General features: G+C 41.3%; 1 protein-coding gene across 4 annotated transcripts; it reads right to left on the bottom strand.

The window, feature by feature from the left end:
- Positions 1-90,981: 90,981 nt before the first annotated feature.
- Positions 90,982-270,790, bottom strand: LOC144604390 (nuclear receptor coactivator 3-like). 4 transcript variants are annotated; one of them, XM_078418738.1, is made up of 23 exons: positions 270,688-270,790; positions 239,208-239,289; positions 157,005-157,080; positions 140,285-140,392; positions 134,525-134,697; positions 132,852-132,952; positions 131,748-131,922; positions 128,731-128,919; positions 127,073-127,177; positions 124,802-124,942; positions 123,645-123,792; positions 120,482-121,796; positions 116,026-116,197; positions 113,636-113,836; positions 111,132-111,362; positions 108,902-109,031; positions 107,616-107,787; positions 106,424-106,729; positions 103,355-103,456; positions 102,415-102,640; positions 99,969-100,143; positions 98,651-98,837; positions 90,982-96,815 (listed from the first exon to the last, which is right to left on the bottom strand). In XM_078418738.1, exons 4-23 carry the CDS (start codon positions 140,371-140,373, stop codon positions 96,804-96,806), a joined length of 4,350 nt encoding a protein of 1,449 aa, XP_078274864.1. In that variant the 5' UTR covers positions 140,374-140,392; positions 157,005-157,080; positions 239,208-239,289; positions 270,688-270,790; the 3' UTR covers positions 90,982-96,803. The 4 variants fall into 4 exon arrangements, with proteins under 4 accessions (XP_078274864.1, XP_078274865.1, XP_078274866.1 ...); XM_078418739.1 differs by having other exon boundaries at positions 102,415-102,622; XM_078418740.1 differs by lacking the exon at positions 134,525-134,697.
- Between the last annotated feature and the right edge of the window lie 17,568 nt (positions 270,791-288,358).

The raw sequence follows: 288,358 nt of genomic DNA, 5'->3' as shown, positions 1-288,358 counted from the left end.
GAATGGGGTTGAAAGGGAACGATAGATCAGCCATGATTGAATGGCGGAGTAGACTTGATGGGCCAAATGGCATAATTCCACTCCTATCCCTTATGAAATTATGGGAGGAGTTGGCTGCGCCTAACGGCTGCGGCTCTCTGGCAGTCTGTTGTCTTTTTTTCTTTTTTTTTTGTTTGTGTCGGTGTTGGGATGGTTTTTGTTTCTGTTTTTGGCTGTGTATGTGTGGTGGGGGTGTGTGGTGGGGGTGTGGGGTGGGGTGGGGCGGGGGGAAACCTTTATTTTATTAGGTCTCTTCCCCGGGGCGCGGCTCGGCTGCGGGCCTTAACATTGCCGGCGCAGCTCGGCTGCGGGACGTTTCAGTGCCCGGTGCGGCTCGGCTGCGGGCCTTAACATTGCCGGCGCAGCTCGGCTGCGGGACGTTTCAGTGCCCGGTGCGGCTCGGCTGCGGGCCTTAACATTGCCGGCGCAGCTCGGCCGCGGGACGTTTCAGTGCCCGGTGCGGCTCGGCCGCTGGACTTAACATCGCCCGGTGTGGCCGCGGGACGTTTCAGTGCCCGGTGCGGCTCGGCCGCGGGACGTTTCAATGCCCGGTGCGGCTTGGCCGCTGGACTTAACATCGCCCGGTGTGGCCGCGGGACGTTTCAGTGCCCGGTGCGGCTTGGCCGCTGGACTTAACATCGTCAGCGCTGTTCGGCCGCGGGACGTTTCAGTGCCCGGTGCGGCTCGGCCGTTGGACTTAACATCGCCCGGTGTGGCCGCGGGACGTTTCGGTGCCCGGGGCGGCTCGGCCGCGGGGCCTTCCATCCCCTTGCGGGGGCTGTGCGTGTCGTTTGCCTCGGTAGGGGTCGAGCTGCCTGTCCGTGGGTGCGGGGGGAAGAGAGGGGAAGTTTTGTTGCCTCCATCACAGTGAGGGGGTGTTTGGAGTCACTGTGATGGATGTTTGTGTTGGGGTCGGGTGTCCTGTGTTCTTTTCTTTTTTGCTGTATTTTGTGTGACTGCTGAAATTTCGCTCGGTGTTGTGCCGAGTGACAATAAAGTGTTGTTATTGTTATGAACTATAAAAGTTGGGAAGTCATGTTGCAGCTCTATGAAACTGATTAAGCTACATTTGGAATGGTATGTGCAGTTCTGATTGCCACACTATCAGAAGGTGTGAAGACTTTGGAAAGTTTGCAGAGAAGGTTTATGTGGGAATCTGAGGAGCCGAGAAGTATATAAAATGATGAGAGGCACGGACAGGATAGATAGTCAGTGATTTTATTCCAGGTAGAAATGTTAAATACTAGAAGGGAAAGGTTAAGGTGTGAGGGGAGAAGTTTAAAGGAGATTTGCGAGGCATATATTTTGCAGGGAGAATGAAAGGTAGCTGAAATGTGCTGCCGGGGAAATAGTATAAGCAAAAACGATAGCAACATTTAAGGGTCATTTAGACAGGTGCATAAACAGACAGGGAATAGAAGGATGTGTTGGAAGGAACTGCAGATGCTGGTTTATGATGAAGATAGACACAAAGTGCTGGAGTAACTCAGCTGCAACTCTGGAGAAAAAGGATGGGTGAAGTTTTGGATCGGAATCCTTTTCTATTCCAACCAGAAACATCACCCTTCCTTTTTCTCCAGAGATGTTGCCTGACCCGCTGAGTTACTCTAGCACTTTGCACCTATCTGGGGAATAGAAGGATATAGCCACTAAGTAGGAAAATGGGATTAGTATAATTTGGCATCATAGTCAGAATAAAAACAATGGTCCAAATGGCCCATCTTGTGAAGTATTTCTCTATGTTCTATGTACTATGATTAATGTATGCAAAGGTCTTTGTTATATCTTCTGGATGAACTACATCTGATGCCATTATGGTGCTGACTATTTAATCTTAAAAATATCAATTGCACATTTAACTTCACCTCATGCTTCTCCCTAACAATATAAAGTAATGGCTCTAAGTTAGAACAAATCTGGCAGCAGACACTTTGATATTCAGTCGCACCAATGCTTGGACCAGTGATTAAGGTTCCCTTTGGTTTGGGACATGCAGTGTGCATCTCGAGTTCCTTATTGACCTACACAAGGTGGTCCCACAACGACAACTGTGAAACTTAATGTTGACCTGTGGAGCCTCATGAGTTACCTAAGGAGAGAATGCTCACATTGTTCTAAAAACCAGAGCATTTTGAATCATTCCAGCCACCTACAGATCACCCATCACAACTCACCCGCCGTGGACCGACTACAGAGGGCCCATCCAGCGGGCCCAGCTCGCCCACCGCGGACTCCGAACAGGCCTCAAGCCACTGGCGTCGACAGGAACCGTGCCACTGATAACGGGAAGGGATCGAGAATGAGGTGGACCAGTGAGAACAATAGGGGCCCCCGTCGTAGGGGGGCCGACGAGAACAATGGGGGACCTGGCATGGAGGGGCCGCCAAGAACTAAGGGGGAACTGGCAGGGGGTAGGGGGAGGAAGGGGGGCCTGTTGCCAAGTGCAGTGGCAGGCAGTAGATAGGACTGTTCAGTACTTTTGTAACTTTGTTGGCGCCAACACGTGGTGACACTTGTGTACCGCCTAGATTGTAGGCAAAACAAAGCATTTCACTGTACCTCGCTACCCTAGGTATATGACAATAAAGTATCAATCATTCATGCAGTACAAATATTGATCAATCTATATCTGTTTGATGAATTTATATGCATAGGAGTAAATTAACTTAATTTAAGAATGGATGTTTGGAAGAGGGAAAATAAGTTGGTTGTTTAGTTGACTGGGCAAACATATTTTAGCTGCAATTTGAGATTAAATTGTTAGCACCATATTGGCATCAGATGCCGTTCATCCAGAAGACTCAACAAGGACTTTTCTATACATTAATCATAGAACATAGCAAAGTGCATCACAGAAGGGGCCATGAGGACCATTGTTTTGATCCTGACTATGATGCCAAATCAAACTAATTTAAGAATGGAAGTTTGAAAGAGAGGAAATTAGGAGTTGGTTGTTAAGCTGACTGGGCAAAACATACCTGAGCTGCAAATTGCCACGCCATCAATTTGCATGGTGGGTGCTCACCAATGATCAGCTCATTAAACAGCCATGTGAGCAAAGCCATACATCTTCTTTCAAAACAGTAAGCCCCTACTGTTATCCTGCTACCATCTGTGTGTTCAAGTGCTGGAACAGGCCAGGCTGTTTCCATGACAATAGTATTGGTATTGGTTTATTTTTGCCACATGTGCCGAGATGCAGTGACAAACTTTATTTCGCGTGCTGTCCAGGCAAATCATACCATACATGAGCACATCAGGTAGTGCAGAGGAGACAAGGGAACGAGTGCAGGATAGAGGATATAATGTTACAGCAATGGTGAAAGTGCAGATTTTTTAAAAGTGCAGAGGCCACAATGAGGTAGATTGGGAGATCAGAAATTCATCCTTAGCGTGTGAGAGGTCCGTTCACGTCTGATAATGACAGGGATGAAGCTGTCCTTGAATCTTGTAGTACATGTTTTCAAGCTTTTGTTTCTTCTGCCTGGCAGAAGAGGGGAGAAGAGAGAATGACTGAATGCAAGCAGTCCTTGATTATGTTGGCTGCTTTCCCAAGGCAACATGAAGTGCTGATAGAGTCGATGGATGGATGGTTGGTTTATATGATAGACTGGGTTACATTCACAACTTTCTGCAATTTCTTGTGGTCCTGGGCAGAGCAGTTGCCTTTCCAAGCTGTAATGCTTCCCGATAGGATGCCATCTATGCTGCATCTATAAAAGTTGGTAAGAGCTGTTGGAGACATGCCAAATTTCCTTGGTCTGCAGAAGTAGAGGCATTGGAATTATTTATTGGCTCTAGCATCAATGTGGTTGCACCAGGACAAATTCCTGCCGATATTTACGCCTAGAAATTTGATTTTCTCGACAAGAGTTGCTGCCTCTAAAAGGCAATAGACAATAGATAATAGGTGCAGGAGTAGGCCATTCGGCCCTTCGAGCCAGCACCGCCATTCAATGTGATCATGGCTGATCATTCTCAATCAGTACCCCGTTCGTGCCTTCTCCCCATACCCCCTGACTCCACTATCCTTAAGAGCTCTATCTAGCTCTCTCTTGAATGCATTCAGAGAATTGGCCTCCACTGCCTTCTGAGGCAGAGAATTCCACAGATTTACAACTCTCTGACTGCAAAAGTTTTTCCTCATCTCCGTTCTAAATGGCCTACCCCTTATTCTTAAACTGTGGCCCCTGGTTCTGGACTCCCCCAACATTGGGAACATGTTTCCTGCCTCTAACGTGTCCAACCCCTTAATAATCTTATATGTTTTGATAAGATCCCCTCTCATCCTTCTAAATTCCAGTGTATACAAGCCTAGTCGCTCCAGTCTTTCAACATATGACAGTCCTGCCATTCCGGGAATCAACCTAGTAAACCTACGTTGCATGCCCTCAATAGCAAGGCAGCCAGCATCATCAGAGACCCACACCACCCTGGCCATACTTTCATTTCACTCGTGCCATTGGGAAGAAGGTATAGCAGACCGAAAACTATAACTAGTTCTATCCTACACACTAGGGACAACTAATCTACTAACCTGCACGTTTTTGGAACATACAAACTCCATGTCCACAGTATGGGACAGAGGTATTTCCCATCACACTGGCTGGACAAATAGGGTCTCATATCAAAACATGTTCTCCAGAGATGCTACCTGACCCACTAAGTCACTTTGTGTCATTTTTTGGTAAAACAGCATCTGCACTTCCTTGTTTTTACTCTTACATCAAAGGAATCAGTTTGGAAAGCCAATTTGTAAAAGATTTTTTTAGATTTTAGAGATACAGCGTGGAAACAGGCCCTTCGGCCCACCGAGTCTGCCCCGCCCAGCAATCCCATTTTATATTTTACCCAGTCAATTAACCTACATACCTGTACGTCTTTGGAGTGTGGGAGGAAACCGATCTTGGAGAAAACCCACGCAGGTCACGGGGAGAACGTACAAACTCCGTACAGACGGCGCCCGTAGTCAGGATCGAACCTGAGTCTCAGGCGCTGCATTCGCTGTAAGGCAGCAACTCTACCGCTGCGCCACCGTGCCAATAGCCACCTGCACTGAGCCAGAGCAAAACTGATATTTCTCACAGGTTGCTTGGTCTGATAGAGATGTTATCCCCTTTACCTCTTCCTATGGCTTTACGTTTCACTCCTCCATTCCTTATCTGACTCCCTTTTGCCACCCTTTCATCTCCAGCCTTTGTCACTTACTCCACCCACCTTCCAATCACATCCCGCCCCCCCTCATCTGTATCGACTATCACTTGTCAGGTTCCCCCCTCCCCCCCCCCAATCCTATCTGTCTAAAGATGGGCTACCTTTTTCCTTCCACAGATAGTGCCATCTTTCCAGCACTTTGTGTTTTACTTAGTTCAAGTTAACTTCATTTTGAGATAGAATGCGATGGGTGTTCCAATTATGTTTTACTTTCATTACAGACAATATTAACATCATTAACAATATTATTGGTAATCAAATATGATTTGGAGTTCCAACCGTGATTTCAGATTTATAGATACTTAATTAGGTTTATTTTGCGTTTATTCAGCCTTTGCCGAATTCATCGCCATAGAAGGCTGTGGAGGTGAAGTCAATTGATCTTTTTAAGGCGGAGATTGACAGATTCCCGATTAATAAGGGTGCCAAGGGTTATGGGGAGAAGATAGGAGAACAGGGTTGAGAGGGAAAGATAGATCAGCCATGATTGAATGGTGTAGACTTGATGGGCCGAATGGCCTAATTCTGCTCCTAGAACTTACGAAATTATGAAGAAGGAGAACAATAATTTACGGTGGCATTGTGGCACACCAGTGTCCTAACAATCTGAAATAAAACTCTTCACACAGATTTATTAGAATAGCTCTTGTGATGGCAAACAAATCATGAGAATATGCAATGTTTTAATCCTGCCTTCAGTCTATCTAATTTCAAGTATTATCTGGAGTGAAGAGGCTTCCACACACAAGGAGTCCACAAATATTCTGAAACAAGTTGTAACATAACCTCAAACTCCTGACAAATTCATTATCATAGGCTGTCTGAATCAATCGATTACACCAAATAAACAGGGACCCCAGAATACAAAGTTAAAAAATAACTTTTTAATTCGCTCATTCTAAAGATGCATGGATCAGCTGTCTGAGGATTCTTTTTACAAATAAATGCCGATGCAATAACACTAGCCCAGTGAATGTCAGACAAGTATTTGATCTTGTAGTTACCAAGTTACCTTTTCGACCAGAGAAAAGGATGAACACTGTGGGTGATGTCTGTTGCAAGTTTAGATAGCACTTGAGGGTTAAAGTATAGAATTATAACAAACACAATTTCCCTGTACACCATTTTTGCGAATCAACTTGAATCTCTACTTTCTGACTACTGATCCTTGTAAATAGTTTGTCTTTACCGACACTGCCCAAAACACTTTTTCTGTGTGTTTTCCTCGACCCCTGAATGACAACCACCAACTCCCATCATTGTCTCCCCCTACCCTCCCCCTCTATGTCCCTATGATCTTAGGAATTGCACGGGTTGATTAGTACGGGTGTCAAGGGTTATGGGGGCGAAGGCAGGAGAATGGGGTTCGAAGGGAGAGATAGATCAGCCATGATTGAATGGCTGAGTAGACTTGATGAGCCGAATGGCCCAATTCTGCTCCTATCACTTACGACCTCGAATAAAAAATTCAGGTCGAAAAAACTTTTAACAGACAGATCAATATGTAATTATGTGCTGATTCTCAACTATCAGGAGGTTATGAAAGAGTCGTTTTATTTTATTACTTGCACACTATGTTTAAATGTATTAAATGTGATCACCTCAGTACAAAACTGGTCTGCCACTATTCACTGATGGATCCTGAGGTGGTTTAGTAATCTGATCCGAGGCTCACAGACCCGCTTGCAGAAACCACAGTGCGTTTTTGTGTAGGAAAACTGCACACAAGGCTTCTTGCTCTTTCTTTTCAACAAACGCTTCAAGGGCAAATTGTTTCTCTTTGAAACAAGCTGACGAAGGTTTAGACACAATTGAGATTGGTCAATTAGTTAACACAATGTTGGTTAACCTAGGACCCTGGATTTAGGCAATAAACTCAGTACAATTTAAGCGCATATCCCAAGAATATTTTAGACAGACACAAAATGCCGCAGTAACTCAGCAGGTCAGACTGCATCTCATGAGAAAACAAGTAGGTGATGTTTCGGGTTGGATATTTTACATGGGTTATTATTACTGTATTAGCAGAATTGTCCATGTCATTATTTAAAATCCCGGCCAAACTAGTATCAGATGATGAATGCTTTGCAAGTGGGATTTGAAAAATAAAATTATCTTTCAAATATTTTGCTTTAGTTTAATGTTTTAAAATGCTACTGGGGATACAACGTAACCTTTACTCTGGTCATCAATGGTTCTAGGTTTCACAACATGGAGGTTACATTTGATAGAATGTAGCAGTAGAGTTGTTCTTGGTTCTTGGTCCTCCAAAATATTCCAAATGGAATTTAAACTGGAGGTGTTGCCTCACAATGACCCAGGTTCGATCCTGACTACAGATGCTGTCTGAACGGAGTTTGTACGTTCTCCCCGTGATCTACAAGGGTTTTCTCTGGGTGCTCAGGTTTCCTCCAACACTCAAAAGATGTACAGGTTTGGAGGTTAGTTTGCTTGGTAAAATTGTAAATTGTCCCTAGTTTGTGTAGGATAGTGTAATGTGCAGGGATCGCTGGTCAGCGCGGATTCAGCAGGCCGATGGGCCTGTTTCTGCACTATTATCTCTCAACTAAAACTAAGAATCTGAAGCCTTTATTCCTGCCACTGATAAGATCATTTATAATAAGCAAGGGCTGTTTCAGAGAGTGGGATCCACTTGAAAAGTAAAAGCTTGAGAAAGAGCAAAGGCTGTACTTTTAGGGAGAGAAGAGCAAATAAAATGTTTATAGACGTGATTTCATTTAGTCATCAAGTCACACAACATGGAAACTGGCCCTTCTCCCCAATTTGCCCATGCTGACCAAGATGCCCCAATATACACTCATCCTCCCTGCCCACATTTGACCCATATCTCTCTAAACCTATCCTGTCCATGTACCATGCATTAAAAAGAAACTGCAGGTGCTTGTTTGTACCAGAAATAGACACAAAATGCTGGAGTAACTCAACGAGCCAGGCAGCATCTCTCGAGAAAATGGATAGGTGTCGTTTTGGATCGGAACCCTTCCTCGGATTGAAGAAGGGTCCCAACACTAAACCTCATCTATCCATTTTCTCCAATGATGCTGCCTGACCCACTGAATTACTCCAGCATTTTGTGTCAATCTCTGTCCATGTGCCATGTTCATTTATTGAATTCAGTGCACTTTTAACTAAGAATTATAAGCCTTGAAACCACACCTCGATTTAGTGAAGATTACCCCATTATTTACCACAAGTGTAATTGTGTTTACTTTGCACAGATTAGTAATTCCATCAAAGAGGTACAATAGAAAATTCAGACCCAGACCCACAAATATAGATCTTACAGTTGCTTCAATTTGCTTGGGCATTGCTAAGTGGAGATCTTTATCACATTTACAAAGCAGTCTGTAATCCATTTCGTTTCGTAATTGTAAGGAGCCTTGAGCCAACCAGTTAACTTTTACTGTAAGAAAATAACTGCAGATGCTGGTACAAATCGAAGGTATTCATTTCACAAAATGCTGGAGTAACTCAGCAGGTCAGGCAGCATCTCAGGAGAGAAGTTAACTTTTACTGCTCTACAGTAAAATCTCCTCATTGTTAATCTACTATGAAGTAGCTCACCTCCTCTCTCCAACAGGACTTCTGTAAGACCCCTCGCTCACTGCTCCTCCTTTGTGATAGCTGCTAATCTCTTGTGACAATCCATGTTACATAGATACCTAGACAATAGGTGCAGGAGTAGGCCATTCAGCCCCTCGAGCCAGCACCGCCATTCAATGCTGATCATCCACAATCAGTACCCTGTTCCTGCCTTCTCCCCATACCCCTTGATTCTGCTAGCCCTAAGAGCTCTATCTTACTCTCTTTTGAATGCATCCAGTGAATCGACCCCCACTGCCTTCTGTGGCAGAGAATTTCACAGATTCACAACTCTCTGTGTGAAAACGTTTTTCCTCATTTCAGTTCTAAATGGCCTACCCCTTATTCTTAAGGGGCATTGCATCTACAGTTCTGACAGAAGGGTTAGAAAATCTACAAACGTCAGACATGGTTAGAGCAAACTATTTGTGCTGTGTGTGCGCATCGCTTCCACCAGCCTGCACTTCAGTGCCTAAAGGCGGCATGAGATCGACCCAGTTACGAGCCGGCGTGGCAAAGTGAAGCGGCCACCGGGGGGGTCTCCAGCGCCGGGCGGTGAGGCGGGGGGCGCGGGCCAGCGAGAGGCCTGCAGGGAAGCTGCAACCCCGGGGAGGCGAGTGGGTGGAGATCGGGTTACTCACTCAGACACATCACTACAGCCACATGTCCTTCCTCAACACTTGCCTTTGCCTCTATCCTATCCCGTGTGACTTCCAGCTCCTTTTCCAGGCCTCCAAGTTCAGGCCCAACATGGAGTCTGAAGAGAGGTCCCAACCCAAAGCGTCGCCTGTGCATTCCCTCCCCACACGCTGCCTGACCCACTGAGCACTTTGTGTTTTGCTCAATATTCCAGCATCTGCAGTTACTTGTGTCTCCTTGAAAACATGACCATTGTCTGTTACGATGAAATGAACCATTCATACAACAGGTTTTTTTTTTCTGCTGTTCTCTTTCACGAGGCATTTGTTAGTAAAACCCAACCCGAAATTGTATCCAAATGGAAAATAAACATTTGTTTAGTTTGGTTTCATTGTTTAGAGATATAGCATGGAAACAGGCCCTTCAGCCTAACATACAGTATCTATGCTGACCATCAATCACCCCTACACTAGTTCCATGTTGTCCCATTTTCACATCCTGCACACTAGGAGCAATTTTACAGAAGCCAATCAACCTGCAAACCTGCACATCTTTGGGATGTGGGAGGAAGCCGCAGTACCTGGAGAAAACTCACGTGGACAAAGGGAGAACGTAGAACTCTGCACAGACAGCACTTGTCAGCTTCGAACCCAGGTCTCTGGCACTGTGAGGCAGCAACTCTACCACAGTGCCACTGTGCCATGCTGGATTTTACTTTTGTTGTCAGCAGGATTACCAGGAGGGCATTGTTCAAATACAAGCACACACTAAGAACAACCAGCACGCAGTCGTAATCCAAGTAGAGAAAGCTAAATAAGAAGCATGTTCTATCTTTTTAATCGTTCAAGGATGTGGTTATTACCTTTCAGAAGTCAATGGCAATATGCTCTTTTGAAACATGGTGAAAAACCCATTACACTACTAGTTCCAGGATTTTGGTCCATTACCAATGAAGGATTAATGATACATCTCCAAGTCAGGGTGGCACGGGATGCTGCCCTCACGTTCCCACTGTCCTTATCCTCCCAGGGCACAGCAGATGCAGGTTTAGCTGTTGCATTCAAAGAAGCATCTGTCAAGCACCGAAGCCACACTGAAGTACACACTGAAGCCACAGTGAATAAATATTTACAGTGTTGGATGAAACACCAGACAAGTAGTTATTTTGCCCTGGTTGATGTTAACCTTCAGGAGTGTTGAATTCATCTAGGCAAGTAAAGACAATTCCATGTCATTTTTCCTGTCTTTAACCTTGTAGATGGTGGAAAGGCTTGGGGATGAAGTTGGAAGTCACTCACCACAGAATAGCCAACCTGTCACCAGTTTATGTGGCTGGTCCACTGCTTACAGCTAGCTCTATTCTCAATCATTGTCATCAGCTGGATATCACTGGCACTGTGAGTGCTTATTGTCCATCCCTAATTGCCCTTGAGAAGGCAGTGGTTAAATGCATCCTGGAACTGGTAGAGACCTTGGTGTTGTTATGTAAAGTGCTGGAGTAACTCAGCAGGTCAAGCAGCAACGTTGGAGAACATGGGTAACATCAAGGTTGGATTGAAAGGATCAGAGGAGGATGGAGCCAGCGACGATGGCGGAAGTGATGGACAAGGAGCGAGGCCAGTAGGAGGGGAGACGGAACCAGGGTCTGGCCTACTGTGCCCTCCAGGTCATGGTGTTCATTTGGACATGCTGCCTTTGTCCTCCTTGATGGTGGAGGTTGCAGGCTTAATAGTTCAATCGTTCAATAGTGCTATATTTGTCACATATGCAACTGCACAGTGAAATTCTTTTTGCATACGATCCACATAAGGGCACTGCCATTTTTGGCGCCATTATTCAAACTCCAAAGTCCGGTCGGCCTGTCCGGCCATCTTTGTGTACCGGGGGCACCTCCTGCAGCCGACCTTGAAGGCACTGGAGGCATTACCCCAGTCCACACTCCTACCGGCCCACGCTCCTCACATCCGACATCTCCAGCTCCCTCCCATTATGGCATCCAACGAGCCTTCGTTCGGGTTTACCGGGGCTTAGGAGACGCGGTCAGAGTATCCTGGGTGAGTAAAGGCAGTGCATTTAATGGATGGCGTGCACTGCAGCCACTTGTAGTCATGGACGAGGGAATACATGTCAGGGGTGGAGGATACAGTTCTGATCAAGCTGCCTGTTTCGTCCCGGATCGCGCTACCGCTTCAGAGGACAGATTCTCCAGCGAGATTGTGCCTCGCATTTCACACAGCTATTCCCATCCCCCTTTTGCTGGTTGCATTTAAGTGGTCTTGGAAAACACTGCAAATTCCCTTGGGATGCTGCCGAAACTAGTGACTGAAGAAGCGATAAAGTCAGCATGCATATGAAATTTAGGTTGGAAAGTTAATTTGTGCCGTAGTTTGAACATTCAGCTACAAAGTATGATGAGGGTGCCCTGAAAACGAAGCCTTCGGGCCATAATTCTAGTCTGATTTGAACATGATTAATAGCTCCTTCCAAAATGCGAATATGATGTACTCACCCTGACACAGAATATTGATCTCTGCTTGACTAAGGTCAAATACTGAATACCCAGAGGTATTTACTCAGTACTTTGAAGTAAATCCCCATCCTGAATTACCAATAGTAAACTTTTTTTTTAAATGCTGAAATGCAACTAACACTTTATTTTTCAATGACATCTACTTAAATGTTTAAAATCCTAAACATACCCACAACATAATCGCCGAACTTCTGGTCATTTTGCAAGTTTTATTCCAGCCTCATTTCTATCCTGGCCTGTAGAATATAGAGGTATCATTTAAAATAGATGGAAATAATTTAAGAAATAAATACACAAAATATGGATGGGCTTCAGATTTGGAAAAAAAAGTTCAGTTTTAGCTTCAACCAAGAAGCCAACAATATTTTAACCCCATTGAAATGCCCTTCATATGCATGCCTTGAAATGAAAAGACGAGTGTCTTTTCACTAAATTATGAAAGGTAATTCTGCAAAATTTAATAGTTGCATATTTTTTTTAAACTGGCAATTTCCAGACAATACCATCGATGTGGGATCAAGGACAAATTCTTCATTGAAAATTGATGGGGAGGAAGATCACGTAATTCATCTATGGTATTAACTTACATTAAAATCAGTGGTTTTTGTACGTACATATTTTTAATCCCGCATGGGTCACAGCTTTATTTTGATATACATTAAATGCAATTATTTATTCCACAACATTTGTCTGCTACACCTTCACATTACATCTGCCTAGAAATTCATTCAACAGTTGAGGTGCTAATTGCACTCTATGTGGTGTCAGCACATTGTACTCTGAAATTCATTCCATTGACTTGGCAATCAATAACAACAATATATCCTAATTCCCACCCTTCCAAATGTAGAAAATATTATTCATTACAAGGTTATTTGAACTTTTAAAAAATAAATTAAAATGCTGAATTTGCATTTCTTTAGTTTGTGCCAATTCACAATTTCATTCTTTGCAAACTGTAATGGAAGATTAATAACTTTGGTATCATGATGGGACCTAGGGCAGATTGTGTACGCAAAGCTGAATGGAGAGGGAGTTTCTGTAATTCATTTAACATTAGGGTCAGTGATATTTTAATATACTGAAAGTACAGTTTTTCAGGCGAACTTGCAATGACATTTTATTTATTTTTAATTCGTAAAGTCATTAACTTGTTAGGTCGTTAATCCACAGCATCAGTATTTTCCCTTCCTTGGAAACAACGGACCCAAGTATAAGTGACTGTCTTTTCTGCTTGAGAAAGATACATTGTTTTTGGTCCTGTTCGTTTTGGTTGATCAGAACGCATAAGGATATGCAGCTGTCAGTGAGCAATGCGAACAGGGCCTTAAAGGCAATCGGAGTGCAAATCAGGAGATATTTCAGTCCCTTGGGAGGTTTGGAAAATCTCAATATGTGGAAAACATTACACAAACTTGGAGATTGCTGCATTATATGCTAGAGCGCACTGGAATGGGTGGTAGGTACTACACTTGCATTCAACAATATGTTACCTTCAATGCAAATGGATGCCTGCAATAAACATTTGCGACAGTCTTGGACTGATCATTTTGCATCAGTTGGCTGACAAATGTTTTTACCCAGAGATGTTAGCTGCATGTTCGCAGAGAATGCACGCCAACTTCCTGATAAATGCAGTACTTCTTGAACTTTTGCTCTAGGAGTTGCTGCCCAGGAGGGAGGCACAGTGGTAGAGTTGCTGCCTGACAGCGCCAGAGACTCAGGTTCGATCCTGACTACGGGTGTTGTCTTTACAGAGTTTGTATGTTCTCCCTGTGACCGCATGGGTTTTCTCCTCCCACACTCCAAAGACGTACAGGTTTGTAGGTTAATGGGCTTCGGTAAAAAAAATTGGAAATTGTCCCTAGTGTGTAGGATAGTGTTAGTGTTCAGGGTGATTGCTGGTCGTTATGGACTCGATGGGCTTGTTTCCGCGCTGTTTCTCTGAAGTCTAAAGAGTTCATGGACAATCCATTTCAGTGACTTTGTACTCCAGTCCCTGCAAACCCTCATATTTCACTGAAGTTTTATTTTCTTGATTTTGACAATTTAACTCCAAGTACAAAAGCGGATTTTCAAATGAACCAGTAAGGGCAAACCAATTATAGAGTCACAGAATGGTTACAATCCATTCTGCCCATCTATCGTGCCTATCAACCCCCCCCCCCCCCCCCTTACCCGTGTTCACCTATGACCTGCCATGCTTTGGCCTGCCCCTCCTCTCTTCTAGCTTTCTTTCCTCTCACCCGTACAATCAGTCTGAAGAAGGGTCCTGACCCAAAAAAGAAGGGTCTCGACCCGAAACGTCACCCATTCCTTCTCTCCCGAGATGCTGCCTGACCTGCTGAGTTACTCCAGCATTTTGTGAATAAACCAAAACGTTACCTATCCATGTTCTCCAGAAATGCTGCATGACCCACTGAGTTACTCCAGCATTTTGTATCATTTATCATTTTTTATACTTGTAGCATATCTCCCCCCCAGCCTTTTTTCCCCCAAAGAAAAAGGTCCAAGCCTCCTGACTCCAAACTTGAAAGAGTGGTCACAGGAACCATTATCTTGTATCTCCCCTCGACCGTCTCCAAAGCCTCCACCGGCCCCCCCATAAAGAAGTGACAAGAATGGAAGACATTGCTCTAGTTGAGGCCTGACCAGTGCTTTTAAAAGGTCCAGCATTGTTTCCCCACTCTTGTATTCTATGCCTCCATGGATAAAACCCAAAATTAATGAAAAACTTATGAACTGCTTGCTCTAACTGCCTCAATAACTTTCTCTAACTTTCTAACTTTTCTAACTTTCAATAACTTTCTCTAACTGCTTTCAATAGCTAATGGGCCCAAACCTCAACGTTCTGCTCCTGCATCCCTTTTACAACAACATCCTTCATCTTCCACATAGACACAAAAAGCTGGAGTAACTCAGTGGGCCAGCCAGCGTCTCAGCAGAGAAGGAATGGGTGACAGTTCAGGTCAAGACCCTTCTTCAGAACCGACAATGGTCTCGACCCGAAAAATCACCTATTCCTTCTCTCCAGAGATGCTGCCTGTCCCGATGACTTACTCCAGCTTTTTGTGTCTATCTTCGGTTTAAACCAGCATCTGCAGTTCCTACCTACACATCCTTTATCTTCTTCCCATTCTTCCGACCATCCTCTTCCATTTCACTGTATAAAACTATGTTTGCCATGCATCTGTCCATTTTCCCATCTGTTTATATCCTGCTGCAACTTATTACTGTCTTCTTCACAGTTCATAATACCACCAAGTTTTCTGTCATCTGATATCGAGGCTTCCACTCCAAAGTCTACTCATTCGTTGAGATCAAAAGCATAAATGAATCTCTGAAGGTTGCCACTATTCACCTTCCTCCGGTCCGATGAACAACTGTTTACCACAGCCCTCTATGTCCGTGACATGGCCAGATTTATATCCACGATTTATATCGTTTTATATCACTCTTCATCAAGTTATTTAACGTGTCCTAACACGATGGTAAAATAACTTAATAATTCTACTCTCAACTCATGTTTAATTGATCTTACACTAAAATACTTTGAATAATCTCCAACTGCCTTGAAACGATGGACATTGTGAATAAATCTAATTAAAGATCGTCTAAAGAAAATTTAGATGCAATTATTTGGATTGAATAAATCATCTTTTTTTGTCAGCCGTTAATTGTATGTTTGTCCAAGACCTCAATTTCACCTGGAAGAGCTGCTACCTCACAGCGCCAGAGACCGGGTTCGATCCTGACCTTGGGTGCTGTGTGTGGTGGAGTTTGTACCTTCTCCATGTGAGCATGTGGGTTTTCTCTGGGTGCTCTGGTTTCCTCCCACATCCCAAAGATGTGCAGGTTTGTCAGTTAATTGACATTTTTTTAATTACCCATGGTGTGTTGGGAGTGGATAAGAAAGTGGCATAGCATAGAATTAGTGTGAATGGGTGATCGATGGTCGGCATGGACGCAGTGGGTCATAGGGCATGTTTCCATGCTGTATCACTAAACTAAAAACGAAAATCTTGAAAATATTGCATTAAGATTAGGTTATCATAATTAAGCACATTCTGAAGTGTCTCTTAAAACAGGATTGGGTCTGTATTTGAAAGAAGCAATTCAAGCGGATGAGAATAGCTCAGAGGCATTAACAAAAATGCGACCGTTCTCTCTCTCAAATAAGACTAACCACCTAACCTGTATTTCCATTCCCAAACTAGATCACATTAATTTAAAGTGGCTTCAGTTTTGTTCTTAATGTAATAACTCCGGAATGCATCACCTATTCAGATTGAATATTCTGCTTCACATACAGAGAAAAATATATAATATATATACTTACCTCACTTAATGTGTTCGTTCTTTTGTTAGACTTTTTTTCTAAAATCTGTTTGTTTTTCCCTTTCTCACAAATTCAATTATTTTAAAATGCTATTGTCAAGAATCGAATCACCTGATTAACATGTCAGGAGAGAGGGGGGGAAAAAAACATGTTATCTTGTACATGGGAACAATTATGTAAGGGCCAGCTCCAGGCACTTGTTAATTTGAAGCAAAAATAACTTGAGTGCCAGCATTTAGTGCACATTTCAGCACGGAATAACGCTGACCATGCAACCTGCCAACCACTCACAGTCGACCAAGAATTCAATTCAGAACATTAGAAGCCCTAACTACTTCCTTCATTTTGTTTTAAACAACCTGAATGTGTGTATGAGGAAACTTGATCTCAACAAATTTATAAAATCATAGATCCACCATCGATCCTCGACTCTTAAGCAAGTCTCAAAAGCACAGTTCCTGCTGAATCCTTTCCCTGATAAAAGACACCAATTTAATTTACAAAGAGAAGCCCTCCCGGTCATTTTTCAAACCAGTCGAAGGGTCTAGTCTCTCGCTATTAAAGTAAAAGCGAAAACATAAGCAGAGCCCCATTGTCCTTTAAATTTCACTTACAAACCACACGATATTGCAGGATGATCTGTACTGACAGGCAAGGGGGAGAATTGTGCACAGGACAGCCACAGGCTGGACAAAACCAAAACTCTCAGAGAATGATTATTCATCAACATTTTTTCCATCCAAATGTAGTTCATGTAAAATGGAAAACTGATTTATAGAGTAAAAACTCTGAGCAGCCTAGATGGTGAGGCCAGTCAGAGATATGGAAAAGTGAACGTGCATTAATATTTGTCCCCTGGGTAAATTGAGGTTTTGCCCCTGGGTTACTTGAGAAGCTTCGAGGAATTTCTACCTAATGTTTCCACACCCAGGATTTAATAGCCGGAATATTTGAAATTGAGAATTAAAATTTAAAATATGTTAAAGAAGTGGAATAATTTAGCAGTGCCTGCACAGAATAAGTCATAGGGGAGTAATGATACAAATGTGGAGATGCGGTGTGTCTTAGGATTTCAGAAAGCAGGCTGCACACAAGATTAGAAATATCTAATTCCCATATGAGGGGAGCTTATCGAGTGGCATGATCATGAAGATGTCACAATCAGTCTCTGAGTTAAATGGCTGTGATGTTAAAATTGGCAGTGAATAAAATCCTTCCTGACCCGGAACGTCACCTATCCATGTTTTCCACCAATGCTGCCTGACCCACGAAGTTACTTCAGCATTTGGTGCCTTTCAGTTTTTATTTAGTTTAGAGATACAGCGCAGAAACAGGCCATTCAGCCCACCGAATCTGTGCTGACCAGCGATCCCCATGCATTAACACCATCCTACACACTAGGGACAATTCACAATTTTACCCAAGCCAATTTACCTTTGAAGTCTTTGAAGTGCAGGAGGAAACCAGAGCACCCGGAGAAAACCCACAAAGGTCATGGGGAGAATGTGCAAACTCCATACAGACTGCACCCGTAGTCAGGATCGAACCCGGGTCTCTGGCGCTGTAAGGCAGCAACTCTACCGCTGCGCCACCGTGCCGCCCAGCATCTGCCGTTCCTTGCATCTGCTCCTGACAATTATTCAGGAAACCAGCCGTGAAAGTTCGAGGTGTGAGTGCAATATCAGTAGTGGTCATGGATCTAAACTTATGAAATCAAAACCGAGAACATTAGATATAATCAGCAGGTCAGGCAGCGTTGATTGTGAGAGGTTTGGAGCAAATATTCTCAGAACTGGGAAAAGTTAAAAATAGAATAGGTTTTAAGTGGAAGAGAGCAGAAAAAGACCAAGAAGGGAGATCTACAATGGGATGGAGACCAAGGGAGATCAACCAACAAAAGTGGTGGTGGTGCTGTCTGAAAGAAGATAACAAAGGCATCATGAAGGAGATGCAAATAGGAGGAGACAAATGAAATGTGAAGTACCATGAGAGAGAGAAAATGCTAGAATCCTGGAAATGTGGAATATAAATCTGAAACAGTTCAAAACAAAATTGCACCTGGACTAAGAATTCGGAGACATGGGTTCAAATTCCACCAAAGCAACTTGGGAATTTAAGTGCAGTTAATTAAATAAACGTGGAGCTAATATTCAATGATTGTGACTAAGAGAGCTGCCGACAGCATCAAATCCTGAGTATTAAGAACAGTGATAATGGGGGGTGGCCTCTAGGATGTGGAAGCATCTTAGATAGAAGCAGAAGCATCCAACGAAAGACCTGGCTTAGAAGTTCAATCCTTATTACTAATGTCAATGCATCTCTTGGCAAGTTCCTCGCTGCCAAATATTTTTCCATCGACTTGTCAGACTGAACTTGAGGCAGGGTAGAATGTGCTGCTGTTTTATGCTGTCAATGAGGGATGAACTTCTTGCTAAACTTGTTTAAAGGACAGAAGAGAAGAATATTGAAATTTAAAAGGAATCCTGACATCCCGTAGCAGAACATGGTAGCATGGGGGGTGAGGGGGGGGGGGGCAACAGAGTGGAGCAGCAGAGAGTTGCTGCCTTCCAGTGCTCGAGACCCTGGTGGGGGGTGGGGGTAGAGAGAAGGTATGCAGAGGTTAGTAGAACTTGGAGCAATCGATATTCATACACCCTCTGCATTCACTCTCACTCCGCCCTTTGCCCATCCTAGTCGTCCTGCCAGTTCCACTGTTCGTCTCCATATATCCCTTCGTTATCACATCTTCCATAGCCAACAATGGACCATTGTGGGCTCCATATTTCCTTGGCATCGGTGCCGGCTCTGACTTGTTCTGTACCTTTTCATGCCTCTTCACTCTCCCCTGACTCTCAGTCAGAAGAAGGGTTTTGATCCGAAACGTCACCTATTCCTTTTCTCCAAAGATGCTGCCTGACCCGTTGAGTTACTTCAGTATTTTGTATCTATTTTAGATGAACAAAACTTGTTCTAGTCATCTAATGATCTGATTTTTAAAGACAAGAGTAAAGTACAATGTATTGTATTTTACTGTGAAAGTGGAGCTGTGTATGATCTACTCTGTCCCCGTTCTAATTGCTCTAAATGGGCACATACTTAGGTTACCAGCTAAGCATTTACTGAGGTCAGAGGATAATTGTTTCTCAGTAGCTTGCAGCTGCTTTTAAACTCCTGGTTGCTTCCTAAGACAAGAACCAGCAGGAAGTGTATCTACCTCCTTTTTTTTTTTAAACACTCTGGCTTCACTGAAGTGAATTTGAGTTGAGTTTATTGTCAAGTGTATCGAGGTACAGTAAAGAGCTTTTGTAGCGTGCCAACCAGTCAGCGGAAAGACTATATATGATTACAATCGAGCCATCAGTGTACAGGTGCATGATAAAGGGAATAACATGAATATAAAGAGAATAACGTGAATATAAAGGGAATAATGTGAAGTGAAGTAAGATAATTTAATAAGCATTTTCATTCACTTTTTAAAAAAAATGTCAATACAAATTTATACAAACCTTCCTTGGTCATTTGCTACCGACCCTGATTTGTTCTGGCCTTTCCTTCCTCCAGTATCACCACCAACACCCCCACCCCCCTCCCCCTCTACTTTCAGTCTATAGAAAGGTTCCGATCCAAAACGTCACCTGTTCCTTTTCTCCAGAGATGCTGCTGGACCCACTGAGTTTCGCCAGCACTTTATGTCTATGCTAAAGCAAAAGTATCAGCTATCTACTTTGTGCACCTCCCAATATCTAGGTGGCCATAACATGGGAGTACAACAGGCCATCAACACATTTGCATGTATCAGCAACTGAAGATGGATTCTTTTAGTGTGGTGGAAGTGAGCAGAGAGAAAGGCTGATGGAAGTCAAATGAGACGTAATATCGAAAGAAAACTCAGGAGATTGGGGAGGAGATGCAAACAAAATTCAAATTGCATATATTGCACAGAATATAAGAAAACAAATTTAGCAAAATTATTGATTAAATAGAACATTAAGCCCTGCTGTATTGAAACCAGTGATTGTACTTTTGAATAATTTGTTTGTAACCTTCATTTAACAAACACACAAGCACTTGGGGATAAAAGAAAGAGTCACCAACGTCAGGAGCATTATCGAGAACAGAGGTAACATCATTGTGCTTTACATATTCTCTATAATGTTGTCTTTATTGGATGAATTGCATCGTTAAATTATATTGCACAAGTAAAAATGCACCATTAATTTCAGAAACAACAGTAAGTACATCTCATTTCATATGTACGGTCTGCATTGAAATATTTTGCCTGCAGCTACCTTTGCAAAGTATTAGAATCACATTATATAAACTATAATGATGTAGTCACAATGCTAAAGTGTCTGTAATATGAAAATTAATGTCATTTTAATTGTCTGTGACTTGTATGGATGTATCCTGAAATGACTGACATTGGCTCCCATTCTGCCAATGTCTTGAATTTAAAATGTTCACCTTTGTATTAAGATCCCTCCAACTCTAAACCGTCCATTTTCTTTACCTTGGGATCATATTCCTAAACCTCTTCACCTTTAGTTTAATTTTGTTCAGGTGCAACGTGGAAACATGCCCTTCGGCCCATCGAGTCCGTGCCGACCAACGATCCCCCGTACACTCCAGTTCCATCCTTCACACTAGGGACAATTTACAGAAGCCAATTAACCTACAAATCTGTCCGTCTTTGCAATGCAGGAAGAAACTAACCCAACCGGAGAAAACGTCACAGGGAGAACGTACAAACTCCATACAGACAGAACCTATTGGAGCATCTATTGGTGCTACCAGGATCGAACCCGAGTCTCTGTAAAGCAGCAACTCTACTGCTGCGCCACTGTGCACTGTACCTCTATCTGTTCTTTTAAAACTCTTTAAACCACGCAACTCTCGGCCACATTGACTCGGGGGTCCTTCAACTTTTTCTTTCCACAGATACTGTGTGACTGTATGAATTCTCTATTGTTTTATCTTTTTGTTTCAGATTTCTAACATCTGCGTTTTCTAAATTTTCATGAACTAATGTCTCCTTTGACAGAGTCATTTTCTGATTGATTCGGACTGCATCAGGGGAGATACATTAATGCAAACCACTGCTATTGTCTTAACTAAAACTCGTCGCAAAGCAGAAAGCACATTGGGCGATTGAAAGATACAGCATAGAAACAGACCCTTTGGTCCACCAAGTCCACACTGACCATTGAACATTCGTTTACACAAATTCTTTTGCATCTACTTTTACATCCCTTCCCTGCACACTCGGGGCGATTTGTAGAGGTTAATTAACCTACAAACACACATGTCTTTGGGATGTGGGAAACCGGAACACCAGCAGGAAACATTTAGTGCAAAAGATATAACATTGAAGTCTGATAAAGTCCAATTAAAGATAGTTCAACGGTCTCCATGAGGTAGATGAGAGATCATATTTCATGAATATACAAAATGACCAAAACACTGGCTAAATGTCCTTTAATTTAAGCAGTGCTGCAATGCGTCACATTCTTTCTCCCTCCTTTCTCATTCCGAGCAGCATCTATTTTAGTGTAGCAAAGTCCCGCTAACTGTACTTGTGCTACACAACATTAAACACATCATTCCTATTACAAAATCAATTCCTTTAGCTTACAAAATACACTGGTTGTAAAATCTTACAATTTCACAACCCTGGTCTGCCTTGTCTAATCAGCGGCCTCAGTCCATTGAATTTAGTGAGGGATGCAGACTCAAACGCTGTAATTGATAGTCCTAGAATCACCTCGTATCTGATGTAGGTTCTGCATTCCGAGTGTTTTCTTTCCATTAAAATGTCGAGCAAGTGCAACCCTAAGCTTCAAGCAGCATGAATCCGAAAAGTAGATTATTGAAGGGACATTACCATCCTGGCATTGACAAATTGGGATTTGGATAAGAAGATCTGAAGAGCAGTGAGTGCTGATCTCATCGAGGTCATAACTTCGAGGCCAGACGAAGGAGGAGCGGGAGGGCCAGGGCCTGTAGAAGAAAGCTCCCCATGGACACGCGTGGCAGCGGCAGGCCTGGCTCACCACGTGCAAGCAGCAGGCCTGGATCAACCCGGCAGCCGCGGCATGCAGGGGGGAAGCTCGGCAACAGCAGCGCTCCACACCAAAGACCAGAGAGCTCAGGAGGAGGGAAGGCTGGTGACAGCGGATGTGAGGAGAGGGCTGGTAGGAGAGAGACTGGGGCAATGCCTCCAGCCCCTGCAAGATCGGCTGCGGGAGGCGCCCCCGGGACACAAAGATGGCCGGGCGAGGAGAGGGACGTCGGTTCGCGGGGCGAGCCGGTCGAGGGCGATGGAGGAGATCCTGCAGCAGCCTGGAACTTTTCTGGATCAGGAGCTGCTCCAGTACATCGAGCACTTCGGACTTTGTGTGAATGGCACCAAAATATGGCGACTCGTGTTTGTGTGATCCATGCAAAAAGAATTTGGCTGTGTAGTGCACACGTGACAATAAACCTCCATTGAACCATTTCAATGGTATGCCGATAAACAAAAGATGTCCCCCAGCAAGAGTATCGTTGATGTGAAGCTTCTTTCTCACAAGACAACAATACCACCAAATCCACTTGCCAAACCATTTCAGGGGCAGCAAGTGAGGATAGGAACTAGTGCTTGTAATAGGTTTCAATCTTTATTTTATTTCTATGCTTACTTTGAACAAATTAGCTGATGCATTTCCTGCGTTATAATGGTACTTCAGAAAGACTCGACTGATTAAGGACCACCATTATTTTCACAGAAAAATGGAAGGCGTTATATAAATATAGCCCTTTGTTTCCTTCAACCATCTATTAACAAATAAACCTGCAGCCTTGATCTGGCAACCACAAGGTGTTGCATGAACACACGTCACATTCCTGGAGTGAGTCAGACAGGTCATATTCATTCTGAGCACTTGAGTCTGAAGAGGTCCCAACTCTAAATGTCGCTGTCCATTTCGTTCACAAATGCTGATTTGGGGGTGGCAAGGTGGTGCAATAGTATAGTTACTGCCTTACAGCGCCAGAAACTCGGGTTTGATCCTGACTGTGGGTGCTGTCCTGGTGGTTGTTCTCCGGGTGCTCTGGTTTCCTCCCGCACTCGAAAGACATTCAGGTTTGTTGGTTAATTGGCTTCTGTAAAATTGTAAATGTTCCCCAGTGTGTAGGAACGTGCTAGTGTATGGATACATGCTGTATCGCTAAAGTCTAAAGTCTACAATAAAGTCTTAAGATGCCGTCTAATCCGTTGAGTTCCTCCAACACTGTGTTTTGCTCGATTCCAGCATCTGCTGTTCCTTACGCTACATTCATTCTAATGTTCCAGTGATTCTAATAAACATTTTAGAACATCAACTAGAATTGTGAAATGGGGAAGCACATTCATTGTAGATTACTTCCCCTTTTGTCTTAAACAAACAGTGATTACAGATTGTGAGGGAAGGAACTGCAGATGCTGGTTTACACCGAAGATAGACACAAAATGCTGGAGTAACTTAGCAGGACATGCAGCATCTCTGGAGAGAAGGAATGGGTGACATTCTGGGTTGCGACCCTTCATTAGATTTCTCCTGCTTCTTTACCTAATGTTTAAGACCACCTCCCACCAAAGGAAATGACCAGAAGCAGCAGTCAATGGTCTCTTTCAACCGCGCTGTCTGTAAACCTGCCAAGGAAGAACAGCTGTCTTGGTTGCATCCCAGGAGGATCCTTTGCATGACACAGTTATACAGCTGTACCAATGGTAAGCAAATTGCAGCAGAAGGGACCACTCACTACCTGCTAACTTGCCAACAGATGGGAATGCATTTCACTGAATTCGCTTGGTCCACCATAATGCTAATGCTCCACAACACAGAATGCGTGGAGACTGCAAATACAGGAATCTTGAACAAAATACAAAGTGGTGAAGGAACGCAAAGGGTCAGGCATCACCTGGCACGGTGCTGCAGCTGGTAAAGTTGCTGCCGCACAGGGCCAGAGACCCTGGTTCGACCCTGACCTCGGATGCAGTTTGCATGCAGTTTGCATGTTCTCTCTGTGAGCACGTGGGCTTCATCTGGGTGCTCCAGTTTCCTCCCACATCCTTTGTAAGTTAATTGGCCTCTGTGCAATTGCTCCGAGTGTGTGCAGGGAGTGGATGAGAAAATGGGAAACATCTAACATAGAACTGGTGTGAATGGGTGACCGATGAGCGGTGTGGGACGAAGGGCCTGTTTCCCAGCTGTATCTCTAAATCTGTGGAGGGAATGGACATACAACGATTCCGATCGGGATCTTTCCACAGAACGCAAGGGCATGTTAGATAGAGCTCTAGGGGCTAGCGGAATCAAGGGATATGGGGAGAAGTCAGCCATGGGCTACTGATTGTGGATGATCAGCCATGATCACAATGAATGCTGGCTTGCAGGCCCAAAGGGCCTCCTCCTGCACCTATTTTCTATGTTTTATATGTTTCTATATATTTGAGAAGCACAGATGTCCTGAACATCCCACTATTTTTAACTGCAGGGCATTTTACAGCATTTTAATAAATTCACAAAATTCACCTCAGTTCCAATGAGTTTTGCTTGATTACTGTAGATGCAGTGGCAAACAGCATTTCCTATTAGGGAACACAGAATCACGAAAAGCAGCTTGTGGGTTCCTGCATTGATCTGCACATGCATGAAACCCCCAAAATTTCCATTAAAATCCCAGGTACCAATGACAAACACTCATGGTTTCAATATGTGGAAAGGAACTAGTTAGTTTAGTTTATTGTCACATGTACCGACCGAGGTACAGTGAAAACCTTTCACTGTGCTAACCAGTCAGCAGAAAGACAATGCATGATTACAATCAATGCATTCACAGTGCATAGATACATCATAAGGGAACTGCAGATGCTGGTTTATACCAAAGATAGACACAAAGTGCTGGAGTAACTCAGCGGGCCAGGCAGCATCTCTGGAGAAAAAGGATGGATGATGTTTCACGCCTGAAGAAGGGTCTCGACCTGAAACATCACCCATCCTTTTTCTCCAGAGATGCTGTCTGACCCACTGAGTTACTTCAGCACTTTGTTCTCTATGTGTAAGAAGGAACTGGAGATGCTGGTTTAAACCGAAGGTAGACACAAAATGCTGGAGTAACTCAGCGGGACAGGCAGCATCTCTGGAGAGAAGGAATGGATGACGTTTCAGGTCGAAACACTTCCTCAGACTCAGTGGCCTATCACAGGTAGTTTCAAGATTGCAAAATCCAGACCAATGGGTCATAATGTAGATCTGACAATTCCCTGAAAAGGTACCAGAAATATAAACACTTGAAGCCAAAAAAGGGGGCATCATAGAAATTTTAATGGCCCATTTTGCAAGTTGACAGGAAAATCCCTTGGGATTTATACCTGGAAATAATTTTAATTGCTTCAAACCAGTTATGTTGTTCAGACGTTCTTAAAATGTTGGCACTCCCAATATATTGCACCAGAATAAGGCAATGCGATCAACTATATATATTCATTATCATAACACATATATGCACAAGTATTTCCATCATTATCCCTCTTTATCTGACAGATTTTTTCTTCTTAAAAGATTTTGCTGTATAATTTATCAGATGCATGTGTATATGCAATGTACAAGTGCAGTAAATATAGGCACCATTGTTGCTTTTGTTTTAAACTGCTCTGGGAATTTATAAAAGACAGCCCTTATTTACTTCGTTCAGGAGTGCTCAGTAATAAATTATCACCATTATGGACCTAAATAACTCAATGACAGTGAATAAATGGGAAATGAAACTAAATACCCAAGTATGTTTCTCAGCCATGCATGTATGAAGTAGAAATGCAAATGCTTGTGTAATGAAGTTTAAAATAGTAGTGTTTTAAATTAAAACATCACAGTCACTTTTTATTTCAATTCATTTAAGGAATGATCAGAAAATATTAAAAATAATCAAAACGTTCTCATTAACCTTAATATACAGGGTGATATCCTTCTCTTTTAACAACATGGGAGATGTCAGAAATGGTTTACAGAGGAATGGGTGTAACACAGCTCACTTTAATCCCCATGTAAAATATTGTGGAGCAGCGAGATAGATGGCAAAATTATATTTCCATAGTTAACTGGGACAATACTAAGCATGAGTACTGGACCGCAAAAGTTAAATCAAAATATCATTTTCATGTATTCAACAAGGATAATTTCAAAACTACCCCTTTCTAGTTTAGTTTAGAGATACAGTGGAAACAGACCCTTCGGTGGGCTGAGTCTGCGCCAACCAGTAATCACCCGTGCATTACTATTCTAATTTACAGAAGTCAATCAACCGGAAAGTCTTTGGAATGTGGGAGGAAACCGGAGCATCTGGAGAAAACCCACATGGTCACAGGGAGAACATACAGACTCTGTGCAGGAACTAACAATTTTGTACTCTTATTGAAGAGTGTCATAAGACCTATATCTCACGTTTAGTTACGACAGGATTGGCCCATTGAGTCTATGCCAGTTCTCGGAGCATTCCCATAAGTCCCATAAGGGCTGCCCGGTGGCGCTGCGGTAGAGTGCTGCCTTACGGTGCCAGAGACCGGTGACTACCGGTGCTGTCTGTACAGGGTTTGTACGTTCTCCGCGTGGGTTTTCTCCAGGTGCTTCGGTTTCCTCCCACACTCCAAAGACGTACAGCTTTGTAGGTTCATTGGCTTCAATAAAGTTTTACATTGTCCCTAGTATGTGTAGGATAGTGTTGGTGTGCGGGGATCGCTGGTCGGAGTGGACTCGGTCTGCCAAAGGGCCTGTTTCTGAGCTGTGTCTCTAAACTAAACTAAGTCTCATTCCCCTATGTCTGTGCAACCTATCCTTTCTCCCATGGTCATAGCTACCCACCCACATGAGGGGCAATTTTCAGTTGCCCAGCACATCTATGGGATGTGACAGAAAACCTGAGCATCCAAGAGAAACCAGCGCCAGGGTGATTGTACAACCTCCCCATGGACAATACTGGAGTTAGAATTGAACCCTGGCCACTGACTGCCACACCAGCCACTGCCCCTCTGTGGTATTCTACAGTGTGTAATGATATTTACAAAACCTACTAAATTAGCCTAAATCCCATCATAGCTAGTAATCTGTTCATCTGAATAATGCTGGGATCAAAACCAGCAACAGTAATACTGGTCAAGATTGCCTGGAAAATCCAATCAGTGTTGAGTGAAAGATATCTACATCTTCATCCATTCTGCTCTATGATGTTGGATTCACAGACTCCATAAAATTCAGTTGATTGAGCCAGAAATCTACTCAGTTCAAGGACAATTGGGAATAATCATTAGATCCTGGGCTTTTTACTGATACCCGCATCCTATAAATGAACAATAAAAAAGTCGGAAGGACGGTCTCAACCTGAAATGTCTCCCATTCCTTCTCTCCAGAGATGCTGCCTGTCCCGTTGAGTTACTCCAGCATTTTGTGTCTATCTTCAGTGTAAAAATCAGCATCTGCAGTTAGTTCCTTCCTACACAATAAAATTACTTTAGTGACTTTAGTTTTCATTTATTGTCACATGTACTGAGATATAGTGAAATGATTGTTCTGCATGCCATCCAGTCAAATCGTGCTGTAGACACAAGGACCTGCAGATGCTCCTTTACAAAAAAAAAAGACACAAACTGCTGGAGTAACTCAGCAGGTCAGGCAGCACCTCTGCAACACAATAGATTCACACTGCAAGGGCCAGGAAGCGAGCGGGCAAGATCATCTCTGACCCCTCTCACCCTGGCCACAAATTCTTTGAAGCACTTCCCTCCGGACTGTCAAAGCAGCCACAACCAGACATAAAAACAGCTTTTTTCCATGAGTAGTAGTTCTACTCAATAACCAAAGTCTGTAGTCTCTTTTCTGCTCTGGTTTATTTTCACCCACATGTTTAGACCATAATGTTGTATCCTTATTGTTTTGATGTGTTTATTCTTTATTCTTAATAGTTAACTGTATGTTTGCGTTGTCATTTGTGAGTGGAGCACCAAGGCACATTCCTTGTATATGCACATACTTGGCCAATAAACTCATTCATTCATTTATTCATTTATTCATTCATTCATTCATTCCCTTCTGTAATAGCACCCTGAGAATCACCTTGGCCCCAGCGTAGGTTTGCAAAGCTCTGTATTAACCTGGATGCGGGGCCTCATGCATTGGCATTTGTATCTTATCAAAATGTAAAAGTTAAGAGAGAGCCAAAAAGATTTTTAAAAGAGCTTTATAGATCATTTGAGGATGGCAATGGAAGCTCTTAAATTTGTCTTCATGCGAACCTCCTGCTGGTGGATTGCATCTATTTGGGGGATGTTTAGTGTAATTACACTGATACAGTTTGGATTAATGCAAGCCAATATAATTAAGCCCAAGGAGTTTTATGGAAATTAAAAATAATTACGGCATATTCCACGCTAGTGCTGAGAGTGAAGACAGCTCTGTATTTAAAGGGAATTAAATGAGCTTTTGCAGTTCTGTGATTGCTGGGGAAATCACATTAGGACAAATTTGGAAAACAATATTAGTATTCTCTTATCATCATCTACAATTGGAGCTTCCTTGGTCTGATCCTAAAGCAAAAGTAGGTGCAATTGCATCGCAAAACTCGCACCAGACTAATGTTTTACCTCAGTCAAGAGTCTAGAGACATTAATTGTATCAACAACAATGAAATTCTTCCTTGCTATAGTTTAACAAACAGAGTCATAGAGTGATACAGCATGGAAACAGGCCTTTTGGCCCAACTTGCCCACACCGGCCAACATGTCCCAGCTACACTAATCCTACCTGCCCGCATTTGGTCCATATCTCTCCAAATCTGTCCTATCCATGTACCTGTCTAACTGTTTCTTAAACATTGGGATAGTCCCAACCTCAACTACTTTCTCTGGCAGCTTGTTCCATACACCCACCACCCTTTGTGTGAAAAAGGTTACCCCTCAGATTCCTATTAAATCTTTTCCCCTTCAGCTTAACCTATGTCCTCTGGTCCTCTATTCACCTACACTAGGCAAGAGACTCTGTGCATCTACCCGATCTATTCCTCTCGTGATTTTATACACCTCTAAGATCACCCCTCTATAAGATCTGCCTAAGCTCCAAGTAGGAGTCCCAGCCTACTTAACCTCTCCCTATAGCTCAGACCCTCTAGTCCTGGCAACATCCTAATAAGTCTTCTCTGTACCCTTTCCAGCTTGACAACATTTTTCCTATAACATGGCGCCCAGAACTGAACACAATACTCACAATATGGCCTCACCAATGTCTTATGGAACTGCAACATGACCTCCCAACGTCTATACTCAACACTGATGAAGGCCAATGTGCCAAAAGCCTTGTAGACCACCCTATCTACCTTGACTCCACCTTCAAGGAATTATGCACCTGCACTCCTAGATCACTCTGCTCTACAATACTCCCCAGAGCCCTAACATTCACTGTGTAGGTCCTGCCGATGTTAGACTTCCAAAAATGCAATACCTCACATTTTTCTGTATTAACTTCCATCAACCATTGCTCAGCCCACCTGCCCTGCAATTTTTCACAACTATTTTCACTATCTGCAAAACCACCCACATTTGTATCATCAGCAAACTTGCGAATCTTGTCATCTATGTTCTCATCCAAATCATTGATATAGATGACAAACAGTAACGGACCCAGCACCGAACCCTGAGGCACACCACTAGTCACAGGTCTGCAGTCCGAGAAGCAACCTTCCACTATCACCCTCTGCTTCCTTTCATGAAGCCAATTTTCTATCCATTCAGCTATCTCTCCTTGGATCCCATGCGATCCAGAGCAGCCTACCATGCAGAACCTTATCAAATGCTTTGCTGAGGTCCATATATACAACATCGACCTTTTTGGTCACGTCTTCAAAAAAACTCAATCAGATCTGTGAGACACGACCTCCAATGTATAAACCCATGCTGACTATCCCTAATCAGCCCTTGTCCATCTAAATGCCAGTAAATTAGTAAACTATAGACCTGGATTGATGATCCAGTGACAAAAGTCCAAGTCCCATCATGGTAGATGGAGATCAGTTTTATTGAGCTAATTAAATACCCACAGGACTGAGAAGATATTATCAGCAACAGTTAACATGGAACTATCAAATTGTCATTGACGCCTGTTTGGTTCACTGATGTCTTTAAGGGAATACAATCCAACATTCCTGCATAATCTGGTCTATCGCTGACTCCAGGCTCACATCAATGAGTGAGTTTGAACCGTTCCTTAAATTGACCCGGCAAGCCACTCATTTCCATGACAACGAAGGATGGGCAATGAGTCTTACCTTCTATGCCATCAATGCCCAAAGTTGCCTCATGGCAGTGATTAAGTCAAGTAAATGGAGTGACCAAACAACAGAATAGAAACCACATCCATCGTAATATCTAGCACACAGATCCACAGGAAACCAGCCAACTTAGTTTCTATAAAATGATGGGATGTTGCAACATGCAGTAACACAGATAAAATGCAAAGAAGAATATTACTCCTGTTATGAGCTAAGCTCAATTATGTCCACTAATCTCACACAGCTATGAACCACTGTGAGATGCAACTCATGATAGACAGGAAAATTAACTGCCTTTATCCACACCTTTTGGCCACCAACAAAGATAAACACTAGTGCGGACATGGAAGGAGCTTGCCTACTTGCACCTTCATTTTGAGCGTCCATTTTGGTGTGACGTGCGCTTGTTTATTCATCCGATAACATTACACCCTCTCCAGCTCTGAACCACGAGTAGCTTTTCTTTCACTTTGTGACTGGCTTATTTGAGCGATTGGAGACATCGAAACCTTTTAGCCTTTTGGAGTCATAGAGTGATACAGTGTAGAAACAGGCCCATCTGCCCAACTTGCCCACATCGGCCAACATGTCCCAGCTACACTAGTCCCAACTGCCTGCACTTGGCCCAAACCCCTCCAAACGTGTCCTATTCATGTACCTGTCTAACGGTTTCTTAAATGTTGGGATAGTCCTGCCTCAACTACCTCCTCTGGCAGCTTGTTCCATACACCCACCACCCTTTGTGTGAAAATAAATGACACCTTGGATTCCTATTAAATCTTTTTCCCTTCATCTTTGACCTGTGTCCTCTGGTCCTCGATTCCCCTACTCTGGGCAGGAGATTCTGTGAACCTACCCGATCTATTCCTCTCATGTTTTTATACACTCTCTGAAGAGAATGTAGTTCATTACTTAATCTCTCTCTACATTTATCATTCAACATCCTCTGATTGAAGTTTGGCTGCAGCTCTAGTGTCTTTCTTTTTTTTTACTGTTAGCGATACAGCGCAGAAACAGGCCCTTCGGTCTACCCAGCCTGCGCCGACTAGCGATCCCCACACGCTAACACTATTCTACACACACTAGGAACAATTTCCAATTCAACCAAGCCAATTAACCCACAAACCCGTATGTCTTTGCAGCGTGGGAGGAACTTGGAGCACCCGGAAAAAAACTCACAAAGGTCACAGGGAGAAAGTACAAACTTCATACAGACAGTACTCGTGGTCAGGATCGAACCCGGGTCTCTGGTGCTGTAAGGAAGCAACTCTACCACTGCTCCACCAATGCCGTTTCTTTTCACAAAAAAAAAATCATATATATCTGTCAGTGTATTTTCCTTTTTAAGGAAACTGTTATCTCCAAATTGCATTATATACCTTCCCAGCTTGTCAATGGAGAGAGAAATCATATGACTGTGCACAACATTAAAGGACTATATGTCAAGGGCATGGTTTTGTAGGTTGAGAGGTAGGAAATTTAAAAAAGATCTTAGAGGTACTTATTTTTTACAAAGAGACTGATTGAGATCTGGAACACGCTGCCAAAGCAGGTGATGGAGTCAGATACAATAACTACATTTAACAGACGTTTTGACAGACAAGTAAGTGAGCAAGGCAGAGAATGATATGGTCTTAGCGCAAGCAAATCAAAAGAGCGTAGATCGGCAAAAAAGTCACCACATACATGGTGGGTCAAAGAGCTTGTTTCTTTAAGGGCGGCATGGTGGCGCAGCGGTAGAATTGCTTCCTTACAGCACCAGAGATTCACCGGGTTCAATCCTGACTGCGGTTGCTATCTGTACATAGTTTTTGTGTTCTCCCCATGACCTGCGTGGGTTTTCCCAGGGTGCTCCGGTTTTCTCCCACACTCCAAACACGTACAGGTTTGTAGGTTAATTGGCTTTGGTAAAATTGTAAATTGTCCCTAGTTTGTGTAGGATGGTGTTAGTGTGTGGGGATCACTGGTCAGCTAGGGCTTGGTGGGCCGAAGGGCCTGTTTCAGCGCTGTATCTCTAAACTAAACTAAACTAAACTAAACTGTGCAGTAACAATTCTAGAACAGTGAGTGTAGAATATAGTAGTGAATAGTAAATACGTTTCCATTAGTAATGTAATGTGATAATTATTATGTGATAAGGATTGATGTCAATGAAATAAACTGTCAAGTGATAATGAAGGATAACAATATATTTCCAAGTCAGAATGATGTCTGAATGCATTCCCATGGTGTTGTTCATAGATGGTTGCTTGGCATCTTGCTTGGCATAGAGGTCACAGGTATGGAAGTTAGTGCCAGGGTAATCTAGATGAATTTCTACCCTGCCTTTTGGAGCAGATACAGCATGGCAACAGTGCATTGGTGCTGGATATGGGCAAACTAATCTCGGTCCAATACATGGACACAAAAAGCTGGAGTAACTCAGCGGGACGTCACCCTTTCCTTCTCTCCAGAGAGCCTGTCCCGTTGAGTTACTCCAGCTCTTTGTGTCTATCTTGGGTTTAAAACAGCATCTGCAGTTCCTTCCTACACATTCAGTCCAATGCATGCTACATCCACATGAAAAAAGACATGTAGGTGCACATGCACACGGACACACCTCACTTGCACAGAGCTTCGTTTGGGAGTCCCCAACTGCCAACCATCTAAAGGAATTAGTTTCCACTGCAAAAGTGTCGAGCCGTTGGTTGTACCCAAGGTGTGAGGGAAAGATTTCTGCCAAAAACGTCAGTTCCCAGTTGGGATTATCAGTAAAAACAGCAAGTGATTCTGATGTGAAAATTATTGGTAGCTCTCCAGCTATATCTTTATTATTAAAAATATTCTTGGGAACTTACAATGATGTTACTGCACTTGACTACATCGAGCCAATTCTGTGCTTGAAACTTCTTTCTTCTGAGGACTGGATCGTTAATTGAAACCTGTGAGTGTGGTAAGTGTTGCAGTTATCACTTAACATCCCAGACAGAAGCAAACCTACAAAGACGTTACCATGGTTACAAGTCCACTGCCAAATCTCAAGAGTTTGTTAGTGTTGTGACTCTTCCAGATTCTGGCAACATCTCTTCCCCATTGAGAGCAGTGTTGTTTAGAGCGGTGCCAATTGTAAGATCATTCCTTCTGGAAAAATAGCAGGATGGCAGCTCCATTAGTTTCCACCTCACCCTGCCATCACCCAGAGAGATGGTTGAGGGGGTGATCAGAGGAGGCAGGTATCACAGACGGTTATGAGGGAGATGGAGATTACAGATAAGGAGAGGGGTGACACTGTGAAGGGAGAAAATAAAACTGAGGATTTTAAAAGCATTCTGTTAATATTCTGGGCAACAGCCTTTGATTTTTTTTTCCACTTTTCAGGATGTTGGCAAGGCCAGCATTAATGGTCAGTCCCTAACTGCCCTGGAGAAAATGAGTGGTGAGCCACCTTCTTGTACCACAATGTTCCTGAAGGCAAAGGAACTCCTTCATGCTGTTTGCCAAGGAGCGCCACAATTTATAGGTGCAGGAGTAGACCATTCGTCCCTTCAAGCCAGCACCACCATTCAATGTGATCATGGTACATTGTGGATTATCCACCAAGTGATTAGGCTTGAACTAAATCAGACTAAATCAGGTGGCCAAGGTGGTGCAGCGGTAGAGTTACGAGGATGTTGCCAGGACTAGAGGGTGTGAGCTATAGGGAGAGGTTGAATAGGCTGGGTCTCTATTCCATGGAGCGCAGGGGCATAAGGGATGATCTTATAGAGGTGTATAAGATCATGAGAGGAATAGATTGGGTAAATGCACAGCCTTTTGCCCAAAGTAGGTGAATCAAGGACCAGACAAAGGTTCAAAGTGAAGGGGAAAAGATTTAATAGCAATCTGAGGGGTAACTTTTTCACACAAAGGGTGGTGGGTGTATGGAACAAGCTGCTAGAGGATGTAGTTGAGGCTGGGACTATCCCATCATTTAAGAAACAGTTAGACAGGTACATGGATAGGACAGGTTTGGAGGGATATGGACCAAACGCAGGCAAGCGGGACAAGTGTAGCTGGGACATTGTTGGCCGGTGTGGGCGAGTTGGGCCGAAGGGCCTGTATCACTCTATGACTCGATGACTTTATGACCTTATGATATTTGGACCTCACAAGACTCTACTTTCCCCCGGCAATTCACATCCAAGACAAAATACCATTTGCACTCAGGAAGGGTTAATAAAGATACTGTTTACTCAATAATCACGTAACTCAAGCTGTCCTAACCATGATGTTTAATCTGATTTGCAGATACTCTGCACATGGCTATCACATGACCATGCCTTTGGCACAATTCATCTTGCGATCCCAGTGCAATCTCCAGCACTCAGACACAACGTGTTCTGCAGCTCGTTTTTTGACAGATGACTCGTTTCTCTGATACAAATTGCTAGCAGCTTGCCTTCACATACATCACGGCATGCAGACGAGTCCTCATCAAACCCACACTGCATCTCCCATTTATTACCCAGTTTGTTTGCAGTTAATCTGTATCCTTGCTCAGAACAGCATCCATCTTCCACACATCTGCTACCTGTCAGACAAGCGTCAGCCCGATGACAGCGAAAATGACAAAACTGTTGTAACAGTACAGCACTTTCTGTTCACAGCAAGAGATTAAATTGTACCAAAAAAAAAAAAAGCAGCACCAGGGGGAAAAAAAAAAGAAGAAAAAATTGAACAATTAATACTCACAGATAAAATGGAGTGACTATGATGAATTTTCTTTCCGTAAAGCAAACCTGTAAGAGAACTGGGGAAAGGCTGTTTATGTATCAGGGAAAAGCTCGGTGTCAAAATTGCTGAAATTGTCATTTTTCTCCAAACCATGATATATAAAATTATGTATTAACTGTGTAAGAGCTAAAACTGTCTTCCAGCTTCGGGCCACTGGCGTGTGTGCCACACATTGACTTCAAAAGGGAAACCTCAGCCTGATCAAACCTCGTTATTACGGACTCACACGGGGACTAGAGCAGTCGTTTTTCTTGTTCGGGTGAAGCGGGAGGGTCTTATTGCATTCACTTACCTACTTCTCCATAGGATGGAGAAAGATAAATAATTGATTATAATAATTTGTTCCAGCAAGTATTCCCTGCCAACCAGAAGCATGCCGTTGCAATGCTTCCCCCTAAACAAAATTGCATTTTATTGGAGTTAAATGCAAAGATCTGTGCCTGGGTTGTCACTCCTCCCTGTAGTTAATGTAAAAGAAATCCGGGTGATATTATTCATGGTTCACCAAAAAATAATAAGATAGTGTGGATTACTTGATTAGACTCTCAAAAGCCCAACATCTCTGCTGCGGTACAAACAAAGTAATGGTCTTGGTGAAAAATAGGCACAGGACAAATGAACCTCTGCTTCCCTTTCTCAAGCTAATCCAGCTTCAGCTCACCATCAAGGATTAGCCACTCATTATACAATTATACTGAGACTTGTGCAATATTGGTGCACAAAGTGTTCCTGTCCTGCTATTTCAAGGGAACATTGAACATATTTTGAACATTAATGATTTCAGTTTCGGTTCCACTGAAGCAAGTTCTCTGACGGAACTGACTGCAGAGGCACAGTTGAAACGTTAGCTTTCCACAATTACAATTTCTAACCATCATAGGTGCTAGGTGGCTCCCGATCACTCTGTGCTGTCTGAACGCAAGTGCGATGCTGAATTCTAATGTGCCTCAAGCATAACTGCACCCAATTTCCATGAGGCAATTTATATGCGTATACATTAAAGGATCAGGTTAATGATAGAGAGACGAATTTCAGCAAGAAGTACCCTTCTTCCCTCCACCTGTCCCAACAATTATTTTGTCTCTCTGTTTCTAGCGAGACTCCTTGTTCTGGGGATTCATTTTAAAAGTTTACCACATTTCCTGGTCACCGTTACTGCTGGGAGGAACATTAACAACGCCTTTATTGATACATCTCGAGCAACAATGACATGGACCTTACTGAGTGTGTAATACAACTAACCTTGCACCTTCTCGCCGCAACGTAACATTTTATTCTATTTGCACATTACATACTGCAAGACATAACATGAGAGAATAAATATGTACAGCGAGACTTGCTGTCCATTTATTACACAAAGGCACTGACTATATAATAGGACTGACTGTTTCTATTACTGGGTGATTCTATCATTGCTGACTATATGTACAACTAGGTCACTTGTCTCACCACGTGCAAAATTGGTCCCTGGCAATATTCTGTTTTTAAATCGGGATTGTAGAGGCAAGAACATAGAACATAAAACAGAACAGCACAGGAACGGGCCCTTCGGCCCACAATGTTTGTGCTGAACATGATGCTAAGTTAAACTGATCTCATCTGTCTATACATGACCCATATCCCTCTATTCCCTGAACTTCCATGGGCCTATCCAAAAGCCTCGTAAATGCCATTATCACGTGTCTCCACCACTGTCCCGAGCAATGTGTTCCAGGCACCCTATTACTCTCCATGCAAAACACTTGCCCACACATCTCCATTAAACGCTCCCCTTCCCACCTAAAGACTTCGCCCTATAGTATTGGATATCCCCTCCCTGGTTCTGTCTACCTTATCTAGGTCTCTAATTATTTTATACACTTATAAATTCATAATTTTATTTGAAAGGGCACCTGCAAGATGAAGATGCTTGTTTGTAGGGGGCACAGTGATACAGCTGATAGAGATGTTGCCTCACAGCATCAGTGACCCACATTCAATCCTGACTTCAGGTGCATTCTGTGTGGTGTTTGCACATTCTCTCTGAGACTGTATGGGCTTCCCCCAGATGCTCCTGCTCCCTCCCACGTTTCAGAGATGTCCCGGTTTGTACGTTGGTCGGGCACTGTTCCTAATGTGTGGGTGAGTGATAGAATCCGAACGGAGTTGATGGGAATCTGGGGAGAATCTAGACAAAATAGGCAACTGTGCACAATTTCCCAATGACCAGCCACAGGCACCACGGCAGGACTTCTGACCTTAAGGGTGCTCAGATCAATTGGGGGAAATTCTCTGTGTATCCACAGGAGCTGAAATTAATTGCTTTTTAATAACCCTGGAGAACACAAGCCTGTATATTATTACCCACATTTCCGCACTAGCTCCAATTGTCTGAGCTCATTCAGGGAGACAGCTGGCAGGTTGGCACGATTCTGGCTAGTTTAGAGATTAGTTTAGTTTAGAGGTACAATGCAGAAACAGGACCTTCAGCCCACACAGGCCCTTCGTGCCGACTGGCAACCACCCTGCACACTAACACTATCCTGCACGCCAGGGACAATTTACAATGTTATCAAAGCCAGTTAACCTACAAACCTGTGTGTCTTCGGAGTGCGGGAGGAAACCGGAGCACCTGGAGAAAACCTCACGGTCACAAGGAGAACATACATACAAACTCCATACAGACAGCGCCCGTAGTCAGGATCAAACCCAGGTCTCTAGCGCTGTAAGGTAGCAACTGTACCTCTGCGCCACTGTGGCACCTCAGTAAGACTGAGCACGAAGATGAAGCATGGGGATAAGATAGGGTAGATTGCGGTTTTCCTCGTCTTTTCAGTGCAACAAATTTAAACCTGGAGGAATGATCAACTTAAAAGATAATAAAATATTGCAGACTGAAACAAGTGTGCCTGAACGTAATATTCCTAATTTTCCAAAATGGACCAAAATATATTGCTATCCAAGTTACACATCATTTGTTTGAATATATAACAGTGCTCTTTCATCAAATCTTGAGCAAAATCCTGAAACGTCTTCATAACAGTAATGAGGGACCACTCTCGTTGCAAGGACTGCAGCTATTTAAGAGGCCTTACCAACACATTACCAAAGGGCAATTAGGGGTGGACAATGAATGCTGGCCTTCACTCTGACACCCACGTCACACGAGTGAATACATAGAAGAGAACACACAAAGGAAATATTAGCACGTAGTGATAAAATTAATAGTTTAAGGTGACGCCCGTGGAAGAAAAAGAGAAAGAGGTCTCAAAAAAACGGGGGAGAATCATCAAGTTCACAATCCTGCATGGAAAGCATCGTCAAGTGCTTTGGCTTCGATGAAGTGAAAATGCAAACGTACAGCCTTGCACTGTGAGCAGTATCTACTAGCTCAAACATACATTATAAATCAATGTCAATCCTCCACTATCAGCTGTCATTTTTACCTTTGTTCCCCATCCTTTTTAGCGCTTACCAACATACTGAAGGGCCAGGATGGAACAGATACTCCACCATTGACTTAATGAGCTGCTTATGCTATTTTACTAAATTCACCAACAGTAGAAAACACCTGCAGTAATAGTCTGTTTAAAACAAAGGAGCTTCAGCAACATATTTTAAAATGTGTCATTTCAAATTATCATGAAACTGTTGTACTGGAAGCAAAAATATATAATCACCACTGGCAGTGAAATGGTTAAACATTGCAGCTTTTATTATTTTACTTTTACATCAGACGCTGGCTGGCAACACAGAACAATTAAAGAAAGCAGTTAAAGTGAAACACTTCCCTGCAGTTCGGCCACTGATTTGAATCTATGACTTAATATATTTACAGCTAACTCCAACTCATCAGCTGCTCCTTGGTTAGTTGGAGTTGGTTGAACACTGTACTTAACGAAAGACTAATAGAATGTCTTTCTATTATCACGCAGCCACAGCCTCAACATCTGAACGTCAATCTTCAACTTTGATCAAATCACTAATTAAGTCATGCATTGTTAATGAGGGCTAGTGCAATGAACTTAAGCAAAATATGCACAGTGAATAATTAGCAAGGAGGAAGATAATGAATTTTCAGTTCCAGCACCATTTGTGATAAAACATAAATGCTGAAATGTTTTGTCAACCTTTTAATGATGCCATGAAACCAGTATTGAAAACTCTTCCCCTTGAACACAATTACACTTTGCTCTGCAATACTACTTTCGAGCTCACCCTGCAACCATTGCAGTTTAACCTCAGATATTGCCCACACTCCACTCTACATGCTGCCCCTCAAGCCCCCGAATTGAATTGATCAAAAGACGCAGCATGGAAACAGGCCCTTCGGCCCATCGAGTCCGTGTCGATAACCCGTTCACACTAGTACTATGTCATCCCACTTTCACATCAGCTACATACATAAATGGGGCAATTTACAGAGTGCAATTAACCTGCAAACCCACTAGTCTTTGGGATGTGGGAGGAAACCGGTGCACCCGGAGGAAACCCACGCAGTCACAGGGGGAACGGGCAAACTCCACACAGACAGCCTCCGAGGTTAGGGTTGAACCCGGGGCTCTAGCGCTGTGAGACGGCAGCTCTACCTGCTGTGCCACCGCAATGAACTGTAGTTGCTTTATTTCATACACCATTTTAAAATATTCATGTGTAGGAAAGAACCGCAGATGCTGGTTTAAATCGAAGATAAACACAAAATGCTGGAGTAACTCAGCGGGACAGGCAGCATCTCTGGAGAGAAAGAATGGGTGTCCGGTCTCGACCCGAATCGTCACCCATTTAAAAATATTCCTTCATCCTCCCTGGAACGGGCTTCACAATATCCCATAATTATGGCGACGAAATTGCCTGAAATATTCCACCCGCCACCATTGCATCGTCACACCACACCAGCATTTACATTGAACTACCACCTAATCTCCCATCGCTCAGTAATACTCCTCATGTGCCAGATATCCATTTCTGCAGCGCACCTGTAAATCTGTCACGTAACATTTCAATGTCTTAGCCCTCAGGCACTCTGGCATTTTTCACACTGCTAAAGATGTGCGGAGTGGGTGATGGAATATAGGTCTTTTAAAAAATAAAAATAAATCTGTATTCTTATTTGACTGACTGTGGAGCAGGTGTGCTTAAATATTTCTTTGAAGTTATTCTAACAAATGGAATACTTAATCAAAGACAGCAGACTCCAGTTAAAGATCTACACATGTCTAATATTTCTTTTTAAAGTTCGTTCATCACATTAACAAGAAGCATGACATTTAAAGTACAAAACACAGATATATTGATGCATTCATTGGACTTGCCATAAGCAGGTTCAGTAATTCTGTACAGAGTCACTAAGATGAATGTTACATGAAGAACAACCTTTGAAGCAAAAAAAAAAGATGATCTTTGGTTACACGGCTGTGTGGTTCACATATTGCCACGATACAGTGAATAAAATGAAAAGAGACACTATTTATATGCAGCAACAGCACATAACATTGAAATGTTGCTTAGACAATAGATTTGATTGTCCAGAAAGATTGGGTCAGACTTGTTAGAAGTGCAGTGTTTATATATTTGACTCTGTGGAAGTAATGCATTGCAGGAGCTGTTATGCTGTGAGTTCATGTGAATATTGGCACCTTATTTGGATCACTTATTCTAGCACACCATTGTCTAAATATTCATCTGTTGGTCAGTAATGTTAAACCCATCAGTGATAGGCACAAATTGCTGGAGTAACTCAGCAGGTCAGACAGCATCTCTGCCTCCAGTTTATTTCCCCCCTCCACTTCTCATCTGCCCCCCTCTTTTCCTCTCCCCATCTTTTCCTCTCCTCTCTTCACCTCTCCCCCACTTCTCCTCCCCCTCTTCTCATTTCCCCCCTCTTCTCTTTTCCTCTCCCCCCTCTTCTCCTCTCTCCCCCTCTTCTTCCCCCTCCCCTCTTCTTCCCCCTCTTCTCCTCTCCCCCTCTTCTCCTCTCCTTCTTCCCCCCACCCCTTCTCTCCCCCACCCTTCTCCCCCCCACCTCTTTACCCTCCCACCCCACCATATCTACTTTCAGTCAGAAGAAGGGTTCCGACCCAAAACACCACCAATTCTTTTTCTCCAGAGGTGCTGCCTGACCCATTGAGTTACTCCAGCATTTTGTGCCAATCTTCGGTATAGACCAGAATCTGCAGTTTCTTCTGACAAACTAAACCCATCAGTGCATGGATTTCAATGGATTTAATATCAGAGGCAGTGTACAATATGTTGATTTGACTACAAAGTCCATTTGCCATTACTAATCAGAGATGGTTTTCTAACATTAATCAACAATTAATTTGTCCAACCTAGGACATGCCTAAATAACCAAAGATAGAAGCAAAATGCTGGAGTAACTCGGTGAGACAGGCAGCATCTCTGGAGAGGAGGACCAACATGGCTATCATGAATTGAAACTGTGCTGGTTGTCAGTGTGGCAGAGAGGAAAAGAAGGATGTATCTTATAATAGAAACATAATCCCACAGGACCTAGAAACAGGAACACTTTCACACTGGGACACTTGAACATAATCCCGGAGGGATATAAAACCATAATTCCAACAGGCATGAGGAACACAAATTTTCTGGAACTGGATTCTCATAAGAAACAAGCACAACTCCATAGAGAAATATGAACACAGCTCCATTGTGGAATGGCAGCACAGTCCCAGAGTTCAGAGGCAGCTAATTCTACAAAGGAACATGGTTCCAAAGAGAAACAAAGACATAATCTCCTAATGTAATAACAAGTGAAATGCAGGTACTGGTTTATACCAAAGATCGACACAAAATGCTACAATAACTCAGCAAAGGTATCACAAAATGCTGGAGTAACTCAGCAGGTCAGGCAGCATCTAGCATTTAGGTCGAGACCCGAAACGTCACCCATTCCCTCTCTCCTAGATGCTGCCTGACCTGCTGAGTTACTCCAGCATTTTGTGATACCTTCAATTTGTACCAGCATCTGCGGTTATTTTCCTGCAGTAACTCAGCAGGTCAGGCAGCATCTCTGGAGGAAATGGATCGGTGACTTTTAGGGTGGGGACCCTTCTTCAATTCGGTTTCCTCCCACACTCCAAAGACATGCAGAGTTGTAAGTTAATTAGCTTTTGTAAATTGTCCCTGGTGCATAGGATGGGACTAGTGTACAGGTGATCATCGGTCCGTTCAGACTCAGTGGGCTGAAGGGCCCGTTTGCACGCTGTATTTGCAAAGCTAAAACTACAAGCAGCAGGCCGGGATGCTCCCGGCATGCAGGTCAGACTTGCCTGACCTCAGAGGACCCGCCCGGTAGGCCTGGCTTGCCCGCTCGCTTCCGGCAGGACCGGGAACCTGTCCGAAGGTTCGTCGAAAATACTCCCAAAGGCTCGCGGTTGGCGGACAACAGAAATGGGAGGGAGCTCGGGAAGTCTGACGCGTGTAGCGTGGGCCGGTGGGAGGGTGAACCGGGGGAATGCCTCCGGCGTCTTCAAGTCAGCCGCAGGAAACACCCCCAGGACACAAAGATGGCCGAGCAAGGAGAGGAGAGGAGAGGAGAGGAGAGGGACGTCAGTTCATGGATGTATGAACCAATAATGGCGCCAGAAATGGCGGTGCCTGCAAGTGTATTATACGTAAAATGAATCTCACTGTGCAGTTGCATGTGTGGCATATAAAGCACTATTGATTATTGAAATATTGTTCCTTCCCCGCTGCGATTTTTGTCTGAAGCTTTGCAGACATGTTACCCTTAACTGCACCCACAATGAAAAGTCAGCACTGGTATTGTACATTAATAGAAATCAGTTCAACAGCTTCCCTTCCCCACACCACCCCCATCAGTAATTTACACTCAGGATTAGCAGTAATTTCAGGAAAAGTCATCGGGCAAGATTCCTTTACACTAATTAGCCTGAAATATGCAAGTTCAGGAGTGGTTAAAGAACCTGCCAAATGCCGTTGTTCGATCAATTTGTAGGGGTTTTTTTGCAGTTCAAATTAAATTTTCAATGATAAAAACCCAGCAGGTCAATTGTAAATTAACTTAATTCCACTCTGTTAATGGCAAGAGCGAAGTTGTTACATCCAACACTGCCACTGGTGATAAAGTCATCATGTAATGAGGTCTGAAGTTGCTACGAGTAACCCCTTCAGGGAAGGTCTGGAAATGCTATAGCAGGCATTGCTTATCAGAGCCACAGAGCTCCGATATACCACTTGCACCATGGAAAGGATGAAATGCTGCCCTGAGTTTTCTGAGCCTCCAACAAGGACAGCATGGTGACACACCGGTAGAGTTACTACCTTACAGCGCCAGTTTCAGGTTCGATTCTGACTACAGGTCTGTCTGCACAAAGTTTGTACGTTCTCCCCATGACCATGTGGGTTTTCTCCAGGTGCTCTGGTTTCCTTCCACATTCCAACGACGTACAGGTTTGTAGGTTAATTGGCTTCGGTGAAAATTGCAAACTGTCCATAGTGTGTAGGATAGTGCGAGTGTACTGGGATCGCTGGTCGGCGCAGACTCGGTGGGCCGAAGGGCCTGTTTCCGCACTGTATCTCTAAACTAAACAATTGCCAGTTATCGAGCCCCTTTGACCATCCACATCCAGGGAGCATTCATTCACTATTTCTCTTACCGTTCACCAACTCCTTTCACCTGCAAAGAGCTTTCCATGGAAAGGCAGACAGTGCTGGAGTAACTGCGAGTTAGGCAGCAACTCTAGAGAACATGGATGGGTGACATTCCAAGTCAGGACCCTACTTCATGCTTCCCAAGTTGCCCTTCACACTTTGTAGTGTCCATTCTGTCTCTCTCTAGAGACGTAGACATTACATCCCATAACATTGTTTGGTCACTCTTCTATAGGAAAGATGCCATTAAGCTGGAAGAAGTACAATTTACAAGGATGTTACCAGGATTTAATGGCCTGAGCTACAGAGAGGGGCTGGGCAGACTAGAACTTTATTCCTTGGAAGGCAGGTAGATAAGGAGTGATCTTATAGACATATATAAAATCATAAGGGGAATTAAGTGGAATAGATATGGGGAATGCACAGTCTTTTTTCCAATGGGAGGGAAATCATGAAGTAGAAGGCACAGTTTTAAGGTGAGAATGGAAAGATTTAATAGGAACGAGGGGCAACTTATTCACACAGATGGTAATGTGTTTATGGAATGAGCTGGACGAGGAAGTAGTTGAGGCAGGCAGCATAGCAGGAGAACATGGATAGGTGACAATTCTTCAGACTGAGGAAGGGTTCCGACCCGAACCGTCATTAATCCATGTTCTCCTGAGATGTTTCCTGACTATCTTGGGTGGCATTGTCAAGTTGGGGCCTACTTCCTGTTTCCGTGTAGTAGGATTACGATACGATAGAACTTTATTTATCCCAGGAGGGAAATTGATCTGCCAATAGTCAAAAAAGTACAAAATACATGAAACATGAAATTAAAATGACGAGTGGAAAGGCTTGGGGGATGTGCAAAGATTGGGGAGGGGGAGTGGGGCAGGGCCGTCTTAACGCATGGGCCTGATGGGCACTTGCCCGGGGGCCCACGAGCATAGGGGCCCCATGCTGATCTGTGTATGTTAAGTGACTTGCAATAAATAAATACTACTTTAAAAATGTAGGTTCAATAAGTGCTTTTTTCGCAACATTTTCGGTCACTAAGTGCTTCTCACAGCGATCTGTAAGTGCTTTTTGCAACAATGTAGCACCCTAAGTCCATCGCTAAGTGCTTTTCGGTAAGTGCTTTTCGCCGGCACGACAGGGGGGGGGGGCTGGTAGGGAAAGGGGGGTGGGGGAGAGTAACGGTAGGGGCCCCAGTACACTGCTTTGCCCGGGGGGCCATAATGCTGTAAAAACGGCCCTGGAGTGGGGAGTCAGTCTCAGTCTACCCCATGACAGAAGGGGATGTTGTAAAGATTGATAGCCACAGGGAAGAAGGATCTCCTGTGGCGTTCTGTCCTGCATCTTGGTGGAACCAGTCTGTTGCTGAAGGTGCTCCTCAGGTTGACCAGTCTGTCATTATATAGCTCCATGAAGAAGGAGCAATTTGCACCAACCAGATCATCATTAAGACCACAACGCCCGAGAGAAACACAGGCGACTGTGCAAACACTGCATAAATAGCACTGAAGGTCACGTACCTGGATTTGTGAATCAACAGCACTACCTGCTGCATCACCATTCCATCATGGTTACCAGTCCCGGAGATAAATCAATGGGGTATCCACAAAAGGACAGATTTGCCAGAAGGTTGTGTTGTTGGAAGAAAGTTCTGAGATTTGAAAAGGTAAGTCTCGTGCGGGATTTAAACACAGCTGCAAGAAATTTAAAACCAAGGTCCCTCAGAGACTGGAAACCAGTGGTCACCAGAAAGTGGGGTAATAGGTGAGGGTCAGCACTTTTCTGGGTGAGCTCGGATCATGTTTGCAGAGAGGAGATAACACTGCATTATTCAGTCCTCAGGATAATGAAAACACAATTGCAGGGCAACAGAAAGATTTTTAGATGAGACACCACACAAAGGCCTGATATGCAACTTTAGACTTTGGTTTCAGTTCACCAACACAGCACAAGCAAAGCTGGAATTGGTCAGGGCACAAAATGGGGCAGCACAGTGGCACAGTTGCTGCCTTACAGTGCCAGAGACCCGTGTTCGATCCTGACCATGAGTGTTGTCTGTGTAGAGTTTGTACGCTCTCCCTGTGACCATGTGGGTTTTCTTCGGCTGCTCTGGTTTCCTCCCACACTCCAAAGACATGCAGGTTTGCGGGTTAATTGGCATCTGTAAATTGTCCCTAGTGCAGAACACGGTGTATAGTTGATTGCTAGTCGGTGCGGACATGGTGGGCCGAAGAGCCTGTTTCCCCGCTGTATCTCTAAACTAAGCTAAACTAAAGTCGATGTGCTCTTGTCAATCTTTACATGCAATACCCGATATTCACTTCTACTGCCAGCCGATGGAACTGAACCTCAGACAAGATGGTCTATTTAATGTCTCTCCCAATGTCCGCCTAAACTGTTGTGTCCCTTCAAACATGTAACCCACGTTTGCAAGTTTACTGTGGGATCATCTTAATCTTCTCCGAATTGCTGCAAATTTTTAACTATATGTACTACCAAAGCTGAAGATTCGAAGAAGGGCCACAATATTTTAGTTCAGTTTAGCTTATTATCACATGTGCCAAGGTACAGTGATAAGCATTTGTTGCGTGCTAACCAAAGACAATACATGATTACAATACGGTACAGATACATGATAAAGGGAATAATATTTAGTGCAAGATAAGGTCAAGCAAAGTTCGATTAAAGATAGTCCAAGGATCTTCAATGAGGCCGATAGTAACTCAGGACCGCTCTCTATAATCAATTCACCCATTTACAGAGCAACGTGGACCAAACCCTTTCTTCATTAAAACATCCAGCAGCAGGAACAATAACCGAGTAACATGAAACAGTCGCATCATCAGTAGGGTATACTGGATTAAAGCTGGCATATCATTAAGATATAAAGAGTCAGTTAGGAATGAGGTTGGAGGGAGATACATCTTTAAATGAATATCGCGGCACCAAATAAAAAAATGCAGCACAGAATTATCCAGTCCCACGCAATCTACATTCATTTATTCCAAGGGTCATTTAACACAACTATTTCTTTAATTTCAATCTCCTGCTTCAAAAAATTGTACTTGGTGATGAAATGGAAAATAAACAGGAGGCACAGAGCAGGGCCGAGCTTGTCAGTCCAAGTAAAAACATCAGCAAAAAGGACCATCGCTTTCAGCATCAAGAAACACAATCACTACTAAATTACATTAGAATTTTTTTTATGAAAGAAAATTGCTTCCTGTAAAGTTAAATAATACAATCGCCTCTTCTCGCACGCCATGGTCCATTTCCTGTTGTATTTTTCACACTAACTGGTAGATACATGTGACAGAGGAACTGTATAAAGAATCAGAATCAAATTAACTGTACATTCTAACTGCATTAGGTGCTGTCAAGCAGAGCACTTTCACTTCATGCATTTGTATCTTGGGAGTAAACAATTCATACCATTTATCTCAGAGTAAAAATGAACAACTGTTAAACTGTTTGGGGATTATTTTTCAGAAAAGGGTTGTGGTAACCGTGAGGAAGTGTAGGGAGATAACAGCATATTAAGAAATAAACACAGGACATTGATTCATTTTGCTCTTCAGCTTTTATGATGGTTAGACTTCGATCTGCTTCTCAAAATCTGATACACCATCACTTCTAGTATCATAATATCATAATATCTTGCTCCCTGTTCTACTTGCCCTTTGCCCATATTGATTGCCTGCTGAGAGCCCTGGTGGATCATTTTATAAGGTTTTTGCAAGTGTTACATCCAATTTATCAATAAACTAAAAGAGCAATGAACACCTTACATGGGAGCTTTTATCTTTATTCCGTTTCCTTTGATAGCAGGATAACAGTGATCATCCAATGTAGAGTTGCCCTCGACCGTTAGAGAATTACCAGCGGTTTTCCTTATGGGCAAAGTTGCAGTTGCACTGGATTCATACTAAAGATTATATTAATGCAAATAAGTTTGCAAATGTTTCACTTCTAAATTACGCCTTTCAAACAAGCCCTTTTCTACCTATTAAACTCATGAAACATTGAATACACGTTCTGTACATGAGGTTCCCTAGGTATATCCCAGGATATACACAAGGCATCTCTGGAAGTCACATGGGAGAAACAGCACCATAAAGCCATGGGTGATGGTATAAGAGAAGATTGGGGAAGGTGGTTCGGAAGATAATAATAATAATAATATTTAATAACTGGTATTTACGAGGTTAAAATATAAAACGTACTAGTAGAGATATGTGGGCAGATAATTGGTAATACGAAAAAGAAATGTTTAAATGATGCCAGGAACTCATGACAGCATTCAGTGTTCTTAACTTCTTCAATAGGCAACACAGTCTCAAGACTTTTCTTTGTGTTACAATCCCTTTGTCTTATTTTCTCCAAAAACAAAAGTTAAGAGAACATGGAGAAGTAATTAGGAGAAGTATTAACAGGATGGTGGAGAAAGAGCAGGGAAGGGGACTAAATGGTTAGCTATACCAAGGAGCCAGCATTGGCTTTAATGGGCCAATAAACCTTCCTTATATTGCAACTGTGATTAAGTCACTGGAGGCAGAAGCTTGTAAATGTAAAATGTTTTTATTTCTCGCAACACGCAGACTTTCTCTTGGAGACACTCTGGGCAGAATTTTCCCGAACTCAAACTACATTGAGTTTTTATACTTTTAAGAACAAAGGTAACAGCAGGAGATTCAACACAATTTCGATAGCTACAGTGACATTGTTTACTTAGCCCAACAAATGGCCCAATTTAGCCCAATGTTTTTAGCCGCACAAATGGTTCTATTGAATTACATATTTACAACAGGAGCGTAGTGTAGCCGCGAGTAGAGATGGTTCAAGTTCCGAGGCCTAAATATCACCAACAAATTGGCCTCAACCAACCACATTAAACGTGTGGCCAAGAAAGCACACCAATGCCTATACTTCCCTCAGAAGACTAAGGAGGTTTGGTATATCTTCACTGACACTTACCAACTTCTACAGATGCACCATGGGAAGCATCACAACTGGAGTTGACAACAGCACAGCCAAAGGACATAGGAAATTGCAGAAAGCTGTGGATGTAGTGCAGTACATGACCCAAACCAGCCTGCCTGCCATCGACTCCATCTATACTTCATGCTGCTTCAAGAAAGCAACCAACACAATGAACGATTGTTTTCACCCCGGTCATTCACTTTCCTTCCCTCTCCCGTTGGCCAGAAGACACAAAGCACATATCACCAGATTCAGGAACAGCTTCTTTCCTGCTGTTATCAGACTACTGAATGGTCCTCCCATAAGCCAGGACATCGGCTTGATCTCCCAACCTACCTCATTTCAGACCTTGCACTTGTTTTTTTACTCTGCACTTTCTCAGTAACTGTAACACGATATTCTGCATTCTGGTATTTTTCTCTTTGCGCTACCTGTTGTACCTTTGTATGATTTGATTGTACTCATGTATGGTATGTCAGACAGTCATAAGGTCATAAGATCATAAGTGATAGGAGCAGACCTAGACCAGCAGACTTAGACCATTCGGCCCATCAAGTCCACTCCGCCATTCAATCATGACTGATCTACCTCTCCCCACTAACCCAATTCTCCTGCCTTCTCCCCTTAACCCCTGACACCCCTGTATGATTTGATTGGATGCTTTTCACTGCATTTTGGTACATTTGACAATAATAAACCAACACCCATAACAATACCATTCGGATTCACACAGTTATGATGATCATTGTGTCTTTCATCCTTCTGTTGAATGTTATTATGTTGAGTGTTGTCGAAAAGAGGGACCTCGGATTACAAGTTATTTGAAAGAGGCATCGCAGTTTGGTGAAGGCGGCTTTTGGCATGTTGTCCTTCATCAATAATGGCATTGACTACAGATGTTGAGATATTGTGTTGCACTTGTACAAGGCGTTGGGGACACAACACTTGGAGTATTGTGTTCAACTTTGGTTATTCCGCTATGGGTCCCGACCTACCGTCTACCTCATTGGAGACCCTCAGACAATCTTTAATCGAACTTTACTGGAATTTATCTTGCACTAAAAGTTATTCCCTTAATCCTGTATCAGTACACTGTGGGTGGTTCGATTGTAATCATGTGTAGTCTTTGTGCCGACTGGATAGCCTGCAACAAAAAAAGCTTTTCACTGTACCTTGGTGCACGTGACAGTAAACTAAATTAAAACTAAATAAACTGAGAATAAAAATGGGTAGTGATGTACTTCAGAGAAGGAGATATCACCATCTGTGCCTGTAAGACATCTGCATCTTTGGGAGGCCCCAGATCGGTAGCATCAGCTTGGCCATCCCATATGTTACCCTCGCCTGTATCCACCTATCACTTGCCCGGCTTTGTACAGCCCCCATATTTCTTTTCCAGCTGTTTTCCCCCATTACTATCAGTCCCAAGAAGGGTCTCAACTCAAAAAGTTGTCTGTTTATTCCATCCACAATTGTTGCCTGCCCTGCTGAGTTCCTCCAGCATTTTGTGTCTTTCATCAGCATGTATCCTTCTCCTCGATCAACACAACTCCCCAGACATGGTACAGATTCAAATGGGCAACTGGACCTTGGGCTCCTAGGCGTGGCAGGTGATGCCAGGGATGGGGGAGTCAGAGATGGCGTTAAGAGTAATGTTTGCCACAGTCCACACCACCCCATTGCTACCTCTGTCTGACGCACTCATTGGGATACACTGAGAGTTTTAGGCAATAAACTATTGTCAGTTTGTTCCATAGAGCAGTTACTACTGAAGGCTTAAAGCGGAAAAACTCCTGGCTTCCAGACCCACTGATCTTAACACCGTTTTAGAGAAATAACAAATGTGTCTCCAGATTCAAACTGCTTCACATGTGTGGTATACATTTCAAGCACGAAGAGATGAATGCACATGACACAGCGAGCGATACCACATCAGAAGCAGTACCACAATGTTGCTCTGCCTGATAGGGAAAGGCACCTTACAGTAGATCAAACCATCGTGGACAGCCAGTGGTATTATGAGGATATGACTGCCTATTTGATTATAATGTTCCAGCAACTGGGCTTTTGAGTAAAAGAACGAAAGTGACAACAGTTCTCAATTCTCCACAGAGGAATGAGTGAATAAGTATGCATTACTGAGACAGGTTAGAACTTGCTCCTGACACCATGTTATGGCCATTTGTATGATAAAGTGTAAATAACCTGTCAGAGAGTAACTAAAGACTTCTTTCCTCTACCTTTCCCTGAGGAGTCAGCCTCTGAACAGGAGAAATAATTGCTTTAACAAGGTGGGAGATTGCAGTGATTGTTTGCTTACCATTGTCTTCCTGCCAGTTGGTGGGAATGATGTAGTGCTTAGGAATACAATACACAGGTCATGACCCAGTGATCTACAACAAGGGCCCAAGCACGAAAGAAGAATGGATTAGTTTGTAAAATAAGGTGCTTTTTGAAGCAGAGATAATACACATCTGCAAAAAAAATTTCTCGCTCAGTTCTACTGAAATTGCTTCAGTAACAAAATAAGTGCTGCATTCAACATGCTGGGACTAGGTATGTTCTTGTCCCTAATAATGTACCACTGGAAAGTTGCCTGTTAATACTGTGCTAATGATGGCCCCAGAGAAATGTAATACCCCTTCACAAATATTGCATCCATTCAGCAAAGGCAGACGCCAGCTCTTCCAAAAACACTTAAAGCTGCAAGAAACACAGAAACACTAGTCCGCAGCACCGAAGAATAAGTTTGTTTTCTGGGTAATGGACTGTCCTTCGAATTACAGATAAAAATGGCACTGATAGCCCCGAGTATTTTTGACATTTTGCAATTAATATATATTTTTCTTTTTCTATGTATTAACCATGGTTCTGCTTTATTTAGTTTTAGCTTTAGCTTTAGCTTTAGTTTTAGTTATAGTTTTAGTTTTAGTTTTAAAGATACAGCGTGGAAACAGTCCCTTCGGCCCATAGAGTCTGTGCCGACCAACGATCAGTTCTATGTTATCCCACTTCCGTTTCCTACACACTCGGGCAATTTACAGAAGCCAATTAACCTAAAAACCTGCACATCTTTGGAAGGTGGGGGGAAACCAGAGCATCCGGAGAAAACCCATGTTGTTATAGGGAGGACGTACTAACTCTGTACAGACAGCACCCATAGTTAGAATCGAACCTGGGTCTTTGGTGCTGTTAGCCAGCAACTCTACCACTGTGCTGCCCCTTTCTTTTAAACGTTTGACATGTACAATTTATTTTGCGTAAACATTAAGATGCATTTTTTTCAGCTTGTAAATACTAAGTATATTAATGGCTTGTGGAACATGCACTATTGTAGCAGTGGTACAGAAGGGTGAAAAACAGCCTCTTGAACCTGTTACATGACTCAGTAACATTACAGCTGATGTGTGTTCACCTGTCTTGGTTCCTTATCATTTTATACACTTCGCAAATGAGTTCTTGTGATCTGGAAAACACCCAATGAAATGCTGGTGAAAGCTAATTCAACATTAAGCCATAAAAGGGAATTGGTTAAACTCTTTTTGAGATATACAGCGTGAAAGAAGACCAGAAACACAAAGAACTGCAGGTGTTGGTTTACAAAAAAATGCACAAAGTGCTGGAATAACTCAGCGTGTCTGGCAGCTTCTCTGGAGAACGTGGATAGGTGACATTTCGAGTCGAAATGTCACCTGTCCATCTTCACCAGAGATGCTGCTTGACCCACTGAATTACTCCAGCACTTAGTGAAAGAAAACATTTGGTTTATGTTCATGCTGATCAAAAATGTGTCATTGCCTTTTCCCAGTTCTCAGTCCTTAATCTTCGAGGTCATAGCACTTCATGGAACTTGCTGGGAAATTGTTGTTCAGGGCTGTTAGGAAGGAACAATGTGAGAGACTAATCGAGTCCACCAAGCATGATGGCCAAAAGGGCTGCTTTTAGCCTTACATCTTTAGAATGTCTTTTTAGTTTAGTTTAGAGATACAGCATGAAAACAGGCACTTTATCCCAATGAGTTCATGCAAAACTTCTATCAGCCGTTCACACCAGTTCTATATAATTCCACATTCTCATTCACTCCCTACAATTTCACAGAGACTAATTTTCCTACAAACTTGTACATCTTTGGGATGTAGGAAGTAACTGGACTACCCAGAGGAAATCCACACAGTCACAGGTGGAGCGTGCAAACACCACACAGGCAACATCCGAGGTCAGGATCGAACCCAGGTCTTTGACGTTGTGAAGCAGCAGCTCTACTGTGTATTCTTATATTATTATGTAAACAGACAAGCAGAACACTGCATTAACATTACAACATTATAACTTACACTAGCTGGACAAACTCAGTGGGTCAGGCAGCATCCATGGAGGGAAATGGACAATCATTGTCTCTTCTAGATTTGGATGAAGGGCCTGGACCCTAAACATTCTCTGCCCGTTTCCCATCACAAATGCTGCTTGATACACTGACATCCTCAAGCCACTTGCCTTTTTTTTCTCTGCAGATTCCAGCATCTGTTGTCTATTGTGCTCCCTTATAATTTATTTCTCTATGTTTGTTAATCTCCCAGGCTCTAATTCCCAGGGCCCTATCCTTCGTGGTACAGCTCACATGTAATGTGGTCCAGAGAAATGAAAGGTTCCCATTGAACTTCACAAGAGAGTGGATGGTGCCAATAGTTTCTCCAGAAAGATCGTAGGCAGCTCACAACGATATTATCCAAGAAAATTGGGAATGGGCAATAACTGCTGGGAATGGGCAATAACTGCTGGTCTTGCCAGATCCTGAAAAAAAAGAATAAATAAAATATAAACCAGCACCTATGACGTTAGTACAGTGCAGGAGTGTCAGCCTAGATTTTTGTGCTCGGTGTCCTGATGTAGAACATGATCTCACACACCCTTCTGTTAGGGGCAGATTCAAGTCTATCTTTGGTCAATGGCGCTAAATGAGTTGAGAAGTAATCATCCACCTCCTTATACTTGCCATTAGACACTCGGTTTGCCTGTGGAGAGAAGTGCTGCTGACGGGCAATACTCCAGCACTGGTCTTGTCTATGTGACTACAGGCAATGTTGCACCTTTAGTTTCCTGTCATTTTCTTACCACACCAAAATTGCCTCTTAAAAAAAATCAACTACCGCAAGCCCGTCAATTAAAAAAAACTAAATATGGTGGCACAAACCGGGAACAATTTGGCACCAGATAGGTATTAAACAGAAAGTTAGTCAGACCAAAAATTGGTGCTCATTCTAAACAATAAAATAAAGCACAAATCTTAGCGAACATACTGGCAGGAAATGCCACCCAAGATTGATCAGAGAGCCAAACTTGTTCTTGAGCAGATTATTGAAGGCTACACCTATCCTGTAGTATTAGTGTGCATTTGGGACTTTAAACCTGAAGTATCTTTATTCAATGAAAACGGATGCATTCAACAAAAGGACACTCAAAATCAAAAGCTGCATTAAACGACAAGAACATTATTTTTTTTGTTTTTAGCAGTCTGTTAACTAATCCAAAAATCATCTCCCAGACCTCCAAAACAACCCTGTGCAATTAGCTCCAATTATCCAAACTTCTGAACCCGTTCAGGAAGTTGTACTGAATATCATTCACTTAACACATCGGAGACCAATCCATTTGGGTCAGAATTGTAATATGTTGTTGACTATCACTGAGAACTCCACAATGTTACGAATATTGTTCAATAATCAAAAGAGTTTTAGAAACAAAAGAGACTCGACTCTACAGACACTTAGGCATTTCAGTACGGAGACTTTACATTTAACTGCATTGCCAATGTATAATAAATGTAATGTTGAGAAAAGCTCATGATCACAACAAATAACAACAAAAAAGATGCCCAGAAAGAATTCAGGGAGCGTCCTTGACCTATAACCTAGTCATTTTGCCCTTGCCTCTTGACCCAACGCTCTCCCATTTACCTCATTGAAGAGAGGAGTTTGCATTAAATAGGCCGCAAGAGGCTAATAATTACTCAGCCCACTTCTGACAGCATGCAGAGTTCATGAGTACTGCAACAAAAAAAATCATTATTCCTCAAAAGCAATTCACTATCAAATGCAGTCATGGAACAATGATTAACAGTGGTTTTGTAATAGGATTTAATCAACAATGTATTTTACTAGCACTGGATCCTCTAACCCCAGGTCAAATTAATTGGAAGTATTCTAGAGTAGGTGTGCAAGTAGAAAAGGCAGTAAGAAGTCTACATTCATGCCTGTTGCAATGAAGAGAAACTTAATTTCATTCTTGATTTTATTTGCACCAATTTTCTAATATAAAGGAGTCGCAAAAAAAGGCGGCAGTTCCGATGATGGACTGTTGCATAAACAAAGTGTTACACCACTTACCTGCAAATATTATAAGTGCAGGGGAAAAATATGAAGAGTAATGGATTTATCGTGTTAAACTAGAAAGTTGTAAATTATGTTTTTTTTGCTTATGGTAAATGTGCAGCTCAGCTGTTATGCTTCATGTCAGCAACACTTGGTGTTACACATGACACTGATAAGCCGTGACAATTTGTGAACACAGTCGGTGACAGCTAAAAACACGAAGCGTACTACACTAGCATCCCTCAATCACACGGCAAAGGAAACTGTCACCTTGTACAAAAATATACACACACACTCACACACACACACACACAAAACCATGGGATGCATCTCGGACCTTGTCATTTTCCTAAAATGAAAAAAAAAAATCATAAAAGAAACTGTTGCTGCCAACGGGAAAAAAAATTGTCTGACCGTAGCAAAGTATAGCAAGACAGATGCACTGCTCCACATGATAGAATACCTTTACCATGGATCACCACTTTTTTTTCTTCCTGCACCTTCCCTCTCATGTTACTTGCCTCCATTACTCATTGCAGATAAGAAAATGTGAAAAAGTAATAATAATTAGACAAGGACAAATGGCTGGACATGGATATGGATGACTTGTTCCACTAAATAACGGCCGGTTACCATGCCAACTTGCCAGCAGAGTGCTGATCTGACAGAGCGCTGAGCCGCTAACACAATGGCACATCATCCGTTATAGCGAGGGTCGGGCACTGCTCACTGAACACAAGACAGTGCCCAGGGCCGCATGCTCCATCAGTTAAAGTCAAGAGAAGCTATTTTTTTCATTACACGAGCCGCACGATTTGGTTGGAGCAAATTAGGCAGTAGTTCAGCGCATCAGGAAAATCCATGGTCCATTTACAGACTCAGACAAGTAGGACAACGTGAAAAAGCATTTATGCAGAGCCAGGAGTGGACTCGGTGTATCAGGCAGGAATGTTACGCTGTAAAGTGCACGGACAGATCCTGGACTGGAAAAACAAGTGGTACGGGCAAGTTTCATTACTGGACGATTTTAGACCACAGAAAGATCTCAATACAGTACAACGGGTCAATACTTTGCTCAGTGCAGTATCAAGGGACAAACATAGTGCCTGCTGTAGCGCGCGTTGCAAGATTCCATGAAATGGCCCAGCATGATCCTTAGGAACCTCATTCCTCATCTACACCTCCCACTGCCTCACCAAGACCACCAACATGATCAAGGATGAGTCACACCCTGGCCACTCCCACCTTTCCCCTCTCCCACCGGGCAAAAGGTATAGAGGTTTGTAAACACACACAGCTGTTATCAGGTAACTGGACCATTCTACCAACAACTAGCGAGCAGTCCTGAGCTACTATCTACCTTATTGGAGACCATCGGACTATCTTTGATCGGACTTTACTGGACTTTATCTTGCACTAAATGTGATTCATGTTATTCGCTTTATTATGTATCTGTACCCTGCGGGTGGCTCACTTGTAATCATATTTGTCTTTCCGCTGACTGGTTAGCACGCAACAAACGCTTTTTACTGTACCTCGGTACACGCGACAATAAACTAAACTCAACTCAAGAAGGTATCTCATTCATTGGCTTTCCTTCAATCTCTCTGTCAGGAGAGAGAAACTAGAGTTAATGTCAGGCAGAGAGAAGTGAGGAACTGCAGATGCTGGTTTACACTGAAGATAGACACAAAATGCTGGAGTAACTCAGCTGGTCAGGCAGCATCTCTGGAGAAAAGGAATAGGTGATATTTCGGGTCCAAACCATTTCTTCAGACTGAGAGTCAGGATGGACGGAAACTACCCAGACGGGCTCTCAGTCCGAAGAAGGGTTTCGACCCAAAACTTCACCAATTCCTTTTCTCCAGAGATGCTGCCTGACCCGCTGTGTTACTCCAGCACTTTGTGTCTATCTTCAGAGAGAAGTGAAGGTTTGGTAACTGTGTGGGCTGGGGAAATAGCAGGGGTTTGCTCATAGTGCAGGATTGATGGTGGTAGAGATTGGTAACGGTGGTGATTGGGGGTTTGGTAGTGGTGGGGGGCTTGGCTTTGGAAGTGACAGAGGTAGTGGTCCACCTTGACAGAAGTTCGTGTGCGAGATCTTTTAACATGGTAGAGATCTAGTGCGCAAGCTACAAGTTTGTTAGGTTAACTGCAGTGAGTCCTTGGCCCAGGAATAAGAACATGACTCCATCTTCCTGCACCTTTCTCCATCTTCCCAACCATTGCTGAGGACTCAAGCAACTCAGACCCCACTCCCCTGGAACCCCTTCAGAGGCAACCCTACCACAAACTCATATTCCAGACCATCTGGCAGGGACGGTACCATGGTGCAGCTGGTAGAGCTGCTGCCTCACAGTCCCAGAGACCCAGGTTCGATCCTGGTGTCAGGTGCTGTCGGTGTGGAGTTTGCACGTTCTCCCTGTGACTGCGGTTTTCCGGTTTCCCCCGCATTTTCTCCGACATCCGAAAGGCGTGTGGGTTTCTAGGTTAATTGGCCTCTGTAAATTGCCCGCCAATGTATAGTGAGTGGACGAGAAAGTGGGCTGACATAGAACTAGTGTGAAATCATAGAGCTAATGTGAAAAATGAGATAACATTGAACCAGTGCGAACAGGTGCATGGTGTATATCTGAAACTAAACTAAAATCACCTAACTCTGAGGATCTGAAATAAGAACAGTAAATGCAGAGGATACTTAGCGGGTCAGAGATAAGGTAAGAGAATGGGGTTGAGAGGAAAAGATAGATCAGCCATGATTGAATGGCGGAGTAGACTCGATGGGCCGAATGGCCGAATTCTGTTCCTGTGACTAATGAAAGCAGCAATAGAGAGAGAAAAACACATTCAATGGTTCAGTTTTTTAACTTTTCATCAGAACTGAGATGTTTAGCATCTATGTAGTGTAAGAAAATAACTGCAGATGCTGGTACAAATCGAAGGTATTTATTTCACAAAATGCTGGAGTAACTCAGCAGGTCAGGCAGCATCTCAGGAGAGAAGGAATGGGTGACGTTTCGGGTCGAGACCCTTCTTCAGACTGAAGAAGGGTCTCGACCCGAAACGTCACCCATTCCTTCTCTCCTGAGATGCTGCCTGGCCTGCTGAGTTACTCCAGCATTTTGTGAAATGTTTAGCATCTATAGTTTTTTGCATTTTGATTGTACTTTGATTCAGTGCCATTTCTCTTCCAAGAATAGCCACCTTGAAATAGGTAAGTCCCCTCTCTGGCGGGTTTACAAGAGCCCCATTTGCCACATTCACACACAATGGCTTCAGACAGCAACGGGGTGACAGGGTGGCGCAGTGGTAGAGCTGCTGCCTTGCAGCGCCAGTGAACCGGGTTCGATCCTGACTGTGCCCGGGTGCTGTCTGTTCAGAGTTTGTACGTTCCACGTGGGGTTTTCTGTGACCACGTGGGGTTTTCTGTGACCACGTGGGGTTTTCTGTGACCACGTGGGGTTTTCTGTGGGTGCTCTGGCTTCCTCACACACTCCAAAGACGTACAGGTTTGTAGGTTAATTGGCTTCGGTAAAAATTGTAATGTATCCCAAATGTGTTGGATCGCACTCGTGTACGGGGCAATCACTGGTCAGCACGGACCCGGTGGCCGAAAGGCCTGTTTCCGAGCTGTACCATTCAAGTAAAAGTAAACTAAAGGCTTCTGTGCAAATCAAAACATCTTTGTCTTTAAAAGGTCTCCAACCTGAAGCAATAACTCTTTCTCTCTCCGCGATTGCTAGCCGACCTGCCGGGTACTTCCAGATTCTGTAGTTTTACACCTTGCAGTTAGCCAAGGATTTTTGGAGCACCTAGATCTCCCCACCCAAAGGGTTAGCGTCCAAGACCAAGTGATACCTTCAGTGAGAAACAGAGTAAACATTTCAGACATGGACCTTGATATTAGAACAGTTCCAGGCACAAAAACCTTCTAGTTTTATTTAGTTTCGTTTTTAGTTTTAGAGATACAGCGTGGGAAACAGGCCCTTCGGCCCACCGAGTCTGTGTCGATCAGCAATCGCCTTACCCTAGCACTATCCTACACACGAGGGACATTGTACAATCTTACTGAAGCCAATTAACCTACAAACCTGCACGTCTTTGAAATGTGGGAGGAAACCGGAACACCTGGAGAAAACACAAGCGGTCACATAGAAATATAGAAAATAGGTGCAGGAGGAGACCATTTGGCCCTTCGAGCCAGCACCGCCATTCATTGTGATCATGGCTGATCATCCACAATCAGTAACCTGTGCCTGCCTTCTCCCCATATCCCTTGATTCCGCTAGCCCCTAGAGCTCTATCTAACTCAGCTCTATCAACGGGACTTTTCCACTCTTTCTTCAACCATCACTCTTTTCATATTTTTAACCATTTTTCATTGAGTTTAGTTGAGTTTAGAGGTACAGAGAGGAAACAAGCCCTTTGGCCCACCGAGTCAGCACCGACCAGCGATCCCCGTGCACTAACACTATCCTACACACGCCAGGGACAATTTTTACAATTATACCGAGCCAATTAACCCACAAACCTGTCCGTCTTTGGAATGTTGGATGGAACAAGAAATTCTGGGAAAAACTCACCCAGGTCACAAGACGAACGTACAAACTCTGCACAGTCAGGATCGAACTTGGGTCTCTGGCGCTGTGAGGCAGCAACTCTACCGCTGTGCCACCGTGCTGCCCTGTGAATGTGAAGCACAGAATTTTATTTAATCAGAACAACCAGGAAAAGGCATGGTTTTCATTTCATTTCATTTCATTTCATTCCAAACATGGTAAACCTAGTTCAGGTTGTAGTAAAATTATCAAGGCACGTTGCAATAAATGTTTCACTTTTCTACCTTTTTCACAGGTTTTCCGTTAGGTTGCAATACTAAAGCTGAGAATTTTCTCTGTCACAGAATTATGGAATGAGCTCAAGTTCCCAGTTCAAACATTAGAGTCATGGGGGTCAAACTACAGGAAAACAATCCAAGTCTGTGCCAACCATCAAGCGCCCATTTACACTAAACCTACATGAGTTACTCTAACATTTTAATATAAGCCAGCACCTGCAGTTTCTCACTATCACACTTCAGTGCCATTTGTATCAGGTGTTTATGCAGTTTACGTAGTAATCTTGGATTTGGTTCATTTTAATGAAATGGGCACTGACAGCAGGAGTCACGAGACTCGTTTAATTTATCCAATTCAGCATTACTAGGTTGTTAAATTCTCAAAACATTATCTGTAGATAATCTGTGGGTCATGGTCCAATTAACAACAATTTTGTGGCATAAGATCCTTCTCATGTGAAAACTGGGGTTCCATAATATTTATTTTGTTGTTACACGGTGCTTTAGAAATGGGGGCTTGAGGACTGAAAGCAGCTGATGATGAAGGTGACACATTTTCAAGTCAGGGTGGTGTGTGTTTTAACAGGAGCCAGCAGGCGTTAGTATTAGAAACATAGGAAAATAGGTGCAGGAGTAGGCCATTCGGCCCTTCAAGCCAGCATCTCCATTCAATATGATCACGGCTGATCATCTAAAATCAGTACCCCGTTCCTGTTTTTCCCCCCTATCCCTTTATTCCTTAGCCCTAAGAGCTAAATCTAACTCTCTCTTGAAAACATCCAGTGGATTGGCCTCCACTGCCTTCTGTGGCAGAGAATTCCACATATTCACAACTCTCTGGGTGAAAAGGTTTTTCCTCATCTGAGTCCTAAATGGCCTACCCCTTATTCTTGAACTGTGACCCCTGGTTCCGGACTCCCCCAACATCGGGAACACGTTTCCTGCATCTAACATGTCCAATCCTTTAAGAATTTTATTTGTTTCTATAAGGTCCCCTCTCATCCTTCTAAATTCCAGTGAATACAAGCCCAGTCGACCCATTTTTGCAAAGTATACCTCCATCCTCTGGAGTGTTTGCCCTTTAATGCCCATTGACTTCCATCTTACCTCAGCACCTGATGCTGCAGAGAGGAGGCGAGTAGGTTGCCTGGTGGGGTAAAACGCGCACTGTCCGGCCGACGACCGGAACTACCCCCTGCCCATGGAGCCTTCTTGGCCAGCAAGGCCCAGGACTGGTGCAAAGTCAGGTCAGAAGTCAGATGCACAGTGAGTTTAGCACTCCGCAGCTCCCTGCCACTCACGCACTGTGGTAGCAGCTCCCAGCTACACTGTGGTAGCACTGTGTAGCTGTGGCCACACCTCCACAGCAGGCTTGGCTCGCCCACCGCGGAACTAGGAACCAACCGGGAGTTGTCAGAGGATCGCCTCCTGCTCGACCCCGAAGACCAGGAACCCGGGAGGCGTGTGGAGAGAGTTGGCAACGACGACGGACGAATGACAGAGGGACATTTTCAAGATGGAGAGGTTAGAAGCCACCAGGATAACAGGCCCTCAAGGTCAAGATAAGACTACACTCTTAAGAACTTCGAAACTTTGTGGGCAGCAGAAACGTGGAAACTCTTTGTGTACTGTCTCAGTGAAGTCTACTACAACACTACAATCATTGCACTTTTGTACTAGCTATGATTGTTCATAAGTTCTTGGAGCAGAATTAGGTCATTTAGCCCATCAAGTCTACTCTGTTATTCAATCATGGTTGATCTATCTTTTCCTCTCAACCCCATCCTCCTGCCTTCTCCCCATAACCCCTGACACCCATACTAATCAAGAATCTGTCAATCTCTGCCTTAAAAATATCCATCGAAGGCCTCCACAGCCGTCTGTGGCAATGAATTCCACAGATTCACCACCATCTGACTAAAGATACCCCTCCCCATCATCTTTGTAAAGGGATGTCCTTTCATTCTGTGGCCTCTGGTCCTGGACTCTCCCACTCATGGTAACATCCTCTCCACATTCACTCTGTCCAGGCCTTTCACTATTTGATAAGTTTCAATGAGTTCCCTTCTAATTGTGCTTATCTTTAGTATCATTTTAGTTTAGTTTAGCGATACAGCGCGGAAACAGGCCCTTTCGGCCCACCGGGTCCGCGCCGACCAGCGAGCCCCACATATTAACACTATCCTATACCCACTAGGGTCAATTTTTATATTTACCAAGCCAATTAACCTACATACCTATACGTCTTTGGAGTTTGGGAGGAAACCGAAGATTGCGGAGAAAACCCACGCAGGTCACGGGGAGAACGCACAAATTCCGTATAGACAGCGCCCATACTCGGGATCGAACCTAGGTCTCTGGCGCTGCATTCGCCATAAGGTAGCAACTCTACCGCTGCGCCACCGTGCCGCACGATTTTGCTGGATTATATGCAAAACAAGAAATTTCACTGTACATAGGTACGTATGACAATTAAGGATCACCGACTCATTTCTATTAGACGATTCACTTCAAAGAGTTGCGGGCAAAAAATCCCAGGCTAATTTTCCAGTGCAGAACTGAAAAAGTGCTACAATGGTGGAGTTCTTTCAGATGAGAATTTAAACAAAAGCCTCACATCGACCAGAAGGCGCCACACCATTATTTCAACAAACAGAAAAGTATCATAATTCCCTAAGGTGTATTGATCCCTCAATCAAAATGAATTTTTAAAATTAGCTGATCATAATCAATTTTTTTGTTTGTGAGAGCTTGTCGGAGCCGATTTGACTGTCGTGTTTCCTGCATTGAAATGGTGATCGAATTTCAAATCTACCTCAGAGCCATTAAATATTATGATGGCATTTAAATGAAAGTCTTTCATCTTTTTTTAAAATTCAGTATTATTTTCAGAAACTCCCCAAGCAAATAAAATTAAGAACTGGAGGCACAAGGAAATGCAAATGCTGGAATACTGCGTGGAACACAAAGTGCCAGAGGACAGCACAGAGGTGGAGTTGATGCCTCACAGCTCCAGAGACCCGGATTCGATCCTGACTACAGGTGCTGTCTCCAAGGAGTTTGTACGGTCTCTCTGTGACTGCATGGGTTTTCTCCAGGTGCACCAGTTTCCTCCCACATTCCAAAGACATACAGGTTTGTAGCTTAATTGGCTTCTGTAAATTTCCTCCACTGTGTGGAATGCAAAACTGAGATAACATTGAACTAGTGTATGGGTGATCGTTGGTCGGCACGGACCTGGTGGGCCAAAGGGCCTGTTTCCATGGTGTATCTCTAAACTAAACTAAATTCAGCAGGTCAGGCAGCATCTTTGTAGGACATGGATAGGTGATGTTTCAGGTTCTGTGGCTTAAGAACTCCTTAGACTGCTGGTGGTAGAGTGAAATAAGGGAAGTGAGTTTAATCTTAACCTGGAGATAATCTTAACCTAGCATATGACCTACAATGCTGTACGAAATTATCAGTGTGTTGATATTAGTTCTATAGATCTGAACTATGCCTGGGATGGGTTGGATGATGCCTCCACGAGGTCTGAGTTGATTTTCATCGTTTGATAAAATGTAAAGAAATCGTTTGCTTTACATTCTTATCTGAGATGATTGATTGTAGGTTCTCTTGCCAAATCTTGGGAGATTGAATTTAATTTAATGATACAGCATGGAAAAATACAGCCCACCGAATCCACGCCGACCATCGATTGCCCGTTCACACTAATTCTATGTTATCCCACTTTTGCATGTATTTCCTAAACACTCGGGGTAATTTCGAGAGGCTGAATGGTTTTGATCAAAATGTTACCCATTCCTTCTATCCAGAGATGCTGCTTGTCCCTCTGAGTTGCTCCAGCATTTTGTGTCTGTCTTCGGTGTAAACCAGCATCTGCAGTTCCTTCCTACTGATTAATCTACAAACCTGCATTTCTTTGGGATGTGGGAGGAAACCAGTGCACCCAGATGAAACCCACGCTGTCACGGGGAGAACGTGCAAACTCCACACAGAGGCCAGGATCGATCCCGGATTTCTGGCACTTGAGGCAGCAGCTCTAACTATTTGAGTTCCTGGCACACAACATCCCTCACTTCAAGAGGGAGAAAACAAAAGCCTAATAAAACTAAATTATTTAAATATATCGTTCAAAAATACTTGTTACTTGACCCTTAAGGGATCGGCAATAAAAAGAAAAACTGCTGCTTCCTCTTCTTTTATTGTCCAACATAATCCGATCTCAAAGCCATCATAAATGTTATATAGACCAGCACTGCATACAACTCAGCCTTTTTTCAATGACCCAAGCATTTCTGTTGACATTTTCAACCCTGGGATGACAGAAGATGTGAAAAACACTCAAATGCTCAGCCATTCATTTTTCTTAAACAATTTTGATACACTTTGGGGAAAAAAAAACTCTGATGCTTTAGTTGATAAATAACATTAACAGATTGTTGGAGAAAGTTGGCAATTTATAATAAAGCATGTGAGGTTCTCTTTTTAAATTTATTGAATAATAATTAATTGCTCTCAATTTTACACACACACACACACACACACACACACACACACACACACACACCCAAGGTATCCTAAACTGATGTATCTTCCCAAATTAATGCCTCGTTATGTGGGGAGTGTTGTGGATAATGAAGTTCACTAGTTCACTGGATGGATAGTCAGAAGGGAGCTATGTGTGTCAGGTGAAGGTTGACTGGAGAAAGAGGGGGAGGGACGGGGGGGGGTGGGAGTAGGAGAAAGAGAGGGGATAGAGAGGGAGAAAGGAAGAAGGAAGAGGGTCAAGGCGAGGGGGGAGGGAGTTGTAAATTGCCCCTGGTGTGTAGGGAGTGGGTGAGAATGTGGGATAACATAGAAGTAGTGCGAATATATCACAAAATGCTGGTGTAACTCAGCAGGTCAGGCAGCATCTAGGAGAGAAGAGAGAGGGGATGGGTGACATTTCGGGTTGAGACCCTTCTTCAGACTGAGTTACTCCAGCATTTTGTGACACCTTCGATTTGTACCAGCATCTGCAGTTATTTTCCTACAGTAGTGTGAATAGGTGTTCAATGGTCAGATTGGACTCAGTTGGCCTGTTTCTATGCTGTATCTTGAAACTAAACAGGCACTCTGAATATTTGCTCACATTCCCTCTTAATCATTTTAATTTAGTTTAGTTTAGAGATACAGCATGGAAAACAAACCCTTCAGATCACTTAATCCGTGCCAACTATCGATCACCCCGTACACAAACACTATCCTACACACGAGGGACGGTTTACATTTTTTCCAAAGCCAACTAACCTATAAACCTCTACTCTTTGGAGTGTGGGAGGAAACCAGAGAAACCCCACATGGTCACAGGAAGAATGTACAAATTCCGTACAGACAGCACCCATAGTCAGGGTCGAACCCGGGTCTCTGGCTTTGTAAGGCAGCAACTCTACCATTGTGCCTCTGTGCCACCAATGAAGAATCTGCTTTTAAGAATGGGTTTAATGTTAGAAAGTACTAGTTACAAAAATGTTATTACTCTATCTTCTCAAACAGTATTGCCCCATGATTTACACTACACATAAATAATTGCAGGCAGAAATTTCAAAACCATGTTATAACTTCCTGAAGTGTTTCCCTACCTTAGATCTGAAGATATTCCAAAAATATATCAGGCTGGCATTATACCTTATCTCTGCCCTTTTATATACGTGATGTTTCGATCATCTCAAGCGGTCTGAAGGGGAATGCTTTGTGCCTTTTGACTGGTAATGCCTTGATCCGTCTTTACAATTTTTCATCTTATTCCTGCTTACTTCTTATGAATGGAATTATTCATCGAACAACCGAGTCTGCGCCGACCATCGATGACCGCAGAATGTGATTCTGGGTGCGGGTGTCATAGGTTATGGGGAGAAGGCCAGGAGAACGGGGTTATCAGAATGTACACTAGCATGTAATATTCTACATATTAGGGACAATCTACAATTTTACCAAAGCCAATTAACTCACAAACCTGTACCTCATTGGAATGTGGGGGGAAACCGGAGCATCCGGAGAAATCTCACACGCTCACAGGGAGAGCATGCAAACGCTGCATGGAAAGCACCCGAAGTCAGGATCAATCCCATGTCTCTGGTGTTGTTAGGCAGCAGCACCACCAGGCGCGTCTGTCAGTAACATTATTTCCAGGAGCAATTTTATGCTACAAGAAGATGCTCATGCCTAACAATTGCTTGAAAGGGAACATATAAACTAATTTCTTCTAAAAATGTTATACTCAGAAAGATTTTAATGCCCTCGCTTTAGTACAGATTTTAAGTACCAGTCATAATCATGAAAAGATTAAGCTTCTTTAAAAGGAGCTCTTGAATGATTGAAATCTATGCATTATCTGGTTTCCAGGTTTTTTTCTATTGCATTCTTAAAATGCAGGAATTGCTGCCAGGACCAGCATTATTGTGCATCCCTCAGTGCACTGAAACAATGGAGTTGCTTCAACAAGCGTTTCAACGGATACCAGTGAGACAAGCCTAAAGTTACATATGGACCAGGAAAGGATGTTAGGCTTCTCCTTGAAGGAGGCAAGTCCCCCAGTTGGGTTTCCAAAGGCAGTTTTTATTTCCAGATTGTTTAAACTGAATTGTAGTCCTCAAACCGATTCAGATTTAAAACCATGGTTTCTGCATTATTAGTCCTACCTTCTGCAATATTAATCAAATAAAATAGGGGCGGCGCAGTGGCGCAGCGGTAGAGTTGCTGCCTTACAGTTCGATCCTAACTAAAGATGCTGCCCTACGGTGTTTGTACTTTCTCCCTGTGACCAGGTGGGTTTTCTCTGGGTGCTCCAGATTCCTCCCACATTCCAAAGACAAATGGTTTCCGGTAAAAATTGTAAATGGTTTCGAGCGCGTGGTGGAGTGCTGCTGTACGGGGTGATCGCTGGTCGACGCAGATCTAGTGGGCTGAAGCGTCCAATTCCTTGCTGTATCTCTAAAATCTAAAGACACGGTTTCAATCCTGACTACGGGCACCATCTACATGGAGATTGTACCTTCTCCCGGTGACCACATGGGTTCTCTCCGAGTCTTGGTGTTCTAGAAATTCAGTTGTTTGGTACTGTGATGTTGCCATGGTTCGTTCAAAATTATATGTGCATTTTTCACTCACGCTTAGGTTAAAGTAAGTTATAACAATGAGCACATTTGAGTCAAGTCAAGTCAATTTTATTTGTATAGCACATTTAAAAACAACCCACGTTGACCAAAGTGCTGTACATCAGTGCAGGTACTAAGAAACGAACATACAATGGCACACAAACATAACAGCACATACATAAACAGTTCACAGCGCCCCCTCAGTGGGCCTCAAACGCTAGGGAGTAGAAATAGGTTTTGAGCCTGGACTTAAAGGAGTCGATGGAGGGGGCAGTTCTGATGGGGAGAGGGATGCTGTTCCACAGCCAAGGAGCTGCAACTGCAAAAGCGCGGTCACCCCTGAGCTTAAGCCTAGACCGCGGGATAGTGAGTAGCCCCAAATCGGCCGACCTGAGGGACCTGGAGATAGAGTGGTGGGTTAGAAGATTTTTGATATGGGGGGGGGGGGGGAGCAAGCTCATTTAGGGCTTTGTATGTGAATAGGAGGAGCTTGAAGTTGATTCTGTACTGTACAGGGAGCCAGTGGAGAGAGGCCAGAATCGGGCTGATGTGGTCCCTTTTACGGGTACCCGTCAGGAGTCTCGCTGTGGCGTTTAGGACCAATTGCAGGCAGGACAGGGATCATATGCATTTACAGAATCTGGCTTTATTAAACAAATTAATCCTCCGTTAGAATAGCAGAGGGACATCTACTGATGACAATGCAGGCTACAGCAATGTCTGCCAGCTTAATTATATTAAAATGTGTAAACTCGCGGAACAAATTTGACGTCCCTAATCTATTCTATTAGTCATCTGAACTGCAGCCTCTTCCCAGTCATCCTCAATATCTTTTCAAAGATGGGAAAAGACACAATTCAAAATCCAAGCTAAGGAAACGTCGGCACCCAGTGTGGACACATTTATCCTCCACAAGCTCGGCTGCAAATAGTTCAAATTGATCCATCAAGTGTGTAATAGCCCTGGATTCATTTAACTGAGGCAATTGATTTATAATGACAGACAACTGAAGACATAGAGGTATAAAGTCGGCAACTGACTGAAGTAACAGATACTCTTATATTCACCCAACTCAAGCAAGCAATTTGGAAGCAACAAGGCAATCTGGGCTACGCCCGACTAAAGCAATCAAGTTGGAATGTTAAGAGTCTTGGGCCTCTCCCCATTGATGAATGAAAATAAATGGCTGACTAATTGTAACTGAACAAGTATCGCCAATCCTGACAGTACCAAACGGAGATGCTTCTTTGATCTTCCTTCTGACTAAATCAAACGAGATAGGTCTCCAATCCAAGCTGAGTGAGTTTGGATGGGTTCTCCTTACAAGAGTCATACCAACAGCAGAGGAGACTGTCTGTATGCAATTAAACGTGGTGTGGAGTGGGAGCAGAGAAAGCCCAAGAGAGGTGCAACTCGAGATGAGAACGTGGCATCCCAGTAGGTTAAACAATAGAGACAGGAGTAGGGGGAAAAAATAAAGCAATCTTCATTCTTTGAGAAATTACACAGGAAGCTAAAAAGTTAAGTATTTCCTGAGAGCAAATAGTATTTCCATTTTTAAAAGTGTAGACCATTCAACATTGTGTTAGTTCTCAAAAGCTCGCCAATTCCCCGAGGATATCTTGACGGCCAGTGTAAATCTGTACCAGCAATCTTTAAAAGCAGGTCACCAATAATATGGAACTGGAAAGCTATAAATGTGGAAAATCCACATTGAATGAGTGTTAAGGCCTTGAACCCTTGATCATGGATTATCTATGATCTATTCTGATATGTCTCCCTTTATTAGTGAGTTTGGCCTTCCATGTCTCCGTCTTTGATCAATGCTGTTCGCGATCGCTGATGTTTTTTAGTCTGGTGTCTAACTGCTCTTAACTATCTCACCTGATAAACAGCAGCTTTAGTGAACACTGATTTCTTATTGATTTTTTCCCCATGCTGCCACAATTCTATGTGTCGACCATTTCCCTTGTGACAGATCACAAAGATTTTTGTTGTAACTTATTCTTTTGTCTCACAACATGGAATTCAACCATTTAACCCCAGAAGCTTCCTACAAAATAAGCCACTTCACCTGCGAACAGCTGGAGCCACATTATCAGCCTTTGGACATGGAAGGGGCATACGTCATGCACAATGTTTGTAAACAAATCAGGTCTTTAGACTTTAGAGATACAGAGTGGAAATGGGCCCTTTGGCCCATCAAGCCCACGCAGACCAGCGATCACCCCGTACACTAACACTATCCGACACACCCTACATTCATAGTCAGTATTGAACCCAGGTCTCTGGCGTTGTAAGGCGTCAACTCGACTGCTACACCACCTAAAGATCATAATTTTACAATTCAAGGACAACGATTTATTCTCTAAAAATTATAACCATTTTAATCGGTTTATTAAGAAAATATTTGAGATGGCAGTATTTGAGATGGCAGAGGAAACCAACATCTTGAACCATTGCAGCCTATGTGTAAAATTATTATTACCTAAGAAGACTATGCGAGTGAAGGAACATTAACGTTGTTCCAAGTCAGGGCGGTTTGTGATTTAAAGGGAGATATGAAGATGATGGCGCAGTCTGATGCCCTTGTACTGAATGGCAGGGATGCCAGGGTTGGGAAGTGGTATCATAGAAGCTTTGGTGAGCTATTGCAGTGGATTTTCAAGATAACGTGCTTTCCTGCCAGGGGGTGTTGTTGTTGGGATGGCTGAACATCAAGTGGTTTAGACAAGGTAACCAATGCCTTGCAACTACTGGGTAAAGTTTCTTGGCCTTATTTGAGGTTCTTTCATCCAGGCAAGTATTCTACCAAACGTCCGGTGTGGCTTGTAGTTGATAGAAAGGCTACAAGGAGTCAACAGCTCTCTCACTTACTGCAGAATATCCAGCCTTTAAACATGCTTTTGTAGCCACAATGTTTATATGACTTAAAGCGTATAAGTTTGTATGACTCTCCTCCCCAAATATTGATGGGTGTTTCATGATCAGAAAATTATCATCTATAAATGGAAAGTCATTTTGCTCCTTATTGGAGACACTCATTTCCAAGTGCATTTGTTTAGTTTACCATAGACGTGAGAGATACAGCGCGGAAACAGGCCCATCAGCCCATCGAATCCGCACCGACCAGTGTGGATTCAAATCTAGTCAAAATTATGCTTATAAATCCAATCTAAATTTAATTGCTTCATTCCAATCTATCCTGATGCAGATCAATCCAGTTTGCTAAGAAGACATTTTTTAAACTCTGAATGTGATCTTGTTGAAAAACAGTGCACGTAAATGTTACAGTTTTTAAAATATGTTATTAAGCCCCCCCCCCAAAAATAAAACTACCATTTACAATTTTTTTCTGCAAGAACAAACTCCTTAACTTTTCTTTCCAGCCTGCCAACTTAAAGAGACTGTGATAATGGATTAACATAAATGTAATGATCATTATTAAATGGTCAATGTCACTTCTTTAACTCCTTGGATTGTTATCGCTCACTCTCTCTCTCTCTCTCTCTATATATATATATATATACACACATATATATATACATATATATACACATATATATATATATATATATAATATATATATATATATATATATATACACACACATATATATACACATATATATATATATATATATATATATATATATATACACACACACACACACATGTATATATATACATTGCTAACACTCTCATCTTGTATATTTGTGTGTTTGTGGATAGATTTGTTTTCAAAATATAGCCAAAATGGTACATGATTGCGCAACAATTTTAGGCCCACCTTCATCATATCATCATATCATATACATACAGCCGGAAACAGGCCTTTTCGGCCCTCCAAGTCCGTGCCGCCCAGTGATCCCCGTACATTAACATTATCCTACACCCACTAGGGACAATTTTTACATTTTTCCCAGCCAATTAACCTACATACTACTCACCATTGTCCTGGGGTTCAAATGTTTGTTGTATTTTAAAAGTTTTTCACTTTTTAAACTTTAATAAATCCCTTTTTCACTTGCCGCGCCGCCTCCATTTTCGACGTCACAATGGGAGAAGGTCCGTGAGTGCACAGTTGGGAGCGAGGAGGAGGGCGGGACCCGCCCGAGTGACTGGAGTGGTGGCCAATTGTTGGGGGGGGGGAGTGAGGAGAGCTCTCCTGCTGCTGGCTGCCCGGGGAGGTCAGTGGCTCCCTCTCCCCTTTCCTCCCCCCTCACCCGCCCTCGGGAGGAGTTTTAAGAGGGGTTGAGGGGGAATGGAGTGGGTGGGGGGGAGGGGGGATAAGGGGGAGTTGAGGGTGGGATGGAGTGGGGGAGTGGGTGATGGGGAGGGAGGGGAGGGGATGGAATGGATAAGGGGAGGGGAGGAGGGGGGGATAAGGGGGGATGGAGTGGATGAATGGGTGAGTGGGGGGAGGGGAAGGGGTGGGGGGGGTGGAGGGGGGATAAGGGGGGGAATTCAGTCAGTGAGTGGGTGGAGTTTGCACGGATGGTTGCTGGGCCCGCAGGAGAGATTTGGACCCAATGGGTCCATGCCTGTCTAGTTAGTATTAAAGCTGGCAAATTCTAGTCTTAAAACATATTGATGAAAGTAGATTGAATTTATGAAAAGGATCTACTTCATTTTTGTCTTACTAGAAATGGCACACAGGGGCAAATGTTCTGTGATGTAAAAATGTAGGTGTTAATTTACAACAGTACTAAAAATGGTTTCCTCCCCCTCCACAGATCTATTCATCCTGTGCTTTGGGACGAGTGATGATTATGATGTGTACCATAAATGTTCTACTCTGTCACTTCGCTAACTCTGACTGAGGCCACTGTTCAAACATAAGGCCTGGTAATTGGCAGTAAACTGCATCTTTTTATCACCAGACCGTTATCCCACTTTCACGTCCACTCCTCGACACACATTCGGGACAATTTCACAAAGGCTAATTAACCTACTAACCTGCAGGTTCTTTGGGATGTGTGTGGAAACCAGAGCACCCAGACAAAACCCACGAGAAAACATGCAAACTCCACGTAGACAGCACCCGAGGACAGAATCGAACCCGGAACTCTGGCGCTGTGAGGCTCCAACTCAACCAGCTACACCACAGTGCCACAGCAAAGGACAGGGACTCATGCTGTCTACATAGGCAATGCCCTGCATGAAAGTTATTTTCATTAGGCTCCAGGAGAAACTGTGAGGTGCCAATTTGGTCCCATTTTTATCCACTGTACGATTTCTAGCTCATAATTGGTTCTGCTGCTGCATATCATTGAAATAAGTATTTTGAGCTTATAATTAAATGCCCATTTATTACACTTTGGCTTGTGAAGTGGCATATGGTCAAAGGAGTGTAGGATTGAAAGGGTTATACAAAATAAATTATTTCACATCTCTTAATCACCTACACCTTGTGTTGTTTGGAAGCCGCCTGTAAATCACATGAAACGCAAAAGACAAATTTCAGGCAGTAAAGGACAGAACAAAGAAACGACTAAATATAGTAACATAGGAATTATCATTGTGCGTTACATTGTGTTTTACAGGAAAACAATGCCTTGCAAACCACATGGGAATATCCCAACCCAGCAATAATTTTGAGCTAAATTAGCACTTTATAAAATTATGCAGTTTGAAATGAAACAAGAGCACAAATTTGACACAGATAAATGACTTTCAAAGAACGCAACAATGCTATGTGCATTTATTGTATATTTATAGACTTCATATATCACGATGCAAGGTAGTTTGGGCGGAATACACAATTGGGTTCCCCGTGCAGAGCCACCTTCAGAAAGGTGTGGGATAGCAAGCACTGGAAGAACTCAGTGTTCTCCCCAAGGTAGGCTTCGAGAAAGTACACAGGTAACTCGGTCTCTACATTTCTGAATGACTGCATAAGGACTGGGAGAGAGGGTTTCACCAATTCGAGCACCACAAGGATAAGCCACATTCCCTGACTTGTTCTCTGGCATTGCAAAGCTAGGTAAGCATCAACAATCTCAGGCATATGGAGCTGAACTCCTCACTGCTGTGTAACTACTGGTGGGGATGAGACAGCAAGGGGCAGCATGTAGGCCCAGGTGGTATGGATCTCTTAACACTAGAGATTATCTCCTTCCTGCTATCCAACTCCACATTCAAGCATCTCCTCTCCTATGTTAAAGTGGGACAGTTTCTGTCCTCCACTTCATTGGCACAAATTCAATCGGACACATTGGGGGATTATACTGAAAATGCTGTGTTTTATTTAGATTGCCAAAAGATGGAAATATTACTTTCAGAATATCCACACTCATTGTATCCTCTTTGATTGTCAATTCAGCAATTTAGTTTAGTTTAGTTTAGAGATACTGTGTGGAAATAGGCCCTTGGGCTCAGAGTCCACGCTGTCCATCGATCACCCGTACACGAGTTCTATGTTATTCCACTTTCGCAAACGACACACCTGTTTAAAGAAGCCATTTAACCGACAAACCTGCACGTCTTTGGAATGTGGGAGGAAACCGGAGCACCCGGAGAAAATCCATGCAGTCACAAGGGAGAACATACAAACTATGTACAGACAGCACCCGCAGTTTGGATCAAATCCGGGTCTTTGGCGCTGTGAGGCAGCAGTTCTACGCTGCGTCACTGTGCCCACTCTTTCAAAATGTAGCACGTATTTGATTTGTTTTCAATTATAAGGAATTACTTGACTATTCATTAATCTCAGTCTTTGTTAACTTTACAATAACCAGATCTCTGTAATAACTCCTTGCCTGTGCAGACCTAAAGCACAATCTGCTCTAACCAACCCATTTGTAGTTTATAATTATTACTGTCAGGATATATTAAGTTGTTTTCCCCATCTAATCTACGGACAGAATTTTGGCTTCAGTGTCGTGTCAAGTCTCTCTGGTGATGAATGCCTTATAAACTGAAGACAGACGCTAATTACTGGAGGAACTCACATCTACCCAATCAATCAAGTCTGAAATAGCCACGCCTTGATAAAATTGACCTCGACAAAACAAATTTTGTTGGTAACTATTCTAAAATACTTTTATATATTAAAAAAGATAGCAACGACACTGAGATATTTGGATCCGCACCGACCAGCGATCCCCGCACACTAGCACTATCCTACAATACTAGGGGACAATTTACAATCTTTACCAAAGCCAATTAACCCACAAACCTGTACATCTTTGGAGACTAGGGGGAAACCGGAGCACCTGGAGAAAACTCAAGCTGTCACGGGAAGAACGTACAAACCATACGGACAGCACCCGAAGTCAGGATCGAACCCACATCTCTGGTGCTGTGAGGCAGCAGTTCTACCACTATGCCACTGTGCCACTCGGGCTGACATGTTCTTTTATAATAACAATATTATAAACAATCTGATATTTTTTTATCAGATGGATGGCAAATTCTGACGTTAATGTAGGTCGTGAAGTAGTTTGCATCAAAAAGTCAACAACTTGAAATGTTAATTCTGTTTGTCTCTTCACAGAAGCTGCCTGACCTGCTAAATACATTTATATCATCTGTAATATTTATTTTTTACATTAACAAATTATTGGCTGCATTTCCTGTCCCAGATGTATTGTTGGCAAGAAATCATTCCAGAAAAGTACAATAGCAGTGCAATCTTTATAAACCCCATTTTGAATATTACATGGCCTTCAGCTATTAATACATTGCAATAGCACTGATGAAACCAGAAACATTATTAGTTAATTAATAATGGATGATCTCTGATCCTATACTAGGAAACAATGAACGTACAGAGGATCAGAAGGATCAAGCATTTCATTCAGCCCACACTTTTCAGCTTCCTCGTGTGGTACAGATTTTATGATCTGCACATTTCAACCTAATTGCTAATGTTTTGGCTGAAGAATTGTATGGTGCAGTATAATCCAAATGCATTAGGCAGGCTGTGAACACCAGTTCTGGTTATCAGTGTTTGTGGGTGGCACAGCGGTAGAGTTGCTGCCTTACAGCGCAAGAGATGCGCAGAGTGGGTACACTCTGTACTACGAGTGCTGTCTGTACGGAGTTTGTGCGTTCTCCCCGTGACCGTGTAGACCTGGGCGCTCCGGTTTCCTCCTGCATCCCAAAGATAAATAGGTTTGTAGGTTAATTGGCTTCTGTAAATTTTCCCTAGTGTGTTGGATAGAACTTGTGTACGGGTGATCACTTTTCGGCGTGGACTCGGTGGGCCAAATGACCTGTCTCCACGTTGTATTTCTAAATTAAACTAAAACTAAAATTATTTTGTGCACCGGTTTTCCACTACAAAATTGTCTTCGTCTTCGTTAGTTCTCGGGGTCAAGGCTACCTTGCTTCTACTCCAGTCCCATGCACTCTGAGGTGACTAAATCCACAGGCACTGCCACAAGTGGTGCTTGATGGGTTGACCACGCGACCTGTTTGAGAAGAAAACACAAAGTGCTGGAGGAACACAAACATAGAAACATAGAAACATAGAAAATAGGTGCAGGAGTAGGCCATTCGGCCCTTCGAGCCAGCACCGCCATTCAATATGATCATGGCTGATCATCCAGCTCAGTAACCTGTACCTGCCTTCTCTCCATACCCCCTGATCCCTTTAGCCATAAGGGCCACATCTAACTCCCTCTTAAATATAGCCAATGAACTGGCCTCAACTACCTTCTGTGGCAGAGAATTCCGCAGACTCACCACTCTCTGTGTGAAGAAATGTTTTCTCATCTCGGTCCTAAAAGACTTCCCCCTTATCCTTAAGCTGTGACCCCTGGTTCTGGACTTCCCCAACATCGGGAACAATCTTCCCACATCTAGCCTCTCCAACCCCTTAAGAATTTTATATGTTTCAATAAGATCCCCCCTCAGTCTTCTAAATTCCAGCGAGTATAAGCTTAGTCTATCCAGTCTTTCTTCATATGAAAGCCCTGCCATCCCAGGGATCAATCTGGTGAACCTTCTCTGTACTCCCTCTAAGGCTAGAATGTCTTTCCTCAGATTAGGAGACCAAAACTGTACGCAATACTCCAGGCGCGGTCTCACCAAGGCCCTGTACAACTGCAGCAGAACCTCCCTGCTCCTATACTCAAATCCTCTTGCTATGAATGCTAACATACCATTCGCTTTCTTCACTGCCTGCTGCACCTGCACGCTTGCTTTCAATGACTGGTGCACCATGACACCCAGGTCACGTTGCATCTCCCCTTCTCCTAATTGGCCACCATTCAGGTAATACTCTGCTTTCCTGTTCTTGCCGCCAAAGTGGATAACCTCACATTTGATTGAAAAAGGTCAGGCAGCATCTGGAGAGAGAATGAACAGGTGACAGTTTGGGTCGGGACCCTTCTTTAGACTCGTTTGAGAAAGTGCGTGCTCTTTCCACTGTTTGCATTCGTCGTCATTTTGCTTTTATCATGGGCTCACCGTTTCAGTGCCCTTCCAAGGTGCTGCTCCTCCATTTTTAGCAGGTCAGCATTTTTCATGAGCCCCTGGCAATCTTTAAGTTCTCCAGGAAATTTTGAGAGCAGGGCCTGAGAATAGATTTCTCTGGTGCAAGGGTGAAACTGTAATGGCAATCTCAGAATGTGGTACAATGCGCTACAATGCTGAGAACTATATTCTGCTCTCAATATATTCCCCTTTTCTTCTATCTATTGTACGAGTTTGAACTGATTGTTTCTATGTGTCGGAAGGAACTGCAGATGCTGGATCGCACCGAAGATTGGCTCCACAATATGCTGTAACAACTTAAAGAAGTCTGAAGAAGGGTCTTGCCCTGAAACGTCACGTTCACCTTTTCTCCAGAGATGCTAAGTGACCCATTGAGTTACTCCAGTATTTTGTGTCTATCTTTGATTGTTTCTATGCTTGGTATATTTGATCTGTTTCAATGACATTTAAAACAAAAGCTTTTCACTGTACCTCAGTGCATGTGACAATAATAAACTTTAACCTAAACAGTATGGACCTTGCCAAGGGTGTGCATGAAAGAAAGCAAGCAGGTCAACATTCCCCAGTCACCACTATCAACCATTCCCATGCAGTAAGGGACTAATGTGTGCACAATTTGCTCACAATGATTAACTATACACATGCACACCTCTCCAGATGTTGGCAACATGGAGACTTCAACACCTTGTGTACCCAAAGGCTTCCCACCTGTGCACAAAACGATCTAGTCCTGACAGGAAGAAATTCAGGAAATTGGCAAGAACTTCTAATACTTTTTTAAAAAAACACTGGTCTCATCTGAGACAATATCAATTTGCATTTGTAAACTGAGATTATTAAGGCTGGAAAGTTGGCAAAGCAGTAACTGTGAGCTAAAAATTCTCTAGAACCTGATGCAACCATGTGTAAGATCACCTACTGAGCCATAATTACCACCCACGCACATTCTGGGCTATAAATGCAAACTATCATTTCCTCAGATAAATATTTCAAAATGTCATGGATTTTACATTTAAACTTTTTATAAAAATTGTTTTTCATATTTTAGTTTCTACCTTGTCTGCTCCAGTCATAATTTGACACTGAAATATTTCCTATTAGCTTTCTTGAACCTTCCTGGTGTGGGGGGATACCTCAATGCGATCAGCTTTTCAGCCAAATTGTTGTTCAGTTTAGACTTTAGAGATGCAGTGTGGAAACAGGCCCTTCGGCCCACCAAGTCCTCACTGACCACGATCACCTGTACACTAGCTCTATCATACAAACTAGGGACCATTTAGAGAGGGCAATTTACCTACAAACCTGCATGTCTTTGGTCTCTGGTCTGTGGGTTGTAGCAATGTTTCAAATAATTCATTGAAATATTTAATATGTTTAATTTCATTTATGGCCAAAAATGTCTGTAACATTTTTAAATTGAAAGGGAACTTTCACAACCTCCAGAATGGAAATGTGTTTAAATGAAGGAGTCAGGAAGCCTCTGCAGTGAGACCACCTGCACACATATAATCAGCTTCCAAATACCCGAGGGCAGGATTGAGCATTTATTCACCATTTCCTTCAACCTCATGATTGCCCAGGTTTGCCATTGTGCCTACAACTAATCCGGAGCACAGATACTTCCTTATAGAGTCATACAGCGTGGAAACAGGCCCTTCGACCCAACTTGTCTATGCTAACCAACATGGCCTATCTATGTTAGTCCCACCTGCTTCCGTTAGTGCCATATCCCTCGAATCCAATCCTATCAATGTACCTGTCTAAATGCCTCTTAAACATTGCGATAGTCCCGGCCTCAACCACCTCCTCTGGCAGCTCATTCCATACACCCACTACGCTTTGCGTTAAAAAAAAGTGAGCCCTCAGGTTCCTATTCAATCTTCCTCGTCTTAAACCTATGTCCTCTGGTTCTCAATTCCCCTACTCTGGACAAAAGGCTGTGTGTTTACCCGGTCTATTCCTCCCATGATTTTGTACACCTCTATAAGATCATGTTCAGAATAATGTTCCTGACACATTATGTTCGTAAGGAGCCATTGCTTCCATCTGATGCCTCCCAACTGGAGATTAGACGAGAAAACTGCGTTGTTCCACTCAAACCTAAACTCAATATTGTAGACACCAACGACCACCAAGACTGCCGATTAATACAGAGGTCTTATTCTTAAAGAGTTGACCGATTACTGTCAACCACTCTCACATTCTTCTAATATTTTTAGAATGATATTAGTTCAGAAGAAATTTAACCAGAATTCACAGGCAATTCAGGAAAAACCCAGCTGAGAGGACAATTTTACATTGAATATATAGTGGAGAAAGTCTACTCAGCATAACGTTTGGATTCCGTTCAAGTCTCTTTCCCCCATCCTCACCTATAAATCTATTTGCCATATTTTTAGACATCAGTGGATATGGGTTCGAGCAGAGAATATGACACAGAAATAGCACCATACCCGATACTAGAGAAAACAAAAGACAGCAATTGACCCAACTCTGCTTCTATTTCCTATATACTTTTGTTTGTAATTCATTGCCTCCTTAGTCTTCACAACCTCCACATTTACCTAACTGTCCGGGTAGAAATGCTTTTTCCAAACACCCGTTTCATTCCTTGATGCTTAATCCCATGTTGTTGATATCCATCTGGTGGAGCCACTGCCTCACACCTCCAGAGACCCAGGTTTGATCCTGACCTTGGGTGCAGTCTGCGTGGAGTTTGTACGTTCTCCCTGTGACCACGTGGGCTTCCTCCGGGTGCTCCAGTCTCCTCCCACATCCCAAAGACGTGCGGGTTGTTAGTGGGATAATTAGCCTCAGTACATTGCCACTACTGTGGGCAGAGAACGGGTGTGAAAGTGGGATAACATAGAATTAGTGTGAATGGGCAGCATGTACTCCATTGTCCTCCCTGCCCTGTTGTATGGTGCCGAGTCATGGACCACCTACAGCAGGCACCTGAGAGCCCTGGAACAACACCATCAAAGATCCTTACGAAAGATTCCGAGGATCAGCTGGGAGGACAAACGCACCAACATCAGCATTCTGGAGGAAGCCAACATTACCAGCATCACCACCACAATAATGCAGTACCAACTCCGATGGACAGGCCATGACATCCACATGTACAACACACGTCTCCCTAAACAGATCCTGTACTCTCAACTGAAGGAAGGTCAGTGAGCCCCCGGCGGGCCAAAGCAACGCTTCAAGGACAACATCAAGAACAGTCTGAAGACATTCCACATCACATCCAGCAACTGGGAGCACATTGCACTGGACAGGCACTCCTGGAGGAAATCCGTGCAGGAAAGAGCCGCACGTCATGAAACGGAACTACACAGTGCCGCAGAGACAAAGCAAGGAGAGAGAGAAGGGGGTTCAACCACTACCAACCACCGCCAGTCTCCCCTGCCCACGTTGCACCAAGGTGTGTGGATCACGGATCGGCCTCGAAAGACATCTGCAGACCCACAAGTAGACAACCCTATGGAGAGGACAGTCATACTCGCTTCGAGTGACCGCTGATGATGATGATGACTTGGTGGGCCGAAGGGCCTGTTTCCATGCTGTAACCAAACTAAAACTGGAAAGAATTGTGGCATTTACTGCCAGAACATCGCACAATTCTAAGGGGAAGATCAATGAAGGATATAACCTTGTAGATATTGGGTGATCCTTATTGATCTTATTTTCACACTAACTCCAGTATAATAATGGAGATATCTCCATGGTCTCTCTCCAGCCTGTCCCTCAAACCACGACTGGCACTGTCCATATTACTACAACTGTTGTTTGTTGAAGAATCAACACAAAACTTCCCTGCTTTTCAATTTTATTCCCGTTGAAATAAACACATACTCGTTTCATTTTAAATAGCCGTATTAACCAGTGCCATTACTTTTACTGACGTGTATATGTGCTCCAAGATTCCTTTGTTCCTCAGTCTTGTTTTAATTCTGATTTTGTATGTAATGCGGCCTTTCATCAAAATGCAATACCTCAATCGCATCGGTGTTAAAATTAATATGTACCTAGTCTGCAATTTGTTGTAACCCTCCCGAGTGTCAATTCGTCCCCTTCTCATCTTTTTGATGTTTGCATTAAATTTATGAATTATGCTTTCAGTTCCAAAGTCTGGATTGTCCATATAAATTATGAACAGTAGTAGAGGCATAGTATCAAACAGCACGAAAACAGGCCCTTCGGCCCAACTTGCCCATGCCGACCAAGGTGCCCCATCAACACTAGTCCCACCTACCTGCATTTGGCACACATCCTCTAAACCTTTCCAATCCATATACCTGTCCAAGTGTCTTTTAAATGTTGTTATAGTACCTGCCTCTGGCAGCTTGTTCCAGACACCACCCCTTCTATGGAAAAAGTTGCCTCTCAGCTTCTATTAAACCTATCTTCTCTCACCTTAAACCTATGTCCCCATGTTTCTGATTTCCCTACTCTGAGTAAAAGACTTTGTGCATCTAATCTATCTCTTCCCAATCAGTTCCAGAACTGTTCTTGGACGGTCCCCCCCAGTCTCCCTCTTGCCCATTACCTCTGCTCTCCATGTCGAAGGCAGTGGCTACACAGCGGTGAGGTGCCGGCACCTTCACTTGTGGCTCTCTGGCGCCACCTCATGTCGCAAGGCGGCACATTAATCATCGGAGAGGCATGGGGGAGAAAATGCATCTGTATCTTTCCATACATTTCAGAGGGAAGTGAAGGATGGCCTTGTACACATGAACTGCTCTTCACTTCATCAGATTCTGTAACAAATGGAGTGCCTTTTGCACAGTTTTACAATCACAGAGCCTCTCAGTTTAATTCCATTCTCGCTCAGGGTCAGGAGAGGAGCAGTCAGCATCAGCAAATGCTTCTTTCTTTCACCATGCAGTAAACTATGTTTAGGGATTGTTCCTCCATATGAAATGAATGGGCCATTTATCTACAAGTGCTAGCTGTCGTACAGCACTGCCTTAATACTTCAGACTGACCTAATACAGATCACAAGGTGCCCTTTCAAGCTTTTCCAGGTCGCAAACTTTTATTCTCCTAAATGGGGTTGTAGTCCTATTAACTTGCAATACAGAATCCTATTCCAACTCAAAACTTTTATTCAACTGGAGATTTGAGAGCAAGCAGCTGCTTTCGAGCTGGAGAGACCTTTATTTTAATACCGTAAAGGTGATATTTAAAAAGGGAGGACAGATTGAAGATGAACAGACATAATAACTGCTGTCCTGGAGAAAATAACTCACTCACTTCTGGTGTGGTAACTGTTCCCAGTGTAGGTTCGGTGAGTTTTGCAGCCAGATTTGAAATCTAAAGTTGGTGCCAAATCCAACTAGGTTTTTTTTGTGCACAGACAGTGATGGGTGCCTGGAATGCACAGCCAGGGGTGGTCTTGGTAGTAATTGAGGCAAACATAATAGTTTCATTTAAGAGCCTTTTAGAAAGCCACATGAATACTATATAATAAACAAAACTAAAAATATGCAGGGAATGGAGGAAAATGGATCACATGAAGGCGGAGATTTGTTTAACCTGAAATAATGTTCGGCATGGACCTTACAATAGAACAGTACAGCACAAAAACAGGCCCTTCGGCCCACAATATCTGTACTGAACGCGATACCAAGACCATCTCCTATCTATTTGCACACGAGGGCTCCACCTTTCCTTGATCATTGTTGCTGATTTTGATTTGTTCTTTTATATACTTTTCATTCCTGTTCTTTGTACCTTTTCATATCTCGAGTATCCCTCTCCCCCGATCCTCAGTCTGAAGAAGGGTCATAATTCAAAACGTCACCGATTCCTTCTCTCCAGAGATGATGCTTGACCTGCTGAGTTGCACCAGCATTTTGTGTCTCTTCTTCTATCTTCTTGCACATAATCCACATTCGTTCATATCCATCTGTCTATTCAAAATTGTCTTATGAGTCACTCTCACAACCACCAAGTGCATTCCAGGCACTCACCTGCCTTTCTGTAAAAAATGTTGCACAGATGGTGGCAAGTTTTATCTCTGGTGTTCCACAGTGCTGAGATTTTAGCCAGTAAATAGGAATAGTCCAGTCAGGTTTGATACCAGTCGTCACAACTTTTTATTACTTATTAATCTTATTACTGAGATTACTAAGGCTTGAGTAAACCTTGCTTCTACTTTGGTCCATCATGGTGGGGTGATGCTTCCATGACCATACAACTGCCCACGAGGCAGGCCTAGTTGGAGATTGTTTTATGTGATTTTGAGCAACAGGGAAAATCTTGGCCTTGAAAATAAGGAACTAAGAGACACAGATACTAATTTGCAATTTTCACACGGAACAATCAAGACCACTTCGAAAAACGCTGTATGCTGTGGGCACAGATAATATCCAGTCTTTTCCCCAAAGTACGAGAGTCTTAAAAAAAAGCGTTCCATTGTACCTCGGTACACGTGACAATAAACTAAAACAATGGGTGCGGCCAACTCGACAACACATCTCAGCTCCTGCCACTCTGACCAGCTGACAGCCAATCAGTCCCTCCTTTGGTCCAATTGCAGTTGCTAAGTTATCATTACTGATCATTGACATTCGTAATGAAGTACAAGTGTAATTTTTTTAATTGTCCCTAGTGTGTAGGATAATGCAAGTGTGCAGGGTGATCACTGGTAGGTGCAGACTTCATGGGCCGAAGGGCCCGCTTCCGTGCTGTATCTCACGGACAGTCTCGACTCTAAAGTTTTAAAAAACACCGTGATATACACCAAGTCATGCCGTCTTGAACGGCTGAGATTTGCCAGTCTCCTATGTTCTCTTCTGTATTAAGTGTTATGAAACAAACGCAGGCAAGTGGAACTAGCTAAGGTAGGCAACTTGGTTACCATGGACAAGTTAGACCAAAGGGCCTGTTTCTCTGCTGTATGACTAATGAATTCAGATAGCTGTCGAAATCCAGACTAATGTTCAGAAGATGCCCTGCTCTGGATCCCTCCTTGATCGTTTGGCACTACATGTTTCTTTTTCAGGCAAATATCTTTGGTCGTGAGGTGTATACAAAAGAAGAGATGCCATTGGCATTCTTTGGTAGTGAGAGGGGAAGCGTTTAATTTAGTTTAGAGACACAGCCTGGAAACAGGCCCTTCGGCCCACCTAGTCTATGCTGACCATCAATCACCCATTCACACTAGCTTTGCGTTACCTCGCTTTCTCATCCACTCCTTACACACTAGGGCAACTTGCAGAGGCCAATTAACCTACAGAGCAAACCCTCGCACCCACAGAGAGAACATGCAAACCGGACAGCACGAGAGGTCAGGATCGAATCTGGGCCTCTGGCACGATGAGGCAACAGCTCTACCAGCTGTGCCATTGTTCTGGGAAGGAGGTTTGAATAGAATCCACAACTCACGTGGAGATGGCTTTTCAAATCTGATCATTCGTAAAACTTTGGAAGATAAATTACTTTGTAACACATCATCTCCTACATGCACAGGTGTGTGCGTGTACGTATGAACATCCATGTTAGAGGTCAGCTTGATCCCTTGTATCACAAAGGTTCCATGTTGCGATCCCATTCTAGAGTCATGTAGTATAAACAATCGCACTCCACTGCAACACGGAAGAAAATTCAATGAAAAATCCAATGAAAAGACGCTTGGACAGGGACATGAATGGAAAAGGGTTTGAGGGATATGGGCCAGGTGCGAATAAATGGGACTAGCTTAGGGCCTGTTTCTGTGGTGTATGACTATGACTGTTACTGCTGGAAGTGTTTTCTTCTGAAGAGCCCCAACTGCTTTCTCACTTAAAACGTCACACAACAACTCTGAAGAGAAGATGCACCGAATATTACCAAATAGATCATCTGGTGATTGACATGTTTGTGTTTTTTGGATCTTGTTGTGCATATATTGGCTACCGATGTTCTCGACACTTTAAAAATAACTGCATTGCCAACAAAGCATTTAACGATTTCCTAAAATTATTCTGTATAAATACGTCTTTCTTTAAAAGACAACGTGAAAATGGCTGAAATCGCAGAGATTTAAAAATATTGTGAATCTGTAAATGAACGACAGGAAATCAGAAGCAATTGGACTGGACAAGGTGAAGGAAATCTTGGACAGCCCAGAATTACTACTGTGCAGAAACAGACTGATCTTCCCGATCTGCCCATCATTGCAAGGAGCAGCGTACTGGTGTCAATTTCAGATTTCTGAGGTGACAGCGCCCTCAGGTGTCACAGATTATTTTTGCACCTCATCGGATTTAAGGGATATTTAACTTACTACTTCGAGACTTTAGAATTTAAAAATGGGCAAGTCAAAAGGTGGAAATGGTTGAATTGGGGCCCTAGTTGGAGTCGGATGCTGCTGACTTTCACCAAAACTGTCTATCGATCCCGTTGACAATTTCCTGCTGACATGTTGCCATCTTCTGCCACTCCTCATAAGGTCATAAATGATAAGAGCAGAATTAGGCCATTCGGCCCATCAAGTCTACTTTGCCATTCAATCATGGCTGATCTATCTCTCCCTCCCAACTTCATTCTCCTACATTCCCCCCGATACCCGTACTATTACTAATCAAGAATCTATCTCTGCCTTAAAAATATTCATTGACCTGGCCTCCATAGTCTTCTGTGGCAAAGAATTCCAGAGATTCACAGCCTCTGACTAAAGAAACTCCTCCGTCTCCTTCCGAGAGGAACGTCCTTTAATTCTGAGGCTACGGCCTCTAGTCCTAGACTTTCCCACTAGTGAAAACATCCTCTCCGCATCCGCTCTATCCAACCCTTTCACTATGTGTTCCAATAAGGTCCCCCGTCATTCTTCTAAACTCCAGCAAGCACAGGCCCAGTGCCATCAAACTCTCATCATATGTTAATCCATTCATTCCTGGGATTATTCTTGTAAACCTCCTCAGGATGCTCTGCAGAGCTAGCACATCCTTCCTTAGATATGGTGCCAAAATTGCTCACAATATTCCAAATCCAGCCCGACCAGCACCTCATAGAGCTTCAGCACTACATCCCTGTTTTTGTATTCTAGCCCTCTTGCAATAAATGCTAGCATTGCATTTGCCTGCTTTACTACCGATTCGACTTGCAGATTAACTTTTTGGGATATCCTTCATCCTTAATCAACCAGCTGATAGAGCTGCTGCTTCAAAGCGCCAGAGACCCAGGACTGACCCTGACCTCGAATGATGTGTGTGTGTGTGAAGTTTTCACGTTCTTCCTGTGACCATGTGGGCTTCGACGGGCAGTTCCGGTTTCCTCCCACATCCTAAAGACGTGTGGGTTTCTGGGTTAATTGGCCTCTGTAAATTTGCCCCTAATATTTAATAATCTGGATGAGAAAGCAGGATGATATAGTACTAGTGTGAATGGGTGATCGATGGTTGGCATAGTCTCGGTGGGCTGAAGGGCCTGTTTCCATGGCTGTATCTCGAAACTAAACTAACATTGCAATGTCATCTCACCTTTTGTGTCTATCTCTGCAACGGCTGAAGTAGCAATTTGAACCCTGACCTCTAACCATTTACTGCAGAAGGGTCTCGACCTAAAACGTCAACCATTCCTTCTCACCAGAGATGCTGCAGGTCACTGAGTTACTCCAGCTTTGTGTCTATCTTCGGTTTGAACCAGCATCTGCAGTTCCTTCTTACCCATTTAGGAAGTCCTATTGTTGTTCTATGACATCCTTGACCCTGGCACCAGGGGCCAGATTCACATCCTCAACTGTGGAAACAGCAATCTATTTGCCTCCCCTACCACTATTGTCCTCGGACTCTTGCTCATCTTCTTTGTGCAGCTCAGCCTCCCACAGTAGCATGATCTAAGCTTTGGCTGGCCTCTCAAGATACATCTTCAATCCACCATTTTCCAGCACTGAAAAATGGCTCCATTTCGAGGCGGACTCTGGTTTCTCTGATGACCTGCACCTCTCCTTCTGTTTGGTGGACACCCATTCCTTCTCCAGGTGATTTTGATTTTCCTTAAAATACAGGGTAATTACTTCCTACAAACGCACTATCCACACGGCTGTCAGCTTCACAGATGTGCATTGGGGTTTTCAGCCATCATTTAAGCTGCATAAACTTGAGGATCTCCCACTGATGATCTTACCCTGACCACAAGGAGCATCTCAAAACTCACATGCTGCAAGCTGCATGTTATGTGGAACTGAGCCCCCCCTTCCTCACTTTTAGTTTAAAAAGGGTTCACTAATATGCAATACAAACTTGGTCTCTGCACTGTATGTAAAAGAGAAAATCCTCACCAGCCACCTCCATGTTTGGGACCAATTCACAGGATCCAACTAGAGGCCAGTTTGAGAAATATAGAAACAAGAAACTGCAGATGCCGGTTGATACAAAAGGATTAGCAAGGATGTCAGGGGTTATGGGTAGCAGGCAAGAGAATGGGGTTGAGAGGGAAAGACAGATTAGCTATGATTGAATGGTGGCGTAGACTTGATGGCTGAATGGTCTAATTCTGCTCTTATAACACAAAATGTTGGAGTAACTCAGTGGGCCAGACAACATCACTGGAGGACATGGATAGATGACGTTTGTGGTCAGGACCGTGTGTGTGCAAGTGCATGTGGGGAGGGGAGGGGGGGGGGGGAGAAAAAACCTGAGAGATGAGGCAGGACAAAGCCTGCAAGCAATAGGTGGATACTCTCTCCCATGTCCCCACAAATGCTGCCTGACCATTGAGTTACTCCAGCACTTTTTAAAACCAGCATCAGCAGTTCAGTGTTTCTCTGAGTTAGAGGAGGATGAAGTGAATTTACATTTTTTTTTAAAAATCAACTTTTGGCTTATCTTCTCGATTTATGACCAATGACGGTGAACGAAAATGTCCTTTAAGTTGTTTTGTCAAACACAAGCCATGAGGTAGATTGTGAGGGTAACTAGGGTCAGAGTCAGAGCTACACAGCACAAAAGCAGGCCCTTCAGCCCACCATGTCCAGGCTGACCTTTTTATCCCAGCTGCACTAATCCCAATTGTCTGCAAAAAGACCATATCCTTCCAAGCTTTGCCTTTTCAAATGCTTGTCTAATGTGTCTCTTAAACATGGTAATTGTATAATTCCAGAACACCTTGAGACAGCACATTCCAGGTATCAACCCCTGCGTACGTAAAGACTCAGCCTGCAATTTCCCCTTTCAAACTCTTTCCTCTCTCCCCAAACCAATCCGCGTATGTTAGTTTTGAATTGAATAGTTTGACCTACTCCCAAAATTACAGCATAATGAAATGTAAAGATAGCAAGTGGTAACATGGTTATGACACATTCAATTGTGCAAATATGAATTTTGGGTATAAGGTTGAAAGGCACATGAAAAATGTGTAAATGGAATATAGAACAGTACAGCACAGGAATAGATCCTTCAGCCAAAATGTCAGTACTGAACAAGATGTCAAGACAAATTCTGATCTGCCTGCACATAGTCTGGATACTTCCATATCCATGTGCCTATCACAAGCATCTTCAAAGCTACTACAGGTTGAACATAGATTCTCCGGCACCCTCGGTTCCAGAGACTTTCTGGATTATCAGCTTTTCTGGACCAGATTTCACGTGATAATGAAATGACAATGAACCTCTGGCCCGATGATACCCCACCAGTGTCTCGAAAGCAAAATGGCAGAAACTAAGAAAAACAAATATAAAATGTAAACTGAATGTGAATGGAATTACCTGCTCCGACCATCTCCCCAGCCGTTTACTGCGACCCCACTCCCAACGTGCACCAGCGAGCCCCTCACTTCTGCTGCTTCTGGCCGTCGGCGGTGGCTTTATCCACTCCCCACTCGGCCGCCACCTGCTTGTCCCGTCGCTAACTCTGTCCAGTCACCCTCTTCTCCTCCCCCACACCACCGACTCCTCCTTCTCCCCCAGGGTCGCCCACATACTCCACCTTGGAAGTGACTGCAGGTGAGGGGAGGGAGCCCCAGTGACCAGTCCTTGTTTTAAAGTGAAACGGCACAAAGTGCTGGAGTAACTCGGCCAACTGAATCAGTCTGAGGAAGTTGTCCCGATGTCACCTATCCATGTTCTCCAGAGATCCCGACCCGTTGAATTACACCAGCACTTTGTGTTCTTTTGTCTGTTAACAATCATCTGCAGTCATCGGCAATAACAGCCACCATTCCCTCCACTATGGTCTGTTATAACAAGGGTTTACTGTAAACAGTCCATAACGGTGACATTGGGACCAGAGGCCAATTAACCTGCAAACACGCATGTCTAGCGAACGTCGGAGAACCCAGAGGAAACCCACACAGTGACAGGGAGAATGTACAAACTCCACAGACAGCACTCAAGGTCAGGATCAAACCTGGGTCTCTGAGGCCAAGTCAACAGCTCTACCAGCACCTATTCAAAGCCCATCAATCCCACCCTTGGAAGCTTTGTCTTGCTGTGGGCTTCCCTCACAATACAATCGATGCTTTGCATCCACCAACATCCCTTCCTTAAACTTTCTCTATGCTGCTTTATAACTGCCTCTGTGCCAAGTCAATTTCAAGGATTTCTTCAAAGATTCTCCAAAACTTCGTCACGGACTGGGCAAAGAGCTGCATTCCTCAACTGCTACAAACCATGTTAGAGGAACAGAATTAGGCCATTCGGCCCATCACATCTACTCCGCCATTCAATCATAGCTGATCTATATTTCCTTCTCAATCCCATTCTCCTGCCTTCTCCCACAACCTTTGAGGCTTTTACTCATCAAGAACCTATTGCTCTCCTCTGTACAAATACCCATTGACCTGGCCTCCACAATGGCAATGAATTCCATAGATTCACCATCCTCTGGCAAAATAAATTCCTCATCTCCATTCTAAAGGTACACTCTTTTATTCAGAGGCTGTGCCCTCTGGTCGTAGACTTTCCCATTACTGGAAACATCCTTTCCACGTCCACGTTATCTAGGGCTAAGCCGCCAAGACCAAAAATCATTTCTTGGAGTGGGATTTCAAAACTTCACTCGGTCACACATTTCTCCAAAGGCACAGCTGGCTTGTCAGTAAAAGTGAAAGACAAAATGCCCGCTAAGCAAATGGTCAAGGGTTCAAGCAAATCTTTAGCTACGATGCAAAAGACAAACTCATTATGGTCACAAAATGAAAATAATGAACAAGATTAAGATTATGGCTGTGGAGAAAATTAGGTTATCACTTCCTGCCCCCAGTAAGAAACAAAATTAGATGAAAGAGCAATGAATTATTATCTCCATAACAACATTTCAGTGTGATTGTTGTGTTGGCACCAAACATTGTTGCTCTTTAAGGTGGATAATAAAATGGTTTACAACTGGACTATTAATTCACGTAACTCAATAGGAAGGCCTCCAATTTTTTTTTTAAGTTGGAAATAAATGGTACCACTTCAACAAACATTTAGAAGCAGAGCATGCAGCCACAGGTCAGTGTCCCTGTCAGATAACAGGTCAGCACGAGCATATTCAGATCCTTTAAAAACCATCTGGCCTCTACCTCCACTGGAAGACAAGGGCAACTTTAAAAGGTTTCCAGGTAGCCTTGAGTGTTGCTGGAAGGCCACCCTGGGTCCAATTCACCTGCTTCCTGAGCTTAGCTCCTGCTGCCACGGATCAGAGCCCTGAGGGCCAACAACAGCCTTAACATTGAATCTCTCTGAGCTTTCCTGATGTTACGGGACATCAGAGATACACGGTAGCAGAGCAGCTCTGAGCAGCTGGCCCTTGGCATGAGTAACTGAACTCAATGATTTATAAACATTTTAATGATATGCTGTCTTTGGTAAAGCTAGCGAGGGTTCTCAACCCGAAACCTCACCCATTCCTTCTATCCAGAGATGCTGCTTGTCCCGCTGAGTTACTCCAGCATTTTGTGTCTATATTCGGAGTGAACCAGCATCTGCAATTCCTTCCTGCACCCTTTTTACAACCCTAACTTAGAGGATTGCATGTCAATATTAAAAAAACGGTTAAACAAACAGATTCTCTTTTGAAATTATCACCAATTAAATTCTGAGGTCCATTTCTTGAAACCGAAAACTTTGTTCATATTACAATGCACTTAAATTTGATATACTTCACAGTCAAGTGGTAGTAAGATAATCTTTAACAAGCGATAAATAAAATGATACACATGGTACAACTATGTTCTTTGAACATTCACATTCACACACTTTAATATCATGAAAATTTATTCAGACATGGCTTGTGTGTATTTAATGTACATCTTTTACAGAATGCTTTTTACAACATCTGTTTCCAAACAGCTGAATAGCAAGATACGGTAACAAATTGCCAAAGACATTTTAAATAGAAATCTTTATTTACAACATTAACATTGAGGCGAATAAATCATTAAAAGCAATATCTGCTAACCAGTTTACCATTATTCTGTGGAACCATCTTAAAATGAATTTTCTTTCATAACTTGCTTTACTTGAAATGTAACATAGGGATACAAATGGCAATACTAGAAACCTTGAGACTATCCTTAATTGAATTCATACTATTCAAAACGTGTCTCCTCCAGATGGCCTTTCAAATATTGTTTTTCCAGCATGATACATTTATCAAATTCATAATTATGATACAGAAAATTAAAATCAATAGGCTGAAGCAAAAAGGAAAAAACAAAAAAAAGTGACTCATTATAATACTTGCATTTAATTATTTCTTATTTAAATAATAAATAGTTTGCTCCACTGAATAAACCTATACATTAACTATATTAATGTACAATTTGGTGTTATCAGTTAAGAAATGGGTTTGAATACACAATCTCAATTTCTAAAGCCGTAAGCAATCTAGAAACGGAAAAAAATTAAAAACCTACAATAGCACACTGTTTACCTAGAAATCCCAAATCTCCAAGAGCACCAGTTAAGATCGCACATAATTGTACAGGAATTTAAAACGGTAATTTTCAGCATTAAAAATATAACTCCATTTTATTCACAGTGCTCTGAACTCATTCTGTATTGTGAAGCACAACGTTGGGTAAAATGGTCACTTATTATCAGGAAGGGTGGAAATCAATGTGATGGTCTGAAAACATGCAACCCAACCTTTTCAATTTTTAAAATGAGTTGCTGATATTACTCAAAGTCAGTGTTCAGCCTGAAAGGTAGACACCAATTTGTAAACAGTGTCACTGAAGTGTCACTTGGAATAAAATCCGAGTCATTTAAAATTGACTAAAGAAGATACACTATTCTCACACAATATGCTTTCCTACATGTCCTCCCTTCTTGGTGACATTGGATCCACACACATGAGCACTGTTCTGCAGACAATTGGGGCCTGAAGTACCTGATCCAAACACACTCATCATTCATCCACAATCGTGGAGAGTTTGCATCACGAGACATGCAACTAATCTTGTCCCACCGCTTCCCCAATATACATTGATGGATATATTTTTAACTTTACAGGGAGCATGATTCCCAGCCAGTTTCCTCCTCATCAGAATCAGTACGGACAATTGTAGAGCATCTGTCCACGACTACATTTTAACAGAGGGATCGCACCTGGAGTACCCCGACCTATGTGGCTCACCTGCTATCTGGCTGGACCTTCTGAGCTATCAAGGATATCAAAGTACTTTTAAGTTTCTTTCACAAGGTTGACTGTATCCCTTCTCAATGGGATCTACCGATAAAATTGCACCCTTCAGAAACAGGGGTTATTTCTGTTCTCCGATGAAATAACCATGTTTTAAGAGGAATTGGTGCATTGATATCTGTAAATGTTCTTTGCTGTAACAAAAAAATTGGAGCTGAGACAATCGACAGTTAATTCAACTTTACAAAACAATCAAATTTTGCGTGGTAATTGCTTCTGGAAAGAAAAAAAATGCAAAAATCTCGCACTGCTTCTAAATCATGTAAATAACTACTTTTGTACATTGGAAATGTTATACAACGTAAGTAATGGCCTTTTCCTGTAAGATGCAAGTGATTTATCCCATGCCATGCACCTTGTACTAGTACCGGAAGAATCAATCCTTGAATTAGCTCTAAAGTACAGCTCTGCGTTGAGAATGAAATGCCCGAGTGTTCAAGGTACCATGACACCAGCTGTAACTGGGCACGTTTAGTCATTGAGGAATGTTTGTATACCGACCGGGCTGCAATTTGAAACCTGAACACTTAAACCAGAAATCCTGCCTCACGTCCACGGCATCTAATGTTTTAGTGGGAATGTTCTGGAAATCAGCTGGATCAGCATGTCTACATCGAATGAAAGTAATTTTCCCACAGTGTGAAAGAGTTTTAAAATCAGTGAACAATAATAGATGCACATTAATTGGTTATATTCTTAATGGAATTCTTCACTGAATGTAGAATTAGTAGTTTTAATATCTATTTCCCCCCTGGAGACAAATAAAATGCAACTGAATAAAATGGCCTTTATTTTTCTAAGTCTCCACACTAAGACTCTGCTACTGCCTTGTAGCCAGTGGACTCACAAGTTCAGGTTACTGGGTTATTGCCAGGTCACACACAGTCGTCTGAGGAAGGGTCTCGACACGAAACGTCACCTATTCCTTTTCTCCAGAGATGCTGCCTGGCCCACTGAGTTACTCCAGCATTTTGTGTCCATCAGGCTAATTTCGCTGTTTGTTTTGTTTTGTTTTGACTTCACGTCAGTTAGATGTACAGCCAACCTGAGTATTTCCACTTAGTAACTGATTCCCCTTTAAACACAAAAGCCTGACAAAATAATTTTTCAACTCTGATTTTCCCAAGTATAAATATAACAATTAATACTACTTTTATTACTTAAGGACTGATTCTCTAATTCCAGGTGAGTGGAATCAGCAGTCACTCGTCTTGTTCCACTGAACAACTTGGCTGGACAACAAATGTGTCTCATCTATTGCTCACTTCCATCTCTGTTTAACTTCAGACAGCCAGATTTTATTTTGGTCCATTTGCACACCAACAGCTGCCAATGCATTGACGTCAGATGTAATTAAATGTTGAAGGAACCCAATACCAACCCTACAGGCGGTTTTCTGATTTAAGTAGGGTTAGAGGGGGTTTCCTGAGAGTCAAACAGCAGGGAAATAGGCCTACATCTGTGCTAACTGTCCAGAACCCATCCAGAAGAATATCATTTACATCTCCATAACAGCACCCACTTCCCCACCATAATTCTTGTCACTCGCCTGCACTAGAGCAATTTCCAGTAGCCAATGAATCTACCAAACAGCATATCATGGAATGTGGGAAGCCAGAGCACCAGAAGAAGCCCACGCAGTCAGTCACAAGGAAAACGTACGAAATCCAGACAGGCAGAGCCCAAAATCAAGACTAAATCTGGGTCACTTGAGCGGTGATGCAGCTGTGCCAGTGTCACCCCCCAAACTAAACTAAATCAGGTACTATTGATCATTTGTTCTCACAATGAAGCAAATCTGCTTTCAAGTTAAGAACAGTAATTTATTCAAAAGTGAACATTAAAAGCTGCGTTTCTCCTGTGAATGGATTATACAAAAACAACCCTCCATTGAATAGTTGTGGAATGTATCAGCTGCTGTTGAGAGCAACAAGTCATTTAAAAAAAACCGTTAAGTGATCAATATGATCAGAGGTGGCCTCAGGCCATTAACTACACAAAACATATCCATTACTTCAGCCAAAGTAGGTCAATTTGTGAAAATATTGTTGCCAAAAACAGCATTTTGTCTCAATCTCCACGCAAGCATTAATTGTGGTTTAATTGTTGCATAGATTTCTTTACTAACTGAACATTTAAGCTAAAATCATTCAGTAAAAGTATCCTTTTAAAATGTTGTTTCTATTTCGGGAAACAAGTTTCATCTTGACAGTGGCATGTCCAACTCTATTAAAATAGAGGTCATGATTTTGTGTGTATGTCCTTGCAGTATGTTTTACTTAATGCAGTAGCAGACTTATTCATCTTCGCAAATGATGCAGACCAAACATCGGTACATGGAAACAAATTATAGAAGAAACAAGGAAAATGGAAGGTAAAGCAAAGTCAAATTAGCTCAGGCAATGAACAATTAATTAAGAGTATATAAAATGACTCCACCCTGTGTTATCTTTAAGGTGATTTGCCAATGTAATGTTTATAGTTTGATCTGTTTTCGTTCGCTGACAGTATTACATTTATGCTTCTAACTAGCAAAAAAAACCCCCATTGCAGTCAAAGAATTTTGTCTTTGATTAAACTTTCTGAAATCACTGGCATTTACTCTTAACACAGTTACTTCCAGATCAATGAGCTGAAGACAGATGCAACACAGAATTCCAGTACCCGCAAAAATCCCCACAAACAATATTTAGCCTTACGTTAGTTACTGTGTTGCCCATGGAATTGCACATTGCTCAGTTCATCAAATCATCATGGAATTTGCTCATTCAAAATTATACAGAATCAGTAAGTTACACAAAGCACAGACCATTATTCCTTTGGAGTACAACTGTATAAATTGCCATTTGAGGCAATGTCACTTGAGGCATGATGTCAAAATTGAATCTCATTTTCAGCCTCAAATTTAGATTCCACCTCCCTGAATTTGTAGAAGTAGTGGATTGCCAAAGTTGTCTCTTCACCATGATCCTTACATTATCCATCTCAAGGGATTCAGCAATTAGTATCTGTTCAACAATTTACAGGCAACTCACTCCCTTCCTCTCAGAGGCGAGGGTAGCCAAATGGCATGATGGGCAATATCTGTCTCGATACAATTAAAAGGAAAAAAAGAAGAAATAAATCACTGTTCATACTTTCTGATCAGTTGCTGTTTTGTCGATCCACGCCTCAATTTAAAGGTTAAGATTAATACAGTTGTACTTTTCAGAAGCACTTCTATTTATAAATGAACTTGGGGAAGGTGGGGACCAGTTGAGTGAGAGGATGGGGTAAGAGAAAGAAATGCAGCCTTCTACAAAACTAAAAAGTAGATGGTGACATGGGAAAATCTAATCATTTTGCACATTCGTACAAATTAGTTCCATTGCCAATGCCAGGCGCAAATAGGACTGACAACTTGAACTGATGCTAAAAGGCATGTATACAGAAATAAGTCCGTCAAATAATTAGCCTCACCAATGCTGTGCAAACAAAAAAAAATCCTTAAATGTGACCTATAAAAGTGTATATATAATATAATATTGTATTCATTATTTACATGATATATTCACAGGAGTCAGCTTCCAGGTGTTCCATGCTGCAGTACCTTGCTTACAGTCAACAGCACGCACCTTGTGTTACTCCCATTTGAAATTTTTTATCTGCAATATTTCAAAACGAAGATTATTATTGCTAGGCATTGCATATGCAGATTTAAGAAGTTGAATGTTGAGATACATATTCTGTGATCTTTCTGAAATACCAATGGAATACTTAATGCAAAGATGATCCAGAAAACGAAACCAAGGATGTGCCAGTGTGCAGCCAGGGCTACACTGATCACAAGAACAGTGAACCTCGACTACTTCAATCTTCTCTAAAGTGCATCCACAAGCACACTGTTCTATGCCGACACTTGGCAATATTTTTCTCCCCCAAATGTCCGTAGCTGTATAATGACCACATTGCAAGTGACATTTCACAATACTGTCAGGAAAATAAACATGGCTAGGTACTGCAATAAAGTAGATGCAAGATTTGGCAAGCAAAGATGACATTGAAGGACAATTAAAAACCAAAGCAAATCCTAAACAATTTGAATTTTCGATCAAGCTCTGCCCTGTCACCAGGAGTCTGCTTTTCGATTAAACATCTAATAAAAACAGAGAAACGGTTCTTCTTTCTTAAGAAGTGAACACCTTCGCAGGCTGGCACAGCGGTTCTGGTTGGGCCACACCAAACACCAGAAGCACACAAGATGGCACCGTTTCCTTCTCTGTGCAAGTCTCTGCTGTAGATCCTTAGTGCACTGATTTCACAAGCCACATGGACCCAGGTTAACCTTTTGGATTGATAGTCAGCCATCCTGAGTTGTCAGCAATATTTCTGTTTCATGGAGAAAAAAATGATTAAAAAAATGAATTGAATGCAGGGTCAGATGTTTAGTCCACTTCAAAAAGAACAAAGTAATTCAGTTAAATAATTCACACAATTTCCTTTGGCGCTTGAAAGAAACTCAGTGATGGCAAAAATAATCTATTTTCTTCTTCTCATGACAAGGATTAGAAAAAGTCATCAAGATCATATCACACAGAGTCCAAATACAGAAGTTTCCTTCACTGACCAACCTATACCATCATCATACAAGCTATTTATAATTTTTCCTAAAAGACAATAAAACATTAACTTCTTAGTTTTAGTTTAGAGATAATGGAAACAGGCCCTTCGACCCATCGAGTCCATACTGGCCATGGGTCACCTGTTACCATTAGTCTATGTTGCCCCATTTTGTCATCCACTCCTTACATTCTAGGAGCAAGTTACAGCCGCCAATTAACCTACAAACCCGCGTGTCTTTGGGATGTGGGAGGAAACTGGAGCACCCAAGTAAACCCACGCAGTCATAAGAAGAACGTGCAAACTCCATACAGAGAGCACCCAAGGTCAGGATCAAACCTGGGTCTCTGGTGCTGTGAGGCAGCAGCTGTACCAGCTGCGCCACTTACAGGCAGAGAACTTAAATAAACTTGTCCTTTTGACTAACTATACATGTATGACATTTCCATTTCACATGCAAACCACCCAAATAAATTCAAGATAAATACATCTAACAAAAAAAACAATAAATGACCACCCATGCGACATCCATTCCTAAACACTCAGAACGGGTGTCTGAATGCATTCATTATATTGTAGTTGATTCTGCACTGGCCAAGCTGCTTAAAATCATTTCAACCAGATATAAACTCAGTCCTGACATAATTCATTTTTTAATATTTCAATACTTCAAACTATTGCAAATTTATATGAAGACAGATACTTCAACAGCATGTTTCAGTGGGGGGGAGCACTGCGCTGAAGCAAAGACATTTGGAGTGGTATATGGAAAGCAACATACATAGAGCTATATGGGTCAAACGCATGCAGGTGGGACTAGTGTAGATGGGGAATCTCAGTCTGTATGGACAAGTTGGCTCTAAATTTCATTAATAATGTTTCCCCCACTATGAGTTGTTCTCTGAGACAAGATAGAGTACAAGTAGAATGGGCCAATATTCTCTGATTTATTTTTAACACAGTAAATTCTAACGGGTTTATTGAGTTAGATGTTGTATGACTCATCCATGAATTTGAAGAGTTTAGAACTTAGGTATGGAATTGGGGCTTTGGACTTTCCTCCCCAAAGGTTTGTAAATCATTGGGATCTTTGGGTCCAGTGAATCCTAAATGTTTTATCTAGTATACCAAGAACTGAAATAGACAGATTTTTGGGCATCAGAGGGTAGGGGAAAATAGGACAGAAAGTGGACAATGTAGAAAGTAAGTACTGCAGATACTGGTTTATGCCAAAGATTGACACAAAGTGCTGGAGCAACTGAGCGGGTCAGGCAGCATCTCTGGAGAAAAAAGATGGGTGAAGTTTCGGGTCAGGACTCTTTTGGGTCAAGGACATGAAAACGTCACCCATCATTTTTCTCCAGCAATGCTGCTGAGGTACTCCAGTACATTGTGTGTACCTTTGGACAATGTGGAAGTCCAGTCATGTATTTATTACACGCCACAGCAGACTCACAGGCTTGAGGAGCTTTAGAGACTAATCACTTTCACATTTCTTGTGGACAACATCTTAAGATTACTTTATTGGCTGCAAAACATTTTGGGGACATACTTAGATTGTCTATGATTCCAAATAGAAACCTTTATTAAATGAAAACTCCTACCTGTTCTGGACCAATGCTTGATATCCCTGACACAGACATTGGAGCCATGCCCATTTGCCCTGGCATCTGACCCATACTGTTGCCACTGGCATTTACTGGCATGTTGTTGTTCATATTCATCAGGTTGCTGTAGGTGCTGGCATTTGTCTGTTGTCCAAATTGCTGTGGAGATTGCTGCGAAAAAGCACTGCAAAGACAAAAATGATAAAATAATCCAATTTACACCAGTTCTGTGCTATTCTGACCACAGCAGACAGATACAGAGGAGTGAAGTCTGTATGACCCAACACAAATTCAGCTGTAGGTTATTTACACCGTTGGCTATCTTCCTTCAAAAATTTATGCCAATCTCTTGCCATCATCTTTTCTAGCAGCCTCACAGACCAGTAAATCAGCAAAATGTTCCAGCTTTTATCACTCATCTTGTATGTAGAGAAAGTAATGCTGATATTTGTTTAATTTAGTTTCGAGATACAGCGTTGAAACAGGCCTTTCAGCCCAACGAATCTACGCCGACTATCGATCTCCCTTACACTAGTTCTGTGTCCTACACACTGGGGGCAATTTACAGAAGCTAATTAACCTACACACCCATACATCTTTGTAATGTGGAAGGAAACCAGAGTACCCAGAGAAAGCCCATGCTGTCACAGGATGAACATACCAACTCCACACAGACAGCACCCAGTCAGAACTGAACCTAGGTTTCTGGTTCTGTGTGGTAGCAGCGGTTCCTTTCGCCACTATGCCGCCTGTTTCGTAGCCCACTGTTTTATTCTATCTGGAAAGGATTGTTCTGGCTTTACCATCATCACCCTTGGAATGTGCTTACTCTACAGTATTGGCTGAAGTTATTTTTATTTCAGACCCACTCTCAACCTGTAACACAAATTTAGAGTCAGGAGTTAATCCCATTTTGATAAAAAAGAAACGCTAAATTTACATGGGTAGCCCTGTATTATTTCAACTTGTCAACGTGTGAACTGCTGTTTCAATTTAGTGTCAAAACAAATTAAGAGAACATCTTGAAAGTTCTTTGGGCTACATAGTTTATTTTTAAACCAAATCATTAAGTTGTTAGGGGATTCATTGCTGCCATCCTCTTATGCAAAAAAAATCAGCATTTAAAATTGAGTCACATACTCAAAGCTCTCTCGCTCACAGAATATGCAATTTATAGGCAAGCAACATAACCAAGATACTGCATTGCTGTAAACCACAATGCACAGATTTTTTAATTAACTTTCTAAACGTGAAATAATGCAAGCATTCCAAATAGCTTGAGAATTAACCAATATAACAGCTCTCAATAGCATACCTATTTCCACCCATATTTCCTGTGGACCAACTCTTCATGTCAGCAGTTGTTTGGTAGACAGAAGCAGCCTGAGGGTGTTGCATCATCGGATTCTGCGACTGGCCAATTCTTGACATGAGTGCATTGTGAGGGCTGGGAGCCCGGCCAAACGATGGATCAGTCTGCTGATTCATACCTGCAAAGAGAAAACTAGTAAATCCAATTCTGACAACTCAAAACCAATTCATTCACAATTTGAATAACTTGAGTCATTCATCAGATTGCTAATGAGAAAATAAAACTGTTCATAATCAAAGGCAAAGATGTTTGTCTGTTAATCCCTCATTATAAAGCAGATTTTCCATGGGATCCACCACATGGCAAGACAATGGCATTACCAAATTAATGGAAATGGACACAAAATACTGGAGCATTTTAGCAGGTCCTGCAGCATGGATGGGTGACGTTTCAGGTCAGGACTCTTCAACACTAGACCTTGTTCATGTGCAGAGAACACCGAGCAGTATGTAGGTTTCTTCCCTGCCCACACAAACATGCAAATAAACAGGAAAAATGGATGATCTTCAAAGGCAAGTGATCAATAGGTGGACATAAAATGCTGGAGTAACTCAGTGGGTCACGCAACATCTCTGGAGAAAAGGAATGGGTGACATTTCGGATCAGAACTCTTCTTTAGAGTCTATCTTCTTTTGTGAAAATAGACTTTTGTATCCATCTTCAGTATAAACCAGCATCTGCAGTTTCTTCCCACACAGAGACCAATAGATTTTTGTTTCAAAGTCTGCAGTTGTGGAAGAACTGTTAGTACTCCATTTGTCACCTTAATTAGCCTTAATATGGCTAATAGGTCATAACCAGAGGCCTGTGGGTTCATGTGATAAAACAACACCAATTTGCCTATGTTTGCCCAATATTTTAATAAAATATTCCATTCTGGGCACTCAAGATCAGATCTGAAACTAAATATTATAAAGTTCCTAGTGTTATTTCCTACCAAAGATACAAAGGGTAGTGAAGAACAGGGCCACAAAATTCCCCAATAACAGGTCAATGATTTGAGGAAATAAAATTATATCCAAGATGCTGGACAGGTGGTGGACAGCTTAAAAATCTGCAACTAAATGCGTTGGATTGTAAATGTATCATTTACCAAAACCATCTAGCTGAACATTGCGAGCTGTGTCCAGGGGTTCGGGTGGAAACTACCCACACAGCCACACAGATAGAACTTGTTTAAAGACCAGTTAATCCAAGTTCAGAACCAGCATGTTCCAGTGGGGAGGAAGAGGAGGGATAAGAGTGGCAAAGTAAGGGAACCTTGGATGACCAAAGAGGTTGTAAATTTGGTCCAAAAAAAAGAGAGCGCATGCAAGGTTAACAGGATGGAATCATACAGTCTTTGACAAATATAAAGAAAGGGGGAAAAGAACACAAGCTGGTGATTAAAAAGGCCAAAAGGGGCAACAAAATGGCTGAGTCAGATTAAAGAAAATCCCAAAGCTTCTTATACCTATATTAAAAACAAGAGGATAACTAGGGAGAAGGTAGGACTACTCAAGAATCAAGAAGGGGCTTGGAGTCTGGGGACATAGGCAAGGTATGAAACAAATACTTTGCATCTGTTTTCACCAAGGAGGAAGACTTGAAGGACAGTGTGGAGAATACCAATATACAAAGTCAGTTTGAGATTAAGGAGCAAGAGGCTTTAGGTCTCTTGAAGAGCATTAAGGTGAATAAGCCCCCAGGACCTAATGGAATTTATCCCAGATTATTGACAGAGGCAAGAGAGGATACCATGGGAACCTTGTCAAAGATCTTTGTGCGTACTCTAGCCAGAGGCAAAGTTTCCGAGGACTGGAGAAGAGCTAATGCTCCTTTATTTAAGAAGGGAAGTAGAGAGAATCCAGGGAATTATTGGCCTATGAGCCTCACATCAGTGGTAGGGAAATTATTGGAAAAGATATTTCAGGATAGGAAGTACTCCCATTTGGGAACTGGTTAATTAGGGACAGTTAGCATGGCATGAACATTTGTACATGTGCAAACTTACTAAACTAAGTTTTTTTGAGAAGGTGACGAAGGTAGTCGATGAGGGTAGGACATTAGATGTTGTCTACATGGATTTTAGTAAGGCATATGATAATATCCCCCATGATAGGCTGATCCAGAAAACTAAGATGCACAGGATTAACAGTGACTTGGTCGTATGGATTCAGAACTGGTTTACTGATAAAAGGCAGAATTGGGAAGCTGTTTTTGGAGTTAAGATTAAATTGACAAAAGAAATGATGCTGTACATGAAAAATAATTATCAAAGGCATGAAGAACAAATGCTGCAAGTGTGAATCATGGGATATGCTGACCACGGAAAGCCTAACTGGACAATGGCTAGGTAATGCAGGTGGTAGAGAGTACAACTTAATGGCAACATGAATGAATTCTATACCATAGCTTGCAGGGTAGGTGAATTGCTGCGGTGATGCCGGGGTTATCGGAGGACCGCCCATGGGCGTTTCCATGCCAGTGGGAGCTGTGACATTGGGTGGAGGGCTGAAGCCCTGCTGTTGGTGCTGCCTCATGATCATGGCTCGGTGCATCATCTGCCTCTGGCGAAGCTGCTGACTCAAGAGCTCGCGCTGTCTCTGGGCCATCATCTGTGCATTGAGAAAGTCCTGCAAATGAGTACAGAAGACGACATAAACAGCCCACAGTAATCCACTGACCATTATTAGGACTGGAAAGTGATTGCTACAATTTACATGTGGAACATTGTCCAAGTTCTAACACAGTGGTAGATAACCCGTGGTGTCTAAATAAAGTTCTAATACAATGCTAGTTCAGCACAAAATATAAATAATGTGGAAAATCCTTGTACAGGTAAATTCATGTTTAAAAAAGGTTCGACGCAGAACCTTCTTTATGCAGAACTGCATTCTGCATTAAAAAAAAGGCTTCCTCTTGACTGATAGAAATTGTGTTTTTTCTTTATTTCCTGCTTATACTAATGCAATTATTGTTTGGTAGACTGTGTTAACTATCACCCACCTCTGATTGGTCCCATTCCAAATGTAGTGAATAGAAATTACATGTTTCAAATCTAAAACTGTTCACGGCATGTTTGTCTGAGAAAAACTGCGTGCAATAAGGGTCCAGTAATAACTCAGAAGAGATTCAAAGTAAATAAATGTATTTAGGAAACTCATCATACCACAACTTTACATTGTGAATATAAAATATGCATCCCAACTATAGAAAGAAAATATGGACAAATGTACATCCCAGACCCTCCCCCACCTCCACACACAGACACAGACAACACATTTAAAAATGTTTTGGGTAAAAACAGATTCATATATTGAGAATAAAGTCTGAACACAAGTCATTACCTGTGCCACCATTTGCTGTTGGATGCCTGGCCGAAGAGCTGGATTAACTGTATTAGGACTTTCCAGTTTGACTCCAAGGGACTGACGATTTGGATTCATAAGCTTTAAAATACAAATATGAGTAAAGTGTTTCTAATTCTGATTCAAACACAGATTGAACCCCAACATCATTGCAGCACCATTTCAGTTACTGTGTTTCTGACAAGAAGCCACGGGCAAGTTGTTACACAGAATTGCCCTCAACTAAGAATGATGACAGAAGTACTCAAAATGAGCAGATAGCCAGAGTACAAGCAAGCAAATTGGAGTAGATTGTTTGATGGAAATGGAACGTCAGGAAAGTGTGATGTTTTTTAAAAGTGTGCAGACAAAAGTTCAGGACATGTATGTCCCTATTAGAGTGAAGGACAAGGCAGGTAAATGTAAGGAGGCCTGGATGACCAGGGAAATTGAGGCTTTAGTCAAGTGTAAGAAGGAAGGATGGGACCAAGTGGGATCACTTTGGAAGGATGGATGGGGCCAAGTGGCAGCTGGGATCAAGTGTATCCCAAGAGGAGTGTCGGGAAATAAGGAATAAGCTAATATAAGGAAGTCAGAAGGGCAAAAAGGGGACAGGAGATAGCTCTGGCAGATAGCATTAAGGGTAATCCCAAGTCATTTTATAAGCACATAAAGGGAAAAGGGGGAATGTGAGAGAGTAGGACCCATCAGGAATCAAAGCGGTGAACTTTGTGCAGAACCACAGGAATTGGGCAAGGTTCACAATGAGTATATCTCCTCTACCTTTGACGTGGAGAAAGACAGGAATGAAGACGTAGACTATATTTGTATATGGGGTGAGATTCCAGAAATCAGAGATGCAAAGACACTTGGGAGTGCTGGTGCAGAACTCCCAAAAAGTTAATCTACAAGTCGAATCGGTAGTAAAGAAAGCAAACCAAATGCTAGCATTTATTTCAAGAGGGCTTGTACACAAAAACAGGGATGTAATGTTGAGGCTCTTTCAGGCGCTGGTAAGGCCGCATTTGGAATATTGTGAGCAATTCTGGGCACCATATCTGAGGATGTGCTGGCTCTGGAGAGGGTCCAGAGGAGGTTTACAAGAATGAACTCAGGAATGAGTAGGTTAATCTATGATGAGCATTTGTCGGCACTGGGCCTGTACTCGCTGGAATTTAGAAGAATGAGGGGGGACCTAATTGAAACATACAGAATAGTGAAAGGCTTGGATAGAGTGGAAGTGGAGAGAATGTTTCTACTCATGGGAGAGTCTAGGACTAGAGGTAATAGCCTCAGAATTAAAGAACGTTCTTTTAGGAAGGAGATGAGGAGACATTTCTTTAGTCAGATGGTGGTAAATCTGTGGAATTCTTTGCCACAGATAGCTGCGGAGGCTAAGTCAGTGGATATTTTTACGGCAGAGATAGATAGATTCTTGATTAGTACTGGTGTCAGAGGTTATGGGGAGAAGGCAGGAGAATGGGGGTTAGGAGGGAGAGATAGATCAGCCATGATGGCGGAGTAGACTTGATGGGCCGAATGGCCTAATTCTACTCCTAGTCTTATTACAGGAGGATGGGGGATCTTGGGGAAGTCACTGGGTGTCTTTGAGAGCAGTCAGTATTACGGACGCATATGTGCTGAAGGTCCTGACGCCTATGAAGATAGACAAATCTCCCAGGCCTGATCAGATCTATCAGAGGACACTGTGGGAAGCTAGAGAAGAAATTGCAGGAGCCCTCGCTGAAATTTATGAGTCATCGTTAACTACAAGCGAGGTGCCGGAAGACTGGAGGGGGCCAAACGTTGTGCCTCTATTTACGAAGGGCTGCAGGGAAAAGGCTGGGAACTACAGCCCAGTGAGCATAACATCTGTGGTTGGAAAGTCACTGGAGAGTATTCTGAGGGATAGGACATACATGTATTTAGTTGGACAAGGCCTGTATAGGGATAATCAACATGGTTTTGTACGTGGGAGGTCGTGTCTCACAAACCTGATTGAGTTTTTTTTTTTAAGATGTGACCAGTTTTACCTGGGTGATCCAGCTTCCTCCCTCACTCCAAAGAAATACAGGTTTGTAGGTTAATTGGCTTTGGTAAGATTGTAAATTGTCCCTAGTGTGTAGGACAGTGCTAAACATTGGTTGCCGCGGACTCGGTGGACCGAAGAGCCTGTTTCCATGCTGTATCTCTGAAGTCTAAAGTAAAGAATGCCTACTGACAAGACAATATAAGCTGAAGAATTGAAGGGAGGTCAGGCAGAGTACATTTCTGAGTTCAAAGCAGTTTATAAATTAACAATTGATTTTGCCGTTTCATGAAGAAAACAAATTTAGCATGTGGTTGAACCACAGAAGTGTCTCCCATTAAAAAGAGTATACAATTACTTCAGACACTTACAGCACTGTGCTTAACAGGCTTGATCAAAGATTTAATTACACAATCAGGGCCACTTTGGCCGGAAATAATTTGGTTAATAAATGTGACCTTGAGAGGTCTTTTTTGCAATCTAACCATAAACTTTCTAGGCTTCTAGGCGTGCGCCAAAAATAGCAAACTGCAACATGATCAGGCAGGTGCATAAATGCTTCTTCAACATTAAAATCAGGGAGTTTGAGGCTAATGCTCAAGATCCCACTCACACAGCATCCTTACAATTGCTCTAAAATCCACCTGATGGGTTCAGTCAGCATCCAATGAGCCTTTATTCAAAATTAGACACAATGAACTATGGATTCTGGTTCAAAATAAAAAGACACAAAGTGCTCAGTGGGTCAGGCAACAGCTCTGGAGAACATGGATAGGTGATGTTTCGGGATGGGTTCTTTCTTCAGACTGACTATAGTGGGGTGGGGTGGGGGTGAAAGCTGGAAGAGTAGGGGCAGGACAATGCCTCGCAAATAATAGGTGTATGCATGTGAGGTAGGTTTGTGATTGATAGATGGCTGGACATGAAAAGACAAAGTGTGAGATAAGGAGTTACGGTTACTATCAAGATCAAACAATGAAAATGTCAACAATCATAAACATCTTCGATATGAAAATCAGAATTCCAGAAAAACTGCTCACCTGCTGTTGTCCTTGTAACCTCTGCTGAAGTTGAAATCGTAGTTGCTTGGGAGCGGAAGCATTCATCATACGATGCCGAGCAAAGTTTGCTCGGGCATGGATATTGGGAAGGGGAAAGCTGCCTTGTTGACCCATTTGATTCATCATGGGGTTGAAACCCGCTTGTTGACCCTGCATGGAAGGATAACATCCTTGTGCTGGACCAGCTTGTGAAGAAAACTGCTGACTGTACATAGCTTTCTGTTCCAACATCAAGGCTGTGTCTTGTCCCGAGAAGATTTCTGAGTGTGCCTCAAGAGGCTGAGCCTAGGCAGCATAAATAACAACAATCTTTTTAACTGTGCAAAACCTTAGCAAAAAAATAACTCACATGTAACACCTTTAGAAAATTAGGTACTTCAAAAGAAGTACTTTGGTAACGGCCTCTTCAAATCTGCTGAATTATAAAGATTCTCGCAAATTCTACAAATTGCAATGAACAGTACAGCACAAGAACAGGTCCTTCGGCCCACAATATTTGTGCCATACATGATGCCAAGACCATCACTTATCTACCTGCACATAACCCATATCCCTCCAGTCCCTGCATATCCATATGCCTAGAGCAAAATCTTTTAAATACCACTAATGTATCTGCTTCAACAAACACCCCTGGCAACATGTTCCAGGCACTCTCCACCCTCTGCATAAAAAAATTATTTTCTTTAAACTTTGCTTCTCTTACCTTAAAGCTATGCCCGCTAGTATTTGATATATGCCTTTCACAATGTTATATACTTTTATAAGGTCTCCCCGTAATCCCTGGCGTTCCAGAGTAAACAATCCAAGTCTGTCCATCCTCTTGCTGCATCTAATACCCCCTAATCCAGGCATCACTCTGATAAATCATTTTTCTCCAGAGATGTTGCCAGACCTGCCGAGTTACTTCAGCACCTTGTGTCTATCATTCTGATAAACTTCCATTGCAATCTTTCCAGAGCACTTACGTGACGAGACAGAATTGCATGCAATACTCCAAATAATTCATTAATTTATGCTATTTATATAGAATGTAGCCTAGTTCATGTTAAGGCCACTTCTAGATAGGACAAAAATCAAGGTGCTAGAGGAATGCAGAGGGTCTGGCATCGTCTTTGAAGGAACTTTCTTCAGACTGAAGAAAATACATATTAGTTAGGATTAAATGTTGCACCTGACTGATAAGATCTGGAATTCCTAATGCCCTGTCAATTTCCTCCAGTCCCATTTCATCTGCGTTGCTCAGCAGTGTGTCCAACTGATCCAAAAGAGCTTTCTCATCATTCTGAGCTTCGGCAGTAGTGGGAGGGCAAAGAAGATCATCCAAGGAGCTTCCAAATGGTTGCCTGTAACAAACAATTTACCACCAAATGTATCACTGCAGGTACAAATTGGCAATCAAAATTTTCAGTTAAATGAACATAACTATTTTAGCAGGCAGATCCAGTACATCATCACTTACACCCCCTTTCACTGTGCATTATTACTGAATCATCAAGATAATTTTCCCACTGTTAACCACATTAACAGCTCGAGACTGATAGCACAACCCCGTTCGTCTGTTATATTTATGTCAGGTCTTTGTTATGTCAGTGGTGCAGCAGTAGAGTTGCTGCCTTACAGATCCTGACTACTGCCACTGTCTTTATGGAGATTGTACTTTCTCCCTGTGACTGAGTGGGTTTTCTTTGGGTGCTACGGTTTCCTCCCACACTCCAAAGACGTACCGGTTTGCAGGTTAATTGGCTTTGGTGAAAATTGTAAATTATCCCAAGTGTGTAGGATAGTGCTAGTGCATGGGGTGATCACTGGTCGGCGTGGAGTTGGTGGGCTGAAGGGCCTGTCTAAAATCTACTGTCTACAGTCTAAAGTCTTTGTGAAACAACCTCGTGGTAAAATTCATCAGCCAAGTGTAAAACCCTGAATATCCATTAGAATAACTCTATTTGCTGTAATTACCTCTCTTCAAGTGTATTTTGGTAATGGCCGCATTAATCTGCTGAATTATAAAGACTCAGGCAAATTCCACAGATTGCAAGAACCTATTCCCTGCCATTTTAAAATTCTAAAGTCTAATCTTAGCATCAGTGCTAGGACGCTGATAGGATATTAGGGATTTGTCAAAGGAAGGAGAGAAAAATAGTTGATGCAAGAACAACTTTAAGTTCTTTTTGTAGATAAGAGATACAAAATACCAGAGATGAACTTTTAATCTGCCTTTTACTAATGCTACATTTGACAATGCTTGAACATAAAGAGCAAACTATTCAGCGCCTCGTACCTGCTCTGATATTTAATACAAGTATGTCTCATCCTTTAACTCAATGCCAAATGAAGCAAAGATAGAAATAATCTATCAAAAAGTAATGAGCAAGTGATTCCAATGTCAACATGTATCATCAATTTTATAAGAGTCTAAAACAAGCAGCTCACCCAATTTAGTTTCCACCACACACTAACCTGCTTTGATTGCCTGAAGGCCCTTGTTCCATCTGAAGAACACCTTCAGGCCATGAAGTAGAGGGATTGGTGGGACCCGGTTGTTGCCCAAACTGGGGGCCTCCAAGACCCATATCCATTTCTGAAGATCCTGCGTAAGGTAAATGGGCACCAAAATTAAAATAAAGAAGCAGAATAATAACTGTATTTTCTTCCTCACTCCAATCTGCTTACATAGATTAATACAAATAAAAGTGTTTTTCCCCCAGTTGTTAAAAATCGTCTATTGCTCCAATCGAAGAAACAAAAACATACAGCTACAATACTTAAAAAATAAATAAAAGCAAGGGACCTCCAAACTTTAGAAAATAGCTAAAACAAAATATTGTAAATGCTGGAAATCTGAAGAGAAAACTTAACAGGTTTGGCAGCTTTTGTGAAGCAAATGGTAACAGAGTTAACATTTCAGGTCGTGTAGGAAGGAACTGCAGATGCTATTTTAAACCAAAGGTAGACACAAAATGCTGGAGTGCTCAACGGGACAGGCAGCATCTCTGGGGAGAACCCATTCCTTCTCTCCGGAGATGATATCTGTCCCACTGAGTTACTCCAGCATTTCACATCCATCTAACATTTCAGGACAGAGACCTCCCATCGGTGCTGGGAATAGAGATAAAATAAATATGAAGAGGAGGGAGGTGAGGAGAGAACAGGTCTGCAAAGGGGAGGGGAGAAGGCTTGAAAGATTAAGTGTCAAAAAGGTGAGGGCATAAGGTAAAAGAACCTGGCAGTCTGAGGGAGGTGGAAAAGCAAAAATATTAAATTATCAAACAAACACAGGACAAATGTGACAAATAAAAATACTAAACATTGTACTTGCGTAAAATAGTGGTACGGCGTTAAATGCAAAGGGTTGTAATGTGTCATATCATATCATATCATATATATACAGCCGGAAACAGGCCTTTTCGGCCCTCCAAGTCCGTGCCGCCCAGCGATCCCCGTACATTAACACTATCCTACACCCACTAGGGACAATTTTTACATTTACCCAGCCAATTAACCTACAAACCTGTACGTCTTTGGAGTGTGGGAGGAAACCGAAGATCTCGGCGAAAACCCATGCAGGTCACGGGGAGAACGTACAAACTCCTTACAGTGCAGCACCCGTAGTCAGGATCGAACCTGAGTCTCCGGCGCTGCATTCGCTGTAAAGCAGCAACTCTACCGCTGCGCTACCGTGCCGCCCTGTCAGAAGGTAATAAAGGGTGGATAAGAGATTCACCAGAATGTTACCTGAACTTGCGGGCTTGGATTATAGGGAGAGGTTTGATACGCTGGTGACATTAGGGTAACCCCTTGGCCTCCTACACTCCAAATAAAGAAGTTCCACCATGATCATGAGCGACATGGATAAAGTAAGCACTATCTTTTCCCAGGGTAGAGGATTCATAAACTAGAGGGCATAGGCCTAGTTATGGTGGGGAAGGAGGGGTGGAGGTGGGAAGGAGCAAAGGACCTGTATTGGTGCTGTACAGCTCCATATCTTTACGGTATGATTGCATCGTTAGAACAGTGCAAATCCAGGAAAAATGTCAGTGGGACCGAGAAACAGAATTAAGATGACAGAATGCTCCAGATCTTGCTTGTGAATTGAACAGAAATATTTAGTTTAGTTTAGAGATACAGTGCAGAAACAGCTCCTTCGGCCCACCGAATCTACGCCGACCAGCGATCCCTGAACACCAACGCTTTCCCACACAAACCAGGGACAATTTACAATTATACCAAGCCAATTAACCTACAAACCTATACATCTTTGGAGTTCTGCTAACAGTTATGCTACCAAGGTTTCCCTTTCAAAAACTTATTTTATCTTGGTAAATATTCCTAATTCGGATAAGAACTGTCACCCCAAAACATTAATTATTTCTCCCTCCATAAAAATGACGTGACCTATTGAGCTTTTCCAGCACTGTTCTTTTATTTCAGTTTTCCAAGATTGGCAATATTTTATTGTGTGTTTGGCAATCAGTCTGCATTTAACTAACCTTAATTCTAAAGATAGACAAAGTGCTGGAGTAACTCAGCGGGTCAAGCAGCATCTCTGGAGAAAAAGGATGGATAGCGTTTCAGGTCGGGACTGAAGAAGGGTTTCAACCCAAAACATCACCCACCCTTTTTCTCCAGATACCTGCAGGAGTGCAATGGTTTTGGGGAAGCAGGGGAGAGAAAAGAGATAAAAACTTACGCATTCCCATCATCTGTTGCTGGAGTAATGTTCTTGCACTAGATTGTCCATTGGATCGCATCTGCATTGCAAGTGAGGAGTTACCCACCACGCCTCTTTGCATCGATGAACCATACTCTGCACCTGGTCTGATCATAGACACGGGGCCTGTGTTTCCACCAGAGTTCTGCAGTCCCCACTCTCCAGTTGCCATCGCTGTTTGCTGAGCAATACTCATACTGCTCTGCGCACCTGGAGGAGTACAATGTGCTGCAACATGACTGCGAACAATGAACAATGCCAGGTTATATCCTATATTATGGCTGCAAGAAGAAAAGTGAATGCAGAAATGTTCTTCAGTAACGTTTGCTACGGTCACAGAAGTCCACCACAGGATATTCACTTTAGTTCATAACGCACACCCGTGTAAATAATTTGTCCAGGTGAAATTTTGCCAGCAGCATTCAAAATAAAATTCCCCAAACAGGCAAATAAAAAATGACCACAAAATAGTCCACGGTTTTGTTTGAGGGACACAACTGGACAGAACAACTATGATAGCTGTTTGCTTTACATTTACTTGAAACAATACAAAGTCAGGGCTCAACATCTCATCAAGAAACAAAGCGCTGATGTCTCAATTCACAAGACGCCATACAAGCTGATTTTACAGAAAAAGAAACATGGAGAATGAGTGATGGTTGGAAGACAACAAGCAATGATTATTGAGAAAGAGACATTTTTAAGTATACCATCAATAACATTCCAATGGGGGAGGGGGAGGCACACTTCACATTAGAGCAGTAATATTGAAATGTTTTGACTGTACCAGATTCTGTAACTTTAACGCAGATCAGAAATAGCAGTAATAAGACATTACTGGTAAACAGGATGGTCACATAGACAAGTTTAATGTACTAAAGTAAAAATGGAGAAAAAAAGACAGGGGGGGGGGGGGGGAGGAAACAATCAAGTAACTGAATTTTAAATGAACAAAAGGGCAGTTGGACCACGTCACACTGATACTCAAGTCATTAAAGGTTCTGCTTGAGTACATATAACCATGAAAAAGAAAATTATACATTGGAATTCAAGGAAAACCCATGAGGAAGGTTTCTATATCTTTGAGAACACTACTTCAGTTGTTCAGCTCGCGAATATGTACAAGCTCCCTGTTGCTACTGCAAATTTGAACAGTTATTTTAATTATGCAGAGACACGTGTATGAATTACGAGAATGTAAATTTTAAAACCTTGGAAGAATATATATTTTTCCTATTTCTGTAATTTGATAGATCAAGTTCTCAAACAAAATTGTCGTAAATTGGGCAAAATTGTTGCATATTGGCCCAATAACAAGCCCATTCTCTCAACAAAAAATGTGTAACTTACCCAAATGTGCAATTAACTGCCTTCCTAAATTAGTGAAATATTGAAGACAAAGCTCATGCAATGTTCTCAATAGTCTTGAATTATGTAGACAGGAATTCAGGAATAATGAGCTATCTTCTAAATGGAAGAACCATGTACCCTCAGGAGATGGCAAAAGCACCATTGCACTGGTTTAAAGAGCAGGGTAGCATCCCTATTGTACTAGCCAGCAATTATCCATCAATCGATATCATGGAAGTATTACCTAATCATCATCATGTTGCTGCTTCTGGAGCTTGCTGGGCGCAAATGGATTATCATTGTTTAGTTTTTCTGGTTAGTTTAGAGATACTGCGTGGAAACAGGCCCTTCGGCCCACGGAGTCCGCACCGACCAACGATCACCTTTACACTAGTTCTATATTATCCGAGTTTCGAATCTTATAGGGGCAATTTGCAGAAGCCAATCAACCTAAAAACCTACACAACTTTGGAACGCGAGGAAACCGGAGCACCCAGAGACTACCCAGGCAGTCCACAGGGAGAACGTACAAATTCTGTACAGACAGCAACCGTAGTCAGGATCGAACCCGGGTCTCTACTGCTGTGCCGCTGTCAGTGGACTTCAAAAGGAAAACCCGGAGTGAAAGTTTATTAATCTGCTGAGATCATGAAACTACAAAATTGCAAGTTATTTCTTGCCTTCCTTAAAAAAGGTGAGCCGCTTATATTAAATATAGACGTTTCAACAACTAAACGACAATCCTAGCAGTACTCAACCTTTTTAGCTCCTTTAAAATTTTTTATCACATCTTTACATGAGCTTGTGTAAGTAAGTGTATTCTCATCCAGTTATTCAATGGCTCATTTCGTAAAGTGTTCATCCATTTCCCCGCATCAGCTTTTGACGATAGTCTCTTTCGGAAAAATGCCACGAGAAACCACTCTGCACTATGCAGAATATAAACATTCTGCAACAAAAACTTGTTTTTGCAACATAATGTGACAATACCTTATAAATGGAATGCTTCAAATCTGATAGAGCAAAATGCAAAAGTGGATGGATGATGGTGGCAATACCATGTTTTTGGGTGTCTTCCCCCTCCCCGGTAGATTCACAAATTGCTACATGTACTTCTCACGGAGGAAACATACCTGCACTTCCCACAAAACTCTCTTGGCTGCCTCCCATTCGATTTACCATCATTGCTTGCTTTGCCATCATTCCATAAGGGGTGGTGCTTCTTAGAGATGGGCCAACTCCTGTACTGGCCTGGCCCTGAGTGCTAACATCCAATGACATGGCTCGGTTAAACCGAGGCCTGGAGGATTGCATAGGTGATGGACTGCCTAAAGCTAGAAGATTGACACAAAGAGTTATCCTGTTAGAGGTGTTAAAATATAACAATAGGAATACAGAGCAAAATATGAATAACACTTTGCAAATTAAAATTTTGCTATTCGGTTTCTGTTCACATATTTTTAAGGCCAGTCTACCCATCGTCTGTTCAGGCCATTTTACATCACTGCCTTCCATCCCCATCCCCTTTTCCCAAAATATCACCTTTGTGCCTGCCCATCGTTGTAAAGCACTGAACAAAAATCCTAACATTCAGGAAAGGCTTTTAGCGAAGCAGAAAACACAATGGCAATATATGCCAAATAATAGGCATGTTTTCTCATTATGCATAAGGCCAAGAGGCAAAAATAAATTTATGGTGATCAATTTCAAAAGTGATGGAAAAAAACTGCTTTGATTATTAGAGGTAGGAAAATAAAACATTTGTGAAAGTAATTATATTGAAATAAACCCTTTGAATAAGACCAATGGTTGATCTCACTCTTTAAGAAGGTACACGAAAAAGTTTTTTAAACTATGAGAGAATATCGTCCATAAACTGCATTCTCAAATTGGTTGCAAAAATACAGTAGGTTTTGACAAATGAATTGTTCAGCCAATATTCACCCCCAGTCAACATGACTAAGCAAAGTGATGATTTAGCTCATTGTTGGTTGGGCAGCAGCTAGTTACTTGCTTCATTTGCTGAAAAGTGTGACTACATTTGAACTTTAATAGGCGCAAAGCACATTGCGATATCCCAAGGACATAAAAGCACAGCTTGCTTGTGTCTTCCTGAACAATGAGATTCTTTTTTAAAAAGTCTTAATGTGAAGCTCTTCTCAACTCACAAATTTTCTTACAGTACAGTCTAAATATTTGTTTAGAGTAGAAATGAATGATTATTTGATTTCATTAAAGTAAACAATATCAATACAATTTTCTACAAAACAAAACTCAAGCCGTCCCACTTGATTTGTTTTCAAAAATACACACTGAAAAAGCAATTATTTTAAGTAATTAGGTCACAGGACAAGTTCACAATTCCATCAGTGCAGCAAATTTAACCCAGATAAAGCCAATGGCTTTCCAAAAAATTATTTGGATTGCAAGAAATTCTCAGTACAGACATTCAACTTATTCAAATGAAAAATTATAACAAAATTTGCTGCTGGAGTTTCTTATCATATTTTTGTAGTTTCTCCCAATATCAAATATGCATAAAAGGTTCATTGTGCATACATCGAACCAGATGTAAATATTGTCCAAGTTCAAAATGTTATCCTACGCCTATTGCGACCTCGCTTCAAGGACGCCTCTTAGCAGTCGCTGCAACTGGAAAAGGGGCTTTCCACAGCTGTGGAATTACCAATATATTTGAACTTTTAACACAATACAACGTCAATCAAAATGTCCCGTTGTAATCCAAGCTGCAAGAATCTGGGTCATCCAGTCTTCATTGCTTAATTCCCTTGTACTAAGGCATGGAAGCGGAGGTTATGGTCATCTCTAAAAACGGACTTCCTTTAAGTTTTAAGGAATTAACGTGATTTAACGTAGCCAGGAAAGTTCACGATTGTGTCACTCGCGCAGCATCCTTTGTGCCACCCAGCTCCCTCACTAAACAATATGGATTGGATCTATGTTGTTAACTAATGGTTTCAATGATGTTTCGAAAGAAAACAGGGTTTATCAAATCTTTGGGATTTAGTTTGTATAGTTGCAGCAAATTACACTTCAAAAATGTTTACTTGAGAGCTACATAAGGAATCAAAACAAAGATGACATGCTACCGTAATACTCTATTTGAAAATGGGCATTTAAATAGAACCAGCACTTCCCTCCAACCACATCCAGTTAGGAGATTTTTCTGAATAAAGCATGGCTATTCACAGGTCAATTCCAGTGAAGAAATTAGGCTCATGTCCCTTCTGCATGCTGGACCTTCTAACAAGACACCGACCTCTCTGTGACCAACATCATGCCACCCTCCACTACCAAATTATTTCCCCAAACTTCCAATATTTGTATATCATGCACTTACTGCAGCCCATTCCTTCAACCTTGAAGCATTTTGTTTATGATTTAATACATCTACCAAAGACTGAAGCCTCCAGCATTAGCAGACTCAGACAGCAGGTGGAGCAGCTTTGCTCCCTATGAAGCTGAAGTAGTATTAACACTGAAAGTAATAAATGCAACTTACTGCCACGGATTTGTTTTGATGCCCCTGGGGATGGTGAATGACCTCTTTCGAATGCCATGGCATCCTGAAACATCGCTTGTTTATTTATCATGGAGCTACTGTTCCCAGACTCTGTATAATACTGGGGCAAATCGCCCAAAATATCATCCAAAGTATCCAGTTCATTGCTTGCCTAAAACACAACAGAAGAAAAATCAGCATTAATAGTTTAAGGACCATTCAGATCAACTATGAATTAACGATAAATGAAGACTGTTTGTATGCACAAGGCATGAAAGAACCAAATGTAATATTTCTCTATGTTTACAGATCAACCGAAGAAGTCTTTCATAAACCAACATCCTCGCAGGGTTTGCTCGTGCTGCTCAGGAGGACTTAAGCTAGAGGGACTGGAGGGGGAAGCAAGGGGTGGGAACCAGATCAGAGGGTCCGCAAATGAATAATGGAAAGATATATGTTAAGACAAGTAAGTCTCAGAGAACAGGCCAGCAGGGACAGGATAATCAACATAGTGAGACTGATGGGCTGAACTGTGTTTCTTTCGATGCAGAGAGTCTTGTAGGTAAAGCAGATGAACTTGGAGCCTGGATCAGTGCATGGAACTCGGATATGTGGACATGACAGAGACTTGGGTGCAAGAGGGGCAGCACTGGCAGCTCATCATTCCAGGGTTTTGATGTTTCAGATGTGATAAAAGGTGAGGTAAAAGAGGTAGAGGAGTTGCATGACTAATCAGAGAAAAACTTTACAACTCAATTTAGACAGGACATACTGGAGGATTCATCTACTGAGGCAATATGGGAAGAGCTCAAAAATAAGAAAGGTGCAATCACTAATGAGATTATACTATAGGGCTCTCAATAGCCAATGGGAGATAGAGCAACCTTTATAGAGAGAATATTAAAAAAAAGAGGATTGTTGTAGTGGGTGACTTTAACTCCCAATATTGACAAGGACAATATTGCAAGGGGTTTAGATGGGTCAACATTCGTTAGTGTTTCCAAGTCACAGTTTCTTGAAGCACTATGTAGATGGTCTAAACAGAGGGTGGGGGGGCTCCTATTGGAAACCAAGCCTGGCCATGTGACTGGCATGTGGGAGAGCATTTTTGGAACAGTCTTAAGATAGTTATGAATAAGGGCAGGTCTGAACCTTGGGGATAGTACTAAATTGGGGAAGGACATGTTGCAACTTTATTAAAGGAGCTAAAGAGAGTAAATTGGGAACAGTTGTGGTTGGGTACGTCCATATCAGACATGTGGGAGTCATTTAAAGGCCAGCTGATCAGACCAAGACCAGACCAGTCAGGAGGGAGGACATGGAGGTCAAGATGAGGCAAAATGAATGATGAGGGATTATACATTTGGTCAAACTGGAAAAGAAAACATCTGTAAAGTTTTAGAAGATGAAATCAGACAGGGCCCTTGAGAAATATAATGAAAGCAGGAAATAACTCAACAAGGAATTAGAAGGGGGCCATGTAATGTCATTGGCAAGTCGGATTAAAGAGAAGCCCAAGGATGTTTACACATTCATTAAATACAAGAAGGTAACCAGGGAGAGGTTAGGACTGTTCAAGAATAAAGGAGGAAATTTATGCCTGGAGTCAGAGACTGTTAGCGAGATACTATACAAATAAATACGTTGCATCGGTATTCATCAAGGAGAAGGACATGGAAGACAGGGAGATCTTGTACTAATAGGGTGTACTAATATGGAAAGGCATTTTGAGATCAAGGAGTCAATTTTGGGTCTCTTGAAGATGTATAAGTTGTATAAGATGTATAAGATGTATAAGATGTATAAGATGTATAAGATGTATAAGATGTATAAGATGTATAAGTTCCCAGGGCCTGATGGGATCGATCCAGGATTATTGAGAGGGGCAAGAGGAGATTACTGAAGTCTTGATGAAAATCACTGTATTGCCTCTCGCCACAGGCGATGTCCACGAGGTCTGGAGAATACCCAATGTTGATCCTTTAAGAAAGAAAATAAGGATAATCCAGGAATTTATGGACTGGTGAGCAAGTGGTGGACAAGCTGTTGGAGATGATTCTTCAGGATAGGATTTCCTCATATTTGGAAGAGAATGGGCTCGTTAGGGACAGTCAGTGAGGCTTTATCTGGGCAGGTCACACCTTAAACTTGACTGATTTTTTTGAGGAGCTCCATGAAAGTAGCAGTACAAGTAGATACCGTAAGCAAAGTTGTACGGTATGCTTGCCTTCATCCGTCCAGGCATGGAGTACAAGAGTCAGGAAATAATGTTGCAGGTTCATAACATTTTTGTTAGGCTGCATTTGGAGTATTGTGTGTAGTTCCGGTCACCCAACTATAGAAAGGACGCAGAGGTTTTGGAGATGATGCAGAGATGGTTTATCAGGATATCAGTTAATCAGGATACCTGGTTTAGAGGATATCAGTTAAAATGGAGGTTTAAGCAATTTTGGATTGTTTTCTTTGGAACAGAGAGATTCAGCATTGCCAGGGCCATGCAATTATGTTGCATTTCTCTAATTTAGATGGTCCCACAGAATTATGAGCTTCCACTGCTGCAACCAGAGTTGACTGGCTTCTGCTAGTGCACCTTCAGATGATGAATTTTGATTGGATTTGCAATTGCACATGAAGTTGCTCATCACTCCTACACCAGAAAAGATGGGATTCTAATTCTACACAAGAGTCTCGGCAAGATTGGTTTGAGACTCCTCTTTGCTCCCTGATATCCCCAGCTCTGTCAAAAAGTCTGTGTGGAAAGTACATTTAATTGTGCATACTCATCAGCCATTTTCTGAAGGATAATCCAAAGTCAACATCCTGGTTTTCTTGTCAGAAAATAGCTGTGTAACCACACCATTCAGTAAGCTTACACCTCCAATTCTTTCTGTGTGTCATGGGGCCTATTATGTGCAAAACATACCTTTCAGCTAACCTCAAAAGTACACACATAGTTAGTAGCTGAGCTGGCATCAAAGTGGTATATCAAATGATGGTTTATCTTCAATCCCTTATCACCTTTACACTATTACCCTGACAGGCTACAGTTCAATTAAAAACAAGGAGAAAGGTATGCAAGTGGCAGAGGGTATTTAGAACATTTGTAGCTTGCAAACCAGAGGAGTGTGGTATATCTCCATCCCAATTGAAGGACTGGTGGTGTGCATGAGATGTTAGGCTTTCAGTGGTAAGTGCAAGGTTGCAGTATGGAACCTGAAATTAGGTAGGAATCCCTCCCAGTACATTATTGATTGGGAATTTATTAGGGTAATCATCTTTTAGCAGTGATCATGAATAAAAGTATAGTTGGTAGGAAAATGTATTCACTGGTGCTCAATTGTTGACATTGGCCTGTATTGCCAACTCTTCCTGTGATCTTCCATATTAATCCGCAGATTGAGGAATGGAATTGTTTACTTGGATACCAGACATCACAAGACTGCACGAGGGCAATCGGAACAGCACCAGAACAGTGCAGAACCCATTATTTACTGTGCTGTGCAATTACTGTGCAGCAATAAAGCAACTGCTAAGGCCCCGATCAACAGATGTACAATCGTAACAGGATGCCATCACTAACTAGACAGATTGTTGAGAAACTGGAGTCGCATGCTTATTTGATAAGCAACTGAACAGCAGGTCTGGATGTGTACTGAATTTGCTCCAAGAGCAAACTGCATGAATTTGTTGTGCTATTTGAATCAGATGCAACATGCTTAGGTTCATCATATTTTCTGACTCTCTTTTCCATTTTTGGAGTTTTCCCAAATCAGATCCATTTCCATACAATTTTCTGAACTGAGATCATTGCTTCCAACATTGTATTTTCTGATTGAAATTCTGAATTGCAGCCACACCAAAACGTCACACATCTGCAAATGACATCTCTAGGAGATGAAGCCAGAGAATTAAGGGAAATAATGCAGAGAGGGAAACTAGAAACATTAGCCTGTTGCATATGACAAAGTGACAATTGAATATTAACAACCATTGGCACAACAATCGAAACCTTTAGAGCGGACATTTTGTATAATGATTTCTCAAACTATGTCACATCACAAATAGGACAAAAATGGAAAGGAATGGAAGATTAAGGGGATAACACCGACCCCTACCACCTATTAGATTGAAACAGTTCACAATGGCAAGCATATACGTGTTCAAAGCATGAGGAAAGTTGGATTAATCTCTCTTCCAGTTTGATTATCATAACTGTTCAGCTGCAACAGAAAACGGTAGCATGGAGGAAAAATGAAAGTGTGTGACGTGGAGACACAACACTGCCTGTCATGAACTCTGTGTATTCTTCCATTATTTAGCTTCCTTAAACAAATACCAACCCCTACTAGCAATCCATATTTTATCAATAAAACACAGCTTCAGCTGATAAACACCCAGCTCATTCACTATAATATCTCTCCAGCAGTAAAATACAGTATTTTTAATTAAGTCTTACCTGATCAGTTGGTTCCGTCTTGATGCGAACTTCCTCTTTCACTTGTATTGAACCAGACATCTTTGCTGCATTGCAGGGGTCCATTTTGTCCATTCCTTCTATTTTGGGCTTAATGTCCTTTAAAGTTAGTTCTTTTGGATCATCTTTATCCAACAGGTAGCGCAGTAGTGCATTATTCTCCTTCTTCTTTGGACTCATCTGTTCTTGCTTGATCACAGCATCGCCCACTGGTGTCATGCTACCAGAGTCCTGACATGACTCTTTGCCTGTAGCCTCTGCAGTAAGCTTGGCCACCTCAGCAGGAGAGTTGCCATTCTTCAGCAGCTTATGCAAAATTTTGTGTTTCTCTTGTAAAGAAGAGCCATGCAAAGCGGTTGCAGCAGAACCAGCTCCCGCTGTAGTCGAGGTTGAGGAAACTCCTGTCGGACTTGTGATGCCTGCAGAGGAATCCTTAATACTGGAATCTAAGTTGGAGTTTGTTAATGAAGTCAGCCCCATGTCATCCGATGGAGAGGTCAACAACTGTAAAAGCTTGGTATGGTTTTTGTTCTCATGGAATCTTCTTTGGCCCTCTAAATTGTCACTGTTAGTGAAAGGGTTCAGATTACTTTCCTTAATGTTCTTCTGCTCAGAATGAGCATCTCTACTTTCTGGTCGACCCACCGTGCTCTCAACTTGGTTATGTTCCCCATATAGGCCAGGAGATTTTTTTATATCCATGCCACCCATCTTTGATTGCTGGATCAAACTCACATTCGGGGAAGATTCCATTTTCTGACCAGGTGACGACAACGATGATAGGAGTGAAACTCCTAATCCTTCACTAATGGCTTGAAGTGCGTTGAGGGAACTGCTGGAGAAGGTGCTACTTCCTGTGCTGTTTACATGTCCCACCGGTGATTGAATCCCACCAGCTGAAGAATATTGACCAGGTCCCATTCGTGGACTTAGTCGATGCCTCGGTGAAAGCATCATGTTCTGCTGGGTGGTGTTCACTCCAGGGCTGCTGTGTGGGGGGCTGTTCATGGTGAGTGCATAGTTGTTACCCTGTAAACCAGGTGCCTGCATGCTTGGCCCTAAGTTCATTGCACTTGTAGTCCCACTTCCTGCACCAAATCTTCCCATTTGCCCCATAGAACTGGGGTCATTCATGCTATTTGCACCATAGGCCATACTGTTTTGAACTGGCATCCCTTGTCCTGTTCCCCCTGATGACATATTCATACTGCCCGTTGAGTTTGCATTTGCTGTGGAAAGCGTCTTCATCATTTCTTGCCCCATGTTGTTTTGATTCAACCTGCAACCATTCTGTTCCCTGCAGGGTGGACAAGATTACTGGAGGTGAGAGGCAACATCAACATTTTAACATGCCTTCACTGTGAGGGCAAAAACCCAAGCAGGGAATTCGCATTTTGACAATTACTGTATTTTATTAAATTAACAATGATTTCTACAGACATTTTGAATATCTGAACAGATATATCCCTCATCTCTACTGATATGGTTTAGACCCATGAACTTGTTAAGCACAGAAACAGGCCCTTCGGGCCCATTTGCCCAGCCAACAGAGCTGCCCGTCTATGCTCGTTGCATTTGCCTGGATTAGGCCCGTATGGTTCCACTCTTTTTCTATTCAAGTACTGGTCCATCACCGATTTTCCAGCACCCTTGGTTGCAGAGCCTTCCTGAATTATCCGTTTTGCCAGACCAACAGAGGTCACGGCCTTGGAGGGCCGGGATACAGGGCCACAAAGTCGGCTGCAGAAGTAGACTATGAGAATATGACAACTGGTTCCGGTCAGTAGGTGACAAATTCAGCAAGTTCCAGAGCCCCGGCCACAGGCGCCAAATTCCACCCGCTGGTTGGCCGTGGAAGTTGGCTACAAGAACTGATCTGCTGGTTCCAGCCCCAAGGGGCAAATTCGACCTGTCAATTGGCACGGAAATCCCGATAAGGTTGACATCAGCCGCCTGATGCCCCACTGGAGGCCTAGGTGCCCCACTGGCAGGACTCCGGAGTGGGGGCTGTTGACTAGATTAATGGGGGGGGGGCTGGACTACCAGTTGCCAGAAAATCAGTGGACCTGTACCTGTCCAGCTCTTTTCAACGTTGTATTTGTTTTTACCTCTTCCTTTGGCAGAACTTAACTATCTCTGAATGTGGAAAAATATACCCCTCAGATTTCATTTATATCTCTCCCCACTCACTTTAAACCTATGCCCTCCAGTTTTAGATTCTGCCCAGCCTAGAAAAAAAGACACGCCGACTGCTTTACTCATGCCCTCAATTTTGTAAACATTGATAAGATCACCCCTCAGCCTCCTACATTCCAGTACGAATAAACCTGGCCCATCCAATCTTTCCTTACAAGTGATTGAAAGCCATACATGTAATAAAATCAAAAGAAAATGTGATTCTTTATAATTGCCTATTAAATGCTCAAACTGCAGTCTAATGCAGGAACTGAAAATGACAATTAAGTTAATAGCTAATAGCATAAATCTCATATAAACCTAATGGTGTTGGCTATTATTGTAGAAACCCAAATCCTTTACAGAATCAACCAAGATAAATTAATGCTGAGTGCAAGCAAAACACAAAATAGGTTAAGTACATTAACCATGACGAGATACAAAGTAACTGCCCGTATGGCATGTTATGTACACGAGTTAGGCTTCTTAAAGGTCATTGATTCAAAGAAAGGGATCGCAGAAAGCAAAGCAGACCTGTGCTCATTTCAACAACCAAAAAAAAATGCTCTGCTCAAGAGTGGAGTTTACATAGATACCATGACTCTTGACACTTGACTGAACCATAAATATAGCATTGAAGCTTGAAGCTACAGCAGAAACTCTCAATTCACACTCAAAGATTAAAATTCAATTACACATCTGGGGTGGAATTCATCCTTAGTCACATATGCAGGACATAGCAAAGTATACATGTTCAAAGTTTGGCTCCAGTGACTAACCAGAGTCCCATTTCAGCTGTATTAGATATGCCTATGTGACCAGATTTTATCATTTAGCACATGCCACTTAAATTAATTTTAACCACAATAGGTCCTTAAGAATCCACTCGAGTTTATATGTATGGACAAGTGGATGCATATCTGCAATACAACTGCACTTTCTAACTTAACTAAGATTTGCTTTCCTGTACCTTTGAAGCAGATGTGTGGAGCCAAAGCCAAGGGATTCATTGGATGCTGGATTGCGCAATAGCTTGGTCTTGGTTTGTGCAGTGACGATAGTGCCATCTGACAAAGAGAACCGATATAGTGGACTCTCTGCTTGACCTTGCATCAAGGCTAGATAGGATGAGAAAAAGAATGTTATCGTACAAATGAACAGGCACCATCAATTTTATATTTTATTAAATTGGAGAGCCACCAATGCAACAACGGAATCTCTGCAAACATTTTTTTACAGTTTGTTACTTCACATTTTTTATTGTATGGTTTTCTTAGCAGACATTACATTAAAGTGGTATCATGGATGTGGATAAATTACATCCATATATATCTTTCCTTAAAGAGGAGATATTGCTTTAAAATTAGGACGCTCCAGCCACCCTTATTTTATAAATGTTTTTAGTAATACATTTTAAATTATCAAAACACACTCAGCACATGTTAAGAGAACTAATCCAATGATCTTTAATTGGCTCTAGGTTCAATTAATTAAATATTGTTAAAGTTCACTGTGCATGTCATAACATATCAAGCACTTAGCAAACCGCTAAGGTGAACAGGTTGGAATAAATAACACCAACCACATCCCCATCAAGATGGGCAAGCTCCTAGTACAATTTGCAACACGACAGCTTAAAGGCAATAAGGTATGATTAATCAATCAACAATAGGGAAAAGATTATTAATCAGATTTGTTATGTGCCAGTGAAGTCGTGGACCAGAATATCAGAGAGCATTTAGCTTCAATGCACCTTCTATTATTAGTTTATTATTGTCACGCGTACCTAGATACAGGGAAACATTTGGGTTTGCGTGCTATCCAGGCAAATCATACCATACACGAGTACAATCATACCATACACGAGTACAGCAGATAGTTTTATTAACTGCACTGACACAGAGTGCAGATAGAGTAAAAACAGTATTAGTAGTTTATAAAACACCACCATCTTTGAGCTTCAATTATGTTTTCGGTATGAAACTATGGTTGAAGACATGCCTTGTTTATAACATCCATCTCAATAAGATTCTCAACTCTCCTTTGGAATATCTGTAGGCATCTAATTACTTTTCACAATCCAACAACTATTCATTTCTCAGCTAATGCCATTAAACTGCACTTCACCTTCTTGGTAATGTCTTTTCAGTGACCATGGTTGTCCATCATTATGGTGAAAGAACCTCTGAATGCATCTCCTCACAAGATCTTCCCAACCTGGCTTCATCGAGGCACGCAGGGAACTTGGATCGATTGAAGTTATCTTGCCTAGAAATAAAAGGGAAAAGGAACTTCATACAAATCAATTTTAAAATTGGAACAGGGAAAGTAACAAGTGGATTTTGGCCAACATGCACTACTAAATATTCAGTCGCTCGGTCACTGCGTCTACAGAGCGTACTATGTACTACATATAATCAATACCAAATAATCACCAGCTTACAATGACAAGAACAGTAGATAAACAGTAGATGAATGGGAACTCAATGGGATACAAGGAGCTGCAGATTTTGGTTCACAAAAAAAGATGTATGGAGACTATCATTTCTAGATTTCCCTTCAAATTTGCACACCATCTTGATGCATGGAAACATAACATCATTCCTTCATTTTCACTGGTTTCATACACTGGAACTCGCAAGTAATGTAGGATTATCGTCATTATAAGGTCTGCAGCAAGTGAGGCAAGTGGTGCACAATTACTTTGCAACGGGCAGTTATTGGTATTGGCTTATTATTGTCATGGAAAACATAGTTTTGCCTGCTTTCCATTCAAATTATACCATACAAATAGTATCAAGCTATACACAAATACATGTAATGCAAGGAGAAAAAAATAACCAGAGTGCAGAATATAGTGTTACAGCTACAGAGAAAGTGCAGAAACAATAAAAGTGCAGGGGCCACAACTGTGCAGGTTTATTGGGGCTACACCCTTAGTTTATGAGAGATCCACTCGATAGTCTGATAACAGAAAGAGTCTGGTCCTGTATCTGGTGGTATGTTGTACCTTCTGCCTGACGGAAGAGTGAAGAGGAGGAAATTACCAGAATATAAATGGTCCTTGATTACTTTGACTGCTTTCCCAAGGCAGCGTTAGGTGTAGATGGGTCAAAGGAGGTTCAGGAGACTAGTTTTGTGATGGGTTAGTTATGGATGCTGGCTTTGCTATGATATCCACATCACATAAAATGAAGGCAAATTCTATTTATCTAAGGCTTCTTTGAGATACCAAAATATTCTAAAAGTTGCAATTCTCCATCAATGATTGTTTTACATTGACAATTTCAAGCCAATTCATATTTAAATAGATTGATAAAGATTGTGACATTAATCTGATTATGAGGCTAGATCAAAAATCATGGTATCACACCGTTTGATTTTTATGCTTTTCACAATACAATATTTCACAAGTTGTACATTGTGGTGTGGCTTGGTTGAATAGATTTAGAAACATATTTATTTTGTTGAGCTAGCTTAAATTCAACAATTGAGACTCAATTGGAAGGCAGTGAGTGAAGATGCTCAGCAAACGAGAGAGAAACAAATGTGTGCAACAATTGATCTTATGGTGGATAAAATCTTGGGAGGAATAGATCGGGTAAATGTGCAGTGTCTGTTCCAAACGCCACAGCATGGTATCGACACTAAATTTGATTTTTATGCCTCAAACAACATTGTATTTCCCAAGTTGTGCATTGTGGTTTAGTTTGGTTTTGGAATGGGGGAGGTAGGGGTGGGGACAGGGTGAGAAGAGTGGGTCACGTGTTAGTTGTGTGCCTCAATCAAAAGAGGTGTCGTTAGGAATATTAACTGAGGCAAAGTGATAAATTGAGGAATGGTGTGAAGAGGATAAGATTGAAGAGTTGAATAGGCTTAGAAACAGATTTATAAACTTAATCATATCTGCCTGCACATGATCCATACCCCTTCATTTCCTGCACATCCATGTGCCCATTTTAAAAGCCTCTTAAATGTCACTATCGCATCTGCTTTCACCACCACCCAATGCAACAAAAAAAAAACTTGTCTCACATCTCGTTTAAATGTTGCCCCTTTCACCTTAAAACTATACAATTCCTCTGTGCCTTCAGCTGCTGAGGCTTTAAATGAATTTGATTAAAATAGTTTAGTTTAGTTTATCGTCATGTGTACCAAAGTACAGTGTAAACCTTTTGTTATGTGCTAACCAGTCAACGGAAAGACAATACATGTTTACAATCGAGCCATGCACATGTACAGTAAAGTCCACTTTATAGTTAGATAAGATAGTCCAAGGGAATCCAATGAGGTAGATAGTAGATTAATAAATAACACATTTTCACAAAATGAATGTTACATGTATTAGAGGCATGGTAGACCTTTTTTATATTAGGTATGATTTCCCACAACACGCACCTGTCATGTCATGTCTTGTGACGAAGCTTTCAGGACTGGTGGGGAACTGTGATCTTTCCACTGGTGTAATTCGTCTTGCAACGCAAATCATACAGGACTGAAGATCTGGAGTAACAGAAATCAGGCTTCAGTTCCACTTTCCATGTTCAATAATCAACTCAAATATTCTTTACAATACATTTTATTTCACCATATTTACTTCCCTGGCAAATGGCAGTAACAAATGAGAAAACGTCTTCTTGTACTATCAGTCCTTTGAGACAACAGATCTTTACAGCTGGTGTAATAAAACTAATTAGTCGACAAATTGTCTAAGTTTAATGAGTTTGCATTCAGATTTAAAAAATTGGGTCATTTGTATCCATGCTCAAGCTTGTTTGAAGTCCAATTAGTTAAAGAATCTTGCAAATTGAACCCTAAGTTCGTGCAAAGTTAGATAATCTCATCTCAGGTTGGAGTGGTTTTGTAGTTGGTCACACATTACAGAACTTGGGGAAGGGAAATTAAATGCAGAAATATGTGACGCTGCATATAAATGAGCATTGAACGAGGATAGCACAACAATCAGCGGTGTTATCCTCGAAGATTAGCTAATCCATCAGGCATCACATGAATGAAATGGTCACAAAATGATGGAGTAACTCGGGTCAGGCAGCATTTTTCTGGAGAACAGATTAGGCACAGAACAGGGTTTGTCATTTATTCACAAAATGCTGGAGTAACTCAGCAGGTCAGGCAGCATCTCGGGAGAGAAGGAATGGGTGACGTTTCGGGTCCACAGGGTTTGTCATGTTTCCTATGGTCCTTTTTCAGTCTGAAGAAGGGTCCTGACATGAAACGTCACATGTCCATGTTCTCAAGAGACGCTGCCTCACCTGCTGAGTTATTGCAGCACTTTGTGTCTTTTTTATTGTAAACCAGCATCTGCAGTTTGTCTATATGAAATGGTGCTGAACATAATTTTCAACTAAGGAAGCATATCTGAGGATGTTGTTACCAGCAGAAATGACCCCCTTCGCGAGAGAAAGATTGTTTCCAAACATTAGCTCAACTTTTCCACATTCCCCGAATTTTCAGTTATCTTAATATTCCTATTTCTCTCACTATTTTTGTCGACAACAATAAGAATGATAATTGTCAAGTTATTGATTGATTGATATTGCATTTAAATCTAGAATAAAGTGCAGTAATTAGAACTGCCAGTCTGGATGGATGATTGAGTTGCAATAAAGGCCAATTTAATTTAAGAAAGCAACTAGTTCAGGTTGAGCAACAGAAAACAATTAGCAAACAATGGCTTGGAAGAAAGAGAGGGAAAAAAGAGGAGGCTTGTGAACTTTATGTTTCAGTATAAAGTAAAAATATATTAGTAAATGAAAGTATAACAACTAAAAAATCACTACTAGGGCCAGAATCATAACATTCCAGACCATACTTGATGTAATGCTTAAAAGGATACAAGGATAAAATTACAGGACCTAAGAACCAAATAATCCGCACAACAATGTTGAAACTGGCCGAAGTAAATAAATTCGTAGAGAAGTCTAATCCACCCACAACTAATGCAAAGAACATTACTACAAATTCACCTCATGCCACCCACTTGAATTTCATCTTCCATGTTGAAATATTATATGCTGAACATACAAGGGACTTACCTTCACCCTCTTCAGTTACAGCCTTGGGCTGAGAGAGTGCAAAGCACTGCATGGTTTCATATTTCTGACGAGGTTCGTGATTTCCGTTTGACTCCTCCAAAGAATCATAGGGAATCTGCACTAACATTCGACAATTGAATGTGTGGCTCTTCTGCCTCTGTGTTTCATTTGCCCAAGAAACTCCGTTCACTGGGGAAACATGAATGCAGATCATGAACACCAACTGATCAGACAATCTGAACATGCATGAGCTGGCTGTATCAAAAAATGCTTGCAAACCTGTTAAGTATACCAGCTCCTTAATCTACATCAAACCCTGGTTGGATGATTCAAGGAGTAGTGTGTTTAACTCTGGTCATCACATAATAAAATGGATAAAAAGGCAATAGAGAGTGTGCTGAGAAGATTTATTAAAATAATACCAGAAATGCAAGGATATATAAGTCAGTAAAGGATGATCGATAGAATGGAAACAAAGAATGGTTTCACTCATGGAGAACAACATGATTGGAGGCAGTCACCAAATGTACATTTAAGAGGAGGGTAGACAAGCATCAGAGGGAGATGAGTACAGAGAGTTACTATCAAAGATTTAAATTTTAAAAGACAGCAGGATTCTTGAGTGATGAACAGGCCAATCAGCCCATTTCTGTCACGCATCATACATAAACAGCTAACACTCACTGGGAAATCTAGATTATGCCAAGAAAATCCAGCACAGCATTCTGTCACACCAATAGATTTATACCACATTACTGCACTTTTTAGATAACTAGATTAAGAGACATTCTTTCTCATACACTAAAAGTTTTGCAAGCACACTGCTTGAGGTTTTCTTCAATCATGCATAACAGTGTATAAAAAAAACTTTTTTCCTGTGTGAAGGTGAAGAAATTGAGTCAGCATTAGGAAAAATCTTGCATTCTACAAAATGTCAAGTCTTATGTACAATATTTGTAGAGCTTTGTTTTGGTGCAATTTCCACTTTAAAGGTGAACAATTGATTCTATTTTCTACCCTCATTGCACTATTGAGGGAATCTAATAGGAATAATTTATTACTTTAGAAAATTGACAAGTTTGAAATTGGAATGATGTCACTTTGTATTTGGAGTTTAAACTGCTGTTCTGATTCCCAGCCATCAGAACCTATATAGATACCTTTTCCATGGACAAAGTACCAGAATCTAGCAACTATCAGATGGAATGGTTAAATGGAACCCATAGACAAAGGATTCATGAATTCTTACCTTGACTGCATACAAATTCAGATCGAGTGACATATAAAACATATTATACACATCTGAACATACCCAGTAGTAATGGGAAAGGGTAGTGGGGAGAATTACAGGGAACGTCCCCAAGCTTAGATACACCGTGACTTTAACCTTGGACAATATTTCTAGATAAATACACCCGGGTTAACATTTATGCCTGTCTTCCATACCCCACTTCACAACTGAATAGGGGTGGGGTTATGAATTTAATGTGCTGTGCCAAGACTAGTGCAGAACAGGTACTGTGTTGTTCTTGTCATCCCCTCTCCTTCCCCTCCCCCCACCCCCACCCCACCTTGCCCGTTAAACAAAACCTGCTTCCACTTCTGTCAGAGAGGTGGGATAACAAGCCATATTTCTCAAGGTTCCCTGAATGCACTTGGAGACTCGAGTGATTCACCAGCTGTTGACAAGGGTTCAAAGGACTCCAGAAACTTGGGAAATAAAATCTACAGCTGCCAGTTCCAGCAGGCAAATGTTTTTTTACATGTTTACCCGTGGACGAAGGAGCAGGAGTACTTCCCATGAAGCTTGCAGCTTCCCTTTCTTCTAGCCTTCCCTCAGTCATAAACAACACCTGTGCAAACTTATCACGCCTTCTTCTTGGCAGAGATGGTGGCTGTCTCAATCCTATACCACCACCCCTTCCCACCACCCCTCATCCATTTTTTTGTGTTTCTACTGCCTTGCCATTTAAAAATCCATGAATATAATAAATTAGATACCGAACTTAAATACACAAACACAATTGTCCCGGCAGACCCATTGTCTCTGCCTGCTCATGCCCCACCGAACTTAAATACCCGCTGACAAGGGAGGGGCTGTGGTAGTCTGGCGTGCTGACCTCTACCGCACCGAGGCCAGACGACAACTATCAGACACCTCTTCCTACCTATCCCTGGACCATGACCCCACCGATAAACACCAGACCTTCATCACCAGCACCATCACCGACCTCACCAACTCCGGCGAACTACCCCTCAGTGCCTCCAATCTCATAGTTCCCCAGCCCCGCACGGCCCGATTCTACCTCCTACCCAAAATCCACAAACACAATTGTCCCGGCAGACCCATTGTCTCTGCCTGCTCATGCCCCACCGAACTTAAATACCGCCGGAAATTGGAGGAGCAGCACCTCATATTTCGCCTGGGCAGTTTGCGGCCCGGTGGTATGAACGTCGACTTCTCCAACTTCAGATAGCTCCTCTGTCCCTCCCTTCCCCTCCTCCTTCCCAGATCTCCCTCTATCTTCCTGTCTCCACCTATATCCTTCCTTTGTCCCACCCCCGACATCAGTCTGAAGAAGGGTCTCGACCCGAAACGTCACCCATTCCTTCTCTCCCGAGATGCTGCCTGACCTGCTGAGTTACTCCAGCATTTTGTGAATAAAAAAATTAGATACTGATGTGGGCCGGATATAATTTATTTTACCTGAACATGCACATCTAATCAACATTTATTTCACAAAATGCTGGAGTAACTCAGCAGGTCAGGCAGTATCTCAGGAGAGAAGGAATGGGTGATGTTTCGGGTCGAGACCCTTCTTGTGCCTTAATCAAATATTATTACAATAGTGAAATTCATTTGAAATAAAAGCAACTATTTTAACAGACCAAGGAAGACATAACATTGATCTTTGAGGGAACGAAAGCCCTCACGTACTGCCCTGTCATCTTAAATGCTCGAGACTAAAAGAGTGTACCGCCTCAAAATCTCACTATTTTCTTAATGGTTTCCCTACCTGTTGATTTCGGCAAATTTCGAAGAAATTCATCACGGTCCTCCTGGTGAAGGATATTATACACACTAGTGTTCATGAGCTCCTCCTGTTTGTACTGAAGGTACTGGGTAACGTTTTCGGACACAAAAACAATGTTTCCATCTCGATTAACCACAAACAGAAAGCCATCCAGGGCCTGCAACCACAAAATAGACCGTGTCTCACTGGGCAAAATGTGTGCAGGATTGTTTGTCAGATTAAGACATACATGTTGAATGTGCAATAGAATTCAAAGACTTAAAATATTCTCTTCAAATCTACCTGCAGGTCATCCCCCAGTTTACGAATACGTGACTTGAGCACAGCCTTTACATACAAACACATTTTTGGGAGACCAGTGGGTTAGGTTTGCCGGCTACTGCTGGGCTACAGATGATTGTTCTTGACATTAGCTAAAATGTTGCCATGTCAAAGCCAAATAGAATACATTCTAGTTAAACACTTTGATGTCCATCTTACGAATCTGTTCAATGACACACCATTTAGGCTCCAATCGCATTAAAAACATAGTCTGCAGTAAAATCTTTTAAAATAATCTCATTATTAGCACGCAATAAGCTCCATCAAAAATTGTTAACATCAGCTTCATTATTAAGAGTGGTAAAATTAGATTTTGAATGCTTCTCCAGATTATCTTTTTCCCTATTAGACAAGTTACCCCCAGACATCTTGTGCTGTGTGAGAACTCTGTTTGTGGCCGCCCTTTCCGAGTTGTAAACTGCTCGGATTGTGAACAGTTCTCAAGAACAGAAAAGAGTACAAGGTGCTGGAGTATCTCAGCAGGTCAGACAGCATCTCTGGAGAACATGGATTGGTGTCATTTTGGGTCAGGACACTTCTTCAGACAGTCTGAAGAAGGGTCTGGACCAGAAACTTCACTCCAAAAATGTGTGTTTTTTTGTAAACCGGCTTCAGCAGCTCCTTTTTTCTCTCAAGAACCATATTGTAACTCGGCGAGGACCTGTACACAACTAAAGCTACCAATCCATGAGGTGTTCCACTTTCGTTGGCGTACTGGTCACATGGAAAATTAATATTAGAAAGTATTGTGTATTTGCAGATTACCTTGAGCAACAGGGGACCCAATGAATCTTTGTCAATAACTCCTTGTCCTGTTGAAGAAACATCTGCTTTTTGGACATCATCTTCATTTGAAGACGCTTTTCCTATGAACAGAAACAATTAACTGTACAGACACAAGTAAAAAGCTCCTTCTCGCTTCATAGCTACTCTGTCCATTACTAAATCTGCATTTTGAATTCTAAAACTGAACACAGCTACTGAATAAATAACAAAATCAATGTGTGTCAAAGCACACTAGTTTTGGAACTTAATAGTCTACGGCCTAAATTATACCCTATAGAACATATTTTAAAAGAAAATACTGGGGAAAGATATTAAGCCAAGAAAAAAAAGGGAACAAGATGACATTTTGAGGTTAATAAGGATAGCGGAATTGAAAAATTGATTTTGTAATAATCAAAGGCTCCATCACTCCAAAATTGGTTGGCATTAAAGTAATGTAAAATTCACAGTATGATAGCTTTTGGAAGAAACTGCGGAAATAAAATGATATATTTGTATTTGAGGGCCGGATTTAAAGAACATATCAACAGTGTTCCATCATTCTCGATCTTTTATCAGGATTGAAATAAATAATTAACTTCAGGTGATCAATTAAAACATACTTTTAGCAATTAAAGGTCGATTGAGGATTACTTAACTTCATAAATTGAAGACGAGCCTCTCAATCCTGCTTTATCACTTAGCAGGATCATGGATGATCAAGCGCCTCAAATCCATTTTCCAGTCAATTAGTGGGGTTTTTAATTTATTGCTTTTTTTTTGCTCATTATGTTATCTATGAGTATGTGTTTACAGACCTGTTATGTTCCTGCAAGATAGAATTTCATTGTGCGTCTAACTATAAAACACTCAACTAAAGCTCCTTATCCCCGCACAGCATGTACCAACACTAGATCCTCCACTAGAGGGGTGAAAGTCTTTCCACATCATAACAAAAACTTTGAACAAACTCGAATGAGGTCATTACAACACAATTCAACAACAACATAAAGCTTTGCATCAATACAGCACCTTTCCATTAAAAAAAAAATCCAAAGGGGCTATCATTTTCTGAAAGAGCAGGCAGGGCAAAATCTCTATCCCAGAGGGGAGTCTTAATTTGTCTTAATTTAGATATTTTGGCTAAAAATCAAAAGTTTTTTGGAATTAAAGTTATAGCATTAAAATAAAAATCAGTTATATAGTTTGCTGCAATTGCAAGGCTTGCAGTATCAGCAATGCAGGTTTTTAATGTTACTGCACCAAGTGAATGTCCCCAACAACATACAATGGTAATAGCATAAATACCAATTATTTGTCAACAGAGCACTTATTCAATCCCAATGTCCCCATCTCTACACCTTTAGAGGGACCACAAAAACTGCAAGCAGAGAACCTATTTTATGAATAATATACATAAACATGTAGGAATTGTGAGAGATTCGGTGTTAGCAACATGTCTCTCAATATTTGTCTCACTTCATCTCCTAGCTTCAATTTTCTACATCAAGATAATTCATATCACGTGTGCAAAATGGAAGTTATAATCTTTTAACATAGAAAAATGCTCTGACATACTTCACAGTAGCATTATCAAACAAAATGGCAGTGACCAAATTTATTGCAGAATTTTCTACATTAATATTTAGTAGGATTATAATACACCACATTACCTTGCTCTTTTATCTGACGAATCTGCCTCACTGTTTCTTTCAAGATTGCACATTTATCAGGTTTGACATTGAAGTTGTCAATGTCACTTAGGTTAGCTGAGATTAGTTCAGCCAGTTCCTCAATGTATTTGCTCTCTTGCTCACGTCGACGCTTTTCAATGCTGCAGTTTACACTGTCAAACAAGTTATACAGGATGGTGAAAACTCTGATAATCACTACTGACAAATTATTTTAAAAATGTAAACAATATTTAGTTTGCTGTATAATCTGCACAATCTGAAATTCATTTTTAGTACAAAAAATGAGTTGATACCACCAAGACTGCACAGAACAGGCATAAAAAAAGTGATTTGTGAAGCCTTCCAACTAGCCATGACAGAGTACAATGTCAATTAACTTCATTAGCGGTTAAAGGCGATAGACCCTCAATCCTTTATCACTTAGCAAAATTGTAGCCGATACAAATGGCAGAGTCAATTTGGGGTATTACAATACTTTTGCTGAAAAGAACTCTCAAAGAAAGTAGTCAATTGAAAGGATTTAGTTGCATGTGAAGCTCCCAATGTATACTTCAGAAAATTCCCTAGTGCTTTTGAAAGATCAGTGAAATAATGAAATAATGAATCATTAGTCAATGATCCTGAACCAAGTTTCATTCAGACCTAGATGTTAGTATAGAAATAATGAATATACCTTTATATTGTTGGGAAGACATTAAAGTTTTATCAGTATAGAATAAACTGTGCATAAAGTTAGACAGCGTAGAAACATGCCCTTCGTTCGGCCAACTCAACGCCAACGATCCTACCAATCTATGCTGATTCCATTTATCCGCATTAATTCTATATCCCTCTGCTTTGGTTTTGTCCTTCAAGTACTAACATGATTCTTAAAATGTCATCACTATTCGTGCCTTCACCACTTCCTCTGAAAGCTCAATCCAAATTCCAACTACTCTTTCTGTTGAAAATGTACCCCTCAGATTCCCTTAAATTATTTCCCTCTCTCCTTACATCCATCTCCTCATGTTTTAGGTGCCCCACCTTGGGAAACAATAGACAATAGACAATAGGTGCAGGAGTAGGCCATTCAGCCCTTCGAGCCAGCACCGCCATTCAATGCGATCATGGCTGATCACTCTCAATCAGTACCCCGTTCCTGCCTTCTCCCCATACCCCCTCACTCCGCTATCCTTAAGAGCTCTATCCAGCTCTCTCTTGAAAGCATCCAACGAACTGGCCTCCACTGCCTTCTGAGGCAGAGAATTCCACACCTTCACCACTCTCTGACTGAAAAAGTTCTTCCTCATCTCCGTTCTAAATGGCCTACCCCTTATTCTTAAACTGTGGCCCCTTGTTCTGGACTCCCCCAACATTGGGAACATGTTTCCTGCCTCTAATGTGTCCAATCCCCTAATTATCTTATATGTTTCAATAAGATCCCCCCTCATCCTTCTAAATTCCAGTGTATACAAGCCTAATTGCTCCAGCCTTTCAACATACGACAGTCCCGCCATTCCGGGAATTAACCTAGTGAACCTACGCTGCACGCCCTCAATAGCAAGAATATCCTTCCTCAAATTTGGACACCAAAACTGCACACAGTACTCCAGGTGCGGTCTCACCAGGGCCCAGTACAACTGTAGAAGGACCTCTTTGCTCCTATACTCAACTCCTCTTGTTACGAAGGCCAACATTCCATTGGCTTTCTTCACTGCCTGCGGTACCTGCATGCTTCCTTTCAGTGACTGATGCACTAGGACACCCAGATCTCGTTGAACATCCCCTCTTCCTAACTTGACACCATTCAGATAATAATCTGCCTTTCTATTCTTACTTCCAAAGAAACAGTATCAGGCCATCTAACCTATCCAAGTCTCATAATTTTATATACAACTATGTCACCTCTCATCCTCCATCATTCCAGGGAAAACAATCCCAATCTATCTTTATAACTCAAGTCCTTCAATCCAGGATTTTTACATCCAGAATTCAAGAAATTAAGGCATCATGCAGATCAGAATCCATACATGAATACAGGCACGTTTTTGGACCTCAAATCCCCATTATGTACAGAGCAGCGCAGTCAAATTATTTAAAGAAATCTTAGTACAATTATACAATTGAAAGATGCACTTTTGACATAGTTTACCATGTTCATCGCTAGTCACGCCTTACACGCAATTCTGACATGTAATTTAGAAAAACCAACAATCAGAAAAAAACATTTGTGCCAGTACTGCAGATCTCCTATAGGTGGTAGCAAATTACTGGCTTCTACTAGCAACTGCACGATACCTTTAAAATTCACAAGGAGGAAGATTTTAACTTTAAACTCAATTATGTAGCTTCAAAACAACTTTTTTTGACAAGATGTTGAACAGATTAGTGTAGATTTCATACACACATACTGATTTCATGCATTCATTACACACAAGTTTTATTTGACAGCCTAAGCTACATTATTTATGTGAAAATTATTATAGCAGCTAAGACAACTAATATTTCAGGAAAAGAGAAATCCAGGAGTCAAGAATCCCCCAAACCAGAAATGCAGCATCAGCAAGGGATCCTTACAGGGAAACCAGGTTTTCTCTAGGAGTGATTCCCAAATAAATCATCTGACAATTAACTACCAAAGTAAATGCAACTTTGCTCATTTCGGAATATATCAAGCTGTTCACAACTCAGAACATCACATAAATGCTCAACCAGAATGTAAGCAAAAAAATCTGTAACAAATGTATACATAGTAAAAGTCAGAAGTGGAAAATGTGCCTAGATATCCATGTTTCCTCAATTGGAAATAGAAGCGCTTAAGGACTTTCATTTTACAAACATTTCTAATGGATAGATGTAAAATGACTCAATCTCCTGTATTACAATTAATAAACTTAAAATGTACTTATTTAGCTTTGGGACATTTTCAAAGGTCAAAGGTTTCAAAGGTCCTTTGTTGTCACGTGTACCAATTAAGGTACAGTAATGTTCGTATTACCATTTTAAAGAGAATGTTAGAGGTGTAGTCAAAATGGAAGTTTTTATCTCCCACTCATATTGCCACAAGACAAATCAAATAAAGCTATTTTTGCACAATTTCTTCAGCAAAGCCTGCAGAATTAAAATATGTTAATTTTACTGACACGCTCACAAATGTCCAACTTCAACCGCGTAAGCAATTGTCAAACTCACTTTCAAACCTACGTCAACTAAACATTAGTGGCCTGGGGTTTCTACTAGATTGCAATGGATTTTTCAGTGCAACTTGCCAGACATTCATCAAACCAGCAAAATAGATCATGGAAATTCAAGTGGAAATTACACCCAAGGCAAATCAAGTTTCCGTGATTTGTTGCACTCAAAGCTCTCTCCACCCACAAATTTGGTTAGTCTTCAAGATTGAATTAATTAGCTTTAAGTGTTACAGTTAACAGTGTACATTTGAAGGCCTTAAAGGCGGCTCTAAGCATTTTTTGGTGATGGTACACAAACAGTTGTGTGTTAAATGCTAAAAAATTTGCAAGATACTGATTACAGTAGTTTAACTTGTAAATGGTTCTGGATATGATTCTTTAAAAAGTACATTTTAGAAGCATGTTTAAACTCCAGCTGGGCAAACTGTGCACCAAACAGTAAAAAGGCTTGTGTAGAAAGGAATTGCAGATGCTGGTATATACTCAAAGATAAACACAAAGTACTGGAGGAACTTTATGAGTCAGGCTGTACCTGTGCAAGGTATGGGCTGACAACGTTTTAAATCAGACACTGAAGACAGTGGAGTAATCTGGAAAAAGGGCGTGGGAGTGGTGCAAAGCCTCGCAAGCAATAGTTGAATACAGGTGAGCGAGGCAAAGGGTGGAGTAAATGGCAAAGGCTAGAGGTGAAAAAGAGACTAAAGAGTGTCAGGTAAGTGAAGAGGAGTGAAATGTAAAGCCAGAGGGGGGGGGATGTGTGTGGAAGGGAACGGGGGGGATGTGGGAGCAAGGAAAAGAGAGGGGTAAAAAAGGAAATGGGGGACTCTAGGATGGGAGATGAATGTACAAAGGTAGTGTGGAATCCACACAAAGAAAATCCTATTATTGTTACAGTTGGGAGAGGGAATGCAGAACTGTGGGAACAGGGAAGGTACGAACAAAAGAGCGTGCTATTTCCCCTAAATACGCCTTCCAATTTAGTGCTTACATTGGATACTCACAACGTGGTACCCTCTACAATGGAGAAGTCAAATGCAGATTGGGCGACAGTTTTACATAACATCTTTGTGCCATTCACGAGGACAATCTTGAGCTTCCATCACCCATCTCGTGTATTCTCCATCCCATTCATACTCCGACCCATCTTTAGAGTCCTACCATTCATATCCAACATAATCTCAATGAAAAAAACCCATCTATCCAAATAGGCAACCTGCAATTCTTGGAGCTCTGAACGAATTCAACAATTTCAGGTAACCACCTCACTCTCTGCGAAGATGTCCCTAGATATTTCAGTTTCAAGTCACATTTGTTTCTTTCCCCTACAGCATGTAAAACAGTGGAGTGCGAACCAGAGTTGGTAAAGTAACCAGAGACATTATACACTTCCTGTTCACTCAACCTCTCTGCCTTTCCACTCATTGAGGCATGCTTGTTTTCTCATTAACCCTGGGTTTTTTCTCCACAGAGATTGTCTAACCTGGCAAATGCTTCAGCAACTTTTACGGGGTTTTCTACCCAATATATCTAAAGCATTTTTATATCAAATCCATTTCCTGAAAAATATATATATATTCAGATATATTCAGGAATATCTGAAGGAGTTTGACCAAAAATCAAGTTACGCTGTAATACTACAACAAGTTTGAGCATAATTTCTTTGAGATAGTAGAGTTTTCTCAAAATAGAAATTCCTGTCAAGCACTGTATATTGCTCAAACAGACTTAATAATCCAAGGTAAATTCCCCCATTAAATACACACGATTAATAAACACATGTTGACAATCAATTACATCTTTATGGACAACTACCACCTACTATATTTCTCAAGAGATAATAAAAAGATAATTTCATCTTGATCAATAGTTACTATTCCACTACTTATCCCATGGCTGAATGATTTGTTGTTTTGGCTTAAATTCAGACCATACTGGAGAGTGAAGTGCTTACTGTGTGATGCCACTGATAAAATGTTCCCGTTTTCATAAATTATAGTCTTAACTGAAGGTCTGGGGTAACAAATAGTCACCATCCCAAAGAAAGGCAGCAAGAGAAGAAAACAGATTTTACACACCTCAATTATACCCTTTCCTCACACAGATCAATTCACAACTCAACTTGCACATGACCTCCAAATGAAACACTGCTTTCTTTTTTTCCTTTTTCTGAATTGAGGCCCAACTAGGTTTGTGGAACAGTGAAGTAAGTGTTCACTGTGCTTTGCCACTCGGCTTCACAACATTTTTTCTGTTATTCTCGTCAAAGAGAGAAAGTATTATTTATTAAAATAACATTTTCGCAAAGTGGACAGTATACTCATTACGAAGATAGACACAAAAAACTGGAGTAACTCAACAGGACTGGAGAAGGGTCTCGACCCGAAACATCACCCATTCCTTCTCTCCAGATATGTTGCCTGTTCCGCAGTTACTCCAGTTTTTTGTGCCTATCTTCGGTTCAAACCAGCATCTGCAGTTACTTCTTACACATTTAGTATACTCATTACACCTCAAACTGCCAACCGGTCGCTGCCTTTCAAGGAGATCAGCTTCTATCATTACATACCTTGAGCCCTGAGCATCAAAGGAAGAAAGTTTCCGTTTCCTTGAATCAGAATTCACCGGATCCAAAGTGTTTTCTCCAGGTCCACTCATCTTAAACGCATATCAGCAACTGTGGAAAAAAAACTGAATTAGTAAAAACTCAGTTCAAATATTAATTATCCCCTGTTCCGAAAAGGCCAATCTTTCTAAATTAAGTTTTAAAATAAACATTCACACCTTTATATGCCATTTCAAGTAAGCAGCAAGACAGTGTTGGTATCTAATGTGTCTGCATGATCAACGTTAATCAAAAAGTAATGCCTTCCGAATCACAACCACACACAACTGGTTTCTGTGGAAACCTCTGCAGAACAGTTAATACGTCATTTTCCACACGTCCAACACGTCATTTCCTTTCAATTTTAAAAGAAATAGTTGGTTAACATTAAAGATGATAGTTATTTGGCCCGATTGTTAATTAATTTGCAAACTAGTCTCATATGATATGAAATGTTAACATTCAAACAATACTAGAACTAACCATACTTTACAACAGAGTGTGAGTAAGAGAGTGAGGGAGAATACATACATACCAAGCAAAATTACTCAGATTTTTGTTGATGCCATTAAATGCCCAAACTCATGGTCAGGGCAAACCATAGCATAAGACCGAGGGGAAAGATACTTCCCTGTATTTTTTGAGGAGTTAATTCTGTTCCTAACAGCCAACCTATACTGTACACAATGGTGTAATGTCAGAAGCACTTCATATTAATCGTAAGTTGAAAGTGCTCATGCGTTATTAGAAAATACCAAATAAGAAACCGCTGAAGGAAAACAAAACTGTTAAATTGTCATATATATTGTTCCAAGGTTGCCAAAAGTCACAATTTACGAAGGGGAAATCATGCTTGACAAATCTACTGGAATTTTTTGAGGATGTAACTAGGAAAATTGACAGGGGAGAGTCAGTGGATGTGGTGTACCTCGACTTTCAGAAAGCCTTCGACAAGGTCCCACATAGGAGATTAGTGGGCAAAATTAGAGCACATGGTATTGGGGGTAGGGTACTGACTTGGATAGAAAATTGGTTGACAGACAGAAAGCAAAGAGTGGGGATAAATGGGTCCCTTTCGGAATGGCAGGCAGTGACCAGTGGGGTACCGCAAGGTTCGGTGCTGGGACCCCAGCTATTTACGATATACATTAATGACTTAGATGGAGGGATTAAAAGTACCATTAGCAAATTTGCAGATGATACTAAGCTGGGGGGTAGTGTGAATTGTGAGGAAGATGCAATAAGGCTGCAGGGTGACTTGGACAGGTTGTGTGAGTGGGTGGATACATGGCAGATGCAGTTTAATGTAGATAAGTGTGAGGTTATTCACTTTGGAAGTAAGAATAGAAAGGCAGATTATTATCTGAATGGTGTCAAGTTAGGAAGAGGGGATGTTCAATGAGATCTGGGTGTCCTAGTGCATCAGTCACTGAAAGGAAGCATGCAGATACAGCAGGCAGTGAAGAAAGCCAATGAAATGTTGGCCTTCATAACAAGAGGAGTTGAGTATAGGAGCAAAGAGGTCCTTCTACAGTTGTACCGGGCCCTGGTGAGACCGCACCTGGAGTACTGTGTGCAGTTTTGGTCTCCAAATTTGAGGAAGGATATTCTTGCTATTGAGGGCGTGCAGCGTAGGTTCACTAGGTTAATTCCCGGAATGGCGGGACTGTCGTATGTTGAAAGGCTGGAGCAATTAGGCTTGTATACACTGGAATTTAGAAGGATGAGGGGGGATCTTATTGAAACATATAAGATAATTAGGGGATTGGACACATTAGAGGCAGGAAACATGTTCCCAATGTTGGGGGAGTCCAGAACAAGGGGCCACAGTTTAAGAATAAGGGGTAGGCCATTTAGAACGGAGATGAGGAAGAACTTTTTCAGTCAGAGAGTGGTGAAGGTGTGGAATTCTCTGCCTCAGAAGGCAGTGGAGGCCAGTTCGTTGGATGCTTTCAAGAGAGAGCTGGATAGAGCTCTTAAGGATAGCGGAGTGAGGGGGTATGGGGAGAAGGCAGGAACGGGGTACTGATTGAGAGTGATCAGCCATGATCGCATTGAATGGCGGTGCTGGCTCGAAGGGCTGAATGGCCTACTCCTGCACCTATTGTCTATTGTCTATAATTGACAGAGCTTGTTGAACCTCTTGTTCTACAAGTGGTTTGATGTATTCCTCAACACTGCAAAAATTCAGCCAGAACACTATCTGTAAAGCTTTAGATACTGTTCTTTTTCTGAAGGTATCTCAACTCAACACCCGTTTCTCATTTGCGAGCTTTCAAAGGAATGTGTCCATATGGCACTGAAACAGAAATGGTGGAGTTACATTTGGCTTTAAGATGGTTTCGTTTTAGCAGTCGCAAAATCTATTTTCATTGTAGCAAACCACCAAGGTCAGCTGAACAAGTCAATGGCAACTCACTATAGTCAACACCAGACCACATTAAAGAACCATTTCATTCTCTTCATTATTCAAAGTGTCTTTATTTCCCCCACAGGCGTAGGTACTGTATTAAACAGATTTAAGATATTCAATGTGGGGCTAATTTCAGGTTTTTTTTCCTGATTTGCTGGAAACAATTAATTTCACTCATTTTGCTGGGAGGGGACACAATGATAGTTAAGCAGAACTTCCTGTAAACAAGGGGCGGATGTTGAAGTTTTTTCCCCTTAAAGGACTGACAGATTCTTTTAACCAAGTGAAACTAGAATTCAAACCCTATTTCTAGCTCATTTAAAATAAATTAACCAGCTTCTTTTTGTTTTACTAATGTCAAAACCTGATTGATTATTTCTTTATTGACAATATATAAACTGTTTTTTTAGAAAAAATTGTCCTCACAGCAGAGAAAATTATTTGTGAGCAATTTTATGTTTTCTGGGCTCATCCTTTGTATGTGATCCTAGGATATTCAAAAGTAAAATCCAAGAAGCCGTAGATCTTTTAAATTAAAGTAAAATCTGTGTTCGTTAATATAAACTATTCCTCAGTACAGAGATGTACTTGCGCAGCAATAGTTTAAAAAGTAACTAGGGTGCTTGTACGATAAAGCTTAATAAGTAACAACATGGAGTTAAGAAAGCTCTTGCTCAATATACCTCTATTTCTTTAGTGAATGGCAACATTACATAGATGTTGACACAGTTTGTTTCAACTTCTAGAAACATTTTAATTAGGTCCCATAATCAAAGATAACACATAATTCAAACATTTAAAAACTTTCAGCAAGCACACATTTTAAGCAGGTGGTGATGTGGAATACTACAGAGGTCAATGCCTGGACTTTTGATATTTCTTATTTACATAAATGCCCTGGATGAAGTAACTAATTGCACACGCATCAGCATTGCAAACAGTATTGATGCAAAATGTGCAGTTAATAGTGTGCTTTTATAGAAGACTTTGGATTGGCTTAGCAACTAATTAAATGGCAATTTTTAATTTTATACATTCAATTGTGAAGTAAGAGATTCTGCGAAAAAAATGCTTCAAGAGAAGAATATGAGAGAGACGAAGTAGTGAGGAAAGATTTCACATCCACAATTGAAGGACAATCAAGCCCCCCAGATTTCACAAGAACATAAGGGTGGGGGGAGGGGTTGGAGGGGAGAAAGGAAGACTTGCTATCATTTACTCGGCACGTTCACAATCACCTCCTTCCCTCACAGGTTTCATGTGACACAGTAAAGAGGGCAGTTTCCCATCAGTTAGCCATCCAATAGTTGCAGAGAAGCAATGAATTAAGACTGCTTGAATGTACAGCACGAGCGATAGAATAAAAGAACACAGAAGTAATGCCGAAACTTCAGATATGGTTCCATCAGACTGCTCTTTGCATAATTGCACACTTCAATAGAGGCCTAAATGCATTTGAAAGGATGAAAAGAACTGCAAGAATGATCACAGGAATAAAAACGAACTACAAGATTATAAAAAAAACTATGAACAAATATTTAAAAAATAAGGGACACTAATAAGGAAACTATGATATTTTCTAAAAATAATTCAGAATACAATGAAGCAGAAGTCGATAAATGAATACAACTTCAAATGACTGAAATACAAATAAGACAAATCTTAAAGAAAGATTACTTAAGAGGAGATAATAATTTCATATCATCTGCCAAATGAGATGGGGAGTGGAGGAGTTGAAGATGTTGTTGAAATGTTGAAAAAGATACTTGGAACATTGAACATCAAAAAGTAAATCACAAGAACATGCCTTTTAGCCCCCATTACCTGTGCTGAACACAATGCCAAATTCATCTCATCAGCCTGCGCTTGATCCATATAACTCCATTCCCTGCATATCCTTGTTCCTATCAAAAAGTCTCTTAAACGCAACCAAGATTAAATGAATTTGCATGTCCTTGATATTATAGTATGGTTTTTTAAATACCACCATGTTATGTTTTAAATTTTGACTGGGCAGATAGCTTTAAAAGCAGTACAATAGCCATATCAAGGTCACCAACCTGCTCCAGCTAATTTTTAGATAACACTATGATGCCATGTTCTTCATTTCAAGGCTTCTCTCAAAGATCAAGTCATTCAACAGGACTGATATGCAACCATAAGAATTACAATCAGAACAGCTTTTATTACGTTAATACAAGATATGATTAGCTTCTATACATAAGCAGACTTGTTCAGTCAGAAGTGTCAAAAGGAAGATTTATCTTAGATTCCTCCGGAGATCCCCAACATCATAGAAGCCAGCTCTCAGCCAATTTAATTCACTCCATGTGATAAATCAAGACAAGGCGGAGCAATGGAAACTGCAAAGGCTGTTAGAGTAGAAAATATTTTAGTTGCAATAAAACCCATAATCCAGAACTTGCTGAGCCTTCAGTTAAGCTGCGAGTACAATTATAATACTGGCATTTCCAGACAATGTGGAAAGTTAGGAATGTCCTGATCACAAAAAAAAACAATTCTGGCAAATTACCACCCAATTTATTTACTAGCAATTATCAGTGATGGGTAAAAAATGAACAATTTATCAAGAGGTACCAATAATTGCTCACCCCCCCCCCCCCCCCCCCCCCCGGCATTAAGGGGGAAATACTCCAGTGGTTGGGGTCATATCTCACACAAAATGAAATGGTTGTGATCATTGGAAGTCAATCATGCATTTCTTGGAACATCAGGTTAGAAGTTTCTTATGGCAAGCAGTGTCCTAGGCACAACCATCTTCAGCTTCTTCATCAATGACCTTTCTCCCAGCACAAGGTTCTGAAGTGGAGATGGTTGCTGATGATGTACAATTGTCAATTCGATTCACAATCCCTCTGCAAGTGAAACAACCCATAGCTTGATGCTGCCAGGTAAACTAATTGCAACATAATGAGAAGCCCGTTTGGCAAAATCAGGACAACCTTCAACTCTGGGCTGTTAAGTGGCAACAAATATCTGCTCCGCACCAGTGCTGTAAAATGTCCATCTGCAACTAATGATATTGAAAGTACCAACCCCTGACATTGAATTGCAGAACTATTGCCGAGTCCCTCCAACATCAACACTCTGGAAGTCACTATTGACATGAAACTCAAATGGACTAGCCACATGAACATGTTGGAAATGGGATATCTTACAGTGAATGGCTCACCTGCCTACACACTTAAGCCTTTCAACCATCCACAAAACAAATGAGGAATATTCTTCATGTAGTGAAGCTCCAATACTCAATGAGCTCAACAATAGCAAGGACAAAAAAGCCTGCTTAATTGGCATGCCACTCATTTCCTCTGGCATTGGCACAGCGTGGCTGCAGAGTAAAATGCAATGCGATTACTTTGAGAGCCCTCAAACTTGAAACCATTACACCAGGAAGGATAGGGGAAGTAGGGGCATGGAAACATTTCCGCCAACAAATTCCTAAGTCATAAACTATTCCAATTTGGAAATATGTTGCTGTACCAATATCCTGGAACAACCTATCGGAATCTAAATCAGATTGTTTTCTTCAAGGACAAGCCTTATAAGTAGTAACATTCTTTACTTTAGCTCCCAAGATAATATCTGTGACCTTGTCAATGAATCCACCACAAAAAAACTCCAAGGCCAATTCAGATCATTCTAACGATATGTCAAACTTAAAACATAAATTTGTCTGTTGTCTCCAACAATATGCAGCAACAATGTTCCAAATATTCTTGATAATTGTTTCTCAATTTCTAGAAAACATAAATTTCTGCTATACATTCATTATTTGCTATCAATTCTCACTTGTACATGACCCTAATTATTTAAAGGTCTTCCGTCTTTCATTGTACTCATTTCAAAATCCTTCCTCTGTAAATTCCTAATCTACAACTGCTATTACACTCTCATATGCACCGGTACCGACTGTAGCTTAACAGGCCCGTAATGCAATCACACAGATAAATATACAATAATAGTACAATTATTAATAGTAGTAATACTAGGTAACTGTAGTAGTGCAAAACCACTTGGTGATCACTGTTTGCAAGCAGCTGGACCTTCTCCCTGATGGTAGTAGCAAAATGAGAGCATGGTTAGAACGGTGTGGGTCTTTAATGATATTGGCTGGCTTTTTGAGGAAGCTGCTCCTGCAGATCCCTTTGAAGTTGTGGAGATAAATATCTGTGATGAACCAGGCAATGTTGTCACTTCATGTAGCCTCCCTCGTTTCTGGGCTTTCGAGTTGTCGACCCAGCTGTAATGCAACCAGTCAGTATGGTTTCTGCCGTATATCGATAGAAGTTCAAGAGAGTATTTGTCAACCTACCAAATCTCCTCAATCTTCTAAGGAAGTAGAAGCGCGATGGACTTTGTTTGCAATTGCATCAATGTGCTGGGCCCAAGACAAATCTTTAGAGATTTGCACACCCAGGAACTTGAAGTTATTAATTCTCTATACCATCATCTTATTGATGAAGACATGTTTTTGAATCCCCTATTTTCCCTTCCTTAACTCACCAATCAGCTCTTTGGTCTTGCTAATATTGAGAGCAAGATTGTTGTTCTGGCATCATTCAGATTGTCAATCTCTCTCCTGTACTCTACACAATGGTGGCATCATCAGTGAATTGAAAGATAGCGTTGGAGCCATATCTGACTTGAGGTGAGCCTTGAGGTGCTCCTGTGTTGATAGAGGATGAATTGTCCCCAATTCGTACTGATTGCAGTCATTCGGCGAGAAAGTCGAGGATCCAATTACATCGGGATGGGCAGAGACCCATTTCTCAAAATCTGATAGCTTTGGAGGGGACAATGGTGTTGAATGCTGAGCTGTAGTAGGTGAATGACAGCCTGATATGTGCTCTTATGATCCAAGTGGTCTAGTGCAAAGTGGAGAGCCAGTAAGATCACGTCCGCTAATGATCTATTGTGGTGGTAGGCGAATTGTAGTCAGTCAAGTTCCAAACTAAGGCTGGAGTTGATAATGCATCATAACCAACGTCACACAGCACTTTATCACCATGAACAATAGTGCCACTGGTCAGTTGTAATTGAGGTATGTCACCTTACTCTTCTTGGGCACCGCCATTATTGATGTCCTTTTGAAGCAGATGGGATCCTCAGACCTCAGTAATGAGAGTTGAAGAAGTCTGCCAGGAAGTTGGTAGGCACAGATTTTAAGAACCTGGTCAGGTACACACACCATCAGGGCCGTTTCTGGGAATTCCTCTTCGTGAAGGATCTTCTGACATCAGCTTCAGGGACTGGGATTATATTGTCATTCACATCCAATTGAAGCAATGGTGATATTTTCCAAACTGTGCAATATTGTAGTTCAGAAGGGAAAAAGTATATAACAGTTGAAAAAATACAAATTACAAATGTAGATAATGCCTGTTTAGTAGTTGATGTAGCTTACAATCACAGCCTCAGTCTAGGAGGTGCAGTTATTTTCCAGATTCAGTTCATTTAATTTTTCTGTTGATCAAGTTCCTGATCCATTTAGGCTGTCACAAGCTCAACTCCCCAGTGAACCTGGCAGCATAATTTTTAAGACACGCCAAGATAGTGTACCGATGCACTAAATCACTGTGCAACACACCACTAGAATACATGTTTTATGCTCAGAACTCTCCACATGACAAGTTCCTATCTTCCACATAGGAATGAGGAAGACATCAATGAGAGAGGTTTGGCAACTTGCCTGAGGAAGAGAGAGGAAAGCAAGTATCCATGATTCAGTTTAGGGAGAGGAATGGTAAATGCACAACATAATATTTTATAACAAATGAAAGATGACATATTTAATAACTTAAAGTAGCTCAAATTAATTTTTGCATTCTTAATATTTCTTTTTTCAAATTATGCCACTGCACAAGTGCGGCACATGAATTCAGCACAACTATATATCAAAGTGAAAAACCATATTTCACAATTATTCCACACTAGTTTCCAGCATTTAGTACAGAAGTCAGAGACATACCAACCGCAGAGAAACAGCAAAGTAATTTCATGTCCTGATGGTGGTGGGCATCCTGAGAAAGGTTTCCAAGTTTAATATCAGCAGAAAGCCACACCTGAGCATCAGTCTCCCAACGCCTGTGACTGACTCACTGCAAGTCAGGGCAATAAAACATTACTTTAAAAAACTGAGTATTAATGATTAATGAGGAAACTTCAATCTCTGACCAAAAGTTTGGATCTAAACCAAAGGTTAAAGAAAAAATTCCATCCTGGCCTTCAATCTTTAATATAATTCCTAATTGGAACAAATCTGAAAGACTATTAACATTTGACCAAGAGGACGTTTTCATTATAAGGCATCTAATTAGCTTTCGAGAATTATAATCCAGAAATTGTTTTAATGCAAAACTGAAATAATATTAAATGAAAGTTTAACACTTTACAAAAATAATACAGCACTTGTGAGGTAACAGCACGGGTGTAAAAGAACAATGTTACGCAATAATAGACTGATCGTTCATGAAAACCACTAATTAAAAATGCTGCAAACAAGCAAACATAACCTCAGTGCTAATATTTTCTCCCCACTCTTTCCTGAGAAACTATCAAGAATTACGTAGAAATTTACATGCTGGAAATTCAGTGGTTTTGGGACACATTAATATGAACTGTTAGGGAATTCAAAACTTAATTCAAAGTTTAAGTTATTCATCTTCAGCCTTTAAATTATGGAAAGGTTCTATTCACTGACAAGATTGTATACAGCAATTCCAACACCAGCTTCAACGCTGACGTATTTAAAAATATATATATTGCAGATAAAAATAGATATGCACTTTTTTACACAAAGGGTAGTGGGTGTATGGAACAAGCTGTCAAAGGAGGTAGTTGAGGCTGGGATTATCCCAACATTTAAGAAACAGTTAGACAGGTTTAGAAGGATATGGACCAAATGCAGGACTAGTGTAGCTGGGAAATGTTGGTCGGTGTGGGCAAGTTGGGCTGAAGGGCCTGTTTCCACACTGTATCACTATGAGATAATGACAGGCTTCTAAAGCTTGGTGAAAGCGAAACTTTTAAGAAGCAACTTGGACTATAGGTTTGAATTCAGCAGAATTGCTGAATTTGGAAAGGACAGAGCTAAAGACATATTTGTCAGGAGCAGGGCAGAAGAACGGGGACTGCACAAAAGACTAAAGAAGATTGTGGAGACTTAAAAATAAAATATTTTTAAAATGTGCAAGTAGCAATCACATGCCATTTTTATATTTATTGCATTTTTTTTTTTTAAAGAGTATGTGTTATCAAATTATTGCAAGGTCAGCCATAGGAAGCATAAAGGTATTAGTGGTAAATTAAAGGGTGCCATCGAACATTAAATCAGATGTATTCATCCCAGCAATGGTCCAATGGGCGTGAACTGAAAGAATGTTTAACATGACAACGATGATAAAACACATGACTGAACACAATACATTCAACTGAACGGAAATATAAAAATCTCGGGAGGTACAACCACAAATTAAAATAATTCAATGCACAACAGCTAAAAATTGAGCAGGAAACCAAATGTACATAAATATACAAGCCCTTGAAAGCCAGCAGGTAATGCCAATGTCAGACATTTTCAACTTGGCAAAAAGCCGACTGTCAGAAGCATTAGAAGGTGTGGACAGCGAGTAATATGAACAAACACACAAGTTCCATTAAATTTATAAGCAATAGAACTTTAGTTCAAGTAAATATTTCGCACTTGCCCTGCCACAAGTGCTCAATTCCCACCCACACCATACATGTCAAAATCCCCACACCTCACCAAATGAAGACATCTTCATAGGCATAGGCATAACTGAATAGGTCATGCAGGCTCTGAATTGAAGCAAAATTGTCAGAGTGAAATGGAAAACTATAGAGAAAATTGCCTGAAAGTGAAAGAGAATGAGCGCAAAGGAGCTGACGTACATATAAAGTTACAAACAGTTGATGTACCTGTGGATTGTACTACTCTGCTCCATATCTGTAGATGTTGCTGCCAAGGGGACAGCATACAAATTAGGAAGAATTAATCAAACGCAGCACTTTGGAGAGCCACACTGTGATAGGACAGAAGTAACTGGAAGTACTGAGAACGTTAGAAGTGAAGGTGGGATAATTCATCTTGCTTTCACTCCCAATTCAGTTGGGGATTTTCCAAAATGTTAAACACAGTTGTCGGTAAAATAGACATGAACGAGAAGACAACTGCAATTTGAAGGAGGAAAAATAAACCCCACCAAATTAGAAATAGAATGGGAATTAGTGGGAAAAGATGAAAAGGCGATGGTGGTTGGAGTTGTTTTGGGAAAAGGAGATGTTTAGGGAAGAGGAAATGCACTGGACAAAGTGGAACGCCACAATTAGCCAGCCTTGGACCCAAGGGTGGTTGAATATTTAGTGAGAATAATGCCGAAGGAGCAGAAGGTAGGTTTTATGAACAGGTAAACTCAAAAGGTAAGTAGAGGAACATGGGAGAGAAATTCATTTTGAGCAACAGGAGGAAAAATTGGAATAGGTCTGGCTTAATGGCAAAGGAAAAATGCAGAGGTAGCTAAATGGATGGGCTTAGGGAGAAATTCATGGTGAAACTTAAAGAATTAATGTAGGAGGAAATTAATGAGTTCAAAGTAGCTGCTACTTAAAAGGAGAGAGAAAAATGCAGGTGCTATCATAACATTTAAGAGACAATTAGACAGGTACATGGAAAGGATAGGTTTAGGGGGTTTTGGGCCAAACCCGGACAGGTGGGACATGTTGGTCAAGTGTAGGCATGTTGAGCTGAAGGGCGTATTTCCATGCTGTATGACACTATCACTCCAAAAATGATCAAAGTGACTTAAGCATCACTGCAAATTTGGATATTCTGACATGGGGTGCTTAACCAGTGATCCAAATGTAATTCTATGGTGAGGATATCCACATTATTATTAGTTTTCCACAGAACTGCTTCACTAATCACTTTCATTGTAAGCATATACAATTTTCTAAATAAATCTCCTTTTACATATCAAGCTTAAGCTAAAAAGATGAATGTAAATAACTACAAATAAAGATTACGATTGCATGACATCATTTATAGACATCATGCAAAATTCACTGTAAAAATTCAGTGCATTAAAATTCAGTGCAAGTGAATTGTGCAACCTTGCATAAACATGGGGTATCATCTTCAGGGAGACAAAAACATGAAGAGAAAGGGCATTACCAGCCAACAAGAAATGAGTGACTGCTGTGTAGCATTTCAACCACAAAATTCACAGCATATTAAATGGTTACATAACATTCCATTAAAGAAACTTCAGGGCTTCTGTGTTACACAGCTTAATTTTCCACAGGGAATTAAATGAAAGAATCACTTTGTCCAATTCTCAAAAAATCTATACAAGCCCTCTTTAGATTTGAGAAAAACCACCATCCCTCCAAGGATAGAATTTACTCTCAAATGAAAGTTCTACAGCATTCATTCCTTTTTTTTCACGCTGCGTACAGAAACTAACTGGAAACCACACACAGTCTGCGATTCAGCCTCTTAAGCCATTGGAAATTCACTTTTTACTACTCCCTTTACAGAAGGGCAGGTCCTCAATAACGTTTTTCAAATGAGCAAATACAAAATGTTTGTAGGCTTTGGATATCACTGAATGCTTTACCCATAACATGAACGACTATGGCTGAGAAGTGTCATCAGCTGAAGCCAACACTGTGCAAGAGTCGAAGCACTGATGTTAATACGTGGGTTTCGGAGGAATGATGGATGACCAGGCAGGTAGTGCAAAAGCTCCTCAGGTCAATCTTGCTCAGCAAACAGCATTCTTTGCTAAGTACTGATGAATTATGTACAAAATGGATCATTTATGTTTCTGTGTTAGTTTATATGCCTTGAACGTTACTGCAAGCAAGATTTTCATTTTACCCGTACCTCGCAGTACTTGTGCACATGATTGTCAATTTGACATGATTTGAGTATCAATTGAAAGACATAGAAATGTGGCAAGGATTGGTGGCATCCTAAAAGATTTGGACATTTTCTCGTTTCCTGGAAAGGATAATGAAGAAAAATGAGGAGAAAATGACAGTGTAAATTAGCAAGTAATGTTAAAACTGTTAAAGATAGCTTCTACATGTACAAAGAAAAAGAGAATAGAAGAGATTATAATAAGCTACGGAGAATACTGGAAGCCCTCAGATGAACTGGCAATTCCCACTATTTCTTTCTACATTTGTTGCTTGACCTGCTGAGTGTTTTCAATGATTTCTGCTTTTATTTCTCATTTCCAGCATATACAGTTCTTTTGAGTTTCATTCTTATTAATTTGGATCGGTCTTCATACTAAACAACATTGACACTATAAACATCCCAATAATAAGATAGTCAAGAGGCTATAAAGAGAGGTGATCTTAACTTCTGGATGAGCAGGGAAATTCAGATGCAGGAATTTTGCTGTTGGAACTCAGCAGGGAGTCTGTGGAGGAATTGGATGATGTTTTGGGCCGGGACTCTTCTTCAGATTGATGGGGTGGCGTGGGGGGGGGGGGGGGGGGGGTTGAAAGCTAAAAAAGAGGTGAGTGGGGCAATGTCTGGCATGTGATAGGTGGTTACAGGTGAAGGGGGGTTGATTGGCAGATATGTGGAGTATGTGACAAAGGCTAGAGATGCAATGGGTGTCAGATAAGATGAAGAGTAGTGAAATGTAAAACCAGGAGGGAGGGATATGCATGGAATGGAACAGGGAGGTGGTTAAAGGAGGGACGAAAGGGAAATAAGGTGACTCAGGGATAGCTGACGAACGTACAGAGGAGAGAAAAGGAGCAGGGCCAGAGGTGGCGGAAATTGGAGAATTCTACATTCACATCAGTGGGTGGTATGCTACCGAAGAAGACAAAGAGCTGTTCATCAAGTTTGCGTGTGGGCTCATTCTGGCAAAGGAAGAAACCAAGGATGGAAAAGTCAGTATGAGAATGGGACAGGCTTGGATTCATGAGTTTATAAGAATGAGAAGAGAATTTATTGAAGCAGAGAAGGCTAATAGGGTAAATGGCTTTTTGGGGTTATCGAGAACAAAGAAGCTTTGTTTCAAAGTAAGTCATCAGATACAAGGACGAATTTCATCTTTCAAAAGGATGTGAATCCTTGGAAGCTTCTATCCCAAGAGAACTTGGGAACTAAAACAGAATCATTTAATATATTCAAAGCACAAAGTGACAACCAATGCAACTCCAAAGTATCAGTCTGAAGAAGGGTCTTGACCCAAAATGTCACCCATTCCTTCTCTCCAGAGATGCTGCCTGTCCCGCTGAGTTACTCCAGCATTTTGTGTCTACCTTCGATGTAAACCAGCATCTGCAGTTCTTTCCTATACATTAACTCCAATTTATAATGCTCACATTCATCTATGTTGCTCATATACCCAGTGTAAAATATTTTTCCTGGTATAGACATCAAAATTCAACAAGGCTTGCATGGAATAAATTTACGCATTAAAAGACGATGAGTAGAAATTTACGAGAAAACATGCGTAACTATGACGATTCCTGGGAAATGTAGTTCCATATTTCACGTGTATTATTCCAAACACATGCAAGATGGCATAATTTAAAATATAATTTGCCATGTCATAACCTTTTATGCCCTCGTGGGATAAAAACAGAAAGAAGGAAAGATAGCTGAGGAGATCATTGCAGATAGCTGACTTGGCATTCAAAAAGACATAAAGGCTTCAGTGATTAAAACTGATGTGGACAGTATTTTTTAGACAAGAACAGATGAACCATGCTCAGCAGTTCAGCTCAAGGACAAAAATGCTGAGATTGCAAGCAATGTGGTACAGAGATAGAAGGAACAGAGTTTGCTGTGAGGCCGAAGACAGTTACTTTGGTCTTCCCAATGTTTAATTCAGTCATTTGGATCAGAAGAATTTCTAATGTGAGCCACTGTTTTCACCACTAAAATTGCACATCAATTCCAATCATACACCACCACAAGTACAAGTGGCCAAATGCTCCAAACAAAAGTACAATATTAATGGACCACGTTTGCCCAAGAAATGTCAACAGCTCTACATTGAATTACATCAACCTGTGCCACAGAGGTGTTATGTTTCCAGAAAACATTGACAACATTTGACAAAAATTGACAGCATTTGTTTTTTTCCCATTTTGTATTTAATTATTTTTCTTACTTAAATTCTGCAAGAGTACATTTTTATTCCTTCTCAAATTCCACAAGGATGAATTTCTGTCACCCCAAATTTCCAGTACACCATGCTGACATTTATTTAACCCCCTAAGTATCAGAAAGTTTGCAACTTTTGTGCAAGTGTGAATTTTGGAAAAAAGAGTGTGCATTGGCATTTGAAATGACAGCACCAAAAGGAGCAGAAAAGCACAAACTTCTGAGAATTCCCCAGTTTCATTGGCAAATTTGTCTCCTGAACCTCTGGCTGGTTAGACATGTTTAGATCAATCTGGATAAACAATTCCACAGAGCCCCTCTAGTTTTCTCACGGGAGATAGAATGTCAGAATAAATGGGTCTATCTCAGGTTGGCAGGAGGTAACTATCGTTTCTTGGACAGAGTCATACAGCATTGAAACAGGCCCTTCAGCCCAACTTGCCCACACCAACCAACATGTACCATCTACACTAGTCCTGCCCGCGTTCGGCCTATATCCCTCCAATCCTATCCATGTACGTCTAAATGTTTCTTAAAAGTTGCAATTGTCCCTTCCTGGACTATCCTCTGGCAGCTTGTTCCATACACCCACCACCCTGTGTGTGGAAAAAGTAACCAGTCATGTTTATATTAAATCTTCCTCCCCTCACCTTAAATCTATGTCCGCTGGTTCTCAATTCCCCTTCTCTGGGCAAGAGACTGTGTCTACCCAATCTATTCCTCTCATGATTTTGTACACCTCTATAAGATCACCCCTCATCCTCTTACACTCTAAGGAATAGAGTCCCAGCCTGCTTAACCTCTCTCTAGAGCTCAGACCCCCGAGTCCTGGCAAAATCCTCATAAATCTTCTCTATACCCTTTCCAACTTGACGACATCTTTCCTATAACATGGTGCCCAGAACTGAAAACAATACTCAATGCGGCCTCACAAACGCACTCACTCATCAATTGTCTAATTCCATTAATGATCTGACATGGGGAGGGGGGGGGGCAGTATATAAGGTATCAGAGGTTGCTAAGGACATAAAAATAAGCTGGAGTGTATTGAACTCTGCAACAGGGTAGTTAGGTAGAATGTGTTGGTGAAAACTTAGCAAATGGAGGTCGAAGTGGGAAGCCAGAAAACAATGAACTTTTTAAGCAGAAATCAAAAGGCAGACTATTATGTAAATGGGAGGAGACTGCAAATGAGTTGTGCACAAAATGATCCAAGCCTTCTTGTGCATGAATGAGAAAAAAAAGCTATCAGACAGATGCATCAAGTAGTTAGGACAAAAGACACATTGGACCATAATGAAAGCAAATTTGAATTCAGAAATAAGATTATAATTTTATACAGTATTTGTTAGGCCACACCTGAAGTACTGTACATTTAATCTATTTAAGAAAGTTGCAAGAAAAAGGAATGATAATTTAAGACCAAAGTGCATCAGAGTTTCTTCCCTCAGAGGAATTATGATTCTGTCTATACTGTGATGTCACAAGAGGGATTAAGAGTATCTGTGTTTATTGGATATGGACTCTGGTTTTAAGGGCAGCACGAAGGCGCAGCAGTAGAGTTACTGCCACACAGCGCCAGAGACCCAGGTTCGATCCTGACTATGGGTGCTGTCTGCACAGAGTTTGTACGTTCTCCCTGTGACCGCACGAGTTATTCCCGGGTGCTCTGGTATACTCCCACACTCCAAAGGCTTACAGGTTTGTAGGTGAATTGGCTATGGTAAAATTGTCTCTAGTGTGTAGGACTCTAGTTAGTATACAGGTGTTCACTGGTCGGCACAGACTCTGGGCTGAACGGCCTGCTTTCACGCTGTATCTCTAAAGTTTAAAGGATGCCGAATCTCTGGAATTCTCTTTCCTAGAGAACAGGGAAATAAATTGTTCAAAGTATTTATTGAAAGACAAGGGAAATGACAGCTATGGGGAACTGGCATGCACCACTATTATTGTATTGAGTAGGCATCTGGCGTATGAGGCCACGTGGCCTAATGCTGCTTCATTTTTTGGGGATTCAAAATAATCAAATTGCTACTGAACCTTAAAGAAAATCTGTAAGGAAAATGTCCAGAGCATTTAACATATCATACCTCAGTTTTAATCTGTAAATATCTTGATGATCATGTAACTTCTTATAACAGTGCCTTCAGTCATCATGTGGCATTGCTGCAAAAAATTAAACCAATTAAAATCTTAAATAAACAATGAACCAGAAGAACAACCACATTGCCATTTCAATTTAAATATTTTAATGAATGAATAAAATAAAATCAATCCAGCACTTTACTACCCTACATTAGCAATAACCTAATGCATAGCACTGCAATGGGAAAGTGCCTTGCCCCTGTTATTTCCTTTCAATAAAAAGTACTTTGAATTAACAGACCTTCAAAACCTCAACGAGGCAGCTGCAGAACATAAATTCAATTAAATAAATGCGTTGGTCTCAGTAAGAACAACCACAAACTATTGTAGGATAAAATGATTAAATCCATCTATATCCTTCAATGGGTTAGCTCTGACCCTTAATTGGCCCTGTCTATATGTGGCTACAGATCTATCAATGTGTTTACTCTTATCTACTTACTGCATTCTGTGGTATTTGAAGGAACAATAAAATATCAGCAATATCAGTGACATTGACTTCCCACGATCAAATAAACAATCAAATCAATTACACATATTATATTTTTCATATTTCAGAAATCACGATAATAGATAAATACATCACGATAATAGATAAATATTTTCCTCGCTGATCACTGACAAAACCTGGAGAGATAACTAATCAAAATCTGAGGGGAATTACTGTGATACAGTCTCTTGTTGTATACCATCAAGAGTTACATTTTGAAGTTTCCTGATTCAGCTGTGCCAATGATAGAAATGTTCAGTTTGTAAGTAAAAAGTAACATTATTTTAATCTGCTAATTCATACATTAACTGATAGCATTTCATGTTTTGCAGAAATCATTACTCTCAGCACAAGAGATCAATTAAAGGGTGGAGTTACATTTCAAAAAATAGTTTTTGCCATGGGTCATTAAAACTTTAAGCCTTTGCATCATTTTGTTTAACAGGATTATGAAAGGGAGGGTTGGGAGTGCTAAAAATAAAAATCGGACGAAAACCAGTTTCCACAACCAAACATTTATAATAAGTTATTCAAACAGTCTAGATTTTGCAGGGAACTACCAGCACATGCACAAACGTCTCATGTTTCCTGACAACGGTTTGCTGGCATTTCTCGAAATGGCTCCAAATTGGGACCCACATGGAAATGTTCATAAATAGTCAGTGGTTTTATATCTTTAGCAACTAGCTAATCCTGGTAGTATGGTCAGCCAACTGTCACCATCTTTTTCACCATTTTCTGGAGAGGATCTTATTATAGTCAAGTGCCAGGATTTATACCCAGAAGCACAAGTGCTACGGAACTCGAAGTTTGTGCATTCCCACTGAACTGGGTGTCCAATGTTGGAACACTGTTCGGGAAATGTCAATACAACCTTGGCAATAGGTTCCGAGCTTCCAGGTTCACACATGAAGTGCTGAACGTCTTCATGCTTGCAGGGAGTAAATGCTGGCACATAGTACTGGCATCAGAGCATGTTTCAGCCTGCAACCTCTTGATCGGACATGGCCTGCAGGAGCACGGAGTGGCAGAGCAGCGGTGGAGAACACAGATAGTATTGCCAGGCCAGGCCGACACCTGCAAGCAGACACAGTGCCTCATCAACAGCGGACCTTTAAGACCGAGAAAAGGACTTGATACTCGAGGGGCATTAGATGGCATTGGAAACGTAGCAACTTTGTGTACTACCTCTGGGAAGTCTACCATTCTTACACTACTATGTACTTTGGTACTTATGATTGTGCTTATGTACAGTATGATTTTTTCTGAATTATATGTAAAACTAATAATTTCATTGTATCTAGATACATGTGACAATAAAGTACCATTAAATGCAAGAAATCAAGGAGTTATGTGTACAGATTTGACCAAAATTTGATACAGGCACATGGTTTGGATGGACAAAAGAACTGAATGTGATAACTTCAAACATAATTGAAGGGTGGTCATTGCTTAGAGGGATTTATCATAACACTTCATAGGGTAGTTAAGTTTCTCCAAGGCTTCTGAAAGAAATATTCACAGTGCGATTGCCAAAGTTTAAAAATAGATAGATGTCAGAAATAATTCTAAACGTGCTCCAGGAACAGTACCGGGGAGGATTATGGAGTACACACAGAAATCATTTCTATGATCATCAGGAAATAAAAGTTAATCGACAGATTTCTCTTGGAAATGCCATGCCCTTGTCTCAAACATTTAAAGAGAAGGGAATCTGAAGCTGTGCCAGGTATTGGTGATGGAATTAATGAAAGGAGAAAAGGATATCCAAACTCTGATCTTTCAGTAAAACCACTGTATTCAATCAAGGATGGTTTTGTTAGGTGACATTTGTTGTCTAGTAATGCAATATTCTTATGCACAAATATTATTGGTTACATGAGAGAAAACTAATATTGGAATGAATGGTGAATTTGCTTTGAAGAATCGCCATTCAACATGGAAGAAACTTGAAAATAGCACAACATGAAAGGGTTAATGTGGTTCAGAAGAGTAACACAGCATTTAATTTTCAATGCACTGGCTGAGTAACTATCAAAACCGATCATTGCAATAACAGCAACAACAAAAAAAGAAGGATTTAAGGGACAATTTTTTTGCTTTTATTGAAATGATTAGTTTAGATAGTTTCTCTGGTATTTAAGGGACATTGACAAGAACTTGCTTTTAAAGGGACAGCAGAGGGCTAAGGAGAACAAATAACTAAGGACGTGTAGTAATTATTCAAAGCATGGATGCAAAAAAAAAGAGCACTAGATGAATGTACATCTTCAATGTGATGCTGTTAAACTAGCATTTTTTGTGTATTGCATTTTGCGAATCTGTATCATTATTCAGCACTACAGTTTGCTATTCTAGCACTTCATAATCCACCATCGCATGTGCTGACAGATGGGCAGTGTTAATGGAGTAGCCAGGCCATCTCTTGATTAATCAGAGATAGACACAAAGTGCTGGAGTAACTCAGTGGGTCAGGCAACATCTCGGGAGAAAAAGGATAGGTGATGTTTCAGGTGGGATACTCTTTCAGACCTTTTACTCCAGAGGTGCTGCCTGAGTTACTCCAGCACTTTGTGTCTAACTTTGGTATAAACCAGCTTCTGCAGTTCTTTGTTTCTCCATCAAGATTAAACAGTGCCGCTCATTATTCAGTGCTGTTTAAGTCCAGCATATATCTGTTTACCACGTCTTTTTGACACATCACTCTTGGGTATTCTGCGAGAGACGATGTTTAACATCAAAATCTGCTCTCAGAGATCAGAGAAACATTTGATCTAACTTGATTTTAGGTAGTGAAGAAAATGAGTCCACTCTTAGCACATCATTGAAATCAGACCATGGGGTTTGTGCTCAAATACATGTCTTAATCACCAAACAACATTTTCCTCAGACAAGCAAAGGCTGTACTGGTACACTGAAGGTAATGATGACTTTCATAATTGAAAGGCAGCAGTAGAGATACTGGAAGTGATCCGGGTACTTATAATATACCATATTGTTAGAGTGCAGTCTTGTAAGGTGGATAGATTGGTAGAGGATCTTTCTTTTGCAGATTTTAAGCATAAAAATGCTTATATTTCAAGGTCAACACAAAACTCACGGTCTACTGCGCTGCCATGATCCCCGATCTCCTGTACTTGTCAAATATATTGTACCTATAGCAAGCAACTTAAAGCACTGGGGAGATACCACTGATGTGATCTTTGGAAACCTTATCCTGCTAATGGATTTAAAAGTGAACCAACAGCAGTGCCCTCTCCCCTCCCAGTCCAGCATTGTGGCCCTTTAGTGAGCAAGCTCCAATGTTTAAATGTCCAATTCCAGACGTTTGAAACAGATACATTATTCTGAAGTCCATCTTGGCAAAGACTATCAGGTGGATGGAAGAAAAGATTCAAGGGTGGTCTCAAACCCTTCGAAAAAGTGCAATGCAACCTCTTTCTCCTCAAACCCATGACCCAAAAATTGAGGAGCAGCATTTCAGGATGACATTGAGAATTTAATCATTCATTAAAAGGTCACAAAAGCCTGGCATAAATGGCAGGAGGACATCGCCTGCAAGATTACACACCTACTGTCCATCACCTGTGATCAAGTCTGCAGGTCCTATATTGACCGAGCAATGGCAGAACTGGAGTGGAAGCAAGTCATCCTCAATCGCAGAGACTTTCTAATATGATAAAGATGATCGTTTTGCTAATAATAACGCATCTAGCTGAACAACTACCTAGAGATAATTTCTTTGATATTTTATAGGCCTTAAACTATAAATATCAGTTTCATCAACCTACTTTTTATGTGATAACAACCAGGAACACGAAACAACACAACAGACACAAAGTGCTAGATAAACTCAGTAGGTTGTGCAGCATCCTTGGAGAAAAAGGATGGCTGGCATTATGGGTTGGAACCCTTCTGTTGATACCCAAAGGGCCCCGACCCGAAATGCAGAAAGAATCTGAAATTCCTTTCTACACATTTTGGCTGCTCCACTGCAAAATCTCCTCAAGGTATGCCTACTTTGAAGAAGTTCTCCTGAAAACTCCCGACCTGAAACGTCACCTACTCTTTTTCTCCAGGGATGCTGCCTGACCCGCTGAGTTATTCCAACACTGTCTCTTCTATTGCGTCAAGTTGCCTATCTGATAAATGGGCAAGAACTCATTCTGTTAAAGCTTCCCCTGAAATATTTGCAGCACCTGAAAAATACTTGGCTACAACACGTTTCATCACCAACTTGCCCCTGATCACTTTTTCTAACGATGAATGATAATTCCAGTTGAAATCTTTTCCACTGCATTCTCATCCATAAAATATTGAATACCGAATCCTCATTTTTTGAGATATATGAAAGTAGAACAGGACAACACAGTTTCAAATAAGATTACTTTTGAGTCCCAATGCCTTATAATCTTGCTCCAAAGGAAACTAAAAGAGCCTGGTCTATGGTGGAAAGATTCAGCATGTCTGACATCAAACCCACTTTATATTTAACCCCCTCCTCCCATTTCCAAAGAGCATGCTTTAATAACAAAATATGTCCACCTGCGTACAAGATTACATCTGAGAAAATGCAATCCACTGCAAGCTCACTACTGAACACAATTTATATTAAACACCAATATTAGACTTGCACTAATCTTTGCAGTAAAGTACATGGAATGGTCTGGTATATTTCTTTAGACTTATTCTTCTCTCTGCTAGGATAAAGCACTTTGCTGGTAATCTTATTTCTTGTAAATATGGCCTTGAAATTGTTATGGGATAAAAATGTTTGACACTTAACACATCCATTTTACGCTTTTAATCAGCATTAGAATAATGACCCAGGCTGGTATTTTATTTCAAGTTCTATTTCAATAGATTGTTTCATAAACCTCCTTAGATTCCTATTAGCATCAGAAGAGACCTACCATTCTTCCTTCATCAAAAAGATATTAAATGCACAAAATAGTTTGTTATTCAACGCCTGGATGAACTGGTAAAACTACAACATCTGGAACTCAATGTCGCAAGATTCATGGCCATCACTTTGGGTTCAGATAGACATATTGGAATATTCCTTTAGCCAGCAAGTTCAAGATGTGAAACGAAATCCTTCAGGGGTACAAATTACACGAATCAAAGCTTATGTAAAGGTACCAAAATAATCAAGATGACTACTGGGGTCTAGAATTCAAAGAGAATTTCATACAGCTGTGGCAAAAAAATGGTCACATTTCACCTGGAATTGTGTGTTCAGTTTTCGGCATCTAAAAATTAGCATGGTTATTTTGATATCAGAAGGAAAGCACAAATTTAGATTTATACTAGACAATAGACAGGAGGCCATTCGGCCCTTCGAGCCAGCACCACCATTCAATGTGATCATGGCTGATCATTCTCAATCAGTACCCCGTTCCTGCCTTCTCCCCATACCCCCTGACTCCGCTATCCTTAAGAGCTCTATCTAGCTCTCTCTTGAATGCATTCATAAATGGTTAAATTGAGGATCGACTGCATAAATCTAGGTCTTGTTCCTGCTTAAAGCAATCTAATAGAGGGGTTTAACATGCTTTGATAAGATTGACACAGGAAAAATATCTTTAGTGGAGGGCATAAATCTTATAATAGTTAAACCATTTTTGACTAGGCAAAAAATTTACAAAATGTCCCTTCACAAAAAGCTCTATTAAAAGCTTGAACACATTGCACAAGGACTATAGATGTTGGATAATTAATATTTTCATGATAGATTTTCTTTGGGCAAAATTAACAAAGGATAACAATGGCAGATAAATGAAGTACAAATAAACAAAATGAAATAGCAGAATAAATATGGATGTTTCTGTAAATTAATTTTAGTAATTTTGCACTTGCATTCTATTCGAGAACTAAATTAGCCAAGAAAAGCAATTCAAAATATTTGAGAACTCATTATTAGTTTATTCTAAGATTTGCCAGTAAACTAAAATCATTGTCTTAGCAATTGTACAAGATATTTTCCCATCATGTCTGATTACTCATTTAAATGTACTTGATGATTTTATTTTGTATTTGAAAAACTCCAAACAGGTCATGAAAAATGGCCGTCTGAATTGTATCAATTAATTTTGAAACTGTCTCAGAATAAATAAGGAACCAACAAAAATCAAACAATGTATTTCCATATCTATCAAAATATCCTTCATAAATCAAAAAATGTCCAAAATATCTACAATGAACTCAATCTTTGGCTGTATTTCTTTTTCTGAAATCAGTGTAATCATTAATAAGATTTAATGGAAGGGTATTATCCAATTCTTGGTCATATAATGATAATAATAATGCAAGGACATTTTCGACCACACTGTCATGATATGAAGATTACAGTCAAGGCTCATGTTGGAAATCAGACTTAGATTTGGATAATCATATAATTTCCAGACATCTTTGATAAATATTATACATTGATCGTCAGTAGAAACTGGCTTCCAACATGTGGCTAATCAAAATACACCTTCACAACGTGTGTCGCAACTAATCACAATGTATAAATAAATGCTAGTTATGTGGAAATAGAGGTAAAATATTTGACACGAGCATTATTATATAACGCAAATCACAGCACAACAGGAGGTAACCTTGGAGTTTGCAATGTGGTCTGTGCCACGTAACCAGATTTCCATCCAGGACTAAATGAGAATGCTAAACTGCAACAATGAAAGAAGATCTCACTCGCACTCCACTCTCACCACCATTTCCAATCTTAGCATTAAACTTGCACTTCAAGCAGACATCAATGTCGCCCAAGAGAAATTTCACGCATTGCACTAAAACGATCTCTATCCATTACCCCAGTTCTTCCGCTAATTAAGTTCTTCCACCAAACCCTCATCCCCAACTCATTCCAATTTTCTCCTCATTGGCAACTCATCCTCTGAACATCAATATCTTAAATGGTGTGAACTTCATTATGTTAATTCAACTCCAACTCAACTTCTCAAAAAGCCATGGCAATCTGCACCCATTTGCTATTCCCTGATGTAATAAATTTTCAAACCCAAGCTTCAAATCTTTCCATTTTCTCTCCTGTATTTTATCAGCACTCTTCCTCACTGCCTCCAAGCTCCTTCAGCTGCTACAGTGCCTCCAAAATTCCTCTCTTTATCAACCAAAGACATCCCCATATCTGGGCTCGGTCTATGTTCAGGCTACGTCTATGCTCGTCACTTTGCCACAATCCCTTGGATTTCATTTCTTTTGCACATGATTTACTACTTTATTAAGAAGTCAGTGTTTTGGGGAGACAGTGTTTGCTCTAAAATTGTTTACTAAGTCTACAGTTTAAGGAAAAGCTAACAATTAATTCTATTAAATATAAACAAGAGCTAAAATATCTAACAAAGGGAAATTTGCAGGTGGCAAGCAAATAATAATTTAAATTTTGTCGCAACTACACATTTCATCTTCAGTTTATTGTACATATGATGGTAATAAATACTTGTGTCAAAGACAATAACATTTTGCAAACCCATTGTATTGCACACTCAAGAACAAATAAGAAATTATTTGTTCCATTCAAATAAAGATGATTAAAATACGGCATTTTTAAAAGATTAAACGCAAAACCAAGAAGATGGTTTGCAAATCAGCAACCCTGAAATCACTAATCACTTTTAAGATATTTTCTATAATTTCTAAAATTAGTTACTGTACGTCAAAACACATTGACAAGACTGGAAGAGAGAACCAGTCTGCTTGAAGTGCCACCACAAATGAGCCAACTGAATTTCAAGCTATATCTTAAAGAATATCTATTTCCATCACTGGAACAATGATATAACTCCTCTGTCCATCCACTGCCAAAGCACTCGTCTATAACTTTGGACTATGCAGTGTACTGTTTCCCGGCCTTTCTCATATTGCTGCTTAATGCGCTCTTATTCATGGCAAAACACCATAGCTGATTTCTGAGAGTAGGTTGGTAGTCAATCATGTGAGAAGTCTGTCCGTTGTCAGTTTATCTTCAGAGCATCGATCAACTTGCACTTTACCCTGTCCAAAACTGTTACAACTGTTCGTTTCGTTGGGTTGCTGCTGTCTAAATTACCTAAATTAGTGCATCGTATGGGAGGCGCATTCCCAATCTCGTTGTACCCCTGGGTACAATGACAATAAAGATATATTGTATTGTATTGTATTGTATTGTATCTCAGAGTCAGAAGTTGAAGGTTTCAGACCAATTCCGAATCATTAAACTGGCTTCCAGAAGCCAGAATTTTGCAGACAACAAATTACTCTCAATTAAAATGTATAGAAATATATCATAGCACCCAACTCTGATCACCCTATGCATGCCATACAGGTGCAGTTAAGATTCTACTTCAGCATCAGGAAACATTTGCTTTGGTTAAAACAAAACGGAGTGGTCCAAATAAATGAGATAGAAAGTCACGTTATGGTGAATTTTCTCTATTTAACAATTAAGCGGAAAGGACAATGTTTTAACCTGAAGCACTCGAAGAGTGAAACAAGTATTACAACAATTCAATGTTAAAAATTTACTTGGAGAACTTTAAGCATTCTCGAAAGAGTTTTCTTGTCATATTAATCTTACTGGAATATGTTTACAGCTCTGCATGTTGAGTCCAATTAGAAAGATTAATTGCCATGGAGAAATGCAAAGTATGAAAGACCAAAATTATATTGCTAGATTAATTTTTAGATTAAAAATCCATATAGCACAGTGACTGCCACCGATAGGCTGTACATCTGTCAGATCCTAGGGATGTTGTATAATGTCAATTTGCGATTTAAAAGGAAGTACTGCAACCTTTATTCAGAAAGACTCTAATCATGCAAGGTCGTAAACCAGGAAGAGCTCGGAGAAGGTAAATATTTCTGTTGCTGTGATACCATTACAACTGATAGCCACTGCCACCTTCATAGATGGTCAAAACAAGTTGCAATTTATTGAACAGTAATTCCATTCAATTCCAGCGATTAGACTTTTCAGTGAGATCCCAACTTTTAAATTACTACCTTTTTCCTGCTGATGTTAACCCATATTTCATTAAAAATAGCTTTCACGTTACTTATAAATATCTACTCTTTAAAGTGACAATCCATAAAGGCGAGTCCACACTACCTAACACTGACACTTGCACAAATAATGTTCCTCAGAATTCCAATAATGTACATTTGTCAGATCCCATGGGAGATGCTAATAATGCTACTTAGAATTCTAAAGAAAAGGCAAATATATATTAGAAAATATTATCCTCCCATTTATGAAGTACTCATGGCAAAATGGTGTGCATGGGCAAGGGTGAGAAAGGGTATTTTAGAATAATTTTAATCATTTTGCACTCTGTACTATATCTATTCACTCATTCATTTCAGTCTCTACATCTCAGGTTCTCTTTCCTTTCAAAATCTGTTAATCTTATCAAATTTCGTAGTTAATCAATCAAGAGAAGGAAAAGATCAACTGATTCAGCTATATGCAAATTTCAGGCTAAATATTACCACAAATTAAGCAGCAGGATGCATACATGTTCAATAAAGATTAATTACTGCAGAGAGAAACATTTTTCAAACATGCATTACAGCTCCTTTGATGAAAATTATAGGTCTATCCTACCAGAATCCCATGCACCAATTTAAGAAATTAACACTGGTGTGTTTGTGTCTCACCAGAAATGCAGGCATGAAAAATGCTTCAAGTAGGGGGAAAATTATATTTAGAAAAAATTCTAAAAGTAATCTTTGGCAAACAAAACTGAAATAACTGCACCCATACACACGAAAAGCATGGTCTCTATGACAGTGCTTCCAGTAAGCAGCTTTCAATGTGGAGGAAGTCAGCACAAACACCGAACCAATATTACAAAAATAACTGATGCTTACCTTTAGCCAATGAGATTGCTGTTAAAGGGCAAGTTGCCAAGATCTTCCTGGCAGTTCGATTAAAACCCGAATGGCTGACCAGTTGCCAAAACTAATTATCTAATTTGTTTTGTTTTAACCCACTTACCTCCTCCCAAACATTAACCCATGTGCACAAATGAGAGGAATTCCTCTCAGAATTCAGAGCCTTCAGCTCGTTCTTGGTGAAACAGAAAACAGGAAACAAATCAACAAAACTCATCAGCTTGTTTCACTTAGTTCACGTGATCTTTGCCCAGTCAGCAGCCAATGCATTTTCCTTCCTGTATTAGCAGAATTATTGCTCTGATCGTAATGAATGCTTCAAAAAAAGCCTCCCCCTCCAAAAGAATGTACCAAGTAGTTCCCCAGCATGCAGAGCGCCTGCAAAGATTGCTCCCCTAATTGGAGTTTAAAAAAATAAATCTGTTTAATTACTGTAACTGAAAGCTGCAAACGTCACACTGGGCATATTTTAAAGTAGCTCTTTTACAATGAAAGGTGGTGCAATCAGAACACATGTGAAATCTGAAATAACTACAGTAGTACGAGCCATATCTTGCTATTTATAACAATCTCTGCTTCGATGCAGTATTTTTAAAAATCACAACCAACCCACCCCCGACATACATATTATAAAAAAAAGCAGGTATATTCTCAGCCAATTATACGGCATCTACTATTTTTGGAAGACTGGGTCATAACCACTGCTATCTGTGAAAGAGCAACATAGTCATTTGGAGATTTTGGCTTAAAAATATAGGCATTTAATTTAAACTGATGCAATGTCTTTAAATGCAAGATTGCCGATTTACAAACTAACTTGCTATATCATTCACACTTTATAGTTACTTGCCTGTAAACAAAAAACTCTCTAAATGCAAATGGCATTTACAGTCCAGCAGTTTAAAAATAGATCTTGCAGGGTTGGTTGTGGAAAAACAAGGCGCTGAATCAAATTTACATTCATGCCTTCCCCACGCTGCTTTCCACATAACCTCATAACAGGCAAGACATCTGTATTTTTAAAAAAATACGAGATGCATGAAGCACACTTGCTAAAAACAATACGTTTCCAGAACCCGAGTCAGCTGCCTTTGCTTTTGAAAAAGTCTACAGGACAAAGGTCTGGGCATTCATGTAAATATTTGACTTTATTTATCGTCTGTAACAAAGTTTTACAAATGCTCAGTATCGCTGGAGATCACTGAAGTAGATTTTTACTGATTTTAAACAATACTTTCTTCCTTTTTGGGAGCTCATCAGAAATCAAATTGACAGAAATCATGCTTGACTAATCTTAGAAAACAAAGAAACATAGAAAAATAGGTGCAGGAGTAGGCCATTCGGCCCTTCGAGCCAGCATTGCCATTCGATATGATCATGGCTGATCATCTGAAATCAGAACCCCATTCCTGCTGTTTCCCCACATCCCTTAATTCCTTTAGCCCCAAGAGCTAAATCTAACTCTTCTAGAATTTTTGCGGATGTAATAAGTAGAACGGATAAGGGAGAGCCAGTGGATGTGGTGTATCTGGACTTTCTAAAAGCCTTTGACAAGGTCCCACACAAGAGATTAGTGTGTAAAGTTAGAGCACTTGTTATTGGGGGGTGGGGTATTGACATGGGTAGAGAACTGGTTGGCAGACAGGAACCAAAGAGTAGGAATTAACGGGGCCTTTCAGAATGCTAGGCAGGGACTGGTGGGGTGCTGCAAGGCTCGGTGCTGGGACCCCAGTTATTTACTATATATATTAACAATTTAGGCGAGGGAATTAAATGTGACATCTCCAAGATTGCGGATGACACAAAGCCGGGTGGCAGTGTGAGCTGCGATGAGGATGCTATGAGGCTGCAGGGTAACTTGGATAGGTTAGGTGAGTGGGCAGATGCATGGTAGATGCAGTATAACATTGATAAATTGGAGGTTATCCACTTTGGTGGCAAGAATAGGAAGGCAGATTATTATCTGAATGGTGTCAGATTAGGAAAAGGGGAGGTGCAACATGACCTGGGTGTGCTTGTACATTAGTCACTGAAAGTAAGCATGCAGGTACAGCAGGCAGTGAAGAAAGCTAATGGCATGTTGGCCTTCACTGCGAGAGGATTTGAGTTTAGGAGCAAGGAGGTCCAAATGCAGTTGTACAGGGCCCTGGTGAGACCACACCTGGAGTAGTGTGTGCAATTTTGGTCTCCTAATTTGAGGAAGGACATTATTGCTATTGAGGGAGTGCAGCATCGGTTCACCAGGTTAATTCCCGGGATAGTGGGACTGTCATATGATGAAAGAATGGGTCGACTCGGCTTGTATTCACTGCTTGTATTCACTGCTTGTATTTCTGACCTAATGTGGCATCTTTTCACATTGATCTTGCTCAATGTTAGTCAAGGTGGACAATTTCTGCAATGAAAAGCAGAGGAAGTGAATGTTTAATAAGACTCGAGAACAAATTCAAAACATGATTGAAGAACATATTTAATATGTCTTTGTTTTATGATTGTCCCAAAACTCTACCAAGAAGACCCTCGTAAGCAAGTGAAACTGGTAAACAAAAAATATATATTTTTTAGTAGCCAAAGTTCTACCTTTCTGCATCACACATAATGAAAGGTCTATCTAATGCTGTTCTCCCTGCCCCCAAGGACAAGGACAATACGCATGTGCAGGAGTTGCTTTCAGATACTTTGATCAGTTGTGAAAAATTGCCTGAAATAAAAAAAGCCACAAAAGGAAGCAAAGCATCAGAAATGACAGACTTTTGACTAACTGGAACCACGACTTCCTGTGTGCATCTGGGAAGTTGCCTTCATTACTGGTATACAGTTATCTTACTGTGTTGTATGGTTGAAGCATTTCAACCTCATATTTAATACCTATATTTTCAGTATTCTCATAACCATTGATATAAATTATATCTTGCCATTATGTAGTAATTTATTCTAATGTTAATAATTTACAATTGTAATGTGGGTTATTCACTAATGAACATGGTTTACAAGTAAAATTTATAATGGCGTTATATATAAAATACTATTGCAGCATCTATACATGTACACGTACGTGCCCACTATAAAGTGAGATACATAATGTAGCATTAAAACTAATTACCAGCAATGGAAATAAAGACAACAACTGTAACAACTGCGATAAGATCTAACTCTTATTTTGCAAAGAAACATTTGTGCATGTGCTCAATGCCATTATTGGAACAAATCACTTGAAAGCTTGCTTCCAAATTAAGGCAACTTTTACTTTCAAAGCCTCTTATTCAGCATTCAACACCTTTTGAACCAGGAAGCATGCATCAATGGAGGAAGGAAAAAAGTGTGTAGTTCATTTTCTTTGATTAAAATTCATTGCTACTTTTTCCTCAGAACAAGCATTTGCCAATCCTATAATGATAAACGAGTTATTTTCCGTGTTGACCTGATTAAATTGGTCTTTTAAGATCTAAACTAGAACATTCATTGAAGTCTGAAATTTGCTGCTTAAATCCAAAATTTGTTGAAGCTGCCAGTAAATCTGTTATAACATAGCTTACGAGGATGAGCCAAGAATTTTGTATGAATACACCCTAATAGCGTAGCATGTTACCCATTTATTCAGGATGCAATCTGATGCCATGGGTAATATATAAAAAAACCTCAGAGGCCCCTGTTGAGTTACAGCAATTCTAAATGGCAACGAGGTTATAGTTTAGATTTCCAACATCCAACGGGTTACTTTTTGTAATGCCAAATAATTCTGCTTCTCCCAATTACACTTCCTTTTGCTTCTTTATCTGTCCCATCTATAGGATAGGATCCTCACCTATTGATAATTCCGTCTATACCTTGCACTGTCACCCTATTTTAAATAATTTAATGTCACCAATCTATCCTTCCAAAGACCCTCCTTTTATTTTTCTCCTCCCTCAGATTTCCCCTCCATACGAGGACTGGTTTAGTTCTTAGCTCCCCCATTTCTAAAGAAAGGTTACTGAGCTGAAATATTAACACAGCTTCTTGCTCGACATATGCTATCTGACCCGATCATTTCCACCATTTAAAAAAAAACATTCAATCACAAACCACATACGTGTTAGATAAAAACAGGGACGAAGCTTTGGTTGGGTGACATTTCGGGTTTAGGAATCCTCCTTCAGCTGTTGAATCAGTCTGAAGGGCCCCAACCAGAAACGGCACATCCATGTTCTCTAGAGATGCTGCTTGACCTGTTGAGTTACTCGGGCATGCATTTGCAATTACTTGTTTTAACAAATCTTCAATAGTTCAATGGTTCCTTTATTATCACAGCGAAATTCTTATTTTTGCATATAGATCAGAAGATTATTGCCATACATAAGTACATTATAAACAGAAACAGCCCACTTTTAATGCAATACCCAAAATCAAACAGTTCAACAGTTCTTCAGTGAGCTACTGAAACCAATGCTCCCATCACACTTGAATCCCAAGCCTCTTTTCTTGGACATCAGCAAATAAAGTATGCCCCCTTGCTTTAAAGGGAAAAAAATTGAACAAGAGTTGCAGTCTCCTAAAGCAATTTGTTTTTAACAGCATAGTTTCTGAAACTTTCAATCAACATAGATGTCCAGGCATGCCACACATTGGGTTTAACAGAACAAAAAAAAATGGTGAAATGCATTTTACCAAACAATTGCAGTTCCAAACATCTAAATTGGACTTTAGAGTATAATCCAATCTAGAAAATCGTGCCTTTATGCAGAATCCCTTCCAAGATTCCAATATTTAACTGCATTTAAGAATTACAGCAGGTACTCAACTGGAATTGCATCCTACCTATGATAATCTTTTATCATCAAGCAAGTTGTAGGGAGGTCCAGAGAATAGGCCTTTAACATTGACATTGTGCAATTACCAGCCAAGGATTATTTTCTTAACATAAATCTAGCGTTTTAATGTTACATTTCATGGGTGACATTACTCTTTCACAATTGAAATGCATAAAGGAATTGTTATAACAGGCACTTGCTACAGAATGTGGGAAGGAACAGCAGATGCTAGTTTAAATCAAAGATTGACACAAAATGCTGGAGTAACTCAGCAGGACTCAGCATCTCTGGATTGAAGGAACGGGTGACGTTTTGGTTCGAGACCCTTCTTCAGACTGAAGAAGGGTCTCGACCCAAAATGTCACCCATTTCTTCTCTCCAGAGATGTTGCCTGTCCCCGCTGAGTTATTCCAGCATTTTGTGTCTATCTTGCTCAGCAGAACTTGTTATGGTGATGACTTATGAACACTTCATGGCACAGAGGTTTAGGTGGGACAAAATTTAACATTACTCTAAAATCAAACAATTGCAGATATAAATCTTAAATGAAAATCTGAAGCATTACCAACATATTCAATTTTTACAAACAACTCCTCTCTCCGTAGTAAGTGAATCAAGACACAAGGCTGCAATTCCAACATAGATGATGGTAGGAAGAGCAGAAATTAACCCGTGCATATAAAATGTAAGAAATGGGAATGGAACATCTGAATTGGTACATTGTTCAGATGCTGCCCAACTACTTCAGTGCAACCATTTGGCTCCTTTACTCCTTATTCGTGACAAGAGGCCAAGGAGAAAGGATCCAACAATATACCTTGCAGTGCTTTGTGGATCCATAGGTTTTAAATTCGAAAGGAAAAAGGGATCAAGAGATATAGTTCAGGAGATGTCCAGAGCAAGTAGATCATCGAAAGGACAGTGTAACAAGAAAGCAGTGATTATATATTTCAAAATACACACTAAAATGGATAAACTATAGAAGGTACAGGTACTTCCAAGGAAAATCCTTCTTCCATTTGGATAAAAAGGATCACACCCACTATAAAGAAAAATGGCCATAGCCTAAACAATGTGAAATATTTAAACTGCAGCTTAAGGCAAACTGGAAACACAAGCAACAAGAACTGAAGCAAGTAAGGAGTGGAGGTTCATCCATTCAATTTTTTAAACCTTCATAGATACTGAACTTGTTCCAGAGGACTGGTCTGGTCCAATGTTTTTCCTCTGAACTGATAAGCAGGTTCTTTTGAACTAGTCAGCTAAATGTTGATTTTGGAAATATCTACAGAGTTCAATACAAGATAAAGTTAATCATGAGAAAGGTAGTGGCTTAATTAAGGAGAGACATCATTTGTAAATAACATGTATTTGAATTTTAATGAGGCAAAGATACGAGTTTAGTTTATTGTCATGTGTACCGAGATCTGATATGAGATCGGATCGACCATACAGTACAGTACAGGAACAGGTCCTGCAGCCCATAATGTCTGCACCAAACATCATGCCAAGTTACAATAGATCTCCTCTGCCTGCACATAATCTATATCATTTAATTCTCTGCATAATTATGTGCCTATCCAAAAGCCTCTTAAAGGACACTATCCTTTCTGCTTCCACCACCATTCCTGGCAGCTTGTTCCCAGCACCCATCACCCTCTGGGTTTAAAAAAAAAATTTCCCTGCACATCTCCTGTAAACTCTGCCCCTCACGCATTAAAGCTATGTCCTCTCGTATTTGACGTTCCAGCGCAGCAGAAAAGGTGCTAATTGTCTACCTTATCTATGCCTATTGTCCTTGAGAAGACGACAAGCAGACTCCATGGGCTGCTGTTGTCCCTCAAGAGAGAAGTTGTTCGCACAGTGGTATTGGTTTGGGATACTGAACATTTCAGAAATATTCAATGTATAAAAGGAATCATAGTCAATAGATGAGTTAGAGACTAAAACATTAGCAGCATTGTCCTCCAAGATTTGGTGTTTGGAAAACTGTTTTTCTCTACACAATAGCTGATCTGGCCATTGATATTGAATACATTACACAAAAACGTCTAATGACGGAAAAAGGGAGGGTGTAAATTACACAAATAAATGTCAAATACAATTCTGTGCACTTGCGAGGAAGGAGGTGGCAAGAATACTTCAAATGGAAAAACAAACAAAAGGAGAAAAATTAACAGGATAAAATGTGTTGGTACATCACGGTTTAAATTAGGAAAGTGAAGTGCGACATAAAAAAAATATCTTCAAGGTCACATTCTCCGAAAGAAATGTTGAGCACAAAATCAAAAGCGTTATTATTATTACAATCTATTCAAACACCAGGTGGGCTGTGTTCACCACTCTCTGCAGGATTAGATGGTCGAAGGCAAAGTTACAGTGCATTCTGTCAGAATATTTAGAGGATTTAAGAGAATCCTCGTGGAGATGCTGCATCTTCTGGGACGCTGATCACTAATCACATCTTCCCATTTCCACCCCTTTCCGTCGTCCGCAGCGACTGACTCCTCAACTCCTTGGTTCAATTGTCCCTTCCCACCCAAACCACCGCTTCCCCAGGTACTTTCCCCAGCAACGCAGGAGATGCAACACCTGTCTTTATACTTTCACCCTCGACTACATCTAGGGACTCTGACAATCCTTTCAGGTAAGATAGTTTCATATGTACCTCTACTAACCTCATCTGCTGCATCCAGTGTTCCCGATGTGGCCTTCCTGTACATCGGCGAGACCAAACGTAGACTCGCCTAACATTTCACTGAGCACTTCAGCTCAGTTCGCTGAGGCCTATGGGATCTTCCGGTTGAACAACCATTTCAACTGCCCCTTCCCAATCACATTCTGGCCTTTGTCCTGGGCCTCCTCTTTGGCCAGGGTGAGATCACATGCAAATTGGAGATCAGCACCCCATATTTCACATGGTAGCTTACAACCCAGTGGTATAAATGTTGAATTCTCTAATGTTAAGTAATTTCAACTAACACTCCCCTCCCTCCTTCCTCTACCCTTGCAATTTAACAAATTCAATAATTCACCTCTTTGTATCCCTCTCGAGATCACACCTTCGCAACTACAGGCCTACCAGGGCACCTCCTTGCCAGAGGTCATTTGTAACCAGTCATGATTGGTCCTGGTCTTTTCTTGCCTCCAGCTATTCAACCCCACCCCCCCCCCCCCTCCCCTCCTCCACCATTTCCCCTCCCTTCCCTTCCTCTCCCCACCTCCCCCCCCCTCTACCGTCAGTCAGGTGAAGGGTTCCAACCCGACAAGCCACCCATTCTTTTTCTCCGGAGATGCTGCCTGGTTCGCTGAATTCTTTATTTCTACTTTGTTGATCACTGCATCATCGGTGAAGGGACTAGGTTAGGCTGCTGATGATATGGATGCCAAAGAAGCTGTCAACACATCTACAGCAGCTCAGTTGATTAAAACAGGGTTGTACTAACCCCTTTGAACAAGGTTTAAACAAAGAGCTCATTCTGATTTCTGGCAGGAAATCACTATTTTGCATCTTGTTAATTTTTAGCAGCAGCTCACTACCACAGGTTGAGTGCCTAGGTTCAAGGACGTTACAATGCTCAAAAGCATTTTCTATGAAGTTGATCCAATATTTCAAGTTTTTCTGATCCATCTTTTCCACAAAATTGTACTTTTCAAAGCCAGTCACGAAGCGAGAAAAAAAAATCCGGACAGCTATTCCTCATCATTCTTCATCAGTCTGAAGGGTCTCGACCGGAAATGTCACCCATTCCTTCTCTCCAGAGATGCTGCCTGTCCTGCTGATTTACTCCAACATTTTGTGTCTATCTTCGATTTAAACCAGCATCTGCAGTTCTTTCCCACACAGGAAAGCTATTATCAAATTATTGCATAGAATGGTAACAGGCCCCACAGCTCACTGAATCTATGATGACCACCTTGCCAGTCTATCCTAATCCACCTTTTCTGCATTAGTTCCATATCCCACCATACCTTGCTCATTCAAATAACTGCCCAGATGCCTTTTAAATGTTGTTACTGTTTCTTCCTCCACCACCTTCTCTGGCAGCTCATTCCAAATATTGTGGGGGAAAAAAATTACCCCTCAAATCCCCTTTAAACCTTCTCCCCTTTAAAACTAGCCCTCTAGTTTTAGTGACCCCCTATCATGGGAAACAGACACTATCAGTCTGAAGAAAGGTCTCGACCCAAAACATTCAGTCTGAAGAAAGGTCTCGACCCGAAACGTCACCCATTCCTTTTCTCCAGCTGAGTTACTCCCGCATTTTGTCTCTACTAGCTATTTACCCTATATTTACCTCAAATGAATACACCTCCATCGTGTCATATCTCAGCCTTCTTTGCTTCAAGTAAAACAGATACAGACAATCCAATCTCCTCTTGTCACTCAAGCCATCCAATATAGGCAACGTCCTTGTGAATTTGTTTGCATGTCTGAGTTAAATCACATCTTTCCAGTAGCGTGGTGACCAGAACGGCACACAATATTCCAAGTGCACCCTAAGTAACACGCTGTTCTAACTCTTGTACTCAATTGGCCTGGATACTGGAGAAGCAATAACCCTCAGCACTGCTTTAAGAAAGCTACCCACAAAAATCTCAATGTTCTCTGTTGCAACAGAATTATGTTTCAGGTCATCAAATGCTGTTGGGCATGTGCTCGAAAGAAACTGTAACTGTGATGTTGTCAAGACTAATAAGCAAACTACGTTGAAGAATTCACACCTGAAACAAGGCAAGAAGTAAAATGCACAATATCTTAGATAATATTTTAACATTCATACCAAAGGTAAAATATGATTACACTAATTTGAAGAAATAAAACGTTAACATTTGTTGCATTTAGTAATCTTATGGGATTAAAATGGATAAATACAAAATCTGTTCTTCTGGACCCAGAGCTTGCTGAACTGCAACTATGGTTCAGTTTCAGAGGCCATGAAACAAAGAACCCAACTTGTGCATGCTCACGCTCCTCCCTCCAGCAACATTACCTTAAAATAGATCGATCATTCATCTTACAGCAGTATCTAAGCTACGCAGACACTGTCAAATTAGTATTTGTGTAGAAATTGTAGGAAAAGGCCAGTCAGCACATGTGTTTATTTTGCCATCCAATACAATCGTGAGTAAAGTAATCTTTCACTTCAGTGGTACGTTCCTGTACAACTACCATATTCTTTAATTCCCTTCTTAAAAATGTATTGATCTCTCTTGTAGAAGTAGAGTTGTTGCCTTACAGTGCCAGCAACCCGGGTTTGATCCGAACTACGGGTGCTGTCTGTACAGAGTTTGTACATTCTCCCTGAGACAGTGTGGATTTTTCCGGGTCCTCCGGTTTCCTTGCACACTCAAAAAGTACAGGTTTGTAGGTTAATTGGCTTCGGTAAAATTGTAAATTGTCCCTAGACTGTAGGATAGTGCTAGTGTACAGGGTGGCCGCTGGTCGACACGGACTCAGTGGATCGAAGGGCAGTTTTTCCGCGCTGTATCTCTAAAGTCAAATCACTACCTTCCAGATGAATAAATACATCAGTCATGAATGTTAGGCTCCTAATCCTAGTTCTGAACATGTTAGCCAGGAGAAAGCATCAACTCTGCATGCAGCTTGTCAAAATCCGGAGGAAATTTGTACATTTCAGGGTGATCATCTTTCCTTCAAAAGGATGACAGTACCATCCTACTCAAGTCCCTCCTCGTCAATTCCTGGTTTAGGTTTTTTTCCCCCTCTTCATTTAGTTGACCTTCACTGCACTCTTTCTATCCCAAGAGCATACTGACTTAAAGGAGACCAGACCTGCAAACAATATTCCAGATGCAACCAGGGGCCCCATGTGATCAGCACAAGAGATCTGTATTTAAAAGTCTAGATATATTTGCTTTCCTAACCAGAGCCAGCATGACCTTCCTCACAGATTTTTGCTGTAGACCCGGAGTTGCGCAGTAATATAACAAGCCCTTTGGGCCAACCTGTCCATGCCAATCACCTTGACCAGATGCACTAATCCCATTTTCCCACATTAGGTCCATATGCTTCTCTTCCTTGTCTATTCATACATCTTCCTCAATATCCCTTAAACGTTAAGATTCTATCCTCTGGTAGCAAGTTCCAGATAAAAAGAATGTCCCCATAAAATTCCCTTCCTCACTTTAAACCATTACCATTTTGTTTTTAATTATCTCACTATTTACTGATCAATGCCTCTTACAATTTTATATACCTACCCCAGGTCACCCTCAATCCCCTTCACACCAGGGAAAACAAGTCCAATTTATCCAATCTATCCCCACAAGTCATTCAATCCAGACCAGATCTTGATAAATCTCCTTTCCACTCTCTCCAGCACAATCACAATCTTCTGTGAGTGTTGCAACCAGGACAGCACAAAATATTCCCAAATGCCATCCAAACAGTATTTTGTAAAGTTGCAACATATCGTCTCAACCTCTGTAACAAACTCTAAAGTTACTCTGTTCAGCAACATTCCTTCGTGCCCAACCATTTACTGCATGTGTCCTATCCCCATTCACCCAGCCCTCCTAAAATGCATGGTCTCTCACTCACCCAAAATGATTACACATTTTACAAACATTTCACCATTGTTATTATGTCTTCAAACTTTTGAAATTTCCCCTCAATAGTTCACAAAAAAACACCTCTAAATGAATGGCAGTAATTACTCTGTTGTGCATTCATAGAGGAACCAATGGACACAGATTCCGACGTAGACACAAAGCTGGTTGAACAAAATAATAAATCAAATTTTGACATATCAATTTCATAAAAAGTTGCTGAATCAACGCATGAATACAGTTCAGGAGTTTCAAGTGAGGTTTGAGGTGTGTAGATGTCGTGTGTAACATTATGGGGAGTGGTTGCCAGGAAGGAGAAAGGAGAAAAAAAATCATCATCCTTTATGGCAATCAGCAGAGAATTACACAATTTAGAGGCAAGTGGCTGCATATTTACAAGAAAGAAGCCCAGGGTAAGTACTCCATGGCAAATAATAATTCAATACAAATTCAATGCAGAGAAATGAAATTTTGTAAATAGCAATGAAAGATCACATCACTGTGCTCCCATTTTCTGGTTCGTAAAGTGGGTAACTTGGATTAAGAGAATGCAGCAATTGCCTTTGCAATTCACAAAGCCCTTTACAAAAGATTAATGCATCATTCCAGGCAAACTTCCAACCGTACTCAACATATACAATTACAACTTGTGCCAACGATGACATACTTTAGGAATCCGACAATGATCCAGTGATTTAACAAGTCAAGATGGAAAGAATCACCCATCAATCTAATCCATATTCATTATATGCCATTACTCAAACTTGCATCCCCTTCCCTACCACCCATACATACATATTGAATGCAGGTCCTGCTGATGTATAACACATGACTGAAAAAGCCTCACTGAAAGCCAACTTTAGTCATTTATATGAAATATTTGAGCCACTTAATATAGCTCAAGGAGGCCATAAATGGGGCAAGTGCATATCCTTCTAATTTACAAATACGCAACTTTATTTCTTTGCAAAACATCAATTGTGATTTGCACTTAATTAGCATCTTTCAGGGTTTCCCAAAACGACAACAATGAGTAAATTTCTAAAACCTGTCATTGGTGTAATGTAGAAAAAGCTGCTACCATAAGATCACAAGACCTAGGAGCAGAATTAAGCCAAGCGGCAAATCGAGTCTGCTCTGCTCTGCTATTTGACAACCAATTGTTGTTGGCGAACACCCCCAAGCAGCAACTTCCTAACCATAGAAAAATCAGTTCAAGAAATGCACACGGAATAATTCTACTACTCTCCCAAGGAAGATGCTACTGTTTTTTTTTAGTCTATTGTGAGAATAGAGGCCTTGGGTAAGCATTGCAAAGAAGCAATAGGTACCTCTGGAAGCATAGTACACAATGATCACCTTTAAATTTAGGTCTCGAGTATCAGAGCCTACAAAAGGTGATAGTGCTACTGGATGGGTCATGCTGAAATACACGTAGTGTAGGAAAATAACTGCAGATGCTGGTACAAATCAAAGGTATCACAAAATGCTGGAGTAACTCAGCAGGTCAGACAGCATCTAGGAGAGAGGGAATGGTGACGTTTCGGGTCGAGACCCTTCTTCAGACTGATCAGTCTGAAGAAGGGTCTCGACCCGAAATGTCACCCATTCCCTCTCTCCTAGATGCTGTCTGACCTGCTGTGTTACTCCAGCATTTTGTGACACCTTCAAAATACATGTAGGGCTCATTCAAGTTGGTGACTAGAACTATTCTGATCCATATATTCTTTCTCAGACTTGCAAACATTTACACAACTACGTAAACAGGAAAATATCTTGCTGTATTTACAGTTCAATTTAAACTTTTAGTTTAAGTTTAAAGATACAACATTGAAACTGAGCCTTCGGCCCTCGAGGCCAGCCAATCACCGATCACCCGTTCACACTAGTTCTATGTTATCCCACTTCGCATTCACTCCCCGCACACGGGACAATTTACAAAGGCCAATTAATCTACAGACCCACATGTCTTTTGCAATGTGGGAAGAGACCAGGGCACCTGGAGGAAATCTACACAGTCACAGGGAGGATGTGCAAACTCCACACAGACGGCACCCGAGATCATGATTGAACCGGGGTATATTGTGTTGAGAGGCAGCTGCACCAGAGTTAGAATTTTGGTCCACTTCTGACACAGACTGTGTACATCAAAATGTAGTCATTTTCAATGGATGCAATTATTGAAGACCAACATTGCAATCCTGAACAAATATAAAGAAATTAGAAGACTGCTTCAGGATGCTGCTCTTCAAGGGGGAATGGGAATAGAGGCAATGCTAATCAAACTTTCAAGCAATTGTTTGGCACCTGTAAAGACACATCATTTACTGAAGGAGGTATTGCCACAGAAAGTAGAGGTAATGTTTCAAAACTCTTCAAACAGGCCACCAAATGACAAACCCTTTCAAGGCAGTTGTCCGGTCACTGCTAGGTTGACATGCCATGGTCAGGGTCATAGCAGCAGGACTTGCCAGTTTGGCTCGGGTACTAAGTAATCTTCTCAGCATCTCTTTTTATTGCCAGGAAATCTACTACAGCTTTCAGTATGAACTATATTTGCATATATCCAAATCAACACTCCAACCCCCCCACCCCCCCCCCTCCCGAATCTAATTATTATAACTCCACTGGTAAATCACCAAGTCTAGCATTTAAATATCTTATGGCTCTAAGTTTCAGATCCTCTTATTTTCATTCCTACAATTTTACCGAAGATTTGTTGAATGTTTCCCTCAAATCTTATTTTGGGTCACTTCACAATCAATTCAATTCCATTTAAACAATTTGTAATAATTTCACCATTATGAATACAATTTGTTCTTTAAAGTTATTCCAAAAGCAATTTAACTAAAAAGTGAAAGTGTTGTAAAGATATATTTAAAAGATTTTAAAATGTGAACAGTTATCATGTTAGTTATAGAAATATGAAATTGAGTCATCAACTGAAGGTGTGATACAAGTATGAAGAATGTGATGGAACAAATTAGATGGCTGATACAACTTGATCACATTGGAGCAATCTCGAGAGGGCAAAAAGATTAGAAGAAAGTTGCTTATGGATTTCAAAAGTGTGATTGGTATATCCATACAAGATACAAACTCCAGAGCTGGCAAGGCACAAAAACACAGATAGGAGAACAGAACACATCCTGGAAACTGATGTTTATCTGCAGAAAACCTTCTAAAATATTCCAATCAACCGTCAATGGAAGAACAAACTTACAGCATTCTTGAAATGTACAAATTCTACACATGTTGAAAATAAACTTTAAAAATTGCATCGCCTTTAGAGTTTAGAGATACAGGGTGAAAACAAGCCCTTCAGCCCACTGAGTCCACGCCATCCAGCAATTATCCATACACTAGCTTTATGTTATCGCACCGTTGCATCCTACACGCTAGGAGCAATTTACAGAAGCCAATTAACCTACAAATCTGCATGTCTTTGGAGTGTGGTAGGAAACTGGAACTCCGAGAAATCCCATGCAGTCACAGGGAGACCATACAAACTCCGCACTGAAAGCACCCATAGTCAGGATCAAACCCGGGTCTCAGGCGCTGAGAGGCAGCAGCTCTATCACTGCGCCACTGTGCCATCCTTAAGTTATTAAGCAAAATCTCAGCAGGCTAAACATACTTCAGATTTACCATACCATGTCGGATTTCGTTCATCAGCTTAAGACTTTATAATTTCACCATGTATACAAATAACATTTTTTAAATGAATCGCACAAGAATGGTCTTCAATGATTCTCCATATTTAACCTAAGCAAAGATAACATGGATCATTAACTTAAAATTAATTGCTAATAATTGAAGATTCACTGCGTAACTTGTATATTTTGGATAGGAATACCAAGAGGCTAAAGTATCATAGGCATGTCATTGCACACAAGGTTAAAGCTTAGTAAAAGGCCTCTCACTATACTGTGATTATCCATTCCAGTACTCTAACTGCGGCAGTTTTATTAACCCCCCTGTGCAAGGGTTCCATTTTCCCATACCAAGCTCTTGTTGAATATTGAAATATTCAAAACTTACTGTATTTTCCTTCTAAAATTGCAAGATTGAATGTCAATTGTAATGTCCTTGGAGGACAAAGTACACAATTACTTTCTGCTATTACAGCAAGATACCAGTTGTAAGTTCTTTGCATTATCATGACAATAAAACATTTTTGGGGGTTAGTGTGGTGGCTGCCAAGCTTGAGGCAATGATATATATTTTTTAAATCAAACAACCTGCATTTGAATAACTGTTCAAGAATATCGAATATCTACACCTATGAATGAGATGCCTTAAAAAAGGATTAAAACCTTCACAAAAGGTAGACACAAAAAGCTGGAGAATCTCAGCGGGACCGGCAGCATCTCTGGAGAGAAGAAATAGGTGACGTTACGTTAAACCAGCATCTGCAGTTCCTTCCTACACAAACAGCCTTCACAAAATTAGTTTCAAGATCCTTGCCATCCCCATCTAATGCGTCTACAGTCTTGTCCCATCTCAAGTTATTGACTCCTTGATCATCTTCGTCACTTCTTGCATTTTTGACCATTCATTGGTCCCTCTTTTTGCTCAATAATTGTCTGCCACTATCATCCACTAAAACTCTGCATTTAAAAAATTCCTTCCAAAAATCACAGCGGCATGGTGGCACAGCGGTAGAGTTGCTGCCTTACACTGCCAGAGCCCAGGGTCCCAGGTCGATCTGGACTACGGGTGCTGTCTTCAGATTTACCATACCACGTGGGATTTCGTTCATCAGCTTAAGACTTTATAACGTACAGAGTTTGTACGTTCTCCCCATGACCTGCATGGGTTTTCTCTGAGATCTTCGGTTTCCTCCCACACACCAAGAACGTACAGTTTTGTAGGTCAATCGGCTTGCTATAAATGTAAACTGTCCCTATTGTGTGCGGGGATCGCTGGTCAGTGCAGACTCGGTGGGCCTGTTTTCACACTGTATCTCTATAATTAAAAGACTAAAAACTAAACAACACACACGATTTTTCATGCATCTTCTCCAACCTCAACTACTGTATTTGGAGTCCTGATGTGGCCACCACAACATTGGTGATAAAATGACTACTGTTCCCTTTCTAATGCCCACTCACCAGCCCCATCCCCCACAATCACTAATTTTCCTTCTCCTCCTCCAGGTTCCATCCACCTACCAACCACACACTACACCCACCAGAACCCCTCTCCTATCTGGGAGGGGATCTGGTACCTAGACTCTGAGTAGTCTGTTGTCCTTGGCTAACAAACATTTACCAATCGACATTTCGAAAATCTCTCATGTCTCAATATGCTCTCTTTCGGGGAAAAAGTGTTCCTTATTGATTCCATTTTTTCTGAAATAGTACTTCCTAAAATATTTCAATTCGACAAAAGTTCCCTACACTGTGCTTCAGCAAATGTCCATTTATGATAACTACATTGTTTAATATTTTAAACATGCAAGTTAATTAATTCCTACAACTTTAGCACTGGAACTATTCCATTGAGAAAGCCCAAAAACCCAAAATATTTTTGCAAGTTTATTTTCTAACTTATTGGATTTTAATGCATGTTGCAGTATTTAAAATGTATCTAAATCTCAGCATGTCAGCATTTTTGCTGTTTCTCAAAAATGTAAAGTTATCTCCATTACAATGTTAGCTAGAGTTTTCTTGCACTTTGACCCAGAAATGAAGAATGGCAGTAATTCAGTCCAAGTGGGGGATGTTTTCACATGATTTATGCATCTGTGTCTCGCACCAAGACACAGATCTGAACGCCAAGCCACAATTTTGATTTTGCAGCACTCAACCACTAATTGGAAGTCTCTAATATTGTGGGTAAAGGTCTGTGGGCTAGCTTCTCCCCTAAGGGATTTCAGCACTGTTAGACTTCTCTGTGTTGGAGAAAAGGAGTGATTAGACTGTCTGAGAAGCATACTTTTGGACAAAACTTTTAATTAGGCCCATATTTTAAAATCATCATCATTTAACTATCATGGAAACTTGCCTGGTTGCCACAGGATTGTTAGAGAACATAAGTAGATCTATTTGGCCCATCAAGTCCACGCTGGCTCCGACAAGAGTAATCCCTTCAGTCCTGTTTCCCCAGAGATCTGCAAAATATTCTCTCTCAAATTGCTATCTAATTCCCTTTAAAAATCACTGATCAAATCCTGCAAATATTTTCTGTACATTTTAGGACCTTAATTCTTTCCCAAAGTTAGACGAATGAAATTGGATGCAACAATACTGTTTTGATCTAACCAATGTTTTCTCAAGATTCAACACAACTTCCCTACATATGCACTACTTGTATACTTATTAGTGTATTTTTCTACTTATAATAAAACAATACGTTGTGTGTAGCCTCTCACTCAGGCAATGGAGGCGGATAGTAGGTTGGCTACTGAGCTGCAAGACAACCAGTGTTATAACAGCTAGCTAATTAGAGTGTATAGTAGCTCAAAAAGAGTAGCCAAAATATTCTCCAATACATAAGCAAAACCTTCACCCTGAATAATGTGGCGGAATGTTGGCTTTTGCATGGAAAAAGACTGTTCATCCATTTTCCTCTGGTTGGATTTCACAAACACTAAAGCCAAACATGCTCAAAGCTCTTTAGTTAGTGATGCCTTTAAAACACCAAATAGCTACTATTAAACTATCTTGCATCCTTGTAATTATTTTCGATAGTGAAGTTATCAACAAACTAAAATACTTTCACAGTTTCAATAGACAATAGACAATAGGTGCAGGAGTAGGCCATTCAGCCCTTCGAGCCAGCACCGCCATTCAATCCGATCATGGCTGATCACTCTCAATCAGTACCCCGTTCCTGCCTTCTCCCCATAACCCCTCACTCCGCTATCCTTAAGAGCTCTATCCAGCTCTCTCTTGAAAGCATGCAACGAACTGGCCTGAGGCAGAGAATTCCACACCTTCACCACTCTCTGACTGAAAAAGTTCTTCCTCATCTCCGTTCTAAATGGCCTACCCCTTATTCTTAAACTGTGGCCCCTTGTTCTGGACTCCCCCAACATTGGGAACATGTTTCCTGCCTCTAATGTGTCCAATCCCCTAATTATCTTATATGTTTCAATAAGATCCCCCCTCATCCTTCTAAATTCCAGTGTATACAAGCCCAATCGCTCCAGCCTTTCAACATACGACAGTCCCGCCATTCCGGGAATTAACCTAGTGAACCTACGCTGCACGCCCTCCATAGCAAGAATATCCTTCCTCAAATTTGGAGACCAAAACTGCACACAGTACTCCAGGTGCGGTCTCACCAGGGCCCGGTACAACTGTAGAAGGAACTCTTTGCTCATATACTCAACTCCTCTTGTTATGAAGGCCAACATTCCATTGGCTTTCTTCACTGCCTGCTGTACCTGCATGCTTCCTTTCATTGACTGATGCATTAGGACACCCAGATCTCGTTGAACTCCCCCTCCTCCTAACTTGACACCATTCAGATAATAATCTGCCTTTCTATTCTTACACGCCAGTCAGCCAGTTTTATCTAACTGGATATAGACAAAATGCTGGAGTAACTCAGCGGGACAGACAGCATCTCTGGAGAAAAGGAATAGGTGTCTTTTCGGGTCGAGACCCTTCTCCAGACTTTAGAATCCCAATTTGCACTAAACCCCAAGAAATGATCTCTTAACTGAATAAGCGGTATGAATTTAAAAATATCCATCTACAATTAGCATCCGAGTATAGGAAATTGTATTAGCAATTATATAGGAGTAATTTACTAAGCTTTTGCCTTAAAACTGGTTTTCTTCTTGTGATTTTTCCATTCTATGAATCTTTTCTAGGATTCATCTTTTAGCAATTAGCAACAAAAAAAAATCAAACATGCAGAAGATTCTGAACTTCGAACAGTACAGCACAGGAATAGGCCATAATGTCCATGCCAAACATGATGCCAAGTTAGACTACACTCCCATGCCGGCAAGTGATCCATACCTTCCATTCATTGGATATCCATGTGCCTTTCTAAAAGCCTCTTAAATGCATTTATTGTATCTTAAATGACCTGAACTATGGAAATCTGACTTTGCACAAATTTCCCCATGCAGTTTAGAAGCATTTTTTAAGATAGTAAAAATAATTGACTATAGCTCTATGACCAATGTTTCATGGTGTCCATTAATGACTGGACACAGTATATATTCCATTAGATTAATAATGCACAGTGCTAGGGTGAATGCTTGATGAAATTAAAGAATTATAGCAAGAGTATATTGTGATATGATGGGGGTAGCCATAGAAAAGACATTTCTGAGCAATATAGAAATTGGCCTACAGAGAGCTCTCTACAATGCTTACGTTCTTTACTACTGTCTATAACCTGGAGACTACCTCAGCTGCATTCAATTGAAATAAAGTTAAATTCTAAATACCTGCCATCTGATTGTTTTGAAATCTCAATGATTTAGCACCTGGCTTACCAGGTGATGGGTTTGCTGTGCTTCTTTTCCACTCAGAGTCCTACATTCCTTTTCCACTCTCCAGCTTCAGTTGAAAATTGTAATGTTGCATACGTTAGAAAAAAGGTTAATTGAAGTGTGCTGTGGTATTAATAGAAATAATATCTAATAGTTTGGAAAATCTGCCGGTCTGTCACCAAAGTTCAAATATGACTGATCAGCCCAGTTTGGCTGCAGTCACTACTTAAGTGACAGATTCTAACAATATTTTCTAATTTCACTGAAAAGGAATCTTGATCAATTGCCAGCTTTCCCCAGAGGTACATAACAACACAATATTCACCAATGCTCACTGCGGCACGGTGTTGCAGCGGTAGAGTTGCTGTGCCTCACATCACCAGAGACCCGGGTTCAATTCCATCGCCAGGTGCTGTCTGTATGGAGTTTGGACATTCTCCCCATGACTGTGTGGGCTTTCTCCGGGTGCTCCGGTTTCCACCCACAATCCAAAGATAGATAGGTTTGTAAGTTAATTGGTATCGGTAAAAATTGTAAATTGTCCCCAATGTGCAGGATAGTGTACAGGGATGACTAGTTGACACAGACTCGGTGGGCCGGAAGGCCTGTTTCCAAGCTGTATCTCTAAACTCTAAAATGTGAGTTTTTGCATTTTTCCCAATTGCATAAATGTTCCATTTATGAGATTGCTCAAGATTCTAAAGTGCTCCAAACTACACACTGCTCTCAATATTCATGTGTGCATCCATTTCCCATGTTCCATGGATTGCTAACGAAATTACGACATTGAACATAATAGGTATATAAACATAAGCTATCACCAGAAACTGACCAGAAAAAAACTAACTTGCAATCAATTAATCATAAAAATTACATCACAGAACATAAACTTAAGTGGACTATTCAATTAGTGGAACATTTTTAATTTGGATAGAAGCAGTTATGTTGTCTAAACAGGCAACTCAGTGTAAAATGAAAAATAAACTACATATTGTTAAAATGCAAATATATTACTTTGGTGAACAAGAGGCCACAGTGAAGTCCTGCTTTGCATATGCATGTTGCATGACCTAGACAAAACAAATATTTGGAAACACCTCTTTTTTATGTACACAGGGCGTTGAGAAAATGCACACAGCATTAATATCCTTAAACTGGTACCTTAAAAATAATCTAAAATTCTCTCAAATTTATTCTCATTAATCCCGCTGATCTTAGTCGTCATTTACACGGAATTAATGAAGAGTAACAGAAGGTACAGAAGAAAATAAATTAACTTGCGCAGATCATTTAGACTATTTAGAAATTGCATTTTGAATAAAAATACATTCATATAATATGCAGAGATCTCTCCTCGTCCCACAAGTATTATTTGTATACCATACTAACCAATATGCTTGCTTAATGTACAATCAATAAAGATGAATATTTAAGCTCTTTTTAAGTGCCTGTATGGCCATGCGCTGAAAAGCCTTCTGTGTTGGCATCATTCATTGTATTTACAATATTATTACTATGCATTAATCAATTAGAAATTTGCAAGAGTGCAATCACAATGCATGTCCTCCTCTGGTTACAGCAGAGTTCCAATCCTGAGAATAGCTCGTAACCTGCACAGTTCGCACATCGGAAAAGCGGCCTTGTGCAGAATTCCCACGCGGCAGAAGATGCCTTCAGCCCCGCAAAAATTGGCAAATTCCTCCCACCCATTCCAAATACTCGCTCATATGTACAGGTTGTACACAAGTCTGGCATTCATAAGCTGGGGATGACTTGCATACCGATTGTTTGCTTTTCCAACTGAAGAGTCAGTAGATTGTGGATTATAAAAAAACAACCCAGAAGTCTAGAGCAAAAATTGAAGTTGATGCTCCACTAGAGTTCTGACAAGACGGCAAAGATACAGTTTATTGGATGAAACATTTAACAAGGCTCTGTCTAAGCTGATGTAAAAGATTCCATGCCGCTATTTTATAAAGAGTAGGAAACACGCCCCCATATTCTGGTCCCAGTATTGATATCCTCACTCATCATTACAAATCACTAATACAAATCATCTGGCGATTATCACACTGCATTTGTGGGAGCCTGGTGTGGCCAAATTCACGATCGTGCATCCCATTTTACAACAGTGAATGCAATTCAAAAGTAATTCAGCATCAGCAAGTTCTTTACAACGCTTCAAAGTCAAAACTTGTAGATAAGTGCTGGTCTCTCTACATCTGTAAATTCAATAATTACTTTATTGTCACACGTATCACATGTAAAACAGTGAAATGCTTTGTTTTGCACACAACCCAAAAAAATCAAATTCTACATGTGCACAAACATTCAGCCAATTGCAATTTTGACTGAAGGATTCTCCCCCAACTACTTTTGCAGTCAATTTACATGATGATCCCGTTTCGTGCACTACTAATATTTTCCAGTCTCTTCCACAGTTCAATCATTGTCTTTGTCTTATAGATTCTATAATCAGAAGTAGTGAGTAGATGACCCATCTTCCTCAGTCCCCACCGTTGCATAGGCAAGTGATATCAAGAAACAGCTGACAGCATTGGACAGAACAATGGCTATGGGACCTGTTGACAACCCATTGCACACGTGATACTGAAGACATTTGTTCCACAGCTAGCTGTACGTTAATGCACGCTGTTCCAATATCTGCATCCAACTAACAGTGTGGAAATTTCCCCCTTTAAGTCCAGATCCATCTGTCCCAAAGCAAGACAAATCCAAATTTGATAATTACCATCCAATCAATCCACTCTCCATCGTTAAATTGATATAAGTGGTCTTTGATAGTGCTATCAAGTGATTTTTATTCTCCCATAATTTACTCGCTAATTCAGAGTCTGGATTTTGTCAGGACCTCTACTCCACATCTCATTTGAATCTTGGTCCAACCATGAGAGTCATCTTCAGCTGCTGCAGAACCACCTTCGTTTGGTCCAAAATGGGGATGTTCATTGATGTTCAACTCCTTTCACAACTCCTCACTAAACAAAGCAACCCACAGCTACACAGCAAAAATTAAACAGCAGTCAGGTAAAGGGCTGACCGTTTGAGTAACATTCACACCACAAAGCCACCAAGCAATGACAACCTCCAATGAAAGAGTATAACATTCCAGGAATTCTCATTGCAGAGTATTTCACCATCAACATTGTGGAGGAAGGAACTGCAGATGCAGGTTTAAACCAAAGATACACACAAGTCTTCAGTCTGAAGAAGGGTCTTGACCCGAAACGTCACCCATTCCTTCTCTCCAGAGATGCTGCCTGTCCCACTGAGTTACTCCAGCTTTTTGTGTCCATCAACATTGTAGAGAATTGTCCAGTCACTCTACACTTCCATCCCCCACAAGGATGGTCTCGAAGCCCTCCGTTTCTTCCTCGACCGCAGAACCAGCCAATCCCCATCTACCAACACTCTCCTCCGCCTAGCAGAGCTGGTTCTTACCCTCAACAACTTCTCCTTTGATTCCTCCCACTTCCTCCAAACCAGAGGCATAGCTATGGGCACTCGCATGGACCCTAGCTACGCCTGCCTCTTTGTCGGGTACGTCGAACAATCCCTGTTCCGGGCGTACACCGGCCCCATCCCCGAACTCTACCTCCGCTACATCGACGACTGCATTGGTGCTACCTCTTGTACCCATGCAGAACTCACTAACCTCATACACTTCACCTCCAATTTCCATCCTGCCCTTAAATATACCTGGACTATCTCCGACATCTCCCTCCCATTTCTGGACCTCACCATCGCCATCACAGGAGACAGACTAGTGACGGACATTTAATATAAACCCACTGACTCGCACAGCTATCTGGACTACACTTCTTCCCACCCGGTCCCCTGCAAAAAGTCTATCCCCTACTCCCAATTCCTCCGTCTACGCCACATCTGCGCCCGGGATGAGGTGTTTCACACTAGGGCTTCAGAGATGTCCTCGTTCTTCAGGAAACGGGGCTTCCCCTCCTCCATTATAGATGAGGCTCTCACTAGGGTCTCTTCTACATCCCGCAGCTCCGCTCTGGCTCCCCCTCCCCCCACTCGCAACAAGGACAGAATCCCCCTCGTTCTCACCTTCCACCCCACCAGCCAGCGGATCCAACAAATTATCTACCAACATTTCCGTCACCTACAACGGAACCCCACCACTGGCCATATCTTCCCATCCCCTCCCCTCTCTGCCTTCCGCAGAAACCGTTCCCTCCGTAACTCCCTGGTCCACTCGTCCCTTCCTACCCAAACCATCCCAACCCCGGGCACTTTCCCCTGCAACCGCACGAGATGCACGAACACCTGTCCCTTTACCTCCCCCCTCAACTCCATCCAAGGACCCAAACAGTCTTTCCAGGTGAGACAAAGGTTCACCTGCACCTCCTCCAACCTCATCTATTGCATCCACTGCTCTAGATGTCAACCAAGCGAAACCAAGTGCAGGCTCGGCGATCGTTTCGCTGAACACCTGCGCTCGGTCCGCATTAACCAAACTGATCTCCCGGTGGCCGAGCACTTCAACTCCCCCTCCCATTCCCAGTCTGACCTTTCTGTCATGGGCCTCCTCCAGTGCCATTTTGAGACCCACCGGAAATTGGAGGAACAGCACCTCATATTTCGCCTGGGCAGTTTGCAGCCCAGTGGTATGAACATCGACTTCTCCAACTTTAGATAGTTCCTCTGTCCCTCCCGTCCCCCCCTCCTTCCCAGATCTCCCTCTATCTTCCTGTCTCCACCTATATCCTTCCTTTGTCCCGCCCCCCTGACATCAGTCTGAAGAAGGGTCTCGACCCGAAACGTCACCCATTCCTTCTCTCCCGAGATGCTGCCTGACCTGCTGAGTTACTCCAGCATTTTGTGAATAAACATTGTGGAGATCTGCATTAACCAGAAAATCAACTGGATCAGCTACATTCTCACAGCGAACAGAAGCTGTGTATCCTGTGCTGAGTGATGTACCTCATTGCACTTCCAAGCCTTTTCACTATCTACAAGGCACAGGTCAGAGACAAGTTGGGAACTTTCCATTTGCCTGAATGAATGCTGCTCATCAAACAAATCAACTTGCAAACGTGGATTGCAGTGTTTACCATCGACAAAATGTACTGCAGTTATTCACCAGGCGACACTAACAATACATGACCTCTACCACCAAGGCAGTGCAAACATAGGAACAGAATTATTTCCAGGTTCCCCTCCAAATTGTACGTCATATCTGTTCTGGGAAAATATTATACTGTGATCATCACAATATCAAAATCCTTAAACTTCCAACTCAACACAGTAAGAATACTTTCACCAGGAGTACTGGGTTTAAAACGGTTGTCCTAGCACCTTAAGGACAACGAAGGGAAGGCTATAAATTCTGGCTTTGCTACTGACATCTCTATCTTAAGTGGATTTTTTTTTAAAAACACCGACCACAATCCAAAATGATAATGTTTAAGTTATTTGTTCACAATGGCATATTACTTGGGGCAGCACGGTGGCGCAGCGGTACAGTTTCTGCATTACAGCGCCACAGACTCGGGTGCAATTCTGACCATAGGTGCTGTCTGTAGAGTTTGTACGTTCTCCCAGTGACCTGCATGGGTTTTCTCCTGGTGCAGTGGTTTAATCCCATATTCCAAAGTCATACAGGTCAATTAGATTAGGTAAAATTGTAAATTGCCCCAAGTGTGTTTAGGACAGTGTTAGTGTGCAGGAATCGCTGGGCCGAACGAAGGGCCTGTTTCCGTACAGTATCTCCAAACTAAACGCTGATGTAAAACTGTTTGAAGAAGCTTTGGCCTAATCCCTTTCTAAAGCAAAGTAGAGTTTGCAAAGCAGTTCCATGAATAACAATTACGATTTCTCATTCGACTGCCATCAGGAAGGTGTGAGAAACTCCATAAAAATACAAGTTTTAGAGCAGCATTATCTAACAAGAGCAAATTGTAAAATTTCAAAATAAGCAACATATAATTCACTTGAATACACTAGTACTATATTTCTATCAGCACTGTAGTAAAATACCATGGATACAGGAACTCTACAGTAATAACAGAAAACAGTGGAAATACTCAAAGCGAGAGAAATAATTTGTTCCAGGTTTATAACTTTTCATCAAAAATGGAAGTTAGGAATATAATATGCTAAATTATGAAAGAAGGGAAGTGGTGGGAGAGAAAATGTAGAGCAGAAAATGTAGAAGCCAGCACAAATTAAATGACAAAAAGTATGAGTGCAATGCTAGGGGGTAGGGACGGACATGGAACAAGAAATAAAAGATGGATCTCAATTATGTAATATTGATATCTGTAAATACACATTAGTAAATAGAAGTTCTTCAAACTGACTACAGCAATACTGATGCAGGTATAAAATGAGTAGAGGACAGAATGCCAAGTACTGTATACTATTCCACACTACAGAAAGGATATATTTGCAGTGGGGAAGATTTATGGGGTTGCTGCCTTGGTGATTAGATCCTAACTGAATTGCAGTTGGGTTTTTTTGGAGCAAGGAAATTAGAGATAATAGTTCAGGACAAACTGGTGCACAACACATTATGGTATTCTTTATTTTCTCATCTGAACTTGAAACAAGCTTATATGAACTCCCCCACAATCAACTAGTTATGGCACAAATAACAGACATTGGAACACTATGATAGGATCATTCCTCAATCCATGCTCAATCTGTTTATCTCAACTGGGTAGCAGGAGGCAGCGTCACAGGGTAGGGAATTAAAAAATATAATTTAGTGGTCTCCAGCAAAACAAAATGCTGGAGGAACTCAGCAGGACAGACAGCATCTGTCAAGAGAAATGGATGGACGATCATTCTTCAGGCTTAGTGATTTCTACACCTGTACATGTGATATTAAATAGGTCCAGATTTAACTCAAATGTGATGTCTCAAAATATAACTTTTGGTTTACTAATAGCAATCACAAAGGCAGTAATTGAGGATTATTGCTAAGCATACAATTATCAGTAATAATCCAACAATTTCTCAGTTCTTGATACTGGTATGATGGGGGACATTGCTGTATTCTGAGTTACGGGTGGGTGGTGCAGATGGAAAAATGAACAGCATGGGGAAGAGTGAAATACTGGCTTCAACCACCACCCAGCTGATCATCTTCCTCCGATTACTGTACAATGAAGATTGGTACAGTTTTGCATCCAAAGAAAGATAACACCACTATTAAACTAAAGCTTGGAGGAAAAAATATCATTTGTATCTGATATAGGCCAAATTCAATGGAATAAAGTATTTTGTATGGTACACATTCTATCAGAACATTTCAGACGACAATTGAGAGAGAGGCACCAGCTGAGATGAGTCCCAGAATAGGATTTTGAAAGATTTCCAAATATAGACCATTTGTCATTATGTGAAGCTTCGATAATTTAAACTAATTACGATAAAAGTACTGCACTGATGAGAAACAATGCACTGGAGGATAAAACACTTTAGCCAGAGGCCCTTGTTGAGATCCATGTGCCTGTGTCAGCTTTGCGCAAAGTTGTTAAAGCTACAGAACTTTAACAAAATCTACATTTTCAATCTACTCCCTTCTCCTTGTTAAATGTCAGTGAATATAAAACAGTTGTTTCCATTATTGGTTCCCATACTCCACACAACACAGCACAGGAAAACAGCATTTTTAGTTCTTGCCAACTACTCTGCATTCTACGTAGCTCCATCCGATGAAGGTCAAAAGTTTACAAAGTTTTTCAGAAACTACAGCAGCCAATCAAGGGAAAAAGTTCCATACTGAATACGCTTTGACCCTAACCAAATAGATTATTTTTCTTCTTTTTGTAGGGTTGTGGGCATGATCCATGATTGATTGAACACCGCAGTTTAAAGCATTAATCCTTAAGGCAATTGTGACTGTCTTGGGGTCATAAAAATATTCACAAGTTCCTCCGTGGATGGAAAATTTAGTTAAACCATTTGCATAACTATTGGGAATGAAAAATAGAAACTATAAAAAGTTAAATGAGAGTGACTTAGTTGCAGAAAACTTAGTTGCACCATCTGCTTCCGGGCATGTTGCTCATTATTTAACAACATATTCCACAAGTTACGTTTACCACAAAGAATTGTATGCATCAACAAAAGACTGCTTGTCCCATGTGACACTGTATTCTCAGTTGCCAATAAGTGAGTTCGGTATTCCGACTGAGCATGCACAGGTCATAGGTCACAGGGGCGTAGAGATGTCGCCAGCTGATCTACCACGTGTAAACAAACCTTCGTTTCATCCGTTTTTTCCCGTTTTCCTCCGTATAGGTAAGAAAATACTTCTCAAAACTGTTAATTTGGTGCATCTATATCTATATAACTAAAACTCTCGTTGGTTTGTTTGTTTGTTCCTGAACTACAACCTAAACGGTACACGATAGTGCGACAATTTTAGGCCCACCTTACTCACCGTCGTCCCTTTGGTGCTAATGGAAGTTTAATTGAAATCGGTGTTATATTTTAAAAGTTATTCAGATTTTAAAGTTCAAATCTATCTCTTAGGGGGGGAGGGAGCGGGGGAAGGGAGTGAGGGGGGGAGGGAGGATAAGGGGGGTTGATGCGGCGCGTTATGCGGCAAGTTCCCCAGAACTCTCCCCGACTCTTCAACTTGTCCCGGAGCCGTGGAACCGCGGCGGCGGCTGGGACTGGAGGCAGAAGGTTCACCGGAGAGCGGATCACCACCGACCCAGAGCCGGGACAAGGCGAGAGAGGGGGCGGGGAGAGAGGGGGCGGGGAGAGCGGGGGCGGGGAGAGCGGGGGCGGGGAGAGCGGGGGCGGGGAGAGCGGGGGCGGGGAGAGCGGGGGCGGGGAGAGCGGGGGCGGGGAGAGCGGGGGCGGGGAGAGAGGGGGCGGGGAGAGAGGGGGCGGGGAGAGAGGGGGCGGGGAGAGAGCGAGGGTGGGGAGAGAGCGAGGGTGGGGAGAGAGCGAGGGTGGGGAGAGAGCGAGGGTGGGGAGAGAGCGAGGGTGGGGAGAGAGCGAGGGTGGGGAGAGAGCGAGGGTGGGGAGAGAGCGAGGGTGGGGAGAGAGCGAGGGTGGGGAGAGAGCGAGGGTGGGGAGAGAGCGAGGGTGGGGAGAGAGCGAGGGTGGGGAGAGAGCGAGGGTGGGGAGAGAGCGAGGGTGGGGAGAGAGCGAGGGTGGGGAGAGAGCGAGGGTGGGGAGAGAGCGAGGGTGGGGAGAGAGCGAGGGTGGGGAGAGAGCGAGGGTGGGGAGAGAGCGAGGGTGGGGAGAGAGCGAGGGTGGGGAGAGAGCGAGGGTGGGGAGAGAGCGAGGGTGGGGAGAGAGCGAGGGTGGGGAGAGAGCGAGGATGGGGAGAGAGCGAGGGTGGGGAGCGAGCGAGGGTGGGGAGAGAGGGGGAGAGAGAGAGGGTGGAGAGAGTCGAGGTAGGGGGAGCAGTCGGTGAGAGCAGGAGTGCGGGGAGGGGGAGGGTGTCAGAGGATCCGGTGAAGGAACGCTGCCACTTGCAGGGGGTGCTCCCTCCCTCTCTCTCCCCCGGCGCCGTCACCCTCTAACGCAGTGAAATAAGAACAAACACAAGTGTTGTAGTTGTTGTTCTGAAGCCCCGCATCCCCGGGGTGATTGGCGGCGGCGAGGAGGAGGGAAGTTTCCTTGAGATTGTTGTTTGCGAAGGGGCGCTGCGATCTCCACGGCTCGGGGCAAGTTAAAGATTCGGGGAGAGTTGGGGGGAACTCGCCGCATAAAGCAAGAAAAACCTACAAAATCCGTAATTTTTACTAATTAACCATATATACACACCAAATTAACAGTTTTGAAAATAGTATTTTCTTACCTATACGGAGAAAAACAGGAAAAAACAGATGAAATGAAGGTTTGTTTACACGTAGTAGATCAGCTGGCAACAACTCTATCCCCCACGACCAATGACCTGCACAAGCTCAGTCAGAATACCGAACTCTTATCCTACTTGTACTCCAAAATAACAAGGTTAGCAAAACAAAAAGTCAACTTCAGCCCCTCCATTCAGGGAGCACACAATATTACAATGTACATAAACTCAGAGCTTCAGAATAAAAGGACATAACTTTAGAAAGATGAGGAGGAATTTCTTTAGTCAGAGGGTGGTGAATCTGTGGAACTCATTGCCACAGACGGCTTTGGAAGCCGTCATTGGGTATTTTTAAGGCGGAGATTGACAGATGCTTGACTGGCAAGGGTGTCAACGGATATTGGGAGAAGGCAAGAGAATGGATTTGAGAGGGAAAGAGATCAGCCATGATTGTATTGCAAAGTAGACTAGGTAGACCAAATGGCCTACTTCTGATCTGATAACTTATGAACTTATGAGCACGTGTCAACCCACTCTGCCCCTTAGGCCTATACTGCCATTTAACAAGATAAACAACTGCAAACTAATTTCCATGTTCCCGTCTACCTGCAGTAACTTTTCACCTTTTAAGGTTATCAAACATATATCTCTGCACTGAAAATATTCCAATAATCAGCTTTCACCACTTTGAGGAAAAGTTCAAAACACGAAAATAACAGTGCTGGAGTAGCTCAGTGGGTGAGGCAGCATCTCAGGACAGAGAACATGAATGGGAAAAGTTCGAGTTTCTACAGTGCAAAACACTTGCCAGCCTCAATGAATTTCACCTCATTTCCGGTCTTATTTTTTTATACATTCATAAGTCATGGGAGCAGAATTAGGCCATTCGGCCCATCAAGTCTAGATCTGCCATTCACTCATGGCTGATCTATTTTCCCCTCTCGATCTATCTTTCCCTCTCAATCCCATACTCCAGCCTTCTCCCCGTAACCTTTGACTCCCATACTCAGCAAGAACCCATCAACATCAAATAATACCCAAAGATTTGGCCTTCACAGCCGTTTGTGGCAATGAAGTCCACAAGTTCACCACCTCTGGCTAAAGAAATTTAGCTGGCAAATCTTACTAAAAGGTATGTCCTTTTATTCTGAGGATGTGCTCTCTGGTCCTAGACTTTCCCACTACTGAAAACATCCTCTCCACATCCACTCTCTTGGGGCCTACTCAGATTGGGCACTTGAAACGGTTTCTGATTTCATGTCTAGAAGTGAGGCCATGTCACTAACATCAGCTGGACTTCTATGTTTGTGTGCATCCTTTAAAATAGCAAGATTTTTTTTCCAACGATCTACTTTTTCCACAAATTTTCAGCCATTTTAATCATTTACCAACCACTGTAAATGAATTATCTTGATCGTGGACTTCTCATCTTGTGGAAATAATCAATTAATGGATATTTGCAGTGACTCATTCTCAGTCATAATTCTTTTTCATTTTCTGAAGTAGAAAGAACAGGGAGGATACGTTTAGAAATTCTCAAAATCCCCAGTATCATCATATAATTGACCCCACTAATCAACAAGAACTTTCCTGCAAATCTGCTCTGGATCTCCTCCAAATTCTTGACATCCTTCCCAAAGAATGGTTCCCAAAACTGAGCACAAGGAAAAAAAATTAAATGCTTAACATAACTTATGTAATTAACGCCTCTACTAATACAAGATTTCATACTGTCACACGCTTAATGAAGTCTTGTCAACTCATCCTGTTGCCAAACATCTGTATTTACCCTTTTATTTCCCGAAAGAAATTGCCTCATTTTGTATTTTGAAACGCATCACTTCAAACTTCCAGTATGAAATACTGAGTGTCCATTTCTGTCCACATCCTGATGCCTTTTACCCCCAGCATTGTTGCAACTATTCAGACTTTTGTACCATTACATGACATCCATTCTACCAAAGTCCATGTCATATAATATTAAACAAGCAATGGTCCCTGGAGGACATTACTTGTCAACTCAATGATATGGAAAAAACAATTGCCACTACGAGAGCGTGCTTTCTGCCTCCATCAGTTTTGCATCCATGCTGCCAATTACCCTTCAATTCCTTAGATACTAATTTTGCGATAATGTTATCCTTTGTCAAAGAGCTTTTGATGGCCCATATAATCATCAACTGCAAAATCTTTATCAAAATTGGCCATTAATTCTTCCACTTGAAACAACTTGGCAGACACAACTTTTAAAAAATCTATTTTGCCAACCATTAATTAACCCTTACATTTCCAAGTTAATTACTTTCATTCTTAAGGTCATTGGAATTTTCTCCATCACTGATAAAGCATGGAGGGTAACTGCATCAGTTAAAGAGAGATGATGGAGATGACAGAGATACAGGCAGTCCCCAGGTTTTGACAGGTTTGTTCTGTTCCCTCGAACTGTTCTCAACCTGAAGTGGTTCAGGTCGGAAATGAACAGAGTTTGTGGAAGAAGATCAGCAGTAAAGGGAATGTGCGGGCAGGCACCGGAAGAGTGGCCAACTGGCGGCCTAAATAACATAGTAAAAAAACTAATCAGGTCAGTACTCTTATTTCTACTCAATCCAGCCCATTTCATGCACCTTACTGAGGCAGTAGGGAGGGAAACGTGAAGAGGGGAGGGGCTGGGGTAGAAAGGAAGCAAATGGAAATGGCTCATTGCCACCTGGCAGAAGAATGCCTACTGCCCCATGCCAGCCAGAAAATCTATCCCCAAGCATCCCACTGGCTTGTATGAGAAGGGTGTCCATAAATCAGTCTGTTACCCGGTAACCTGTACGAGTACATAGGGAATGGCAGGACAATGGAGGTCATTTTGGAATATTCTAGCAATGATTTGGCGCGGACACAATGAGCATATTTGGTGTTAAAAATGTATACTCATACCAATGAACAACTATTAAAATGGTGAAGAATCAAAATCAGATTTTATGGACGTAGTTTTCTTTGGGAGCATGAGAACTTCAGATCCTTCAGGGATCCCTACATCTGAACAGCGATTTTGGAACCTCCACATAATGAAGCATGAAATGAGGAGGCTTGGAGAAAGGGGAAAACATTGCAAATAGCCAAGTGGAATGAAGTCACAAGTTACGTATTCCTTAATCTGATCTACCACGTTTTATACCAAAATCAAATACCAATACATAAAACATAGCTTATAATTTGTTATCTCAATTATATGCACATCATTAGTACTACTCCTTAGTAACTTTAAAATGTACCATTAATTATTCCAATTTGAAAATTATGCCGTCCAGCGATTTAGCTTGTAATGCACAACACAAGCTTCAGCATATATGAATTATGGACACAAACAACACAGGAGAAACTGCCCTGATATTCCTTCTGTTCAATCCTTCAAGAAACCATAATAGATGTTCGGACACAGGGACAGGCACCAAACCATCCTATGTCATGGCAGTAGCAATGGATTGGAAAAACAACTTTGGTGGGGGGGAAGGGAATACATTTTTGGATGGGTACCAATGTGCAGGTCATTGTGATGCCTTGCGCTATCCTCTATTTCTAACAAACACCAACCATACCACAGAAGTATTGATTTACCTACATTCCAACAGTAATTACAATTCAAAACTAATTAATTGGATTTAAAGCACTTTAATAAATGCCAGGAGAGTCAAGTGTCAATTCAGGAGTGTCTTATTGTCATATATGCCCCAAAACAGAACAATGACATTCTTACTTGCAGCAGCACAGATATGCAAACATATTTATTACGCTATAAAAACTTGAATAAACAAAAGTTCAGTATATACATTTAAAAAAACAAACAGACAAAAAACAAACAATAATAGTGCAAAGTCAAAAATAATGTGCCCAGCTCTGTGTAGTTGGCAGCCTATTTGGAGGTTGTAGTGATACAAGGCACCAGATATGCAAATTCTCTCTGAACATATTTCTTCCTCATTACGTAACTAGCAATTATTGCTGCCGTGTTGTAAATGCAAGGCCCAAATTTAATCTGAAGCAATTACAGTAAGAATGCTTCCCTGGAGTTACCAAATTTGTTAAAATTGTTTATCTTATTTACATTGCTATTTGATACAAATTGTTGCAAGTATTTAAATAGAGGAGGGGGTGGGGGGGAAATCAGAGCAATGCAAAATATTCAATTTTCATTTTATAACATTCAAGTGATTTGACCTGGATTTAAAAAGACAAAAATTGCGTGGTTGCAATTGAGGAGCCTGAACTAATAAGAAAGCGGGTTTAATGCAGGTATACGGGAGCTCTCAGTACCTAGTCTTTCCTCCAGTCTTTCCATCATCTTTGGAAACTTTTATTGCTGTTTATCAACACGAGGACCACAAGTCGTGCCACTGAAAGTCAAAAAAGCCATTATGAGACTAAGAAACAAGAATAAAACTGTTAGAGACATCAGCCAAACCTTAGGCTTACCAAAATCAACTGTTTGGAACTCATTAAGAAGAAATGAAGCACTGGTGAGTTTATTTATCGCAAAGGGACTGGCAGGCCAAGGAAGACCTCCACAGCTGATGACAGACGAATTCTCTCTAGAATAAAGAAAAATCCCCAAAACACCTGTCCGTCAAATCAGAAACACTGAAGTCAGGAGTGGATTTGTCAATGACCACTGTCCGCAGAAGACGTCATGAACAGAAATACAGAGGCTACACTGCAAGATGCAAACCACTGGTTAGCCGCAAAAATAGGATGGCCAGGTTACAGTCTGCCAAGAAGTACTTAAAAGAGCAATCACAGTTCAGGAAAAAGTTCTTGTGGACAGATGAGACGAAGATTAACTTCTATCAACGTGATGGCAAGAGCAACGTATGGAGGAGAGAAAGAACTGCCCAAGATCCAAAGCATACCACCTCATCGGTGAAACACGGTGGTGGGGGTGTTATGGCCTGGGCATGTATGTCTGCTGAAGGTCCTGGCTCACTTATCTTCATTGATGAAACTGCTGATGGTAGTAGCATTATGAATTCTGAAGAGTATAGACACATCCTATCTGCTCAAGTTCAAACAAATGTCTCAAAACTCATTGGCCATTCTATAGTATGACAATGATCCCAAACATACTGCTAAAGCAACAAAGGAGTTTTTCAAAGCTCAAAAATGGTCAATTCTTGAGTGGCCAAGTCAATCACCCAATCTGAACCCAATTGAACATGCCTTTTATATGCCAAAGAGAAAACTGAAGCTGACTAGCCCCAAAACAAGCATAAGCCAAAGATGGCTGAAATACAGGCCTGGCAGAGCATCACCAGAGAAGACACCCAGCACCTGGTGATGTCCATGAATCGCAGACTTCAAGCAGTCATTGTGTGCAAAGGATATGCAACAAAATACTAAACATGACTACTTTCATTTACATGACATTGCTGTGTCCCAAACATTACGGTGCTCTGAAAAGGGGGGACTATGTATAAACACTGCTGTAATTTCTACATGGTGAAACCAAAATGTATAAAAATGGCCTTTATTAAAATCTGACAATGAGCACAAACCACATGTGATTTTTTATATTACAAATATCAAATTGTGGAGTACAGAGGCAAATAAATAAATGATGGGTCAATGTTCCAAACATTATGGAGGGCACTGTATAAACACGAAGATAGAAGATCAAAGTAGGTGTATCGAAAGCACCGTGCATCCTAACATTTCTCCAGCTCAAATAATTAACATTACTCAGACATTACAAATAATGATCACAAACGTGGTATTAACCTTTATTATGCAACTGCCAAGCTATTGAGGTGTTATAAAATCAATCTTTCTCATCATTTTCTGTTCAGGGTTAATGGGAGAGTACATGCAGCCAAGGTGAAGACTCATACAGCTTGGAAACAGGCCCTGTGGACCAACTTACCTACACCAACCAATAGTCAATAGTCAATAGTCGTTTATTTGTTACATACACATAAATGTGTAGTAAAATGGAACATTACCCGCAGTTGAACAATAAGACCAATAAGATTAATCAATAAAAATGCAATAACACATACAATCACAACTAACACCAAACAAAAAGAAACATCCATCACAGTGAGTCTCCTCCAGTCCCTCCTCACTGTGATGGAAGGCCAAAATGTCTTTTTCTCTTCCCTGCCGTCTTGTCCCGCGGTCCGGCTGTTGGAGTTGCCACGTCGGGGCGGTCGGGGCTCCCGATATTGAAGCCCCCGCTGGGCGGTGAAAGGTCAACGGCCTATTTCAGGCCGCGCCGGACGGTGAAAGGTCCACGGCGGGCCGACCCAAGCCCCGCGATTCGGGGCGGGCGAACACGCTGCCTCTGCCGCTGCCGGAGCTCCCGATGTCGGCCCCCATCCAGGGGCCTGCGGGCTTCCGACGTCCACGCGGCCCACGCCGGAGCCTCCGGAGACGAGTCGCAGCCGCAGCATCCGCAGGCAGCCAGCGCCGCAGGTGGTGAGTCCGCGCCGCGGGCTCTGCGAACCAGAGCCCCAGGTGGTCCCAGGTGAATGGCCGGTGGTAGGCCGCAACGGGAACGGAGACACGACACAGAACAAAGGTCACGTCTCCGTTCTGGAGAGAGAATGTTACAGTTCCCGTTCCCTCCCACCCCCCCCCCCCCCTCAAACATAACATACAACACTACATCATATTAACTACAATTCAGACAAAAACAACAAAAAACACAAAAGACAGACGGACTGCAGGCAAGCCGCAGCTGCGACGGCAGCGCTGGCTCCTCCCCGAAAGACATGTACCATCTACTTTTACACATCCACCTGCCTGTGTTTGGCCCATATCCCTGTAAACCTGTCCTATCCATGTACTTGCCTAAATGTTCCTTAAACATTGCGATAGTACCTGCCTCAACTACCTCCTCTGTAAGCTCGTTCCATACACCCACCACCCTTTGAATAAAAATAGTTACCCCAAAGTTACTATTAAAAATGTTTCCCCTCACCAAAACCTATGTCCTCTGGTTCTTGATTCCCCTACTCTGGGCAAGAGACTCTGTGCATTTACCTGATCCATTCCTCTCATGAATTTGTACATCTCTATAAGATCATATCCCATCCTTCTGCGCTCCAAGGAATCGAGGCCTATCCTGCTCAACTTCCCCCTATAGTTCGGGCCATCGTATCCCGGCAAAATCCACGTAAATCTTCTCTGCACCCTTTCCAGCTTGACAACATCTTTCCAATAAAATGCTGCCCAAAACTGAACACAATACTCAAAATGTGACCTCACCAACGTCTCTTATTTCTGAAACATGACCTTGCAGCTTTTTCCTCAATTCATGAACTAAGACTATAAAACTAATGTGCTATAATGCTGAAAACTATATTCTGCACTGTGCATCTTCCCTCTATTATACTAGTTTGACTTAATCGTATTTATGTACAGTATAGCTGATCTGCTAGGACACCTGGCAAAACAAAGCCTTTCACTGCACCTTGGTGTACGTGATAATAATAAACTTAAACCTTATCGTCTATCTTTTGGAAAGACATAACTTTGTGCTTTTGCTGAAGACAGTTTCACAAGCAAGGTTTGAAAATTTTTAAGTCGACTTGAGAAAGCAATATTTGTTAAAATGATGATTTAAAATGTTTTGCATTTCAAAAGTGTACAAGAAAAAAGGACTTGAAGCGTACAATTGATAACTGAACTGTTAAAACAATCTTTGAAAATACATCAAATGTATGCTCCCAGAAATCAGAAACAGATCAGGGTTGGTATGGATTTGTAAAACCACTTTTCCATTAAATGAATAAGCCAAATTGAAAGCTATGGCATTCTAGAACATAAAACCAACTGCTACTCTGTTTATTCTTTACATGGGCTAAGTTTAATTCAACGACTACTGCAAATCAGGATAGCAAATACTTGATGTAACATTGCTAACAAAAAATGGGGTGTGATGAATGGAGCACTGATGAAGATGCTGAGGATTCAAAGGGATATAGACAAATTGAATGACTGGGTAGCAAAATAGCAAAAGGAGCTTGATGCAGAATATGCAGTATACACTTTAGTATAAAGATTGGGGAAGATTGATCTTCAAGGGACCAGGGTGTTCTTGTATACAGATCATTGCAAACTGACGTGCAGGTGTAGCAGGGGATCAAGATGACATGATATTTTGGTCTTTATTGCAAGATGTTAAAGTGGAAGAATAAATACTTTATGGCAACTATACAGGGTCCTAATAAGATTGTGTACCATCTTGATCTCCTTCCCCTAAGGAAGATGTACTTGCTACAAAGTGCAGCAAGATTCATCAGACTGGTTCCTGGGATGACAAGTGACGACAGGAGGGGAGGAGAGGAGGCAAGGCCTTAAATTTTCTAAAGTTTCAAAGAACAATAGATTGCTTCATTGAAACATACATAACACAAAGTACTCAGAAAAGCAAACACAGAGTGAATGTATCCCCTAAAGAGTACAGAACTGCAGGTGGCAATCAAGACCTGGCCAGTTAAAACTTTAGTTTAGTTTATTGTCACGTGTACCGAGGTACAGTGAAAAAAGCTTTTGTTGCGTGGTAACCAGTCAGCGGAAAGGCAATACATGATTATAGTCGAGCTATCCATAGTGAACAGATACATGAACCTGGTGAATCTTTTGATTTTTCTACCCTGGATGCAAAGAAAGACTAATAAATTTATAGGTTAATTAGTATGAAGGAATATGAACAAAGAGTAAGAAATTGATGTCCCTGGTAGAAAATCAACTGATCTTGGTAAATCTTAGACCAGGCACAAGGGTCAAACAGTCTACTTCTGCTCTTATTTCTCAGGGCCCTACCAAACTATACAAAGAAATACTCTTTGCATAAAAAACCTTGCTAGCAGCTGGTCAATTTAGATCCCCATATTCAAAAAAAGAAGAAAAAACTGCCTATTAACATGAAATGATACCACTGAAGAATTCTGGGACTTTTAACATCTCATTTGTTTAAACAACAATGCTATTGGCACAAACCATCAAAAAATATCACTACAAGTAATGCATTTGTAACCTGAACCTTACTTTAGGATTTCCTTACATTGATTATTGGGTTTTTTTAAAAATCATCTTTTATCAACATTACTGGATCCAAGAGCTTCTTTTCAATTATTAAGGCAATTCCAATTACTTCAGCTGCAAACAAGTAACACAATTGCTTGTTCACTGAAACAACACTGTGTATTACTTCTGGAGGAGGAAGGGGCAATTTCCTGCTCTTCGTCTACAAAAGCAGGAAGGGGCCCATATTCAACTGTAGAAGGAGGAACAATTTAAGGACAGAATGGAACAAGATAAATGAAAATTTAAGTGAAAATGAAGTTTGGGTCTAACACTGCCCTGAGATTTTTCTTTAGAGATGGGCAGAGATAACTAATTTCCCAAATTCACGACCATTTTGTTTTGTGCATGGGATAACTTTACCAAATGGACTGCACTTCCCAGAATTTTCTCTGACCACAATTTTACAAGGGTTCTTGATGTCATGCAATGCCACATGCACCTCAATGACATTGACAGTTAATCCCATCTCATGATTTCATGTATTTTATCAATGTTAGAATCATAGCTTTAATGAGGTTTATAGCCCAGTAGTTCTAGCTAAACTCAAACTGAATACCAGTTCCAATGAAGATTCGGTGTAAACCAGCATCAGCCGTTCTTTCCTACACTACTAGTTTCAATGATTTGGGTTAGCAGCAGGGCTTGATTACACTGTCAAACAATATATTCTATCTCTTCACTGATGACTGCAAGCAGCCTGATTGGGAGTTATTAGCAAAGATACTAGAGGAACAAGATACACCACTCGACCCTAAAAACCGTAGTATGTCATGACGCCATTTTAGTAGGCAGAAACTTGCAGAAACATTTTAAAAGAAAAATAACAAAAATCTGTGAATTGATAGATGAAATATATTCTGCATCATCACACATACTGTTCCCCCAAAACACTGATTACACTGCGAGAGGCATAACGAACGGTAGGTTATGCCTTTTGACTTTTACACCTACTAAAATGGCTCCTTTGCGTACTACACTTCCGTATAGGCGATTTCAATGGAGTGGTCCATCTTGTTCCTCTCGTATCTTTGGTTATTAAGCAGCTTGAGTATTTTGTTTCTTGTGGACATAAAACAGTAATGTTCTGGCTAGCTTTGGAACACACTTTTGCAGCCTATAAAGTTCTTGAACAGGTCAGTAGTTCTATCTTTCTTCTACAGGTGTCCATTTGAAAATGTTAATGGTTAGTCATGATTCATGTCAAATCCTACAGCAAATGTATAGGGAGTGTTCTTCACCATTTGCTATCAAATATTGGGAATCAAATTAGCTTAATTGACTGGCTTCAGCAATGTTTCAGGAACAGGCTAAGGTAGATCAATTAACCCGGTGCTTTCAGTGAAGATGGCTACAAAAAACACTTCAGCTGTGTCTTTGGCAGACAAAGTCAGACTCTGCTACTGCACACTGTTGAGACATTATTGGAACCTACTCCTCCCATTAGATGGAAATTCACAAGATGATATTGATTTCTGTTTAATCTTTAAGCCAGTTGAGCTCATTTAGCTTCCAGTGTGAAATGTCTGTGTTGCGGCATCTTTGGTTTTCTGATTTATTCTTAGACAGTGCTTGATTAAAGGTTGTTACAGTATTCCATGCAAATTGCACCAGCTATTTTGCTTATACAACACTTGGATTTATTTCTATGCCCCAAACAATTTTTCAATAAAATAATTTTGTCCCAGCTTACCACCAAAACAAATATATTGCTAGTATAAACGTAGAAGCTATGAAATGAAATCAATTAGATTAGTATTTGTGCTTAACTGTGATTAATTTGCATGGGATTGAGTGCAAAGCCAAAAGGCAGCAATGCCAACTGGGGTTGATGTAAAATATTTCATTACTATTATTTGAAATCACTTTGTATATGTTTTGTGAAGGTAATCATGTCTGCTGGCATCCACCCTCGCCATTTGGCATCTTCACATGCACCCAGAACAGAACTCCAGTGAACACGAGGGTGGCACAGTGGTACAGCGGTAGAGTTGCTGCCTTATAGTGCCAGAGACCCAGGTTCAAACCAGACTATGGGTCCTGTCTGTACAGGTTTACTCTGACAAATGGTGCACAATCATCCTTGCTTCAAACGACAAGTCCATTCATGTAAAAAAGAAAATTATTTCAACAGGTGATTTTAAGAAAGAAGGCTACCATCATAGTTACGCACCGTTTTTAGAAAATCATGCAACACAACAGCTGGTTTTCTTCATTGCATATCCACTAACACCATGTACTAGTATACTTTAGCGTTGACCAGAGCAAACTCCCATTTCTGCAGAGTTAAATGAAATTGAGATTAAAAATGTATTTATTGAACTTAATGTGCATTCTTCGTTTTGTTTCTTTCTTGCACCCTCAATTACAAATGATAGAGGATACTATCAAATTATAAAATAAAAACTCCTGCGACCACCATGAAGCCACAAGGTACAAAAGAGACAATGCCAGGAATTAAATTCAGCAGAGGCAAGAAATCATTCATTTGGAATTAGTGTACCTGTAAGGCAGTTGCAATGGAAGACAACTGTATGACATATTATAGTAACCTAAATTAAAATGCAAGATAGACACAAAATGCTGGAGTAACTCAGCGGGACAGGCAGCATCTCTGGAGAGAAAGAAATGTTTATTACTGATGCTAGAACAAATGTCTGTTTTGTTGGGAATTTGGGATTTAGTGGTATCTTTCAAGTACAAGAAACCTTGATAGATCTCTGAATTTCTCCATTAACTTGCAAATGTGCATGCTACATTTTATTTTAAAGCTCAATGGTTTTTGTTACAGTATAGTATGCACACCATTTTGATTGTCAACTCATAAAATTGCTGCAGAGATATTGTTAATCCTTTTAGGGCTAAATGGACTCAGAATTGAACGTAATAATAAAAGTCACTTAAAATATGAAAAGGCATCTATTCAGCAAAATGCAGCTCCCAATAAACATTGCAACCCTAAATTATTGCCAACATGCGCTAGTTATTGTCTCCAAAACTAGTTTATATCACAGCCTCAGTCATGTCAGAGCTTCTCCCCAACATAACCAGTTTGCCTACTTCTAAGCATGTGAATACCCTGGCCAAATGATGACTTGCATGCGAGTTGGGTAAAAAATGTTTTTTAAAACTAAAGTTGATGTATAATCTGGGTACAAAGATAATTTAATTCAATAGCTAGCTGAAGTACAACTCAGAGGAAGACAAAGGTGACTTAAAAATTGGAAAATGTTACTACTCATGTCACTGAGCTGCCCAAACTTGATGAACAGAACGTGTTCTCAAAAAAAGTTAATCCATTTTTAATTACAGAGAGAAAAATGTTTGTGACGATACGACATCTGAGCACTTTAAAATCAACTGAAGCACTTACGAAATGCAGTTTTTGCTCAAGTGTGAGAAATGTATCAGCCAGACTGTGCACTTCAAACTCAAAAACAGAGCAATAATAATCAGATTGTGTATTCAATGATCTTGGTTGAAGTATATATATATATATATATATATTGGTTCTTTACATTCACCATAGTGCCATGGGATTTTCTTTTGTCCATAAGAGAGCAAACAGCACCCAAGTTTAACTTTCAAAAGAGAAGCATTCCTTCAACAGAAAAGTCAGTATTCATATCTATACATGTGCCCAAAGGGCATAAAACCATAACCTTCTGTCTCTCAAGTATTCTCCTCCCAAACAATAATTTATAGAATTTTCTTGCACAATCCTCAGAATTTTAACTTCCATAACCTGCTGTCAGAATTTAATGCCAATAAACAACTGTCTAAACTTTGTTTTACTTTAAAATTAACTTTATTTGAAAAATATATAAAAACAATGTCCAAAATACAATCAAAATGTCAAATAGCTCGCTCTAAACTGCATGTCAACACATCTACTAAGAAAATATACAGATCAGATTACAAAGTTGATCAATTTGAGCATCACATCACTAAAGCTGGTTTTACAGGCTATACAGTCATATTTATAGTATTGTGTGCTATTTATGTTTGTGTGAATTTTCCCCATAAGCAGATATAACTCAGAAGGTCATTCATTACAAATAACATACAATTATCTTTCAGTTATTGTTTTATGCAAGGGCATTTTGACAAAAAAAAAGCACTTTGACAAATATAATTTGCTTGCTACAAAATAAAAAATGTAAATAAAAAGTCATGACATTGCATTCACTGGTTTATCTTACATGCTGATATATTGGTTTTGTTTATCACGATAGTGAATTACATTATTCTGTTAGGGTATACATTCAAAGGACACACAGAACAAGTCAATTATCAGCATCTCAGGGTGAGAGATACTCTCTTGAACTATCTGGGATAAAACCAGTATTACTATGTCCATAATGACAGATTAACAGTGCAGGATGGAACTGCAGATGCTGGTTTAAACCGAAGATGACAAAATGCTGGAGTAACTCAGCGGGATAGGCAGCATCTCGTCACCCATTCCTTTTCTCCAGAGATGCTGCCTGTCCCGCTAAATTACTCCAGCATTTAGTATTTATGACCGATTAACAACCGATTTATACAAGACTACTTTACTAACCATTAGTAAACCAGATTAACTGATCAAAACACCAGACTTCGTCAACTTGTTTCTGCATTGGATTAATGGCCCTGCCAATGACAGTTTGCTTTTTATTAAGCATATCACCTCATTCCCCAAGGAGAAAGTGAATTTAATATGTGGAGAACTGCAGATGCTAGAAATTTAAAATAAATGCAGAAAATGCTGGAAATATTCTGCAGATCTGGTAACATCTGCAGAGATTTTTTTTAAAACAGACTTAAGATATCAGGTTGATATCCTTTCATCAAAACTTAGAAAACTTCAAACGTCACTCTTCGAGTTCTACAGAAATCTGTGCAAGATGAAGACCAAAAAATACGTTGAATGACAACCCTGGTTGGGCAAACTGTGAAAGAATGATAAAGGCTTGTTAATTGCTTTTTGGGGGGAAATTCCAACAAAGCTTTGATATTCTCCATTTTTAAAACTGGTTGAATTTGTGACTTGGAATTGTGTCAGGTTTGAAACTCAGGTGAAAATTTGAAATGGTGGCAATGGTAGGATCAAGAAATGTAGAAATGTATTACTGGGTGAAGTCAACATATATCTGGAACAAAAGAGACAAAGTGCTGGAATAATTGAGCAGGTCAGGCACCATCCTTGGACAACACAGATAGGTGACGTTTTGGGTCAGAACTCTTCTTCAGACTACAAAAAAGGCTATGTGAGAGCAAAGGCAGATTTGGCAGCATTCATCAGGAACAAGTAGAGAGAGAATCCAAGCACAACCACCAAAGTCAAAAATGTAGGGGTACTATGAGAGCCTACTGGAGGAAATTCTCTAAATATAAAAACAGGAGTGGTATGGGTAGTCCCACTGAACTGGTCAACTGTGAAGAGAAATTAGTGGAGGACAATGTAGTCAATCCTGTCAAAAGCGACAGAGGTCAAGAAGAATATACTGGTACCACACAGAGTGCCTTTTCATTGTAACAGTCTTGGTGCTCTATTCCAAACATTCACAGACAAACTCTCCTGTACTAAACACGCCTTTGCTCAGGTTGTTGACTGTGATTCAGGCATCACCCGCTTTATGTGTCGACAGACATCAGAACCTCCTCTCTCTCTCTCATCATCTCATGTTGGATCTGATGGAAGCTGCTGTCTCTCCCTTGCTTTCCTTGGCTGCTAGCTTTTCCCTGGGAGGAGAATGCTAATGTTAACGTTCAATGGCCAATGACTGTCGTGAGCACATGGCTGATGCTGCCAGTTCTGCAATGATGTTTACTCACTGTGCTGCCTGGTGTTCAACCCATATCTCAGCCTCTGAGTAACCACAATGCCCAACCGGCCAACACCAGCCCTCACACTTAGCTTCTCCACATTAAGCCATGGGGCAACTCACATTTCCGAGACACCAGCCAAGGGCAAGGATTCATGTTAAGTTCCCAGTCTAGCAGCCCCGTCAGTCACATCTCTCACCAAATAAAGTCCCTCTTAGTGCTGATTCTATTAGCATTCTTATCCTTGAGATGGCATCACAAACTGCAAGTCAGGCAAGGATGGAATGCATCACAGTTAATCTTAAAAGCTGCATTGTTTTTTTCCCCACTTTAGTGTATTTTCTCTCAGGAAAGAAAAGCTGATTTGAAACCTTCAAACAAGGGAAAAATTGAGTATATTTGGGAGGCAACAGTATATGAAAAGTACAAATTCACTGAAGCATTACGAATCTTTTATGTTAACGGGTTCACTAAAAAGGTGAAAATATCCATGCCAAATGATCTGGAGTAATTTTTTTTAAACTTTGACTCTACTTCTAGATAACTCAATTAAAAAAACTCAATTGATCAATTGAGGCACGGTGGCGCAGCAGTAGAGTTGCTGCCTTACAGTGCTGACAGCACCAGAGCCCAGGTTCGATCCTGACAATGGCCACTGTCTGTACAGAGTTTGTACGTTCTCCCCGTGACCACATGGGTTTTCTCCAAGATCTTCGGTTTCCTCCCACACTCCAAAGACTTGTAGGTTGATTGGCTTGGTGTAAAATTGTTCCTCGTGTGTGTAATGTGCAGGGATTTGGTCCACTGGTCGGTGCGGACTCAGTGGACCAAAGGGTCTGTTTCTGAACTGTATCTCTAAACTAAAAAACTAAAAAACTAAACAAAATGTAACTATTATGGTAAAAAAACAAACTGCTGGAAGACTCAGCAGGTTAGGCAGCATCTGTGGAGGGTAATGAACCACATCATTGTGAAATAAATGGTTTGTTATTTGCGTGAAGATCCCAGCAACTAAAGTCCCTATCATGGTTACACGCCCCATCAGAAATTAAAGCAACCCATCATCCATGCGTTAAAGAAAAAGTTGTATGATTAACTTGTTCAAAAATAATAACAAAGAGGGATGTGTACTTTGGTACACATTTCCAAATATTTCTCTTATTGAAATCCATTCACTATTCTAACTTAAAAGATTTTCATTGTGTTTTGTTTACCTGGGCAAGTAATATCTGTACCAGAGAGCAATTGAAAAATTGGAAATCCATTTCCAATCATTGCTGAATTTGGCTTGTAACTTTAAACAGTGTTGGTCATTTTGAAACCCTGCCTCATCAAAATCCTACAGTAGGATATTACAGGACATGTATGATATTTTCTTCATCATCAACATTTAATCAACAGTTGATAATACTAACTGTCAAATCACACATGAAATTCAAATGAAACCCCTTTGAAACTTTGGGGGGGGGGATAAGAAGAAAGCTGGAAGAGAGGAGGGACAGGACATTGCCTGGCAAGTAATAGGTGGAAGGTAGACACACAATGCTGGATTAACTCAGCGGGTCATGCAGCATCTCGGGAGAGACAAAACGTCACCCATTCATTCTCTCCCAAGATGCTGCATGACCCGCTGAGTTACTCCAGCATTATGTTTCTACCTTCGATTTTAACCAGCATCTGCAGTTTTTCCTAAGTAATAGATGGATACAGGCGAAGAGAGTTTTTGATAGGCTTTTTCCAAACATTGGTCTATCAAACCTCCCCGCCCCCTGCCTATTACGTTCCAATCTTTGTCTTGCCCCTCCTCCCTTTCATATAGATTATAGACATTTTCTAAAGGTGCATGACAGAACTGGAATAGAAATTCTACACAAAATTCCATCTTTCAAGTTGCACTTTCAAGTTGCATTGGATCAGATTATCTATTTTTGCAATATGCAGAGTTTTAAATAAATTTAAGACTAAAACAGCTCTAGAAGATTCAACAACAAAATTAATAGCTGCTAAAAAGCAAGTCGAGTTTTAAGCAAGCTAACAAAATTTCAGAAGATCTCCAGGTAAAATGTAAAACAAAGGGAGATATCTGAAATACTTTGAAGCAGTATCCAAAAGAAGCAAACTTACTGACATACAAGTCATACTACATATTAAATGATTAACCGATTTGTCCAAAAAAGTTTTAAAAGATTTTCAAATACTTATGCAATTCATTCTTGTTAGTTCGGATGGCACAAAAAAATCAAATTAACGTGCACTCCATTAGTTTACATTCCAGGTGTAGCAATTTAATACATTTTAAAAGGGCTTTTCAGTTCAGTTGCCAAAACTCACATCAAAGAGTGGGCTAAAGTTGCTACACTGAAAGAAAAAACAAATAGATCTAAAACTAATCCACTGCTGTGAGAACTGAAAAATTCAGACTCGTGAAGCAATTCCAAAAATCAGCGCATTTTTGACGTTTTCTGATATTTCAAAGCTGAAGAGAAAGGCAAAGCAAAGAAAATAAGTCTTAGCATTATTGGAGTACATAACTGCAGTTCTGTGAAGCTGGATTACCTCAAAATGGAGACATGACTGTAAACCCCAAGGAGAACAGTTTCTTTTGCTCAACAAAACTTCATTGTATAACAAATCTTGCAAACCTCGAAAAAAATCTAAGTTGAACCTTACCCTATTTTACAATCAGCAATTCCATAGTTTCAGTGGAGACGCAATACTCCTCCACTAATGGAAAAAAAAGTTATACACATTCATGTCACAGTTGCTCTCACATATACGTGCACAGACGTGTTCGCCCATGGTAGGTCTCTAAAACAGTCTTGTTTTAAACTCAGGAGAACAAGGCAGTCTTAACGTGAAATTCCAGGCTTCTATTTCAACAAAAAATTATAGACTATGCTGAGCCAATTTAATATAATGTTGTGCTTTTGTATCAATCACTTTTGAACGCCCAGAAAGAATCCCGTCTCCAGACAGAACCGAGCAAGCTGCTACTAAATGATTGACTTTAAATACGCAACAAAGCTAGCAGTGTTGAAAATTCCAACTTGGGCCGAGTTCACTTGGGACTGTAGTGCTGTCAGGTTGGACCCACTGAAGTAAATCAGCATATATAAAAGTATATATTATCTTCAAGGGCTACAGCTCATAAAACTCTATTCACAACCTTTTTTCTTTGAGGATTTCCTACACAATTTAAAGGTTAATTTAATTTTTTTAGTTAACTTGTTATTTAAAAATTAAAAATTATACACGTGCTGCATATGAAGTTAGTTTCACGGGTGTTGAGCTAGTGTATTAAATAAGCAAGTGCTTCGAGAACAGAAACAAACAAAAACAATTGCATACAGTCCCTTAAGTGCATGACAAAAGCAGAAAATGCAGGACAAATAGAATCTCCGAAGAGTGGATGTAAAGCTTTGAAGTTCGTGCCTGACTCCATTCTGTTTCTTATCCTCAATAGTGGACAATGTTGCTCTTAATGTTTTTATTTGTTGTTGCAACCACTATTAGCTACACACAAATTGATTTCCAGAAGCTAATCTTCAAAAATCCATTTAAGAGAATGAGAATTTGACAAATCACACTATTCGATGCTAAAGATGTGTAACAAGATTCATAGTGCACGGAATTACCCGGCCACTTAAATTAGTGAATTTGCAAACTCTCTGCTCCTTAAATATATTTGTCTCCCATTACAGCAAATAGCTGATAGAGTTTAATTTGACTCTGCCATGCCTTGATAATTTGCTCCCTCCAAAGCCCAGTAGACTAATCATTTGTAGAGTAATTCACAGCATGACAAAAATGTATCCTATTTTAAAGACGATACAGTGGACAGGTGATTTTGTTTTAGAATTAGAACTGCAGCAGCAAAAGAAAAGGCTGCAGCCAATAAATCGTGGGGCACAGTTTCGGTGACAGTCCATTCCATTTCCCTTTAATTGAGAGGGGAACATTTACAACCTGCCCTTTTCAGCCTATTGGAGCCATACAGCATGGAAACGGGCCCTGCCACCCAACTTGCCCTTGCCGACCAAGATGCCCCATCTACACATTTACCCAAATCACTAAAAACATTGGATATTTTTTTTCAAAATTCCTGGTATCACTTTCTGTTAATAGCTTCAGGGGCAACTCAGATCTTACCACTCCCACAGTGTTTTGAAACAGAAGCCTGGACTCTGCAGACAAAAAAAAGGGTGTAGAAAGAACAATTATAATTAGCGAGACAATGTTAGAAGCAAAACAAAAATGAGGAATATAACCAGAACTTCATTTAATTTAATCAGCTTTGTTTTAAGCCTACTCAAACACATAAAACAAGAACTGCTGCACAAATGATACTATAATATAGTGTAGGAAAGAACTGCAGATGCTGGTTGAAATCGAAGGGAGACACAAAATGCTGGAATAACTCAGCGGGACAGGCAGCATCTCTGGAGAGAAAGAATGGGTGACCTTTCAGGTCGAGACCCTTCTGCAGACTGATGTCAGGGGAGTGGGTGGTACAGAGATAAAATGTAGTCGGAGACAGTAAGACTGGTAGGAGAACTGGGAAGAGGGAGGAGATGGAGAGAGGGGGAAAGCAAGGACTGCTTGAAGTTAGAGAAGTCCATGGCAACCAAGCTACCCAAGCAAAATATGAGGCGCTGTTCCTCCAGTTTGCACTGAGCCTCACTCTGACAAAGGGGGAGGCCCAGGAAAGAAAGATCAGTGTGAGAAAGGGAGGGGGAGTTAAAGTGTTGAGCAACTGGGAGATCAGGTAGGTTTAGGCAGACTGAACTGAGTTCAGTGAAACGATCGCCGAGCCTGCGCTTGGTCTTGCCGATATACACGAGTCCACACCTGGAACAGCGGGTACAGTAGGTGAGGTTGGAAGAGGTGCAAGTGAACCTCTGCCTCACCTGAAAAGACTGTCAAGGTCCTTGGACAGAGTCGAGGGGGAGGTATAGAGACAGTTATTGCATCTCCTGCAGTTGCAGGGGAAAGTACCTGGGGAGGGAGTGGTTTGGGTGGGAAGGGATAAGTTGACCAGGGAGTTGTGGAGGTAACGACCGCTGCGGAAAGCAGAAAGCGGTGGAGATGGGAAGATGTGGCTAGTACTGGCATCATGTTGGAGGTGGCGAAAATGGCGGAGGATTATGTGCTGTATGCGGCAGTTGATGGGGTGGAAGGCGAGGACAAGGGGGACTCTGTTTTTGTTATGAATGGGGGAGGGGGAGCAAGAGTGGAGTTGTGAGATATCGAAGAGATCCTAGTGAGAGCCTCATCTATATTGGAACCCCCATTCCCTAAAGAATGAGGACATCTCCGATGACCTGGGATGAAGCAGGGTGGGAAGAAGTGCAGGCTAGATAGCTATGGGAGTCAGTGGGTTTGTAACAGATGTCAATTGATAGTCTGTCTCCTGTGATGGAGACGGTGAGTTCTAAAAACGGTAGGAGATGGTCCAACTGAATTTGAGTGCAGGATGGAAATTAGTTGTGAAGTTGATGAAATCAGTGAATTCTGCATGGGTGCAGGAGGTAGCACTATACAGTCGTCAATGTAACGGAGGTAGAGTTCGGGGATAGGGCCAGTGTATGCCTGGAAGTGATTGCTCGACGTACCTACAAAGAGGTAGGCATAGCTGGGGCACATGCGAGTGTCCATAGCTACAACCTAGATTTGGAGGAAGTGGGAGGAGAAGTTGGTACGGGCAAGGACCAGCTCTCCTTGGCGGAGGAGAGTGTTAGTATCGGAAATTGGCTGGTTCTGTGGTCGAGGAAGAAACAGAGGACTTTAAGACCTTCCTGGTGGGGAATGAAGGTGTAGAGTGACTGAACATCCATGGTAAAGATGAGGTAGTAGACTATAATATAGAATGTATTAAATCATAGTCCTCATCTCCTGAGGTTGCAGGTAAGTTGGATGTTTCCCAAAAAGCAATGGTATGCATAATGTGAAAATCAGGAATAAAAACAGAAAAGCTGGAAAAACACAGGTCATGCAGAATTTGTGGAAAGAGAAACAAAAGATAGCACATCAACAGCATTGACCTTTTGTAAATTTGGCTCCGTTTCTTTCTCCACAGATGCTGCCCAATCTCAACGTTTCTTATCTATCTATATACATTACTAAATATATATAGTAAATATAAATAGATATAAACTCTCATCTTGTTTGTTCCTCCGTATGTTTGTGTGTTCCTCCCTATGTTTGTGCTGTTTGTTTTGCATCCGTTGACACCGTTTGTTTGTGCCGTTTGATAGCGCGACAATTTTAGGCCCACCTTACTCACCATTGTCCTGGGGTGTGCTGGATGAGGTTTCGTTCAAATTGGTCTTATGTTTAAGGTTATTGACATTTTTAAGTTTAAAAATTAACTTTTCTATTTCCCCTGGCCGTCCGCCGCCACAATGGGACCCACCAGAGTGACGGGAGTGGCGGCCAATGTGGGGGGGGGGGGGCTGCTGAGCCGACAAGCTGCCGCTAACTTTAATAAATGAACTGCCCCCTCCCCCCTGCCGGGAGGACCGACACCCATCCCGGCGTACCCCACGGCCGACCTTCCTCCCATGGTGCAGCACAGCGGCAGAGGGTCAAACAAGATGGCCGTCGCCGCCGATCTGTGTTGTCGACGTGACAAAGGGAGAAGGTCCGCACGTGCGCAGTTGGGGCCCGTTGATCTAATACGGATGCTTCCCGACTTGTCGTGCTTCGATTTACGATATTTCGACTTTGCGATGGTGCAAATGACAGCAACCAGCTCACTTCTGGCCACGTGATCTAATACAAATGCTCCCCGACTTACCATGATTCAACTTACGATATTTCAACATTGCGATGGTGCAAATGGCCGGGGGGGGGGGGGGGGGAGGGGAGGTGGAGTGGTTGAGGGGGGGGGGGAGGAGGATGGAGTGGGTGAGTGGAGGAGGGGGGGGAGGCAGTTGCACGGAGGGTTGCCAGTCCTGCAGGAGATATTTGGACCCAACGGGTCCACGGCCGTCTAGTTTAAATTAAAATGCAATATACTTTTAACAACGTTTGTCCTTTTAATACTCATTTACGGATAATAGATTACATCAAATGCAGGGTACTTAATTGAGGTGGCTCATCGTCGGTGTATTTTAAAACATTCCGTTTCGAAAAATGATGCAGAGAATGAAAGATTAGAGGAACAAAACACATACAGCAGAAAACAAGGACTCTTTAATCCAACACAATAGATGTCTTTACAGGTCATCTAATGTCACTAATCGCTATATTTAGTTAATTTACTTTCTTCCAATCAAACGCCTCCACATGAAACATTTCCTCGGGTGAAAAACTGGCAATTAACCTGCTTTTAGATCGTTTACTGTTTCTCAAATTGATTTGGAATTCTAGTAACGCAGCATGACCCTACTTACTGCCAATTTTATTTTTAAAATTTGTCCATTCTTTTAAAGGCTGGTTAAAATGCAACATACATTAAGGTGGGGGGAAAATTGAGGAAGTCATTCTCAAATCAAAAACACAAAATATCTGCATACAAAGGTGGTACAGATACAGATTCAAGCCATTACTGCAAATAAGATTTCAAATATGCTGCAATTGTTTCAAATGGAAAATATACAGTACATCTTCAACCACATTATGCACCTTTATTTTAAATGACTGATCTAAAAATTAATTTAATCTATTTAATATATTCTCTGGAGCCTATGAATGCTCAAAGTAAACTTTTATCCCCTGTTCAATCTAGCTATAACCTTTTGATACCAGGGAGAGCACGCAATAATTACAGTGTGCAAAAAAATGGCGCTGTACTCTCTTTATTGCATCTAAACATTTCACTTTAGCAAAAAGAAGCCAGTAGAAACAGTCGTACTATGGAGTGCATGTGCTAAAATGAGCTACTGACATTTGTAAAAACAGAAGGCAAAGCTGTGCTTTGGTAACAAGTTTTGTTCATTCTTTTAAAAAAAAAGAATCATATCAGGAATCCACATCATGTTTGCTCTTAAAATTATTATCAAATATTTGCATAAAAGCGTTTTTCTCCACTCAAAATTCAAAGCAGGGTTTTTAACATGTTACAGACAGTCTACTAGGCTGTTAACCTGCAGCGAAACAGCATTCTACAAGTCGCTAGTGGTGGGCGTTGCACAGAACACGTACCAACGAAGGGTCAAAAGTTTATGGTGATTCTATTTTCACCTTTTAACGTCCAATCAGCGCGAGAGGTTATGCTAACTGAATTTCAACTTATGCAATTAACCCCTTAGGTACCAGAGAGTGGGAATGTTGAACACAGCAAGTTCAAACTGAAATTAAAAGAAAACCTATAGGAAACATACTTAAGTTCACTTAAACGTAGGCATGCTTAAACATTACTATGAGAATTATTTTACAAAATTATTTTGCCAAGATTTGAGAGAGCTAGATTAAACAAGCATTCAAATCTTTCTTAAACAATTTTAGTCGTATAATTGTGCCAGTGGCAAAAGTCAAATATGTGCAAATTTGAATTTACAATCTTCCCAGTAAGTAAATTTGCTAACTCCACAGAAACTCAAACTGTATCAAAGCAAAATAATATGGATGCTAAAAACCATCTTTTGGCAAAACAGCATTGCAACAGACAGTTTTAGGCAAATGACTAGTTCAGAAATGGGAAAAAGGAAGACACAAACGACAGCAGATGCTGGAATCTGGAGCAAAATGCAAATGATTGTTTTTCGCTCTTGAGACAGAACAAGTTTTATGACGTAGAATTGGAGGAGAAAAGAAAAGGGAACCAAAGGGAAGGAATGTACAAAAAGAGGTAGAAAACAGAAAATATTAAATGGCAATGGCAAAAGGTATGGTGACGGAAACAAAATCATTGGATCAGAAGGTGTCAATGTAATAGCAGAATCACTTGCCAAAATTACTGACTCAAGTATTCTCTCCAGAAGACTACTGAGCCTACTCGAATAATGAGATACTAGGCCTCCTGCCCAGGTACATTGCCTACCTCCATTGACCTGGGGCAGATGCAAGGGACTGATATTGCTGATCTTCTGCACCCAGACATACGGCAGTTAGCTCTCAGCAGCTTCTTAACCCCGGCAGTACAGTCCTACGACACCATGCTCATATTACTGTGACAGAAGGCAAATCCAGAAGTGAAGTTTCTATCTGGTTTAGGCCATTTAACAGTGGTTAAAATGACAGGCATTTAAAAATATTAACATTGCAAATAAAAAAGTTTATTAAAAATAAAAACAAAACCATAACTTACCTTTTCCATTACTTGGCCAAAATTCCCTATTAAAATCAGAGATTAAACCTATTCCAAATCAGACCTGAATCAGAGGGGCAACTCCTAAGAATAATGCTTGGAAATCCAAGCAAGACTGCACCAAATATCTCTTCCCCAGCTAACCCCCCATTCACTCTTCCCCCACCCTACATTTAGCACTCTTGAGGATCAATTTCTTCACAACACCTGGTCCAATCCTCAAACTACTTTACAAAGCTTCAAGGCAAAAATCTGGAATTATGCACCTCATCAGATTCTTAATAGTCTAATTTAAGCCTCAGTTTTAATTAAGAATTGGCATATACCACAAAAGTGAACAAATCTGTCTGCCAAATGACAGATTTGGCCATGTCTAGTCTGTACGCCTTTTAACCACAACTTTGTTCTTTAATCCATGTCAAAACTAATATAAGATTTACAGTTCTAAGTAAACATTGTTAAACAAACATTAACACCAAACTAAATGGAGATTTTGAAACCAAGCAACCAAAAGCCTGTTCAAAAGAGATAATGTTTAAAGAGAGACCTTATAGGAAAAGAGAACTGCAAAGTTTAGGAAGGGTATAACAGCAGCAGAATTAGGCCAAATTGGCATCTTGAATGTGATCTGCTGCGTAATAAGATCATGGTTCTTCATATACCTCTTGACTCCCTTGTTATTTTAGTGTCTGTCAATCTCTGCCTTGAATGCATTCAATGACCTCCACATACACAGCTTGGTGATATAGAAGTCTGAAGATTAAAAGAACACCCTCTCAGCACCCATCCCTCAATGCCCCTCCCTTCAGAACCTTAATTTTAATAAGATCTGCTTTCATTCCATTATACGCCCCAACATGCTCAAAATATGTCAATCTTGTCATTCCAGGATACCACTTAGTCAAGTTCCTTTGTACATAACTCCTCGTACATAAAGTAAAACTGTACTTCAGGGGCAATCTTGGGAGTACCCAGCTGCATTACAACTTACATTCTCCTCAAAACTTGCCTACCTATCCACAGAATATAAATAGCAAAGTCCCCAACACTAATGTAAGCAACATGCCACCAGTTACCAGCTTTAATCTTTAAATAACCAAATAACCAATAGCCATGTTGGGAAACATCATGATCTTCAAAATGTGGAGGCTGAGAAGCAGGAGAAATGTGTAGGAAGGAACTGCAGATGCTGGTTCACACCAAAGATAGACACAAAATGCTGGAGTAACTCAGCGGGACAGGCCGCATCTCTGAATAGAAGGAATGGTGACGTTTTGGGTCGAGGCTCCTCAGCAGAACTTCTTCATTCTGAAGGGTCTCAATCCAAAACCTCGCACATTCCTTCCACCCAGAGATGCTGCCTGTCCCGCTGAGTTACTCCAGCATTTTGTGTCTATCTTTTGAGATGGAGGAATTTGGCTAAAGCCAATAGTAGTTGTAAATTGTGGATATGAGGAACAGCAAATGCTGGTTTACAATAAAAGACAATGTGCTGGAATAATTGAACAGGCCCAGACAGCATCTCTGGAGAGTATGGATAGGTGATTTTTCAGTTCGGGACCTTTCTTCAGGCTGGTTGACAGGGGAGGGGGGGGGGGGGGAGCTGGAAGAGAGGGCAGGACAAAGTCTGGCAGGTAATTGGTGCTTTTTCTGAATGGAAGTCTGTAATCAGAGGTGTACCCCAGGAATCAGTGTGGGGACCCTTGTTGATTGTGATATGCTAATGATATAAGTGTAGGAGGTACGATGAGTACATTTGTGGATAACACAAAAGCTGGTGGTATTGTGGATAGTGGAGGTTAAAGGCAACAGCAAGATATAGGTCAACTGTATGGTGACAGATGGAATTTAATTGCAACATGTCCGAGATGATGCATTTTGGAAAATCAAAAAGGACAAACAATAAACAGTGGGGATGTTAATAAACAGATGGACATTGGGCTTCAAGTCCATAATTCCATGAAAGTGACAATGCAGGTAGATAGCGTGATGAAGGTGGTATATGACATGCTTGCCTTCGCAGGTTGAGGCAAAGAATATAAACATTTGGACAATATGTAGCAACTTTATAAACAATTGGTTAGACCACACTTGGGGTATTGTGTAGTTTGCCACACTACTGGAATGTGTGGTTGCACTTTAGAGAACAGAAGATTCGCCCAAGATGTTATCTGGATTAGAGGATTTTCATTTTGGCAAGTGCACAAATACGCTGGGCTTGTTTTTACTGGAGTGATGGGTGTTCCGGGTGAGGTGATAACGATATAAACAAAAGAGTCACAGACAGGGTAGAGTTAACATTTTGTTCCATTGTAGGCAGATCGAAAACAAGCGTACACAAATGTGAGGAAGGAACATTAAAGAGGATTAGAAGGAAACTTTTTTTTTTGAAACATAAGGATCAGTCAATATCAGGAAGTGCTGCAGAGGTGGTTGTGGAATCAGATTCAATTACTTGGATGGGCACAAAGGTTTGCATGGGTGTGGTGGGCCAAAAGGGACTGCTTCTGTGCTGTAAAACTATGAACAAACTAGCTCTCTTTTCTGTTGACCCATTAGATAGTTTCATAATTATAAAAAAAAGGTTTTGATAGAGTAGAGACAGAGAAAATATTTCTACTTAAATCGCAGAGAATAAAATGACCATTCTCAATGTAATATAGTAACCCAGAAATCAAATAAAGGATTTTCTTTTTGGTGATTTTTGCTAATGCTGTTCCTTATTGAAAAAGAGCAACAGAAATAAGCCAGGAAACTGCACGCCATTAATCGTTGGAAAATTATTAGAAAACAATCCTACGGGACAGGATTTATGTTGACTTGGAAGGACAGAGACTAATTAAGAGTCAACAGGGGAAATCCTGTCTCACAAATCTGATTGAGATTTTGGTGAGATAAGTAAGAAAATTGACAAAAGCAGGCCAGTCGATGCGATTTATGTGCACTTTATCAAGGTAGACTGATTAGCAAGTTTGTTGACAATACAAAAAATGGTTGAGTAGTGGACAAAAATTGGTTGACCAGGTTGTTTTTGATATAATACAGGAGATAGAAGAGTTGGAAAGCTGGGTATAACTGTGGCAGACAGAATTTTAACCAGAACGCACAAGACTATGCATTTTGGGCCGTCAAATACTAACAGGATATTAAATGGAAGGCACCTCAGAATGCTGGGTGCAAGTACATTGATATACTAAAACTCTAGTTTGTTTGTTTGTTCTTGAACTACAGCCAAAACGGTACACAATAGCGCGGTAATTTTAGGCCCACCTTTACTCACCATCTAATGGTGCTAATGGAAGTTTCATTGAAATCGGTGTTATATTTTTAAAGTTATTCACATATTAAAGTTTAAATCTATTTCTGAGCGAGGGAGGGGAGGGAGGGAGATTGAGGGGGAGGGAGGGAGGTTGAGGGGGAGGGAGTGAGTGAGTGAGTGAGTGAGTGAGTGAGTGAGTGAGTGAGTGAGTGAGTGAGTGAGTGAGTGAGTGAGTGAGTGAGTGAGTGAGTGAGTGAGTGAGTGAGTGAGTGAGTGAGTGAGTGAGTGGATGGGAGGATGGGAGGATGGACTAGATGAACTGATTGATGTACCTGTGATGCACATTCTATGTAAATCTATGTTAACTCTGCAAAATAATGATGATTTTATCCCAATTGCGTAATTACAATGCCACTTTCCAGTTAACAAGCAGCAGCTTTGATGAATTCAGAAACAGAATAACTTGAACTACTAAAACTACAACAATTGTTAAGTATGAATCCACCTCACAATGGTTAAAAGTTAAAAGCTAATGTTTAGTCACAAGTATTTTGTGACGTTTAGTCACAAGTGCATGATAAAATGAGAAACCCTGTATGAACCAACACCTCATAAACCAATGTATAACCTGGATATGTGATGACTATTATTCCTATTGTAAGAGACATTCACCTCTCAAACTTTTCTTCAATACCTTTGTCTAAGAACAAGATCACCCATACATGAATAGGACTGAAAAAATTACACTCTTCAGAAATGCAACACTTTAATGCAAACCTGAAATAAAAAAACATGTCAGCTCTTTTCAACAACTTATTCCACTTCAAATAGAAACACATATAATAAAGCAACAAAATCTTTAAGTTCCTTACAAATCATCATATCTTTGCCCTTGCAACTTTATATGGCCATCACATGGCTTATTTATATTCTAATTTTCCTAAGCCAAAATACCTGCTTGTAACATTACATGATTAGCACTCTAGTATTCCGAGTTGGCCCAGTTGCATTCAGTATCCAGATTAAAAATCCAATTCAAATCAGTACCGCAACACCAAATGCAAGCGAAAAGCAAAATGCTGACAAAACTCAGCCTCAGCAGGTCAGAGAGCATTCATGGAGAGAGAAATGGGATTAATATTTCTGGTTAAAGACCCTTGATTGGTACTGAACTAGCAGAGTTGACATTCACACTCAAATGCTGCATGTTAATAAAGAGAGTCATTTAACCCCCATCCAATCATTACTCCTCCAACCGTATGGAGAGATCATCCATGATAATTTGTCACCTCAACATCACTCTTCCCCAATCCATGCGAGCGTTTGTGTGGGACAGACATTTATTGTTCTATAAATTAAAGAGAATTGGAAATAATGCAACTTTTCTTCAATTTCAACACAAACCAGTTATGTACCATTCAACTTCATTTAAAAGTTCTGGTTTTCATGACTGCAACATAGCTTTGAGTTTAAAGTAAAATATAACTGGTGAACAGAACTTGTTAACTGATGAACATTGATCGATTTTAAATCTGTAACATAATTCGATGATAAGTTAGTAAGTGTGTAGTTCACAAACACAGACCACACACAAATATTGGTCAAAATCAGTGAGAGTGGTATAACAATTTCAAGTAAATACAAGTTCCCTTCAGAAAGGTTATCGGATTAAAATTGAAAGAACAGAATTCATCATAAATCATTAACCTAAATGCTGCTGGAGTAATCAACAAGTACAAAGGTTTTTAAGTTCAAACTTAAGTGAATTGGTTTTGAATAGCTCACTTCAACCTTCACTTCTTGAATTTATTTTCAGTAATTTCTTATTTAATGTGCACTTTACATTTCAAATCCCTACAGCATGAACGATAACTTATTGACGACTGTCACCTGCTCAAATATAGTACCCTCTGAACCAAATTGCATAAAATAGCCCAATTTAGATGAAATCAAGGGCCTCGCTCAATGGGTTTGATATAAACTTGATAAGTGTCATGTATCAGGGAGTGAATACACAAAGCAAGCTAATTTGCATTTCATCGGTACAACCTCTTTTCGCACAATTATTTAAACACAGCTAACATCCCTACATCAGCAGGTCACTTAACTGGACGGAAAAGAAATTTACAAATGTTGCATACAAGATTTTTGACTTTGAAATGGTCTACAGTTTTTGTAGATCTGTTTAAATGTCCCACGAACCTGGCAGGTCTTTTTTTGCACGGACATTTTTTTAACATATGATGTTGGAGTTTCCTCAGGTTGTGGAAGGGTGTACTTTTCCACTGGAGGCGATGACAGACTTATCACTGATGACTAACCTCACTGACAATGTATGCAAAGTGAATGGTGTTGATCAGGGTCTTTTTCTGGATCTTGTCAGGAACATTTTGTTGTCACAATCTTCCAAATGTGCAATGCTCCTCCTGCGTTACTTTTTGACGGAAGAATTAATGGTTTGGAGCTTAGCACCAAGTATGGACATGTGCAAAACTGATCTACACACTGTCACTCAATGAGAGGAATAGAGAATAGAGATGTGGTTTGAGCTATCCCGGTAGCTTGTAGAACTGAGCAAGATTGAGAAATGGGGTTCATGTGGTGACAGAGCATTGCTTGCGCCCAGTCTACAGTATTATTGGATCAGTGGTGTATCTCGCATGAAACAGCTGGCAAAAGTATTCACAGACATTTTTAATCTCTCACTACTCATTTCTGAGATTCCCACCTGCTTTGACTATCCCATGGATTAGTCAGCAGCAGCCAAACTCTCAAAATTGCATACAAACAACTTGCCAGACTCCTACATCACAATCCTCAAAAGCTTCCTATCCTACAAAGACAACACACCAGCAGGGAGTACAATATTATACACATTGGACCAAACCGCTCAGGATGTCCTCAACATCTACAAAATATCTCATGAAATCACATGACATCAGCCCAAGCATGAGCCCGATAATCTTCATATTTCCACCTACCACTCCCTCAAGTTTGACAATGTTAATGTTCCGAAAGGAAAACAGGGAACATATCAGCTTCAATTACCTTTTAGTTTAGTTACAGTGTGGAAATAGGCCCTCCAGCCCACCGAGTGCATGCCAACCAGCGATCCCTGCACATTAACACTATCTTACACAAACACTACGGACAATGTACAATTTTACCAATTAACCTGTGCTGGATTATTGTGGAGGATGTTTTGTCACTTATCCTTCATGATGCAGATGATTTGTCAGAATCCAGTTGGAAAGAGAGGTGCCGAATCCTAGGTCCTGGAGTTTGGAGATGAGTTTAGTTGAAATTATGACATTGAAGGTGGAGCTAAAGTAAATAGAAGTATAGCTGGTCTGCAGAGGTTCTGAGGGCACAGCCAGGGACTCCTTCGGGACCAGTCGTTTTCTATAGGTTCACTCTCTGGAAGGCTGATCTGACGTACTACAATGATCATGCGCTCAGAGGCTGTCAAAGCAGTTGAAGCCATTCCACTGGCGTTATGTTCAAAACTAGAATTGCACTCATCAGGGAGGGATACCTTGTTGCCCATGATTCCGCCCAACTTTGCTTTGTAGCCCCTTGTAGCATGCAAGTCTTGCATGCTACAAAAATCGCCGAGTATCTGAGCGACTGGTCTGACATTCTAGCCTGGTCTGGAACTGTCTCTCAACGTCCCCAATTGCTTTGCGAAGGTTGTACCTATTTTTCCACAAAATGCTGGAGTAACTCAGCAGGTCAGGCAGCATCTCGGGAGAGAAGGAATGGGTGACGTTTCGGGTCGAGACCCTTCTTCAGACTGATGTCGGGGGTGGGACAAAGGAAGGATATAGGTGGAGACAGGAAGATAGAGGGAGATCTGGGAAGGAGGAGGGGAAGGGAGGGACAGAGGAGCTATCTGAAGTTGGAGAAGTCGACGTTCATACCACCGGGCCGCAAACTGCCCAGGCGAAATATGAGGTGCTACTCCTTGCAAACTGCCCAGGCAGGTTGGGATCACCCAACTCGAACATGTCAGACTAGGTCTTCTCCAGTGAGTGAATCTCCATGGTTTCCAGTTAGGGATCATTCTAATTTCTCCTGCACGCAGTCCTTTGCACGCTTACTGATGGAAGTCTGTGACGATAGTGGTGTATTCATTTCAGGCCAGGCGTCCAACATCCAGTTGCCAACTCCACTAAGCCTTTCCACTGTCTATGTGGCATCTTCTACAGGAAAGAACGTAGACCAGACAGCACAGCACGGGAACAGGCCCTTTGCCATGCCAAGTACCCATGCCGTACACAATGCACTAAATTAGTACATAAACTAATCTCGGGTGCCTGCAAATGAACCATATCCCTCCTCTTTCTATATATCCATGTGCCTATCTAAAACGCTCTTAAATGCCATTTTTGTATCTACCTCCACCACCATCCCTGGCAGCACGTTCCAGGCGCCTACCATTCTGTGTAAAAAAACTTGTCTTGTACATCTCTTTTAAACTTTAAACTTTGTGACTTTAAAGCTCTGCTCTCCAGTCTGACATTTCTACAGTGGAAAAAAAGGTTCCTATTATCAACTCTGAATATGCCTATCATAGTTTCATATACTTTTATCAGGTATCCCCTCAAACGCCAGCACCTCAGAAAATAATCATCATCTGTTCAATTTCTCCATGTAGCTAAAACCCACAAATCCAGGGAGCATTCTTATAAGTCTCTGCATTCTCTCAAAAGCCTCCACATCCTTCCAACCAGGGCAACCAAAATTGCATGCAATACTTCAAACGCGGCCCAACCAATGTCTTACAGTGCTGGCTTACATTCAACACCCTGACCCATGAAGGGAAGCATACCATGTGCCTTCTTTACCACTATTGACGCGTGTTGCCACTTTCATGCAGTTACGGAGTTGGACCTCAAAATCCCTCTGTATATTAAAACTGTAAAGGCTCTTGCCATTTAGTAGATACTCTGCCCAAAGTGCAACACCTCACATTTGCTGGATTAAACTCCATCAGCCATTTTCCCACCCATTTCTGTAGCTGATTTATATCCCGTTCTATACCTTGACAGCCTTCCTCACTGTCTGCAACTCCAGCAATCATGGTGTGATCTGCAACTTACTAACCAACCGATCTACACTTATGTCCAAATCATTTATAGTTCAACAACATCCATAAAGAAGCCTTGTTGCCTGGCAACCCATGACTGCAGATATACCATCCACCAAATGCACTACAGTTAATGGTCTATGTTACTCTGTTAGTACCTTCCAAATTGTATTACCTTGAGGATAGGCAAGCCCAATGGAACACACATGATCTCAAAAAGGTTTTATATAAACATGACTATCATATAAAGTATTATCATTGCCACGTGGTTTTTATATTCAAAACCTTTAAAACTTTAGCTGATGGATAAACATCAATCCCCATCAATTTGCCTGAAGGTTTAAAAAAATAGAAACTCTAGCATTGCAGATACTTAACAGTTTGTTAAAGCAGAATAAATTGGTAAATTTGGATTCACATTACACTCAACCCAAGCTGTTCTAAAGAAGCTTTAAAAAAATCATTAGAATTCTAAACAATTATTGGGTGCACAAATATACTGATTTGATTAAACCAAAATGTTTAACTTTTCCACCGCAGAAAAGTAAATATGGTTTCAATTTATAATCTGCAGCAAATTATCTTCATCAGAGTCTCTGGTGATTTAATACAGCTGTAAGGTAGACCATCAGAGAAATTTCATATGGCATGAATCACCAAAATCCTGCCAGCAATTTGCATGCATTCAACCAGCATTCTCAAGTACACTTAAACCTTGGAACTTTCATTGCACCTATCAGCATAAACACTTATCTTTCAAAATGAAGAGAAATTCTGTAAAAGTTATAATTAAACAGTTTACAAAAATGATACCAAGAACATTTTGTTCTCAAGAGTATTCCCTTGGTAACACTGAAACAGTAAAAACTGTAGCACTGGCACGTTCTGTTAGCTCAACAAAAACCACTGCTGCAGCTCCCAAACCTTTAACTCTTTTGCTGACACAATGTAGTAAACTGCATTTCAGTCAGATGACCCTCAGATAGCATCAAACAATATTTGGATCAGGATAGCTGCCTCCATTTTTGAGTTAATTATTATAATGCATTATCCACGTAGAATTCTGGGAATGAAAAACACGAAACAGGCACTTCAAGGGACTTTGAACTAAAATAGAACACTGCAAACAAAAGTAGGACTTCAAAAGTCAGACGGCAAAGCACTCGTGACTCAGTGCCGTATGGAGTGGGGTATAATTAATGCAACAAACTGATGAAGGGGAGGAAATGCTTTAAAATTAAATGGGTGAGATTGCAGAAAGTTGAGTAAACGTGATAAAATGATCCTGCATCTTTGCTCCAAACCTCCAGCACCACATTCCTTACTCCCTATGCTCCTCTCCGCCATACTAAGGATAAATCTTCAGTTGATTAGTTGGAGGTCTTTTTCATTTTCCATTTTGTCCTTGATGTTTCTGCATTTCAACTGTTTTCCCCACACCCCCAACGATTGGCTTAAACAACATTAATCATGAACATCAACCTCAATTGCATTAACTTCTTGTATGATGGAGGCAGCTGGGGGTCAAACATAGACTGGGGTCAAACATTCCTAAGTATCCATTTCCCTCATCCAAGAAAGTTTTTTTTGCTACAATAAATATTTGCAAGTTTTTTTAAACAAGGTGGCAACAAATTTCTAATAGACTTTCTAGAAACAAGTTTGGTACAAGATCCTTTGTAAATTGAGACGTTTAAGTTTAGTTTAAAAATATAACATGGAAACAGGCCCTATGGCCCACCGAGTCCACACCCAGCATAGATCGCCCGTTTACACTAGTTCTATGTTGTCCCACTTTCACATCCACCTCCTACACACTTGGGGCAATTTTACAGAGGCCAATTAAACTACAAACCTGAATGGACATACTTCATACGCAGATTAGCATTATCACTGGAACACCCAACAATGGCATTGTTACCACACTACACCAAAAGCTTCAAGTCTCCAACAGCCACCTGACCAGGTTCTCACCTGGTTCTAATCAACACCACCAGAATCAGTGTTTATGGCAATAACATCCTCCCACAATGTCACTCGTTCACACAGATCAATGAGCATTTATGCTCCAAAAGAATATCAATCCACTCAACTAAGCCCATCAGCATATCCTGTGTTGCCACGTTAATCCAGTTTGCCCTTAAAAGCAACCTTTTAAAGTACTATGGGCTCTACACCTCCATCGCCAACCAGGAAAATCTTAAAGCCCTCAGTTTCTTCCTTGACCGCAGATATGTCTCCTTTTAAATGACACTATTTCACTCAACTGTGGTAAGTTTTCTTGCATTCAATAGTGATTAGCATTTAGCCTCCAGATGGCATCTAGATAGTGAAAATATCAAACCCATTTTCTAGTTTCTAAATGAATCTTAATTTCCGTCAAGTCACCTTTCAGGTTTTGCTTTTCTAAGGACATCAACTCTTGTTCTGCATTCCAATCATGTAAATTATCAGTTCAGAAATTATTCTACGAAATTTGAGCCTTCCCAGTATCCAAATCTTGTCAAACAAGGAAACCAGATATACAGGAAGACAGTATGTTACAATTAGTAGCACAAATGTACAATAATTAATGGACATTGTCATGGGGTGGGGCTGTCAAATAGAAAACATCGGTTAGGTGGAGGCGTAGTCAAAGAGGATATTTTGCTAGTTTTGACGAGGATAGTAGTAAGAAAATTAAGGGATTTATACACAAAATTTCAGAAATTTAAAGTATAGCAGCTAACCAAACAACAAATTGTAGGAGGAAATGGAAAAATAAAATGTACTGTAAACCTGCAAGGCCATAAATATATTTGAAAACAAAATACTAACTTCATACTGAAGCACAGAGACACTGGACACAAGTTGGATATGGACAAGTGAAGTTTTGTGGAGGGTTTAAACAGGGAAGTTGGCAGAACACTGAAGTTTTTGGAGGCAAGTATTCTGGTAAAGAAAAAAAAATTGCGGTGACACAAATGCTGTTAGTTATCATGAGGAAAAAAAGACAGATGTGAAGTCTCACACTTCAGTCACTCTGAGAAAGTTAATATTCTCCAAGTGAACAACTGGAAATTCTGATCGAAATCAAACACCAATGCGGCAATATAGAGTCAGAGACATGGTTGGTCCTTCTATCAGGGCCAGCAACTTGGTAATGTGGCAATAAAATTGGGTTAAAGAAAATCGCAGTAAGTACTGTACAACCAATCTCATTCGCACATTAACAAATACCATTTGTAAGGCACATGTTCCTCTTTAGTTCCTCTAATGCAATATAACACCATATTCAAACTGTACTCCACTTCCAAAAAATTGCTTTAACTTCAATGGATTTGAATTGTAGAAAACAAAATATCACGTCTGCTGCTCAAGATGGTCTTCATGGGCAAACATGGGGTAAGGTAGTGCAGTTAGATGGTCACACTCCCACCTGCACCCTCCGCTCTGCTGCTGCCAATCTCCTATCCCCCCCACATCCGGACCAAACTCAGATCCTGGGGGAACAGGGCTTTCTCCATCGCTGCTCCCACCCTATGGAACTCACTACCCCCAAAACGTTAGAGACTCCTCCACACTCACCACATTCAAAACATCGCTGAAGTCTCACCTGTTCAGTACTGCCTTCAACCACTGAAGGTCACCTCACCTTCTGTCTCCTTTCTCTGTTCGTTTATTTATTTACTTATTTATCTATTTATTCATTTCCCTATGTTCTCTAAATCTCTGTAAAGCGTCTTTGAGTATATGAAAAGCGCTATATAAATAAAATACATTATTATTATTATTATTAAAAGCAGATGATGATTCTATGAATGCATAATTTAAAATTAAGGTGAAGGTAACTGTAAAGTAGAAGGATGAATTTAACACAAGTTGGAAAAGGCAATTATGTTGCTAAAATATTAGAATAGGAATGCAGTGAAATTGTATGAATAACAATTCAGATGATCTTGAAAGCCTCAATTCTATGAGATGGAACAAGAATCATCTGTGCGAAGGGCAAGTTCAGTTATGTTTATTAACGCTATGGTCTCCATTTTATTACGCCATTATCATCATACCTATAACACACACTTTATTTTAAAACTCTCCCTTCATTCATCTTTAATAATATCAATGTTCAAGATGTGATATCATAAGGCAATGAACATCTGCACCATGGTCTACAAGGCTTGTAACTGTGCTACCAAGAGGGTGGTGCATCTTTGGAAATTATCCACAAGGGCCGTGGAGGCTCAGTTACCAGTGCACCAGGACAGAAATCAAATGATTTTTGTACTTTAAGGGAATCAAGGAATATTGGGGGCGTTCAAGAAAGTGCAGCTGAACCTAAAACAATCAACTATGACATAACTGATTGGTGAAACAGGTACAAATGACCATCTCCTGGTTTCAGTTTTCAGAGATACAGCATGGAAACAGTCCTGTGACCCACGCCAACCTTCGACCACCCATTGACACTAGTTCTGGTATCCCATTCTGGTCTCCTGTAGGTTCCTCCGATGGTGAAGAATTCACTACCCGTGACTGACCAGGCAATGGCGAGCACATTCTGCAGCCTCCATTCCAGGGGAGTCGTCAACAAACCAAACCATGATGCAACCCATCAGTATGCCCTCTAATGTATCTAATAGAGGTGCAATAAATTCAACAAATCTTCTCAATCCTCAAAGGAAGTAGAGGCATTATTAGCTTTCTTTCTGACTGCATCGATGCACTGGCCCAGACAAATCTTCAGAGATAAGCATGCCCTGCATCTTGAAGCTATTACTCTCTCCTTTGCTATCCCATTGAAGAAGGTAGGTTCATTGCTTCTCTTCCTGAAGTCAACTATTGTTTTTGCTAACATTGAGCAAGATTGCTGTTCGGGAACCAGATTATCAATCTCACTCCTGTACTCAGAATCATCATTATCCAATATTCATCTAGCAAGCATGGTATGTATGATATGCAAATTTAAAATGGCACTGTAGTTGTGTCTGACTACACAGTCATGGGTATAAAGAGATTAAAGCAGGGGCTGAGCACATAACCTTGAGATGCTCGAGGATTGATGGTTATCAAGGAGATAGCATTACCAATTTATACAGATTGTGGTCTTCCAACAAGGAAATTAAGGATTCAATGGCATAGGGATGAGCAGAGATCCAGGTCCAAGAGTTTGATGATAAGCTGAGAGGGGTGATGGTGTTGAACACCCAAGCTAGAATCAATAACCAACTGTCTGATGCAAGTGCCAATATTGTCCAAGTGGTCCAGTGCAGAGTGGAGAGGCAGCAAGATCACATCTCCTTTTGATCTGTTGTGGCAGTAGATGAATTGTAGGTCCTTACTAACACAGGAGCTGATGTGTGCCATAACCAACTTCCCAAAGCACTTCACCACTTCATTGAGGCATCGCACCTTGCTCTTCTTTGACACCGGTATTATTGATGCCTTTTTGAAGCAGGTGGGGACCTTGAACTTTAGTAGTGAGAGGTTGAAGATGTCTGCGAAAACTCTAGCCATTTGGTCCAAGCAAGTTTTAAGGATATTCTGACATCGGCCTTGGTGACTGGGATGACCTTGTCATCAGGGGCTGTGCCCCCTCCCCACTTCCCAAAAAGGTACAGCCAATGTTCTCCTTTTCAAAGTGAGCATAAATGCATTGAGCTCATCTAAAAGCTGTCACTTGGGTTTGCTTTAAAGGAAGAATTGGCAAACAAGCTCTGTAACAACTGGCAAAGTCTGACTGATCCACCAGTTCAGGCCAAAAGTCTGTTTTCTCGATAGCCTTAGAGGTTGTCCCTAGTCCTCTTAGATATCTTTGCATTAGACTTGACCTAGTCCACAGTAGATTGGGAATCTCGTGGCTCATCCAAGGCTTTCGGTTAGGGAACACACTCCTCCGCACATTTCTTTATGAAGATGTAATAATGTGGTGCATTCCTTCAGGTCAGTTGCCAAATCCTTGAACATCACCCAGTCTACCAATGCCAAGCAGTCAAAGATTTGCTCCTCTGGCTCCCCAAACTAGGTCGGGACAATCCTCACCACTGGAATTGTGCTCTTCAGTCACTGCCTATACACAGAAAGGTGGATCATAGCCAGCTGATCAGTTTTTCCAAAATATGGGCATATATAACGATCTTTGATGGTGGTGGAGTAGTCATCGAGATTATATGATCCTCTGGTACTGCAGGAAACATAGAAGTGGTAGTTTGGAAATCACCTCTCTAAACTAGTTGAAGTACCCGACTACAATGGGGAACGTGTCAGGGTAAGCCTTCTGGTGTTTCTTGACCATGGAGTTTCTCTCCTCAAGTGCTAGTTGAACATTTGTCTGGGGCGGGATGTAGATTGCAGTCGTAATGACGGAGGCGAATTCCTTGGAACCATCATCTCCAGGGACCTTAAATGGGGGGCCACCATCGACTCCAGTCAAAAAGGCCCAACAGAGGATGTACTTCCTGCGGCAACTGAAGAAACACAATCTGCCACAGGCAATGATGGTCCAATTCTATACTGCTATCATTGAGTCTGTCCTCACCTTCGCCATTATGGTCTGGTTTGGCTCAGTCACCAAGCACGACATTCAGAGGCTGCAACGGATCGTTTGCACAGCTGAGAAGGTTGGCTGCAAACTTCCCCCCCATTGACGAACTATACACTGCAAGGCCCAGGAGGCGAGTGGGCAAGATTATCTCTGACCCCTCTCACCCTGGCCACAAACTCTTCGAAGCACTTCCCTCTGGAAGGCGACTCCGGACTGTCAAAGCAACCACAGCCAGACATAAAAATAGCTTTTTTTCCACGAGTGCTAGTTCTACTCAATAACCAAAGTCTGTAGTCTATTTTTTGCTCTGGTTTATTTTCATCCACATGTTTAGACCGTAATGTTGTATCCTTATTGTTTTGATGCGGTTATGCTTTATTCTTAATTGTTAACTGTATGTTTGTGTTGTCATTTGCGAGCGGAGCACCAAGGCACATCCCTTGTATATGCATACTTGGCCAATAAACTTATTCATTTATTCATTCATTCATTCAGCATTCCTTCAAGTCCTTTTGTTAAAATAGCATTGCCCTGTAGACTAGATGGGGCAAAAGATACCCGACGACTCGGTAGTTTGCGCAGAGCTATGTTCCTGTTTCATTTTAAGCAGCCATGGTCCCTAGATTTATAGGAATCAGTGAACAATCCCTGCCATCCAAAGTGGCCTTCAGGAAATACTCATTTTTCTTTCCATCCATCTGATAGTTTCCTCCCACCATGAAGTTCAGAATGGAGTCCGTTACTGCAATTTGGTATCTGGCATACGGATGAGGGACTACCCAACGTTCAAGGGCTTCAGTGTTGGTGCTATGAAAAACTGAGATTAGTTGGTTTGTTATCTCAATGGATTTGAGGGTTTTTGGCAAAATTGGTATCGGCAATACCCTTCCAGTTTCAGGACACATTTGAGTGCAAAATCGCTATCCCCTATTGCCCAAGGGTGTTGTGCTGGGTTGTCGGTGTTGATTTTCATATTTCCTTGCTAAACTGACACTGGAAGGCCATGCTGAATTTCATCAATGATGTCTGCCTTTGCTGTGAGATGGTCTCCAAGAGATGGGAAGTAGTCCATGTTTTCCCAGAGTCCCCCCATGAAACTTTGTTGTCAGAGGTTGGTTTTGTACTAAAGGGGCAGGTGACTGAAGAACCTGTGTCTTGCAAATATTCAGTGTAAAGTCTATCCTTTTGTAAGCTTTAGTGAACAAGTTGTTAAATCAAAGGGTCAGTCTTAGAACATGCACAAACACAGTTCTGCATCAGTGAAAATCTTGTTGGTGCCTGGGTGTTTACCTCAATAATAAATTGGACTGGACCGAAAACACCGATTCGCCATACAAAAAGGGCCAGAGCAGACTTTATCTGCTAAGGAGACTCAGGTCCTATGGAGTGCTGGGGGCACTCCTAAGATCCTTCTACAACATTGGTGGTTGCATCAGCCATTTTCTATGGAGTGGTCTGCTGCAGCAGCATCTCAGCGGCAGAAGGGAAGAGACTTGACAAGCTGGTCAGGAAGACCAGCTCTGTCCTGGGTTGGCCCCTCGACTCAGTGCAGGCGGTGGGAGAGAGGAGAATGATGGCAAAGTTGACATTGCTGCTGGACAACGACTCCCACCACATGCAGGACACTGTCACTGCACTGAGTAGCTCCTTCAGTGACAAACTCCTTCACCCCAAATGCGTGAGAGATATAGGTCCTTCCTTCCCGCTGCTGTGAGACTGCACAACCAGCACTGCTCCCAGCAGACGAGTCAACAGTAACAGTTAAGGAATACAATTTATCCTTGTCTTTACTTTTATTTATAATGAATGATTTCTTGCTATCCACTTTGCTGCTGTAACACTGTAAATTTCCCCGGGACGAATAAAGGAATATATTATTATTATTATTATTGTGTGGAATTGTGATAAGAAAGATTGAAAGAGTTTTGGGGCAATGACACAGCCTTGCTCGAGATTGCTCCACAATCGTTAACCAATAGTTAGGATTGTGGCTTGCATGTCATCATGAAGCCATCACAGAAGGTGTGGAAATTCCAATCAAAGAAGATGCTTTATAGTCCCGCCCAGTTAACAAGACTCAAAATCATTGGTGACTTCAAAGACAAACTTTACTTTAGTTTAGTACAGCATGGAAACAGGCCTGTCAGCCCACCAAGTCCACACATCTTTGAGATGTGGGAGGAAACCCGCACATCTTTGAGATGTGCACCCCACGCAGTCACAGGGAGAATGTGTCAACTCTACATAGACAGCACCTGAGGTCGGGATCGAACACAGGTTTATGATGCTGTGAGACAGCAGCTCTACTGGCTACACTACTGTGCTGCCCTCAAGCTATGGACATTGCTGCTCCCTGGATTTCTCTTGTGGTCATTGTAGTGAACACCATGCTTGTTGATGGACAGAATCTAAACCACCATGCAGGCAGCAGCTCTTTGGCTACTGGATGAACACAGTGGCTTTCCACATAACATTCAAGAAACATCCCTGTAGTTATCAGTCGTCTACATTTTTGAAGATTGTAACAAGCACAATGAGGAAACAAAGAAACAATGAACTGCAGATGCTGGTTTATACCAAAGATAGATACAAAGTGCTGAAGTAACTCAGCGGGGCAGGCAGCATCTCCAGAGAAAAAGGATGGACAACGTTTCATGTCCAACCCTTCTTCAGGAAATGAGACCCTCTGATATGAACAAGGAAAATGTGGATTTGTAATCGACTCGTCAGTGAAAGAAAGACTGACCAATTAAGCATGCCTCGTGTAAAGGACAGACATGGCTGAGGTCTTCAAAGCTTACAGCAACTGCTCACTTCCCTTCTGCCTTTGTTCAGTTCACCTTTCATTTAACGAGGTGGGTCTTTGAGTATTTTTCTTGCACTTCGTCCAAACAGTAGTGAAGAATCAGCTCACATCATGGGTATTCTTCATTCCTCAGATCCCGACAGATCTATATATTTGCCCGCCCACCACAAACATTCCTCCCCCCCCCCCCCACACTCTCTCCTTGAGACATGGTCGGGTCTCCAATCCTACAATGCTTCACAGTTGCAGATAATCAGCTTTTTGATCCGATTCATCTTTGCAGTGTCCTGCAAAGAAACAGAGACGCGGAATCCACCATCCTTACCTGATCTGGTCTAATTGTCTTCTCAGTTGGGGGGCAATTAGGGATTTTCAATAACGTCAGCTTTGCCGGTGATATACTCATCCTATAATCAAATAAAAACTCAATTAACGTCAGAATATTTATTTTATTGAATTTTATCAATAAGTCTGAAATTTCTGGTGTGTGCAAATTCTGAGCTCAAACATTTAAGAACTCTTCATAAATGGATGCTTTTTTGAAATCAATCCAACATGGCGATGAAGTTATTGACTACAGAACTACCATATAACAACTACAGCACGGAAACAGGCCCGTTCGGCCCTACCAGTCCACGCCGACCACTCTCTCTGACCTAGTCTCATCTACCTGCTCTCAGACCATAACCCTCTAATCCCCTCTTATCCATATACCTATCCAATTTACTCTTAAATAATAAAATCGAGCCTGCCTCCACCACTTCCACCGGAAGCCCATTCCATACAGCCACCACCCTCTGAGTAAAGAAGTTACCCCTCATGTTACCCCTAAACTTTTGTCCCTCAATTCTGAAGCTATGTCCCCTTGTTGGAATCTTCCCCACTCTCAAAGGGAAAAGCCTACCCACGTCAACTCTGTCCGTCCCTCTTAAATTTTTTAAAACCTCTATCAAGTCCCCCCTCAACCTTCTACGCTCCAAAGAATAAAGACCCAACCTGTTCAACCTCTCTCTGTAGCTTAAGTGCTGAAACCCAGGCAACATTCTAGTAAATCTCCTCTGTACCCTCTCCATTTTGTCGACATCCTTCCTATAATTTGGCGACCAGAACTGCACACCATACTCCAGATTCGGCCTCACCAATGCCCTGTACAATTTTAACATTACATCCCAACTTCTATATTCGATGCTCTGATTTATAAAGGCAAGCATACCAAACGCCTTCTTCACCACCCTATCCACATGAGATTCCACCTTCAGGGAACAATGCACAGTTATTCCCAGATCCCTCTGTTCCCTGCATTCCTCAATTACCTACCATTTACCCTGTACGTCCTATTTTGATTTGTCCTCCCAAAATGCAGCACCTCACACTTATCAGCATTAAACTCCATCTGCCATCTTTCAGCCCACCCTTCCAAAAGGCCCAAATCTCTCTGTAGACTTTGAAACTCTACTTCATTATTAACTACATTGCATCTGCTTGAAAAGCACACTTACAACCCAAAGCCTTGACTCAGAATTATATTCAGAATTAGACACCAGAGCCTCAAGAGTGTAAATATTGCTTTTTAAAATAACATATTTTCTTCTCCACAAAATCAGAGACAGGGCAAAACTACCCTACCTGCAATAACTACAGTGCTGCACAACTGCCAGAAGCCCTAGATAGTTGTCTACTCTTTCCAGTATCTATTACCCCAGAAATTCTAAGGTTCCTGTTACTTATCCAGCTCTCTGCTCAATATCACAATGGAACCCGCCTCCATTATAACTGCTGACACTGCATTTCAGACCCTAAACATTGGGTGTGTAAATGTCACCTTGATTCTACGTCGTTTGGCTCTTGATACCTCCATCAACAGGAACAGTATTGCCTAATCTACTCCGTTCACGCACTTCATGATTTTGACATCTCACATTCCATGGCAACATCTTCTATTCCAAAACAACCATAGAAGATTCTGCAATTTTCCAGATAACTGAAGTCTCTCAACCCCAGTAATCGCTTAGTCAATCTGGATTCTAATATATGCACATTGTTCCTTTAATATAGCACCAGAACTGGACACAATACTCCAACAGCAAATCAAGTGTTTTATAAAGCTTCATGACTTCTTTTCTCTGGTGCTCTGTACCTCTGTTGAAAGCACAGGATACAGTATGCATTTTTTTTTTAAGCCACTTTTAAGCTAGCCAGTTTCATCACTTTATATTGGCACTTTTCATTCTTTATAGCAAAATGCAAACTATTATTATATTATTAACATTAAACTCCATCCACCTACCCCCCTATTCCATCAACCTGTCAATGTCTCCTTGAAGATTAATACTACCTTCCCGCTGAGTTACTCCAGCATTTGTCTACCTTCCAGAGTTCATTCCAGTTTAGTCTCACCTGCAAATTTGGAAATGATACCTCATAGGCAAATCTGAATTAATAATCTAAAAATGGTTCGAGTATCTACCAGTGGAAGTACATGGCACCCATATACTTCCCTCCACTTTCCACTACAACTACTGTTTCTTGTTATTAAGCCTATTTCTCATCCATGTTGCAATTTTGTCTCTTCCCTCAGCAACCTCAGATGCATCCATCCAAACCAAATGTAACAATTTTAATTGTTACTCACCTTTCTGGGACATCAATTTTTAATGTGTCTAAATTTGGTACATCTTCCTATATACTTGCACTCCACCAGACTGACATATTAATTTAAGACTTCCTTTTTTGTTCTTTAAAGTGCCTCAAGTCTTCTATTGCCATTAATTGATCTATGGCAGTGCACATGGCAAATATAAATCTTAAACACTACTTCCAAGTATCTGTATCATTTCTGTTACTGATCGGTTCTGGTGCTCTCTTTTGATTGTTCCCCTCCATTTAAAGGAATTTAAATTAATTTTTGAGTTGTACAGCAGGAAACAGGTACTTCGATCCACCATGCCCATGTCAACCATCAATTATCTTTAACACCTATTCGGATAGTGTTTTAGATTCCAACCAGCCGCTGGCTCCTCTGCCTTCACCTAAATCTCTTACCACTTACTTTAGATTGGCAGAAACACTGAGTCAGACCACAAGAACCAAGAACATTCTATTTGCATAAATCAACATCAATTATTAAAACCGGGGAGTTCAAATTAACAATGTATTCCTTTCTTCAAACCTACTTGCATTTGGCATTTTTTTTCCTGCTGAAACCATTCTAATTGCTGACCTGCATCTTAGCCTTCAATTCTGGCAAGGTCAGCAGTGAGAAATCTTATCAATGAGTTCAGAAGGATTCGAGGGATATAGGCCAAACACAGACAAATGGGACTAGCTTAGATGGGACATCTTGGTCAGCATGGACTATTTAGGCTAAAGGGCCTGTTTCCATACTGCAATTGCATGCCCACTAATTGACCTCCGTAGTCGTCATGGTGATGAGCCACCTTCTTGAAATGCAGCAGGTCTCAGAGTCTCTGAGTGATGGTTCTCCCACATATTTTGGGCAAGGAGTTGCAGGATTAGACCCAAACTTGATGGAGGAATGGTGACATATATCCAACTCAAGGTGGAAGGGAACCTGTAGGTGGTGGTGGTGTCCCATGAAGCCATTTTCTTCCTTGGTGGAAGTCACAGGTTGAGCACTGTTGTTGGTGTATCCAATGTGAGTGACATTAGTGTATTTTGTAAATGATACACATTGCAGGCATAGTAGACGTGATGAAAGGGAATGTTTTGGGTAGTGACTAGAGTTCCAATCAAGCAACTGCTTTATCATGGACATTGGAGAGCTTCAAGTATTGTTGGAAGTGCACACAGGCAAACAAGCATATTCTATCATTTTTCTAGTTCATGCCTTACACAAAGTGGAAAGGCTTTTGCAAATCAAGAGAAGTGATTCACTTACCCATTATTCCCTAGACTTGTAACCAGTAACTGGCCCTTATTGATCTTTGCCAAAAACCCATACATGGGTGGCTCACTTTGTTAAAATACTGACAACAAATAACATAGGGATGACCCACACATAAAGGAAGCTACCCACATTGCAGGGCGAGTATCCAAAACTAAATGAGATAATGAACTGGTTAACCTTCCTGGTGCGTACGATGAAGCAACAAACCCGCCACTGTGTCCAAAATTAACTGTGACATTCCACAACAGTCTCACCATTGTTTGCATATACATTCATATCCTGCAGCTCTTAATGCCAATTGATTTTTAAATGTAAAATCCTGGGAATTAAAGGAAAAAAAATCTTTAAAACCCAGGAAATAGAAGTTATTAGTCAGATGAGTAAAGAAACCCTCCAGCGTTCAACTGCTCGGATAGGGAGCTATGCCAGAGGAAAATCCTCACTACTCTCTAAACATGTAATAAAAATGCAAATACCTTGATCAAAACATCAATATTATAGCAGAAAGATGACCAGTAAATTAACACAAAAATAGATCAAATAATTACTTTCCTTTGAATTTTAAGAAGCGGCGTTGCACAGGTCAAAAGACCCTCTGTGTCAAGTAGCAACCAAAAAGTTCCAAAGAATGGGAAAGTTGACAAACACCATGGCTTGAACTTACTTGCTGTATTATTATGATTCACTGAACCACAACAAACTGGTAGAAAGGGGACAGAAAAGATAATTCAGCCCTTCAAAAAGCTCAAGCAAGTTAGACACATCTGAGTTTTAACTAACAACTTAAAAAGGACAGCCACGCAAGAATGGCATAGAGTGCAATCTCCACGCTTCCGCAGATTGCCAATGTAATACCATCAGTAGCTTAAAGCTTAGAGGAAGGCAAGACTTTCAGAATGTTTACCTCTTAATTTTCACTACCCTGCTTACCATCTTACACAGTGCAATGAAACTGAAATTCCCCAATTAGTGGCCTAACCCCTGTAACCATAACACTTTACCTAAAAACACCAGAACACCTTCAACTACAGTAAATCAAAGTTTAAAGTTCCCTACAATGCAGTACACGGCTAATATTTCTTCTCTGGAGACTTTGCAAAATATGACAATACACAAAGTTAGGAAGCAACCAAAAGTAGGTAGAATTCCTGAGCTGACAACCCAGCTGTTAATGGTTTTTGACTCTGCCTATGGTCAGTCTCCAAGATCCATAACTGGAGCTCAGTTTGGGACGTAACCAGAAGTGCCAAATGTTGTTTGCAGACACAAAGTCACAACTTCTCACCCCAGCACTACTCCAGAATTCAACTCTAGTTAGCTCAGCATGGAGTACATGGAGTAGAAAAAGAGAAGGAGATTAAGATCGACTTGGCACCAGCAAAGGGTAGGATGCTTTTTTTACGTCTCCAAAGACGTACAGGTATGTAGGTTAATTGGCTGGGTAAATGTAAAAATTGTCCCTAGTGGGTGTAGGATAGTGTTAATGTACGGGGATCACTGGGCGGCACGGACTTGGAGGGTCGAAAAGGCCTGTTTCCGGCTGTATATATATGATATGATATATGATATGCTGAAAAGGAGTAGAGTGGCTTTAGTGGTGTCTCCAAAACCTCTCCTTATTGCTTGTTCGTCCAGAGGCAGGGAAAAAACAGCACCAATTTGGGTACCAAAGGTGTTTTTTTTCTTAATATTGTTATAAGGTTTGTTTTAACAAAGTACAATAAATGTATTAAAATGTTTAAAGTTACAAATAATTCAACAAAGGCAGCATGTTGGCATAGTGGAGGGGCAGCATGGTGGTGCAGCTGTAGAGTTGCTGCCTTAAAGCACAAGAGACCCGGGTTCGATCCTGACTATGGGAGCTGTCTACGAAGTTTGTATGTTCCCTCCGTGACTGTGTAGGTTTTCCCCGGGAGCTCCAGTTTCCTCCCACATTTCAAAGATGTACAAGTTTGTAGGTTAATTGGCTTTGGTAAAGATTGTAGATTGTCTCTGGTGTGTAGGAAAGTGCTCGTATACGGAGATTGCTGGTCGGGCTGGACTCAGTAGGCCGAGGAGCCTGTTTCCATGCTGAATCTCTAAACTATACCAAAAAGGAGCTCAACAAAATACCTGCAAGTCTGAGAAAGAATGATAAATTTCTCTATGACTGTCTCACTTTGAATCTTACACTCACAAAACGTGGGGCTTCTGGCGGCTGCGGTAGCTTCGATCGCCCCGACGGATGGTTCGACAGCCTCAACCGCAGGAGAATAAAGAGTAAGAAGATTGGACTTTATTGCCTTCCATCACAGAGAGGAATGTGGTGGATTAAAAAAAAGCAACAAGACACACAACTACAAAAAAGTTAACAAAACATCCACCACATTCTCACTGTGATGGATGTTTTGTTAACTTTTTTGTAGTTGTGTGTCTTGTTGCTTTTTTTTTTAGTATGGCTGCATGGTAATTCGCATATCACTGTACCTTAATTGGTATACATGGCAATAAAAGACCTTTGAAACCTATGAATCAATTAATTCTCTTTTCACTCTCAACCCTTGCAAGATTACAGTCAATGAGAGAAACAAAAAAGGACACAACTCCAGCACCGAAACATTCAGTCCCTTTCCCCATCAAGGATTATATCTGTGCAGAAACCTGAAGTGACATGGAGAATTCCGAGGATGTCATTAAATATCAATAGAGTTCACTATAAAGGCTAGATTATCCCTGTGCCACAATCTGACATTGGCTCATCACTCATCTACCTGCCAGTATCCAACATTAAAACAACTGTTGCGGGAACTCAGGGGATCCCCCAGCATCTGCTAACGGAAATGAATAGACAACATTTCGGGTCAGGACCCTTCTGTTGACTGATGGAGTGGAGGAAAATAGCTGTAGAAAGAGGCGAAGGGAAGGGGTTGTCAAGAGCTAGAACATGACAGGTGGATCCAAGTTTAGTTTAGTTTAGATTAGATTAGTTTAGATTAGAGATACAGTGCAGATCACGTTGACCAGTGATCCCCACACATTAACACTAGGGACAATTTACACATACACTAAGCCAATTAACTACAAACCTGTACGTCTTTGGAGTGTGGGAGGAAACTGAAGATCTCAGAGAAAATCCACGCAGTCACCGGGAGAACGTACAAACTCTGTACAGACAGGACCCTGTGTCGGGATCGAACCCGGGTGTCCGGCGCTGCAAGGCAGCAACTCTACCGCTGCGCCACCGTGCCACCCCTAATTGAAGTGGGGCTGATTGGCAGACGAATCAAATCAGAAAGAGAAAGGTGATTTTCTTTAAATAAAGATGGTAACTAAGACTGGAGGGGATTAGTGGATGTCAAAAAGGAGCAAATGGTAGAAAGATTAGAAAGGCGGAGGATTAGGAGATAAACAGGTGGAGGAGGGGAAAGAAATTGGGCAACAGGGCAGAGGGAGCACTGGAAAGAAAGGAGAGCATGTTGGGATGGAAAATCAAAACCTGCGTAAATGAGGGGAGGGGATGTTTACCTGAAATTAGAGAATTCAATGTTCATCCCTTTGGGCTGCAGGTTCGCCAAGCAGAATACGAAGTGTTATTCTTCCAGTTTATGTGTGGCCTCACTCTAGCAAGCGGTGGTACAGGACATACTGGTTGTGAATGAGAAGGGGAATTAGAATGACAAGCAACCAGTTTCTCAAATTGGCGCTGACTGACAAAGTGGTGATCAGCAAAGTGATTACCTTATCTCACTTGATCTCACTGATGTAGAGGATGCCACATCAAGAGCGCCAAAGTACAATAGACACGGTTGGAGGAGGTGCACACAAACCTCTTTCAATTGGAAGGACTGTTATTGAGGGAGTGGTGTAGGACATGTGTACATTATGTCCCTCTTTATTCACACAACATGCTCTGCGACACAAACTATTTGATATTTTGGCAGAGGCTACAAACTCGCAATGCATCCTCCCCTCTACATCTCATTTTGCTGCCACAGAATAGAAATTGTATCAAATGTACAAACTGAACTATAACTTGTTTTGGCACTAGATAACTTAGAAATGGCAAATGAAAGCCACCTATAATACAATTTCATTGGTCACAAATAAAACAAATATACTATATTTCCCATTACCACAAAGTACAATAGTTCCCAAAATAGCTACATTGGTATTGGGTGTTTCAGTAAAAACAAATTTGCATTAAAAACTGAAAGTGCTAAAGTACTCTGCAGAATCTGTGGAAAAAGAAACAGTTAACGTTTCAGGTTCAATAGACAATAAACAATAGGTGCAAGAGTAGGCCATTCGGCCCTTTGAGCCAGCACCGCCATACACTGTGATCATGGCTGATCATCCACAATCAGTACCCCATTCTTGCTTTCTCCCATATCCCTTGACTCCACTATCTTTAAGAGCTCTATCTAACTCACTCTTGATAGCATCCAGAGAATCGGCCTCCACTGCCTTCTGAGGTAGAGAATTCCAGATTCACAACTCTCTGGGTGAACAAGTTTTTCCTCATCACAGTTCCAAATGGCCAACCCCTTATTCTTAAACTGTAGCCCCTGGTTCTGCATTCCCCCAACATCGGGAACAGGTTTCCTGTCTCAGGCATGTCCAATCCCTTAATAATCTTGTATGTTTCAATAAGATCCCCTCTCATCCTTCTAAATTCCAGAATATACAAGCCGAGTCGCTCCATTCTTTCAACATCTGACAGTCCCGCCATCCCAGGAATTAACCTCGTGAACCTATGCTGCACTCCCTCAATAGCAAGAATGTCCTTCCTCAAATTTGGAGACCAAAACTGCACACAATACTCCAGGCGTGGTCTCACCAGGGCCCTGTTCAACTGCAGAAGGACCTCTTTGCTCCTATACTCAACTCCTCTTATTATGAAAGCCAACATTAGCTTTCTTCACCGCCTGCTGCACCTGCAAATGGACAGGCGATGTTTCAGATTGGGATCCTTCTTCAGATGGAAACGTATCGGAAAGTTTCAGAAAAACTCTCCGGAATTTTTTTTGTCATGTTGCAACATTTGAATACATTCAAGAGAGAGCTAGATAGAGCTCTTAAGGACAGCGGAGTCAGGGGGTATGGGGAGAAGGCAGGAACGGGGTACTGATTGAGAATGATCAGCCAGGATCACATTGAATGGTGGTGCTGGCTCGAAGGGCCGAATGGCCTACTCCTGCACCTATTGTCTATTGACTCAAGGCATTGGCAGTAAAAACTCGAAGCAGCAGAAAGTCTTTTGAATGTGCTCTGCTGATGAGCATACCCATGCTCTCATAACTCTGGCTGTACTAAACTTAAAATATGAAGAAACACTATTCCTTTGGAAACATTACCCAAAATTGAAAATATTTGAATTTAACTAACCAAGCAAACTATATTCAAAAGTTCAATTTGTGCCTTATTTCTTTAATTTCAGATGATAGCCACTTTGATTTCGGTCGCTTTCTTCTTTTTACCCTGCTGCTTGTCACAATCACCATTTTGATCAGCATAACTTTAGAAAAAGCACTGCATAGTTGCAATTAGAAATTTTAAATCAATAGACAAAAGCTTATCACAACCCACTCTTCAAAAGGCATTCAAACATAAAACTTAATCTATTATATAAAACAAAACATAAACCATTATTTCTTATGGGCTGACTGCTTATGTTCAGAATAGGACGAAAACCTCACCACCTTCGACAGACGCACCTTAGAAAGCATTTTATCAGGATACATCACAGCTTGGTTTGGGAACAGGTCCATCCAGGACTGCAGAAATTGCAGAGAATTTTAGATGCAGCACAGACCATCACACAAGCCAACTGCTGTTCCATTGACTCAATTTATATCTCACACTGCCTCGGCAGGGCGGGCAGCATAATCAAGGACGAGTCACACCCTGGCCACTCCCTCTTCTCCCCTCTCCTATCAGACAAAAGGTATAGAAGTATGAAAACGCACGCCTGCAGATTCAAGGCCAGTTCCTTCCCAGCTGTTATCAGGCAACTGAACCATCCTACCGCAACCAGAGAGCAGAACTGAACTACTATCTACCTCATCTGGCACCTTCGGATTATCTTTGATCGGACTTTCCTGGCTTTACCTTGCACTAAACATCACTCCCGCATTGTGTATCTGTACACTGAATGGCTCAACTGTGATCATGTATAGTCTCTCCTCTGGCTGGTTATTACAGAAAAGCTTTTCACCTCGGTACACGTGACAATATACTCAACTGAACGGAAATGACAATCCAGACCACTGAAATGCATTCATTAACAACGTGGCATAGCTTTGTAAAAATAACTACGTTAATGAAACAAAGCACTGAAGAATCATTACAAAGATCAGCTGAAATTTTCAGTATCTCAAAATGAGATTCTTCCAAATAATTTTAATAAATACCCATTAAACATACACATCTCCTGCTTCCATTGAATATAGAGGCTATTTAGTTTTATTGCAATATATATATATATATTTATAATAATCTAAAATGAAATGTTATTTAAATAAAATTCCAGAAAATCCTTAAATTTCATTTTTAATATCTTCAAATGAAACTTAAGACTGAATTCTTTATTTGGAAGTGTAAAATATATGGTTCTTGGTCTTAATTCTGCACAATTTTCTCATTGCTGTTCCATTTTCACGCATATCTGCAAACTGGGGCCCAAGTTGGTGGCATGAAAGGCAACATCTACTATTTTTGTCAATCTGAATTTTACATGTACAGTGCACAACGAATCTCTGGCACAGAAACATTCCAATAACCGTTCAAATGCAGCTATTACAATCCTCCACATTGAGCAGACCGATCACTGTCATAACTGACCGACCTTGAGGCTGCATTCTGCAGTCTGTTCCTATAGCAACCACATATTTCATCGACTCCGGTCCGCCTATGGAAAACTCCTAGTATGCAGGCACAGAACAGTGGCACGACCCAAATTTAGTTTTTACTTGGGATTCAGAAAATATTATCAGGGCAAGATGGATTTTTATACTACGACCCTGTTCAACAGTATTAGAGCTTTCATTTCAAACGCATAAGATTCAGGGAAGATGGCACGAGTTGGTGGTACATAAAGCCAATTGTCCACCCCACTGCCCAATCTCAATCCAATTTTGTACCCTCCATTTCTCTAGATACTGGTATTCATCAAGGCAAGACCATCTCCAGAGTGTTTCAAGAGTGCAAAATGTCAGCCAACTCCTTTCAAGCAACTTGATATGCCCATCACAGAAAGATACTTGCTCAGACTATGCACGAAGTACTGGCAGTATTCTGCTACATGACTGCAACCAGGTTTGAAATTACTGCACACGTGCACGTGGATCCCAAAGTCTTAAACCTTTTCCTTGCCATTCACCAAGATCTACCAGCTGTGCTGCACAATATACGAAGGGAAATCCACCAGCAATACTTATATAAAGGCTAGAACTGAAAGTGGAATAGCATCCCTTTTTTTTAATGTAAGGGGATGTCTAACGAAATATGAATACGAGGCGATTTACATTTTTGAATTAATCAAGTTTAGATACTTAACTGATTATTTAAAAGAGTTGCAAGATTAAGTATTGCAAGAAAGAAGACAAAAGAGACTACAGATGCTGGAATTTGGAACAAAGAAAACAGATCGCTGGAAGAACCTCATGGGTCAAGCAGCAGTTTCAGAGGAGATGTGGATCGTCGTCTGGATTGCAGAGTCCAGACCTGAAATGTTAGCCAACATATTTTACAACCATAGGTCCTGCACTTGTTTCTCTATGGTTCTGTTTTTGGTGAAGTATTTTAAGGATCAATTAAAAAAAAAATTAAACTTCTTTACTATTGGGTTTTGAATATATTTTAGACGTTTGAGTGTCAGAGATTTGTAAATTAAATCTTGACAGTTTTACGAATTGCATGGCTTTGCCAGCTATCAGAAGTATTTTTCCTTATGTTTTGTGGTGGAGCTTTATGGTGGAGCCATACAATACTATGCTTTCATCATTCAACCCTATATTCCCTGATCTTCATCCCAATGGAACAATCACCCCCTCATTAAACAACATTTACATAAATTCAATCTCAATATGCAAAATCAATGGCAATCAGTCAAATACTGAATAAAAATCCAGGCCACCATCCCCAAGACTTCAACCTGCTGCTAATTGGTGAAAATTTGTTCTGAACATCATCTTAATGTTATAACAGCATTGAGCATGTGTAAATTAAGCAAAATTCAAATATGAAACATGGATGCTGTCTTCAATATTTTGGAAGTTACATCCAAAACTGTCAATTAATACAGTTGAATGAATGGAAAAAATAATTTATAAATTCTAAGGGGAGTAAGAGGCAACCGTGGCTCACAATTGAAGTCAAGGACAGTATAAAACTAAAAGAGAAGACGTATAACATAGCAACGATCAGCGGGAAGCCAGAGGATTAGGAAACTTTTAAAGAACAACAGAAGGTAACTAAAAAGGCAACAAGGGGAGAAAAGATGAAGTACGAAGGTAAGCTAGCCAAGAATATAAAGAAGGATAGTAAAAGCTTCTTTAGGCATGTGAAGAGGAAAAGATTAGTTAAGACAAATGCGGGTCCCTTGAAGACAGAAACAGGTGAATTTATTATGGGGAACAAGGAAATGGCAGACGGGTTCAACAGGTACTTTGGTTATGTCTTCACATAGGAAGACACGAACAATCTCCCAGAAGTACTAGGGGACAGAGGATCTAGGGTGACAGAGGAATTGAAGGAAATTCACATTAGTCAGGAAATGGTGTTGGGTAGACTGATGGGACTGAAAGCTGATAAATCCCCAGGGCCTGGTGGTCTGCATCCCAGGGTACTCAAGGAGGTGGCTCTACAAATCATGAATGCATTAGTGATCATTTTCCAATGTTCTATGGATTCTGCATTAGTTCCTAGGGATTGGAGGATAGCTAATGTTATCCCACTTTTTAAGAAAGGAGGGAGAGAAAACCGGGAATTATGGACCAGTTAGCCTGACATCAGTGGTGGGGAAGATGCTGGAGTCAATTATTAAAGATGTAATAGCGGCGCATTTGGACAGCAGTAACAGGATCGGTCCAAGTCAGCATGGATTTATGAAGGAGAGATCTTGCTTGACTAATCTTCTGGACATTTTTGAGGATGTAACAAGTAAATGGATAAGGGAGAGCCTGGGGATGTAGTGTATCTGGACTTTCAGAAAGCCTTTGATAAGGTCCCACATAGATTAGTGGGCAAAATTAGAGCACATGGTATTGGGGGTAGTGTATTGACATGGATAGAAAATTGGTTGGCAGACAGCTAACAAAACGTAGGAATTAACGGGTCCCTTTCAGAATGGCAGGCAGTGCCGCAAGGCTCGGTGCTGGGACCGCAGCTATTTACAATATATATTAATGATTTAGATGAAGGAATTAAAAGTAACATTAGTAAATTTGCAGATGACACAAAGCCAGAACTGTGAAGAGGATGCTATGAGAATGTAGGATGACTTGGATCGGTTGGATGAGTGGGCAGATGCAGCATAATGCAGATAAATGCGAGGTTATCCACTTTGGTGGCAAGAACAAGAAGACAGATTATTATCTGAATAGTGTCGTCGGGAAAAGGGGAAGTACAATGAGATCTGGGTGGCCTTGTACATCAGTCACTGAAAGCAGGCAGTGAAGAAAGCTCATGGCATATTGGCCTTTATAACGAGAGGATTTGAATATAGTAGCAAAGAGGTCCTTCCGCAGTTGTACAGAGCCCTGGTGAGACCACACCTGTAGTATTGGGTGCAGTTTTGGTCTCCTAATTTGAGGATGGACATTCTTACTATTTAGGGAGTGCAGCATAGATTCCCGGTTAATTCCCGGGATGGCACGACTGTCATATGATGAAATAATGGAACGACTGGGCTTCTATTCACTGGAATTTAGAAGGATGAGAGGGGATCTTATAGAAACCTATAAAATTATTAAGGGATTGGACAAGCTAGATGCAGGAAACATGTTCCCGATGTTGGGAGAGTCCAGAACCAGGGGCCACAGTTTAAGAATAAAGGATAGGCCATTTAGAACTAAGATGAGGAAAAACTTTTTCACTCAGAGAGTTGTCAATTTATGGAATTCTCTGCCTTCACTGGATACATTCAAAAGAGAGTTAGATAGAGCTCTTAGGGCTAGAGGAATCAAGGGAGATGGGGAGAAGGCAGGAACGAGGTACTGACTGTGGATGATCAGCCATGATCACATTGAATGGCAGTGTTGGCTCGAAAGGCCGAATGGTCTACTGACCGAATTATCTATGTTTCAAACAAAAGTACTGTGCAAACTCAATAAAATGTTCCTCATTATTCTGCGATTTTGAATAGAACACGCAAATTACCATGTAGAGAGAAATTAGGTAAAGATTCGATTCACTTATAACACTAATGTTAGGGCATCCCCTGAATATGTGTTTTGAATCAAAGCTGCACTGTATTTAAAACAGTACACAGAGGTGCACAGCACAGGAACGTCCTTCAGCCCACAATATCAGTTCGGAACATGATGCCAAGATAAACCAATCTCATCTGCCTGCACATGATCCTTGTGCCTCCATTGTCTGCATATTCACATGTCTACCTAAAAGCCTCTTAAATCCCCCTTTTATATCTGTCTTTGACACCAAGCCTGGCAGTACATTCCAGGCACCCACCACCCTCTGTTCAAAAAAAGATCTACCCTGCACACCTTTAAAACTGTGCCCCTCAGTTAGCCAACGAGACTGGCTCTCTCAAATACCAAACATTTACTCAATTGTTTTGGATAGGTTACTCCAAATAAAAACTAAAAGTATGGTAAACATTTCAGTCAAAAGTTACAATTTTAACAACTTTGTACACATAAGCAATTACATGTCAAGATTATTAAATTAACAAAATTCATTTCAAAGTAGGGTGGGGTCACTTGACAGCAAATCTGAAGCACCAAGCATAACAGGAACTATTTGATAAAAGGTTACAGTAGTTTGTATAAATAGACCTAAGGAAGGATGTTGTTGTTTCACCTTGCATGGTCATATATTTTGAGAAAACAAATTCGATTCTGAAAAATGCAAATGCAAAACGAAGCTAAAGAATTTCTTTAAAAGTGAATTTCAAATAGAAAATTAATTTAGAATCTATATTTTTAAGTAATCTTCATCCTTTCTGCTCAACATTATTCAAAGTAGTTAGGACATGAGAGAGATGAATTCCATTGTAAGCAATACATTCACGCTGACAATCAGCCTTTGGCTAGAAAGTAGGCATTCACAAAACTGCATTTGGTCAGCTATTGAAATTCACTACAAAATTTTAAAAGAACTTGCAATTACATTTATTTAATTCCGCATGCTCGTATTTCAAATCTTACTGTACATCTGACATTAATAGGACTACTTATTTCTTGCTGGCCTTCAGTATAATTAAGCATGTACAAGGCTGTGTGGCGCAAAAGAAAATGGCACACGTATTGAATTCATTAGTCGAATTATAGTCCATCCTGACAAACCGCCATTTCTTCAGGTCTTTTTTTATCATGACAAGCTCTAGGACTCCTGCTTAAGCTTTTTGCTCCATCTGTTAATGAGACAACACAAAGATCATTGTGAATTCCTGCTGGTAACAGATTAGTAAGTTATTTAGCTTTCATTAAAAACTGATTTAAACTTCTGAAAAATAATAGGCAGGATAAAATAAAATGAGTGCTATGGCTTACTATTAAGCTATTTTTGCAGTGAGAGGAGAGGGGGCAGGCGGGAGGGGCAAGGGCGAGGACACGGAAAGAGAGCGCAAACGAAAGAGGGGAGAGAGAAAGAGAGAGAAACCACACACGAGAAAGGGGGACTGCAGAGGTGAGATAGAGAGCATGTGAGAGAGAGGGGGCAGGTAGAGGGGGAGAGAAAGTGCACCACAGAGAGGGCAGGCAAGAGGAAAGGCCACACGAGAGAGGGGTAGGTGGAGGGGAGAGAGAATGTACCGGAGGGGGCTGGCAGAAGAGAAAGGGAGAACACGACCATGCATGTTGGGCCCAAACAGAGGGGAGAAAGAGCATTCGAGGGACAGATAGAGTGGAGGGAGAGAGCAACAGATTGTGTGGCAGGCAAAGGGGGTGAGAGAGCACAGGCAGGGATTTCAATTCTTGTTACAGTGAATTAAGAAAATACCATGAGCTGCATTGTATAATTTACATGTTATGAAAAGTAATTAGGAAAAAAAATATTACAGTAAACAGAGGCAAGAATAGTGGAAACCACAAGAGCAATGTGGAATGTCACAATGAGAAAATTACATACATGGGTCAGGTAAGAGAAACCTAACATGTGATACCCAGCAATTTTACAAAGAAGTCTTCATAACAAATAGATCAAGTTTAAGTTTCATTTTCTACTGTCAAACAGCATGCTAAAACTACAATAAGTCATCCCAAACCTAAAACCAACAAAATATTGTTGAAAAAACTTCCAGTGAAGAAAACAAGACCTATTTGTTTTTCATCAGGAGGGATATGGAGCATGTGTAGGCAGAGGAGATTAGATTATCTTGGCATCATGTTCGCCACGGACATAGAAACAGGTCACTTGACTCTCAGTGTCGTACTGTTCAATGTTCAAGACAGGGGCTTGTGGGCAATGGGTGAAAACAAGTTGGAGTGGAAAAAGAACCCAGGAGAGTGGATTACACAAAATTGTAAAAAATAAATGTTCATCTCATTAGGTTGTGGGTTACCCAGATTGAACACGCCGGAGGTATACACCAATTCTCCCCCCCCCCCCCAACTCCACCCCCTTCCATGTTTCTTTCCACTCCTATCTGATCTAAAATCCATCCTCAGCTGGCTTCATCTGCCCACTACCCATACATCTGGGTTTCTTCTCCTTTAGCCTCCCTGTCCTATTCCCTCCCCCTCACTTGGTTTCATCACCCACTCCCTTATCTGATTTCACGTAACTTCTAGCCTCTGTTCCCCCAGCTATTTCACCTTCTCATCCCCCCCACCTGGCTTCATCTGCCTAATCCCTTTTCTAATGTATCTCATATATTTCTACCTATTTCCCACCAGCCTAAATTCTCTAAACTTGGCATCTTCCATCATCCAGTATTATATTCTAGATAATTCTCACACACTAGCCACAGAGTCTTCGAGTGATACAACATGGAAACAAGCCCATCGGCCCAACTTGCCCACACCGGCCAACATGTCCCAGCTACACTTGTTCCACCTGCCTGCTTTTGGTCCATATCCCTCCAAACCTGTCCTATCCATGTATCTGTCTAACTGTTTCTTAAATGTTGGGATAGTCCCAGCCGCAACAACCTCCTCTGGTAGCTTGTTTCATACACCCACCACCCTTTGTGTGAATATGTTACCCCTCAGATTCCTATTAAATCCTTTCCCCTTCACCTTTAACCGATGTCCTCTGATCCTCGATTCACCTGCTCTAGGCAAGAAACTCTGTGCGTCTGCCCGATCTATTCCTCCCATGATTTAATACACCTCTAAAAGATCACCCCTCATCCTCCCCAGCGCTCAGAATTGAGTCCCAGCCTACTCAACCTCTCCCTATACCTCAGGCTCTCCAACCCTCGCAACATCCTCATAAACCTTCTCTACCCATTCCAGCTTGACAACATCTTTCCTATGCCATGGTGCCCAGATCTAAACACAATATTCTAAATACGGTCTCACCAATGTCTTATACAACTGCAACATGACTGATACACTGATACTCTATACACTGACTGATGATAGCCAATGTACCAAAAGCCTTTTTGACCACCTTTTCTACCTGCGACTCGGCCTTCAAGGAGCCATGCACCTGCGCTCTTAGATCCCACTACTCTACAACACACCCCAGAGCCCTATCACTGTGTAGGTCCTGCCTATGTTAGACTTCCCAAAATGCAAAATTATAGAATTTTCTATAACATTTTATCAGTAAGATTCAAATAAATTCCTTCTAAACTTTACAAATATTCATAATGATCTCCACTAGATGTCCAATATTCCCAAAAAAAGTATGAATACTGAAAATCAGCATAAATTGCATAAACTATTCTTAACTTGAAAAGTTATCAGCACTTGGCTTCTAAAGGAAGGGATGCTTACTACAATGTTGGTAATTAACACAGATGGAAGTGCCTCTCTCTCATGCATACCATTTTATTAAGTCGGATTTCCTCCTGAAGTCTAATAGATAATCGGACAATTCTGAAGACAGTATGTTGAAGACATATGCAAACAGATTCAGTCTTTGCCAAATATTTGTATTTGTTGAATCCAGCTTATGAAGAAATTTTAGAATCTTACAATGGAATAGTTCAAATAGAAACATTAGGCATCTGAACACAGACTGTAATGTTCCAACAAAAAAAAACGATCTCTCTGATTCACCTGGTTCCTTCAGAAATTGTGCCTCACTGGCATCTCAGTGGGCCCAACATTCAAATAATGAAGGACATGGAAACTGAATTACTTTGCCCCCTTTTAACCCTAAAATACAAATTAGGTATTACAAATTGAAATGCAGTAACATTTTAAACTATGAAGAATTTTAGCTATTATAAACCATTATCTTCAGCATTGACAGTTTTCACAAGTGTGGAGTCTAATTTATTTATAATTACAATTTTGCACTAATTTTAATTTGCTTTATTCAACGTCCTCCCTTATTTCACTCGCCCTATATTTTGCCCTTTCACTTTATTTTGTTTTAATTGTATGTAGAATTTATTTTCATTTACTTCTAAATTTACAATATTTGATTGGTTCAAGAAAAATGCTATTATTTGACCTGTTCTGACAAGCCCCGCATCCCTAGAGGAGCTTCAAAACGTTCTCTAACAACTTTAAATTGCCACAAAACTGAAAACTCTAAGCAGCTGCAAGCATGGCTAATGGTAAGTATCACATCGACACCATCGACTCAGATTTTATGGCTTTTACTTTCAAGTAGATAGATTATGGTAAAAATCCATATGGTCTCAGTCAAAGTAAACCACAATGAAATGTAATAATTAATACAATGGCATGCTTTGCAATTTGGAACACAGAAAGTGCAGTAGTTGAGAGTTTACACTGTTTAATGGAACTACTTGAAAAACAAAAAAGCAAACTGGAACTAAAATCAGAAAAAAATGCCAGAAAGTCTCAGCAGATCAGACAGCTTCTGTGGAAAGACAAAGTTAAACATTTCAGATCAAAAAAGTTTCATCAGAACCAGAGAACGAAGAAAACAACTTAATTTATAGTTGTAGGGTTGGAAGCAGAGGGAGGATATGACAAAAAGGAACAAATCAGGCTGCACTATTGAAAAATAAGTGAGCTAATTTTACAGACAGACAACACACAGCAGAACTAGTCAATTCTGGATTTATTTAGAGATACATGATGGAAACACGCCGTTTGGTCCACCGAATCCATGCCAACCAGCGATCACCCCCATACACTGGCATTATCCCACACACTGGGGACAATTTACAATTTTTACCAAAGCCAATTAACCTACAAACCTGTACATCTTGAGTGTGAGATAAAACCAGAGCACACAGATAAAACCCACGTGGTCACAGGGCGAATTTACAAACTCTGTACATACAGCGGCGCAGTCAGGATTGATCCCGGGTCTCTGACGCTGTCAGGCAGCAACTCTACCATGGCGACACTGTGCCACCTTAAAAACATGAAATCAAATTTCCCGAAAATGTAACATTGAGTTGCAAAAACTGAACATGCCCAAACAGAAGTTGAGATAGCATGATCCAGAAAGTGAAAAGAGGGATGAACCATTTGAAAAGCTTTGAGAGATTGGCTATGGCTCAAACCAACTCCTGCCTCAGCAATGACTTGAATTTGCTTCGATTTTCCTATCACCACAACAAGTCAACAGCAGATGCAATTTCACTGGCTGTACATTCTGCTCTGGACCATTTGGATAACAGGAACACATCTGTTAGGCTGCTGCTCATCAACTACAACTTGGGGTTCAACACAATTATCCCCAAGTTCCACGACCTGTGCCTTGATCTTCCTTTGCAATTGGATCCTTGGCTTCCTCATCAGCAGACCTCAATCAGTGCAAACCAGGAATATCATCTCCACACTGACCATCAGCACAAGTGCATCTCAGGGCTGTGCGCTTATCCCTTTACTTTCTTTACATCCATCATTGTGTGGCTAAACACAGCTGCAATGCCATCTACAAATTCTCTGTTAGCTGAATGACAGGTGGTTTCAGTCAGTATCAGGAGATGGGAACAAATGTGAACATTCTCATGCAAATGGAAACAAAACCCAGGAACCAATCATTGACTTCAGAGGGAGGGAATGTCAGGGGGCCATGTGCTAATTTTTATTGGTGTGTACATGGTGGAGACATGTAGGAAATTCCAACACAGGGTTTACATCTTAGATGATCTGTACTGGGACTAGCACATTCTTTGGAATCACAAAGATGGTAGCCAACACCACTACTTTCTTTGAACAGATTCAGCAGGACACCGAATACGCCAAACTTCTATAGATGCATTGATGAAACAATCCTGACTGGTTGCATCATGGCCTGATACAGTAGTTCCAACACACGGGAAGAGGCTGCAGAGGTTGAGTCTCTTTTCCAGGAAGAAAGGAATAACTTAGACCATAAAGGTACCTTTTGCAGTTGTAAAAACAATCGTTCATCAGTGGTACAAGTGAACTGATTAAAACCAGGGAACTGATATCTGAAGAGCCAAAGGGCACTAGAGGTGTCACAGATGCAAGTGGAACGGAGAAAAGGTGCGGTCATTAAGAAATAGGTTTGGTGCTGCAAGAGCAGTGATGAGCACACAATGGGTCAGTCAAGATAATCCCCCAAGAGACAGAAGCACCTGCATTCAGCCTGAAGGCAAGACCCTCAGCATTCCATTTGCCGCCATTTTAATTCACCAGCCCACTCCCACAGACATTTTGGACTGTTTATTTTTTTCATTTTGATATACGTGTAAACAGGCCCTTCAGCCCACCAAGTCCGCACCGACCAGCGATCCCCGCACATTGACACTATCCTACACACACTAGGGACAACTTACAATTTTACCAAGTCAATTAACCTACAAACCTGTATGATTTGGGAGTGTGGGAGGAAACTGGTGCTCCCAGGGAAAATCCACGCAAGTCACCGGGAGAACGTACAAACTCCATACAGACAAGCAACTGTAGTCAAGATCGAATCCAGGTCTCCGGCACTGTAAGGTAGCAACTCTACCATTGCGTCTCCCTGTTGCAACCAGCCCCAACGAAAGTTTGAGGAAACACAACTCATGTATTTTCTCTTCATATTTGGTACTCCAGGTAATTGAATTCTGCAACTTCAGGCAATTCACTTTCTCTATTTTGTGGTCAGTTTTGCTGTTCATTGTCCATGTATAATATTGGTTCCGGATTTTTCTTTTGCCATTAGCGCAGCGAGACCGTCATGATTTTTCCATGAAGCTCTACATTTCGGATTTTTACATGCCTTTTCCCCCCTTCAACTGAGGGACTATCTGCAGCTCATTCCCAGAGCAAAACTTCCTCTCTATTTCACTCTCTCTACAACTTAAGTAGTTTCTAACTTTTTCCAGTTCTGACAAAATCTTCAAGCCAAAACATTGAGTCTGTTTTTCTTTCCATTGATGCTGCCTGATCTGTGGAGTGTTTCCAGCATTTTCTGTTTTTATTAATTAAATTATTTTCCTACTCTGAACTCAACTTAAAAAGTTTCAGAAAAAAAATCTACAACAAACAAGAACCTCCAAATACCAGTTCTTTTTAAAACTAAACTTTAAATTCTAAAATTGCTTGCAATGGAAGGCCCAAAATTAATTTGAAATGTGACTACTATGAGGAATTGTGCCATAAGCAATTGATCATGTTTTTTTCCCCACTTTCAGCCAAAACATTAACAACTTGCATTTATTGTGCAGCATTATTAAATCAAAATTTGATATCAAGCTGCAGAAAAATACAAGCTAAAGCTACCAAGGTAGGTTTTAATAAATAAATTACCTTAAAAAGGACAAATGTGGTAGTATTTAGATTCCTAGCAGATGAATATGTTGGAGATACATTGGGTGAAGGAGATTGGTTTGGTGGGGATTGTCATAGGGCAGGAAATAAGTTTGCTTGGAAGCAAATTTAATAAGAATATAGGGAAAACTGGAGGAAAATCCTGTGCATGAGCTCGTGAATTTTACTGCATCACGTTCTTGATATGGAATTTAAAGGCTGCCAACATGCAGCTTTTACATACACTTGGAAGTTGCAGCATGAAGAATGGGACACCATTTGCTGTTTGCTCAGTCTCCTGGTCTACTCTGTATCCATGACTGCGTAGCCAGCCAGGCATCAATGCCATCTTTAAATTCACAACCATATCACCATTGTTGGACGAATAATGGGTAATGATGAATCAGAGTACAGGAGGAGATTGATGATCTGATTGAATGATGCCAGAACAACAATCTTGCTCCCAATGTTACCAAGACCAAGGAGCCAATTGCTGACTTCAGGAAAAGAAACCTGGGATCCATGAACCTGTCTTCATCAACAGGACGACAGTGGAGGGAGTAAACAGCTTCAAGATCCTGGGCATATTCAGCTCCAAGATCTATCCTAGGACCAGCAAATAGATGCAATCATAAAGAAACCTCATTACGCCTTGACTTCCTCAGAAGATAATCTATCAACTTCTATAGATGCATGGTAGAAAGCATACTGATTGATTACATTATGGCCTGGTTTGGTAACTCAAACTCCCAGGAACAAAGGAGGCTGCAGAAAGTGTGAGACAGTGACAGTCCATCAAGGGTACTGATCTCCCCACCAAGTATCTCCAAGAGGCACTGCCACATAGAGGTAGCTAATATAATCAAAGACCCACACCATCCTGGCCATGCTCATCTCACTACTCCCATTGGGAAGGTGGTACAGGAGCCTGAGAACAGTAACCTCCAGGTTAAAGAACAGCTTCGTCCCAGCAGCCTTCGGGGCCCTGAACACCGCCCAACATTAACCACAACCCTACCTCAGCAACTATGGTCCACTATGAAGTTTGTTTTGGTTGCACCACATACTTTGGTTTTGTACTATTCTGGTCCAGTTACTTAGTATTACTGATTATTACTTTATTGTATTATTAATTATTGCATACTTGTTTGTAGTGTTTTTGCATTAATGGGCCTATAAAGCTGCAGCAAGAATTTCATTGTTCTTTTGCTGAGACATATGAAAATTAGACTCTCTTTAGATATTTATAGTTGCAGAATTACTTGAGTACAATGGCTTTGGGCAATCCAAATGCACAGCATTGCAATGGAATAAAGTCACTTCTTGGATAATGCCCAACACCAATTCTAGAGCATTAGAGCAGGGCAAAAGGAAGACATTCAAAAAGAGCTGTAAAATATACATTGACCATGGGAATAATCAGTATTTTTCTGGGCTAAGTGTTTTGGACAGATTGGATTTGTTTTACAAAGAAATTAAACAATCTATTTCTAGGACCCATCATCAAGCCAAACTTGCTTCCAAGCCAACTACAGCAATGTTAAATTGCTTCATAGGTGAAAGGCGCAAAGACAAGGAGCAGAATGAAGAAGAGGGAGTGGGAGCAAAAATGAAGGAAGAAATAGCTATCTGTTTGAATTGTTCCATAAATAGTGAAATTTATCACTGCCATATCGTAAAGAGTTTTCTAAAGAACATAATTGAATCTCAGCTATTCTTATTTCACTTCTTTTCAAACTTAATCCTGTTCTGATAAATAAGACCAATATTCATGCACTTCAAGGAATGATAATCAACATAAATAAATTAAATTGCTTTTTGCTATTTGGCAAAATTTGGCAGATTAAATCATTTAGTAGTTTCTGCAGCAGAGAATACCCTCGTCATGTTTTTTAAATATGCATCAGCCCCACCCTATACATTCAATCCCAATTTTGCTGAAGCAGCACTTTTCCCACACAATTATAGACAATAGACAATAGGTGCAGGAGTAGGCCATTCGGTCCTTTGAGCCAGAACCACCATTCAATGTGATCATGGCTGATCATTCTCAATCAGTACCCCGTTCCTGCCTTCTCCCCATACTCCCTGACTCCGCTATCCTTAAGAGCTCTATCTAGCTCTCTTGAATACATTCAGAGAATTGGCCTCCACTGCCTACTGAGGCAGAGAATTCCACAGATTTACAACCCTGACTGAAAACGTTTTTCCTCATCTCCGTTCTAAATGGCCTACCCCTTATTCTTAAACTGTGGCCCCTGGTTCTGGACTCCCCCAACATTGGGAACATGTTTCCTGCCTCTAACATGTCCAACCCCTTAATAATCTTATATGTTTCGATAAGATCTCCTCTCATCCTTCTAAATTCCAGCGCATACAAGCCTAGTCGCTCCAGTCTTTCAACATATGACAGTCCCGCCATTCCGAGAATTAACCTAGTAAACCTACGCTGCACGCCCTCAATAGCAAGAATATCCTTCCTCATAAATTTAGAGACCAAAACTGCACACAGTACTCCAGGTGCGGTCTCACTAGGGCCCTGTACAACTGCAGAAGGACCTCTTTGCTCCGACACTCAACTCCTCTTGTTATGAAGGCCAACATTCCATTGGCTTTCTTCACTGCCTGCTGTACCTGCATGCTTCCTTTCATTGACTGATGCACCAGGACACCCAGATCTCGTTTTACGTCCCCTTTTTCTAACTGACACCATTCAGATAATAATCTGCCTTCCTATTCTTACCACCAAAGTGGATAACCTCACACTTATCCACATTAAACTGCATCTGCCATGCATCCGCCCACTCACACAACCTGTCCAAGTCACCCTGCAACCTCATAGCATCTTCCTCACAGTTCACACTGCCACCCAGCTTTGTGTCATCTGCAAATTTGCTAATGGTACTTTTAATCCCTTCATCCAAGTCATTAATGTATATTGTAAATAGCTGCGGTCCCAGCACCGAGCCTTGCCGTACCACACTAGTTACTGCCTGCCATTCTGAAAGGGACCCATTTATCCCCACTCTTTGCTTTCTGTCTGTCAACCAATTTTCTATCCATGTCAGTACTCTACCCCCAATACCATGTGCTCTAATTTTGCCCACTAATCTCCTATGTGGGACCTTGTTGAAGGCTTTCTGAAAGTCGAGATACTCTCCCCTGTCAATTTTCCTAGTTACATCCTCAAAAAATTCCAGAAGATTAGTCAAGCATGATTTCCCCTTCGTAAACCCATGCGGACTCGGAACGATCCTGTTACTGCTATCCAAATGCTCCGCAATTTCGTCTTTTATAATTGACTCCAGCATCTTCCCCACCACTGATGTCAGACTAACTGGTCTATAATTTCCCATTTTCTCTCTCCCTGCTTTCTTAAAAAGTGGGATAACATTAGCTACCCTCCAATCCACAGGAACTGATCCTGAATCTATAGAACATTGGAAAATGATTACCAATGCGTTCACAATTTCTAGAGCCAACTCCTTAAGTACCCTGGGATGCAGACCATCAGGCCCTGGGGATTTATCAGCCTTCAGTCCCATCAGTCTACCCAACACCATTTCCTGCCTAATGTGGATTTCCTTCAGTTCCTCCATCACCCTAGGATCTCTGGCCACTAGAACATCTGAGAGGTTTTTTTGTATCTTCCTTAGTGAAGACAGATCCAAAGTACTGGTTCAACTCGTCTGCCATTTCCTTGTTCCCCATAATAAATTCCCCTGCTTCTGTCTTCAAGGGACCCACATTTGCCTTGACTATTTTTTTCCTCTTCACATACCAAAAAAGCTTTAACTATCCTCCTTTATATTATTGGCTAGCTTACCCTCGTACCTCATCTTTTCTCCCCCTATTGCCTGTAAATTTTCTTTACACAGTCAGCTATTTACACAGCTAAGCAGATTAAATATTTGCTCACCAAGCCCTACAATGACCTATGGTGAGCTCGAACACTGACAAAATACTACATATCTAACATCAGCATGCATCTCATTATCTGATCCAAAGCCAGATAACTGATTCGATGATCTACATTTTAAAAATCTCTGCCTACAAAATGAAATGCAATTATTCCACAGCACAGTATTTAGCCTCATTAGATGCTTTTACTGTCCTGACTACATAAACAATCTACTGAACCTTTTTTACCTCCGTCACAGACACGACATGTTCAAACGTACAATTCCAAAAATATATGCATACTTCCAATGAATCTCTTTTTTCCCCTCACCATTTTATATTTATGCCTTAATAGTGCAAACTCAGCATGTAATATGATCTCCCAATTTAAAAAACAACTGCAGCTTGGGAATAAATTGGCAAGATGTGAACCAAATTGTTACTACTGGGGAGACATGGAACAACATTAACTCCAGCTTAAAGACCCTTCCCTTTGAGTAGGAACTCTAATGTAAAAAATACACAAAACTCAAAATATTACAAAAATGGGTTACATTTAAATTGGCAACCATAATCTAAAATTAATTCATCGTCGGATACATTGAAATGCACCTCATTGGACCAGACAGTTTGAATTGAACATTCTTGGAGGCATCTCCATGAAACAGCACAACTTTTGAACTGGAAAGTATAATTCATATTGATGAAAACATACCCTTAAACTGTTCCATTCAAATAACACACATGTACATATTTTCCATTACATTTCTGCATGTGGTTTTAAGCTAGAACGGAAATTCCCAATTTGGAGGGAGAGGGAAAAGTAGCTCTTAAAACATATGCTGCAAACTACTAGATATTACAATCTAGAATAAACTGCTCGCAAAGTTGACAGAAGTAGATTTGTTAAAAACTTTTAGGATTTGAGTAGATATTTGAAAAGGAGACATTTACAAGGCTGCGGTGAAAGAAGTGGATGGTTCTTTAAAAAACCCCACAAAAGAGAAATGGGTTAAATGGCTTAATTGTTTGTAATAGAGCACTGTGATTCCAAGCACTTTTCGACCAATAGCCTTTGTTTCAGGAACTTATTCTCATTTTCTTAATATGGTCACATAAATAATGATTAGTTGTCCAGTGAACTATCAAAATGTGTTTGTTATATTTTCAAATTCAGTGTGGCTAATCCAAAAGAATTCAAATTGCCCAGCAATCTGCAAACGGATTTCAGCATGTGAAGCAAGTTTTTTTTGGTTTTTTTCAAATTAGTATTATAAAACTCAGAGCAAACTAACGTTGAAAACTAGGTAAAGACAAGGAACTGCGGATGCTGGTTTACCAAAAAAAAAGACACAAAGAGCAGGAATAACTCAACACGTCAGGCAGCATGGATAGGTGATGTTTTATGTTGGGACCCTTCTTTAGACTGATTGAGAGCAAGCTGGAAGAAAGGAGGGGCAGGGCAAATCATGGCAGGTGGACACAGGCGAGGGGGGGGGAAGGTTGATAGACAGGTGGTTGAACAAAGGCCAGAGGTTGAAAAAAGAGAAGATGAGGCACAAAAGGTTCGAAGAGTTGCGAATTGTGAAGCAAGAGAAAGGAATGCAAGTGGAGGGGGCGAGGAAAAATAGGTGCAAATCCAGGTGTAGCACAAGGGAGAGAGTATGGGGAAGAAAGAGGGGTGTGGTGGAGAAATGGGTGGTTAGAGGTTACCAAAAATTGAAGGATTTAATTTTCATACCATTGAGTTGTAAGCTCTGAAGCAGAATACAAAGTGCCGTGCCTTCAGTTTACATGTGGCCTCACTCTGAAGCAGCCCAAGACAGAAATGTCAATATGCGAATGAGAAGTGCAGCTAAAATGGTTAGCAACCGGGAGATCAGAGAAGCCTTGGTGGACCAAGCGCGGGTGTTCGGCAAAGCAGTCACGGAGTCTACGCTTGATTTTGATGTACAGGAGGCCACATAGGAAACACCAGATGTAGTAGATGAGGTTAGAGGACCACGTAAACCTCTGTCTCACATGGAAGGACTGCAGGGATTCCTCGATTGGGGTGGAGGAGATATAGGCACAGGTGTTACATTTTCAGTGGTTGCAGGGTTAGGTTCCTGGGGAGGGGCTGGTTTGAGTGGGAAAGGAAAACTGAAACATTGAAAATTATGCTCTACAGAATATATGATACAGCATTAGTGCAAAACATTCACCACAGATTATTTGCTGCGTATACACTAAATATGGCTTAGATTCATTACCTAGTAAATTACATTTCTTCCTGTACCTGCTAGAACACTGCAGGGACTGTTGCATTCGTGCATAATCTGTTATATTAAGACAACCATTTCACAGACTCACAATTATTTTAAATGTCAGGAACATTGCATATGTGTGAAGCAGCCTAAGTGACGAGACATGAGAAAATAGTTCACAAAATGGGGCAAAGGAGAGAATTAATATTCACCAAATGCTTTTAACATTGGAGCAAATAAAATATTATAACTAAATGCCACTTGCTTAATAGATACAATACTGTGCCAAATTAAAATCTGGATCAAGTTCTTTGGTGAAATGCCAATGCTTCGTCAGGTTAAAATACACAGCAAACAATTCAATAAAACCCAATATTTAGTCATATGATAAGCATCAAGTTTTAATAATGCTGATTCAAATCAAAATTAAAACTTTTATACAAATAAAGAAATAACAGTTCCTAATGCAGTATTGTTAAAAGTACACATTAATTTTCACTCTAAAAACAAATGCACAATACATCAATATTCACTGATGTGAACATCCTATCCTATGCAAAAAAGCAGAGTAATCACTTGCATAAATATGACAAAATGAAAAGACAGAAACCATCAATAATATTTTTCAGCGTCCTCGATGCTGTAGATATTGTAGCCCTGGTACTTTTCCCTAACCACCTCTGATTGTAAATGTAATCAAACTAAATACAATGCGAGGTCATCTAAAACTGTTACTATAACAACATCCTTGACTGTTACAGCTCGACATAACAATTGTGCGTAGACAGTTGCTGTGCTGAAGTGACAGGAAAATCTGACATCCACCTTCTTAATCTGCACACAAATAACTACCAGCTGTTCAAAACAAAATGCAGTCAGGTCAGTCTTGAAGAACTCTTGCAAAATTCTAGCAGTCACTATAAAAACACACACCCATACCTTCTTGTGTACTAACCACAACAGTAAGATCAAAGATTCAACTAAAACATTTTTTATAAATGTGGCCCTTAATTGATTTACCTATGCCTGAAACATGGAAACAATGTCATTCTTTCTGTTGCAAATGTTAAAACACTAATACAGCATGATATTTTTCAGCTTTGGAAAGTCAGAAGGGATGGGAACTGGTTCCAATCAAGGTCAGGCTAGTATTGCAGTACATGTTTTGGGTACCTCTTGGCAGGCATATTTCACTGGCATTAACAAACCTACTTGTATATTTGTCCACATCTGAATCTACATTTTTCTCTACATGTCTCCTCACTACTTAACATGAAGCAAACAATGGAAATTATCACAATTATCCACGGTCATTCATATAGGCTTACATTCCAAAAAAGTAAAATAGTTTAGTACCTTTTCCAAAAAACAGCTGGTCAAATTAGAAAGGCTTAATATCAAGTAAATAAAGCGGGCCATTGCACAAATAAATCCCATAACCTCCAAAAATATGCACCTTGATATGCGCAAAGTATCTGAGTAAGAGCAAGATGTGGATGTCACATCCATCAGTACTTCAACAGCTGTCTATCAACACATACACCAATGATAACTGCTTATGAAAAACAAGCCAATAGGCAAAGTCCCTCAACCCACTCTCAGCAGATTCAACAACACAAAAGCCTATCCTACTGCTGTCTGCACATCCACAATTAGAAGCAAGCCTGATCAAGGTGCATGTCGAATTATGCACAAAGTGCAGATATCACCAGTTTAAAATTTTAAAATTGAGAACTAAAACATCTGCCAGAGATTACAGCCTATTGCATCCATATGTCAGAACTTAGTTCTCCCCCCCACCCCTGTTTCAATTAGCAGACAAATGATAATGTTTATGACCTCCTGAGCAAATCTCCCAAAATTAACAAATTAAGCTATATATTTTTTTACATATGTACTTCAGGTAGTGCAAAGTGTTTCTTCAATAGCGCAGACATTATATTTCTTCATACTCATTTTTTACAATGACTTTTAAGTCGTCTCTACATGCTAATATTCTAAACATACAAAATAATTATCAAAATTCTCAGTGATTAAAAAATTCAGTTTTTGGCTACTCCAGACACAGCTATAAATATTCTACTTCTCAACACTGACATCTTAATCTCAATTGTCAGCTAATCCAAGGACAACATTCAATATTGTTTTACTGTAAGGAAAATACTAGTACTATCCTCATAAAACAACAAATGGAGAAAAGCAAAAATACAGCAATAAGCAGAAACTGAAAGACCTTGGAGATTCTCTGGGATCTGCGTTGACAAATGAAAAGTATAAATAGAAATTACATTTCAATAATTGACTCCATTCATAAGCATGTGTACATGCACCACATCTGGCTTCCTTTCTGCAAAGAGTTAATGGTCACATTGTATCATTTAAGAACACATTAAGTCCAATTCCTGGTCCGTTCTAGGATGAGCAATGTCAGTCAGAACAGAATTTGATTGCTTGCAGCAATCAGTGCCAAAACGCAATGATCAAAAACAGGATGCCCGATCTAACAGATTTATAAAAAAATCCAAAGCACATGTAGACTATTGCACTCATAGACCAACGCCACCCTTGCTCCTTCACAATCAATGCCCTTACATGATTGCTGAAGTATAGCAAACATACAATGATCTGTGCCTTACCTATTAAATGCTGAATATATACGATGATGTGTTGTTATTTTAAATTTCTATGTATTTTTAAACAGTTTGAGCATTTCAGTTGATCTAAAAAGATCAGCTGCCTCTCGATGCCTTTCCCTTTCGCAGCATGGCAGTTTCCATGTTTTGTGCAGCTCACAGTACATTGTAATTCGCGTGTTAGTTTAACGTGAGGATGACAAAATACATCTTTGTTTAACGCTTTTGTCTCCTTTTTTCCCTCCCTAGCTGTCAGAAACGCGAGTCATTTTTGCCAGCAATTACAAGATAGTCTTCCAAGCCTTACCGTCCTCACGCCTGCAGACCAGCAGAACAACCTAGGAGGCATCCTGCGCTTTTCCTCCCCCTCCCCATGTTGTTATTGTTGTTTGAACGCTACATATAAGCGCAATTAAGATTCACGCCGAAACTGTAATTAAAATCCCTCCCAAAGCCCAAACCAACGTGACAGGGACGGCAATGCCATGGCGACCGCTTGATGAGCACCAATGCGAGCCCGGGCTGGGGCTGGGGCGGGCGGGCAGGGGTGAGAAAGCCAATGGGCGAGGGTCGGGGATGGGCATTCGTTCCCAACTTCAGTCCCAGTAATTAAGTTGTCTCGAACCCATGATCTTTACAGGTTTTAATTTGTTTAAAATGTAAAAGCGGTGACTTGCTTTCCTCGCCGTGGTCTTCCCCTCGAGGGAAAGAGAGAGAGCGGCCGGAGGGGGGGGGGAGTTGGGCAGGAGGGCCCCGCCGGCCGACCGACCTTCAGTGGGGGCGGGAGATGGCGGCAGCCCCCTCCCCCCTCCTCCCCATTCAAGCCCGCCCCGACTAACAGGTTGGTGTGAGGGGCCACGCGTGTAACTTGGGGCCGGGGAGGAGAGGGGAGGGGAGGTCGGCGGCCTCGGGGAGGTGGAGGAGCGGGAAAGAAGCAGCGGCTCCTCCACAAAGAGCAGGCGGCGGAGAGAGGGAGAGAGAGAGAGGGTTAACCCGCCCGGCCTCCAACCTCCTGCCCGCCGCCCGGCCTCCAACCTCCTCTCCTCTTCCCCCTCCCCCCCCTCCCCTCCTCCTCCACGCGGCCTTCGCGCCCACTTACCAGCGCGGGCTGTTAGTCGGAGAAACCGTACAGTATCCTGACCTTCGTTTGCCGAAATAAGCCGAGCCAAAGCGCCGCCATGTTGCTCCTTGTTTATTTAAATCTCGAACACTCCCACAGCAGGCGGCCCACCGCGCGTGCGCGCCGGCGCCCCGCCCGCGGTGCAGCCTGGGAGTTGTAGTCCCACTTTGCCGGCTCAGGTGCGCAGGTGGTCCCGCACTGCCATCAGGTCGAGGTGGTCACAACCGCGGGGGGGGGGATCGTAGACCAAGACATTGCATTGTCTGTAACATGAATTGCGAGGAGTGGACTGCAGTTCGACTACTGTAAATAAAAGCGTGAACGTGCATGGTTAAAGGAAGTATTTTAAAAATAGAAAAGGTGGGTGTGTAGCTTTCATGACAACCTAATTATTTTGGATTCTGGAGGTTTCAATGGCAGATGACTAAGTGCATTCAATGTATAGGCTGGGGATACATGATTGCATCACACTACTATCCAATGGGATCCCACTACTGGCCACATCTTCCCATCTCCACCCCTTTCTGCTTTCCACAGAGACTGTTCCTTCCGCAACTCCTTGGTCAACTCATCCCTTCCCACCCCCTCCCCAGTTACTTTCCCCTGCAACCACAGGAGATGCAACACTTGTCCGTTTACCTCCTCCCTCGACTCCATCCAAGGACCCCAATAGTCTTTTTTGGTTCAGTTGTACCTCCTCCAACCTCATCTACTGTATCCACTGTTCCAGGTGTCAACTCCTATACATCGGCAAGACCAAGCGCAGGCTCAGCGATCGTTTCGTTGAACACCTCTGCTCAGTCCGCCTTAACCTATGTGATCTCCTGGTTGCTCCGCACTCCCCCCCCCCCACCCCCCCCCCCCCATATTCCCAATCTGATCTTTCTGTCCTGGACCTCCTCCATTGTCAGAGTGAGGCCCAGCGCAAATTGGAGGAAAAGCACCTCATATTTCACTTTGGCAGCTTACACCCCAGCGGTATGAACATTGAGTTCTCCAACTTCAAATAGCCTGTGCTTTCCTTCTCTCTCCATCCCCTCCCCCTTCTTGTGATAGCATCACATTTGGAAAGTGGTGAAATCATCGGACAAAGTCAGCATGGATTTACCAAAGGCAAATCATGTCTGACGAATCTTATAGAATTTTTCGAGGATGTAACTAGTAGAGTGGATAAGGGAGAACCAGTCGATGTGTTATATCTGGACTTTCAGAAGGCCTTCGACAAGGTCCCACATAGGAGATTGGTATACAAACTTAAAGCACACGGTATTGAGGATTCAGTTTTGAGGTGGATAGAAAATTGGTTGGCGGACAGGAAGCAAAGAGTAGGAATAAACGGGTCCTTTTCGGAATGGCAGGCAGTGACTAGTGGGGTACCGCAAGGCTCAGTGCTGGGACCCCAGTTATTTACAGTGTATATTAATGATTTGGACGAGGGAATTGAATGCAACATCTCTAAGTTTGCGGATGACACGAAGCTGGGTGGCAGTGTTAGCTGCGAGGAGGATGCTAGGAGGCTGCAGAGTGACTTGGATAGATTAGGCGAGTGGGCAAATGCATGGCAGATGCAATATAATGTGGATAAATGTGAGGTTATCCACTTTGGCGGCAAGAACAGGAAAGCAGAGTATTACCTGAATGGTGACCGATTGGGAGAAGGGGAGATGCAACTTGACCTGGGTGTCATGGTGCACCAGTCATTGAAAGCAAGCATGCAGGTGCAGCAGGCAGTGAAGAAAGCGAATGGTATGTTGGCATTCATAGCAAGAGGATTTGAGTTTAGGAGCAGGGAGGTTCTGCTGCAGTTGTACAGGGCCTTGGTGAGACCGCACCTGGAGTATTGTGTGCAGTTTTGGTCTCCTAACCTGAGGAAAGACGTTCTTGCCTTAGAGGGAGTACAGAGAAGGTTCACCAGATTAATCCCTGGGATGGCGGGACTTGCATATGAGGAAAGACTGGATAGACTGGGCTTGTATTCGCTGGAATTTAGAAGACTGAGGGGGGATCTTATAGAAACATATAAAATTCTTAAGGGGTTGGAGAGGCTAGATGCGGGAAGATTGTTCCCGATGTTGGGGGAGTCCAGAACCAGGGGTCACAGCTTAAGGATAAGGGGGAAGTCTTTTAGGACCGAGATGAGAAAACATTTCTTCACACAGAGAGTGGTGAGTCTGTGGAATTCTCTGCCACAGAAGGTAGTTGAGGCCAGTTCATTGGCTATATTTAAGAGGGAGTTAAATGTGGCCCTTTTTGCTAAAGGGATCAGGGGGTATGGAGAGAAGGCAGGTACAGGCTACTGAGCTGGATGATCAGCCATGATCATATTGAATGGTGGTGCAGGCTCGAAGGGCCGAATGGCCTACTCCTGCACCTATTTTCTATGTTCTATGTTTCCCAGTTCTCCCACCAGTCTTACTGTTTCTGACTACATTCGATCTCTGTCCCGCCCACTACCCTGACATCAGGTTGAAGAAGGGTCTCGACCCAAAACATCACCCATTCCTTCTCTCCAGAGATGTTGCCTGTCCCACAGAGTTACTCTAGCATTTTATGTCTACCTTCGGTTTAAACAGCAACTGCAGTTCTTTCTTACACACTACTATGTATCGTCCGCATGTTCCCATCTCCAATTTCCATCAGTCACTGAAAGGAAGCATGCAGGTACAGCAGGCAGTGAAGAAAGCCAATGGAATGTTGGCATTCATAACAAGAGGAGTTGAGTATAGGAGCAAAGAGGTCCTTCTGCAGTTGTACAGGGCCCCAGTGAGACCGCACCTGGAGTACTGTGTGCAGTTTTGGTCTCCAAATTTGAGGAAGGATATTCTTGCTATTGAGGGCGTGCAGCGTAGGTTTACTAGGTTAATTCCCGGAATGGCGGGACTGTCATATGTTGAAAGACTGGAGCGACTAGGTTTGTATACACTGGAATTTAGAAGGATGAGAGGGGATCTTATCGAAACGTATAAGATTATTAAGGGGTTGGACATGTTAGAGGCAGGATACATGTTCCCAATGTTGGGGGAGTCCAGAACCAGGGGCCACAGTTTAAGAATAAGGGGTAGGCCATTTAGAACAGAGATGAGGAAAAACGTTTTTAGTCAGAGAGTGTGAATCTGTGGAATTCTCTGCCTCAGTAGACAGTGGAGGCTAATTCTCTGAATACATTCAAGAGAGAGCTAGATAGAGCTCTTAAGGATAGCGGAGTCAGGGGGTATGGGGAGAAAGCAGGAACGGGGTACTGATTGAGAATGATCAGCCATGATCACATTGAATGGCGGTGCTGGCTCGAAGGGCCGAATGGCCTACTCCTGCACCTATTGTCTATTTATAGATGGAATTGATTTAAAGAGTCACTTTTTTAACAGTTTTCAGTACAGCAAGAGTTACATCGTTTGAACATGACCTTGCCAGCCAATCCAGTTGCAAAAATTAATTACATATCAAGGGCTGTTTGAAGGTTCTTGAAATGTAGTAGTGTCCATGTTGAGAACTAAATTAATGGACCAAAATCAATGTAAATGAGGTAAAACGATTATGTTCTCCCTGATAAAGATAGAACTGTAATGAATTGGTGTAAGAATGGCCATCTAAATAACTGAATAAAAACAGTCAACCCTCACAAACCTGTCTTTTTGTATTTAACTTTCAAGGTCTTTTGTTGAAAATTTCCTCACTAAACTGTGCCTTAGTTTGATTTGTGCATTATTCTTAAGCTATGATAGACACAAAATGCTGGAGTTACTCAGCGGAACAAACAGCATCTCTGGAGAAAAGGAATGGGTGACGTTTTGGGTCAAGAAGCCTTCAGACTGGCATGATTCTATTTAAATAAAAGTTTAGTCATTCATTCAAAATTATAATGTTCAGAAGCTATTTTTGAGTAGATGTGTTCATTTAAATGCACAACGTACAATTGGCAACAGGTATCACAATCATTACAGTTTTGTTTATTCTTGTCAATAAATCTAAAATCCAACAAAATTATTGTACCATAAATAATATTGTATTGATGAAATGTGCCTAGGGTGTTTATAACTGGTAAAAATGCACCATATTTCACTTGTCCCTCAGTAATCAATGCTTTAGTAAGTATTTTGTTGCATGCTTCTACCGTACCGCTTGCCTCATATACTGATGAGAAGCAGAAAACCGTTTAAGCTAATATCTAAACTGAAAGAAGACATACGTCTGAGAAAAGCTAAACTTCTTCAAACTCCTGGGGCATTGACAGAGAATTGTCAAATTAGTATCAAAGAACCTCAGACTAAATGTGAGTACGATCAAGTGCTGTCGCCTCTGTGTCAGTGATCACCCTGGAAGTATTAACACTAGCTGTTCCTCTGATGTCATCATAGTAATAAATGTTTGTAAGTTTGTTTGTGTTGAATATCCGGCGAAACAAATGTCAGGTGCTTCACGTTTCGAGAGGTCATGAACCAACGTTATCAAAGTGCCAGAGAGAGCAATGAACAGCAATTCTGTGGAACTGCAAAGTAAATAAAAACAAACGTCGCCCATTCCTTCTATACAGAGATGCCGCCTGTCCCGCTAAGCTACTCCAGCATGTTGTGTCTATTTTCAATGAAAACCAGCATCTGCATTTCTTTCTTACACATTACAGCCTTGGGTGGAAAATAAGGACTCGGTATATGACAGTTTTGAGCCACAATATGTTTATAAATACACACCACCTAAGAAAGTTCTAAGACAACAGGTCTTACCAAATTCAGACATTTAGAATTCATTATCTACACCTTAATTTTCGTAAGAGATCCGCAATTCTACCTCGACCTCTCTCTCTGCGCTCTCATTTCTACAAAGAATTGCAATTGCTTCTCCACCCTCACCGTGCCCATTACCCCTTTCCTCGCCCGTACTGGTTCAGGAATGCACATGGGGATATTTTTAGCTTCAATTTTCTTTTCATAGGAATGTTTTCACTGACCATGCATGGGTTTGCAAATGCTAAACAAGTGAGATCTATTTCAATTCCCATAAATCGGGTACTCCAGAACTGAGCAACATTGTATTACCAGGGTAAGACTAGATTCCAGGGATTATTTGAGCACTACACTGTTACACCAGAAATTCACTTGCGTAAAAAATGCTGCAACGTTGCTTTCTGTCACTGGCCCGCAGTATTTTTATTTTGAAAGGGGGGGGGGGGTGGAAGTTTGCCACTCCACTGTAATTTTAAATAAGTTTATCCGAGGTCTTGCATTGTGTGGTTTTACTTTTGCTGGCGTTAACAGATTTAATTTAACACCAGTACTTTATCTTATGATAATATCCCATCGTGCATTTCAAAGCCTGTATGAAAAAAAAATTGCTTGTGTGTACGTGCAGAGCGCAAGAAAAATGCGCACTGCTCTGTGGAAGAATGTGGGCGTCTGTGTCTGGAGCTGGAAGGGCACTTACGTACCTTGGTGCGTCTAAACTAGTGTGTAAATTGCAAGGACAGTAGTGCACTGGTTAGTGCTTGATGGGGGAAGGTCAATTACCTGAATCTAAGGTGCACACACACGCCCTCTGCTGCATTATCTGCACCTTAAACCCCACCATCTTAATCATTCTCGGGACCTTTCACCCCATGATTCACCCCATGAGTCTTCCCCTGGTCTTTTTGACAGACCTGTGGAATTTGCGTTGGGGATCTGCGAAGGATCTCCTGCTGCCTTCGAACCCATTAACATACAGTGTTAATATTCCACCGCCACCACGCCGCTGAATTATGGCGGAATGAAACCCTCGCAAATTCGTGCATGCTGCCAAAAAGGCACAACTTTTCCGCGACCATGCAATATTATCGCCACCTCGCCGGTGGAAATATATTCACATTCATATCAAATATAAACGCAGCCTGAGAACCGCAGGTCTGGAGGAGGCTCGGGACACGAGGAGAAAACGCCACCTGGATTGCAACCGTGGATTACATTAGCAACAATGCATTTTGTTTCCTATTTGCTGTGCTTTGTCTGTAACGCGTTTAATCGTCATTCTTTTAATTGAGAGAGACGCCCTTGCAAATGGAGTGTGGTCTGCACCCTCTTGCTTCTGAAGGTGAAATTGCACCCTTTAAAAAAGCAGCGTGATGGTAGAGCTGTTTCTTACACGCTGAGCAGTATGGGTCAGCTGAGCTCCATTTTTTCTTTGGTAACCAAGAGATATGCTTTCCTTGGTAACCAAGATCAACATCAATTGGAGACAACGTTTTGGGACTGGAACACTATCTGAATTGTATCAATCCACCTTACCAGTCACATCTACGATTATTTCTACAAACACCTCCCTTTTCTACCCCCCCCCCTCCCTCCCTCCCTTACTTCCTCCCCCTTCCCCACTCACTACCCCTGAACTCTGGCTGACTGCACTGGTTTCTCTTCCACCCCCACCCCAAAGTTCATTAGTTAGCTTTGCACTTCATATCTATGTATCCCTCTTGCTTTCACACCTGCTTCGAAATCTAACCTTTGTCCAACAATCTGTATGTAAGGGAACTCCCTTGCCTGAGGTCATCTGTTGCCGGCCTGGATTGTACTGCCTCTTTTTGCTTCCATTTAAAAAAATGCTCCCCCTGCTACAATCAGTCTGAGGAAGGGTCCCGACATGAAAGATCATCTATCCATTTTCTCCAGAGATGCTGACTGACCTGCTGATTTACTCCAGCCTCCACTGGCACGCTGTGAAAATGGAGAGGATGAGACGGAGTTTCTTCCCACAGGCCATCAGGGCTGTTAACTATTATAACTCCAGGGACTAAATTTTGTCTTCTCTATATTAACTTTAATTTATATGCTGTAACTGTAATTCTTTTTTTGCACAATCCGCAGGCATTGCCACTTTCATTTCACTGCACATCGTGTATGTGTATGTGACAAATAAACTTGACTTGACTTGACATTTTGTGTCTATCTTCACATCTACAGTTATGTTTGGCATATTTGGGACTTTAACTTTATTTCTTTCTGATGACTGATAATTCTAGGAATGTTAAATTCAATGTATTTGTATAAAATGTAACATTTGATTGCATGATAAAGAGAGGGGTTAGCCTAATTCCAGCATCGTAATATTTCTGTATTGGTTCCAACAATTATTTTTGAATGCAACCTTGTCACAAAAAATATTGTTGATTTTGACCAGTTGAGAACGACACATAAATATTTAAGTGAGATGATCGATTTGTATTGAATTAAGGCACAGTGAATCTACCACTACTGCTGTTTTAAGACAGTTTTTCATTTCACTTAGCCACTTTGTCCTGGCATTAGAATTTCTCAAAATTATGTACTATTTTACTGGCATAACAAGATTCTGAATGATTTATATAAATGCAAATACATTTCAATTTCTAACACTATATTGATGCAAAGCAACTTTGGATAAACGCCAAGTCTAACCTGGTAGAACTTGAAAATCTGGACTATTTCACTGAAGAGTCAGGGTCATGTGGAGTCAAGTGCACTATTTGATTTCAGACTTGCTATGAAGTAAATTTAAAATTAGGCATTAGAAGAGATGTTAAGCTCTTGGACTTTCTTCTAAACCTCAATTCCCTTCATAGTTCATACTGCCTAAAGCAATGGAATGTACAGTGTAGAATAACACATACATACAGCATCATTAATGTAGCACAATACAACTCATGGCACTTCAAGAAAACTTTAAAAAACAACATTGAGCAATAAAGGAGCAATAAAGTTAAATGCAAATGATTAAGCAAGCAAATTATGAAATTGTAAAGGATAAAGAGACAGAGTGACGGAAAGGGTGAAAGGACTACAATGGCCCTAATTTGTAAAAATAAATGAGATAATGAGAAAAGCATTTATCTGATTTCAACACAGAGAATAACTTTAAATCATAGGCTTATTAGACCATGTTCAATGTAGTTCAAGAAACGTATTGGCACAGGATGAATAGGATGTTGTAAAGATACCGGCAGCAATGTGTTTGCCTATGCTTAAGTTTAATGAGGGTGAGAGGCAACCAAGAAAATTGGAATAGGTGATTCTAGAGCCAAGAATGGTATTGTAGTGTTTTCCAGACACAGATGAGTAGAGGCACGTGATAGTAGAAGTTATAAGTTTGCAACAATAGTAAAAAGATTTTGATCCCAGTATTCAGGTCTGGATTCAAACTGCAATAACATAAGTAAAAGGACATTTCTTAAAATTACTGTACTGGTTACCACTCTTATGACTAAACTTTTTTCTGCTGATTTTTTGAAGTCTTGAAATTAAAGAAGTGTTATAAAAAGCATTAATGACATACCCGATATTTGAGTATAAATTGTTGGAAGGTTGGATAAAAATAACATTACTTGTTGATAGGCACAAAAAGCTGGAGTAACTCAGCGGGTCAGACAGCATCTCTGGAGAAAAGGAAGAGGTGACGTTTTGGGTCGAGTCCCCTCTTCATCTGAAGAAGGGTCTCGACCTGAAAAATAATGGTTGTAAAAAAATAATCTAATAACATTTGCCATGAAATTACCCACTCCAAGTAAATGCCCAACATATGAGCAGCATCAATAAGTTGAACTTCTCAAAAATATAAAATCACTAAAAATTTATAACATGATGGAGTGCCAGTGTTCAATCTGAATAGCTGGACTCCACTCTTTAGTATTGAGGGAACCATCTTTAAGATGTGATGTTAATGCCAAATTTGTTCTCTCAAAATAAAAGCATTTCACAGGATGTACAGCAGAGAAACAGGCCATTCAACCCAAACAGTCCGTGCAGGAGATCGCAGAGTCAAACCACATGGAAACAAACCTTTCGGCTCACTGAGTTTGCACCAACTATCAAGGACTCATTTACACTCATTCCGTTATTTTCCCCATGTTTCCCTCAAGTCCACTGAGATTTTACCTGTCAGCAATACAGGACGGGCAATTTACTGTGACCAAGCAATCAACCAACCTGCAAAAACTTATATAGATACAAAAAGCTAGAGTAACTCAGTGGGACAGGCAGCATCTCTGGAGAGAAGGAATGGGAGACGTTTCGGATCGAGACCCTTCCTCAGACTGGTTGGGAATGAGGGAAACGAGAGATATAGACGGTGATGTGGAGAGATAAAGAACAATGAATGAAAGATATGCAAAAGTAACGATGATGAGTGTTGGAGAGGCGGTGGATGTTGGTGCTGCTCCTCGTGGTGACAATCTCGTCCTCGTGGTGGTCGGGCAGGCGGCGCGGTCCAGCAGTGGAACCATGGGCCTGCGGGCAGTCGGGTCGAGGAGTGTCAGTGGAGGGAGGCAAGCTTGTGATCCTCGGTAGAGTCCAGGTAGGGAGGAAGCGTTTGTTGAGGGCATGGATCTGGCGTTGTATGAAGTACAGTTGGGGTCCATTGCAGATGTGGGTGAGTGAAGCACGGAGCTGTGGGAGAGTCAGAGCGAGGGCCTGCTGGTGCCATCGCATCGCAGCCAGAGTACAACACAGGGCACGGAAGGAGAACTCTTGCGAAAAGCGGCAGATCGACTGTCGGTACCTGTAATCCAAGTTGGGTCCGAACTGGGATGTCTGGAACCGGAGCTGGAATCCACGAGGTGGAAGATGGAGGCGCAGGCAAGTATCGAGAAAACACACGTGGTTGTGGTAGTGAGTCTGGGTCAAAACGTGGTCGTAGAGATGGAGAGCAGGAGGAATCACAGAGGGGGAGCAGCGAGAGAGGATGTTGCAGAACTCTCGTCGGAGAGAGGAGGAAAACTTTTTCAAAGTAGACATACCTTGAGATTTTGCAGTGGAGCAGGCGAAATGTATAAGAAAGAACTCCAGATGCTGGTTTAAACCGTCGACAACCTTGTAGTGTGGGAGTAAACTGCAGCACCTGGACGAAGCACACAGGGTCATATAGTAACATCAGTGCTCAGGATTGAGCTTGGATTGTTGGAATTGTGAGGCAGCAGCTGTACCAGCTGTGCCTTCATTATTTGAGTTTTTCTTCAGCTAATCCATTCTCCTCTCTGAAAAGCCTCCTCTTAAATGTTTCTACACCACTCACTTCAACAATTATCTGCAGCAGCAAGTTCCACATTCTCACTTCTGAACAAAGAGGTTTCTTCTCAAGTCCCCAGAAGTGGATACATTTTCTCTCTAACCCTTCTTAATTTTAAAGGCTACTAGACTAAGTGGACCTGTTGTGCCCAAACCTCTCCTGCATTGGTGCAGCACCCTCTCCTCCCCCCCCTCCCCCCTTCCTCCCCCCTCCCCCTCCCCTTCCCCTCCCCTCCACTCCATCCCCTCAACCCCCCCCTTATCCTCCCTCCTCCTCTTCCCTCCCTCCCTAGGAGATAGATTTAAACTTTAAAATGTAAATAACCTTAAAAATATAACCGATTTTAATGAAACTTCTTCCATTAGCACCAAAGGAACGATGGTGAGTAAGGTGGGCATAAAATTGTCACGCTGTCATCGACCGTTTTGGCGGTAGTTCAGGAACAAACAAACAAACAAACGAGACTTTTAGTATATAGATAGATATTAGGTCATCCCTTTAGCCTTTTTCACTGAAGAAGAGAGAGACCTGGTCAGTCATTCTTTCCTAATAATTCTGACATCATATTTGAAAGTCTTCATCCTTGATGGAGCCTATATATCATTTTTATATTAACATGGCTAAAGCGTTATGCAGTCCTCTAAATATGGTTTAATCAAAGTTTAATGCAGGGTTGGTATATTCTTATTTTTGTCCCTCTGCTTAGAAACATAGAACATAGAAACATAGAAAAATAGATGCAGGAGTAGGCCATTCAGCCTTTCGAGCCAGCACCCACCATTCAATCTAATCATGGCTGATCATCTAAAATCAGTACCCCATTCCTGCTTTTCCCCCCATATCCTTTGATTCCTTTAGCCCGAAGAGCTAAATCTAACTCTCTCTTGAAAACATCCAGTGAAGTGGCCTCCACTGCCTTCTGTGGCAGAGAACTCCACAGATTCACAACTCTGTGTGAAAAAGTTTTTCCTCATCTCAGTCTTAAATGGCCAACCCCTTATTCTTAAACTATGACCCTTGGTTCTGGTCTCCCCCAACATCAGGAACATTTTTCCTGCATCTAGCCTATCCAATCATTTAGGAATTTTATATGTTTCGATAAGACAAAACATTTAGTGATAGGCATAGTTGTACTCTGCCGATTCCTTGGATATATACCTGACTTCAAATCACACCTTCCAGCTGATATATCTCATTTATGTTCTTTCTACCAAAATCGTTGCCTCGCATTTATCCATGAACAACTTAATTTCCCAATTACTTGTTCATTCTGCATTCTCTGGCAACTCATTTCATATACACACCGCCCTCTGTGTGAAAACGTTGCTCCTCAGGTCCCTATAAATCTTTTCCATTCATCTTAAACCTATGCCCTCTAGTTTTTGACTCCACCACCCTAGGGGAAAGACTGTCTGTCTGTCTCATGAATTTATAAACCTCTTTAAGGTCGTCCCTCAGCCTCCTACACTCCAGGGGGAAAAAAAGACCTAGCCTATCCAGCCTTTCCTTACAACTCAAGCTTTCCAGACCCATTAACATTACTATGATTTTTTTTTGCACCAGTTTCGTGACATCCTTTATATCGCAGGGCAACCAGAACTGTACTCCAAATGTGGCTTACTGATGTTTTGCACAGTTGTAACATGATATCTCAACTCCTGTACTTTATGCACTGACAGATGAATGAGAGCTTGCCAAACATTTTCTACATCATCTTGTCTATCTATGTTACCACTTTTATGGAACTATGTGCCTACAAACCTTAGTCTCTTTGTTCTACAACACTACCTAGGGGGCCTACTATTTAGTGTGTAAGAGTTGCCCTGGTTTGCCTTACCAAAATGCCACACCTCACATTTATCTGAATTAAACTCAATCTGCCATTCCTCGGCCCATTGGCCCAATTGATTAAAATCCCCTTGTAATCTCAGATAACCTTCCTCACTGTCCACTCAACCACCAATTTTAGTGTCATCCACAAACTTACTAACCATGTAGATAGTTACATTCACATCTTACTTGCTAATCTAAATAACAAACAGCAGACCTAACACTGAGTCCTGTGGCACACCACTCGTTTCTGGCCTCCAATCTGTAAAACAGCTCTCTACAACCACCTTATGTCTCTCTATATACTTTCAAGTCAATTTTGTATCTAATTTGCTAGCTTCCTCTGGATCTTATGTGATCTAACCTACCCCACCAGCCTCCCATGCGTTACCTTGTCAAGACCTTGCTCAAGTCCATGTTGACAACATCTACTGCACTGCTTTCAAACTTCTTGATCAAAAATCTCATATTCATAAGACACAATTTTCCACACTCAAAGCCATGCTGACTATCCCTAATCTGTCATGGCCTTTCCAGCACATAGATCCTATCCCTCAGAATCCTCCAATGACTCACCTACCACTGATATAAGGTTCACAAGTCTATTGTTTTTTCCTTGCAGCCTTTCTTACATCATTGGACACTCTTCAGTCTTCCAGCATCTCACCCTTGGTGATAGATGGTACAAATATCTCTGTCTGGCATCTGACAATTTCTCCCCTCATTTCTCATTATTTCCTAGGATGGACTTGATCTGGTCTTGGGAATGTATCTACCTTTATGTATTTTAAGACCTCAGGTACCTGTCGTGAAGGCTCTTTAAGACTTCATAATTTATTTCCCTGAATTCCCTCACATCCATGTCTTTCTGCATGGTAAATACAGATGAGAACTATTCATTGAACAACTCACCTATCTCCTATGGCTCCACACATAGACAACCTCACTGATCATTAAGGGGCTCTTATCTCTCCCTAGTTGATCCTTTGCTCTCAATATACCAGTAGAATTTCTTTGGATTCTCTTTTATCTTTTTTGCCAGATCTATCTCATGTCCCTTATTTGCCTTCCTGATTTCCCTCTTAAATGCATTCCTACGCTCCTTCAGAGATCCACTTCTCTCAGCTGCCTACGTATGACATATGCCTCAATTTTCCATGCCAGAGCCTCAATACTTCTTATCATTCAGGGTTTCCTGCTCATGCCAGCCTTGCCTCTTGCTGTAATTGGGCTATGCTGGCCCTAAACTCTCTCTAGCTCACATTTAAGGCTCTGACATCAGTCATCTCTCTAACTGCAAACTGCTTCCTGCAATCAACCTTTCAATACCAACTTGTTTACTACCAGCAAACTTGGTCTAGTCCCTGTTTAGGACTTAAACTTTTCAAACAGTCCTATTTTTTATCATTAAAAAAGACAGTGTTGGAATAAACCACCCGAAGCAGTTTGTTATTTCTCTATTCTTTTCCATAACTATTTTAAAACGAATAGAATGATGATCTCTAGTCCCAAAGTGCTCCCCACTAATACATCAGTCATTTGCCCTGCATTATTTCTGAAAAGGAAGTTGAATTGTGCCCTTTACTAGTAGGGAGGTCTACATACTGGATTGAAATAAATTGGTGAACACACTTAAATTCCACCCCATCGCAGAAAGGAGTTCCCGGCAAGTGCTGCACGGCCGAACTGGACCGAGCCCGACCACCGGCACGGAGCTGACCAGGACCGAGCCCCACCACCGGCACGGAGCTGACCAGGACCGAGCCCCACCACCGGCACGGAGCTGACCAGGACCGAGCCCCACCACCGGCACGGAGCTAACCAGGACCGAGCCCCACCACCGGCACGGAGCTGACCAGGACCGAGCCCCACCACCGGCACGGAGCTGACCAGGACCGAGCCCGACCACCGGTCAAGTGAGGAAAGATCTGAGGACCGTCAGTGAGCAAGAGGGACATGAGAGAGCCGTCTCCCACGTGAGTGCCAGTGGTCAGCCGTGGACGGGCCTGCGTGAGTCCCAGCGGTCGGTGGAGATGCGCCACCGAGAACAAGGAGGAATGATATGAACATTGACTTCTCCAACTTTAGATAGTTCCTCTGTCTCTCTCTTTTCCCCCCCCCTCCCCCTTCCTAGTTCTCCCACTCTTCCTGTCTCCACCTATATCCTTTCTTTGTCCAGCCCCCCTGACATCAGTCTGAAGAAGGGTCTCTACCCGAAACGTCACCCATTCCTTCTCTCCTGAGATGCTGCCTGACCTGCTGAGTTACTCCAGCATTTTGCGCTACCTTCGATTTGTACCAGCATCTGCAGTTATTTTCCTAAATTATTATGCCATGGTGTTTATGTGTGAGAACAGCCGGTCGTTGCCTTAGATGATGAGATATGTGTGCTATAAATAGAGAGAGGATATATTAAATTAAACTCAAAGAACATGAGAATCTGTGGTTAGATGGACTGCATCCACATATAAAAGAGAATCCAGGGAAAAGAGAGGAGAGTCATTTTGCTCCTATTTAATTAGTTGATAGAAGGTTGTACCAGATCCAAGTCACACGGCACAGAAACAGACCCTTTGGCCCAACTCGTCCATGCTAACTAAAATATCTATCTGAGCTAGTCCCATTTATCTGTTCTTGGCCCTCTAAATCTTTTCTGTCCATGCACCTCACCAAATGTCTTCTAAATGTTGTAATTGTATCTGAGGTGCTGTTCCTCCAATTTCCGGTTGGCCTCACTATGGCGTTGGAGGAGGCCCATGACAGAAAGGTCAGACAGCGAGTGGGAGGGAGAGTTGAGGTGCTCAGCCACCGGGAGATCAGGTTGGTTAGGGCGGACTGAGGGAAGGTGTTGAACAAAACGATCGCCGAGCCTGCTTTTCGTCTCGCCGATGTAGAGAAATTGACATCTGGAGCAACGGGACCCCACTACTGGCCACATCTTCCCATCTCCTCCCCTTTCTGCATTCCGCAGAAACCATTCCCTCCGTAATTCCCTGGTCCACTCGTCCCTTCCTACCCAAACCATCCCCTCCCTGGGCATTTTCCCCTGCAAACGCAGGAGATGCAACACCTGTCCCTTTACCTCTTCCCTCAACTCCATCCAAGGACCTAAACAGTCTTTCCAGGTGAGACAGAGGTTCACCTGCACCTCCTCCAACCTCATCTATTGTATCCGCTGCTCTAGATGTCAATTTCTCTACATCAGCAAGACCAAACGCAGGCTCGGCGATCGTTTGCTCAACACCTTCGCTCAGTCCGTCTTAACCAACCTGATTTCCCGGTGGCTGAGCACTTCAACTCCCCCTCCCACTCCCAGTCTGACCTTTCTGACATGGGCCTCCTCCAGTGCCATAGTGAAGCCCACTGGAAATTGGAGGAACAGCACCTCATATTTCGCTTGGGCAGCTTGCAGCCCAATGGTATGAACATTGATTTCTCCAACTTTAGATAGTTCTTCTGTCTCTTTTTTTCCCACCTGCCCCTTCCCAGTTCTCCCACGCTTCCTGTCTCCACCTATATCCTTTCTTTGTCCCACCCCCCTGACATCAGTCTGAAGAAGGGTCTCGACCCAAAATGCCACCCATTCCCTCTCTCCTAGATGCTGCCTGACCTGCTGACCTCCAGCATTTTGTGACACATGGGATAATAATTTATTTTTCTGCCTTTTCTATATCATTACCTTTACAATTACCCTGTATATCCCTTTATAGCCTCTTCCCATCCCCAATTTTTTTACCTTGATACATCTGTAAAATATTTTATGTTCTTTGATTATTTAATGTCATAATACTTTGCCTTCCTTTTCTGCTCTCCTTATGCATTTGTATTCCCTACTATCATGCACTTCCCTGATGTCCATTCACTCAATGCTTTTTTAATCCATAATTGCTCCCAGTCTTTATTCATCCATTTACGAGATGGTTTTCTATTTTAACTTGTACTTTCTCTCCCATGAAATATATCTTCCCTGCACATGCATATATTTCCCATTGTTCTTTATATCTTTGCCAATATTGTCAAAATTATTATCACAAATTCTATTCCCACCCACTCAATCATCTCTAGTTTTTGCTACAACCTGTTAACTTGGGTTTTCTCTTTGCCTTTCTCCAATGTTATGCTAAACTCCATTTACAGTTAGGTCGGCAGTGCCTCTGTGTTTACCCATCTCTTACCCTGTCTAGCTATTTGCCATTACTTGACCTGTTATCATATCCTCCTTTGCTGCTTTTTCTAAAACATAAGAGTTTAGCCTTTAGAAACAGGCCCTTCAGCCCATCGAGTCAACACCAACCAGCGATTGCCCTGTACACCAGCACTATCCTACATACCAGGGACAATTTACAATTAACAGAAGTCAATTAACCTATAGATCTGTATAGGGTCTATGCCACTGTGCCACCCCTGTCCTGTAAAGATTGTCAGAACGGCACGGTAGCGCAGCGGTAGAGTTGCTGCTTTACAGCGAATGCAGCGCCGGAGACTCAGGTTCGATCCTGACTACGGGTGCTGCACTGTAAGGAGCTTGTACGTTCTCCCCGTGACCTGCGTGGGTTTTCTCCGAGATCTTCGGTTTCCTCCCACACTCCAAAGACGTACAGGTATGTAGGTTAATTGGCTGGGTAAATGTAAAAATTGTCCCTAGTGGGTGTAGGATAGTGTTAATGTACGGGGATCGCTGGGCGGCACGGACTTGGTGGGCCGAAAAGGCCTGTTTCCGGCTGTATATATATGATATATGATATAACTCCACTCCCTTACATTATTTACATGCCTCTTTTGTCAATTCAATCGTGGCCAGAGAGCCTTACATCAGTGATAGGAATGTTATTGGAGGATTCTTAGGGATAAAATTTATTGCCATTTGAAAAAGCCTAGGTTTATTAGAGATATTAGGCATGTCCTTTTATGGGGAGGTGATGTCATATGGACCATATGGAGTTTATTTGAGGAGACGACAAAGATGATTGACAAACTTAAGGCAGTGGATATTATCTATATGAACTTTTTTTAAAAAAGCAAGGTATGAACAAGGTTTCTCATCGTAGGCTGATATAGAACATTAAGGTAATTGGGATCCACTGTGATTTGGTAGATTGTATTCAAAATTAACTTAACTATAGATGACAGGGGGTAGTGGTAGAAGGGTATGATTCTGACTAAAGGTTTGTGATACTCATCAGGGATCAGTGCTGAGACGTGCAATATATGAAATGATTTGAATGAAATTGTTGGTGGGTTGATTAGTGATTTTGTCAATGACACAAAAATTGCTGTTGTGGAAAGTGAGGAAGTTCGTCACAGGATACAGCGAGATATAAGTTGGACACAAGGGGAGAGAAATGGTAGTTGGAGTTTAATCCAGTGAAGTGTGACATTATAGAGATATGCAGCACAGAAACAGGCTCTTCGGCCCAGCTTGCCTATGCCACCCAAGGTGCCCAATCTGCACTAGTCCTACCTGCCCTTGTTTGGCCCATATTCCTCAAAACCTTTCTTATCCACGTACCTGTCCAAGTGTCTTTCAAATGTCATAGTTTCTGCCTCAACTACTTCCACTGACAGCTCATTCCATATACCCACCACCGTCTGTGAAAAAGTTACCCTTCAGATTCCTATTAAATATTTCCTTTCTCACCTTAAAACTATGTCCCTGGTTCTTGATTTCCCTACTCTGGGTAAAAGGGTTCTTGATTCCCCTACTCTAGGTATTGCACTTTGGAGGTCAAATATTACAGAAATGGCAAGACCCTTAAGAACATTGACATAGAGGGATCTCCAGGTGCAACTCTGGAGCTTCCTGATAGTGGCATCACAA

This window comes from Rhinoraja longicauda, chromosome 22 (genome assembly GCF_053455715.1).
Source record: "Rhinoraja longicauda isolate Sanriku21f chromosome 22, sRhiLon1.1, whole genome shotgun sequence".
In the NCBI taxonomy this organism is placed as follows: domain Eukaryota; kingdom Metazoa; phylum Chordata; class Chondrichthyes; order Rajiformes; family Arhynchobatidae; genus Rhinoraja; species Rhinoraja longicauda.
This window is presented reverse-complemented; position numbering and strand designations above follow the sequence as displayed.

Bases quoted from the DNA above. Each gene is read 5' to 3' on its own strand.
- LOC144604390 (XM_078418738.1), bottom strand. From the start codon at position 140,373: ATGAGTGGACCTGGAGAAAACACTTTGGATCCGGTGAATTCTGATTCA. The intron at 123,793-124,801 runs GTGAAGTGCAGT...CATCCTATCTAG, and splicing joins GAAAAGACATTACCAAGAAG to CCTTGATGCAAGGTCAAGCA. The intron at 111,363-113,635 runs GTATGTTTCCTC...GTACTCCTCCAG, and splicing joins GAGTTTTGTGGGAAGTGCAG to GTGCGCAGAGCAGTATGAGT.